Source organism: Papio anubis, chromosome 3, assembly GCF_008728515.1.
Source record: "Papio anubis isolate 15944 chromosome 3, Panubis1.0, whole genome shotgun sequence".
NCBI lineage: Eukaryota > Metazoa > Chordata > Mammalia > Primates > Cercopithecidae > Papio > Papio anubis.
In genome coordinates, this window is record NC_044978.1 from 12,432,526 (window position 1) to 12,720,883 (window position 288,358).

A 288,358-nucleotide genomic window follows, 5' to 3' on the forward strand; every position below is an offset into this window, starting at 1 on the left:
GATCCTCCTGCTTGGCCTCTTCAATTGTTGGGATTACAGGCATGAGCCACTATGCCTGGCCCATATTTCTGTCTTTAATTATTTTTGTTTACCAATTTATTTTTAAATTGCCTAGGTAAATGGAGGGTCCTCTGAGGGGCCTCAGGATAAATTTCTATAGATTGAGTAATTTAGTACATAAAATAAACTCATTCCATTCTCATCATTCTAAGTCTTAAAATCCCTTTTTCTGTATTATACTAAATAAGGGTAGGCATGTCACCTTCATTTAGTGCAGAACACCATTTAGTCCACTAACCAAGTCAACATTTTATACCACAGTGAGAAGATTCAGCTGGCACATTGAGTCTATAATCTCTGGTTGGTATACCTATATTGATACAGTTTGTCTGATCTATGTTTCTTTTTCCTTCGTCTATCCTTATTAGAACCCATTCTTACATATATCCTTCAGCTTCCAGCTTTTATATATATATGTATATTAGCAAAATCATGGATCTATTTGATATGGAAACATAACTCTTTCCATGTCAGATTCTGCTTGCTTCCCTAGGACAAGCTGGGATCTAACTCTTGTCATAGGGGTAGTGTCTGTGAGGTGCAGTTGTGGCCAGGGTCTCCGAACAAACCAGGGCTTGTTCCATCACAGAGGGGAGAAAGAACCGTTTCTGTGGGTGAAGAGATATTCACTGGTCTTTAGGGAGGCAGAGTGGTCAGGTTCAACAGAATCCATCAAAATGTTCTCCATCCGGATTCCACTTTCTGTTGCAAAATACTCCAGCTTTGATGTAAGAGACGTGGAAAGGCTTTGCATTCAGTTTTTGTTGTGATATAGCAAATTATGGATATCAAACTCCATGTCTGATTTCTGGCTATGTTGGTTATGTGATGGCCAGAGATCATGATAGATGTTTCCCAACCTTCTAACCAAGTGTTGGACTAAGAATTGAAAACCCAGAGCTTGTCTTTTTTTTTTTTTAATTTAAAAATTGTCCAATATAATGAGAAACAGCCAGAGTTCTGTATTCTTTTTACTCTCCGGGATGCTCTATCACAATGGTCATTTCATTTCAAAACCTTCCCTTCAGTAGGCACTTTATTTCAAGTGACTGAAGGGGATCCTATGAGTGGCTCTGTGTCATGTGCTACACATTTTCCATTTTTGAATGACATTGGGATCATCCTTGTTTCACAAAACTAGTCTTACAGTCACTCCCAAATTCCCATCTCTCAAGTACAACTACTTCTAGTCCTACTGTATCAGTCAGAACTCAATGTGAAAACAGGGTCTACTGTCAAACCCAAAATCTGACAGAGATACAAAAAAAGAAAAGAAAACAAAACTTCAGGCCAATACCCTTGATGAATATTGATACAAAAATCCTCAACAAAATACTGGCAAAATGAATCTAGCAACACATCAAAAAGCTTATCCACCACAATCAAGTAGGCTTCATCCCTGGGATGCAAGGTTGGTTCAACATACAAATCAATCAACAAACAAACAAATCAATAGATGTGATTCATTACATAAACAGAACTAAAGACAAAAACAAGAAGATTATGAAGAAAAGGCCTGTGATAAAATTTAACATCCCTTCACGTTAAAAACTCTCAATAAACTAGGCATTGAAGGAACATACCGTAAAATGATAAGAGTCATATATGACAAACCCACAACCAATATATACTGAATGGGCAAAAACTGGAAGCATTCCCCTTGAAATTTGGCACAGGACAAGGGTGCCCTCTGTCACCACTCGATTCAACCTAGTAATGGAAGTTATGGACAATCAGGCAATTGAAAGAAATAAAGGACATTCAAATAGGAAGAGAGGAAGTCAAACTTTCCCTGTTTGTAGATGACGTGATCCTATGTCTAGAAAACCCCACTGTCTCAGACCAAAAGCTTCTTAAGCTAATAAGCAACTTCAGCAAAGTCTCAGGATGTAAAGTCAATGTGTAAAAATTGCTAGCACTCCTATACACCAACAACAGTCAAGCCAAGAACCAACTCAGGAACCAACTCATTCACAATTGCCATGAAAAGAATAAAATACCTAGGAATACAGCTAACTAGGGAGATGAAAGATCTCTAAGAGGGGAAGTACAAATGACTGCTCAAAGTAATCAGAGATGATACAAACAAATGGAGAAACATTCCATGCTCATAGACAGGAAAAATCAATATCATTAAAGTGGCCATACTACCCACAGCAATTTATAGATTCAATGCTATTCACATTAAATTGCCACTGACATTCTTCACAGAACTAGAAAAAACTATTTCAAAATTCATACGGAATCAAAAAAGAGTCAAAATAGCCAAGGCAATCTTGAGCAAAAAGAACAAAGCTGGAGGCATTTAACTTCAAACTATACTACAGGGTCACAGTAATCAAAACAGCATGGTACTGGTACAAGAACAGACACATAGACCAGTAAAACAGAATAGAGAATGCAGAAATAAGGCCACACACCTACAGCTAGCTGTTCTTTGAGAAACCTGACAAAAACAAGCAAAGGGGAATGGATTCCCTATTCATAAATGGTGGTACAATAACTGGCTAGCCATATGTAGAAGACTGAAACTGGACCCCTTCCTTATGCCATAAACAAAAATTAACTAATGATGGATTAAAGAAGTAAGTGTAAAACCCCAAAGTATAACAACCCTAAAAGACAACCTAGGCAATACCATTCAGGAGAGAGGCATGGGCAAAGATTTCATGACAAAGATACCAAAATCAATTGCAATAAAAGCAAAAATTGACCAATGGTATCTAATTAAACTAAAGAGCTTCTGCACAGCAAAAGAAATTGTCAACAGAAAAGACAGACAACCTACAGAATGGGAGAACATTTTGCCAGCTATGCATCCAACAAAGATCTGATGTTCAGCTCTATAAGGAACTTAAATGAATTTACAAGAAAAAAAAAATCCCATTAAAAAGTGGGCAAAGGACATGAAAAGACACTTCTCAAAAGAAGACATACATGTGTCCAACAATCATATGAGAAAAAGCTTAGCATCACTGATCATTAGAGAAACACAAATCAAAACCACAATGAGATACTATCTCACACCAGTCAGAATGGCTGTTATTAAAAAGTCAAAAAGTAACAGATGCTGCCAAGGTTGTGGAGAAAAAGGAATGTTTATACACTGTTGGTGGGTGTGTAAATTAGTTCAACCATTGTGGAAGACAGTGTGGTGATTCCTCAAAGACCAAAGACAGAAATACCATTTGACCCAGCAATCCCATTACTGGGTAGATATCTAAAGGAATATAAATCGTTCTGTTACCAAGACACATGCATGGATATGTTCACTGCAGCACTATTCATAATAGCAAAAACAGAATCAACCTAAATGTCCATCAGTGGTAGACTGGATAAATGTACATATACACCATGGAATACTATGCAGCCATAAAAAGAACAAGATCATGTCTTTTGCAGGGACATGGATGGAGCTGGAGGCCATTAATCTTAGCAAACTAATGCAGGAGCACAAAACCAAACATTGCATGTTCTCACTTGTAAGTGGGAACTAATTTATGAGAACACATGGACACTTAGAGGGGAACAACACAAACTGGGGCCTTTCAGAAGGTGGAGGGTGGGAAGAGGGAGAGGATCAGGAAGAATAACTAATGAGTATTACACTTAATACCTGAGTGATGTTCGTGACCAGCCCGGCCAACATGGTGAAACCCTGTCTCTACTAAAAATACAAAAATTAGCTGGGCATGGTGGTGGGTGCCTGTAATCCCAGTTACTCGTGAGGCTGAGACAGGAGAATTACTTGAACCTGGGAGGTGGAGGTTGCAGTGAGCCCAGTTCACGCCACTGCACTCCAGCCTGGGTGACAGAGTAAGACTCCATCTATAAATACATAACTAAATAAATAAAATAAACCTGGATAATGAAATAATCTGTTCAAAAAACCCCCATGACACACATTTACCTATGTAACAAACCTGTACATGTACCCCTGAACTTAAATAGAAGTATAAAAAGGCAGGGTGCAGTGGCTCATGCCTGTAATTCCAGCACTTTGGGAGGCTGAGGCGGGTGGTTCATCTGAGGTCAGGAGTTCGAGACTGGCCTGGCCAACATGGTGAAACCCTGTCTCTACTAAATATAGAAAAATTAGCTGGGCATGGTGGCACGTGCCTGTAATCCCAGCTACTGGGGGTGCTGAGGTAGGAGAATTGCTTGAACCTGGGAGATGGAGGTTGCAGTGAGCTGAGATTGTGCCATTGCACTCCAACCTGGGCAACAGAGTGAAGCTCCATCTCAAAAAAAAAAGTATAAAAAAAGAATATTTAAAAAGGAGAAAACATCAAAGACAAAAAACACAGAAAATTGTAGGCTTCCATTAAGGAATACTGGAAGGATAGATTGTAGTTGCGCCACCAGAAATGACTTCTTCAATCAAGATCCACAGGGGACCTGCTCTACTAGACAGCTGCTGGGCTTGATAGTGCCTATGACGCAGGATGAGGAATTCAAGGCTGATGCCACTGCTGCTTCTGACAGAACTTCCTGTGAAAACAAAAGAAGCAAAGAAAAAGACATTCAGTGATTGAAGCAGAAAATCTTCAAATTTCCACGTTCTTTGTAGAAAAACATCAAAAAAAGACAAGAAAATGGTTTTGGCTTCACTTTCACTTTCCACACCTCACTCAAATGCATTTAATCTGAGGAATCTGATTTGTATCAAGGACCCTAGTGCAATAGATAAATGTTGTTTAGTTTCCCCAGATCTCAGAGATAGGGTGGAATCGAGGTTGAACAAACTAGTCGACAATATTTAACAGAGCCCAACAGTGAGAACTGCCACATTTAGATCAGGAACAAGCAAACCCATGGACAGATCTGTTGTTAATGAGAGTTATAAGCAGTAAATATTTGACTTAATTCTCATAGTGTGTATTTATAAATCATACCTCATAAAACTTATCAAGTGGTTGATTCTGATTCCCCCAGAATGAAGTTTATGATACTTACTGTCCCCTTTTTTAATATTCTTAAATCATGAAAATAAATCGCAGCTGGTTCATGTCCAAAGTGATTTTGATATTGAGTTGTACACATTATGGTAATGCATTTTTCTGTTCTAATAAAGCCTTATTATATTATCATCAATTAATCAATAATTGTATATGACTCATTAATACATTTGTATTTTAGATATAGCAAGACCTAGCTGATTTTTTTAACAGTATGGCATGGAAGATCCAGTTCACCCCGAGTAAGAAAGCATCATTTCTTCTCTTTGAGAAAACTGGGCCAAATGGAGGATGCTGGTCACATGATCTACTGATGCCTGCTAAGCAACAGCATGGCTGATTGGACAGATGTGTTAATATAGATTCTGGTGGAAGTATAGCTCCTTCCCTTTTTTTGTATTTTGTTGTTTTTATCAGTAACTGTATTTTTACTGAAGTAGAAGTTCATAAGGAAAAAAATGAAAAATATCACTGTAAGCTAATTGGCTTTGAAGCTTTGGGGGATTCATTTTATTATGGAAGATCAACTGGAAGATAAATGCACATACACAGCATGAAAAATATCGACCCCACAGAAACCACAGGAGAAAGCTCAATTGGCTGGCAATGCTATCTGATTCAAAGGTATATATACATAAACTAACTTTCATTGTGTTTGTTTTATTTATTCTTGTTTATCTCTTCCAAGCAAGGACTTACTCATTACTTGAAAAAGAAGTCAATAAAAGGGGAAAAGGCTTAGATAAGAGAAGAAGCTGTTTTTAAAAAACACCTTTCTGATATCTTATTTAGAGGTTTTCATTGTGTGGTAAATTATTTTGTTAAATTTTACATTTTAACTTATGCTTGCAAGTTTTTTATTATTTGATACATTAGTCCCTTTAATTCTTGCCTAAAAATATTTATTCCTCAAGCATTAATGAGAGAAGAATCTCTTCCATCTAGGTAATAAGGAAAATAAAGTGGCTACATATTAGAGTCGAGTTTTCAACTATTGTCTGGCCTTTTGTGTAAGAATTAGTTGGCACTTAAAAACACCTTTTCAAGGTGAAGCCCTCTAACTGCTTTTGTAAGCATGTGTGGGGTCATGAATATCAATGGCTTCACAGGGAAAATACATCTTCACATCTGATGAGTATCTAGAAGATTCGCTCCATTCCCAAATCTCTCTGAACAATATACATTAATCTTCAGAAGTGATATGATAACCTTAATAGAATATGGAGCAACGTTTTACACGTTATTTCACATATTGTCTGATTTATTGAAAATGGGTACTTCCAATGATATCACAGAACTAACAACCATCTGACCCCAACTACATAACAGAATATGACAGATAAAAAATATTGTTACAATGAACCAGAAGAGGTATCTGGTTTTTGTTGCAGTAGAATTTAGATCTAAGGAGTACATAACTATAATTTGCATTTCTGGGACAAAAGAACTTGAGAACCAAAAGAGCTAAACATCATAGTTTGCTTTTGATATTAGCAATGGAGAAAAATGCTTCAGCAAAGTTAGTGCAATGATTTAATAAGACTCACAAATATCCCAAAGATCTACTCATAAGCTTCTAATATGTGTAAAGAGTATAGAAGAGCAGGAGAAAGAAATCACTGGCAATAACTGATCATAGAGAGGTTCCAATATTTCCAGCGACAGCCCTGTAATGTTCTTCCTCATTCAGATAGGATGTAGTTCATCTTTGGTTATCAATCACTAAGATTGGTCTGAGGTATCTTAGTGTTGGCAGAGCCCAAGCACAGGTTTACAGGGGGACTTATATACCCCAGACCACATAGGGGAAGCCAGGGTGTATGACAAGTTAAAGCAGGCATAAGCTATCAATCTGTGCTCTTTTCCAAACCCTATATAAACACATAACCAAGCCTTCATCTCTGTTGCTTCTGTATTCTTACTTCTCTTGTTTTGATTCCTAATGTTTGTGCTTCTGGATTCCGGATTCCTTATCTGACTTCTATTCTCAAACTCATTTACACCTTTGACTCTTTTTTTCTCAACCACCCTGGCTATTATAATGATTTGGTACAGAAAAAAAGAAAATGAAAGATATAAAACTTTATCTACATTTTTCTGTCTGTGTTTTAGTCCATTTGTGCTGCTATAACAAAATACCTGAGATTGGGTAATTTGGCTCATGATTCTGGAGACTGGAAGTCCAAGATTGAGGGACTGGCTTCTGGCAAGGACCTTCTTGCTGTGTCATGTCATGGCAGATGGCAGAAAGGTAAGAGAGGGCAAGAAAGCAAGAGGGGGTCATATTCTTTCTTTTATAAAGGCACCGATTCCACCAGTGAGAGTGGATGCCTCATGGCCTAATCACTTCTTGAAGGTCGTGCCTCTTAAAACTCTTGGAATAGCAATTGAATTTTAACATGAGTTTTGGAGAGGACAAACATTGAAACCATAGCAACCTGCAAGATGTTTATGTTATATTTGGTGGCTTGTTTGGAAGTTAAAGTTCATAGGATGGAGATCTGGGAGTAAGGAATTTAAACGAGTTCCTTGGGAAGGAGACAAGAGAATAATTGCTTTAAATGTCATATAGATGTGGAGTATTCACTTTAAATTCATTAATTATATACAGAAAGCAGGTTAAGGGTTAGTGACATTCACTGTAAAGATTCTATTTGCATTTATATGTTCATATTCACAACTTTTGGAGAAAGCATGAAAGATCTTAGGGTAATATTAGATCTCTTAGACTTAAATGTAGACAGCCTGTGCAGACATTTGCCACATAATATGTGCAAATACATTTTACTATAATGTCATTGTGTTTGTCTGGATTAGAACAGGATTTTCCTGTTACTATAGTGGCCCTCACACTCTGCTATAGTGTGGGTGACTGATTCCCCCGCCGCTTGCCTTCCTTACAAAGGCTGATTTGACTGAATCTCTTGTCCTAGGCTTCCTTTTTGAAGTTGCCAGAATGAACCTCATTGGCTTTTTCAGCATGTTTTATGTCCTGATGAAGTTCAATATCTCTCAAGGATATTCTATGGAAATCAACTTCTGTAAGAAAGACTTTATCAGTGTCATCAGGACACATATAACAAATGTTGGCCAGGGACTGTGGCTTACACCTGTAATCCCAGAACTTTGGGAGGCCAAGACAGGAGGATCACTTGAGGTCAGGAGCTTAAGCATGGATAGCAGAGTGAGACTTTGTCTCTGCAAAAAATTTAAAAGTTAGCTGGATACGGCAGCATGCACCTGTAGTCCCAGATACTCAGGAGGCTGAGGTGGGAGGATTGCTTGAGCTCAGGGTTTAAGGCTGCAGTGAGCTACAATTGCACCACTGCACTCCAGCCTAGGCTACAGAGCAAGAGATCCTGTGTCCCATAAATAAATAAATAAATAAATAAGGAATAAACAAATAATAATAATAAAATTAACATTTATTAGGTACTTACCTTGTGCCAAGTTCCGTATGAAACAATGTACATGTATTGACTCATATAATCCTGAATAATTTTATGAGGCAGAAACTGTTACAATTCCCATTTTATAGATGTGGAAACTGAAACACAGCAAGGTTTAGTAATTTGCCCAAGTGCACACAGTAGGAAAAAGCGGAACTGGTATTTCAATAGATATATTAGTGAGAAAAGTCCCAGAGTTAACATAAAGTGAATCACAACAAAGCAAGAAAAGCTATAATAATAATTATCAAAAAGCTTCTTGTTTAAACTGTTGTTTTTCATACTTGTCCATAGACAGTGCATTTTGAGTAACACCCATTACTACAGTGTACACTTTGGGGAATGCTTCCTTCATTTAGCTAGATGCTCTCTGACTGTACTTCCAGACCTCAGTTCTGAAGTTCCAGAGTCCTTTAGGAGCCTTGAGTAAATAGGTCTGAAATTTTCCAGGGAGGAGTTTTAAGATATTCCATCACATTTACTTTAGAAATCCACAAAGAGATGGGAATAGGCTAAAGATTTCTCATTTAATTCTCACTGTTACTGAGGGCGTGTTCTGCAAATGTAGGAATTTTTGTTGGTTTCATTCTCTGTTATAGCTGTCACAGTTAGAATCATGCCTAGAACACAGTGGGTGCTCAAAAGATATTAGATAAACAACTGCATTAAATAACCATCACAGATCATAACCTGATTATATACCAGATTTGCTCTGAACCCTGAAGTTTAGAAGAGAATGGCGAGGGGGAATGGAAATGGATTTCAAAGATCTGTCCTCTGCATTCCCCATCCCACTTGTTCTCACTGCTATTCTTACTCCACAACTCTCAAGAAATTTAAGATTCTTGTCCCAGTGGATTAGAAATGTTTGGTATCTAGTTTCCTATAAGGACAGGGAAAATATTTTCATTCTTGAATTCAGTTAACGACACTTTTCGAAGGCTACTATGTGGTAGCCATTGGACATTTGGTAATGAACAAAATACCATATAAGTAAGCACTTGCATAATAATTACTATGGACCTTTTATAAGTGATGCGTGTATATTTATTTATATTCTCATATACATATTATATATACACAGTATGTGAAAACATATGTGATAGGCACCATGACGTGCTTCACAGTATCATTGATAAAAGTTAATAAAGGTATTTTTTTCCAAAGCTATACACTATGTGTATATATGTCATCTATAAAAATGTATATATAAACAATATGTATATATAGTCATTGAACCATCATCACACTTTACATATGAGAAAAATAGGGCCACAAAGTTAGCAGAGGGCCATTATGAGCCTAATTAGCTATTGTTTACAAGCCAAGTTTTCATAGTAAGCTATGGTCCCCACTTCAACTTTAGTGGAAGTGAGAGACATCTACTCACACCATTGCCTACCAAACCCCACAAATATGACAGGTGCTGTGACAGAGCAGCAGAGGGTGTTATGAGGGACGGCGGTGGAGGGGAAGTCAGAATGGGACTCTGATGAAATGACATTTAAGCTGAGACCTGAAAGGAGGCGAGTGGTTGGCCAGGAGAGGGCGGGGAAGGCATTCTAGATACAGGAAACTGTGCAAGGGCTGAGGCAGAGCAGGTGCGGCCTCATACTTTGGAAGGAACTGGAAGAAGTGCATGGCAGTGTGAGCTTAGGAGGTGGGCTCAGGGCAGGGAAAAGGAACGCAGGACACAGCCAGAAGACGCTGGAGAGTGAGGTTGGGGGGGCGTACATCGCATCCATAGTGTAAACCATGCAAAATTTTACACACTGTTTTAATTTCAGTGGGAAGTCACTGTAAGATTTTAGCAAGGATGTGGCATTACCCTATTTATGTTTTGGAAATGTTAGTCTGCTTTTTGCACTTCCATAGCAATAGTCATGATAATACATAGCTCACTTATGAAAGAATATTTATTCCTTTTAAAAAATGTTGTCTTGATTAATTCAACTAACTCATTTGTACCACAGATACCATGTGGACAACAGAAACCATATTTACATTTAAAAGTATTTAAAATTAAAATATGGTTTACTGTAAATAAATATAATATGTAAAAGGAGCAAATTTAGACACTGTGTTACTAGGAAGAAAAGGCAAAGACATGTGACAGGGATACTAAGTGCTGCACAGTGTTGTTGATTGAAGTTACCAAAAGGAACCTTTGTAGAGCTACACAACGCTCATTGGCTATGTAAATGTTAAAAGACACATATTTAGATATTTAGGACAATATTTACTATGAGGACTACTAATGCAGTGAAATGCAGAGGTAAACTGTTGTTAATACATAATTCTATGATAGAATTAACAAACTGGTTACTATTTCATCTGTATTTAAAATATTATGAATTAAAAGGCAAAAAAAGCACCAGTGTTTTAATAAAATTTAGTCAAAAATGAGGCTTACATCGTCCTGTATAATGAAGGGCTAAGACTAATAGGTTTGCATTGATAATGCATGTGCTTTGCAAAACTACCACCTAGAAAAAAGAACTTAGCTACTTTTAGGGTGCCCAACGTTTGTATCTCACATAAACAAGCTGTCGTTTGGAATCAGAAGTCAAATCCATGGCCTATAGCACCGGCTAAAAGCAGACACCGTTGCCCTCACAGAGTGCGTTATTTCTCTTCCTGGGCTGGTTGGAGATTGGCAGGAACTCGGCTGGAAACATCCAGAGCGGGCTCACGGTCCAGCAGCGCTCCCAGGAGGGCGATAGCAGAATAGCAGCCTGTTAGGCTGCGGGAGGAAGACGAGGCACCGGTTACTGATAGCATATGTGTGAGGGGGGTCTGAAGGCGAGGAAAGACTGAAGAAAGCATGGAGGTGACAGGGTAGACAGCAAGAGAAATAGCAAAATGCAGAGCCGGTTAATGACTCTGGCAGCTTTCCACGGCTGAGAATGTTACAATTGGCAAGGGAGGATGGCACATGTGAATTATCTCTTGGTAAGAGGCAAATCCTTGACTTAAAAGATCTGAATGTTCTTGCTTATCAGGACACACTGAAATAGATTCTGGGATAATAATGCACTAATGCTAGTTTTCTAAACGTTATGTTATTGAATCTGCTGCCTGTTAAATTTGAGGACACAAATGAAGAAAATCTATTTGATAGCTCTAAAGACTAATATTTTATGAAACACATACCTCTATGCCAGGCATGAGGCGCTATGTCAGTAAAATAGACATGGTCTTTCCCCTTCATAGAGCCTAGAGGATAATTTATTAATGATTAATCTTAGAGGATAATGTATTAATCAAATTAACCATTGCTTTGGTTAATTTGTAGCTTGTGTTAGAACACAAAGAAAAAAGAACAGTTTAGAATGTTTATCAAGGATTGGCTTTGGGTAGAGAGTTCAACACCTGCACTTTAAGCCAGGCTACTGCAGAATGGGGAGACCTTGCTGGTAACTGCAATGGAGTCATAGGAGGTAAGGATAGAGAGGATATGGGTGAAAAATCATATGCCAGGCACTGAGCATGAACACGTGCAGGATTAATTTCCATGCAGTCTGATGAAGTAGATATTCTTCCTATCTACATTCAATACTCAGGGAATTTGAGGTGGAGGCACAAATAAACAAATTGCCCAAAGTCCCACAACTAGTAAGTGCATATTTTAATATTTCTCATTGCATACAAAATTAGACAATGGAAGATTTTTAGAAAGAAAGGATTAAAACTACTAGGGCTTTAATACACACAAATAGATATTAGTAAAAATGCAGAGATGCCCAAGACAGGCATTATAATGAGACTCAACAATGGTGACTCCCTCACTCTTCTCTGTATTTATTTATTGCTATCACAAACCTCTCCAATATTTTCCTGCTCATGTTCCTTCTAGAAAGAAGTCTTGGCCGGGCTCAGTGGCTCATGCCTGTAATCCCAGTACTTTGGGAGGCTGAGGCAGGTGTATCACCTGAGGTCCGGCGTTACAGACCAGGCTGGCCAACATGGTGAGATGCCGTCTCTATTAAAAATACAAAAAATTAGCCGGGCATGGTGGTGCACACCTGTAATCCCAGGTACTTGGGAGGCTGAGGCAGGAGGATCGCTTGAACTTGGGAGGCGGAGTTGCAGGGAGCCAAGATTGCACCACTGCACTCTAGCCTGGGAAACAGAATAAGACTTCATCTCAAAAAGAAAAAAAGAAAGAAAGAAGTCTTCAGAATGTAATAATGATTAGACATGAATCTGCAAGATTAAAGTATCTATCAGTAACAATTTCCTGTTTTTTTTTGTTTTGCTTTTTTTTTTTTACCCCCCTCTTTTGGCCAGGTACAGTGGCTCACGCCTGTAATCCCAGCACTTTGGGTGAATCACCTGAGGTCAGGAGTTCGAGACCAGGCTGACCAACGTAGTGAAACCCCATCTCTACTAAAAGTACAAAATTTAGCTGGGCATGGTGGTGGGCGCCTGTAGACCGAGCTACTCAGGAGGCTGAGGTGGGAGAATCGCTTGAACTGGGAGGCAGAGGTTGCAGTGAGCCGGGATCACACCACCGCTCTCCAGCCTGGGCGACAGAGCGAGACTCCATCTCAAAAAAAAAAAAAAAAAAAAAAAAAAAAAATCTTAGCAGGAAGTAAATAAAAGGTCAAAGCAGACTATTGCAGTCAGTGGGCACTCAACTAAGGGAAGCTTATAAAATGAAAACACACAAAAAAATCCAAAAAGGCTTCGCCTCCTTCCTTTCATAATAAAATGCTGACACACCTTAATTATAGTGTTGTAAACAGTGCTATTGGACCACCGCTTCACCATATGGGACTGAGAACTATAAATATGTTAGATATTGGTTCTTAGGAAAGGAAAATATAGAATATATCCTTTGTACGAGTCATATTTTTATGAGGCTGCTGAAGAGTAGCTGAGTGTTGAATCAAATCACGAATTCTCAAGGCCATCATAATCAGAGTAGGCAAAGTATATATTTGCTCAGGGAAACATCTGTTAAGAAATTTCTCCTGAGTCTCATCAGTAGTTGGCAAACTTTACTGCTTTAGCTATGTTTTCATTATTGGCCTGTCTGCAGAATAGTTTCCACTGGTTGTCCTTCTATCATTAATTCACCAATAAAGAAATAACCTTTTTAATGGCCCGCCTTTGTTGATAATGCTCACAACAAAATTTAAATTTTATTTTATTTTATTTTATTTTTTTTTTTGAGACGGAGTCTTGCTCTGTGCCCCAGGCTGGAGTGCAGTGGCGCGATCTCGGCTCACTGCAAGCTCCGCCCCCCCGGGTTCACGCCATTCTCCTGCCTCAGCCTCCCAAGTAGCTGGGACTACAGGCGCCCACCACCTCGCCCGGCTAATTTTCTTGTATTTTTAGTAGAGACGGGGTTTCACCGTGTTAGCCAGGATGGTCTCGATCTCCTGACCTCGTGATCCGCCCGTCTCGGCCTCCCAAAGTGCTGGGATTACAGGCTTGAGCCACCGCGCCCGGCCACAAAATTTAAATTTTAAATAGTCACTCAGTGATTTGTATTTTATTCCATTGTGCTCTTGAATTTTACGTACATACACAGAGCTCTGAAAAAGGATAAAAACAGTAAGTTGTGAACTGAGTGTGAATCAACCATGGTGGTTACAGTTCAGTTGCTTTTGGAGTACTGCAAAAGTTGTGTCTTTAGCTAATAATGCTTGGTTCATAGGCGTCACACCGTTACTTCTAATACTTCTCAGTGACATTATTGAAATCAGCTACATAAAATATACATGGACTTTTTTTTTTTAGTTCAAGTAGAGGTACCTTCCAACAAAATATGCTTTCATCAAACTATCAAATTCATAATAGGAAACAAAGCATTTTCTGGAAAAAGAAAAAGAAAAGACAACCAGAAAATCATCTTTTTTGATACAGTTATCTCATAGGCGTATGTTACCAGTGGCATGAATAAAATACTACATAAACTTTTTGGACATAATTAACATTAAAACATACTGGCCAGCATCATATTATTTTCTCTCTAGATTTCCATTTAGTGCTTTCCATGTGTCAGAGAGTCAATGTAAAGCTATCTTGATAAACCCATTAACGGATTGTTGCATAATGTTTTATAGCTGCTTTGCAAGTGAATTATTTTTGCTGTGGTACTGCTAATACAGCAATCTCTATGCCCTCTATGATTATTAATATGGAATAATAAAAAATTGTAACTTTGTCCAACATTTTCTCTGGTCAAAATATTAATATAACTTGGCTAAAAAGAAGCATGGAGAAAAACACAAGCACTATTTTGTGGTGTGTGAGATCGACCTGCAGTTGTTAGCGCTGTTATTAAGTTTCAGTAATTGTTTAGGTCATCAATCTCTGACAAGAACCTTTCAGAGTGCTTGATGATATCGCAAGTATCAAGCTGTGCTGCATTAAAAAATGATGAATCTCTGTTCAGGTAAAGCTTTGCCCTTTGGCTATCATAATGTATCACCACTTTGTTTACAAATGGGTATTCACTACGCTAAATGGCAACAGGGTGCATGCGATTTTATAAATATGAAATGTTGGCACTAGCTAATATCTGAACTCCTAGTTGAAAGTGCAGCTGGAAGTCTAGGGAAAATACTCATAGTTACTTACAAGATAAATAATTTTGTAAATTAAAATCATTGTGTTTCAACTATTTAAATGATTACAAGTTATTTTTTTAAAATAACATGTTTTAATAGAATAACTCAAATTGAACCCTCGGTTTTCTCTAAAACAAGTGTTACAATTTTTACCTAAACATAAATTTAGAAGCATTATACATAAATTTGATAATTTATCAATTTCAAAGGAATCTCTAATCGTTGCTATTACATTCATTAAGCCATCAGCCACATTTTGTCCAGGTTATTATTGTTTTAGACAAGTCTTATTTTTGGTAGGAAAATTATTTTCTGAACGCAACAAAATGGAAATGACTTCATCTCTTATTTTACTGATTGGTTTAAATGCAGCTAAGTGTTACTCCTATGTATCCTTGCTTATTAATCAAAGGTGGCATTTTACAGACATGTAGGAGGAAAACCATGCAGTGTTTACTGTAACAACTCCTTTTTTTGGTTTGTTTTTTTGAGACAGTGTTCACTCTGTCACCCTGCTGGAATGCAGTGCTGTGATCACCACTCACTGCAGCCTTGATGTCCCAGGCTCAAGTGATCCTTCCACTTCAGCCTCCCAAGTAGCTGGGACTACAGGTGCACACCACCATGCCAGGCTAATGTTTTGTATTTTTTGTAGAGACGGGGTTTCACTATGTTTCCTGGGCTGGTCTCAAATTCCTGGGCTCAAAGTGAGCCACCTGCCTCAGCCTCCCAAAGTGCTGGTATTACAGGTATGAGCCACTGTGCCTAGCCTAAAGTTATAAAATATTACAGAAAGAATTGTAGTACCTTGGCTACTCTTCCCTGGTTACCTCCCTTCCCTCCATTCATATCCTGATATATTTATATCATTAGAGTGTTTATTAATTTCACATGTGCATTTATACTGTTACTGTATAATTGATCCAAAAATATAATGTAACATTTTTGTCTATTTTCAGTGTTTATAAAAATAAGATGAGAGTATGCATATTATTTAATTTACGTTTATTTGTTCAGTATTCTATGTTTGAGTTTTCACCATGTTAATGCGTAGATCTCTGATTCATTCCTTTTAAGTGCTGTATACTATGCTATTGATGGAATATACCACAGCTCATTTTCCATTCTTTTTTTTTTTTGGTGAGCTGTTAGGCCTGTGTCCAATGTTTCACTATTACAAACGCGATATGTTAATATCCCCCCATCTGTCTGCTTACGCATGTGTGCTCCGTTTCTCTAGAAGAGTATGCACCTGGAAGATTAAATGTTGTGCGTATCTACAGCTTCACTGGGACATTGCCCTATTGCCCTCCAGGGTATTTTAAATAAATTTATCTTTTAATCAATGTGTATAAGTTTTCTATTTTTCCACAACCTTGTCAATGATATTATAAAATATTTTTAAGTTTTATTAATCTGATGAATATGTTTTTATATGTTTTTTCACTGTTGCTTTCTTTTTCATTTCCCTACTTAGAAATGAAATTGACTGTCTTTTCATACACTTATTGAACATTTGGTTTCATCACTGAATTATTTATATCCTTTTAAAACTTCTTTTTCTGCCTATTTTCTTATTAATTAGTAGGAATTCTTTATATATTATTGTATCTAATTCTTTTGTTAGTTATATGAATTGCCAATAACTTCTCCAATTGGTGGCTAGTCTTTTTACTTGTGAATGGTATCAACTTGAAGAGTTAAAAATTTCATGTATTTAAATTCGTCAACCTTCTCTTCAGTGTTTTGAGCTTTTTGGATCCTACTTAAGAAATCTTTCTCAACCTTGCAGTCATAAAGATATTCCACTATATTTTCTTTTCAAGGCTTTGTAGATTAGGTGTTGAATTCACTTAGAATGGATTGTAGATCCATTCTATTTGTAGTTTCTATTTATATTTTATCACGTACAAATCTTAATTTTATTTTCATTACATACTTTTACTATATTCTCCTGATAACATTTATTGGAAAATCTAGTCTTCACTTATTTTTCATGCCTCCTCTGTCCTATATCAAGTTTCCTCCTGCATTCCATTTCATTGGTCTAATTTATCTTTGTCTGCTAAGGCTTGATCTCTGTTAGGACAAAACCCATAGAATGATGGCAAACTCATGTGGTACCATTGTTCCAAATGAGAAAAAGATTTTCTTTCCTCAAGATGGCCTCCCATTGTGGTCTTTCTTATGTTTTTTTAACCTTATTTTTCCCTCATTGCTCTCCCATGTAAATTTTGGGATAAGATTGTCAAGTTCTATGAAAACCTTCATTAGAATTTTGCTTGAAATCAGATTGAAATTATGAATTAACTTGGAAAGAATTGTATTTTCATAATATTATAACTTTTCATCCATGAGCAAGATTTATTTCTATCTCTTCATGTCCTTAATTACCTCATAACTCAGCAAGTTATGATGACAATTCCTGTTAAATTTATTTCTAGTTATTAGAGTTGCTTGGATATCTTGTTTGGCTTTGAAATTTGGCCAAACCAGCTATTCAGTGTGGCTTGGTTTTTAGAAGACAAAATACCATAAAGCCACCTTCGATAAAATTTCTTCCATACTTGAACTTGAGTATGATCAATAATTCTGTGATATCAAAGGTTTCTTTCATATATAAATAAAGTTACACATCAGTAGTACAAAGAAGACATGTTACATATTTATTGTGAATATCTGAATATTCATTTTCAAGTATATGTAAATATTCTAGATGTTACTCAGAGTAAAAATTCTCATGTTCTTTTTGTGGTAAAATGCTGTGTTATTTTGAAGTAAAATGTTTTTTAAATTATTGCACGTGTACAATGCTATAGCAATTAATGACTGTAAAATGTTAGTGTCATGAATAAGCTATTATAAACTTTCAAATAGTTAGATACATAGAAAAATATATTTGAAAATTAAATTAGAATTTGAAAATAAAGTTAGAATATTAACAGAAAGCATGTTAGCTATTAAATAATTAATATCAATACTTTTGAACCAACAAATGTTCACACAATTTAAATACTATAAGACAGAATGCTAGAGATTAAATAATAATTTTAATCTTTGTGCAATTGTTTAGTGCACAGTATTTAAAAAATTGAAGGAATGGACCTAGGAACTCTAATTTTTAGATACTTAACCACCTTTAGGTCCTGAATGTTTCCCCTTAAACTACAATTGTACAAGCAACCTAACATAGCAGCTGGAAGTGTGAAGAAATAATTTTTCTTGCAGTATGAAATAAAAAATAAATTTGACAACAACTATTTTAAAAATTATTTTTTACAGTTTTTTCATCCCTGTTATTACCTGGATAAAAACATTTTAAATAGTAAAGTTATAATGAAATTTATATTTTTTGTGAGGTTTCAGATTTATTCAGATTGCATTCTAGAAGTTCATCATGGTAATCGTATTTGGCTTTATCTCAACTGTGGTCATGTATTGATTTTAACACTTGGGCACTTGGCCTTTCGCCAAAATATGCATTTGGTGCTCCTCTATTAGATACTCTGATGTATTGACTGTTATGGTTAATATAATCTTATTTTTCAAATTATGTTTCTATTAGTTTGTTATTAGGATGTTACTGAGTCATATGTTAATCTTTTATCTTATTGTCAAATTTGATTGTGTATAGCCTATTAGTAATCATGGATTTTTTAAAAATAAAAATATACTGTATTGAATTTAGTTTACTAATATTTTATTTAGAATTTCTCCATTTATGGTCACAAAGCAGTTTGTCTAAAATATTTGCTGTTTTTGTGTTATCTTTGTGTAATTTGCATATCAAGTTAATATTGGCCAAATAGTATTTGTGAAGGATCTTTCATCTTTTTTGATTCCCTAGAACAGTTGGTATAGATTATAAATTATTTATGATTTTAGGGGGGAACAAGGCAAAAGTTTTGATTATTTTCAGTGTTGTTAATGACTATTGTACATTCACCTTTTCAATTTCATACAGAAAAAAAAAAAACCCAGTCATTTATATATTTTCTGGAAAATTATAACTGTTTTTAGGTTCTCAAATACATTTCCATAAAGGTGTTCGTAGCATTCACTTACATTTAAAAAATCTTACTGTATCTGTAGTTATATTTCCTTTTATTGATAATAATAACTTGGTCTATTTCTCCTTATTAAGTATCGCTGGAAAAAAATTTTACTTTTCAAAAGCACAATACTGTATTGATTTTTGTTAGTCAACATGTTTTCTTTGACACTGATTCTTTGAAATTTGTTGAGGCTTTTTTGGTGAGGTCAAACATTACATGTACACTTACATATTCCACTCTTTGTAAAGTAGGCATGCAATGGATACTGCAAAATAATTTTACAAATCCATTCTCAGGGTTCATTGGAGAAGTGGCTGATCTGGGAATGTGGCAGGGGAAATAAAAGACGATCCTAGAACACCGTGGCATTGGGGGAACTGACATCCTTTATAATTTGAGTCCTCTTGTCCACGATCATGGTTGTGGTAGGTTGATGACATTAATGGCACCAACTCCTTGCTTCCCCCTGCAGTCACACTCTTTGCCATGTACCTTTGCAGCTCCTTTCAAGAGTTAGAGTGGTAAATAGCTTCATTTACTGCGATATTAGCAAACTTGCTGCAGAAGATTGAAAAGCACTTCTGCATTTCTGTTTTCCTTGTTGTTCCTTTCCCTTTATGATTAGAACATGCTCAAGCTAGTTCAGTGAAGAGATACAAAAAACTCCCAGAGCAGAACTAAGTCATCCCAACAGGCAGCCTCCTGACCGCCAAGTATGTGAATCCCTACCCTAGTTTACAGCCAGCCAACCTCAGATATGCAGGTGACTTCCGTCTGGCCCAGAAGATCTCATCTGACTAAATAACCAGTGTGGGAACTTAGCTAAATGAATGCATGCCCTTTGAAGCCACAAAGCTTTTGGCGGTTTCTGATGCAACATTATTGTGGCAATAGAAATGATACAATGCCATGCTCTTCCTTTTATTTAGGTCCTCTTTGATTTCTCTCAGTAGTAATGCATTATAGATTTTCTCATGCAGTCCTTATACATTCATTAGATTTATTTCCACACACTTGACTTTTTAATACCACTTTAAAGGCTATTTTTACAAATTCCATTTTCTAATTGTTCCTGTTTCATGGAACTATAACTGATTGTACTTTGAATCTGAGGACTCCTGTTTTTTTCTTTAGATTCTGTAACATCCTGAGTTATTACCTCTTGAAAAGTTAGGTCTTAACCATTCTCTTTACTCTCTTCTTCAGCATATGTAATTAAACACATGCCATTTCTTTATAATCCATCGTTTGTGCCTCTTAACTCTTCTCACATGATCATAATCCGTTTTTCTCTCTGTGAATCAATCTGTGTGAATTTCTTATTACTTTCTTTCAACTTATAAAAAATCTCTATGATAGTTTGTCTAGGCTATTCAGATTTAAACTTTTCATTGATTATATTTTTTATTTTCAGGATTTTTACCTATTCTTATTTCAATTATGCCAGTTTTCAATTTTCTTTAATTTTCTACTTTTCATTTCTATAGAGTTTATTTTGGTTCTACCAGTTTTTGTGTTTTGGGCTTTTTTTTGCCATACAAATTTAGCAGTGGGGAGTTGTACACCAAGATGCTGTCAGTTGTTGATGAATGACTATTGCTTTTACTTTTTTTTCTTTGAGATGGAGTCTCACTCTGTCGCCCAGGCTGGAGTGCAGTGGTGCTATCCCAGCTCACTGCAAGCTTGGCCTCCCGGGTTCACGCCATTCTCCTGCCTCAGCCTCCCGAGTAGCTGGAACTACAGGCGCCGCCACGCCTGGCTAATTTTTTGTATTTTTAGTAGAGACGGGATTTCACCATGTTAGCAGGATGGTCTCGATCTCCTGACCTCGTGATCCACCTGCCTCTGCCTCCCAAAGTGCTGGGATTACAGGCGTGAGCCACCGCGCCCGGCCTGCTTTTACTTTTCAAACAATGCTTTTTGTTTATTTCTTTGCACATCCTAAACAAACAAGGCTAATTTTGCGTTTTCACCCTGTTCTGTGATGCTGTCTCCTGTTGTCCCCCCAGGTCTCTTTTCTCCCCTTCTCCACCCTGTCTGTGCCCATGACTGAAATTGGCGTATTTATTTCCCTGACTTGTCCCTGGGGCATCCCTGTGGGTTGACGGAGACACCACTACCAAAATATGTGGCTCTTTTTAGGCAACGCTTTCTGCAAAATATGAACACAGGGACTTGTCAAGCTACCTTGCTGAAGGCCTGGTCAATGCTCTGTGGAGTGGGTAGTGAAGAAACGATTCAAGACACATCTGAGCTGGACTTTCTGCCTGGGAGTCCTGTTTCTCTCTCTTCTCCTGTGATGACCCTATGCATTTCAGGTCTAGCTTAAATTCCAGGTCATTTATTCATTACTCTCCTCTCCTCATGGAGTTGCAAAATATTTTTTTCTCAAATCAATGAATCTAAGCCCTTTATTTGACAAATGGGGGAAAAGAGACTAAGAGAGTTGAATCAAGATTATGAAATTAATTAATGTGACATTCCATATTCTGTTCTGACTTTTAAAAATTTAATTTCAACATACTTGTATAATATGACTCTATTAACTATTGCTTATAATAACTGTCTGTCTACGAAGGTTTAGAATTCCTTTTTTGTATTGGGATTGTTTTTTATAGTGTGCAACTTTTAGATCTGAAAGGAAACGCAGTGCTGAAATGCACCATGTATTAATGTTGGTTGTAATGTTAATCCTCAATTTAGAAGATTAAAATAGTAGAGTGAATGGACATTACTCTAAAAATAAGGTTTTTTTGTTTGTTTGTTGTTTTCAGTTTTGTTTTTTGTTTTTTGAGACGGAGTCTTGCTCTGTCACCCAGGCTGAAGTGCAGTGGCATGATCTTGGCTCACTGCAACCTCTGCCTCCCGGGTTCAAGCGATTCTCCTGCCTCAGCCTCCTGAGTAGCTGGGACTACAGGTGCCCGCCACCACGCCCGGCTAATTTTTTGTATTTTTAGTAGAGATGGAGTTTCACTGTGTTAGCCAGGATGGTCTCGATCTCCTGACCTTGTGATCCACCCGCCTTGGCCTCCCAAAGTGCTGGGATTACAGGTGTGAGCCACCACGCCCGGCCAATATGTTTTTTATAAATACAAGGTGCTAATAGATGTTATATACCTGTATTTGCATTGTTTTAGTTTCATATAATAATCTAGCATAAATCCCTGTAACATCCAATTTAAGAAGAAAAACTTAGGTAAAATTCATCCCAACTCTAAAGACTTAGTTTACATTATTCATCACTAGTCCCACTAAAATAATAAACAATACAGCCTAGTCTTTACGAAGACTAGAAAGATTTAAGTAACTGAAAAATTAGCAGTGTTTTGCATTAGGATGTATAAAGGTTTATGTATAAGCAAGCATCTTGAAATGCTGACAAAGAAACTTTTTTTGGCAAGAAAAAGTGCTGTATGGTAATTTTTACATTTTTAAAGAATGAGTAACAAGTAAGAGTTTTAAAAATTTAAATCTCATCAGACTAGCATAGAAATTTAGAGCTCAAAGAGACCTTAGAAATAATCAAATCCAATCTTTTCACAAGTAATGAAACTGAATTCTAAGAAAGTTAACGAACTTCTCTTAGAAAGCACAACAAATTAGCCAGAATCAGAACTACAGTTGAAATCTGCTGTTTCCTGTCAAGTCTTCCCCCTAAGCGGGCTGTGTCTCTAGACACCTTGTATGCTGAGAACGGATTTTCAAAAACACGAGATGGTTACTTTTACTACAAGATTCATTCTACATAAAAGTTTATGGATCCTTCCCTCAATTTGTAGGATGGAACGGAGGTTTGGCATCTCTACTTCATCATTCGTAAAGGCTGAATGAACTCTTTGCTGCCACTCATTGAAGATTAAAGGAGGCAGAATTACCCTTAAGTAAATACTTTGGCCTCAGCATTTCCTCCACTTTCTACATTAATAAAAACCCCTTTCTCTCACCCTGTCATTTGACTGTCATTGTCAGTCCATGTAGAATGTTTCTTCATGAGAGGGCTTATTCGTTCAACAAGATTTTATTAACCATCTGCAACTGACCAGAAACTGTGGTAGTCGCTGGAGTGCCAAGTAAGATAAGTGGCCATGGAGTGCCATGGCATTCTTGTAGCACATATATTGTAATAAAAGTAATCTTCACATATTGTTTAAAATATATTTATTGCAAACATAATGTGAAGGGACACAGGGTAATCAATAGAGTAAAAAGGCACAAAAATCTTAAAATGAGAACAGAAAAGCACTGATCGGTTGGGCAAAATGAAAGCCATTGATGACTTTAGTGATTTGAAGACTGAGGTGAAAATATGGAGTAACTTCTGAGAAAGTGACAATGTCAGCATTGAGTACCCAGCTGAAGGTAGACTGAAGCTGGATGGCATTTGATCATTTTGCAAAAAGTAAAGTGGCCTAAGGATTGGAGGTCTCGCTGAAGATGAAGAGCAGCTGGAATGGCAGTAAGAACGTGAAGGAGGCCGGGCGCTGTGGCTCATGCCTGTAATCCCAAAACTTTGAGAGGCTGAGGCGGGTGGATCACGAGGTCAGGAGACTGAGACCATCTTTGCTAACACGGTGAAACCCCATCTCTACTAAAAATACAAAAAATCAGCCGGGTATGGTGGCACACGCCTGTAATCTCAGTTTCTTGGGAGGTTGAGTCAGGAGACCTGCTTGAACCCGGGAGGTGAAGGTTGCAGTGAGCTGAGATGGTGCCACTGCTCTCCAACCTGGGCTACAGGGCAAGACTCCGTCTCAAAAAAAAAAAAAAAAAAAAAAAAAGGTGAATGACTTTGAAGCACTGATTTGGTCAGAGGATGCTATTATGGAGTTTGGATTTCAGAGAGGATAAAGTGTGCGAGATGTAGGGGTCAGGGTTCTCCAGAGAAACAAAAACCATAGCATATTGGTGTATCTGTCTACCTACCAATTCATCCAGACAGACAGGCGGGGAGAGAGACGGTGTGCTATGGACTAGACTGTGCCCACTTTCCTCGATTTGGATATTGACGCCCTAACCTTCTATGTGGTGGTATTTGTAGATGGGTCCTCTGTAGGTTATTAGGTTGAGATGAGTCATGAAGGTGGAGCCCTCTTGATGGGATTAAGTGCTCTTCCAAGACGGAACACCAGAGAGGCTGCTCTCTCTCCTCCTTGTGATGAGACAGTGAGAAGGTGCCACGTGCAAGCCAGGAAGAGAACCCTCACCAAGAACTGACCTCTTCCAGAGCTTTGATATTGGACCTCCCAGTCTCCAAAGTTATGTGAAAATAAATTTCGATTGTTTAAGCCACCCAATCTATGGTATTTTTATTGGCAGCCTGATGAGATTAACACACACATCACACACACACACACACACACACACACATACACACACACCCCTTAAGGACCTGGCTTCTGTGATTGTGGAGTATTACAAGTTTGAAATCTGTACGGTGGACCAGCAGGCTGGAAACTGGGTTGAGAACTGATACTGCAGTCTTGAGGTTGACGTCCACAGGGCAGGGAGGTGGGCTGGAAACTCAGGAGAGATTTGATGCAGCAGTTTGGAGGCAGAATCCTGGGATGGGTTGTAGAAATTAAGACAAAATACCTGTCACTGGAGTTGAGGATGACCACGGGCAGAGCTAGGCTATTGGTTGATTCATGTGCAGAAGTCACGTGTTTGGTGCTGACAGTAGCTATCTGATGTAATTAATACATAGTCTTCTCATTCTTAGAACACACATTCAGAATTCTTTTTGTATTTTATCTCTTCAATGGCCCAAATGTAACAAGGAGATTTCATAACTGGCCAGGCACGGTGGCCCAAACCTGTAATTCCAGTACTTCCGGAGGCCAAGGACGGAGTTTTGCTTGATGCCAGAAGTTTGAGACCAGTCTAGGCAACGTAGCAAGACTCTGTCTCTACAAAAAAATCACACACACACACAAATTAGCCAGGGGCAGTGGCTTGTGCCTTTAATCCCAGCTACTTGGGAGGCTGAGGTAGGATTGCTTGAGTCCATGAGGTTGAGTAGCACGTTGTTTCCAACAAAAAAAAAAAAAAAAAGAAAGGAAAAAAAGATTGCTTAGTTGGTGATATTTTCAATGTGTCCTCAGTTTAGGAACTTTGCTATAATTTTCACTTGCAATTATAATATTTTATATTTTTATAACTTTTAAATTGCGGCCTAATAGATTGTTTCATAAAAACACATTTATTACTGCTATTACTATTATTTCAAAGTTATGAGTAGTTAGGAAATAATATCATTGCATTACATGTGGTTAGCCTCATGTTCCAATTATCTTCTCCTGATTTTAAAGAGGATCAGGCTTTATTATCTATATCAAAAAATCCAAGAGACAAAAGCAGTGCACAGATGGCTATGCAGAGGGAGCCCCTGCTTTGTATTTGCAAATTCATAGATACAGCATATGCATTCCTTTGCAGCTCAAACATAATTAAGCTAGGTGGAAGGCGTTCATTTGTATCCCAGTAATACTGTTCTAGATTTAAACACAGAAAGACTGCTGGATCTGATCCCAGGTTTACCATAGCCTTACTTGAGAAAAATATAAGAGTTAATCCAGCAGCAATAATGATATAAAAATTGACTGCAAACATCTTATCTGTAACAAAAATATAAAGTTGAATTGTTTCTAGAGCAATTGAAAGAATGTAGTGTTACTATTAAATGGTGATTCTTTTGCAGTATAGGTTTTAATATAATGTAACAATTCAGCCAATAAACAGTACCTTCCAATCAGCTCTATACTTGAGACAATGCAGTTAGCTTTCATGCAACAGGCGCATTTTCACTTTACATATTACCTTATAAATATTGGTTTAAAAGTTTGTGAAGTCAGAGGATTTTTTTCAAACATACCGACTGAATTACTGGCTAACATCATGGGCTAGCACTTTTACTCCATTAAAAAAAAAGAAAAAGAAGGAAAGAAAGAAAGAAAGAAAGAAAGAAAGAAAGAAAGAAAGAAAGAAAGAGAGAGAGAGAAAAAAAGGCTTTTACATATTATGAAACTCTCATTCTGTGAAGAAAAAGAAAATAACTGTTCAGAGACTTTTGGTTGTAAATGAATGTTAAAGGGAATCAACAGGGATTTCCTCATCACAGTTCTTCACTCCAAGCCTGTATAAGCTCCACCCTCTGTGAACTCAGATGAATGAAGGGAGAGAAATGAAGATACATTTTGAATGTATTTTGAATGTATTTTGAAGGTACATTTTGAATATTTCCCATTCATTCTCCCATTTTATAGCTTTCAGATTACATTAATAACATAGTTTGCACCTATAAACAGTACTTAAAAAATTTCACTCCTTTTTCTATAGTGCTATTAATAAATTAGGCTTCTAATACTTAAAATGTATTTTAAAAGTTATATGTTATATTTGCTGTGTGTGTGTGTATGTATATATGTATACATTTTTTAATTTTTATTTTATTTTTATTTTTTGAGGCAGGGCCTTGCTCTTTTACCCAGGCTAGACTGCAGTGGCACCATCACAGCTCACTGCAGCCTTGACCTCCAGGTACAAATCATCGTCGCACCTTAGCCTGTGAGTAGCTAGGACTACAGGTTCATACCACAGTGCCTGGCTACCTTAAACATTGTTTTAAAAACATTTTAGTAGAGATGAGGTCTTGCTATGTTGCTCAGGTTGGTCTCAAACTCCTGAGCTCAAGCGATCCTCCTGCCTTGGCCTCCCAAAGTGCTGGGATTACAGGCATGAGCCACTGCACCTGGCTATACACTGCATTTATTGCAAACCTTCTGGTACACTGACAAAGTATATGTGAGTGCCTTTATAACCTTCCTTTGAAATTCTCTCACATTCATCAAGGAAATGATAAAATTAGCAGATCAATATATTTCATAAGTTACTGACTCAGTGCTCATAATCACCAGAGTAAAATATTAAGGAATGACTAAGTCAGGCCTTAAGGCTCCTTGTCATCTGATACTGTTACTTTCTAAATTCAGATTAATCTCAATTAATTGCTTTTTGACAGCATATTTTTTCTTTTATATTTATAAACTGTATTTCTGATAGATAAGCCAATGTAGATCAAGATGCATAAAGAAACACTAGAAATCTGGCTTCATTTTCTTTTCATGTACGGCTTAGCATTTTGAAAGCATCTGCCACATTTACCTCTGTGTCCCTTGTCAACATTTGGAGGTAGCCAGTGAGCACTGCCATTTCTTTGATTTAGTAAGTGTAACTTGTGAGTATTTCAACATCTTCTCATCAAGCAAGTGTAAATGTTAAGAGTAGCTCTGCTGCTTCGAGTCACTGCTGAGTGGCTGTGAGTTGCAGGATTTATCTGGGGGAAAATACCCAAGAGTGTGTAGATGTTGTTGATAATTCTGCTAATGTTTTCTTTAAGGAAACATTCAAAGTTGGAAATACAAATTTTAACATTTGATTTACTTGTGCTTCCAAGTTATGTGTTGTGCAACAGTCATCACATTTTATTTGTCCTTCACTTTACCACACGGGCTTCTTCTTTATGAACAAAAAGTGCCACCTGCCTGCTCAGAGTTTAAAAAATCATTTCTCATTTCATAGTATTGAGCTGAGGGTGTTTTAAATGATTTGATGATATTTATTTACATTATATATAGAGATTAGTGGATTGATTATGAATTGATCAAATCAACTACTATCTTCTAAAAGGGACTCATGCTACAGTAGTTATCCTTCATTTCTTTCTCATCATGTTCTTATTTTTTGGTGCATGTGGCCATCAGAGATTGTTTATTTTGTAGTAGTGGTAATGCTGCTTTAGCTTGTATAACAATAATATTACTTAAAGAGATATCTAATGAGGTGACCTGGAAAGGGAACCATAATTTAGTTCAGATTATGAGTGAGGAAATTGAAGAGTTTCTCTAAAATATTGCCAGAGGTAACATGGTGAAGTGGTCCTCATGCAAAACCATTCATTATAGGTGTATAGGCATTAACTCAGTTTAGTTCACATATCAGTAAGGACTACTAAAATGGTAAGTGACAAAATTCCACTCAAATCAGCTTAATCAGAAATGGAAAAGGAATGTTTTACATGCCTGGAAAGTCCAGATGTAAAGGTTTCAGGGATGACTGGATACAGATTTAGCAAAGTCAGCTGACCTTGTTCTATTTCCATGTCCATTTCTAGGCGCTGCTTTTCACGTGGTGGCTTCGTTCTCAGGCTCTGCATCAGGTCTTTCAGAATACCAGGCTCACATCACTCTCACCGAGAGCAGTTGCTTCATCAGAAAATAGCACATCTCCTTCCTATTCTTACAAAATCCCCTTACAAAATTCTCAGTTTGACTTTCATTGGCATGAATTGGCTGACAAATTTATTCCTGGACTAATCTCTGTGGGTGGCGGCTATGATGCATTTACACGAAGGCCACCCACCCCTGTCTGGTTCTAGGGGTTGGATAAGCCTTACCCAACCACCTGCACCGGGTGTGGATGAAAGGGGGTGTGGTGGAAAGCCCAGATTAAGACTCAGTGTTATGTGTTGCCTTGACGTGTGTTGTCAGGTGGGCCTTGAAGAGCCTAACTGCAAGTTTCCTTTCTGACTCTGCTCTGCAGATAAGGTCTTAGCCAAGCAACCTTTCTTACCAAACGACCCAGACACAGCTCCTGCTTATCCTTGAGTAGTGGGTTTCAGTTCTTTGCCAGGCTGCAAAATTATTCAAACAAACCAATCGCATCCTCCTGTGGAAACCAAGGGGCACCTCATCTTGATACTGCAAAATCTGCCTCCGCCAGTCCCTTGCTCTTCCCTCTGCTCTCAAGCTCCACCCCCATGTGGTCCTGCATGGAAGGGAGTGCCCTCCTTCAGAGGCTGTGAGCTCAGAGGACCCATGCACAGTTGTTGAGTTTGTCCAACTAGTGTTGGCTGTTGTGTGTTTGGCCCTCCCCATAACCATAGCACAGGAACCTGTCCCTCCCTGATGGGGCGCATAAGAGGTAATTAAAACAGAAGGACGCTTCCAAAAATCGGGAGTCAGTCCCACATAGGATGAATGAATGCCCTGTAGGTCCATAAATAACTGAAGTTAATTTTAGTTTAAATCCATAACTCAATTCCAACAAGTATTCTCTGTACCTAGAATTCCTGGTAAGACGTAAGAACGTAACTCTCAGATCGTTTTAGAATATCTGGGTGTACTTGGAAGCAACATCATTTCAACTTGGAGCCCTTTACCTGACGCAGAAGGCAGGATTATAGAGTCAAGAGAACTAGGACTGACTGTCCCAGCTGATGAAGCACTGCATGTTATATCTTTTCTTTTCTTGGAAATTCACTATACTCATTAACATTTCAAGACTCTAATAAGTCCTGCAGTAAAAAAAAAAAAAATCAGTATTTTATATCAAGATTTTCCCAGGCATATTTGACACAGAATGCATTTTTGCATACCATGTATTAATATTTAGGAAATAATTTAATAGAATGTAACATCTTTTGGTAATATATTCTGCCGCTATAGAAAGTTATATTTTTAAAAATTTGTTTTAAATATTATGAGAATATCTTGTGAGTATTTCAACATCTTCTAGTCAAGCAAGTGTAAATGTTAAGAGTAGCTCTGCTGCTTCAAGTCACTGCTGAGTGGCTGTGAGTTGCAGGATTTATCTGGGGGAAAATACCCAAGAGTGTGTAGATGTTGTTGATAATTCTGCTAATGTTTTACTTAAGAAAACATTCAAAGTTGGAAATACAAGTTCTAACATTTGATTTACTTGTGTTTCCAAGTTATCTGTTGAGCAACAGTCATCACATTTTATTTGTCCCTCACTTTACCACATGGGCTTCTTCTTTATGAACAAAAAGTGCCACCTGCCTGCTCAGAGTTTAAAAAATCATTTCTCATTTCATAATATTGAGCGGAGGGTGTTTTAAAAGATTTTATGATATTTATTTAAGTTATGTATAGAGATGTGTGGATTGACTATGAATTGATCAAATCAACTACTGTTTTCTAAATAAGAGGTAATTAAAACAGAAGGACGCTTCCAAAAACCAGGAGTCAGTCCCACATAGGATGAATGAATGCTCTGTAGGTTCATAAATAACTGAAGTTAATTTCAGTTTAAATCCATAACTCAATCCCAGCAAGTATTCTCCGTACCTGGAATTCCTGGTAAGATGTAAGAACGTAACTCTCAGATCGTTTTAGAAAATTTGGGTGAATATTCTAGTGAATATAGTCATTAAACATAGACATTGTGTAACATTTAAGAATTACTGATTTGGTCTTTTCCTTAAGAGATCTACACCAGAATTAAGATTAGACTTAGATATCTCAAATTCAATCAACTATTAAAGTTGAACTTCAGTTCTTTGATTTATTTCTCTAGATTAAATCCTTTAAAGGCTGTTTCTTCCTAGATATTATTTGGGAATATAAATCCAATCTTACAAGACCAGAAAAAATATCAAGTAGTTATTTCTCCTTTAATCACAAAACCCTTGCAGGGCATAAAAGATTAGCCTCAGACTTTCTGACCCACAATGTTAACATATATTAAAAGACCATCATTTCAATTGCTCATAGTTTCTTTTTTGAGCAAACTGTGGAAAAAAACAAAAAACAAAAAACAACCTCTTCTAGTATCTATCTTCTGTGGTCTTCACTACATATCTCCTGAATGAGTGTATTAAAAAGTAATGTGTGATGCAAGTTCTGAGGAATGGTCCATGTATGTTTCCTGCATGTTTCCTGTTATACAACAAGTAATTAATTATGCCAATGAAAACAACAAGAACTCGCAACACATGATAAAATAGTGCGGAATGGTTGGGATTGTGAGAGGTATGCTACAGTTTTTTTTTTTTTTTAATTATGCTTTAAGTTCTAGGGTACATGTGTGCAACGTGCAGGTTTGTTACATATGTATACATGTGCCATGTTGGTGTGCTGCACCCATTAACTCGTCAATATGCTACAGTTTTTATTTGAGAATGCCAACAAATGACTGTCAGTACTCTGAGTTAATGATCTGTGTTATATTTAACACACACTGTGCAGTTCTGCAGGGTTGTGGGTAGTTTTTCCCTGGAAGAAATGTGACTTGTTGTCAGCAAGGGGGATGGTTTTATTTCTCACAACAAAAGCAGTCACGATATTTTAGATATAATGAAGAAATACTTACCTATGTAACTATTATTGTTTTTGAAACAATGTTACCTTAAAATATATAAAGGAGTTTATGTTTAATTCTTCTATGAGGAATAACCACAAATATTTTAACGAGTTAAACATAAAATGTCTTAGATGGAAAGAAGATTAATTGTGCTCATTAGCATAATATTCGGACATAGAGCAATATATGGAGACTTGGGGGACGTCTCATAATAGATATTGAAATATTCCAAATTGATAAACTCTCTTAAGATTCTACTAGGCTCAAACGTTTATTTTTATAATCTCCATGAGTTTCTTTTCTTTTCTTTTCTTTTTTATTTATTTATTTATTTATTTATTTTTTGAGTCAGATTCTCCCTGTGTCTCTCAGGCTGGAGTACAGTGGTGTGATCTTGGCTCATTGCAACCTCCACCTCCTGGGTTCAAGCAATTCTTGTGCCTCAGCCTCCCAAGTAGTTGGGACTACAGGCACATGCCACCATGCCCGGCCAATTTTTTTGTATTTTTAGTAGGAGCAGGGTTTCACTGTGTTGGCCAGGCAGGTCTCGAACTCCTGGCCTCATGTGATTCGCCCATCTTGGCCTCTCAAAATGCTGATATTACAGGCATGAGCCACCGCGCCCAGCAGTAGTTTCTTTTAGAAACATGATTGAAGACTCTCTAGTTCTGCCTTGGCAATGTGAATGTAAGTAAAATATGTTTGCAAGTAAAGTAGCATATTCAAAAATTCCTGTGCTCTCACTTCTCTTCAAACAATTATTTACTGAATGTGTATAAATGGTACAAAATCAACCTCATGACCAGCTCTGCGTCTATAACTTTGGACGAGTGGGAAAAGTGTGTGTACATGCAAATGTAATTCCTAATTCTCTTGACAAGGAAAGCATGGTGGATGTTCAATATTCACATTGGTCACTATGGTTTTTCTTAGTACCTACCACATGTCTAAGTATGTGATGGTACATGTACTGTTGTTATCTGTCTCTTTCTCTAGATCTTGTTATTTTTTTGAGACAGGGTCTCACTCCGTCACCCAAACTAGAGTGCAGTGACACAACCATAGCTAACTGTAGGCTTGACATCCTGGGTTCAAGTGATCCTCCCACCTCAGCCTCCTGAGTAGCTGGGACTAAAGGTACACACCACTATACCTGGTTAATTTTTTATTTTTTGTAGAGATGGAGTCTCACACTCTATTGCCTAGGTTGGTCTTGAACTCCTTGGCTCAAGCGATCCTTCTGCCTCTGCTTCCTAAACTACTGGGATTACAGGTATGAGCCACTGTGCCTGGTGCCTCTAGATTCTTAAACAATGTAAAGGCAATGGTACTGGAGTACTAGCAAATATGCACTATATACACATATACAAATACACATGCATTGACATATACATGTATGTATATGCTTCCTGTGGCTGCTGTAACAAATTACTACAAACTTACCAGCTTAAAACAACACAACTTTATCATCTTACAATTCAATAGGTCAGAAGTCTCACTGGGCCAAAATGAAGGTATTAGCAAGGTTGTGTTCTTTCTGGAGGTTATCAGGGAAAATCTATTCCACTGTGTTTTGAAGTTTATAGAAGCCACTTGCCTTCCTTTACTCCTGGCCCCTTCCTCCACCTTTAAAGCTAGCAGTATAGAATCCTCAGATCTCTCCCTGACCCTGACGTTCTTGCCTCTTGCTCACAGGGCCTCTTGTGATTATATTGGGCCCACCTAGAAAACCCAGGATAACCTACCCATCTCATAATCCTTACCATAACCATATCTGCAAAACAATTACCACTACAATCATATCTGCAGGTCCCTTTTGCCATATAAAGCACAAGAGACCAGGATGTGAACCCCCATCTTTGGGGGTTATGATTCTACCACCACTATACCTATACCTATATGTATATCTGTTTCCATATCCATATTGGTATGTGTTTATGTATATCTCTGGGGAATTCTCATTGTACAGATTTAGGATTAATATAATTTTATTTATATTTTATAATTCAGTTTAAATGCTCTTTTGGTAACTCATTTTATAAGGGACTCAAAAACAATTTCAGTCTAGTCAGGGTTATATCCACACCATGTCAAAGCTAGGGTGGGTCCATGAAGGCCCTGTTCATCATTCCACACAGCACTGCCGTGGGGATGGTCCTCATTCCTATTAGAGGGTGCATATTACTTGGCAGCAAGAGGTCATCTAATTCCTATTTTACATGTACTCACTCAGGCATTCATTCAATAAATATTTATTGTGTATGGAATGTAAAACATAAGATATCATCCCTTATCTCAAGGAGACTGCTTTCCAAGAAGACAGACCCATAAACAGATAACTATAGTAGATTCTGGCAAGTGCAATGACAGAAATGTACATACTGCAGGATGTGACTATGGAGGAGAGAGACTGGATTCAGCTTGGGAGTATTGAGCAGTTTGATGAGCAAAGGCTCCTGGGGTTGCTGACGGGAGAGCTGAGACTTACACAACGAGAAAGAATTTTCTAGGAGTAACAGAGGTACTGCTACAGCCAAGCCTCAAAGTTCCTTGAGGACTGGAGATATATCTGAAATTCAACTCAACAAAACAATTATTGAGCTGTGATGTATGCTAGGGAGAAATACAGTGACCTCTGAGAGTGCTTAATACCTATACTTCCCCTTATCAAGGGGATTAGGGAAAGCGTCTCTGAGGAAGTTACAGACATTAAGCAAGTAATTACAAGTGTGATGAGCTCTACGAAGCGATGCTGTGGTAATGCAGGGAGAAATAATTTAACCTAGTCAAGAGGGCCAGGGACTGTCACACAAAGAAATTGGTGTTTAAATTGAGACCTGATGGATAAGTAGGATTTAATAAAGAAAAGAAGAAAGAGAAGCAATGGAATATCTGTATATTCCAGGATACCAGGAATGTAGAGAGGGAGAAAGAGAGACCGAGAGTAAGCCTGAAGGAAGGTACATGTAAAAACTTATGAACCAGGTTAGGATTTTATAATTTGTCATAGATGCATTGGGGACCCTTTGCAAAATTTTAGGTTTGGAAATAACATGAGCAGAATTTTAATTTTAAAAGATCCCTCTGGCCATAGGCAGTAGAGAGTAGATCAGAGTCAGCTGTTAGAACTAGGAAGCTGTTGAGTATCCCAGTAAGACCCTGACTTGGGCTGCCTGGCATCAGTGTGCATGGAATGGAAACAGTCCCTTCAAGAAATATTTAGGGGGTAGAATATGTATTGAGTTCTTCTTATGTTGAAAACACTATGTTAAATTCTGAAGATGCTATAATGTATGGCCCAATGCCTGGCACATAGCTGCCCAAGTATTTTTAAGTTGATAAATTAACGTCTGAGACAGAGTAGCAAGAGACAACGACATGGGCCAGATCACGGAAGTGTTATATATGTGTGGTTTCGGTGTCTTAAACAAGGGTACGCTGACGTTTGCACATTTGTATTTTTTAAAATTTTTATTTATTATTATTATTTTTTAGACGGAGCTTCGCTCTGTCCCCCAGGCTGGAGTGCAGTGGCGCCATCTCGGCTCACTGCAAGCTCCACCTCCCGGGTTCCCGCCATTCTCCTGCCTCAGCCTCCCGGGTAGCTGGGACTACAGGCGCCGCCACCTCGCCCGGCTAATTTCTTGTATTTTTAGTAGAGATGGGGTTTCACCGTGTTAGCCAGGATGGTCTCGATCTCCGGACCTCGTGATCCACCTGCCTCGGCCTCCCAAAGTGTTGGGATTAGAGGCGTGAGCCACCGCTCCCGGCTGTACATTTGTATTTTATTGGGGAGATGTTTGGCTGTTTCAAAGTGGATTAGGGAAGATAAGGTGCTAGATAGAATCAGAGGAGGCCATTGAAGTAAAATATAACGGAGCGTGAGCCAGTCAAGTGGTAGGAGATACAGAAAAGCAGAAACACTTGTAATAAATAGTAGGGAAGTCAAATTAGAAGTGATGCTTGAATGAGATAGAGCAAGAAAAATATAAGAGTCAAATATGACTTCCCAGTTTCTGATATCAAAGCGTGAAAATGATAAATGTGAGTCTGGGGCGAACAACATTCAGGTGACAGGCACGGGGTGAACATGCCAGAGCTACTTATTGGTGACCAACACATAATTCCATCCTAGAACACCCTGCCAGTGAAAACCCAAGTATAATCCTGCTTTAATTTTTACGTGATTTTTCCCCATGATTAATCCAGGTTTTAATTTGTATGTAAGTCATTCATGAAGATTGGTTCATTGCCATTTTTCCTGATGCTTTAATGACAGAAATGTACATACCGTAGGATGTGAGTATGGAGGAGAGAGATTGAATTCAGCTTGTGTATGGAGGAGAGAGATTGAATTCAGCTTGTGTATGGAGGAGAGAGATTGAATTCAGCTTGTGAGTGATGAGCAGTTTGATGAGCAAAGGCTCCTGGGGTTGCTGACAGGAGAGCTGAGACTTACACAACGAGAAAGAATTTTCTAGGAGTAACAGAGGTACTGCTACGGGTACTCCTAGAATTTTCTAGGTGTGTTGGGGGAGGGATCTCAAATAAAACATTTTCTTAGGAGATAATTTGTTATTAGTCTATGGCTTTTTTTTTTTTTCCTCTGTTAGTGTACTTTCTTTCCTGTGTAAATTGTTCACGTTTATGAGCATTGGACCAACAGCTACCTAATAGTTGTTTATTTTTGTATGATGAATAGCTTTCAAACTGTTTATTGTATTGATCGGATTACAATGAAAACTGCACAAGAACGCTTCCCACGGTGCTATTTTTCTCACATGGTCACCACCAAGCAAAATTACATTCTGGGTAAAAAGGAAGAAATACATGAAACATACACTCCTGAGACCAACAATAAATAATTGCAAAATAATTTCCAAATCCTAGACTCAGTTCCATGAAATACAACTCACGTCCCTTGGGGTTTCCAGCATTTTACCAGTCCTTGCTGAATGCATTTTTTGTCACATATCTTGTGATCTTTCATACTTCAGGGTCACGGTGTGTGAATTCATTTTTGAAAAGAGGTAAATTTAATTTCATAATAATATAGGTATTGTCAGTATTCCCATCAAGAAAGAACTGCACACAGAACATACAATGATGTGTTTGTTTAATAATAATAACGATTAATAAATACCCTTAAGAGAAGTGGTTGCTGTTACTGTTTCCTACTCCATTCCCTCCAAATATCATACATTTTTAAAGCTCTCTTTCATATCTGCCTAACTTTTATAAAACTTGACTCACTGTTCCTCTAACATACTTTGCTGGCTTAGATTTCATATTTGATTAATTTATAGAAGAAATTAGAATTTTAGAACAGAATTAAAATATACAAATATTTATGCAAAATGAGTAGAAGAGCATTATAAGCAAAACATTTTTACACCAAGTTTTTTTAGTGAGAAAGAAGAATTAAAACATAAAACATTTTTGACCCATCAACTTTGTCAGCCAAGTTAACTGCTCTGCCTAACCTACCTTCCCTGCGATCTAAATACACTAGCCTCTGAATTTCGTTAAACAACAGCAATAGAGCTCCACACAACTTGGGGAAAGTTTGAATGACAGTGACTTGCTTTGTTTAACAGAGGATTTAAAAGTGAAACCTAAGAAACCGTTAGGCTAAACAGAAGCCATTTGCTCAAGTAAACTGCTGGGAACATCTTGCTTTCTAGCAGAACTTTCAAAGGCACTGACAACATCTAACTTTTCTTGATCAAGGCAGATAAAAAAAACAGTCTGACTGATTATCCAGTAATGACTTTTTTTCTGTTTTAAATGAGAACCATAGGTTAAATATCAAAGCTTTCAGGTCATCCGTTAGAGTTTGTCATGTGTAAGAATAGAATCAAGTCTTCAGACTCGATAGAACATCTTCGTTACTTTAGCATTAAAAGTTGCATTATTTGCAATGTGCAAATTGCCACCATTTTCCCAGGAGGGTTTTAACATTTTCTTTATGTCAAATGGCCCATTTTTAACATTTTGGGTGTGAAAGTTGACTCAGGTAGACTTCTCAAATACAAAGTTGGCATTCTCTCTCCCTGATCTCCTTTTCCTTCCATTAACAGGAAATCTGTCGATTTCTTACCCCAAGACTTGCTCGGTCTGCAAGCAGTCTTGATTACTATTGTGTTATGAATGAGAGAAAAGGAAAGGAGAGACAAGGAAGGGAAAAGGAAAGGGCACGGGAAGGAAACCTTTGTTCACGAAGTGGGCTTACTTTCAATGCAGCTGCCACTTTTCCTGTGCTGCCAGCACTCGCAGGTCTGATGTGGACCCTGCGGCAAATGAGGCCTGTGTAGCCACTGAAATGAACATTCTGGCATCTACTGGAACATCCTTCTACTTCAGCCCTGGCTGTGAATTCTCAGAGGGGAAGAAGAATGCTTCTTTCCTGGTGTTCATTTGCAGGTATTGTCCCTCCGTGCCAAATAGATGAGTTCCCAACGTTTAGTTTTTAATCAAACTGTAATTTGAGTTGCTCATGAGAAGAATGTAGAAGCAGAAAAGGGTGATCCCTTTCCTCCTCATCACAAAGGTGGTGCTGACATCCCTATAAAAAAAGACAATTAAGAGAAAAGCATAACACATTTATTTCATCATAGTTTTATATGACAGGGGAGCTTTCAGATTGAAGACTCAAAAGATACCAGAAGCTATCTGATGTGATTTGATGCTTAGATTCTATGAAGCAGAGACAACTTTGCAGAAATACAATTGAACAAAAAGAGTCTAATCTTTTTTTTTTTTTTTTTTTTTTTGAGATGGAGTCTCGCTCTCTTGCCCAGGCTGGAGTGCTCACTGCAACCTCTGCCTTTCAGGTTCAAGCAATTCTCCTGCCTCAGCCTCCTGAGTAGCTGGGACTACAGGTGCATGCCACTACCCCCACCCAATTTTTGTATTTTTTTTTTTTTTGTAGAGGTGGAGTCTCACCATGTTGGCCAGGCTGATCTCAAACTCCTGACCTCAGGTGATCTTCCCGCCTCAGACTCCAAAAGTGCTGGGATTGCAGGCGTGAATCACTGTGTCCAGCCAAAAAGGGTCTAATCTTATAGCAGCGGAATGAGGGGGAAACCCAGCAAGGCCCATCGGTTTGGATTCTTCCTGGACTTTTGGGGCTTGACTCTTCTGGAATGGGGTTTTATGACTCATAATCGACAAAGTAGGTCAAATAATTTCCTTCCTTCCTTCCTTCCTTCCTTCCTTCCTTCCTTCCTTCCTTCCTTCCTTCCTTCCTTCCTTCCTTCCTTCCTTCCTTCCTTTCTCTCTCTCTCTCTTTCTTTCTTTCTTCTTTTTTTTTTTTGAGACGGCATCTCGCTCTGTCACCCAGGCTGGAGTGTAGAGGCACAATCTCGGCTCACTGCAACCTCCGCCTCCCAGGTTCAAATGACTCTCTTGCCTCAGCCTTCCAAGCAACTGGGATTACAGATGTTCACCACCACACCCAGCTAATTTTTTGTATTTTTAGTAGAGATGAGGTTTCACCATGTTGGCCAGGTTGGTCTTGAACTCCTTACCTCAGGTGATCTGTCCAACTTGGTCTCCCAAAGTGCTGGGATTATAGGCTTATTTTTTTGTTTTTTTTAGAGAAAGGGTCTTGCTCTGTCACCCAGATGAGAGAGCAATGGAATAATCATTGCTCACTGCAGCCTTGAACTCCTGGGCTTAAGCCAGCCTCCTGCCTCTGCCTCGTGAATAGTCAGGACTACAGGCATGCACCACCACACCTGCCTAATTTATTTTTATTTTCTATTTTTTGTTGTGGTGGGTTCTTGATATGTTGCCCAGGCTAAGAATTTCATTATCGCCAGCTGTGATACAGAAAGGTGAGGAAAATTAGAGTACTATTTTTCACTTTATGGCTGCCTTTGGGGAAAAAGGGTTCTGTTTTGTATGATCTACCCTGGGGAGGAGAAATTCTATTTTCTGTGCCTTGCCTCAGGGCAGAATGAGAGTGAGACAGGAGGGCAGAAGAGAGTCAAAGAGAAACTTTGCTTCTGAGGCCTTCACTTTGGGGTACATTTTCTGGCCCCACGACTACCAACTTTCTGTGGTTAAAATCTGCAGCTCACAGGTCTGAGTTGGGGCCAGAGTGGATGTGCCATAGACTCAGACAGATAGCTTCTCATAATAGCCACATCCAGGTTCAGGGACCACCACTGTTACCTGACTCCGATTCTCACAGGGATTTTATCTTAGGAATTTGTTGCCCTTTGCTTTCTTTATTGCTTTTTCGCCACTGGGTCCTGGTTGGGCCTTCTCTGTCCATCCCAATTTGCATAAAAACTTTTGGGAGATGTTGAGTTTTGATCTTTTCCCTTCCAGAAGACCTTGGGATCTTATTTAAATCTGAATATCCCTTTTCCAGGAAACTTCAAGCTTACTTATTAATGTTTTCTTTGAAAAAATAAAGATGTCTGTTATCAAGTATACTGCTACAATTTTGTAGGTACCAAGTTGTTGAAAATCTCTCCACCGGAATCTGTATCTGCACCGTATCTGTGTCCCTAACCCATCCCTACCTCTATTTAATCTCTACATCCATCATTTAAAATCTCGGTCCCTCCCCCTACCTCTCTTTATATCTCTGCAAATAACATAGTCTTTACTTGTTTTCTTATTTTGCTCTGACTGCTTATTTTTTACTGGCATTCCTACATGAATAGGTAAATAAATCAGCGTGCCAGGAACTCAGTGGTGATTTGGTTTTGAATTTACACAGTGGCTGGAGAAGAAGAAATATGGTGAAGAGATAAAAATATCATGAGGAAAGACATAGGGCTTGATGAGCAGTGCTTTGAGATGTTGGGGAAAGGCAGAAATCAAAGATGACTCAATGTTTAACCACCTGGTTGATTTGAAGAGTAGTAGTGGAATCAACATTATTGGGGGAGTCAAAAGACATGAATTATTTTGTAGGGAAAAACATACATCTAGTTATAGATTGATTTAGTGTTTGTGTGTATGTGTGTGTGTTTTGAGATGGAGTCTCACTCTATTGCCCAGGCTGGAGTACAGTGGTGTAATCTCGGCTTACAACAACATCCACCTCCTGAGTTCAAGCAATTCTCCTGCCTCAGCCTCCCAAGTAGCTGGGACCACACATGTGCACCACCACACCCGGCTAATATTTTTGTATTTTTAGTAGAGATGGGATTTCCCCATGTTGGCTAGGCTGGTCTTGAACTCCTGACATCAAGTAATCTACCCACCTCAGCCTCCCAAAGTGCTAGGATTACAGGTGTGAGTCACCACGCCCGGCCTACATTGATTGAATTTGAAAGTACATTTAGATATCAAAGTGGGAATGGCCATCACTCCAACGGACTTTTCAGAACCACAATGACTACAGTGAACCTTGATGTGGTTGCCATCTGGCAGTATCTGTGTCAATGTTCACATATGGTATAGTCAGTCCGAATTCTCACTTAAAAGTAAAAGAATTATGATCAGTAGAAGTAAAGTTCTGCCCTCTATTAAAGCTAATAGGCATCAAAAAGTTTCTTACTTATTTTACATGAAAAAACATAAAGAATGTTCACTGAGCCTCAGTGGTCTTCTGTGGTTCCATTTTTCAGGAGAGAATAGGAGGAAAAAGAAATTTGCTGAGGCTGTTACAAGCAGGAAACCAACTATGCTGTCTATTAATCTCCATTCTCCTTTGAATGACTTCTCTTTCTTTATTTAAAGATTTATTTCCAGTCATATGCCCGTGTTTTCATAGCCATTAGGATAGGGAATTATAGGAAGAAATAGAGACAGATAAGATAGAAGAGCAAGGAGTTTTATGTGTGAATGAGTTTAATAAATATTAAGAGCAAAACAGATTTTTAGAAGGCATCCCTTACAAATGTACATAACCTTTTGTGATTCAATTATAAATAAAATACTTCCTCTACCCTGTTTTTCTTGAGAGCCTCATGATGAAACTTCAACAACCGTGTGTTTAGTACTCAAGAGAGACTTTTAGAAAAAGGTCTTTTTATACATACAACATAGTACAAAACAGAATCATTAGAGAAAAGTAAAGCAGTCAATATGACCTATAGCTTCCAATTTTCAACTTAATATTGAAAGCTGCTTTTCTTTCAGCAGTTATTGATGTGGATGAACTAACTGACACCATTTTAAGTCACCTGTAAAATTCTTTTTCTAACCACTTAAGAAAAAACAAAAACAAAGCTATAGTTCATAACTTATAAAATTTTAAAAGAACTCATCCCCATCAACACTAAAATGTTGATGTCTATTTTCTGCAAATACAAAATTTAAATTTAGAACTTTTTTGGTGACTAAACTGTGCATTAGAATTTATTTACACACACTCATTTTGCAGACACAGACCAAAGGCCAAAGATGTTAAATGCCTTGCCTGTAGCATTCAGCTAATTAGCATTGAATCAGAGATTCTTGAGTCCTAGGTATACAGATCTTTAGAACAGATCAAATCAAAGCTAAAGAAAATATATTCTTGTCAAATTAAAGCAGACCCTCAGTTTTTCATATATCACATTTTTTATGAAAGAGAAATGAAACATGAATGAGTTGTGTTTTTCCATGGACTTAAAATTATTTTCTTATTTAATAACTGTTTACAGTTAGATCACCAAACTGAGATGAACTTGCAATGTTTTTGAGGTTCACACAAGTTCATCATTTTGACCAGAAATCATGTGACTGCTATTTCGAGCTTTGGCAGAAACTACTAGAAAAAAGTCCCTCAGTGGTCAGAAATGACCCTTCTCTATTCCCTCTACCAGAGCTTGAAATAGTGGGATGATTAGGGAATTAACACTTGGCTTAGCATTCTTATGACTTCTCCGGGTTGGCCCTCACCACTAGGTACTGCATATCTTAGAAGTCAGCCCTCTCAAGATTTTCTAGTCCAGTGGGTTAGGAATGTTCAGAGGGCTTGTGGCTAAGCACTCGTGTTAATTTCTTCTTTCTCCCACATTTTACAGACTGGAAAACCCCTCTGATTTTTCATTTTATGAATTTGGAAAAAAGTCAGATGTTTAGATTTAAAAATATATTATTATTCGACAGATTAATGGCATATTTTGCAAATTTACCCATGAAGAAGACTAACGTTGATAATAGCAGTAGAACAAGACATAATTACTTTATATTAAATATTGCATTTATTAAAACTTTTGTGTGCTGTTTCTGTAGAGATGAGGACCAGACATTTATTTCCTTCAAATTTCTCATTAATGAATGTGCTTATATGTTAAAGCACAACACTACGATTGCAGTTATAGGCTGCATTTTTGGAAACCTTCACATCCTCTTTTTGAAATTCCAGGGACTGGAAAATTAGGGCCATTTTAAAGTTTTTATATACATAAAACAAAGCCCAAAATAACAAAATTACAAAAGGCAAACTACAATCAGCTGAATGGCCACTAAATTGGCTAGGACTTATTCCTCTGCTTGTACTGATTGGTCGAGCATGGCACCCTCTAATATTAGACTGAGCTTCACTTGTGGAGAGGGCCTATTGCTCAGTTGGATGAAGCTGCTGTCACAGCACACCTGTGACATTAGAGCTGTCTGATCAATGTAGCTGAAAGGGTTAGAGAACTCAAGGTTGTGATCATTTTCTGCTTTTCAAAGAGAAAAAAACTGTTTTACAATCACTAACAGAAGCTCTTTCTCTAGTCATGGATGCCTACTGCTTTTCATTAGTAGCAATAGAAAGTGGTAAAATGCAAACCTAGCATTTCTGCCACAGAATAAACTTAAAGCTCAGAGATCAAAGGTATATCATGTAGCCTAGTGGTCAAGTGCATTGGATTGGAGCTTCATCAGCCTGAGTTAAAATCACAGCTCAGCCTGTTATTATCTGTGTAACCTTGGGGAAGCTATTTGACTGTGTGAAGAGGCCAAAAAATATATTTAACTCAGCTTGTCGGGAGATTTTATGTGCCTCGCAAGTAAGATTCAATAAACATTAGCTACCTTTATTAATTATTTTATCGTTATATGCACATGGATAGTTTTGTGTCTACTGTTCCAGTAAAATGATCAACATTTATTCTTCTGTTAAGATCATTCTTGAAGCACTTCAGCTGTCGACCCATACATACAATTTGCATTATTCATTGTTTTGCTAAATCACTTTTTGAAGTGCTTTTCATTTATCTGTTCTCTCCACAGTACTTAATAGAATAGATTTTCATCACTGTAAATTCCCTTCATATAGATTGGCTATCAATGCTAAACAAGTGATGAGCACCATTAAAACAAAAACAAAACAAAACAAAAACAAATCCCTTTTTATTTTGAAATAATTTTAGACGTACAGAAAAAGTGAAAATTGTGCAGAGTTCTCATATTTCCCGAATGTGAGCAACTGACATAGCCATTGTACAATGATGAAAAACCAAGACATTAAGATTGATACCCATTTTTGAACAATAGATCTTATCAGGATTTTACCAGTATTTCCCCTAACGTCCTTTTTCTTCTGAATTTAATCCATGTTCCTCCATTGCACTTAGTTATGATACCGCCTTAGTTTCCTCTAATCTGTGACAGTTTGTCATTGTATCTTTGTCTTGTGATCTTGACCCTTTAATGAGAGAGAGTGAGTTTGAGTTATTTTGTAAAATGTCTCTCATGTTTATCTGATGTTTTCTCATGACTAGATTTTTGTTATATTTTTACCAAAAATGACAAGGAAGTGACACTGGGTCCTTCTCAGGGGGTACATGACCTTGATATCTTATTACTGGTAATGCCAACTATAATCACATAAATAGGATAGTACGTGCTGGGCTTATCCACTATAAAATTGCTATTTTATCTTCATAATTGATCACAATTTGGGGGAAGATTTATGAGACTATTGTAATACCCTGTTTCTCCTCAAATCTTTGCCTACCATTTTTCTGCATTTGTCAGTGGCTCTTGTCTCCAACAATTATTACTGTCATGTTTGCCCAATAGTGATTTAGTACTTCCCCACTTCTACACTTGTTAGTTGATTTTTTTTTCTATGAGGAAGAGTTATCCCTTCTCCTCACTTATTTTTCACTCAATTATGCATTTATATCAATATGGACCCATGGATATTTATTATATTCTACAAGTACTAACTCAATAATGTCATCTATTTGTTTCTCAGATTGTTCCTACCTTGGCCATTGGAGTTCTTTCTGGTTAGCTCCCCTTCCTTGGACACCTTCCATACTTTTTTGAGCACTTCCTTATTTCTGACACCAGAAGATGACTCAGACTCAACTTGTATTTCCCCCGTCCAACAATGGAATCTGCCATTTATCCAAGGAGCCCTGATTCCTTTTATTTGAGGGTGGTACGTAGAAGCTGAGCAACTTTTTCTCTCTTTTTAATAAATGCTAATTCAGGACAAATAAAAAAAATTATGAAACAAAATTTCTACTCTCAAAATAAAAATAATTTTATGCAGTCCCATAAGAGAATACATATTTTTAAAACATGTACAGCCTATGTGATTGACTAGAACAGTGTTGGTGAGAACATTCACATGGCTTTAATTAAAAATTAATGGTTAATATTTTTGCACTTTTATGAAGCAACAGGAATCTGATCCTTAGTACTGAAATAAAGATTTTGTGTTTGATGCAGTTTGCCCACCCAAACTCTCTGTGGGCTACAGTTTGCTCATTCCTATTCTAGACTGTTGCTGTTGGGGTAGATTAGAATTGTTGAGCGAATTGATTAAATTGCTCCAGTCTTTTTGAAAGGCCCAGTTGTCTCTTTGAAATATTTATGCGTTTTTGAATAAAGGTAGAAATTAACCCTCCCACTCTTAAAACTTGAAACGTAAATGTTTCTCATCTGAGTGGTTTCCTCAGGAAACTGACCCTCAGGCAAGGGACTGAAACTCACCATATTACCACATCTAGGCCATGAGATCCCACAATCTCTCATCCATCATGATTGCTCCCTTACCCCTCCCTCATTCCTGTATTCCTGCATGTAGTGACATCCCCTCCCTGCTATGTAAACCCCAAATTTTAGTGGGTCAAGGAAATGGATTTGAGACTTATCTCCTGTTCTTCTTGACTGCAGCCCACAAAGGAAGTCTTCTTTCCTGTCAATACTTCTTGTCTCAGGGATTGGCATTCTGTGTGGTGAGCAATGGGATCTAGACCAAGCATTTGTGCTGTTATTTCCTTCTTCCTTTCATCATTTTCCTGCAGGCCATTGCATCTTCTACCTCCTCTTCCTCCTCTTCTTTCTTCTTCTTCTTCTTCTTCTTTTCTTCTTCTTCTTCTTTTCTTCTTCCTCTTCTCCTCCCTCCCCTCCCTCCCCTCCCTCTCCTCCTCTCCTCTCCTCCTTCTCCTCCCTCCTCCTCCTTCCTCCTTCTCCTCCTTCTCCTCCTCCTCTCCTCTTCCTCCTCCTTCTCCTCCTCCTCCACTCCTCCTCTCCTCCTTCTCCTCCTCCTCCTCCTCCTCCTCCTTCTCCTCCTCCTCCTCCTCCTCCTCCTCCTCCTCCTCCTCCTCCTCCTCCTCCTCCTCCTCTCCTCCTCCTTCTTCTTCTTCTTCTTCTTCTTCTTCTTCTTCTTCTTCTTCTTCTTCTTCTTCTTCTTCTTCTTCTTCCTCCTCCTCCTCCTCCTCCTCCTCCTCCTTTTCCCCAGTCCCTGAGGATGTAAATCAAGCTCTTCAGTTGGGAGAGTGGTCAGGGTGAAAGAGCCCATGGTTTCTCTGCTGGATCTGCTTTTTCTCATTAATGCCTTTCCTCACACTTCCTATTATTGGAGGGAAAAGCCATTACCTTCCTCTCTCTGTCTTGGATATCACCTTGTTTGCCTCAGCCACACAAAGATTAAATGTTTGTTTCAAGAGTCTTGTTAATTTTCCTAAGTCAGAAAGCATTTGAAGTTTGCAAGGGAAAAAGAGGGAGTGGGGGATTAACAACAACAACAAAAAACCCATCAAACTCTGTAAAATATTTTAAAGAGGTTTATTCTGACCCAACATGAGTGACCATGCCCAGGGAAAATGGTCTCAAGAGGTCCTGAGAAAGTGTGCCTTAGGCAGTTGGATTCTAGTTTGGTTCTATGAATTTTAAAGGGAGAAGAGTTATTATAGGCAAAGACATAAATCAACACATGGAAAGTATATGTTGGTTTGACCTGAGAAGGCAAGATATCTTGAAATGAGGGGCTTACAGGTGATAAGTGGATTCAGAGATTCTCTTATTTGCAATTGGTTAAAGAAGTAAACCTCTGTTTAAAACTTATAATCAGCAGAAAGGAAGGTTTTTTTTTTTTTTGAGAGGGAGTCTCACTCTGTCGCCCAGGCTTGAGTGCAGTGGCACAATCTTGGCTCACTGCAACCTCCACCTCCTGGGTTCAAGCAATTCTGTAGCCTCAGTCTCCCGAGTAGCTGAGATTACAAGTGCCCCACCACACCCAGCTAATTTTTTATATTTTTGGTAGAGACAGGGTTTCATCATGTTGGTCAGGATGGTCTCAATCTCTTCACCTCATGATACACCTGCCTCGGCCTCCCAAAGTGCTGGGATTATAGGCATGAGCCACTGCTCCCAGCCAGAAGGTTTTAATTTAAGGTTAGGATGTCATGTAGTAAAATCAGTGACCTATAGGCATGACTTAACCCTTGCCTTGCATGGCCTTGGGTCTTGTTTAAAAGCTGGCATCTTACTTTCACAAAGAGTCTGTTTTGTCAGCCTTATGATCTCTGTTTTAACACTAATGCTATTCAGTTTTGTCTAAACTCTAACAGGGATGGCATGTAACAAGGCGTGTTCAATCTTTCCGTGATGGCCAAGAACTCAGTTTTTCAGATTTCTCTTGGGTCTCCTTGGCCAAGAGGGGGTCTGTTCAGTGAATTGGGGGCTTGGGATTTTATTTTTAGTTTAAAGAGGGTGTCGGAAATCAGGTGACATGCCCCCTTTTTAGTTGTCTTGTTCCTGAATCCTCTAAGTCTCTTAAGGCTGGGGTGGGAGGCAGAGGTATACAGTTGCTCTTTATCCTCTCTAGACAAGTTAGCATAGCTATCTTCCTAGGATCTTTGCTTCTCCAGTGCTCCTGTGAAAGAATCTTTATTTCATTGTCCCCTCAGACCCATCTGCAGTTTCCAGATCTTCATAACTTCAGGCATGGAGTATACAGGCTTTTTTACTACTCCAAGTTGGATTTTTACTCTGCCAGGAGGCACAAAAAAATCTTTCTCAGTGTCTGTTAATTCCCTTGTCAAGGAGTTTGTCTGATCACATAGATGGAGAGGTTGAATGATAAAAAGTGGCTGAGGTCCCCATTCTAGGCAATTGCTAGTTCTTACTTTTCTCTGCTCTAAATTACATCACAAAGCATCCCACATTGACTTGATAATAAAGTGACAATTACAAGCAGCCCACAAAAACAAGTTTCTGCTAATTTGTGAAGATAAGGGTAATAAAGCTTGGTAAGTAGCTTCCGTTTTCAAACCTCTCCTGTTCACATCCCCTTAAAACTCTCAGATAGGAACCACTATCACAGAACACAGGACATGTTGATTTAGGACTGATATTTCCAGTTTTTTGATTCCTCATTCTTATCAGTACAACATTTTTGAGCAAGTGTAGGAAAACAGGGATTTTTCACTTCCTCTCTGAAGGTTTGAGTCTGTTGAAATAAACTGACAATAGATTAATAGGAGAAAAAGCATACAAATTTGTCAATGTGCAAGAGTGTGTGGGAGCCATGTGACATATGAGACTCAAAAAAGGACTAAAATGGGTAGAATTTAAATGGCACCTTCTTGATACAGCAGAGGGAGATGGGGTAATGGAGGCAATTTTGAGGGTAGTAAATAATTTTTAGGAGAGTTGATTGAGCCCAAAGAACAGACAATAGTTTGTAAATGATTCTCTTTGGAAATGGAATGGGACAGGTGTGGTAACATTCCTTAGTCTTCCCTCCTACCACATGAGTTTAATGCTCTGGTTAATGAAATCTCAGGAAGGGGATTCAAGGCAATTATGTTCCTTCTGAAAGAGCTACAGATAAGGGGACTTCAGAGACAGTGTTCCATCCTGCACTTAGCGGGAGAAATAAAGGTTAGACAGTCATTGGGTCTGAGCTGCCTCTAAGGCCTTTTAATTTTTTTTAGTTCTAAGTGCTCAGCACACCAAAGCACCATACTTTGGGATATCGTTGTCTAAGCCTCAACACAGGCATTCACATATATGGATAGTTATTTATAACACATTAACTACATGTAGTCATAATATATTATATGTATGTTAGAACTTTCACATAAAGTTCAAACATATATGTAATGTCAGAAAGATGAAATAAATATAAAATAATTTTATTTTTTATTAACAATGCGAAGACACCATTGCTTTCACTAGCATAATGTACTAACATTTTTAGTGAGTGTAACGTGATTGAATATACTTCATTATTTTGAAAATTCAGATCTATTTTTTAGTTTAATTTTTTTCAATATTTCGTTTTAATGGCTGTCTTAATTAATATAATAGTATTGGAAAATACACATAGTTAAATAAAATGATTTATGAAAAATTATTCTTGGCCAAGTGTGGTGGCTCACACCTGTAATCCAAGCACTTTGGGAGGCTGAAGTGAAAGGATCATTTGAGGCCTACAGTTTGATACCAGCCTGGGCAATACAGTGACACCCTATCTCCATAAAAAATAATTTAACAAAATTAGCTGGGTGTAGCCGTATGCATCTGTAATCCCAACTACTTGGGAGGCTGAGGCAAGAAGATTGCTTGAGCCCAGGAGTTTGAGGTTGCAGAGAACCAAGACTGTGCCACTCCTGGGTGACTAAGACCCTATCTTTAAAAGAAAAGGAAAGAAAAATGGTGCCTGATCTTCAGTCTCAATTGTAATTATGTACATTTTTCAATGAACTTGAGTTAATTAATTTATCTTTCTCTGAAATCAGTCAATGTTTTTGAAAAGTAAGCAGAAGTTGTTGGTTGTAGCACTTTTAAGCTTAGGTTCAAAGCCACCTTTTATTGAAGAATAGCGTTTAGGAAACACAACTTGGGTGCTAGGTGATGAGGGTTCTTAGAGAGATTTTTCAAAGGAGAAGAAATTCTGTGTCCAAGTTTCAAATATGAATATAAGAGTTTGAAAGTAGTAATATATTTTCAGCAGAAAAAGAACACTTAATGATGAAAGCATTTCAAAAAATAAATAAACTGTTGGGTTGAGTGTGGTGGCTCATGCCTGTAATCCCAGCACTGTGGGAGGCCAAGGTGGGAGAATCACTTGAGCCCAGGAATTTAAGATAAGGCTTGATGAGCAGCTTCCGTTTTCAAACCTCACCTGTCCATGTGCCCTTAAAACTCTCAGACAGGAACTACTATCACAGAACACAGGACATGTTGATTTGGGACTGATATTGCAAATCTTTTCCCCTGGGAAACATAGGGAGACTCCGTCTCCACAAAAATTTAAAAATTAGCTGGCATGGTGGCGCACACCTGTGGTCCCAGCTACTTGGGGGCTGAGGTAGGAGGATTGATTGAGCCCAAGAGGTCAAGGCTCCAGTGAGCCAAGATCATACCACTGCACTCCATCCTGGCCACAGAGTGAGACTCTATCTCCAAAAATAGAAAATAAATAAATAAAAATAAAAATAAAATACTATTGTAAAAGAATCAATTACATTGTCACTTGTTGAAATATCACTTTTTCTTTGAAAAAGTTGGTTAAATGTAATTTATATTTTTCAAAAGGCTCTGCTTAATATCCTACAATTGATGATTATTTATTACTACCAAAATTGTTGCCAATTTGGAACATAATCTTCTGTAAAAGTAAAACGTGACTTATTTTAAACTCTTTGAATGTTATGAATTCAATAAATATACACTAGAATAAATGATTCAATTACTGAATAATGGAGATAACTGTTGAGATTTCGTGTGGTGCGAAATAGTTTCATGGTTCCTCTCCATTATATTACAAACTTTTGTGATTCATCAATGCAGTAGAGGTCTTAAAAAAAAAAACAGCTAACCACATGATGACATCTTGAAAACGTGAGGTTTAGCCGGGCGTGGCGGCTCTCGCTGTAATCTCAGCACTGTGGGAGGCCGAGGTGGGCGGATCTGAGGTCAGGAGGTCCAGAACAGCCTGGCTAACGTGGCAAAACCCCGTCTGTACCAAAAGTACAAAAATTAGCTGGGTGCGGTGGTGGGAGCCTGTAATCCCAGCTACTCGGGAGGCTGAGGCAGGAGAACTGATTGAACCCGGGAGACAGAGGCTGCGGTGAGCCAATATCGTGCCACTGCACTCCAGCCTGGGGGACGGAGCGCGGCTCTGCCTCAAGAAAAAAAAAAAGCTAACCACATTATGACATCTTGAAAATGTGAGGTTTAAAATAGTTTACCGTAATTGTTTTCTTTCGAATTGGGTAATGAATAAATTTTACCTGTAGTGCTTTTTCTGTATGCTTACTTTGGAATCCTGTTAAAATTCCGGGTAAAAAGTCACCACATTATTGATTACACTTACATAGTTTTCCTCCTAAAACATTTTACTATAGAAGTAATTACCATTGAGCTGTATCTTTTCTTATAGTTTTCTTTATGATTCACAAAAACTATTTCTTTATGCATTTCAAGGTTAATATAAAATATACATTAGTAAAGAATATTATAAACATTAACATTTGACTCAATTTCCATGCTATGAAAAATATTGTAAAATTTGTTTGTACAAAAGTCCTTACGTACTTTCTATATGCCTTCCAACAATGTTGAAATGCATTTAAGTTTACCACTGCATTATATCTGTGAAATATTCTACCTATTTTACCATAGTAGGAAGAACATGTGTCCTCAAACCTGAAAATTACGGAAGAAGATGGAGAGTGACCAGAACAGTGAAAACTAGATCTCAGTGCCAGTGCTAACTGATGAAACAGTGGCAGATGGAATTTCTTTGCTAAGGACACGTGCAGGATTAGTAGAATGGTTCTCTGCAGGCATGGTTTAATGTCATGATGTTTAATTAAAAATTATGTCAGTGAATAGTATTTTAATAAATAACAGTAGCTGAAACATTAATTTTGAGGGGTCTGTGGTGAGAATAACTAAGGATAATGACTCAATTTTATCATAAACCATTTGACCATGTTCTGGTTGTAATCTAGTCCCTATTTTTCTTTTTCTTTTTCTTTTTTTTTTAAGACGGAGTCTCGCTCTGTAACCCAGGCTTTAGTGCAGTGACGAGATCTCGTCTCACTGAAAGCTCCACCTCCCAGGTTCACACCATTCTCCTGCCTCAGCCTCCTGAGTAGCTGGGACTACAGGCACCTGCCAACATGCCAGGCAATTTTTTTTTTATTTTATTTTTAGTAGAGACTGAGTTTCAGCATGTTAGCCAGGATAGTCTTGACCTCATGATACACCTGCTTTGGCCTTCCAAAGTGCTGGGATTACAGGCATGAGCCATCATGCCCAGCCTATTTTTCACTTTATTGTTCGTATCAACAGCAGAATGACTCTTTTGCAGCGTCTACAGCTCTGTTTATTTTTTGGGTGTAAGAAATAATGGTGGAAATAGTCACCATGTGTCAGAAGCAAATCTGAAGCAAATCTGAAGTATGCTGTTTGGGGAACAGCATACTCTCCAAATTTACCATACAGCTGCGTGACATAACAAAATATTAAACCCCAAATCCTTTGTTGTCTCATTATTTTTCCTTCTTGGTATATCCCAGAGGTGTTGAAGTTCAAATGGGCTGACTTTCACAACAGACCCATGAGAAACATGTCTAACAAATATATGCTCCTTTTTACTCGTTCATTCAACAGGTATTAAAGGGAGCCTAGTCTGTGTCAGCTACCATCCGGCAGTATGTACCATAATAGTGAGCAAAATCAGTATGATCTCATGGAACTAATCCTCAAAGGAAAAGTAAGACAAACGATCACTGGAAAAGCATACATCAAAGAAATGAAAATTGTCATATGTGTTATAAAGAAAACATAACGAAGCATAAAATGCCACACAAATGATCACCATTTTAACACTTGTGCCTTATATTTCATGAATATATTGCTTGTTCTTTGTCAAATGAGTGACAAATTTCTCTCTTAAAGTTGTTAATGCTATCCAACTTACATAACTGTAGGAAAGAGGTTCCCGAACAGTGTTCTAGTGAATTTCTGACAAACATGATCTGGAAAAAAACATAAATTTTAACTTTGAAATAACTTTGTATTGCAAGATATGCATTGTTGTTGATTTTTATCTTTACCCTCTTTGTACGGCTGGGATGGTAATTCTCAAGAGGTATTACCTGTTGTCAAGTTATGTTTTGCTTAAATGACATAAAAATGTATATAAATTTTTAAATGCATATATAATGCACATGGACTAATGAAAATACTGAGAAGTAAATCCATAGGGCTAATGTTTCTCTTGGGGTAGAATTCGTCATCACTAAATTGTACCTTGACAGTTCTTTACCTGCTGGGAATCATGAAGTACAATTAGTCTTCATTTGTTAATTTTTAAAAAATAAAATAACTTACTCAAATTCAATTCAGTCCTTCATGTAAAACTAACTCAGTGTAAATTAGCTATTGAAGATTTTAGAAAAAGTTGATTCATTGTAGTCAATGAAGTCTCCTACGGATGCCATGTTTGAGTGGGAAATTTACGTCATCTACCTTAGTTGAAATAAAGAATAAAAGAAGTCATTATACTTTTGTATACACAGTGCCTCTTCCACCTTTTACTTATTTTTGTGTTTTAGCTGTGATAGAATACCTTGGAAATGATAGAATAACTGGAGATACTAAGTATAGTGGAAAATAAAGTTGTCAAACTTCAAAAGGATATAGACTACTACAGATAGAAGAATATAGATTACTATAGACAATGCGATTATAACTGGGAAACATAAATTAGACCTTCTCAACAGGCGCTTTAGATCAATAAACCATTTTAAAAGCTTTCAAAGCTTTAATTCTTGGAAGCTTTTAAAATGCTGTGAATCTGAAAATGTATGTTTTACAATAACCTGAGAGCGTCAGTGCAGATTTAGAGGAATGATTCTTAAAAATAGATGATGTCTTAAAGTTGTGTGACAATGCTACATAAGCACATTTTCACACATTTTTAAAGCCCTTGATATAAAATACTGGGTTTTCTTGGTAGGTTGTTTTAAATAACAAAACACAACAGACAAGAGAAGTTTTGCACTGAGCCTAAGAATTTTTCGGATTCTGAGATGGGTTAGAATAACTAATTTGTTAGCAGAAATTCAGTAAAAAAGTAAGACCTTGATATCTTTTTAACAAGGACAAAAGAGAAGCTACAAAATGATTTTTAATGGCATTTACAGTCAGACAGCTGGATATATGAAATCTTATTTGAGAGTCTGAGACTTTACATTCCCAGTGTGATTGGTTGCACTGGAGGTTGAACAAACTGAGGTTTTTAGTGTACCCCAAATTTCAAGAATATTTAAACAGAAGTAGTCCAAATGTCACATATTTTCAATAAATTTGAACAAAAATTCCTGGTAGATATTAAATCATGCTTTCAAGAGTGATTTGAGGCATTGGGACTGTGCATGATATGAAGCAGCCTCAAATTTTACACAGTGTGATTGAGACTGATGGAAGCTACAAACTCGCCTTTTCTTCCATTTGCTTAAAACCCCATTGCCTAATAGTTTTGTCCCAAAGTTCCAGACTTGGTCCTCTCATTGCCAGGATTTCCTGATGCAGTTTCCGTCTCAGCTGTCCGCTGGCTCTCAGGTTGTTTACTTGGATTTTGTTCACCTATATAACACATTTTTGGGGACTGGTAAAAGTTTATGATATTTTCCCTGTATTACCTCCCTTATTTACTCCTGTGAGCTGGAATTCTTTTCTCTCTTCATGCGTGGCTCTTTGAGAACTTTGGGCTGATCTCTATCTTCTAGCAACTCCCCTCAGATCCCCCTTGCTTTGTAATCACCTGGAGAGTCCTCTTCTGCTCTAACCATTTACCTGTACCTTCAGAGGGAATTTAAAGATTACTTTATCATCTTATCTGCCCTCTTGTGTTTTAAATTAAGTATTGATCTTGGAATTTTCTCATGTTATTAACGACTTTGTAAATTTCTGACAGTTGGATTGTAGGCAAATGATGGATTCTGAAACTTCCATTGTTGTTGCTTGACAGTTACATTACCAGATGTTTTCTCTACACTTACTCTGTTTTTATTCACCTACATGATGGAAAAGTTTGAAGGCAAGGCTGAAAGGCAAGGCTGAGCTAATAATTGTTGAAAGACAGCCAGCCAGTTTTTTCCCAAATGGTAGGTATTATTTGGTGAATTCACCAACATCCCTTTTTTCTGACCCTCAGTCACATGGGTTGCTAGCACATAAGGTTGAATCTAGTTTTCAAAAGCAGATTCACATCAACAAAACTCCTGACACTGATGTCAGAAAGCCAGAAGTCAAACGTATTAACTTGAGGAGCAGAGTCATTCTGGTGAATGGGAATTTTCATGTTGGCATGACTGACTTATTCTTTTTCAATGGACTGAAACCAAATCATAATTTAAAATTTTCTTGGAGAGAACCAAGAGATAGAATTGTGTGATGAAGTTTTAAATGGGTGAGGCTAAGACAGCTTCATTCACCTATCCCCAGAGAGACTCCTTTGACTATGTAGGTTGACTATGACGTTTGTGTCAGTCACTGTTCTCATGTAAGCAGAAAAAGAACTAATTGAAAGGCTGTTAGCTGACTCATGGAATCATGAGAAGTTTGGGGAGCCAGGAGCAGAAAGTGAGGAGGAATAACATGAGGCTGTGCCAGAGCTGTGCTGGGGAACATGGTGGACAGAATATTGCTTCCTGTAGTGAAAGTTGACCTGGGTCTCTAGAGCTACCAGTGCACTGCCCACAGTGTGGTAACTAAAAACTAGATGGGATGTAGCAGCTCTGTAGCCTCTGCTTCTCAGCATCCTTAACTCTGAATTCTGGTGAGTAACAAATTGGCTTGGCCTTCTACCAAGACACATGTTATGTAGCTATCCAGTCATGGAAAAAGATAAACATTGAGTAGCCAAAAAAAAAAAAAAAAAAAAATGTGTCAAATGGATTGTGCTGCTACTATTGATGGCACATGTAAGCGAGTTCAGATCTTGCTGCCACCACACTGATGAAGTGCTTTTCCCAGCATTCTCCATCAGACTGTTGTGGCAAGAAGACTGGAAACACCTCAGTTCCTAGATCTGATAAACAACTTCAGCAAAGTCTCAGGATACAAAATCAATGTATAAAAATTAGTAGTATTTCTATATACCAACCACATCCAAATTGAGACCCAATCCAGAATGCAATCTCATTTACTATAGCCACAAAAAGAATAAAATACTGAGGAATACAGCTAACCAGGAATGTGAATGATGTCTACAAGGAGAATTGCAGAACACTTCTGAAAGAAATCAGAGACGACACAAACAAATGGAAGAACATTCCATACTCATGGATAGGAAGAATCAATATTGTTAAAATAGCCATACTACCCAAAGCAATGTACAGATTTAATGCTTTTCTTATCAAACTAATTAGAAAATGTATCACAGAATTAGAAAAAACTATTTTAAAATTAATATGTAATCAAAAGAGAACCTGAATAGCCAAAGCAAGCCTAAGCAAAAAGAACAAAGCCAAAGGCATCACAGTACTGATTTCAAACTATACCACAAGGTTGCAGTAACCAAAACAGCATGGTATTTGTACCAAAACAGACACATAGACCAATGGAACAGAATAGAGAGCCCATAAATAAAGCCACACACCTACAATCATCTCATCACTGACAAAGTTCACAATAACAAGCAATGGGGAAAGGATTCATTCAATAAATCAAGCTGGGATAATTGGCTAGCCTTATGTAGAAGATTGAAACTGATCTTCTTCCTTTCACCATATACAAAAAGCAATTCAAGATAGATTAAAGACTTAAATGAAATACCTGAAACTATAAAAACTCTAGGAGAAAACCTAAGAAATGCCATTTTGGACATAAGTTCTGACAAATATTTCATAATGAAGAACCCAAAAGCAATTGTAACAAAAAAAACAATTGACAAATGGGACCTAATTAAAGAATTTCTGCACAGCAAAAGAAACTATCAACACAGTAAACATAAACAGATAACCTACAGAATGGGAAAATTTTTTTGAAAGTGGTGCATCTGACAAAGATCTAATATCCAGAATCTATAAGGAACTTAGACAAATCAACAAGCAAAAAGTAAACAACCGTATTAAAAATAGGCAAAATACATGAACAGACACTTCTGAAAAGAAGACATACACACTGCCAATAAATATCTAAAAAATGCTCAACATTACTTATCATTAGAGAAATGCAAATAAAAATCACAGTGAGATATCATCTCATACCAATCAGAATGACCATTATTAAAAAGTCAAAATATAACAGATGCTGGAAAGGTTGCAGAGAAAAGGGAATGCTTACACACTGCTGGGGGAAAGGTAAACTCCTTCAGCCACTGCAGAAAACAATTTGGAGATTTCTTTTCCTTTTCCACTATCTACATTCCTTTTTACATTCCACTATTTACATTCCTTTTCCACTATCTAAGCCCCCAATTTTAGTAGGTTGGGGAAGATGAATTTGATGTTTGGCTCCCATCTCCCTGGCTGATGTCACCAAAATGAAAGGCCTTCTTCCCTGGCAATCCTTGTTGTCTTGGTAATTGGCTTTCTGTGCTTTGAATGATGGGACCTAGACTGAGCCTCTGGCATGTTGGTAATAAAAGTAATACAGAAATACAGAATTAGATTGCATAGAAAATTGTCTGATTCACGTGTATGTTCACAAATGTGCATTCTTTTTCTGTTTTAGTAGAGAAGCTTTTCTGTTTTTTGTTTGTTTGTTTTGTTTGTTTTGAGACAGAGTTTCGCTCTTGTCACCCAGGTTGGAGTGCGTTGGTGCGATCTCGGCTTACTGCAACATCTGCCTCCCGGGTTCAAGCGATTCTCCTGCCTCAGCCTCCCGAGTAGCTGGGATTATAGGCACAAGCCACCACGCACAGCTAATTTTTTGTATTTTTGGTAGAGATGGGTTTTCATCATGTTGGCCAGGCTGGTCTCGAACTCCTGACCTCAGGTGATCCACCTGCCTCGGCTTCCCAAAGTGCTGGGATTGCAGGCGTGAGCCACCATTCCCAACTAGTAGAGAAGCTCTTCTAAAAGAACAAGGATAAAGTGGAATGAAATGTGGTATGACTTGGTGTGCCAGTTCTTTTGAACAATTGGAGTGCTAAAGATGCCTGTGCCATTGTGATGATTAAGAGAGGTAAAATCATATTTAATATTAAAAATGTACCCTAAATCTGTGAGGATGAGGACGTTGTCGTTAATTGTACCTTGGCTGTCTAGATGTGAATAGTTCTACTGGGATAAAGACAAATGTGAGGTTAGCTGCATTTGAAACAGACAGATCACATAGTCAATAAGAAATATTTTTTAGTAGCATATATAGAAAATGCTAATCTCAAAAATCTAGTAATGAGCTTTCACAGACTGGAAAAATAAAAAAAATGACTTAGCTAAATCTAAAAGGAAGGAAGAAATATTAGGATTATTTACAAAAGAGATACTAAAGCAAACAGAAAAGTCAGACTGCAGACCATTACATTTCTCCAGAAGCTATATTAGTTTTTATTTACTTCTTATTTCTAATCAATGTTGCAGAGAGCAATGGAAGTGTAAAATGCAACAAAAAGAGAAAAGAAAATAGAAATTGGAGACAAAAAGGGGGAGAGATGATTTATTGCAAAATTTAAGGCTTCGAAGGAACATCCAGAGAAATAACAGTTTAAGTTCTTGAAGGAGAAAAAGAAAAAAGAATTAGTAGAAACATCTCAGCAGATTTGTGAGATCTGGAAAAAAATAAATTTATATCTGGAATATAAAATTTCTGTAAGCCTAAAGTATTTTTTCTCATCCAAGCCACCTTACAGAAGATATTATTTAAACTGCTACCACAAAGGACTACATAAAAGAAAAAGAAGGATTAAGCTTTCCTTGGCCATAGCTTGACTTGAATTTCAATTATCATTCAAAATCTTTATCTCAAAGTAAGAATGAAATAAAAGTAATTAACTGATTTTGTAAAGTTACTATATAAAAAGGATATCAACTCACAAGCCTTGAAAATGAATCTTGTGGGTTTCTCATGTACCACTTTGGAGTACAAAATCTGATTTCCTCTGAAAATCAAAATAATTTAATTTGTTTTTATTAATCTTCAAGTAATAAAAATGGAATGGTCCTTAAAGGGAGAATTATGAAAGTTAAACTTGTATACACAATAGAGAGATTTATGAATAAATAACTTTATTAAAATAAGGCACACATACAGAATAAATAACTTCTTGGATTGATGCCATTAGCTCCAATGCAAATATAGTGACAATTATCCAGATTTTTGATACTGTGTATTTACAATTTTGATTCAATCTATAAATCTTTTATCTATGGAAAGTTTTTCAAAACAAAGTTTTTCATGCAAAGTTGCCTTGAATAGTAGCATATTTTTCCTCTAAGCTAGTGAAAGTCTTAAGGTCTAAACAATAGAATAGATCTGATAATAATTAGTATGTCTGGTTGTAAAATTATCAGTGAACACATCTGTTTAAAAAAGAAAAAAGTCTATAGATTGAGATGAGCAAAATTCACAGGAACATATTAACCCTTACTGTTACTTTTTCTTACATTAGCAATGTCTAATACTAAAGCGCTATGCTAATGTACTTTTATGAAGCTGAGAATGGAATAGATTAGAAGGTAATAGTACAGAGTTTAGGTTTACTAAATTCTTGAGATCTACAGCATTCACATATCTAAAAAACATAGTATATTTTACATAAAATATACTTTGTACATGTTTTCCTGAATGCAAACTGGTATAATGAAGGTAATGAATTTAGATTACACATATTATTCTACCTCAACGTTAGGACAAAAAATGAATTAGTCTATAAATGTTGTTGTGCTTCAATTTTAGGGCAAAATGTTAAGCATATTAGGCACAATGAAATGAAAAGTTTAAAGATAACTTTGGTCATCTAAAACAGACCAGCAATCTATGGGTTAAACCCCACCTGCTACTTGTTTTTGTAAATAAAGTTTTACTGGAATACAGGCATGCTCATTTATTTGCATATTTTCTGTGGTTGCTTTCATGATACGGTGGCAGAACTGAGTAGTCAGAGAGGAGGCTGTATGGCCTGCAAAGAAGAAAATATTTTCTCTATCCTATTTATATTCACCAGCTGCTGATCTACAAGATCCTTGGAAACAATTTTTATTTTACAAAAATTCTTAGGCTATGAAAACCTCAAAACTCAAGATTAATTTCAATCATATTCTTCATACTCTTTTATCCTATGCCTGTTATTCAATTTGTACATTATACAGAAAACTTTGGGTTTTTTCTCCAAGAAAACTATTTGATTGATTCAAAAGTTAAACATTTTGTAAAAAATTGGAGACAAGAAAAAACTAGCAGATTGTTTAAAGACTCTTAATCTGGACCATCTTCCAAGAGTCCATAACTTATTCTAATATGCAAAATACTATCCAATTTGTATGTCTCAGGATAATTTTTGTGCGAAGGTCTACAGCTTTCTGAGAACATAATGATAAAAGCTTAAATGATTTTTCCAGTAGTTCATGACTCAGAAAATTTAAGAATAATTGACCTAGACAAATCTTAATCTTTAAAGATGAGGATTATGAAGTCAAGGTTAAACGGCTTTTTTCCAAAGCTATATAACTAGAAGTAAAAGGCAGAACTTCTTGCTCCCAGTTAAGAGGTTGCATTCATGTTGATTGCCAATTTTCCAAAACAAAATTGTGATTAAAAAATCAGAAAAGTTAGTATATATGGAGTTAAATATGCTAGGCAATTGTTAAATATGCTAGGCAATTGTACATTGGAGGAGGAGAGACTGGGGTACTGAGCCTGGATTCCCTTCAAGTTCCTGGTGGTAAGTGTGGCATTAACCAAGCACCACATGCACAGTTTGGTGTGAAGCAAGTTGAGTTTATTGGCTTAAAGTTACTGCCAAATGTAAAATTCAAAGAGACAGATAGAAGAGTCAATTGACCCCAATTGACTCTTTCTAACTCTCTACAGCCTTTCTAACATCTCAAAACCAGAGATACTATGGCCTGAATTTTGCTCATTGTTTTCCCATTCTTACTGTGTGCTATCTCCTCTTGTGTTTTTGAGTGGGGGAAAACAAAGGAAAAGGGCAAATACTAATACCCCTTTATTTAAGTTGCTGAAGTTATAATTGTCTTATCGGTTGGCTGTCATTACTTTTACATTCCTTGAACATGGACATCATACTGAAGATCACACTAACGAAAAGTGCACTTTTGTATAGCTCCCCTAGGTGTTGGTGTTTGCAAGTAAGATTTGCTCACCACTTCTACCTGACCCACTGATGACATTCATAAGCATCCTTCTGCTGGAATTGTTTGTTTCCTTCCTATGATGCTTAACGTTATGTGTCATTTTTTACTGAGCCACAGGGTGCCAAGACATTTGGGTAAAGGTCATACTGTGTCCTTCCATAAGGGAGTTTTTGGATGAGATTAGCACTTAAACTGGTAGACTGAACAAAGCAGATTGCCCTACCTAATGAGGGGGGCGGCACTCAATCAATCAGTTGAAAGCCTGAACACAACAAAAAAGCTTACTCTCCTCTGAGTAAGAGTACTTTCTGCCTGACTTCTCTGGAACTGGAACATCAGACTTTTCCTACCTTCAATTTTGAATCGTGACATTGACCCTTCCTGGGTTTTGAGCATGCTGGTCTTCAGAATGGAACTGCACTATCAGTTCTCCAGGTCCACAGTTTGCTGACTCACCCTGCAGAGCTTGGCACTGGTCAACCCCACAACCACCTATGCCAATTCCTTATAATGAATTCCTATCATATTTCTTTCTTTCTTTCTTTTCTTTTCTTTTCTTTCTTTCTTTTCTTTCTTTCTTTCTTTCTTTCTTTCTTTCTTTCTTTCTTTCTTTCTTTCTTTCTTTCTCTCTCTCTCTTTCTCTCTTTCTCTCTTTCCCTCTTCTTTCTTTCTTTCTTTCTTTCTTCACATCATGCAGTTCTGTTTCTCTGGAAGCTGATGTACCTCCCACGCTGTGGCAGCTCTATCAGAACGGTAACTCCCAATCTCATCTACCATCCATGACCAGATCCAGGTATCTGTGCGTGTGCATTCATCTTTTACACCTCTCAAATACTGGGACAAATCATCTACCTTTGTTTAGACATCTTCATATATTTACTAGGGATTTTCCTAGAATAGGACTGACACTGTACTGGCACTAAGGATCTAAAGTGAGCAACCACCGACTGAGCCATAAAATACTCTGACCTAGTGGCAAATTATAGGAAGTAAGGGTTAAAAATGAAATCACATGCTTCCCTGGCAGGGTAGAAAACTGTATGCATGACCACTGCTGCACCCTCTCAAGAGTGCTGGAGCAGGGAAATCCAAGCTACTGGTTCCTGGTTGAACATGAAGCAAAAATATAAACTTCATGACCTATAGTAGCAGCTTCTAAGCCATACACCTGATATAGTTTGGATGTGTGTTCCAGCCCAAATCTCATATTGAAATATTACCCTCAATGTTGGTGGTGGGGCCTGATGGGAGGTATGATAGTTAATACTGAGTGTCAAGTTGATTGGATTGAGGGATACAAAGTATTAATCCTGGGTGTGTCTGTGTGGGTGTTGCCAAGAGACTAACATTTGAATCAGTGGGCTGGGAAAGGCAGATCCACCCTTAATCTGGTGGGCAGAATCTGATCAGCTTCCATCAAATATAAAGGAGACAGAAAAATGTGAAAAGGAGAGACAGGCCTAGCCTCCCAGGCTACATCTTTCTCCTGGGCTGGATGCTTCCTGCCCTTGAACATCAGACCCAAAGTTCTTCAGTTTTGGGACTCGGACTGGCTCTCCTTGTTCCTCAGCCTACAGGTGGCCTATTGTGGGACCTTGTGATTGTGTGAGTTAATACTTAATAAATTCCCCTTTATATATATCCTATTCTTTCTGTCCCACTAAAAGAACCCTGACTAATAAATGAGGTGATTGGAAAATGGGGGTGGATTTCTCATGAATGGTTTAGCACCATCCCTCTTGGTACTGTCCTCATAAGAGAGTGAGTTCTCGTGAGATCTGGTCACTTAAAAGTATATAGCACCTCCCTTCTCACTCTCTTGCTCTTGCTCTGGCCATGTGATGTGCCTGCTTTCCCTTCACTTTCTGTCATGATTACAAGCTTCCTGAGGCCTCCAGAGAAGCTAAGCAGATGCCAGCATTATGTGCCCTGTACAGCCTGCAGAACCAGGAGCCAATTAAAACTCTTCTTTATAAATTACCCAGTATTGTGTATTTATAGTAAAGCAAGAATGATCGAATACACGTAGATCCAATGGTGAAGGGTAATACTCTAACTGGCTAGAATGATTAAGCTCAGTCTTTGACAAACAATTGGCTTATGCAGACCTAAGATTGACCCCTAAGTAGGTAGACTAAAAGATTAAAAATAAGAAAAAAATATCTGAGTGGGGGCATTGGAAGCTGAATATTGTAGGAGAAATAGAAATAGGTACTAATCAAATAAATTCCTGACATCGAAAATGAAAATTATTTCATGTTTATGGACTGGAAGAATTAACATTGTTAAAGTGTCCATACTACCCCAAACAATCTACAGATTCAACAATCTACAGAGTCAAGGCAATCCCTATTAAAATACCAATGACATTCTGTGTCATCGTTAAATGATTCTCCTGCCTCAGCCACTATACCTGGCTAATTTTTAAAATATTTTTATTAGAGATGGAGTTTTGCCATGTTGGCCAGGCTGGTCTTGAACTGCTGACCTCAAGCGATCCACCTACCTTGGCCTCTCAAAGTGCTGGGATTACAGGCATGAGGCACTGTGCCCAGTCCCAAGGTTGAACTTTTGCTGGCTAGGCAGATGAAGGTCTGTTGCGGGAAGTCAGGGATCCCGAACAGAGGGACCGGCTGAAGCCGTGGCAGAAGAACGTAAATTGTGAAGATTTCATGGACATTTATTAGTTCCCCAAATTAATACTTTTATAATTTCTTACACCTGTCTTTACTGTAATCTCTGAACATAAATTGTGAAGATTTCATGGACACTTATCACTTCCTCAATGAATATCCTTGTGATTTCCTATGCCTGTCTTTACTTTAATCTCTAAATCCCGTCATCTTCTTTGTAAACTGAGGAGGATGAATGTCGCCTCAGGACCCTGTGATTATGTCAGCTGCACAAATTGTTTGTAGAGCATGTGTGTTTGAATATGAAATCTGGGCATCTTTAAAAAAAGAACAGGATAACAGCGATGTTCAGGGAACAAGAGAGGTAACTTTGAACTGGCCGCAGGTGAGCTGGACAGAAACAGAGCTATATTTCTCCTTTCATAAGCAAATAGGAGAAATATCGCTGAATTCTTTTTCTCGGCAAGAAACATCCCTGAGAGAGAGAATGTGCCCTGAAGGTAGGCCTATAGACGGCCCCTTTATAAGGCGTCCCGTCTTTTATGGTCGAAGCTGATGGGATGAAATAAGCTCTGGTCTCCTATAGTGCTCCCAGGCTTATCAGGTGGACAAAAATTCCCACCTAATAAATTGTGGTCAGACAGGTTACCTGCTCTCAAACCCTGTTTCCTGATAAGATGTTATCAATGACAATGCGTGTTATCAATGACAATGCGTGCAAACTTCATTTGCAATTTTAATTTCACCTCATCTGGTTGTCCTGTGATCTCAACCTGTCTCCATTTGCTTTGTGATATTTTATTACCTTGTAAAGTATGTGATCTCTGTGACCCACACCCTATTCGTGCACTCCCTCCCCTTTTGAAAATCGCTAATAACAACTGGCTGGTTTCATGGCTCGGGGAACATCACGGATCCTGCCAACATTGATGTCTCCCGCAGACACCCAGTTTTAAATTTCTCTCTTTTGTGCTCTTTCCCTTTATTTCTCAACCCAGTCGAGACACTTGGGAAATAGAAAAGAACCCATGTTAAACATCGGGAATGGGTTCTCCCAATAAAGCTCAAGGAGGATTCGTCTGATTAATATAAATAAAAAAATGTAATTTTTAAAAACTCTGAATATTAAACAGTAATGTTCACTTCTCCTTCAGGCAGACAACAGATTGATTTTCTGCCTAGTTACAAAATTAATTTATGATAATATCCAAAGGTACATAACGTATAAGAACATGTAATTTAAAATGCTAAGAGAAATACCAAATTATAGAGTTTGTTTCAGGAATTAAAAGAAAATAATAGAATACAATACAAATAGAATCCATTTACACTGCAAGTTGGGGAGAAAATAAAGAAGATATCTCTGTATTTTCTTTCTTTCTTACCAGCTCCTAGGATTTTATGGAGTATGCACTCTCAGTTTCAACTAACTTAAAATACTCTAGTGAAAATCTCCCGTTTGATTTGCCAAGCAAAAAACACCCTGTAGAATGATTTGCTTTCCCTGTATCCTGTGCACTTCATCACTGTTTCAGGTTATCACACAGAATTTAATTCATTTACCAATGGAGTGAGGCAGACAGAAAGGGGGATAGAGTGAGCACCTCACATTAGAAAGCTGAAAAGGAAATTGGGTTGTGTAACTTTCTGTTTGTGTCATGATGTGTAACTCAGGCGTACACAAAGGTCAGTATCAGAAGACACAGTCTTCCCACTTGGTCACCGAGCATGACAAAGAACACAGCCAACCTGCAGACCCTCACTTGCATTTCTTGGTAACACACTCATCTGTCATGAACTTTGTTCTATCAACAACTTAATATTATTTTAGTTCTTTATTGTCTGCTAAGTATCCCTCTATATTGTACCTGCATTTAAATCTTCATAATAACAGTTTAAGAAAGATATTATTAAGCTAATTTACAGATGAAGAAACTGAACTCAAATAGTTCTTACAGCAAGCCAATAGTGAGGATGAAATAGAACTCACATGAAGTTCTCTCTCCTTCAACAAGAGATTTGCAAACTTTCTAGTGATTTAAGGTATTAAACCGGGGAGCCTGCTGAAATGCAGATTTCTTGGCCACACTCCGGGTCTACTGAAACAAAGATACAGGCAACCCGATGATCTGTGTGTTTAACAAGAATTCAGGTGAGGATGATGGAGACACTTAGAAGAGTGCATTTTTGAAAACAGACTAACCATAGGAATGAATTTTGAACTTCTAACAAAAATAATTCATCAAGTTGCGTGTTTAACTACATCTTGGAAGAATTATTCTTTTGGAAGAATTATTACTTGATATTCATATTTAATTTTTTTCTCCCCAACACTTGATGGACATCCATTGCAAACAGTAAATACTCTCTATAATTGTTATTACCTTGGTTCTACAAATTAAGCATGTATAAAAATAACAAGAGGGATTTTCAAAAAATGCAATAGTCTCCAGAGAAACCAATTTATTTAGGCCTGAGAATTTTTTTTTTTTTGAGGCAGAATCTGACTCAGTCACTCAGGCTGGAGTGCAGTGGCCCAGGCTGGAGTGCAGTGGCACAATCTTGGCTCACTGCAGCCTCTGTCTCCCAGGCTCAAGTGATACTCATGCCTCAGCCTCCTGAGTAAGTGGGATTACAAGTGCATGCCACCACACTTGGCTAATTTTTTGTATGTTTATTAGAGACAGCGTTTTGCCACCTTGGCCGGGCTGGCCTTAGACTCCTGGCCCCAAGTGATCTAACCTCCTCAGCCTCCCAAAGTGCTGGGATTACAGGCGTGAGTCACCGCACCAGGCCAAATTTGCATTTTAAAAAAGTACTCAATTATAATGCAATAGGAGCTTAGAAGAAAGGATCTTCTACATCAGGGCACAGGGAGAGAGCACAGGGGAATGCCAACGTGGACAGGAGCTTTGAGCTGTGGAGCCAGAGCTTCTGTGAACTCAGGATTATCCATCACCTGTATCCCGGAGGTGCTGGAGGCTGAGGTAGCGCCACAGAACAGTCCTTTTCATTGCTATCACTTGAAGGCCACTTGTTGGCAGGAGGCAGTTCATTTATCTTTCCAGTTAGACTGATGCTCTTCTGTATCCAGCAAGACTCTACCCAGAGCTCCTTTTCACACATTGCACAACAAACTACTTCTAAAGATTCAGGACTCCAGACATCTCCTGTCTCCTAAGGAAGGGAAGCCTCAGGGTGAGACGTTGGGAGGAAGGAAAAGTCTCACTCCTGATAGAGGGATGACCACGTGGGACATGTTAAAATTATTCACTTGAACTGGGACTTCTTCAGAGAACACTACTCAGTTAATAAACGTTTACCTCAAAGGAAGAGACTGAAGCCCAAAATGTGATTTAAAGAGTTTACTTGAGCCAAAGTGAAGAGAGTTGCCTGGAAAACTCAGACCCAAGTAACCTCGGATATAAGCTCTGTTTGGCTTTTATTATAGGCAAGTTTTTCATTTTAAAAAAAAGGGGGATAGGGAGTGAGCTGATACAAAGTTCTGTCAGGAACGCTCATTGGTTTGAAGAAATAACATTGATTAGTGATTGGCTATGCATTATTAAGCTATGGGGTGTGGATATAGTGTCCTGGGAGGCATTATAGGTTAGTGTATCTCTATTTGTGGCAATGGCAAGCAGTTTCAATAGATGAACACATAGCTCAAAGTGCAGAGTAGGATGTGACTCCTGTCTCAGTTTAATGTCTCTCTGGGCCTAATAATTTGAAAGGGCTCACAATCCTCTGATGAAAGCTCTTTTCTTTCCTCGTCGAGCATCTCAGTGTCCATCTTTAGAGTTCATCCTTAACAATAAAACTGGCTTTTTAACTTACTCCCTAATCACCAGTCATCCAAATTTGAGTTAATAATGCTAATTTCTTCAGCCTCACTCCTGACTCCCGCCCTCCACCACTCCCAGCCAGGAAATGCTTCTCTGTGTCCATGACACCTTCCAGCATCTTCCTTATATGGTTATATTGTACTCCTGTAACTACTCCGCACTCAGCAACTTGGTTGTGGCATACTCTGACAAGCCTTCTTCGACAAGCTACACAAGGGCTTGTGGAGCTTATGGATTCACCTCTAAGAAAGCAAAAAAAAACCCACTTTCATCGCCACATGTTTACTCAGGTCTGTTCTTCCTTTCACAGGCAGTGGATGTTTTGTTGATTTGATGATCCAGTAGGATGTTTCCAAGTTCACACTGTTAACAACAGAATTAGTTTAGTACTGGAGAGATTAATCATTAACCTTGGTGTCTCCACTTTCTGGCTCACAAATTTTAACTATGAAGTTAGAAATAAAATTAGATAAGGACTAACCAACTAACATGTCTACTTTATTGTAAATGGTAGCAATTACATTTGTCACTTAACAACTAAATTTGCAAACATATTTTATCCAATGTAAACATACAGATCAAAGTTCTATATTATCATCAATTGGCTAATGTATCGCCTCATTCTAAATAAAAAATTTAAGGACTTAGTGATTCAAATGTGCTATATAATTGTCTTATCCCCAAGGAAAAATATCAATTTATTCTCAACTATAATTTCATTTTTCTGAGATGTATTCTAAATAAAAAACTTGGGAACAAAGGAAAAAAAATGTTTGATGAAACTTTGAAATATATATCTGCAGAAAACTATGCATCCTACCAAGAACATATATTAATTCAGGTTGTATTATCTGAAGACAAAAAGAAAACCTTATATAAAAAGGTACTTAGTAAATATGAGTTAATTTCAGTTGATCACAGTTGTGAATTTTTAAAATGAATTGATAGTATTCGTTGTCAGGAAGATAAAGTCTGCAGCTATGTCGCCCACAAGAAATAAAACCTTTTTGGGGCAATTATAATTCATAAATTTGAGTTTTTGAAGAACATTTTCATCCATTCTAAATCTGTCTTTTAATTACAAAAAGAAATCTTTATTTCTGATTAAGTAGCGTGCTTCTTATGCATATTTAACTCCAAACTGAATCCAGATAACCTGTTTAGAATAGTCTGCAGGAACCATCTTTACACATAGATGTTGCTGTTAGAGATTGCAATATGCACAGTGCTGGTTACAATAAAGTCTGATTAATTAACTTTTATTTTTAATGATTCATATGTCAGAATGCAAGTCAATCAGAAAATTGCTTTTAGTAAAATTTTGCTGCCAGATAATAAAATGAAGTCATTTTGAATCTACAAGACAGATACTGAATAACAATTAAGAACCCAATTTTCTTTGCTGAGTTGGATTTAAATAAAATCTTCACTTAATCTTTGGAAGAGTAGCTCTTTGCTATTAATTAAATCTAGGATTTTTTGCTGTTGAAATCACCACAGTAGTTTAGGTTTTATTTTTGCAAGGCTATGAGAAATGTTATTGCTGCTTCAACACATATAGTACATAGCACATAAAAATGTGTATCATGCTTTGTGAACAGAAACAAAAATTCTCAAGCATTAACAATTATATCAGTGGGAGTTTTCCTATTAAATTAAGGTTGGGGGAAGGAAAAAATGTGTGCTGTAAACAAGAAAAATATTTCTCTTAAGACAGTTAAATGTTAAGTAGGTGCATTAATCAAATTGTGATATAATGGCTGTGCAAAGTCAGGTATAAAAAGTGTTTTCCATTACTCTTCTACTTTCATATTAATTTTTTTTGCAGTAAAAACTAACTACCATATATAGTAAAAGGAAAGCACCTACCTTGATGTATAATGTCCTTTTGAACCAAAGAACCTATAAAATTTGTGTGGTAGAGAAAATTAATTGCAACTTTACCTTTTAATGCAGAAAATCTTAGCACTTTGGATATCTGCCTGCTCTCTTTTTGAGTCCCAAAATATTTCTTACCCCCCGCCTTTTTCAGTTTACTTCTAGTGACAAATGCAGTGCCTGCAATATTTTCACAACTCATTGTTAAGAAGGAAGGAAGGAAGGGAGGAAGGAAGGAAGGAAGGGAGGAAGGAAGGAAGGAAGAAAGGAAGGAAGGAAGGAGGGAAAGGAGGGAGGGAGGGAGGTCGGGAGGTCAGGAATGAAGCATGTCGGATAGTCCAATGTACTAGTAATCTCTTGGAAAAACTATTATATTTTGAAAAGTGCCAAAGAAATGTAATTTGAAGTTCACAATATTTATCAGGAAAAGTGAGCAATCTGGTGAATATACACCACCTTGCTTTTTTATTAACTTAACAAAAGTATTTTAATCTATTTCTGGTTTTAATCTTGGGCAAGTTACAATCTTTGTTAGTTTGAATTTCCTTATTTGAAAGACAATGGGATCAATAATCTTTACATTTTAATCCCACTCAAATTTGTAATACACTCTAGAAAAGAAGAGCAGATTTAGGAGTGCAATGCAGATTGCTGTCTTTATGTTTTTATTGTTCGTGTTTTTATGTTGAATTGAAATATGCATATAAATGGGCTTCTGATAACTTTTAGCAACAAATAAGGTAGCACTATCTTCCTACTGGTAGGAAGTGACTATGGTAGTAACAGTGTGAATGAAGGCAGTTGGGCCATGGAAATTCCATTTGCCACATCTAGAGAGGGCTTTGTAGTGAGGCCTCCTACCTATAGCATTTAGAAGCTCACATTCTTCTTTTTAAGAAGCACTGTGTGAACAATAGCAAATTAGTCCAGTCTCTTTTCCTTTAATGTTAGAACGCGAGAGCTTTGGAGAAAGCATTTCATCCCTGGGTTCATGGAAAGTTTTTTTTAAGTACTGGTATATAATGGACCTCTTAGTTATACATAAGCACACTGATAGGACAATGTTTTTGGTCAGGAGGCATTTCCAGGTAGGAGAAAAGTTCAATCATATGGCAGTTCAGTTTTAGTTTGCAGTATGCAGCTATATAAAGTAATTTAAAAGATGACAATCAAGCCAAAACAGTTCTGGACTTTTTAGGGAGTTGGAAAATTAAAATTGTGAAAAAAAATCATAAAATTATCATAACTAATTTCAGAAATGTACTGAAGAAACATAAGTTTGGGTGTACAATTAAATTACATAGGAATTAAATAAAATTCCAAAATAACATTAAGGAGCAACTTATTCGGCTATTTTGAAACATCTGATTAGTTAGCTTGCTGACTGGATTTGCTCTCTTTCGCTTTTTTGAGACGGAGTCTTGCTCAGTCTCCCGGACTGGAGTGCAGTGGCTCAAACTCGGCTTATTGCAACCTCCACCTCCCAGCTTCAAGTCATTCTCCTGCCTCAGCCTCCCGAGTAGCTGGGAATACAGATAAGCACCAGCATGCCTGGCTAATTTTTGTATTTTTAGTAGAGACAGGATTTCACCATGGTGGCCAGGCTCGTCCCTTAACTCCTGATCTCAGGTAATCCACCTGCCTCGGTCTCCCAAAGTGCTGAGATTACAGGCTGCTCTCTTTTAAAAATATAATGTACATTCAAAGTCAACCTTCTTTCAGAAGAGGTATGCTTTCTTGTCAAAGGATTGCAGGAACCAGATGTCTGAGAAGACAATGGAGCATTTCTAAGTTTCTTGAAGGCAGGTCATACACACTGAACTTTCCATATGCCCACGACTCAGCACTGAGCTCACAAATGCTCTCTAAGAGTTCTTGGTGTTGATTTGCTTAAGAATTTGAATATATTATCTGCAAAAATTGTTGATACAAAACGTCCTAATGTTTTTCAAGCCATAATGAATTATTCCTTATATAAATCAGAATGTGAGGCTCACAACTGTTGTTTGCCAGAGTTCAAATATTTTAAAAAGATCCTTTTTGAGAAAATGTTTTATTTTCACACAGCCTGTGGTCAGCCTCATACAAAAGTGCGACGGCTCCCAGGACCAATAATTTGTCAAGTGCCGAACCATATACAATGGATATAATTCTGCCTTCTGACAGCCTGATATTTAAGCACATTGGTCTCTTGTCAGAATATTTAAACCTGAATTGAATATGAACCAGGAGGACTTCCTGAAATTCTATTTGAGACATAATGTATTAAAAGAAAATCATCTAGGATCTGTCACCTCCGTGTTTCCCTAGATTTTCTCATTTTTGTCAACAGAAAGCAATACGCCTGGAATGTTTCTCGTAATCTTACAGATACGTCTAAAGTACCTTAATTTCTCCATATTGCAAAAATTAGCAGAGTGTTATAAAATTTTTGTCTTAGGGAACATATGTATTCTCACATAACTCCCCAAGCTCTTTATTTTACTTTCTGCAGACCAAAGTCAAAGAGAGAAATGAGCTGTCCTTTAAAATCATTCATGTTATAATTAGTCAAACCCAAGTAAAGATAGAGTTGGGAAGGAGGGATAAGCTAGCAGTGATGGTCCTTGCTATACCCTTCACTGATTGATTCAATACATCACTTTTCTGTATCTACTGGTATCAGACTTAGTGCTAGGCCCTGGCAACACATTGGTGAAAAACATAGACTGCCGGGGCAAATAGCACTGACTATTTCTTGAGCTGGGGATGGTCATTGAGCTGGGGATGGCCAGGCCCCATGGGCTGGCCGATGACATCTGACATAACCTGAAGTGAAATGCTCTCTCCATTAGTGGCAAAGATAATTGTTTTTTTTTTTTTTTTTTTTTTGAGACGGAGTTTTACTCATGTCACCCAGGCTGCAGTGCAATGGCGCAGTCTTGGCTCACTGCAACCTCTACCTCCCGAGTTCAAGTGATTCTCCTTTCTCAACCTCCAAGTAGCTGGGATTACAGGCACCTGCCACCACACCTGGCTGATTTTTGTATTTTTAGTAGAGATGGGGTTTCACCATGTTGACCAGGCTGGTCTCGAACTGCTGACCTGAGGTAATCCTCCCGCCTCAGCCTCCCAAAATGCTGGGATTTCAGGTGTGAACCACCATGCCCAGTCCACCAACAATTGCCTTTTTAAACTGCGATACCTAGTTTGAAGTATAGAACAGTGAAAGTAATTCAAATCACTATGTTCTCAGTTCTTCCAAGGATGGTACAGAGCCAATACCATTCTAGATGTATACGTGAGAAATTAAGTCATTGCTTACAATGTAGGTCTTTGGCCATTAGAATTTAATTTTCTCATGAAACCCCGATTGAGGAATTTAAATGAGAAAATACGAAATTATCCAAAAGATAACTGGAAAATGATAATCAAAATAAGAACTGAAACAGAAATATCACTTACTATGGTCAGGCACTGTTCTAAATGCAATATATGCATGAACTCATTTAATCCTAGGATGTGGCTTTATTATGATCCTGCTTACTGATGAAGAAACTGAAGCACAAAGTGGTTAAGTACCTTGCATGATGTCACACACTTAATAAGCGGTGATACTGGGATTCATACCCAGGCAGTGTGGATTCAGAGCCTGAGGTAGGACCTGAAGGGTGGCTTAGCCATGTTGATAGAAAGACTGGGACTTAGTCACAGTGTTGGGTGCATGATCTCCCTTGACCCTGCGTGTCTCTGAATGAGTCTGCAAGGAATGCAAGGTCCTGGCTACTCTCTACCAGGACCATCTCTCGTGGTGGTATTTGTAATGAGCAGCTTTGAGGAATGAGGGAATTTCTCCCTCCAGCTATAGAGCAGGCTTCCCTCCTCTTACTAGAAAAGCTCAGTGTTCCCATTTTGGAATGCAGCTCACTGACTGTTTCTTGAGCTTGGGATGATCATTGATTAGGGAAGGTATGAGCCTACGTATTGTTCTATAGAATGGGGCAGAGAGGGAGGGGAGAAAGAAACCAGTGCAAACCAGCATGAAGCTCTGACAAATGCTTTTGCATTGAGTAATAAAAATCTTTTGTTACTAGCTCAGGAGTCTCACATCTTCCACTAGCATCTATGAAACAATAACAGGCTGGTTTGTTAACTTGCAAGAAGAGTAACACACAGTTTCTGGCACACAGGCAGCAGAGTTGAGTTGCAGAGCAGGACTCTGGGCACCCTTGAGCTCTCCTTCCCTATCCACTGTCTGTTAGTTTGAGGGAGAAAGATCACGATTCTTAGGAATATAGGCAGAGACAGATACAAAAGGTACAGAGTAAAAAAGAAGACAACACATGCAAGGGAAACTTCCTTCCTTCCTTCCTTCCTTCTTTCCTTCCTTCCTTCCTTCCTTCCTTCCTTCCTCCCTCCCTCCCCTTCCTTCCTTCCTTCCTTCCTTCTTTCTTTCCTTCTTTCCCTTCCTCTCTTCCCTTCCTTCCCTTCCTTTTCTTTCCCTTACAAAATCCACACTGGAGAGGTAAACATTTCTAAGGTGGCTCTATTGAATGTCAACACAGTAAAAAGAGCACGGAAACTTTGTGGGTCTCCATTTTTAGCTCTTGGCAAAAGTTAAATTCATCTTAAACATTTTTTTCTATTGCCTCTTATTTACTTTTTTTTATTCTTTATCTATACCTCATTTTTCATCAGAAAGCTTGCGATAATATAATACTAATTTTTCCTCTTGTTTTATAGAATCATGCAGAAACCTGGATAATCTGTAATGAAGTTACATTTTCTAGATAGATTTCCCTCTCTTATGTGAGTTTATGTAGTCCATTGTAAGGTATTAACATTTTGCTACATCTATTACACTTCGTAATTTAAGATATCTTTAATTTCTCTACAATATAACATTAAGGAACAGCACACAGTCATTCAATTAACCTCAGAATTCTTTTATTGAATCCCTACTGTGTGCAATGCATGAAGTACTTTCTTCTTTTTTTGAGCCTTATCTTGACTTTTTAAATTAACTCAAAATGATTGCAAATGTTTTTGGACTTTCCTCAAGCCACCAAGACTGGCAAATGTTACAAATGTAAACATTTTTTTTCTTATAATAATAATAATTCACAAACACTTGAGAAAACTTGATGGGCTTTCCAGGAAAAGGCATTTTTGTGGTTGAAACCAAATATGGGACTATAATTTTGGGGTAAATTTTCAGTTAGTGAAAAAGTATTAATGTTAATTTTGCCATTAGATTTCTGTAAGACATACTTCGGTTAATATAAATTGAGATTTTCAGTGGATAAAACCTTACTTCTAAAAGGAATTGCAACATGTGGCTGGAAGTGAACTTCTGTCGTTTGAATAATTACTACTTGTTATTGCCTGTATGTGTTATCTTCTTAAATAACTTCAGACATATAACCTCATAGGCTCTTTTTCAGGGAAACTTAATTTCACTCCACATACCCCACCTCCGTATTACAGATGGGACATTTAGATCAAAGTGACTTTACATAGAGATGTGTCTCAGTGAGTCAATCTAGAGTCCTGGATATTATCCAGGTTGGGTGATTGTCAGAATCTAATATTCTATAATTAATAGGTACATGTGAAAAATATATTCTAAATTCCCAGTTGCTCAATACTTATTAAAATTTGGTCAAGATTGAAATAGTTCCAGAGGATGGCTTGACAGTACTAAAAAATCTGTCCTCAAGATAGGAAATCATAGAGTGATGTGTTTGAATTGCCTTTAATTGTAACTCCCCACCCCAAACTGCACTTTTATTTGATACTATTCCTTAGTTTTAAAGAATAAAAAATTCACTTCTTGCATTTTTTATTCATACATCTATTGATTCATTCACGTTTTTATTGAGCCAGAAATATGCTTGCTGATGGCAAAAATAACTGTAAGCAAAAGTAGATAAGGAATCCAGTCTCCTGGAGCTAAAGGTATAGAGGCAGTCATTACTTAAGTAATCACACCAGTGAATGTAGAATCATGGACTCAAATGACTATTCTGGAGCAAAGATACCTGGTTCTCTGAGAGTCCATGAAAAAGAAACACAACTTCAACTGAGGAGTCCTTTCTAATGCAGCTTGGCGAGGCATACAGGACTGGAACATATGGAGCCTTATATGTAACCTTATGGATTTTGGGTTTCCAAAAGCAGTGGAAAACCACTTACAGAATTTAAGCATCAGGGCAATATCATTAGGTTTAGTTTAGAATGATAGTATTGAGTAGAGAATGGAGAAAAGATTGGAATGGGCCCAAGTGGAGAGAGATGGGCTCTTAGTCTTGTGAATATGATTCTTGTGGGGATATTATCAGGAACATGGTTTACTACATTATGCGGTGTGATATCTGTGAGGACTTAAGGGCAAATTGTCCCTCCTGACTCAGTACCAGGAATAGTTGACCTAATCCTGGTTACTGTTTGTTTTTATTTTATGAACACTACCAGTAATGCAACTGATTATGCTCTCATATGCCCATGAGCTTCAGAAAACCCAAAGCCAAGTTTGTAGCCCTCCTCAGAACTTTGAGAGTATTGGGCTCCAGGGGTTTGCATTCTGTGCCTTACTCATTCCTAGCTTTATCTTACTCTTCTAATTGGTTCTCCTTTATCTTAATTCTTTTGCTTAATCTTAGTATTATTTCATACCCTTGTAACAAATGAGCATATAAATTATTAAATAAAACCAGAAATACTATTATATTAAAATACACGTATTCCTACTTTACAAGCAATGTCTGAAAGATAGGAATACACATTGACAATATGCCCAGCATATATAAGGGCTCTATTCAGACACTGGGGACAGAATGGAGTATGTGTGAAAACAATATTCCTTTGCACACTGAATTGGCACTTGAGAATTGTGACAGCTAACTTCTATGTTGTTATGAACCATATTGCTTCAAGATGTGCAAAACTGGCAGGACCCTAAATTCCAGACATCATTCCCACTTGGCTTCAGAGCATGCTCATGGTATCTGGTATTGTGCAATGTTCTCTGGAATTCACGGAGGAATCTGCCTACTTCGAACCAGAGATATGAAAGAAAAAGATCTTATCTCATTTAGCACAGTGATACTGCGGTGTTTTAAATATATACCAGCTTATTTGAGATAGGATATTTTTTTTAATGGTACTATGCCTTAGATACTGTGATTTAGTAGCATGCAGAGTCAATAAAAATAGATATTTAGAATCTGAAATGGAAACTTACAGTTTTGCTATTCTTTTTCAATAAGAAGGTTTATTACATGTTTACCAGTTTCTCACTAATGACTATTTTAAGGCCTAGAACAAAATAGTTGTTTTTTGAGATTAACTTTTATGAATACAGGTAAGAAAAAGAGCAAATAAGATATTACATATTCAACTGGTACAGTCTTAGGACTCTAAAAGACTGTCATAAAATTATCATTCTAATCCCTCAGTGGGTTGTCAAACTTAATGGTGGAACACAGGCAAGAGAAAGTCATTTGAGTGGGGAGAGGATACAGTTGAAAGCTCATCAAAGAAACCATTCTCTACTGTAATCAACAGTTCCTATATTTTCTTGCCTTTGGACTTAATTGACTTCATCTGGTCCATGTTTCTTAATTTTCAGCCAGTAATCCAGGAAGAGTACTAAAAACTAGACCAGATGAAATTGCTCTGCAATGACACTCTACTTTATTGGGAGCTTGTTTGGAGATTCTATCAGAGAAGCTCAGCTATTCATATACGCTTGACTGAGACTGGTCCTCCTCTATTGGGGATGGTGGTCCTCTTTAGCTGAGTGTGAGCTTCAGGAGGGGACACACACGGAGCCAGACCAGCTGAATCAACCCTGGCAATCAGTGGGGTAACAGATGTCACAGGCAAATTGCCCTCACATCTGACACTCTACTTTATTGTATGGACCTCTTTGCAATACTGGTTTCCCAAGCTTCGTGTTCTTCTCAATCTGTTTTTCTAAAACTGGCTTAAACTTTGAGGTGGAAACCTGAGAACTCCTATATATCTGAACTCTTGAACATCACTTCTGCCTGTGATTTTTCTGTTGTGTGTGGACTTTTCATAGCTGTATACTTGCATTATGTTTCTGATTGTGTCTGTTGCCAAGTTTGGAATTCTAGAACACTCTTGTTATATACTTAGGCTTTGCATCTTGACAATTCATTTACCATCCACATTCTGCTCTTGGTTTTAGTCCATCAGGACTCAGGGTGTCTGCATACCTTCCCAAGTTTTGCTACTGGTCAAATCCTGGTTCCTCACCTGGTCTCACCTACTCTACCCAGGCCCAGGAAAATCACAACTCACTGTTGAAATAAAGGGGAATGAAGCCGATTTAAATTTTTCCAAAATGGGGCCATTAATATGAGAATTGAGGAAGACTAACTCTACACATTCACTGCTATAAGAAACAAAAAATATGATATTCAGAATTAGTCATGATGGACACCATGTAACAGATTTGCTATGTATGGAAATATTCAGCCTTTCATTCATTCTGTACAAAATTGTGAGACTCGGGCATTCTTGTAGAGCCTTCTAGGGCAATTTGGGTATATAAAATATAGAATGATTACAAAAGCGAACCTAAATAAATGTGAACAATGGACCTAATTTTTTCTTTTCATCATTTGCTTCTTAACCCCAATCTTCCCATAAAGGCAGTTAGTGATTTATTATCTTAATACCTATTTCTTATCCATTCATTTCCTTATGATACAAACTGGGAAGTCATATCTGTTTCTATATCTAATCCATCACCAGCTTGACCACCTAATTTAAAAATATACTTTATGTTTCCTTCTTAACAGTCACCACCCAGGTCATATTTGTATGTCATCCTGTCATCCCTCAGTGAAAATAATGTCATTGCACTTTGACTGGCTTTCCTGCCTCTACTTCTGTTCTCTTTTAAAGTCATTCCATATACAATAGGCAGAAAGACAGTGCAAATCCCAAAATGGCATTGCATCATTATTGCATTTAACTCTCTTTAGCATCTGTGTGTGTGTGTGTGAGTGTGTGTGTGTGTGTGCACCTAGGATAAATTTAAAACCCTCTCACAGACAACAAAGCCAGGCATGATCTTGTCCATGCTAACTTCTTTAACCTTGTCTGGCTCTGTTCTCCTATGCATTCATTATGCTCCAAAAACTGGTCATTTTAAAATCTTTCTCACATTACAAACTTTGCATATACGACATATTCGTTGGGTTCCTCATCTATGGATTCAATCAACCATAAGGTGGAAACTATTTGAAAAAAATTGTCTATTGAACATTTGTCTGTTGAACATGTACAGACTTTTTAAAAATAACAACTATTTACACAGCATTTACATTGAATTAGGTATTATAAGTAATCTCAAGATGATTTAAAGTGTACAGGAGGGTGTGCATAGGTTTTATAAAAATACTATACCATTTTATATAAGGGTCTGGAGCATCTGACGGTGTTCCCAACAGGCTGTGAGCTCCATGAGTAGCTACCATGTATCTTTTTCTGTCTACTGTATCCTAATGCTAGAACATGGACTGACACACAGTAGGCATTCAGTATGTTGACTGAATGAATGAGTAGAAATTTCCTATCTTACAGTTTATATGTTCAATTGTTCAATAAGATGCATATTTTGTATAAAGCACTGTCACCAGCTCACTGGAGATAAAAAGAAGACACCACAGACAAAAAGAAACAAAAATTCCTGCTCACCAAAAATTTATGGTGTGGGGAGACCAATAAGACACAACAAATATAATAAATTAGTAAATTGCATGGTGTTTTAGAAGGAGACACATGGTAAAGAAAAATGGAGCAGGGAAATGGGAATGAGGTGTGCCAGGGGAATGTGATTTGAAGTTTTAATAAATGATCAGCTTAGACCTCACAAAACAGGTGGCATTTGGGGAGAGACTTGAGACAAGTGATAGTGTTTCTTATTTTGATATTTAGAGCAAGAGTTTTCCACAAAACAAATAGCTAGTGCAATAGGTGAAAGCAGAAATCTATCTGGAGTTTCTGAGAAATAGCAAAGGATGAAGCAATGTGGCCAAGAGGGGAGAGAGGTAGAATATATGCCAAAGAGATAATAGGAAGACAGGCAGATAATGTAGGTCTTGTAGGCTATGGTCATTGCATTGGGTTCTTTCATAACTGATCCTGGGTGAGCCACTGCATGGTTTCAGTAATTAGAGTTGAAAAGTGAGATGATCTTTAAGTGGATCAAGATGGTTGCTCTGTGTAGACTAAATTGTTGTTGTGGGACTTGAGTAGAAGTAGGAAGACGAGATGGAAGATGGTGGCTTGCATCAGGATATAGCAGTGGACTTGGTGACAAACAGTTCAACTCTGGATATATTTTGAAGGGAGTGCCAAAAGATTTTGGTGATGCTTTGGATGGAGGTTTGAGAAAAAGTAAGGAGTTAAAGATGATTCCAAGGGTTTTGGCATACTTACCTGGAAGAACAGAGTTTCAATCAAGTAAGATGAGGAAGAGTATGATGAATATGTTTGGGTAGAGTTGGTAAGATTATGTCTAGTTGGAAATCCTAGTGGAGAGGTTAAAAGAACAGTTGAATGTACAATTCAGGAGGGCCACAAAATGAGAGTGATGACTGTGGGAACTGTCAGTCTGTGGACATGAGAATAGATAAATGAGTATACACAGAGAATACATAAATGAGTACACACACAGAGTAGACAAAGTGAGTATACATGGAGAGTAAAGTGAGTATATACAGAGAGCAGATATGTGAGTATACACAGAGAATAGAAAAGGAGTAAGGTCTGAGCCACTGGGCAGGCGCTTCAAAGTTAAAAGTTCTCGAAGAATAATTTTCTTCATATCATATGCTGGATCCAAATATACTGAATGTTTCAAAATTGGTGGTTTTCCACGTAAATTCTAGCCAGTATTTTTCTGAAGGGGAAATGATTTTTTCTCCATAGAAATCTAAGGATATTCTGTAAAATTCATGTTTTAATATGTTTATAAATGAGTATTTGGTAACACAGGCCTAAATTCCTTTTGTCAAAAGCTAATTTATGACTGATAACATATGCTCTTCATGGAGTATGACTTTATCCTTAGATTCAAACTTTGTTTCCTCATTGAGATAATTAATCTTAGAATTATAACTTTTTTTGTATTTAGAATATGGCAATGGAATTGGGAGAAAAAAGTTATATATTTCCTAGTTTTCTGAATGAGTAACAAATGACTATACAAACATATTCTATTAGAAGTTAGAAAAAAAAGTAGCAAGGTTGTGCTTAATTTTGAACTCAGATTTGTTCCAAACAACTTAGAAGGTCAAACTTTGTTCTGGATAATTCACTGATCTGAAGGAATATAAGGAAGTTGGAGTGGTTTCAGGGTTGACAAAGGAATTCAGGCCTTTGGGTTTAGTTCAGTTCATGACCCCACGGAGGCACCACTGAATAACTCTGAATCAACTGGAGTTGAGCTACTGAAGCAGTCCAACTTTAACTTCAGGTTCATTGTAGTTCAGTTTGATACCCTGAAACCAAATGAGCATTAGTGGCATGGAAACCATTCAATTACATATATTCTGCTCCACGGCAGGCAACATTAATGAGCTGTTGGTAAATCACTTTCCTTTGGAAGTCTGGGGTCCAGAGTTTGTACTACAATGCTGCTTTGTGTTGTTTATTTCTCATCTACTTGTGTCAGCTGAGACATAAAGCAAATGTTTAGCAAAGGATTCCAAACTCTTAGCAATGCTTAAGCAATACTGAAAGTACGTGAAATGTAATCTTAGTTTCTCAATTGCACACTGTTATTTCTAAATATAAAATCCATCTAAGATTTTTTTCTAGATGGTTCTATTCTTATTGCTCTAGAAATGTAATGAAAATTGTAGTAAAATATAATGGAGTAGTTTGAGTTGCTTATGGCTGGAACCAGGACCTAGCTTTGCCACTCAGTTGAATGTGATAGCATGAATGTTGTCTATGAATGTAAACTCACTGGGTATTAGCTTCTTCATCTGTAAAATGAGATTAATAGTATTAGCCTTTGGGTTAATTTTTAAACATAAAATAAAATAATGTATTCAAGTGTTTAGCAGAGTATCTTACTGCTAGTAAGTACTCAATAAATTGTAGTCACTTTTATTTGTTACTAGTAATTATTCTTAAGTTTCCAGGTTTTGTTAACAATTTAACATGTAACAATTTGATTTACAATTTAATATTTGATCTGTCTTAAATTCTGACATTATTGTGTATTCTTATTTTCCCTAAATCAAATTTATTGAGATAAATTTTACATATAACAAAATGTATCTATTTTAAATGTAAAATTTTATGAGTGTCTTAGTTCTGGCTGATATAGTAAAGTACCAATACTATCAATAGATTGTGTGGTTTATAAACAACAGAAATTTATTTTTCATAGTTCTAGAGGCTGAACATCTGAAATTAGGATGCCAGTATGGTCAGATGAGGGCTTTCTTCTAGTTGCAGATTGCTGGCCTCTCCTTCTATCCTCACATAGTGGAAGAAGAGCAAGAGAAGTTTCTAGGGTCTCTTTTGTAGAAACATTAATCCCATGCCCATGACCTAATTCCCTCCCAAAGGCTCTGCTTCCTAATACTAACACATTGGGGGCTAGGATTTCAACATATGAATTGGTAGGGGAGATATAAATATTCTGTCCATACAGTTTTAACAAATTTATACACCTGGGTAACCGCTACAACAATCGAGATATAAAACATTTCCACCACTCCGACAAAGTTTCCTACAAGCTTTTCTAAATAATTTTTCCATTCCAGCCCAAAGTAAAGACAATTCTTGCTATTTACTATCACTATAGATTATATTTGTCTTTCTAGAGATTCATATCAATGGGATTCTATAGTACGTAGTCTTTTGTATGAGGCTTTTTTTGTTCACTTGGTATATTTTTGATATTTGTGTCGTTGCATGTATGAGTAGTTCATTTCTTTCTTTTTATTGCTGAGAAATATTCCATTTTATAAATATACCACATTTTTAGGCCATTTGTCTATTGATAGATACTTGGGTTTTTTTCCAGTTTTTAGCAATTATGAATAAAGATAATTTATGTACAAGTGATTGTGTGGGCTGCTCTGTTCTTTGCACAAACATCTAAACAATAAAGATTTGACTTTATTGTACATAAATAATTTTATTAACAATAAATAATCTTAAATAGCTAATGCATGTGGGGCTTAATAACTAGGTGATAGGTTGACAGGTGCTAGCAAAACACCATGACACACATTCACCTGTGTGACAAACCTGCACATGTATCCCAGAATCTAAAATAAAATAAAATAGCAATAAAAAATCTTTATTAACAATAATTAACAATTACTATTAATAAGGATCATTTATGTACAGGTATTTGAGTGTTCACATGTTTTTATTTCTCTGATAAACACCTAGGGATTAAATTACTAGGTCATAGAGTAAGTGCATTAAAACTTTATAAGAAATTACCAAATTTCTTCCCAATTGGTTTGTACATTTCCTCCAGCAAAGAGGCTTGGTATGGTAGGTGTGATGGTTAGTTTTATATGTCGAATTGACTGGGGTGCCGACATATTTGGTTAAACATCATTCTGAGTGTGTCTGTGAGGGTGTTTTAGATGAGGTTAACATTTGAATCAGTAGACTGAGTAAAGCAGATTGCCCTGCTTAACGTGGGTGGGCCTTATCCAATCAGTTGAAGGCCTGAACAGACCCAAAAGGCTGACCTCCTTGTAGGAGAGAACTTCTGCCTGACTGCCTGTGATGAAACACTGGTCTTTTTCTGCCTTTGGGTTCAAACGAAAACATCAGCTCTTGGATCTCAAACCTGCTGCCTTTTGGACTAAAACTTATACAATGGCTTTCCTGCTTCTCATTCCTTCAAACTCAGACTGGACTGATACCACTGGCTCCCCAAGGTCTCCAGCTTGCCAACAGCAGGTCTTGGAACTTCGCAGCCACCCTAATTCTGTGAGCCAATTCCTTATAGTAAGTCCCTTTATGCTCTGGAGTACCCAAATACAGTAAATCTTTTTAACTTTAATTTTATTACAGTCTCTCAGTTTTCTTTTAGTCATTCTAATGTGTGCGTTTTGGCATCCATTATGGTTTCACTTTGCATTTACTTAAAGATTAATGATGTTAAATATTTGTTCATGTGCTTATTGGCCATTGATATACCTGTTTTTTGTAAGGATCCATTGAAATCATTTGTGAGGTTTTTTTTTTTCCCCCTTATTGATTTGTAAGGGTTGTTTATATGTTGAAGTTCAATCCTTTGTCAGATATGATTTTAATAAATATTATTTTCCTACATGTGGAAGAAAACTTGTTTCATCTTGTTGGTATTTTATTTGAGCAACGGAAATTTTTTATTTTGACCAATTCTAATTTATCATTTTTTTCCTTTTATTTGGGCTTTTGGGGTCTCTTCTAATAAAAATTAGATTGTGAAAATTTTCTCTATGCTTTTTTATACACATTTTAAAGTGTTTGCTTTTATGCTACTGTCTATGATTAATTTCAAGTTAATTTTAGTACAAAATATGTGATAATAGTTGAGGTTCATTATTTTTCCAAATGGATATAAGTTGCTGAAAGGTACCTCTCCATTGAAGTAACTCACATCTTTGTCAAAAATCAATTGGCTACATATGCATGTCTCAGTCTGTTCATTTAAGCTGCATTTCTATTCATACAATAACACAACATTGACTACATTGTTGTAGTTTTACAGTAAATGCTAATATATTAGAAGGCAATTGATTTTTGTTTTTTGTATTATCCTTATATCCTATGAATTTGCTGAATTAATTTTTTAAAACTCTTTGTCGTGGCTTTTTGTAGACTTCTTAGGATTTCTACATACAGGATCATGAGCTTTTGCTCTTTTTTTTTTTTCAATCTGTATGCTCTTTATTTTATTTAATTTTTTTGCCTTGTTGCAGTGACTAGGATCTCCAGTACAGAGTTAAATGGAAGTGTAGGAGGAGATCATGTTTACCTGGTGATTCTTATCTTGCTACCAATCATAAAGGGAAAGCATTCAGTCTTACATTACCTGTAAATTGTTCTTAAGTGTCCTCTGTCAGGTCAAGGAGTACGTTTCTATTTCTAATTTTCTGGGATATTTAAAAATCATGGCTGGGTGCGGTGGTTCACGCCTGTAATCCCAGCACTTTGGGAGGCCAAGGCAGGTGGATCACTTGATATCAGGAGTTCAAGACCAGTCTGGCCAACATGGTGAAACACTGTCTCCACTAAAACTACAAAAATCAGCCAGATGTGGTGGCGGGCGCCTATAATCCCAGCTATTCAGGAGGCTGAGGCAGGAGAATTGCTTGAACCCAGGAGGCAGAGGTTGTAGTGAGCCGAGATCACACCACCACACTCCAGCCTGGGCGATAAGAATGAGACTCTGTCTCAAAAAAGAAAAAAAATCATTAGTTATGTTAAATTTCATCATATGCTTTTTTTCTGCATCTATGAGAATATCATACGATTTCTGACTTTGTTGTTTTAATGCACTAAATTGCATTAACTTATTTTGAATGCTAAACCAATCTTATATACCTGGGGTAGACCCTAACTAGTAATGATACATTAAGATTTTCATGTTGCTGGATTCTAATTTTCATACTTTATTAAAGACTTGTATGTTTACGTTTATGAAGGGTATTGATCTGTAGCTTTTTGCTTTGTAATATAATTGTTTCTTGTTTTTTCATTTATTTTTATTTATTTTAGTTTTTTAGACAGGGTCTCACTATATTGCTCTAGCTGGAGTGCAGTGGTGCAAACATGGCTCACTGTAGCCTCAACCTCCTGGACTCAAGCAATCCTCCCACCTCAGCCTTCTGAATAATTGGGACCACAGGTGTGCACCACTACTCCCAGCTAATTTTTGTATTTTTTATAGAGCCAAGGTCATGTTATGTTGCCCAGGCTGGTCTCAAACTCATGCTCAAGCGATCCTCCCATCTCAGCATCCCAAAGTGTTGGAATTACAGGCAAGAGCCACTGCACCCAGCCATCTTAATTTTTAATGGGGGTAATGTGGGCCTCATACAATGAGTTGGGAAGTTTTTACTTTTCTTGAAGTTGATGAAATAATTTATATAAAACTAGTGAATGTGCACGGTGGCTCACATTTGTAATGCCAGCACTTTGAAAGACCAAGACAAGTGGATTGCTTGAGACTAGCATGAGAAACCTAGTGACACTCTGTTTCTACAGAAAATTTAAGACATTAGCCGGGCGTGGTGGTGTGCACATGTAGTCCCAGCTACTCAGGAGGCTGAGACAAGAGTACTGCCCAAGCCCAGAAGTTTGAGGCTGCAGTGAGCTATGATCATGCCACTGCATTCCAGCCTAGGCAACATAGCGAGACCCTGTCTGGAAAAAATAAATAAATAAAATAACTTTAAGAAAATCAAAATTATTATCATTTCTTCCTTATATTAGTATATTAGTATCATTTCTTCCCAGTGAATAATTCACTGGTATATAATTTATCAGGGCCAAAAGTTTTCTTTGCAGAAAGTGTTTTGGTAATTATACATGTAATTTCCTCAATAAATATATAACTAATCAGACTTTTCTATTTTTCTTGAGTAGCTTATAATTTTTATGTATTTAAAGACGTTTGTCAATTTCATCTGAATTATCATGTTTTAGCATTAAGCTTTCAAAATATTCTTTTATCATTGCTTTAATATATGCAGCACCTGCAGTTATGATATTTGTTTCATCTTAGCTTTTAGTAACATTTATTTATTTATTAAAAGAATTTCCACTTTTATTTTAGTTTTGGGGGGACATGTGCAGGTTTGTTACATGGGTACGTTGCGTGATACTGAGGTTTGGAATACGAACAACACACACTTGGGACTGCTAGAGGGAGGAGGGAAGAAGGGAAAAGTTGAAAAACTATTAGACACTATGCTCACTACCTGGAGGTGATGGGACTTTTCATATCTACATTAATGAGGGATATTGTTCTGTAGCTTTTTATATCGTAATATCATTGCTTTGGCCTCCCAAAGTGTTGGGATTACAGGCATGGACCACTGTGCCCAGCCACTAATTTTATATAAATTCTTTCAGCAAGTACAAGAGAAGCAAATTCCTCCCAACTCATTGTATGGGGCCAACAGTACTTTGATTAAAAAAATGAAAAGAAAAAAGCAAAAATGATATTATAAGATAGAAAGTTACAGATCAATATTGCTTATGAATATAGATGTAAAAATCCTATCACCTATGTAATGATCATAATATCCAATAGTTTTTTAACTATTTTTCAACATTTTTTCTCCCACCCATCCTCCCCTTCTAGTCATCTCCAGTGTCTATTGTTGCCCAATGAGTACCAAATATGTAGCTCTCACTTATAAATGAGAACATGCAGTATTTCGTTTTCTGTTACTGCATTAATTTGCTTAGAATAATGGCCTTTAGCTGCGTCCGTGTTGCTGCAAAGAACATGATTTTCTTCTTTTTTATGGCTGTGTAGTACTCCAGGGCATATATACACCACATTTCTTTATCCAATCCACCATCTTTGATGGGCACCTAGGTTGATTCCATGTCTTTGCTATTGTGAATAGTGCTGCTATGACCAGATGAGTGTCATGTGTCTTTTTGGTGGAATGATTTATTTTCCTTTGACTATATGCCCAGTAATGGGACTCCTAGGTCAAATGGTAGCTCTGTTTTAAGTTCTTTGAGACATCACCAAACTGATTTCCATAGTGGAAGAACTAATTTACTCCCTCCAAAGAGTGTATAAGCACTCCCTTTTTTCTACAGCCTCACTAGCATCTCTCATTTTGACTGGTGTGATTTTGATTTTGACTCACTGTAGTTTTGATTTGCATTTCTCTGATGATAAATGATGTTGAGTATCTTTTCATAAGTTTATTGGCCACTTATAATGTATTCTTTTGAGAAGTGTTTGTTCATGTCTTTTCTCCCACTTTTGTTTTCCCTTTTCTTTTGGTAGAGTTGGGGTCTGGCTACGTTACCATGGCTGGTCTCAAACTTCTGGTTTCAGGTGATTCTTCAACCTTGGCCTCCCAAAGTACTGGGATTACAGGCATGAGCCACCACACCTGGCCTCTTTTGCCCACTTTTTAATAGGGTTATTCATTTTTTTGCTTGTTGAATTGTTTAAGTTCCTTAAAGATTCTGGCTGTTGTCAGATGCATAGTTTGTGAATATTTTCTCCAATTTTATAGGTTGTCTTTTTTTAGTAATATTTATTATCTTCTTGTGTTCTTGTTCAATCTAACTAGAAGTGTATCAATTTCACTGATATAATTTATAAAAATCTTTTGATTTTGATTTCTTTTGATTTCATTGATTTTTTTCTATTTTCCTTCATTTTGTGTTTCATATATTATTTCCTTCCTTTTGCCTTATGTGGGTTTAATTTTTTTCTCTTTCACACCACTTGGAGAAAGTTATATCCCTAACTTTAGCCCTGTATCCTTATTTGCCTCTATTGCTGTCTTGACTGCATCTTAAATTTTGGTGTCTTATTTTTCTCCTCATGCATTTAAAACTGTATTATGATTTTTCTTATGACTTTATCTTTGATTCATAGGTCTTTGGAAATGTGCTGTTTCATTTGTCAACATTGAATATTTGTCAGATAGTTCTCTATTGATGATTTCTAATTTATTGCATTGTGATCAGAAAATTGTTTTGTATTACTTTGATCCTTTTAGCTTTTTTAAGACTTGTTTTATGGTCCTGTGACTTGTCTTGGAGATATTTGACATGCACTTGAAAATAATTCTGTATATCACTCTGTATTTTCGATGGTTGTTGAGTGGAGTGTTCCATAAATATCAATTAGATAAAGTTGGTTGTTATGTTGTTCTGGTCTATAGTCTATATTTCTACTGATTTTCTGCCTTCTTATTCTATACATTTCTGATGCAAGAATATTGAAATCTCTAACTATAATTATGGATATGTCTATTTCCTTTTTCAGTTTTATCAGTTTGTACTTTATGTATTTTGATGCTCTGATATTGAATGCATACACATTTAGGATTGCTAATTATCATTATAAAATGTTCTGACTACTGTCTCTGATTTTAGTAAGGACACCCTAATTTATGCTTAGTTTTGTTTGTTTTCCACATATTGGTTATTGTGAATAATCTCCCAATGTTATTAGAAAAGAAATCACAATTTCTTCTTTCTGGGAGGCTAAAAGCTTAAAATAAAGCAACAATGTGTGTCTGAAGGGGCTTTGTGTGTGTGGTGTGTTTGTAGTTGAGGATTGTGATGAGGGCTTTGAGTGGGTGAAACTATTCCAGGAAGAAAAGATATGTAGATGTTTTCATTACACAGAAGTTTTATTCTTCATTCACAAAAAGGAATTGAGGTAACTTTAAAGGGATATATATATATATATATATATAGAGAGAGAGAGAGAGAGAGAGAGAGCGTTTGATCATACCATAAAGAGATTTTTATGATACATGGAGGCTATACACACACACACACACACATATATATATATATATCCCTTTAAAGTTAAAATATTATATCCCTGTAACATGTTACCCCTTTAAAGTTAAATTTTTTAATATATATATCCCTTTAAAGTTGAAATATTATACCCCTATAAAATAATATGTATATTCAATATTTTACAAATAGTTTTGGGGTCCTAATATATGCTAGGCATTGTTATATACACTTTGGAAAAATCTTCCATTGCTACATTCCAAGCATTCTCTCAGATTAAAATTTCCTAAAGTAATGCTTTGATTTGTCACCCTTCTCTTGATCTTTCACGAACATTCATTGCTGAGAAGAAAATACTGCTTCCATGTATTATAAAAATCTCTTTATGGTGTGATCAAACTCTGCCTTTTCAGTTTTATCTCCCATTACATGCCTCCTTATTCTGTTGTGATGAAATTTGTAACTTACTTTCCTATACTCCTTATGATTCTGTATACTGTTTTATTTGCTTAGAATGCTCTTGTCCCTTTCTTTATAAAATTACTGTTGTAAACTGTATGTTTGTGTCTCTCCAAAATTCATATATTAAAGTCCTAAGCCTGAAAGTAACGATTTGGAAGTGGAGACTTTGGGAGGTGTAAATGAGGCCACGAGAGTAGAGCCCCCATTACGGAATTACTGTCCTTGTAAGAAGAGAGGGATCAGGTTCCTTCCTCTCCCCCCAACTAGAAAACAATGGGCTCCCTCCTTGATCTTGGACTTCCCAGCCTCCAGAACTGTGCAAAATAATCTCTTGTTTAAGCCACACAGTCTATGGTATTTTGTTGTAACAGCCTATCTGACTGAAACAATTACATATTCCCTTTGTTTAAATTTATGCCACATTTGATATTAACATATTTTGTTGCCTGGGAGTGGTTGCTCACGCCTGTAATCCTAGCACTTTGGGAGGCTGAGGCGGGTGGATCACTTGAGGTCAGGAGTTCAGGACCAGCCTCGCCAACATGGTGAAATCTCATCTCTACTAAAAATGCAGAAAAATTAGCCATGGTGGCATGTGCCTGTAATCCCAGCTACTCAGGAGGCTGAGGCAAGAGAATCGCTAGAACACAAGAGGAGGAGGTTGCAGTGAGCCGAGATCACTCCACTACACTCCAGCCTGGGTGACAGAGTGAGACTCCATCTCAAAAAAACAAACAAAAAAAATTGCTTATGTCTAATTATTTATGGAAATAATTTTGAAAATAATTCATTTCTAAAAAAGATCAGAAAAATATTATTTACTAATTTAAAATATAAAATAGGCTAATTTGTCTTTTCCAAGGAAGATTTTAAAACTTGCCTTCATAAAATATGGTTAAAACGTAAGTCACGCCAAACTGTGGCACTGAGTTAACACTTTCATAAAAATCTAAGAGGTGGATTGTTAGGCCCAATTAACTCTTCTATTTACATCTATCCTTTATAAGTTGGTGTCTCTTTAGGCAGCAAACATCTGTCATGTGATTAATATGTCTGGGAAAATGTAAGTGATGGTTTATTAATTGTGGCTTGGAGGGTACTAAGTAAAACTTGCCAAATCAAAGAAAAGTCAATATATTTGATGCTGGGCAAGCTGGAAATAATCACCTGTCTTCAATTAATTCCTAATTTAATCATTCAAGCAAATTATGGAGGAAATGAGGCATTTCCCCATATCAGGCAGCAATAAAAAGACGGATCGAGATGCTCTCTTTCAGGAAATCCTTCTGAATTTACCTTTAAGTTAGTATGTTAGAATTAGAACCAGCCTCAGTGGCTATTGATTTCTGATAACTTACTTACCCAACAAAGAGATTAAGTGACAAGCCCAAGCTCAAACCACTCTTGTGTCTACAACCTAGAAATAATAATTTTTTTCCCAGTTCAGTAGCTGGGTAGTGACAAAAATGGGAATTTCAAAAATAATTTCTTCACACTATTTATAAGTTTTTAAAAATGTCAGACTTTTCTGAATTCTATTAGGTATTAACTGCATATAAATATTTGTAAATGTAATGCATTCATATGACTATGTTCATATTATGGACATAAGAGGCAAACATGGGTCAATAAAAGTTAATGATGAAAATGCTATATTTTTACATGTTAATGAGGTACGACAAAGAATAAACTCTGAGAACATATAAATTGGAATTTACATAATTTACTAATTAGTCTATAAACCATTTTAAAATTAGGTCTCTTTTATATATAGCCTTAAAAGTTTGGAGTTTAGAACCAGCTGGTATTCTAAACCAAGTATTGATGAGAAGTAAAACTGTGATTCCTTAAGGACAGTTTTAAGTTGCTATCTCATTTTGGTGGGGGGAGGGGCATCAATTTTATTCTTTTTTTTTTTTTTTTTTTTTTTTTTGAGACGGAGTCTCGCTCTGTCGCCCAGGTTGGAGTGCAGTGGCCGGATCTCAGCTCACTGCAAGCTCCGCCTCCCAGGTTTACGCCATTCTCCTGCCTCAGCCTCCGGAGTAGCTGGGACTACAGGCGCCCGCCACCTCGCCCGGCTAGTTTTTTGTATTTTTTTTAGTAGAGGCGGGGTTTCACCGGGTTAGCCAGGATGGTCTCGATTTCCTGACCTCGTGATCCACCCGTCTCGGCCTCCCAAAGTGCTGGGATTACAGGCTTGAGCCACCGCGCCCGGCCCAATTTTATTCTTAAAGTATAATTGCATAAGATATATAGATCTGAAATTAATTATTAGGTAAATACATTAGCATAAACATCACTCAGCAGAAGATACAGAAAATTCTCAGCATCACAGAAATTTCTCTCATGTCCCTGACATTATGCCCTCTTCCCAAAATCATCAATATTCTGATTTCTATCATCTTGAATGATTTATGCTAGGTTTAGCATTCATTTAAATGGCTAGCATAAATAAAGCTGCTGTAAGTATACATACACTTATCTGGGTATTTACTAAGAGTAAAATTTCCACATCGTACTTTAGAGCTAGTATAAAACCAAAATGAGTTTCCCAATAAATTTGATCAATTTAGATTCCCAACAGCAATGTGCAAGATATTTAGTTGCTCCAAATCCTTGCTCACTTTTGCTACTGTAATGTTTGTATGTTTCATATTAATATTCTCACAAGAACATGGTAGTATTTCATTGTGGTTTTACTTTGCATTTCCTTAATGATTGAAATGGGCACGTTTGCCCATTTGAATACACTCTTCTGTGAAGTAGCTTTTCATCATGTCTTCGTCCAATTGTCTATTAGATGGTCTTTATAGATGTTCTTTATAATTTTGGAGATACATATGTATTGATACATACATGTATTTATAAATTTATGTATGTAGATTCCTCTGTACTTTTTCACCCTTTTAATGATGTCTTTTGGTGAACTTAGAGAATCATAATTTTAACAAAGTTGAATAGGGCTTTTTTTAATGGTTAGTAGCTGTGTTCAGTTTAAAAAATCCTTACAAGTCCCAAAGTCACAAAGGTGTTTTATAGTTTCATCTAAAACTTTAGTGGTTTACCTCACACATTTAAAATTAAGTTCTCCTGGAATTGCGTTTTGAGACTATGATGCAAAATAGGGGCCAAGGTTACTTCCTTTTTCCCATTTAATATCCAGCTTCTCCAGCACCATTTATTGAAAAAAAAAAAGGGCATCCTTTCCCCATTGCCCTGCTGTACTACATAGATGATAAGGCTTGTGGCCATATCTGTGTGGATTTGTTTATGAACTCTTTGCTATTTTCCATTAATCCATTTCTCTCAAACCTTGTCCTAATAACACACTGTCTTATTACAATGGGTTTATGTCTCGATATCAGATAGGGAAATTCTCCAGCTTTGCTCTTCTTCATGACTCACTTAGTCATTCTTAGTTCTTTGACTTTCCATATAAGTTTTAAAATCAGCTTATCACGAAATACATGTAAGGACTTTGATGAGAAATAAATCGAATCAAAAGAACATTAGAAGAGAACTGACATTTTAAAATACTGACTCTCCTTAATCATTAACTTGGTTTAGCTCTCCATGTATTTAAGACTTAAAATTACACTCAGTAATTGTTATAGTTTTCTGTGTAGAGGTGTTCCATATATTTTACTGGATTAACTGTAGCTTGTTCTTTAATTATGGTTTGAATTACTTTAATAAATTTAGTACAAATAAATGATATTTTTGTTGCCAGTTTCGGTAAAAGGTTTTCAAGAAATTTAATTATTTTATCTACATTTACATGATTTCTTCTTATTATATGCTGTTTTTAAAAATTAATTAGTTTTTTAAATTAAGTTCCAGGGTACATGTGCAGGATGTGCAAGTTTGATATGTAGGTAAGCATGTGCCATGGTGGTTTGCTGCACAGATCACCCATCACCTAAGCATTAAGCCCAGCATGCATCACCTCTTTTCCCTAATGCTCCCCCATGCCCGCCCGCCCCCCCTCAACAGGCTATATGCTGTTTTTAGGTTTTTTTTGTTTGTTTGTTTTGAGTTAGGGTCTCGCTCTGTCACCCAGGCTGGAGTGCAGTGACATAATCATGGCTCACTGCAGCCTCGAACTCTTGGGCTCAAGCCATACTCCTGCAGCTTCCCCAGGAGCTGTGACTACAGGTGCATGCCACCACACTTTGTCTATATATGTTTTTTAGCAGATTTCATTTCTTAGAATTTTGAGTTAACTACAAAATTGCGTGGAAAGTACAGGGAGTTTCCATATAGTCCCCCCTCCTACATAAATGCACAACTTCCCACATGTCACACTTCAATGGTACGATTATTACAATCAATGAACCTACATTAACACATCATTATTCAAAGTCCAGGTTTGCATTAGGGTTCACTCTTGGTTCTGTACAATCTATGAGCTTTTACATATGTATAATGATCTACATCCATCATTGTAATATCATACAAAATAGTTCCACTGCCCTGAAAATATTCTGTGCTCTGCCTATTCATCCCATTCTCCCCCTAATCCCTGGAAACCACTGATCTTTTTACTGTCTCCATAGCTTTGCCTTTTCTAGAATGTCATATAGTTGGAATCATCGACTGTGTGGTAGTTTAAATTTGGCTTCTTTCACTTAGTAATGAGCATTCAAAGTTTCTCCAGGTATTCTTATGGGTTAAATAGCTCTTTTTAATGCTTCCATTGCCTGGATGCACCACATCCATTCACTTCTCAAGGGACATCTTGTTTTCAGGGTTTGGCAACTATGAATAAAGCTGCTATAAACACCCATGTATAGGTTTTTGTGTGGACCTCCTTGTATTTTTAACATCTCTAAGATTTATAGTGATGTCCTTTCCTCATTATGGATATTAATGATTTTGTTTTCTCTTTTCTTCTATCATTTTTCTAGAAATTTATAGATTTTACTAGTCTTTACAAAAGACCAACCATTGACTTTATTATGACTTTTTTTTTAACTTTTATTTTAGTTTCAGGGGTGCATGCACACATTTGTTACGTAGGTAAATTGGATCTTGTGGGAGTTTGATGAAAAGATTATTTCATCACCCACGTAATAACCTTTGTTAGATGCACAGTTTTCAAACATTTTCTCCCATTCTGTAGGCTGTCTGTTTACTCTGTTGGTAGTTTCTTTTGATGCTCAGAGGCTCTTTAGCTTAATTACGTCCCATTTGTCAATTTTTGTTACAAATGCTTTTGGCGTCTTCATCCTGAAATATTTGCCAGCGTCTATGTCTGAAATGGTTTTCCTAGGTTTTCTTCCAGGTCTTTATAGATTTAGATCTTATATTTAAGTCTTTAATCCATCTTGAGATGATTTTTGTGTATGGTGACAGGAAGGAGTCCACTTTCAATCTTCTGCATATGGGCTGGCCAATTATCCCAGCACCATTTTTCAAATAGGGGGTCCTTTTTCCGTTGCTTGTTTTTGCCAACTTTGTTGAAGATGCTATGGTTGTACATGGTGTGTGGATTTATTTCTAGGCTCTCTATTCTGTTACATTGGTTTGTATGTCTGTTTTGCTTACCAGTACCATGCTGTTTTGGGTACTGTAGCCTTGTAATACAATTTGAAGTTGCGTGACGTGACACCTATATCTTTGTTCCTTTTGCTTTGGATGTTTAGACTCTTTCTTGGTTCCGTATGAATTTTAGATTTTTTTTCAATTATGTGAAGAATCTTGTGGTAGTTTGATAGGAATAGCATTGAATCTGTAGGTTGCTTTGGGCAGTATGACCATTTTAACAATACTGATTCTTCCTATCCATGATCATGGAATGTTTTTCCATTTGTTTATGTCATCACTGATTTCTTTCAGCAGTGTTTTGTAATTGTTGTTGTAGAAATCGTTCACCTCCCTGGTTAGCTGGGTTCCTAGGTATTTTATTCTTTTTGTGGCTATTAAGAATGAGATTGGTTTTTGAGTTGGCAATCAGCCTGGGTATTCTTAGTGTGCAGAAATGGACTGATCTTGTATCCCAAAACTTTGCTTAAGTTGTTTATCAGATTCAGTTTTGAGGTAGAGACTATGGAGTTTTCTAGCCATAAAATTATATCATCTGCAAATGAGGATCATTTTACTTCCTCTCTTCCTATTTGGATGCCTTTTACGTTTTTCACTTGCCTGATTGCTCTGGTTAAGATTTCCAGTACTATATTCAATAGGAATGGTGAGAGTGGGAATCCTTATGTTGTTCTAGTTCTCAAGGGGAATGCTTCCAGCTTTTGCCCATTCAGTATGATGTTGACCATGGGTTTGTCATAGGTGACTCTTATTATTTTAAGATATGTTAACTCGATGCCTAGTTTGAGAGTTTTTAACATAAAGGGATGTTGAATTTTATTGAAAGCCTTTTATATATCTATTAAGATGATCATGTCGTTTTAGTTTTTAGTTCTGTTTCTGTGATTATTCACATTTATTGTTTTGCATATGTTGAACCAATCTTGCATCCCAGAAATAAAGCCTACTTGATTGTGGTGAATTAGCTTTTTTATGTCCAGCTGGATTTGGTTTACTAGTATGTGGTTGAGAATTTTTGCATCTATGTTCATCAAGGATATTGGCCTGAATTTTTCTTTTTTTGTTGTGTCTCTGCCAGATTTTGGTATCACAATGTGCTGGCCTCATAGGATGAGTTAGGGAGGAGTCCCTCCTTCTTCATTTTTTGGAATAGTTTTGTTAGAAACCTGAAATGGAATCAGCTCTTTATACATCTGATAGAGTCCCACTGTGACTTTGTTTGGTCCAGGTCTTTTTTCCGTTGGTAGGCTTGTTATTATGATTCAATTGCAGAACTCATTATTGATCTCTTCGGGGATATAGCTTCTTCCTAGTGCAGTCTTGGGAGGTGGTATGTTTCTATTTCTTCTGGGTTTTCTCATTTGTGTCAATATAGCTCTTTGTAATAATCTCTGAGGTTTCTTTGTATTTCGTGGGGTCAGTGGTAATGTCTTCTTTGTCATTTCTGATTGTGTTTATTTGGATCATCTCTATTTTTTTTTACTTTATTAGTCTAGCTGCAGTCTATCCATCTTATTTTTCTTTCAAAGAAACAACTTCTGGTTTTGTTGATCTTTTGTATGTTTTTTCATGTCTCAATTTCTTTTGGGTCAGCTCTGATTGTGGTTATTTCTTCTGCTATCGTTAGGGTTGGTTTCTTCTTGTTTTTCAGTGTGATTCTTTAAGAATGCTCATTTAGATCCCCAATCTCTTCTGGCTTGCAGCGTTTCTGCTGACAGGTCTGCCAATGGGGTTCTCTTTGTAGGTGACGGGCCCCTTCTCACTAGCTGCCTTTAATATTTTTTCTTTTATGTCAATTTTAGAGAATCTGATGATTATGTGTCTTGGGAGTTGTCATCTTGTATATATCTCACAGGAGTTCTCTGAATTTTCCAAATTCAAATGTTGGCTTTTATAGCAAGTTTGAGTAAATGTTCTTTGGTGATATCCTCAAATATGTTTCCAAGTTGCATACTTTTTCTCCTTCTTTTTCAGGCTGGAGTGCAGTGGCGTGATCTCAGCTCACTGCAAGCTCCGCCTCCCGGGTTTACGCCATTCTCCTGGCTCAGCCTCTGGAGTAGCTGGGACTACAGGCGCCCGCCACCACCCCCGGCTAGTTTTTGTAGTTTTAGTAGAGACGGAGTTTCATCGTGTTAGCCAGGATGGTTTCTATTTCCTGACCTGGTGATCCTCCCGCCTTGGCCTCCCAAAGTGCTGGGATTACAGGCGTGAGTGAGCCCCCGCCCGGCCTGTGGAGTGTTCTCTTTATGTCTGTTAGGTGCAAGCGCTCCGCAGTATCGTTCACGTTCTCTGTGTCCCTCATGATCTTCTATCTCCTTGTTCTATCTACAGCTGAAAGTGTACTGAAGCCTCATATTATTATTATGTTGCTGTCGATTTCTTCCTTCAGGTTTGCCAATGTTTGCTTCACATATTTGGAAGCTCTAATGTTAGGTGTATATGTATTTATAATTAGTAATTATATCTTACTGATGAATTTACCTTTTTTCATTATATTAATATAATGTTTTTCTTTGGCTCCTGTGACGGTTTTTGTCTTAAAGTTTATTTTCTCTATTGTAAATATGGTTACTCCTGCTCTTTTTAGGTTCCTATTTGAATGAACTCTCCTTTTTTATTCTTTCACTTTTAACCAATGTGTACATTCCAGGGTCTAAACTGAGTCCTTTGTAGACAGTATATAGCTGGATCTTGGTTGAAGGATTTTTATCCATTCATCCAATTTATGATTTTAAATTGGGGCCTTTAGTTTATCTGCATTTAAAGTAATTACTGATAGGAAAGAATGTACCATTGACATTGTGCTTTCGTCGTGTATGTCTTAGCTTTTTGTTCTTCCTTTTCTTCCTTGCTGTCTTAACTTATGTTTTGTTTTGTTTAATTTTGTGTTGACACATTTAATTTCCCATCTGATTTTTCTTCGTGAATATTCAGTAGATATTTTCTTTGTGGTTATCATTGCAATTGTATAGAGAATCTTAAAGTTGTAGCAATCTATTTTAAATGGATAATAACTTTAATCACATGTAAAAACTTGACTCTTTTATCTTTGCCCCATCCACTTTATTTTATAGATGACTCAAATGACAACTTTTTATATTGCATATCTATTAGCATAGACTTACTATTACTTTTTATAATTTTGTTTTTTAAAATTCTACACTTGATTTAAAAGTTTACATGCTTACATTGTAATACTACAGGATTCTATGTTTGCCTATATATATATGCTTTCACCAGAGAATTTTATATTTTCATGAGGTTTTGTGTTACTGTTTATTATTCTCCCATGTGAACTTAAATTATTCCCTTCAGCATTTCTTATAGGGAAGGTCTAGTGGTGATGAACTCCCTCAGCTTTTATGTGGGAAAGTCTTAATTTCTCCTTTGTTTTTGATGGGTGGTTTTGCTAGATACACTATTTTCGGTTGACAGATTTTTTTTCCTTTCTTTCAGTGCTTTGTATAAACCATCTTATTCCCTTCTCATCTATAAGGTTTCTGCAGAAAAATATAGTAAAAGCCCCCATGTACATAAGGAGTCTCTTTTTAATTTGTTTCTTTGACTGGGATGTGTTTTCCTGTATCATTGTATGTGTTGTTATCTTTTGTTGGGACTTTATCATTTAAATAATCAGCCACTTTTTCCAGACTGTGATCTGGATATGTATAGGGAGAATTTTTTAAAAATCAGCCCACCTAGAGATTCCGGAGACTTCTTAAATCTTTTCTGATGATATGTCCTCTCTGGGCTTGTAGTTGTAATCTCCTAATTGAAGATGTTTGCTTGTTTTCACTCAGGAGTTTTCCCTGGAGTTTGTGATACATGCAGTGTCTCTGGTACCATAGTAAGCCATGGTATTGGAACTTCAACTAGTATCTGCGTGTGTTACTGCAGACTCTGGGGCAGGTTGATTGCATTTGTTCTAAGTGGCTACAATCTGGCACACCTGTTACTGCCAGTAGTTCGATTCAGGCAAAACAGAAAACAATTTCCAGGAAGTCTCCCAAATCACAATGTTGTATACACATTCTACTGTTTCCCTTTCCTAGCGAGAAATGGGGAGTTGATGGTTTTCTCCTAATCGTGCCTTAGGCTCTGGTAAGAGAATGCTACAAATTTTCCTACTGGGTTTTGATGCAGATTGCTTCACTCTTGTATGGGTTGCTCGTTTTTGAATTTCTCAGAGAGGCTCACATATGGTTGTTAAGTATGTCTCTGTGGGGGAAGGAGGATCTGGGGCTTTCTATAACAATTTTTTAAACAAAATTATAAAAAGTAATTGTAAGTCTTGCTAATAGATTTGCAATATAAAAAGATGTCATTTGAACCTCATTTGAATCATCAAAATAAAGTAGATTGGGGCAGAGATTTTAAAGAAAGAGTAAAATGTTGTATTTTGCCATCTTGCTGATGTCAGTCTCCTCTTTCTTTTTCCTTAACATATGCACTTAAACTATACATTTCTGTTAAAGAACATCTTTAGATTTCTCTCACAATCTTTTATACTGTATTTCCAATATAAGTAATTTGCAAGCAGTATCTAATTTACATTGTGAGTTTTTCTTTGACCCATTGATTATTTCTGTTTCATAATTTCAAAATATTTGCAAAATTTTCGATAATTTTTCTAGTCTTGATTTCTAGTTTAATAATGCCTTGGTCAAAAAATAAGCTCTGTAATTTTGTTTTTGAAATTTGATGTGACTTGCTTTAGGGGCCTGCATATTGTGTAATTTGGTAGTTTTTTTCTGTATATTTGTAAAGAATATGCAATCTGCACTAGGCATGCGGTGTTCTCCATATGCTGATTAGGTCAGATTGTTTAATCATGAAGTTCAATTCTATATACCTTAATAATTGTATTCTCTGCTTCTTTATTATTTTAAGTGAGATATATTAAAATCTCAAGTCTTATTTGCTGAGGCTTAAAATGAACATTTTAATCCCTTTGAAGAAACAAAAGCATTACTATTGCTATTTGATATTTAGTATCCAAATCTGATATAATTTCAGCATTTTATTAGTCCTTATGTATGTTAATATTCCTTATGAAACGATGTAATAAAAAGAGAAAAATTTATCATTTTTAAATTTGAGGAATATTGATGTTAGCGCCTAAGAGGAAAATTCCTCCTATTTGTATTAACAACACTTAACCTATCAAAATATTTATTTAAATTAATGTAACAATTATCTTGCTTATATTAATAAAATTTGAAATTAAGCATGTATTGAATTAACTTTATTCCAGGCCCCTGTCCCATTTTATTGGCAGATAGGATGTGAAATATTTATTATATTCTGCCAGATGCAAGTACAGCTTTGATAAGTGATGGAAATCGCAATGACATGGTGACAAGTGTTACTCCTACTTTAAAGATGATAAGACTGAGGCTAAGAAATCATTTTCAGCATGGGAAACTTTGAGTTTACACGTTCTTGTGATACCCTGTGGACTTAGCTCTAAAGATGACACTTCATTCATACATCTCACTCAGTCCTCAATAAAGAGCAGATGTTCACATTTCCTAATGAAATACTGGTTATCACCTGCAGCATCTCTTAGTTTGCTCCAAGGAACTTGACAGCAGCAACTCTTAGGAAATATTTTTTTGCCATACATAGTTCATTTTGATTTAGATTTATATAAACATTGATAATAATGTGATCATAAACTTCAAAAACTAAAAAGCCATATTCTTCTTTTTTTTTTTTCTAGACAGAGTCTTGTTCTGTCGCCCAGGCTGGAGTGCAGTGACTCGATTTCGGCTCACTGCAAGCTCCGCCTCCTGGGTTCACGCCATTCTCCTGCCTCAGCCTCCCGAGTAGCTGGGACTACAGGCACCTGCCACCACGCCCGGCTAATTTTTTGTATTTTTAGTAGAGATAGGGTTTCACCGTGTTAGCCAGGATGGTCTTGATCTCCTGGCCTCATGATCCACCCGCCTCGGCCTCCCAAAGTGCTGGGATTACGGGTGTGATCCACTGCGCCCGGCCCTAAAAAGCCATATTCTAGGAAGGGTGCCAACTCAGGGGCAATTGTACTTTATTAAGTATGACTTTTTCTTAAGTTTAATTGCCCTTATCTTTATCTTTCACAATACATCAAAATAAATATGAGGAAAATAGACTTGTATCTCTAGTCAGAATGCTATTAAATATAATTTGATTACTTGATAAAATATAAATATAAATTATTTTTAATATAAATATATTTAATATGAGAATATTTCATATTCTAGTTGAAATTTTTTATAATTACCAAATATTTTTTATGAAAATGTTTTAACTTCTTCTACAAATAATTCATGTTTAGTATAGTTTTCCACACATATTTATTAAGTGTCTTCTATTAACGTGATGCTAAAAAAATGTAGTACTTGACATCTATGTAGTACTTTACAGTTATCAATTACTTTAATATACAACATGTATTAGTCTGTTTTGTGTTGCTATTAAGAAATATTTGAGGTTGAGTAATTTATTAAGAAAAGAGGTTTATTTGGCTCCTGGTTTTGCTGACTGTACATGCATGGCATGAGCGTCTGCTTGGCTTCTGGTGAGGCCTCAGGAAGCTTTTACTTGTGGTAAAAAGTGAAGGGGGAGCAAAAAGGAGAGGAGCAGGTACCAGCCTTCTTTTAACAACCAGCTCTTGCATGACCTAGTAGAGTGAGAACTTACTCTTTACCATGGAGGGGACACCAACTTATTCATGAGGGATCTGCCCCCATGACTCAGACCCCTCTTATCACACCCCACCTCCAACACTGGGGATCACGTTTCAACGTTGGATATTACATTTCAACATGAAATTGAAAACAAACATCACAACTATGCCACAAAACTACAATTTACCGGTCCTGATGATCCTTGGAATCTAAGTAGTATTATACACATTTTAGGTAGATACAATATTGGGAGATGGGATGTAACTGTCCTTATTTGCAGATGATATGATTGTCTATCTAGGAAATTAAATAGAATCAATAGAAAAACAATAGACTTTAAAAAGCAGAAGATAACATGGAGATTCTATAATTGTGAAATAAATTCTTTCTAATTCAAATTCTGGAATTTGTAAAGAAAAAGATGAACAAAGGTAGCTGTATTGGGACAAAATTAAAAATATAAACACTATATACTATTGGTTAAAGTGAGAGAAAATATATGTTTCTGTATTTCTGTTGGCACTATACATTTGTGAAGCAGTTTTTGTCTGTGAAAGTAAAAATAAATGGTCTTGACTTTTATTCCAGATATAACACTTTAAATATCTCTTTTACAGAAATGATTGCAAAATAATAAGACTCTATGCTCAAGGGCAGTTATTAAATTATTTATGATAGAAAAAATACAAAATAATCTAGACTGCATGCTCAGGGGCATTTATTAAAGTATTTATTATGATGGAAAAAATGGAGATAAGAAAAATATTCAACAATTGGGCAATATTTAAATTACGGCTTCTTTATACCATAGGATACCTACCATTCAGCCTTTTAAAAAAATAGCAATATCTACAATCAAACGCATTTTCTCCCACTTATTCCTAACTCCAAACTTTGTATCCCTTATAGTTATAAATGATATTCCCAATTTCGTGTTTATATTTATTTTTTCTTTTCACCTTATTGGGGTATAATTTACAAACAGAAATTGTATATACTTAAGGGGTACAATTTGTTGCTTTGATATAAGTATACATTGTTAAACGATTACCAAAATCAGGCTACTTAACATATTCATCCCTTGGCATAATTACCTTTTTCTCTGTATGTGTTAAGAACTCAATTTTTTTTAATTTTTATTTTTTATTTAATTTTTGAGATGAAAGTCTTACTCTGTCTTCCGGGCTGGAAGTGCAGTGGCACTATCTCTGCTCACTGCAACCTCCGCCTCCTGGGCTCAAATAATTCTTTGCCTCAGCCTCCCCAGTAACTGGGATTATAGGTGTGCACCACCATGTCTGGATAATTTTTGTATTTTTTTAGTAGAGACAGGGTTTTGTCATGTCGGCTAGGCTGGTCTCAGACTCCTGGCCTCAAGTGATCTGCCTGCCTCAGCCTCCCAAAGTACTGGGATTACAGGCCTGAGACACCATGCTGGCCAAGAACTCTTAAGATCTACGCTCTTAATAGATTTCAAGTATACAGTACAGTATGGTTGACTGTAGTTGCTATGCTATACCTTTGATCCTCAGAATTTATTCATCTTACATAACTGAAATTTTGTGTCCTTTGACATTTTCTCATTTTCCCTACCCCCAATACCTAGCAACCACCATTTGACTCTGTGCTTCTGTGAGTTCTAATATTTTGTATTCTGGATACATGTGAGATCATGCACTATTTTTCTTTCTGTTTCTAGATTACTTCACTTAGCATAATGCTCTCAAGTTTCATCCATGTTGTTACAGAGGCAGGATTTTCTTTTTTTAAACAGGTGAATAATATTCCATTGTGTGTGTGTGTGTGTGTGTGTGTATGTGTACATGTGTGTATAGTGTCCACTCATCTGCCAACGAAAATTTAGGTTGTTTTTGTATCTTTGCTATTATGAATAATGCCGCAATGAACATGGTCATGTAGATATTTCTGCAGGATACTGATTTAATATTTTTAAATCAAGATACTGATTTAATACTCAGAAGAGGAGTTGCTGAATCATATGGTAATTCTTGTTTTTTTAGGAACTTACATAGTGTTTTCCATAATGGCTATAAATATTTACATTCTTACCAACAATGTATAAGGATTCCCTGCTCATACCCTTTCCAAAATGTGCTATCTTTTGTCTTTCTGATAATAGCCTTTTAAATAGGTGTGAGTTGATATCTATTAATGATTTTGATTTGAATGTCACTACTGATTTGTGATTTTGAGCATCTTTCCATATTCCTGTTGGGCATTTTTTTTTCATTGGAAAAGTACTGCTTTTGTTGTATCCCGTAAGTTTTGATATGTTGTATTTTCATTTTCACTTGTCTCAAAATGTTTTTAGACTTCTCTTTTGGATTTGTTTGGCCCAATGATTGTTTAAGAGTCTGTTATTCAGTTTCTATGTATTTGTGAATTTTTCCATTTTCTTATTGTTACTTTTATTGTTACTGATTTAGGTTTTATTTTTTGTGATTGGAAAAGATACTTGGAGTGATATTGTCGTTCTTTTTTTTTGAGATGGAGTCTCGCTCTGTCGCCCAGGCTGGAGGGCAGTGGTGCGATCTTGGCTCACTGCAACCTCCATCTCCCGGGTTTAAGCAATTCTTCTGCCTCAGCCTCCCTAGTAGCTGGGCTTACAGGTGCCCGCTACCATGCCCAGCTAATTTTTGTATTTTTAGTAGAGACAGGTTTTCATCATGTTGACCAGGCTGGTCTTGAACCCCTGACCTCGTGATCCGCCTGCCTTGGCCTCCCAAAATGCTGGGATTACAGGTGTGAGCCACAGCGCCTGGCTGCTATTGATATTTTTAAACGTGTTAAGACTTGTTTTATAAATGAACATTTGATCTATCCTGGGGAATGTGCCATGTGTATGTTAGAAGAATGTGTATTCTGCTGCTGCAAGCTAGAATTTCTATATGTCTGTTAGCTCTATTTAGTCTGTAGTGTTCTTTGTTTCTCTGGTTTTCTTACAGATTTTCTGTGTAGTTGATCCATCTATTGTACAGGGTGGGGTCTTCTACTCTTATTTTGCTAATGTTTGTTTATGCCTTCAGATCTACCAATGTTTGCTTTATATATTTTGGTGCTTTTATCTTGGGTGCATATTTGTTTATAATTATTATATCTTCCTTTTGAACTGACCATTTTATGATTATATAATTAACTTCTTTGTCTCTTGTGATACTTTTTGACTTAAAGTCTATTTTGCCTGATATAAGTATAACCACCCTGTTCTCTTTTGGTTACAATTTACATGGAATATCTTGTTTTCATCTCTTCACTTCTGGTCTGATCATACAGACTTAGTGTCCTAAATGTAAAATGAGTTTCTTGAAGACAATATATATTTGGGCCTTGTTTATTTTCCTTTTTTTAAAAAAATCCTTTCAGCCACTCCTATGCCTTTTGATTAAAGAGTATAGTTCATTTATATTTCTAGTAATTTTTAGATAGTAAGGACTGCCTTTTGCCACTTTGTTAATTGTTTTTTGTCTGTTTTATATTTCTCTTCTTCCTCTCTTCTTGTATTTCTTTGTGATTTGATAATTTCTTGTATTGGTGTGCTTTTATTCTTTTATCTTTATCTTTTGTCTGCCTGATGTATATTTTTTTGTGTGTGGTTACCATGGGGCTCACATTGAACATTTTATTTATATAGCCACATGTCTTAAGCTGAAACAACTTCACGTTAATCACATAAACACTAGACTTCACTCCCCCCAACAAACTTTATGTAATTAATGATGGTAATAATTTCTTTCCATATGTATTGTCATTAACAAATTTCTATGTTTGTAATTATTCTGACTACTTCTTTCCTTGAATTTAGGTCATAATATTCTGTGTTTGTGATTACAGTTATCTTTACCAGTGAGATTTATGCTTTCATACGCTTTTATGGTGTTGTTCGGCATCTTTTTGTTTAAACTTGTAGAAATTTGTTCAGCATTTCTTGTGAGGCAGGTCTGGTAGTGATGCACTTCCTCAGTTTTTGTTTCTCTGGGGAAGTATTTATCTCTCTTTCATTCTAGAAAGATAGTTTTGCTGGGTAAGTATTCTTTTTTTTTTTCCTTTCAGCATTTGGATTGTGTCATCTAACTCCCTTTTGCTTAGCAAGGTTACTCTTAAGAAGTCCATTGATGGTATCGAGTTCCCTTGTATATAATGAACCTTTTTTTTCTTATGGCTTTCATTATTCTTTTTTCGTGTTTAACTTTCAACAATTTAATTATAATATGTCCTTGAGTATTCTTCATTGGGTTAATCTTACCTGAGATCCTTTAAGCTTCAGAAATCTAGATGTTCATATTCCTCTCAAGATTTGGGAAATTTTCAACCAGTACTTCTTTAAGCTTTCTGTCTGTTTTCCTTTCTCTTTTTCTCCTGGAAACCTCATAATTTGTTTATTTGTACACTTGATGGTGTTCCACAAGTCCTATATGCTTTTCTTCACTCTTTCATTCTCTTTTCATTTTGTTTCTCTAACTGGCTTATTTCAAATAACTTGTCTTTGAGATCCCCAGTTTTTTTTTTTTTTTTTTCCCCACACTATCATGTCTACTGTTGTAACTGTCTATCACTTTTTCAGTTAATTCATCATATTCTTCAGCTCTGGATTGTCATTTAATTCTTTCTAATGGTTTCTATTTTTTAAATTAAACTTTTCACTCTGTTCATGTATTGTTTTTTTCTCATTTTGTTTATGTATCCATTTTTGTTCTCTTGTAGCTAATTGAGCTTCTTCAAGATGCTTATTTAAAGTTCTTTGTCAAGCAGTTAATGAATCTACATTTTTTTAAGGGTCGTTTCCTTTGGTGGTGTCATGTTTGCCTGTTTCTTCGTGATCCATGTGTCTATGCATCTGGAGGAGCAAATGCCTCTTCCAGTCTTTACAGACTGTTTTCAGAAGGTAAAGGCCTTCTCTTGCTGGGTTTTGGGGTTGATGGAATGTCCCCCAGACTGCAGTGGTGTGGTGCTGGAGCTTAATCACAGAGCTGCTTCAGTAGCTGCAATCTGGTCTCAGGTGGGCAGGCCTGTTACTGGAGGCATGGAAAGGTATGTCCCTTACTGGGCTCCTTAATTAGTGAGCAAGACTGCTCCCAGTTTATGCTAGAGCAGAAATGGAGCTGAGTTACAGGTCTGCTTCACAGTTCATAGTTGGATTTCAGATCAGTGGGCCTGTTACCAGGGGAATATACGGGCATCGTCCATTCATTGGTGGGGCTGGTGGCAGGACCTAGTGTTTCACTTCTAAAAATAAAGTTAACTGTAGGTTTTTTTGGAGGATGATTTTATTTAGCATTAAATAGAAATGAAATATTGATACATGCTACAGCATAGAAGAAACTGAAATACGTTATTTTATGTATTATAATTCTTCCATTTATATGAAATGTCCAGAATAGGCAAAGCTTTAGAGACAGAAAGATTTATGATTGCCTGAGACTGAGGGGATTAGGGAATAAACATATAATAGGTATGGGGTTCCTTTTTAATGTTATTAATATGTCCTAAATTTAAATTTCAGTGATGGGTACAAAGCTGTGGATATGCTAAAAACCATTGAATTGTACACTTTAAAAGAATGAAATCTATGGCATGTGAATTATGTCTCAATAAAGATGCTAAATATTTTTATTAGACAAAATCAGACTTTTCAAATCATGTAAGACTTTGCTTATTTTGTCTAGGTGTCTGAGATAACAGAATTAAAACATACTACTAAAATCGTGGAATTGACTCAATTTCCTATTCCTTCATGTGTTTTAAACCTTGTTGTTGGGTGCCTCCATGATTACAACATGCTCCTTTTTGTCTCTGTCTTGATAATCTTGTCTTGAAGTCTGCTTTATCTCATGAAAATTGCCAGTCCAACTTATTTTTCATATTATATGCTTTTCCAATACATTTGCTTTGAATCCATTCAAATGCTTATATTTAACAACTCTTAAAACTCATAGTGAGACACATCATTTTCCTATTTGGCAAATGAATTGAAAAATAACATAGAAGGAAATTCCTGAAGACATATTTCTATGTCACACACTCTTAAAAAAATGAGTTTTTAAAAATATTTTGTTGATATATTCTATAAAGTTAATGATTAATGACAAACTAACCAGCAATAACAAGATAGTTTTAAAACATATTTAACAGATCATGCCAGTTATTTCAGCTAAAGATAACTTTTTTGCTAGGGTGAAACTTTACTTTTGCCATTTTTTGAAAGGAAAGGAAATTTAATCTAGTGCAAAGCAGTAAGGCAATTAACATTAGGACATTTGTTCTAAAAGAAATTAAGAAACAAAGTTCCAGTCTTTTAAATTAATGATAGTTATTACAAATCAATGACCTGTGGTCTACTGTTGAGAGGTCACTGAAGGTACCTGGTGAGCAGCAGTGCAACAAAGCAGAGGTGATTATAATGTTACTATTTATGCCACTTTAATTAGATATTAGCCAGTTAGTTCTTATTCCATTACACTCATTTGTAATAGTAAAGATACAGAATGAAATGTAGGCATTAAAATAATTATGAGTAGATTTAGATGTTTTCTCTGTATCTCCTGTTATATGAAGGCAAAAGTGTTGGGATTATGATGACCTGTAAATTGAAAACCTAGAAAATAAGGCAGTGTAGGTGTTAAGCTAATAAAACAAATAGCTTTTCACCAAACACATATGATTTCAGTATGTATTTTTAATTTAGAAAAAATAGGCAGGACGCTGTGGCTCACGCCTGTAATCCCAGCACTTTGGGAGGCTGAGGTGGGTGGATCACTTGAGGTCAGGAGTTTGAGACCAGCCTGGCAACATGGTGAAATCCTGTCTCTACTAAAAATACAAAAGTTAGCTGGGCATGGTGGCCCACACCTATAATCCCAGCTACTCAGGAGGTTGAGGTGGGAGGATTGCTTGAACATCAGAGCAGGAGGTTGCAGTGAGCTAAGATTGCACCACTGCACTCCAGCCTGGGCAACACAGTGAGACTCCATCTGAAAGAAAAAAAAAAGTAGATGAGTAGAAGGATAAAATAACTGTATGCATAAAAGAAAAATATATAACTCATTTCTTCATTTTTTTTATTATTATACTTTTAAGTTCTAGGGTACATGTGCACAATGTGCAGGTTTGTTACATATGTATACATGTGCCATGTTGGTGTGCTGTACCCATTAACTCGTCATTTACATTAGATATATCTCCTAATGCTATCCCTTCCCCCCCATCCCCTCCCTACAATAGGCCCCGGTATGTGATGTTCCCCTTCCTGTGTCCAAGAGATCTCATTGTTCAGTTCCCACCTATGAGTGAGAACATGTGGTGTTTGGTTTTCTGTTCTTGTGATAGTTTGCTGAGAATGATGGTTTCCAGCTGCATCCATGTCCCTACAAAGGACATGAACTCATCCTTTTTTATGGCTGCATAGTATTCCATGGTGTATATGTGCCACATTTTCTTAATCCAGTCTGTCACTGATGGTCATTTGGATTGATTTCAAGTCTTTGCTATTGTGAATAGTGCCGCAATAAACATATGTGTGCATGTGTCTTTATAGCAGCATGATTTATAATCCTTTGGGTATATCCCCAGTAATGGGATGGCTGTGTCAAATGGTATTTCTAGTTCTAGGTCCTTCAAGATTCACCACACTGTCTTCCACAATGTTTGAACTCATTTACAGTCCCACCAACAGTGTAAAACTGTTCTTATTTCTTATAATTTCATTTCTCTGACAGCTAGTGATGATGAGCATTTTTTCATGTGTCTGTTGGCTGTATGAATGTCTTCTTTTGAGAAATGTCTGTTCATATCCTTTGCCCACTTTTTGATGGGGTTGTTTGTTTTTTTCTTGTAAATTTGTTTGAGTTCTTTGTAGGTTCTGGATATTAGCCCTTTGTCAGATGAGTAGATTGCAAAAATTTTCTCCCATTCTGTAGGTTGCCTGTTCACTCTGATGGTAGTTTCTTTTGCTGTGCAGAAGCTCTTTAGTTTAATGAGACCCCATTTGTCAATTTTGGCTTTTGCTGCTGTTGCTTTTGGTGTTTTAGACATGAAGTCTTTGCCCATGCCTATGTCCTGAATGGTACTACCTAAGTTTTCCTCTAGGGTTTTTATGGTATTAGGTCTACCATTTAATTCTTTGATCCATCTTGAATTAATTTTCGTATAAGGAGTAAGGAAAGGATCCAGTTTCAGCTTTCTACTTATGGCTAGCCAATTTTCCCAGCACCATTTATTAAATAGGGAATCCTTTCCCCATTTCTTGTTTTTGTCAGGTTTGTCAAAGATCAGATGGCTGTAGATGTGTGGTATTATTTCTGAGGGCTCTGTTCTGTTCCATTGGTCTATATCTCTGTTTTGGTACCAGTACCATGCTGTTTTGATTACTGTAACCTTGTAGTATAGTTTGAAGTTAGGTAACATGATGCCTCCAGCTTTGTTCTTTTGGCTTAGGATTGTCTTGGCAATGCGGGGTCTGTTTTGGTTCCATATGAACTTTAAAGTAGTTTTTCCAATTCTGTGAAGAAAGTCGTTGGTAGCTTAATGGGGATGACATTGAATCTATAAATTACCTTGGGCAGTATGGCCATTTTAACAATATTGATTATTCCTATCCATGAGCATGGTATATTCTTCCATTTGTGTCCTCTTTTATTTCACTGAGCAGTGGTTTGTAGTTCTCCCTGAAGAGGTCCTTTACATCCCTTATATGTTGGATTCCTAGGTATTTTATTCTCTTTGAAGCTATTGTGAATGGGAGTTCATTCATGATTTGCCTCTCTGGTTGTCTGTTACTGATGTATAAGAATGCTTGTGATTATTGCACATTGATTTTGTATCCTGAGACTTTGCTGAAGTTGCTTATCAGCTTAAGGAGATTTTGGGCTGAGATGATGGGGTTTTCTAAATATACAATCATGTCATCTGCAAAGAGGGACAATTTGACTTCTTCTTTTCCTAACTGAATACCCTTGATTTCTTTCTCTTGTCTGATTGCCCTAGCCAGAACTTCCAACACTATGTTGAATAGGAGTGGTGAGAGAGGGCATCCCTGTCTTGTGCCAGTTTTCAAAGGGAATGCTTCCAGTTTTTGCCCATTCAGTATGATGCTGGCTGTGGGTTTGTCATAAATAGCTATTATTATTTTGAGATACGTCCCATCAATCCCTAGTTTATTGAGAGTTTTTAGCATGAAGCACTGTTGAATTTTGTCAGAGGCCTTTTCTGCATCTATTGAGATAATCATGTGGTTTTTGTCTTTGGTTCTGTTAATATGATGGATTATGTTTACTGATTTGCGTATGTTGAACCAGCCTTGCATCCCAGGGATGAAGCCAACTTGATTGTGGTGGATAAGCTTTTTGATGTGCTGCTGGAGTTGGTTTATCAGTATTTTATTGAGGGATTTCTGCATCGATGTTCATCAGGGATATTGGCCTGAAATTCTCTTTTTTTGTTGTGCCTCTGCCAGGCTTTGGTATCAGGATGATGTTGGCCTCATAAAATGAGTTAGGGAGGATTCCTTCTTTTTCTATTAATTGCAATAGTTTCAGAAGGAATGGTACCAGCTCCTCTTTGTACCTCTGGTAGAATTCAACTGTAAATCTGTCTGGTCCTGGACTTTTTTTGGTTGGTAGGCTATTAATTATTGCCTCAATTTCAGAGCCTGCTATTGGTCTATTCAGGGATTCAACTTCTTCCTGGTTTAGTCTTGGAAGAGTGTAAGTGTCCAGGAAATTATCCATTTCTTCTAGATTTTCCAGTTTATTTGCATAGAGGTGTTTATAGTATTCTCTGATGGTAGTTTGTATTTCTGTGGGATTGATAGTGATATCCCCTTTATCATTTTTTATTGCGTCTATTTGATTCTTCTCTCTTTTCTTCTTTATTAGTCTTGCTAGCGGTCTATCAATTTTGTTGATCTTTTCAAAAAACCAACTCCTGGATACATTGATTTTTTTGAAGAGTTTTTCGTGTCTCTCTCTCCTTCAGTTCTGCTCTGATCTTAGTTATTTCTTGCCTTCTGCTCGCTTTTGAATATGTTTGCTCTTGCTTCTCTAGTTCTTTTAATTGTGATATTAGGATGTCAATTTTAGATCTTTCCTGCTTTCTCTTGTGGGCATTTAGTGCTATAAATTTCCCTCTACACACTGCTTTAAATGTGTCCCAGAGATTCTGGTATGTTGTGTCTTTGTTCTCATTGGTTTCAAAGAACATCTTTATTTCTGCCTTCATTTCATTATGTACCCAGTAGTCATTCAGGAGCAGGTTGTTCTGTTTTCATGTAGTTGAGCAGTTTTGAGTGAGTTTCTTAATCCTGAGTTCTAGTTTGATTGCACTGTGGTCTGAGAGACAATTTGTTATAATTTCTGTTCTTTTACATTTGCTGAGGAGTGCCCTACTTCCAACTCTGTGATCAATTTTGGAATAAGTGCGATGTGGTGCTGAGAAGAATGTATATTCTGTTGTTTTGGGGAGGAGAGTTCTGTCGGTGTCTATTAGGTCTGCTTGGTGCAGAGCTTAGTTTAATTCCTGGATATCCTTGTTAACTTTCTGTCTCGTTGATCTGTCTAATGTTGACAGTGGTGTGTTAAAGTTTCCCATTATTATTGTGTGGGAGTCTCAGTCTCTTTGTAGGTCTCTAAGGACTTGCTTTATGAATCTGGGTTCTCCTGTATTGGGTGCATATATATTTAGGATAGTTCGCTCTTCGTGTTGAATTGATCCCTTTACCATCATGTAATGGCCTTCTTTGTTTCTTTTGATATTTGTTGGTTTCAAGTCTATTTTATTAGAGACCAGGATTGCAACCCCTGTTTTTTTTGTTTGTTTGTTTTCCAGTTGCTTGGTAGATCTTCCTCCATCCCTTTATTTTGAGCCTATGTGTGTCTCTGCACATGAGATGGGTCTCCTGAACACAGCACACTGATGGATCTTGACTCTTTATCCAGTTTGCCAGTCTGTGTCTTTTAAATGGAGCATTCGGCCCATTTACATTTAAGGTTAATATTGTTATGTGTGAATTTGATCTTGTCATTAAGATGTTAGCTGTTTATTTTGGCCATTAATTGATGCAGTTTCTTCATAGCATCGATGGTCTTTACCAATTGGCATGTTTTTGCAGTGGGTGATACCAGTTTTTCCTTTCCATGTTTAGTGCTTCCTTCAGGAACTCTTGTAAGACAGGCCTGGTGGTGACAAAATCTCTCAGCATTTGCTTGTCTGTAAAGGATTTTATTTCTCCTTCACTTATGAAGCTTAGTTTGGCTGGATATGAAATTCTGGGTTGAAAATTCTTGTCTTTAAGAATGTTGAATATTGGCCCCCTTTCTATTCTGGCTTGTAGTTTCTGCTGAGAGATCCGCTGTTACTCTGATGGGCTTCCCTTTGTAGGTAACCCGACCTTTCTCTCTGGTTGCCCTTAACATTTTTTCCTTTATTTCATCTTTGTGAGTCTGACAATTATGTGTCTTGGAGTTACTCTTCTCGAGGAGTGTCTTTATGGCATTCTCTGTATTTCCTGAATGTAAATGTTGGTCTGCCTTGCTAGGTTGGGGAAGTTTTCCTGGATCATATCCTGAAGAGCCTTTTCCAACTTGGTTCCATTCTCCCCGTCACTTTCAGGTACACTAATCAGACATATATTTGGTCTTTTCACATAGTCCAATATCTCTTGGAGGCTTTGTTTGTTTCTTTTTACTCTTTTTTCTCTAAACTTCTCTTCTCACTTCATTTCATTCATTGATCTTCATCACTGATACCCTTTCTTCCACTCGATCGAATCAGCTACTGAAGCTTGTGCATGTGTCATGTAGTTCTCGTGCCATGGTTTTCAGTTCCATCAGGTCATTTAAGGTCTTCTCTATGCTGTTTATTCTAATTATTCATTCATGTAATCTTTTTTCAGGTTTTTAGCTTTGTAATGGGTTCGAACATTCTCCTTTAGCTTGGGGAAGTTTATTACTGATCATCTGAAGCCTTCTTCTCTCAACTCGTTGAAGTCATTCCCTCTCTAGCTTTGTTCCATTGCTGGTGAGGAGCTGCATTCCTTTGGAGGAGAAGAGGCGCTCTGATTTTTAGAATTTTCAGCTTTTCTGCTCTGGTTTATCCCCATCTTTGTGGTTTTATTTGCCTTTGGTCTTTGATGAAGGTGACATATAGATGGGGTTTTGGTGTGGATGTCCTTTCTGTTTGTTAGTTTGCCTTCTAACAGTCAGGACCCTCAGCTGCAGGTCTGTTGGAGTTTGCTGGAGGTCCACTCCAGACCCTTTTTGCCTGGGTATCACCAGCGGAGGCTGCAGAACAGCAAATATTGCAGAACGGCAAATGTTGCTGCCTGATCCTTCCTCTGCAAGCTTCATCTCAGAGAGGCACCTGGCCTTATGAAGTGTCAGTCAGCCCCCTACTGGGAGGTGCCTCCCAGTTAGGCTACTTGGGGTTCAGGGACCCACTTGAGGTGGGCAGACTGTCCGTTCTCAGATCTCAAACTCCATGCTGGGAGGACCACTACTCTCTTCAAAGCTATCAGACAGGGATGTTTAAGTCTGCAGAAGTTTCTGCTGCCTTTTGTTCAGCTATGCCCTGCCCCCATAGGTGGGATCTACAGAGGCAGGCAGGCAGGCCTCCCTGAGCTGTGGTGGGTTCCACCCAGTTCGAGCTTCCTGGCCACTTTGCTTACCTACTCAAGCCTCCGCAATGGTGGACGCCCCTCCCCTAGCCTCGCTGCCACCTTGCAGTTAGGTCTCAGACTGCTGTGCTAGTAGTGAGTGAGGCTCCGTGGACATGGGACCCTCCAAGCCAGGCACAGGATATAATCTCCTGGTGTGCCATTTGCTAAGACCATTGGAAAAGCACAGTATTAGGGTGGGCATGTCCTGATTTTCCAGGTACTGTTGGTCATGGGCTTGGCTAGAAAAGGGAATTCCCCAACCCCTTGTGCTTCCTGGGTGAGGTGATGCCATGCCCTACTTCAGCTCATGGTCAGTGGGCTGCCCCTTCTCTCCGACAAGCCCTAGTGAGATGAACCTGGTACCTCAGTTGAAAATGCAGAAATTGCCCATCTTCTGTGTCACTCACCCTGGGAGCTGTAGACTGGAGCTGTTCCTATTCGACCATCTTGGAACCTCCTTATCAGCTTCAATTTTTAAATTAAAATACTTTTACCCTCAAGTCTATAATTAGAAACACTTGGATTGGTACTGTGCAAAAGGACACCAATCTCAAAGAGCCATGGAGGTGTCATGCCTGCACACCTTTTTTTGGCTAAGGTTACGTAAATATTTTCACCCAGCACTGTCAAGAGAACATAAGAATTTGTGTGCTGATTGTAAGCATTCTTCTTAGAATCCTAAGTGAGTTCTTACACAATTATATATGAAAAGATCTTAAAAGAATGATGACATTGTAAAGTAAAATCACAGTATATTAAATTACTATGAGATTTTTCTCTTGAGCTGAAAAATTTCTAAAGAAATTTAAAGATATCTATACATTAATATAACAAATGACTTAAAATAAAGCATATTGCTTTAGTCATTAAAATGTAACTACTACTAATGTTTTCTATTTCAGCAGTCTCTCCTGTAACTGCTCCCGGAAGGTTAAATTGGCATGACTTTTTCTATATTTATTGCTTTGTTCAGCCTTTCTTATATTATGTGTTAGTATAAACTTATTTATAATAAAGATCATATGATCTATCCCTGGCACCTCTAACATGGTAACCAAATTTTATATCTTTGGGGATTTACCTGTAAGTCTGCTTGAAGATGATGAAATATATTATATGGTCTCTCATTTTTTTAAATCAGCTGGCTTTTGACAGTTTCCCAACTTATATATATCCCCATCAACACTTACTTTCTTTCTTATATCTCAGATTTCATTATTTCTTAAATGGCATGGACATATTCTAGTGTATTTACCAAGAAAAAAATTCAAAATATCAAACGTGGTATCCATTTAGCTTTTAGGTACAATGAGGTAAATGTCCTTACAGAAGTAGTTTAAAACTTTTCTTCTATAAAATAGAAACTATACTTACACCAAATATCACAGCTTAGAATCATACTCTTGCTTTTTACACATGACCAGCGGTCAGCCACTGTAGACACTACCTGATTTTTCCTGATATTTGGGCTGGTAGCTTTTATCTCACCTTCTTTCTCTCTACTTTCTTCTTTCTTTTCTATTTCTTCCCTATCACTTACTCAATAGTTAAATCATTTTCATTCTTAATCCATGTGATAAATAATAAATTAGGATAAAAAGCTTTAAAATGCTGATTTCATATAATAGAGGAAATGAAAGGCAAATTCTAATGAAGACTTCCCAGAGAAAAATAATTAGAAAATATTATAGTTAAAGTAAATAAGAGGTATACGGGGGACAAAGAACAACATGGTACAGAATGACAAAGGACAAACCCCTGATCCAGCCAATGATGGGAACCCAAGAAGTTTGGTACAGCTGGAAACCTGAAGCTGGCCTGGAAGGAGAGGCTAACACATTCATCTAGTCCCTGAGGAGTGAGAGGTTTCTCTGAGACTGATGTTGTCAAAGTCAATTTGTAAACCCTCCATGGGTCAAGTCTTTCTGTGGTTTCCTTCTCTCTACTCTGTAAATATTGTTTCTATCCCTTCCAATCAATGATAATCATGACCACAATAAACTCCATAAACCATACCAATCTGTCCACTTATTTCTCCATATTCCTTCTTATGTAAGGTCTGGGAAAAATTGCTCACCTTGTTCAACTTCTCATCTCACTGGAATCAGGTTTCTCTCCTATAGCTTTAGGAAAAGACTGTTTCCTCCATCCAGAATACAATTGTCTTCATTTCACATGGTGGATTTCTGCTCATTATTCAGGACCCTTATTCAAAGGTCCTTCCTGGATGCCTGTTTGAGAGTGGCTGTCCCCATTACTCCCTCCTTCAGCACCCTTTTTATTCCTCTTGTAGCACTTATCAAAGTTTGTGAATAATTTATCTTTTCTTGACATATTTTTAATTCTCCCCTCCCTTTACAAAATTTTAAATTTTATTGGAATAAGAATATTTGTTTTGTTCATTACAATATATCTAACATATTTAAGGCCTGGCATATTGTACGTTTCTGGATCAGTGAGCAGAATGGGCTGAGAGTGATCCTGAGTCCTTGTTCTCCATTGCCACCCAGGTTTCTCTTAGAGGATTCTCATGGAGCCAGTGGTTTATATTCTCTGACAGGAAAGACTGAAAGATGTTATGGGCCCTCAAAAACCCAGAAGCATTGAGCTTTGGTCTTCTCAGACAACACTTGTCATCTGCTGACCCCAATTCCCAATTGCCCACCACCATGCAACCTTTGATTAAATAATTTTAAATTGCTCTGTTTAAAATTGAATTTTAAATTTAATTTAAAGGTAACAAAATTGTTATTATTCAGCATAACAAATCTGGTAGAAGTATGTATGTTAACAATGATGATGTTCTACCTTTCAGTATCTCTAAGTGTCAGGTTTCCTTTGACCTCCGATCATTGTCTCAGTAGAATCAATTTCACCCACAACTTTCCTTTTAGAAACCTTAGTTCATGGACTCAAAAATATATATAAACTCATCATGATTAACTCCATTCAGATTTCTTTATTCTGTAATGAATTGGAGACCTTTTCCACAGCCCTATCTTATTTACTTTTGTATATGTTGTATTCAGCCACTTTTATTATCAAGTTTTTTTTCTTAAAGATGTTTTAGGATTAGAATGGAGAAATAATAAGTGCAGGGAGAGGGATCAAGATGGCTGATGAGATGCAAGTAGTATGTGCCTCCTCTGTGGAGAGGAATCAGAATAATAAATAGATACTCACATTTTAAACAGATTGTCTAGAAGAGAATGCTAGGATTCACTAGAGAAGAGACGGGAAGCTGGAAAGTAAGAAAAAAGAGTGTTCAAGGCAGGCTGCCTGGCCAGGGACTGACTGAGAGCTGGGAAATGGCTCCTGGAAGCAGGGAAACAGTAAGAGAGAAACCCCCAGGGTTCCACAGTCTTGGCTACAGGAGAAACCCTCAACCCATGAGGTCTTTAGGCCTGACATATGGAGATAGCTAAAGGTTGTTCAGAGACATTGCTCTGCAAAGGGATGTACATGTAATCTCACAGATATTTGAGCCTTTGTTCTAGCAGCCTCAGCTGGGCATCATTTTGAGAGCATAGATACCAGGGATCTCCAGACATGGCAGCTGCTGCTGTTGTGAGACTTCAAAAAGCGAGAGAGGAGGTTGAGATTGGGTGCTCCCATGCACCCAAGGAGGGTCCCTTGCAATCTCCTGTGGACTGCTGTTGAGATGGAGACGTGAGCAGATCGTATTCTCCAAAGCTTCTTGCCCATGCTGCTTGCCTGAGATGGGCCCCATCCTCTCTGGTTTCTAGCCCACAGCTGGCACCATTTAAAAAATTTAACACTGGGCTGTGGCTCACCCTCAGGTCAAGTTTGAGGTAACAGCTGTAGTTGCCACCTAACTGGGGAGGAAAGGGAAGAACAAACTCTCCTAAGCACTTAGGACAATACCTACCACCCTTGCTACTCATGGCTGTGGGACTACAGACTAGCCCACTTAACACACCTCAGCTTCCAGCAACACCAACGTGGGCCACTTGTATCCCAGTAGGCTGCTCCGCTGCTGCTCCTGCCATCATCCACAACACACCAGCTGCCCAGGCATCTGAGAACCCACACACACATCTGGCCTACTGCTCCCACTACTAGCATCTAAGAAAGCCACCCAGACGCCCAAGAATCAGCCCTCTTTAACCCACTAACATCAGAGCCAGTGTAAGTTGCTCTGGGGCCTAAAAACAGACACACTCACCCTACTGCTGTCACCACCAGGGCTCAAAGACTGGCTTACTTGGTGTCCAAGTCCCTAGCAAAACTTCACCAAAACCTCAAATAGTAACTGTACCATAAGCTACCAAGGAAATCAGAGACACCACTGGACCTTTGTACTGCTGAAGAACTCATACAAAGATAACACTACCACAGACACCCAAAATCAAAGCAGAAGTACCTTAACCCACAGCATACATACATCTTGAGAAAAAAAAATTATCCCCTACAAAAGCAATTTCAACAAATTGGAACAAGCAAATGCTACACCAGATGTGCAGATATCAATGTAAGGACACAGGAAACATGAGGAAGGAGGGAAATATGACACCACCAAAGGACCACAAAGATTGTCTAGCAATAGATCCCAATGAAAAAGAATTCCTTGAAATGCCAAATAAAAGATTCAAAATACTGATTTTAAAGCTCAGTGAGATTCAAGAAAAATCTGAAAACAAACTAAAGAAATCAGAATATCAATTCAGAATGTGAATGAGAAATTTACCAAGAAGATAGATACTTTTTTTTAAAAAAGCAGAAATTCTGACACTAAAATAATTCATTGAAGGAAATACAAAATACATCTGAAAGCTTCAAAAATAGGTTAGATGAAGTAAAAGAATCTCAAAACATGAAGACTGGTCTTTTAAAATAATTTTAAAATGAGACAAAAATAATTAAAAAGAATGAACAAAACCTTTGAGATGTCTGGGACTACATAAACTGAGCAAACTTATGAATGATCAGTATTCCTAAGGGGGAAGAGATATCAAAAAGTATAGAAAACCTATTTAAGAAAATAATTGATGACAACTTCCCAAGTCTATCAACAGAGTTAGCCATCCAGATCCAGAAGATCCAGTGATCCCCAGGAAAATACACTGCAAAAAGGACTACATCATGGCATATTATATTCAGAATGTCTAACATCAAAGTGAAAGAAAAAATTTTAAAATTAGCAAGAAAAAAGCATCTAGTCACCTATACAAACCCCTCAGATGAACTGCTGACTTTTCAGCAGAAACCTCACAGGCCAGAAGAAACTTGGGTGTTATTTTCAAAGTGGTGAACTAAAAAAACCAAAAAACAAAAAAAAAAACCTTTAAGTCAAGGATTGTATATTCCACCAGAATAAGTTTCATAAATGAAGGAAAGATAAAGTCTTTCCCAGACAAGTGAGTGCTAAGGGAACTAGTCACCACTAGACTGGTTCTACCGGAAATGCTTGAAGGAGACTTAAACATGGAAATGAATGGTTGATATTTACCATCACATAAACACATAGAAATATAGAAATGTAGTGAGATCAATTACAAAGACTTAAGTGAGTATGAAAAATATGTAAACTAGTAGGAATGGAGATCATGACACTATTTTGAGATGTGTAACAGAAGTAGAATGATCAGACCGTGGGAACCAGATGTGGATTGTCAGAGGAAGGGGGAAGTAAAACTTGTGTGGTGTCCTAACTGCAGTATAATGTAATGAAAAATGTAGAGGATTGTTTTCCTGGAAAAAAAAAACAAAACAAAACAAACAAGAAAACCCTGATACTTGGTACTTGTTTGTGGATGTAGATAGAAAAGACACAATTGAATTAAGTCATTCATTATGCCAGTATATTTTGTTAGGATCTTTCAGGTTTTGAGGAACAGAAGTAAACTTAGGTCAGCTTAGATAATAGAATTTTATTCTATGGATGTGTTTGAAATTTAGGAAAATAGGAACTAGAATGTTTTTCTCAATATGTAGGCACATTAGCAACCAGTTTCTAATTCTCTCCACAGCAGGTCTATCCTCTTACCTTTAACAGCGGTACACTTCTGTGATGAGTCACTTGTTCCTTCCCTTTGGTTTCAATGTTCATCACTGAATACATTTTTCCTCTCCTGTCCATTGTTTTTGCTTAATTCCATGGCTATGGATACTAATGGCTTTTGCTATTGATTCTAAAATCTCAAGACACTTTCTTATCACCTCTATTCTGTGGATCTTTTGCTTGGTTCTGGTCCCAACTACTGACTCATTTTTTCATGCATTCAGTATGATTTTTAGCTTTCTTTTATTCCACAGCTATTAAACATCAGTCACTAGGTATCAAATTTTATAAAAACACTGTCCTTCATAAATAAGTATTTTTTCAGAAATACCTTTAATTACATGGGAGAGTATAATTTTTGAAATCTAATTGTACAATTGAATGTTTTCAATGACATAAAATGGCAGAAATACCTTTAATTGTATGGTAGACTATGGTTTCCGGAATCTAACTGTACACTTGAATTTGTCCAATAACATAAAATGGTTTTACTGAGGAAATAAAATGCCTCTTTTAACAAACATCCATTGAGAATGTGCTATATGTCAGCATATAATGTACCGAGAGACAAGGGAGAAGAAAATGCTAATTTAAAATTGATCAGACAAGTCATAAATGTAAGTAAGTAATTATAATACAATAGTGTAAATGTGAAAATCAATGTACAAATTAACATCTGAGGGAGTACAAAAGAAGAATGGACTATGTGTATAGGGGGAAAAGGAGGAAGTTACAAAAGTGTTGGTATTTGGGCTTTTGAAAGTGACTAGAAGGAAAGAGACATCACAGGCCCTACAACGTCTGTTCCAGTAGATTATGAGTCATTCTCTTTTATTATTACCTGGTTGATATAAATAATTACTTCTTTATAGGGCCAATTATCCTTCTACATGGTATGAAGAAACAAACTCTTTTGAGGACAAATAATATGGGAAAATGACAGATAAATGTCATAACTTTGTGTGCCGCTATATAAAATATTCCTCCTTATATTCTTGAGTCTATAGTTATTTTTGGTGACAAAATTATACAATGCCTCTAGATGGAAATATCAGTTAAGTATATCATTTTAGCATCCTCATAAGCAGTTGATAATGTAAGCTACTTGGCTATTCCCTGGTTTTATACCAGCAAATATGAGAGAAATAATTGAGTGATTCACAGATATTTCTATTCTAGACATGAATTTATAACTTCTTAGATGACTGTTCATTTGTTCAAAACTCTTCTGAGGTGCCATATAAATTAGATTTTAAATGCATTATTTTTGGAGTCTACTATTTTCAAAATCTCCGTGTACAAAATTTAAGACTTACCAGCTTTTTGTCTTATTAAAACTTTTCAAAACTAAAACAAACAAACAAACAAAAAAACTATTGAGAACTTTTTAATGCAATGGACTTATGTAATTGGTAGAATATTAAAGTCTAGAGGTTGAGATTAGGTAAGAAATTGTTTGCTAAAAACCAAATCTGATTCAAGAATGAATTTTACAAGGAACATAGAGTCTTTTAAAAATAGTCCCATAATGGTACAATGAAAACCTTTTCAATTCACCAGGGAGCTTCCTGTCTCACCCTTTCTGAGGCAAGTTTTTCAAGCAATTCAGCTGTTTTCCCTCGAATCATAAAAATGTCAGATGAGTTATAAGGAAGAGAGGAGGCCTGTTAGAAATATTTATTGAAGCCTTTGCCATATGTGATCTTGCAGTGCAAGGAAAAGGTTCTTTTGTATCTTCTGAGATCCCAGACTTCCACCTAAATTCTGCATGTTTAATCATGCTTCAATTTTAGTCTCTGGAAGAAAATATTTTTTCTATTTAACATAGTGGGAACATTCTTTTATTACTTAAGGTAATACTAGCTACCATAATACGTGAACCACAAATTGTCAGTAATTTAAAATAAAAGAAGTATACTTCCTATTTATATAAAGACCAAATGTGTATTCATGATGGCAGGCAACCCTCTCCAAGCAGTGGTTCCAGGATCCAGGCTTGTTTTATCTTTTGGTGCTACGATATTCAACATGTGGCTTCCTGAGTTACCATGCACATGTCTATCAAGCCAGGAAATGAGATAGAGTATGGAAAAGCACAAGTAAAGGATTTTTAAAGGACTAGGTCTAGAAGTTATGCCAATAAGTGTCTCCCACATTCTACTGTCTGGGACTTAGTCACATGGCCACACCTAACTATAAGAAAATGGATAAAATATTGTCATGCTAAATCCTCAGAAAAAGAGAGGTAATGAATTTGGTGAGCAATCTGCCAGTATCTTCCAGAATCTCTTTCTAGGCTCTTTCTTGTCTCAAAATTTTTTGCTCATGCACAATCTAAAACAATTCGTAAAGTCTTTATATTCCTACAGTCTTTGGATTGACTTCTAAAGTTTTTTTCTAATGTCCTTCCTTTAGTTTCATTAAAAATAGTGAATTTGAACAACTTAAATTTCAATAGATAAGCTTCTGATTGAGAGTCATTCCCCTTCTCAACACCTATGCCAATATTTTCAGTAAGATTTACTATAAGTGAGCAAGTCACTCATTCATTCACTCATTGTTTCAGCAAATCTTTATTAAATAATGCCTACTCTGCATTATGAAATTTTCTGGAAAGTGGAGATAAATAGTGAGTAAAAGATATAAAGACCCTTTTCTCACAGAGCTTACATTAAACTGAATAAGACAGAAGGTTAAAAGAAACCCAGATCTAATAAATGTGATAATTGTAACACATGGAATAAAATGGTAAATGAAATAGAAATAGGAAAAAGTAGAAAAGAGCAAGGTGGGGGAGGTGGGATCAAAAATGTTCTGTCAGGGAGGATAATTATATTTTTAAAAAGAGTCTTAAACTTTATTGAGTATGTGACATTTTAACAGATGGACATATTTCCTGGGGAAGAGAGTTTCAAGCAGAGAAAGCAGCCTATAGATAGACACTAAGGTGTGATCACGTCTAGCATGTTGGAGAAGCAACATGCGGGACAGTGTGGCTGGAGAGCAGTGAGAAAAATGAAGATAATACGAGAAGAGGGAGGTCAGAGAGTCAATGATGGAGAGTTCACAAACATAAACATTTTGAAAGAGGTTAAGAAACTGGAATGCAAATGGATTTCTTTAAAACTACTTGAAAAAACTATGTACCATGGGGATAATTTGAATAAAATTGAATAGTATTTTTAAACTGTTCATCATGTGTTACAAATAACCAATATCTATTGTATTACTTAATTTCTTTTTTTGATAAATTCAGGACATTTACAGGGAAAGTGACCAGTGTTTATGATTTCTGAATGTTCTTGTTGAGAGTTAATGTACAGAGCTTGGGATCGAAGAATGTGGAAAATTGATCTGAGTTTCCCTGTCCTAACCTGGACTTTGACAGGCCCCTGCTCCGCTTGTATCGGGGATGGGTAGGCATCTGCTCTCCTGACCTAACCCCCATGGCAGGCCTCCTCTGCCTGGAAATGTTGAAGAATCTATGTGTGCAATTTGCTGATAACGGTGAACCTAAGAGAAGTTTATTCTTATTCTTCCTTACCCATTTGAAGAAATTATCTTCAGAGATTCTCCTCTTGACTCAGATCTGTTTCATTCTATCCTGTTCTGATTGCCATGAATCCTTCTTACTCAAAATGGAGAAGAAAGAGAGGGAGGGAGGGAGCAGGAGAAAGAAATAAGGTGGAGGAAGAGAGAGTGAGAGAGAGGGAAGTGGAGAGAGGGAGAGGGGGAGAGAAGAGAGAAAGGAGAGGAAGAAAAAAGACAAGATCCAAAGGGATCTATCTCTCAGTTCTCTCATCTCTCCTAAGTGCACAGCAAATAAGTTTATATATACAAATCTTCCCAGAAACCTTACAATACTCTAAACAGATAAACAAAAACCTGAATAAACATGGTGTAGCTTAAACCAGAAAATTCCCAATTTAAGCATTCCTTTAGAAATGACAAATTAGGCTGAGCACGTAGAAACAAAATTGAATGCCTTATAGATATATTTTGAGACTTAGAGTATTTTCTATATGAATAAATTAAAACTCTCACACTTACCTGCAAAATATGTGAAAGAGAAGTGAACTTGGATTTGTTTACACAGCTCAACATAAAAACTATTAATTTGATGGATATGAGTGGTATAAAGGTCAGAGAAATTACACAGATTCTACAATTATATGTTTTTTTTCTTCATTAATCAGATAACTAGGTATCTGGCAATTTAAATGTAGTAACAGCTTCCTGCTCATTTTTATCTTCCCAATATTTGCCTTGAATATGGTAAACTTTGCGTGGGTTTAAATTTCTAGGTAATATTGTGCTATTTAAATTCCAACCTACTATATTTTCTTTTGATTTGAATCAGGAAGTTTATAATAGAAAGAACTGATTTGTTTTCCTGCTACAAAGCACCATTTAAAATATATTATATATATATAGATTATTTTCCTTTATTTAGTCCATTCCATCTTTTGGATAGAGGTATATCCATTTTAATAGTGATGACTAGCCAAATACATTTCTATGAGATATTGTGCTCCACTCTGTCTTCATTTATTTTTATTACAATGGTTTTTGGTTTCCCATTCTTCTGTATTTTTTCTTCATGAATGTATCTGTTTTCATAATTTAGTTAACTCTATTCTCATTGTTGAAAGATTTTTACCCATTCAGGTAAGATATATTTTCAAGGTTTTATTTTACTTGAGTATAATAATATTTCAGAGTAGTCAAATTACCTCCAAGGGCATCAACGTTTAGGGGCATCAAGATTTCCAAAACAACCCTAGAGACAATATATCACTCCAAGTATTTAAAATTAGTTTCATTTATCTTTACTGACCAGACAGTTGAAGAAAAAAAAAGTAAAAGAGTGAACAGTATTTTGAGATGACTGTGTTAGAACTTTCCTATCGTGAACTGAAGTTGCTGTCATTATGAGTAATGGATGGAGTTCTATTTAGTGCACCTGGGATTGTCCCAAAGAAAAGTAACATTTTCAGTGATATTCTGACAATTTAAAAAATGATGCCATATGAGAAAGGTTAGGTGGGCTTTAGAGATTTAATTTTTCTGGAATTTGATTTTGGTCTTGACAGGAAGTTAAATATAGAACTAATTGTAGAGTCAATTTCCTTGAAATAAGATTTTGACATGTTGGAGTTATAACTAATAATTTTTCTTGTTTTCTTCCCTGAACAAATAGCTTGATTATGTGTCGAATGCTGGCATGCTGTTTGAGTATACTTTTCAATTAAGATAAACTTTTGATTGAAATAATTATCCTGATAAAACTTTTGCTTTGTATTTCCTCAGTATTAGTGAACTATATTTTTCTCTACGGGCTACATTAATTCACATGAATTTGCATATATGTGTGTGCATATATTATTGATTCACATGTATGTAGAATATATGGATATGATGGAAAAATAATTTTAAAATCTTTTTGTTATGCTATTCAAATCTACTGAAAAAAATATAGTACCTTTTAAATTGAAGTTTTATTGAAGCAATTTTTAAAAGAAGCAAGTGGCCTAGTATTGTTAGGAAAATTGGTTTCAGAGGCTTTTCTCTATTAACTCACATACTGAAAAAAAGATGATCTATGCTGAAAGACATAAATGAGCAGAATATTCATCTCCTAAAAAGAGTTAAAAGTTGAAAAAAAGGAAAATTTTTATTGCAGATGTAGGCACTAAGCATCAAAAAGAATGTAAATTGTGTAAAGAAATGGTCCAGAGAGAAACAGGTCGTTCTGAAAGATACTGAATCACAAACAAAGAAGTCAACAGCTGACAAAAGGAAAAGTGAGCACTTATGAGTTGCTACACAGAAAGTTTAACAAGAAGTTGCCACAGTGATCCCTCTGATTTTTTAATTTAAATTTTTATTTTGAAATAAAGATTTACAAGGAGTTGTAAACATGGTACAGAGAGGCCCACCCCTCTTCAACCTGGTTTTCCCAATGGTTACATCTTAAGTAACTACAGTACAATAGAAAACCCAGGAGATTGATGTTGGTATTATATGTGTACCTAGTTTTATTCCATTTTATCATAAGTAGATTTATGTAACAGCCACCTCAATAAAGATACACAATGATTTCATCACAAAAATATCCTCCGTGCAACCTCCCCATAGTTATACTTTTCCCTTTCCTCCTTCCTATCACTATCCCTAATCTACTAGCAACTATTAATTTATTTTCCATCTCTAAAACTTTATTATTTTGAAAATATTATTCAATCATATTGTATATGATCCTTTGAGATTTGCTTTTTCCCTCCACTCAGCAAAATGCCCTTGATAGCCATCCCATTTGTTGCACATATCAATACTTCAGTTTTTTTAACTGCTGTGTAGTATTCCAGGGTATGAAGGTACTACAGTATGTTTAACCATTCACCTATTGTAGGACATTCTTGATGGTTCCATTTGTGGCTATTACAACTAAAGCTGCCATGAACATTGACATAAAAGTTTTTATGTGGGCATAAATTTTCATTTCTCTAGAAAAAACACTCAGGAGTGTGATTGTTGTGTAATATGTTATGTTTGTTTAGTGTTTTAAGGAAGTGCCAAATTATGTCCCAGAGTAGCTGTACCAGTTTGAGTAAAGTATGAAAATCTTACCTCCTTTTACAGAATCCTTTTACCCTCTATTTTTAGTATGTCTTAAATATTTGTCTTAAATGTCTTAAATGTATGTCTTAAATGTCTTAAATATTTCTTACACCTCTTTGACACCCACTCACACCAGGAAGTGTTATAATTTTTGTTTCAACCATCAAACATCTGTTAAAAACTCAACAGAAGGAAAATCTATTGTATTTACCTATACTTTTACTCTTTCTATTATTTTCTTTATTTGATTTTCAAAGATTGTTTCCTTTATCATTTGTCTTCTATTTGAAAAAATAGCTTAGCCATTCTTTTAGGGTTGGTCTGCTGACAAAAAAATTCTGTTAGATTTCCCGCAATTGAGAATGTCTTGATTTCCCCTTCATCACTGAAAGATGTTTTTGCTGGATATAGAATACTGGGTTTGCACTCCTTTCTTTCAGCACTTGAAAAATATCATACTACTTTTTTCTTGTCTCAGTGGTTTCTGATGAGAACTGTCATTCAAGTTTTTGCATACAGATTTTCTTTCATGGAGAGGCAGGAGGAAGGATAAATTAAACCAGAGAAAAAGTGTTGGGTCCTGGGAAGGGTGCAATGGAGAAGGAGGGTACAATTCCAGGTACATTTTGACTTGTTCTCCCTGGTGGATAAGTGAATTTCAGTCTTGAATTTCTTTTCCTTTTCTTTTCTTTCTTTCTTTCTTTTTTTTTTTTTGAGATAGAGTCTCACTCTGTCACCTAGGCTGGAGTGCAGTGTCTCGACCTTGCCTCACTGCAACCTCTGTCTCCCAGGTTCAAGTGATTCTCCTGCTGCAGTCTCCCAAGTAGCTGAGAATATAGATACATTCCACCACACTCAGCTAATTTTTGTATTTTTAGTAGAGACAGGGTTTTACCATGTTGGTCAGGCTGGTCTCAAACTCCTGACCTCAAGTGATCTGACCGCCTTGGCCTCCCAAAGTGCTGGGATTACAGGCATGAGCCACCACCCCCAGCTGGATTTCTGAGGAGTTATGTAAAGTGTGCATTAGAATTATCAACCTGAGATATGAAAGATGAATTCTTTCTCCACTAACTTCCATCTTCTATTTCTCAAATGTTGTCCGATCACTTCTTAACTCTCATACTTTTAGATTTACACACGCATGAGTGCCAAAAGCCTTCATGTCCCAGGGCAGATGAGAGAATAGCAGTAGATACCCAATGTGACCAAAGTAAAGTGTTATTTTGCTGCTAGCAATGATTGGAGTAAACTATAGACTTAGAAGAAGTATGGCTGGCTGCGCACAAGATACCCTCAGCCTAGACCTTCTATTCGTGCAAGGAAAGATATGATTTCCAATTCCTTCATGTAAACTTGAGCACTGGGAATTTTCCAAGGGTTGTAATACTGTGGCAATGATTCCTCTGATCTCAGTCAGCACTGCTGCACTCTCTGTTCTGATCATGGCCAGCAAGAGGGCAATTGAGTTCAAGAACCCTTGGATTAATCACTTTCCTCTCCTTTGGTCTCTGAGGATTCATTCTCTTTCTTGGTCAGGACACTTCCACTTCTTCACAAAGTAAAGACCTCATTCCATTCCCTTCCTGGACAATTTCAGCTTCCTCTTTGCAGGAATATTTTTTAGTGGAATACTGAAACGTCACTTTTGTATTTATCCATGTCTTTTATAGAAGTCAGACCGAATCCCAAATTAATAACTCAATACTTTTGAAGAATTGCTCAAGAATAATTGTTCTCTTAAAATATTGAGTTTAAATCAGTTTTCAATTCTGTAGAGGTAATACTTCCCTTTTTGAAATATATAGTGTTCACGCAATAGAAATTATAGTTGTGATCATTCATTTGTCAAGAATTTGGTTCTACCACAGAAGGCATTGTCCAAATAATCTATTGGCAAATGATTTTCTCTTGAGGCCATTTTCAGAATTGGACAATTGGCCAACATTTATGATAATAATTTTTTTGGATCATAGCTAGGCTGAACGTTGGAATGTGTTATTTTTAGAGGTAATATCATAAAAATGCAACTATGACTGAATTCATTTGTCAGCCATGAAGTTTTTTTCATAGATTTATTTAGCCAGGAGAACGTCTCTCAATTCTCCTTTCATTATCATCAGGGTGACTGCACCATCTGATTTGTCAGAGATTGTTCTGGCTTGTGTTATTCCTAGCTTGATAATTAATAGTTATTCCTTTCATACTTACAAAATTATCCTGATTAGATCAATGAATTATAGGGTCACACAAATCATCATCCTTAAGTATTGAATTCAAAATGTCCTAGTGGAATTTTAAATTTAAATTTAAGTTTTGTACGTGTATGTGTATGTGAGAGAGAGAGAGAGAGAGAGAGAGAGTGTGTGTGTGTGTGTGTGTTTAAAAAGACTAACTTGTTTATAAAACAATGTTGGAATGTAACATGTCTTTGAGGATTTTTCTGAGTTCCATTTGAGGTATGTTCTTTTACTTGCCAGGATTTTTTCTGGCTCCCTAAAAGTCTTTATCAAACCAGGAGTCCAGATGGTCAGCTCTTTGGTTGCCCAGAGACAGGGGAGTCAAAGCTTGTTTCTGCATGACTACAATCTGTTGAAACTTAACTAGGGCAGGAACTTTTCCCAAAAGATTGCACAAACAGAATGTTACCAATTCTTAAACTCTCCAAAGATTACACATGAATTAGAAGGGAATCCTGTTCTATTTAAATCTAATTTTCCCTGTAATAGCACTCTTCTAGTTATGCATGGCTGACTTGGTAATGTGGTGAAAAAATGTAAAAGAGAAATGATCACTTTTAGCCTAAAGAATTTATCCCAAATATTTAAAAAATGCTGGTTTATATCTAAGCAAGAAATCTGGCTCCTTGCTTAGAGGTATTGTTGTAATTTTCCTCAAAGTTTATTACTTAAAAGTATATTTTATGATAAAATTTATCTATATTATATAGAAAGAGATTAAATAGAAAATTTGCTAAAAATACCATCAGAAGGGGTTTGGAGTAGGAAGAAATGGACTAAATTTGTTGGTTTTGAAATATCTTAAACCCGTTATTTCCTTTATATTATTAAGAAAAATATTTTTGAAGTATTCAATAAACACCTCCCAGTGGTTTTTGAATGCAAGAAACACTTATGTTGAAATTCTGAAGGCAGGTAAGATGAGAACATTTTGTAGTCCCAATGTTTAGGTAATTTGCATTTTAGTTAGGATTTAATTGAAAAGGGATATTTGGGATTTTTACTTTTAAATGTTGGCATTTTACATAAATACAGACTCTCATCTGGAAAGTAACCCAAATCCAAGCTAATTTAATCTTAGTTTTCTTGATAAAGAAAATACATTTGAGCTTATCATTACATTCCATTTAAACTTCTGCCTTGAAGGAAAGTGTATTTGGATTAAAAACATAGCAGGAAGCTGAAATTTCTAATAGTTCTTAAGTATTTAGAACCATTATCTGTAAAATTAAATCTAAAGAAGTGTCATTTAAAGATACGTAAATATTTTAGAAAATTTTTTCTTCCTGTAGTATATACATTTTTTTGAGATTTATTTGATATTAGAACATAGTTTATATTGGATACTACAGATTTTAACTCATGTTAAAGAGGGAATTTAGTAAACCCAGATGAAATAAAACAACATCTTCTGCCTGTATGTCTCCTGAACTAATGTGGGGACTTGGAAAACTGTCAATTTAGGAGAAATTCAAACATTTAGTTTCTGAAGCAGTGATTATATTTTGGAGCATCAGTTGCCACAGAGAGTCTGAATGAAAAGAGTGTATTTGTTTTAGAATAGCCAGGGACCAACGAATGGATTGAGAAAGACAAAGCAGCTGTCTAGCCTCTGGTGCTCTCATTACTGTGCTACACAAGGCAGTCCCACTTGCTGGGCGTCACAGCGGTTTCAAACTGCCCTGTCAGGCATTAGAAGCTCTCTTGTCTTACGGTAATGACCACAGCAGTTCATTGCCGTTATCTGGGGCTTCCTTGTGCCAATTTGTATAATGGTGCAAAGTAAAATTGAAATGGGTCAGCAGGGATGGAGAACTACTTTTTTCTTTTTGTCTATGATACAAACCAGTATTATTTGTATCCCATTGTTTTAAGAATTAAAAAAAAAACCAAACTCTTAATTTTAAAATTCTTTCTCTTTCTCTCCCTCCCTCTCTCCCCACTTCTACCTGTACCTCTACCTGTCTACCTCTTTGAAACACACTTGCATCCATCCAGAAGACTAGTTTTCCTGCTGGTTAAAGTAGTAGCTAAGACTCCGAACTCCTGCCCTCCACATGGCTACTTTGTTCCTAGGCTAGACTCATGAAACCTCATTCCTTTTTTCTTTAGGATGGTGATAATAACTAACATCTATTGAATGCTTATTATGTGTCAAGAATTGTTGAATAATTTTATGTTAATTCGTTTCTTATACTGTCATAATCACTGTCAGGTAAGAACTGATATTATTCTCATTTTAAAGGGGATCAAATCGAGATGAAGGAGGATTAAGTGCTTGCCCAAGGTCACACAGTTGGGAAGAGAAAGAGCTAGAATATGATCTCAAAGAAACACTCAACTACTTTGAATAGATTCAAGCTACCTCCGCACAGTCTCATACAAACATGTCAGAGCATCTTTTAATCTCTCTGATCCCAAATGGGCATTTAAAAATATATGTAGTTATGAATTAAGGAACACCTAAAGGACTTTTAGTTCCTCACTAGGAAAATCTCAGTTATTAGCATAGTTGTTAATATAATAGACATAACATAGATTTTAACAATGTTAAAACTAAATATTTTATGGCACTAGAGAATAATTACTTTTTAAAAAAATTTTGCAGATTTGACCCTGGGTCTCAGTCTGACATTTCAAGTACAATTAATTGTCTTTACTCAGAATGTTTGCTCAAATTTGTTGATGTCATGAAAATATTTTAAACACAAGCAGTTATAAGTTATTTCAAGAATTTTATGCAATTATTTAAAAATCCCAAGAATGCGTTTGTGTGGTCATTTGACGCTCATGTACTTTCGAAAACATCAGATTCCCTGATAGAGAAAAGAAGCATATATCTCATTTCATACCACTGTACTTTCCCTTCCTTTCCCTGCAGGTGAACACATTAGATAGTTATGTTATTATTTTACCTTTCTTTATTATATATTGTAATTTTTGAAAATATATTAAAACCTCTACATTTTTGTTTCAATTTATTTAGATCCTATCTCCCTATTTCCCTATTCTAGCCACAGCCTGCTGGGTTCCTCTCTTCCTGCAAAATACCTCCTAGATTATATCAGTTATTCCTTGTAACTGTTTTCATGTCTTATCTATAGGTTAATTTTTAAAGTGAAAAACCAGTAAGATAACACTTAAATGACTATGCCGATGTAAATATTCCTCTCTTCAGTTACAAGTTGAGTGAGTGGAAATACACACAAACTGTTTATCCTCTGCTCTCGCCCCATAGCAATCAACACAGAAGACCTCTATAGCCAAATGTGCTGGGATTTCTCCCCACCAATAGGCAGGCAAGCCATCGTTTCTACAGCAGACACCAGGTGGGCGTCCTCCAACTCGATTCTGACACTGTCTACCTGGAGAGAGAGTCAGATCCCACAGGGTGAGGGCTGAGTCCCACGTGACTGCCCCCATTTTCTATGCCAATTGTAAGTCCTAGGTTGTGACCTGTGCTTCTGATCAACCAGCTAAAAATTGGGGTTCCCATGATCCCCTCCTTGGGTATGATTAATTTGCTAGAACAGCTCGTAGAACTCAGGGAACCACATTTATTTTAAAGGATATTACAAATGATACAGATGAAGAGGTGCCTAGAGCGAGGTATGGAGAAGAGGCGTGGAGTTTCTGTGCCCTCTCTGAGTGTACCACTCTCCAGAAGCCTCCATGGGCTCAGCCTTCTGGAAGCTCTTCATACCCATTGGTATGCTTGGGCTGTGTCCTCACCCAAATCTCATCTTGAATTGTAACTGCCACAATTCCCACATGTCGTGGGAGGAACCCAGTGGGAAGTGATTGAATTAGGGGGATGGGTCTTTCCTGCAGTGTTCTCACGATAGTGAATGAGTCTCATGAGATCTGAGGGATTTTAAAAAACAGGAGTGTTCCTGTACAGGCTCTATCTTTGCCTGCCGCCATCCAGTTAAGATATGGCTTGCTCCTTGCTGCCTTCGGCCATGATTGTGAGGCTTCCCCTGCCATGTGGACCTGTCAGTTTTCCATTAAAACTCTTTCTTTTGTAAATTGCCCAGTCTCAAGTATGTCTTTATCAGCAGTGAGAAAATAAATAGACTTTTATGGAGACTTAATTAAGTAGGTGGGATTGAAGCATGGACAACCATGTAGAAATATGTTTAAGCGAAAGGATAGGATCTAACACTAATAGACTGAGTCGGGAACCCCAGCAAGTCCTGTCTGTTTAGATCCTTCCTGTCCTCTCCATGTGGCATTCCTTCCTCCAGGATACGGTACAGGACCCTTTCTGAAATACGGGTCTTATGACCCAGAGTCAGATAAAGTAGGTCAGAACATTGCTTTATGGCCAGCTCCAAGACAGAGTGGTAGGTGAACATGAGGTTATATTTTCAGTTTCTATGGCCTGCCCTGGGGAGAAAGAACAAGGGCTATGGGAGTTATGCGTCAGGAACTATACACACAAAAGTAATGTGCTGGGATTATATTTTCTTCATTTAAAGTCTAATGCCATAACTGCCGTGTTGCCTAAGTCAAGCTCAAAATAATTATCTTTTCTTAATTCCTTCAAATTATCATTCTTATAATTATATCATGTTTTAATTAGCTTTATATTTGTACCATGATTTTCTTATATGGCTTTTGGTTTTCATGGAGTTTCTCATTGTGTCTTTTTTACATCTTTGGATTATGCCATCTCTTAGTGTGACAAATGTCATCTCCTGTAGCTTCCTTTGACATACATTTATTTTACTTCCTTGGAACTCCTACTTCCAAACATGGAAAAACAAGATTCCTCCCCTTATACTCTATGACTGCCATGCTGGAACTTTCCATCACTGTACCCCTCTTTCATTAATACAATGTCTTTATAAATTTTTTGTTTTTGTTTTCTCTGTCATTTTGCTAGAGCATTCCATAAAGTAAGTTATTTATAATGGGAAGTTAAATTTTACGATTCCTGTGTGTTTTAAAATGCATTTATTTTGCTTTCACATTCCACTGAGATTTTGGTAGAGTATCAGATGCTCAGATAAAATTAATTTCCCTTACAACTCTGAAGTTGTAAGGGAATGGTTTGGTGTTGCTGATGACAAGGTTAATGGCAGTTGGCGCCTTGAATCTGCAAGTGAGTTCTTCCATCTAGAGGCTTGTAGGCCTAAAAAATATTAGGTTCTAAAATTTCTTGGTGTCTTCTTACCAATATTCAGCTTAGAATTTATAGGATCAACCTTCCAATACAAAGTCAGGCCTGATAATTTTTTCTTATTCTCCAAAATAATTTTTTCTTAATATCTTTCTCTTATCCAAATGTTAGCACTCCTGAATTTTTTCTTTGATGCTTCTTTTCTGAGATGTTCTGCCCTTTTGTTGTCTGTGCTTTTACATCACAGGCAATTTCCTCCTTTAGGTTCTAGCCCGCCTTCTGATCCTATTTTTTTCATTTGTCTAATTATGTTTTTAATTTCCAAAAGGGTTATTAATTTATTTTATAAATTATGATAGCCTGAGGCAGGAGGATTGCTTGAGACCAGAATTTGAGACCAGCCTGGGCAACATAGCAAGATCTGATCTCTATAAAAATAAAAAAAAAAATAGCCAAGTGTGGTGGAGCGCCTGTAGTTTCAGCTGCACAAGAGGCGGAGGAAAGAAGATCACTTGAGGCCAGGAGTTTAAGGCTGTAGAAAGCTATGATTGCACCACTGCACTCCAGCCTGGATGAAGAATGAGACTCTGTCTCTTAAAAAAATAATTATATTGGCTTATGTTTCCTATTAGGTTGGTGCAAAAATAATTGTATATTTTGCCATTGAGAGTAATATTATTACTCACTAGATGTACTGTATACAGGACAAGTTTCTTTTTTTTTACACATACCTAAATCTGAGGATGCTTGCAGGTCTGTGGTCATTAGGGAACCAAGCTCTGTCTTACAGCTTGCCATTTTTAACGCAGGCCTCATGGTTCAGGATGCCTACATAAGTTTCAGACATGATGACTATATTCACCCCAAAGTGAATAGGAGAGGAAAGAAGACTTATTTTACTTTTTATTTAAGAGACTTTTGGGAAGTTCTATGTGAAAGTTTTAGTTACATCTCTGATATGATTTAGCTCTGTGTCCTCACCCAAATCTCATCTTGTAGCTCCCATAATTCCCACGTGTTGTGGTAGGGACCTGGAGGGAGATGATTGAATCATGGGGCAGGTCTTTCTGTGCTGTTCTTGTAATAATGGGGCACTCTAAAAAAATACCTAAAAATGTGGAAATGACTTTGGAACTTGGTAACAGGCAGGGGTTGGAACAGTTTGGAGGGCTCAGAAGAAGACAGGAAAATGTGGGTAAGTTTGGAACTTCCTAGAGACTTGTTGAATGGCTTTAACCAAAAGCCTGATAGTGATAAGGACAATAAGGTCCAGGAAGAGGTGGTCTCAGAGGGAGATGAGGAACTTGTTGGGGACTGGAGCACAGGTGACTCTTGTTATGTTTTAGCAAAGGGATTGGTGGTTTTGCCCCTGCCCTAGAGATTTGTGGAACTTTGAACTTGAGAGAGACGATTTAGGGTATCTGGCAGAAGAAATTCCACAGCAAAGCATTCAAGAGGTGACTTGGGTGCTATTAAAGGCATTCAGTTTTATAAGGGAAGCAGAGCATAAAAATTCCAAAAATTTGCATCCTCACAATGAGACAGAAAAGAAAAGTCCCATTTTCTGAGGAGAAATTCAAGCCAGCTGCAGAAATTTGCATAAGTAACGGGGAGCCTAATGTTAATTCCTAAGACAATGGTAAAAATATCTCCAGGAAATGTCAGAGGTCTTCACGACAGCTCTTCCATCGCAGGCCCAGAGGCATAAGAGGAAAATGTTGTTTTGTAGGTTGAGCCCAGGGCCCCCATGCAGTGTGCAGCCAAGGGACATGGCATCCTGAGTCCCAGGTGCTCCAGCCATGGCTGAAAGGGGCCAATGTAGAACTTGGGCCGTGGCTTCAAAGGGTGCAAGCCCCAAACCTTGGTGGCTTCCATGTGGTGTTGAGTCTGCCAGTGCACAGAAATCAAGAATTGGGGTTTGGAAACCTCTGCCTAGATTTCAGAGGATGTATGGATACAGCTGGATGCCCAGGGCACTCAATACCCACCTGTGAAGGCAGCCAGGAGGGAGGCTGTACCCTGCAAAGCCACAGGGGTGGATCTTCCCAAGACCATGGGAACTTACGTCCTGCATCAGTGTTACCTGGATGTGAGACTTGGTGTCAAAGGAGATGATTCTGGAACTTTAAGATTTGATTGCCCTGCTGGATATCAAACTTACATGGGGCCTGTAGCCCCTTTGTGTTGGCCAATGTCTCCCATTCAGAATGGCTGTATGTATCCAATGCCTGTAATTCCATTGTGTCTAGGAAGTAACTTACTTGCTTTTGATTTTACAGGCTCATAGGCAGAAGGGACTTGCCTTGTCTCAGATGAGACTTTGGACTGTGCACTTTTCAGTTAATACTGAAACGAGTTAAGACTTTGGGGGACTGTTGGGAAGGCATGATTGGTTTTGAAATGTGATGATATGAGATTTGAGAGGGTTCAGATGCAGAATGATTTGGCTTGGCTCTGTGTCCTCACTCAAATTTCATCTTGTAGCTCCCATAATTCCCACGTGTTATGAGAGAGACTTGGTGGGAGATGATTGAATCAGGGGGGTGGGTCTTTCCTGTGCTGTTCTTGTGATAGTGAATAGGTCTCACAAGATCTGATGGTTTTAAAAATGGGAGTTTCTCTGCACAAGCTCTCTCTTTGCCTGTTGCCATCCATGTAAGATGTGACTTGCTCCTCCTTGCTTTCCACCATGATTGTGAGGCTCCCCCAGCCACGTGGAACTGTGAGTTCTTCATTAAACCTCTTTCCTTTATAAATTGCCCAGTCTCAGGTATATCTTTATCAGCAGTGTGAAAACAGACTAATACAATCTCACTGGTCAGAATTTAGTAACATAATTTCCCATTAGTTTCGTGGAATGCTGACAAGTGTAATATTTTAGCTGTGAAGAAGTGTGTTAATCTAAAAAATCAAGTTTTGGTTACTAAAGATATGGAAGACAGACACTGAAAGTCAATTATTGGCTGGGCGTGGTGGCTCATGCCTGTGATTCCAGCACGTTGGGAGGCCGAGGCAGTGGATCACCTGAGGTCGGGAGTTGGAGACCAGCCTGGCCAACATGGAAAAACCCTGTCTCTACTAAAAATGCAAAAATTAGCTGGGCATGGTGGCACGTGCCTGGAATCCCAGCTACTCTGGAGGCAGGAGACTTGCTTGAACCCAAAAGGTGGAGGTTGCAGTGAGCCAAGATTGCACCACTGCACTGCAGCCTTGGCAACAGAGTGAGACTCCATCTCAAAAACAAAAAAAAAAACAAAAAAGAAGGTCGTAATTATCTACCATATTCTCTGTCTAACACATTCTCTAATGCACTGTTTTCACAGTATCCTAGGAATTCAATATTTTCTCCAAACTTTCTGATTATACTAGTAAGATTATTTTATATATTTTAAATGTTTCATGAATCTTTATTGCTTTCTTTAGGGCTAGGTAGCACTATTTATTTATATTGGTCTTCTTGCAGTTGGATTTCTTTATATGACTGGTGAGAATTTTTTTTCTATAATATTTAAGAATGAAGAACTTTTTTGACTATTAAGAGAACCTGACTTGGTTTATCTCTGTTATTTCATAGGTGGACCTATTTCCTCAATAGACACCTGCAGGGAGTGGGAAGCCTAAATAGAACTTCTATGTATGAGTGCTGTAAAGTGTCAGATTTCATTTTACGGCCAATGAATGGGAAACTGCCCTCAGGCAGAAAGCCCCTAAATACTAGAATGGGGAGGATGACAATCAGTGTCCATAGCTAGAAGTTATAGGTTTCTGTAGATATTTTTAAAAGAAAGAATGATCCCTTTTTAAAAAATATTTCTATTTTTTAGGGATCAGACTGATAAGTTAGATGGGATATTATAGTAGTAGCCACCCCTGCATTTTTTTAGTTACTGAGGGTGACAGTAATCTCTGCAGTTCCCTCTGGCATGTATTCCACTTTGTTTTGCTTTGTTTGTTTTTTACACTCTTGGCTCAAGACAGAGATAGTTTCAGTCTTCAATTGAAAACTGAATTTGAAAACTGAAACTACCTCATCTTATAGGTCAAGAACTTTAGATGAAGGTTCCATCAACTGCTGTGTGTGTTTATGCTAATTATACATTAGAATGCTAGGGAAATGTTTATCAGGCGGAATAATGGACCTAGTAGCTTCACTGGTACCTGGATCTAGGTGAGGACTCCATTTATTTTGTAGTCCCCACATTCCAAATATTATCACTTTGGAACCCTGGGTATTTGTGCCAACTCAGATCCTGTGTCCAAGCATCCTCAAAAAACCCTAGTTATTTCCCCTTTTCCAGTTCACTGTCACTAAAGAAAATGGCTGTATATTCCTTTGGGGATGAACTCGGTAGTTTACTACTTAGTACACTTGTTTTGGCATTTCAGGGTCCTTCTTTATAGGAACGAAACTGTTCCTTCAGTGGTTGGGTTTCAGGTCTGAGAGCTAGCTTAGGAAATTGGGGATGGGATCATATCGTTTATTGGAGTGAGTGTCCATACCCTCTTGTTTATCCATTTGGGATTTCTTCTGATTCTTTAAATTTAAAACACTCATTGGTTTTCCTCTCTCTTGACTGTATGAACACTGTGTCCTATTAACCATCTCCATGGCCCTCTGAGGGTTGGACCACTTGCCTGCCATTCAGGTTTTTCTGCTGTTGTGAAGATTGCATTAGTCTTGCCACTGATGGTTAAGTGTTGGACCTTTATCATTCCATTGTCCTACAATCTCCATTGTTTTTTATAATTCAGTTCTGTTGTAGCACCTCTTTTTGTCAGCTTTAGCCTACAGAAGACAGCCATCACTGAGCTTCTGAACAATGTTAGTAGCCCTTTCATTATTAGGACACTATTCTTTGGTAAATGGAGTGTTTTTCATGTCTTGTAAGAAACAGATGGCTGGTGGGCTTTCCAGCCTTGTATAGTTTATCAGAGTGCCTACTTGAGCCTTTTATCCCTTTCAATTATACCTTTCCTGTCCATCTTGGCATTTTTATTTGACTAACTATATAGACTGTAACTTATTTCAAGCTTCCATGAGCCATCTAAACAGTGTGTTAGCACCATCTCCTGGACTGTCACAGGGCTAAATCATGTATCCTAGCAGAGGCCTCCCATAACGACAGACTCATTATCCCAACTTTATGTTCTGCATTCCTCCTTTAAATCTATCTTCCTTGGGATATTGTTCCCGAGAGTGATACTATCCCACCTCTGCCAGTCTTATTCCCCAGTTGGGCTGTGCTGGTACTTGACTCTTATTATTGGTCTGGATATCAGGAAGGAAGAAGAGGGTTGACTCCAGGAAAAGGGACTTTGTCTCATAAGGCATCTGCTTCATGAAGGTCTCTCCATGATCTTTAGGCAGGAGGTGGCTACTATTTTCTAAGAAGAAGTATGCCACTGCCAGACCAGTAGAACTAGGGGCATCTGGAGTTCCAGGGTTTCAACTGAATCTACCCAGATTTTCACATCCAAGTGTCAGTGTCCCATTTCTTTCTTATTAGAAATCTGAATTTGGCCTAGGAAACTCACTGGAGCTATGTATTTTGTAGCATATAATAATTTTGCAGATGAACTATGACCATTCTATGCTTATCTCCAGGAACAAATGGAAGTATCTGACTCTTTGCCATATAAGGGAAATGGGCTAACTCATAATTTATAACATTTAGTTTAAAATTTAGAATACCCCAAGTGGTACCCAGGCTGGGTTGTTTATTCATGGCTTATATGTAGCATCACTGGTTCTGCAGCCAAATTTAGCTAGGTGAATTTAAAGGAATACAGGACTCTGCTGGAAACTCTTACGAAGGTCTTTCCAAATCAAATTTACTTGTAATAAACCTTGGAAGTTCAGTCTAAAGACAAAGCATGCCCTTGTGTGAATAAGGGCCCTAGGTAGCTATGCCTGGAACCCTTTCAGATATTGATGCTTTTTTACATTCTCTTTCTCCTAATGCACTGCATCATTTGCCTGTATTAAAAGTCTTACATGAATGTGCTCCATGTAATCTTGTGAGTCCTTTCAAATATCTGACCTTGCATAAAAATTGCAGCCTTTAACATTGTCTGAATCTCCTTTACTCTACGATTTAGTCTTGAGCCCATTCCTCCTTTCTGTCTTCTCTCCATGTATGGGAGATAAGAGCTTTTCTAAATGCTGCCAAGGAAGTCCTTTGGCTTTCAGATTTTGCCCTTAATTGGTGATTAATCATTCTGGGCCTGTCATTGGCTCTTTTTGTTGAATTTATGGCACTTAGTCACAGCCACCCAATTCAATAATATATTCCCTCATACTTTTCAAGAAAAATATTGCATAAATTCATGTACTCCCTTTCCACCATTACCCCATCCTGACTAACTGATGATGAAAGTTTTAACAATTGTATTATTATGGCATGTCATGGGCCATCTATTCCCCATCCACTACTGGTCACGAGCTCTTATTGCCAGACTGCTGTTCATTGATTCATATTCATAATCTTATTTGAGAATCTGATTCCTTATGATAGACATGGCTGTGAGCCAATGAGCAGCAGATATCTGTGACAGTTTTGGATGAGTGTGCTGGCTTTAAAGAAGAAAATGAGTGGACTACCATGGTGTCACTATCTATTTTTTCTTACCTATTTGTATATTTTTAATAGTTAACTTAGTATGTTTTCAGGAGGAAAATAAGGTAAATATATGTGTTCATTCTACAATCTAGAAATAAAAACCCATTTTTTTAACCTTCACTTAATTCTGATTTGTTGAGTCAAACAATTTATGTTCTAATTAATTTCTCAATGTATTCATGGAAAAGAATATTTTATACAAAGTAGGCAATATCACAGTCCGGTCAAATGCTCTAACATTCATTGAAATGGAAATTAATATAATTTATGACCTGAAAACACAAATTGCTAAATTAATAATTCAATATCCCACCTCAGAATATGAAATCATTCTACAAAGGGTGAATGAATTTAAGTAGGACTTAAAGCCTTCATGAGGCCAGGGTGTGTGTTCTTCCTTTGTGAAGCAAGTAGAAAATATTTATGACCTTCAACATTTTTAGTATTGATTTTTAAATTCACTAACTTCTTAAGAAGCCAGAGGAAGGGGTCCACTACTAAAAGAAGAATATGATTAGGAAGGCCTATAAAACCAGCTTTTTAGGCTCCAAGTTAAAAACTGTGAAGAGCACCTGGCCCACCTTAGTCAGGGGCTCACATAGTGCCATCTGCAGATGGCATGGTGGTCCTGTTTATAACTGAGGCACATTACAATATGGGTCCTGCTTCCTAGATTTCAAATGACAGAGCAGTTCCCTGTGATCCAACAATTACAACTCAATGAATGTGTTCCATGGAAATAATCCGAACTGCATACAAAAAGTAAGGTTCATGATTAAAGATAGAATACTGAAAATAAAATATCAGTGGCAGATGGATATATAAATTATGGTTCATAATTATGATATAATAATGTGTAGGTATTAAACACATTATAGAAGAGAAATGCTTAACATGTTACTAATGAAAAGAAACCAGCCCTGAAAATATTTATTCACACATACTTTTCAAAAATTTTCTTTGGAAGCTCATGTTTAGCCTTAAAATTCTTTTTAGGATAAGTATTTTATTTTTAGGTTTTATTTATTTTTGTCAAATAATAATTGAATTTATTTATGGGGTAAAATGTCATCTATACATGTATTCATTGGGAAATGATCAAATCAGGCTAAGTAACATATCCATCACCTCAAAGAGTTATCACTTGTTTGTGGTGAGAACATGAAAATCCTTTCTTTTAGCTCTTTTGAAATATACAATACATTATTATTAGCTAGAGTCACCATTCTATGCAATGGATCACCAGAGCCTGTTCCTCCCATCTCACTGAAATTTGGCACCCTTTGACCAACATTTCCCCTTTCCCTGTCCACCCTCACTGCAGCCTCTGGCTGCTTGATCATTTATTTTTCAGTTTGTTTAACTGCTGTTACCAGCATCTCATGATAAATGTATTATTGTTGCCATCATACTCTTTGGTGTTTTGCTCAGCTTTTACAAAAAATATTGTTTTTCAGTCTTTGATAATAACATGAATAGTGCCGGTATATAAAAATGCCTGATAAAAGGCCCAGTTATGTGAAGTCATTGCTAAACAAAGCCAGTTATGTTAACTCAGATAATTTGAAACATAAGAAAATAAGCAGCCTTTGCCAATGGCAAGGATCAGGGTGGGGAGAAAACATATTTTGTTTGAAGCTTCTCTGAGTATTTTATAGGTCACGGGGAATGAAGAAACCAATGAAAATCTACATTTAGAACAATTCATCTGAACCCTTTCAAAGTTTCATTCCTTCAAAAGCCAAGTAACTGCTAGTTTTCACATATCTTCCAAATGAGTAACTATTGTAGGGAAATACTTTATTTCTTTTGAATGGAAAATAATAGGAATTTCTTGCTTTTAGTAAAATGATATGGTGTTAACTGTTAGCATTTTGAATATTAATATGAGACTAATTGCCATCCTCTTACATTTTATATAATTATATATAAAACTGTATGTGATCTGCACATATACAGAGTCTAACAATAAATTCTTCATGTAATGTCATAAGTCCATAAAATATAAGGTAGAAAAATGTATCATTATCCCTTCTAGTTCTTTCTCAGATTACAGAGACCAGCATTTTCCAATTTTTCCAATCTTTAAGTTAAAACTTTGATGACAGCTAGAGATAATTATGTAAGCATTGTTCTGGGGTCACCTCGCCTTTATTATTTTTGTGGACTCATGTACAGTACATGGATTCTGGCTTACGTAAGGAAGGTAGCAAGCGAATCTTAGTGTTCTTTTCAATGCCTGACCTTACGATACTAATGTGCTCTATTGGTCATCCGCCAAATGCTGAAAGTTCCAGCAGTGTTAAATCAAGGTAGCTATTCCTTTGGGTCTTTCTACTATGTAATTTTCTATTCTAAATATACAAGGCAGTAGTTTCTAGCTCTTCTTTTCATCATGTAACATCTTGTTTATATTTCATCTTAGTTATGTTCTGAGCTGATTTTTAAAATCACACGGGTTCTAACTTTAAGATTAAATCATCTAATGGAACACATGCAAAACATTCTAATTATGGTGTTTACCAAAGAGATGCCATAGTGCCTGGGTAATAGTACGCACTCAATAAATATTTGTTAAATGAGTAAATGAAAAGAATAATATGCTAAGAAGGCAATATTTTTTAAAAATAGTTTTTCAAGAGTTACTGCTTATCTTTTATCTTCTATAGGGATGCAAGGGGATTCTTTAAAAAATTTAATCATATTTTTATTCTGGCCTAATTTTTATAATTTGTTTTTACCTATAAGAATTTTAGAAAAAAGATTATTTTCAAACTTTTAAAATTTTATTTTTATTTTTAAATGAGACAGGGTCTCACTATGTCACCCAGGCTGGGATGTAGTAGCACAATCTCTCCTTACTGCAACCTCCGCTCCTGAGCTTAAACAATCCTCCCACCTCAGCCTCCCGAGCAGCGGGGTCCACAGGTGCACACCACCTTGCCTGGCTATTTTTTTTTTGTATTTTTGACAGAATGTCACCATGTTGCCCAGGCTGGTCTTGAAACCCTGAGCTCAAATTCACCTGCTTCGGCCTCCCAAAGTGCTGGGATTACAGGAATGAGCCACTGTGCATGGCTATTTTCAGACTTTTGATTTACCATAAACAATACTCTCTCTTTCAAGTTCTAAGAAATTTATTCATTCATTCAATCACATATTCCTTCTTTCAAAGTATATATTATCTAGTATATATATGTAATTTGTTAAACATTGGATAAATGTAAATAAGGCAACTGCAGAACCTGGTCTCAGAGAGCAGTCAATTATTAAAGGAAGACAAATACAAATTCAGAAAATAAAATTTGACAAATAAAATATGATTCTACAGAAATGCATATGTTTTAAAAACAGATAGCAGGGGATCTCCATCTAATTAAGACTTAAGCAAAGATTTTCTGTGCATGTAATAGATTGAGATTGAAGGATGAGTAGAGTTGATAATATAAAGAGGAAAAGAAACAGCACAGGTAGCTAGCTGGTGTGTAATTCTGTGTCAAGTAAGCAAAATGTTTACCCAATCCATAAGCAATTCATATACTAAGGAGAGGGTGGTGAAAGGAATGACAGAATGGAAAGTCCATTCAAAGAATAAAAATATGTTAGCTTTTGCTATATTTTTTAATTAGGAAGGGAAGAGGTTGCATATAAGCCTAAATAAATACTCAGTTTGTTAGACTGTAGAAGATTTTGAAAGTGATATTAAGGGATTTGGACTTTAACATGGGGATGGTGGGTAGCTACCAAACAATTTTAGAGTGGGATGGTAAAATTTGAGAGTACGCTGAATGGCTTCATGGAGACTCAAGACTGGAGGCAGAGAGAGCAATTCAAAGGCTGAGGCAGATATCAATGTGAGAAATGATAGATGGAAAGAAGTTAAAGCATGAAACATTATTTGGATGTAGAAGCAACTAGACTTGGTGAATGATATGTGGAAGTCAGCGACAGGGATACATGTTGAGAGTTGTTGAGAGATTTTATCATGAACAGATGTTAAATTTTGTCAAATACTTTTTCTGCATTTATTGAGATAATTATATAATATATTTATTCTTCATTCTTTAATGTGTTATATCACATTTATTGATTTATGTATGTTGACCCATTCTTGAATTCCAGAAATAATTGCCATGTGATCATGCTGTGTGATCTTTTTACTGTGCTGTTGAATTTTGTTTGCTAGTATTTTGCTCAGGAGTTTTGCCTGTTCATCAGTAATAGTGGCCTGTAGCTTTCTTTTCTTATAGTGTCCTTGTCTGACTTTGGTATCATGTTAATGTTGGCATTGTAAAATAAATTTGGTGGTGGTTCCTATGCTACAATTTTTTGGAAGAGTTAGAGAAAGGTTGGTTGTAATTCTTTTTTTATCACTGTACTTTAAGTTCTGCAGTACATTTACAGAACGTGCAGGTTTGTTACATGGGTATACACGTGCCATGGTGGATTGCTGCACCCATCAACCCGTCATCTACATTAGGTATTTCTCCTGATGTTATCCCTCCCTCCGTCCCCCATCCCCCGACAGGCCCTGGTGTGGGATGTTCCACTCCCTGTGTCCATGTGTTCTCATTGTTCAACTCCCGCTTACGAGTGAGAACATGTGGTGTTTGGTTTTCTGTTCTTGTGTTAGTTTGCTGAGAATAATTCTTTAAATGTTTTATAAAATTCTTTAGTGAAGACATCAGGTCCTGGACTTTACTTTGACAGGAGATTTCTGAAAACAGATTTAATCTTCCTACTTCTTGTTGGTTTGTTCAGCCTTTCTGTTTCTTCTTGATTCAGTTTTATCAGGTTGTATAATTGTGGGAATTTATCTTTTTCTTGTAGGTTATCTAATTTGTTGACATATAATAGTTTGTACTAGTCTCTTATGATCTTTTGTATTTCTGTGGTATCAGTTATAACGTCTACTCTTTCTAATTCTATTTATTAAAAGGCTTCCATTTTTTCTTAATCTAGTTAAAGTTTTATCAAGTTTATTTACCTTTTCAAAAAGAAACTCTTAGTTTCATTGATCTTTTCTATTGTTTTTTAGTCTCTATTTCTGCTCTGACCTTTTCACTTTTTTCCTCATGTAGACGTTTATCACTATAAAATTCCCTCTTTAAACTACTTTTGTTGAATCCCTTAAGTTTGGGGGCTGTGTTCTCGTTTTCGTTTGTCTCAGATATTCTTAAATTTCCTCCTGAATTTTTTCTTAAGTCTATTGGTCGTTTAGAGGAATGTTGTTTAATTTCCACAAATTTGTGAACTTTTCAGTTTTCTCCTGTTGTTGATTTCTGATTCACATCACTGTGATTGGAAAAGATGTTCAATATGATTTCACTTTTGTTAAATTTGTTTAGGCTTATTTTGTGGCCTAACATATGATCTATCCCAGAGAATGTTGCATATGCACTTGAGAAGAATGTGCGTCCTGCTGCTGTTGGGTGGAAAGCTCTGTATATGTGTCTTTGCTCTATTTGGTCAAGTCCAATGTTTTCTAAATGATTTTCTGAATATCCATTGTAAAAAGTGGAGTATGGAAATGTCTTACTTTTTTATATTTCTGTTAATTTTTCCCTTTATATATGTTAAAATTTGCTCCAATATTGGGTTCATATATGTTTACAATTGTATCCTCTCAATGAATTGATCCCTTTCTCATGATACAATGGCTTTTGCTGTCTCTTGTGACAGTTTTCAATTTAAAGCCTGTTTTTATCTGATATAAGTATAGCTATCCCTGTGTTATTTTGGTTTTAGTATGTTTGGTAAATTTTTGCCTTCCCTTTACTTTAACTCTATGTGTGTTTTTAAAGGTGAAGGAGTTGCTTGCAGCTAGCATTTAATTGGGTTTTGTTTTTATTTCATCCATTCAGACACTGTATATCTTTTGATTTTAGAATTTAATTCCTTTACATTTAAAGTAGTTATTGGTAGGTAAGGGTTTACTATTGCCATTTTGTTCATTGATTTCTGGCTGTTATGTATTCATTATTTCATTTCTTCCTCTTTTGCTGTCTTCCTTGGTGATTTGATGATATTCTGTAGTGATATGCTTTGATTCCTCTTGCTTTATCTTTTGTACATCTACTGAAGATTTCTGATTTGTAGTTACCATGAGGCTGACACAAAATAGATTATAGTTATAATAGCCTATTAAGCACACAAACACTTAAATTTCCATTGCATACAAAATCTCTACACTTTTACTTTTCATAAAGTTACTAAATCGATAAAAAAATAAAGATCCAGTGACATGCTAGCTATGGGGCTCATTTTAGATATAAGGATACACATAGGCTGAAAGCGAAAGGATGGTATGGTGGGTTGTGACTGGGTTCAGCAAAGACAAAATCTTTGGAGTCTTAGAGGTGAAAGCTGTGACACGTAGTATATGGCAGCTACAAGGATGTACTGCTGAGGTCATCAGTAGTGAAAGCTGTTAGAGTCCTTTGCAGAGCAGGCAACTGGAGGCCACTATGGCGTCTGTCATGTGGCTGACACTTACGGCTTTTACTCTTTGTTACTAGGCATCTACAGACATCTCTGTTATGCTAATCTCTCCGGTAATCTGCATGTGGTAAAACCAAAGCAGGTTTTTTTGATAAGGCTTCCAAAGTCTGGGGAAGCTATTTGCTCACCCTGTTCTCCTTTTCCTCCACAGGGGGACTTGCAGGACACTTGGTACCAAGCTGTGCCAGCGTAGGGGATGGAATAATGAAAGTGTTCTTATCCTTTCCATGACCTCATTCTGTTTTTGTTTCCCCCCGCCTCCTCCACTGAATTGCTGCAGCTTCTTATATGAACTCAACTTCTGAGCTATCCCATAGCTATTTTCCTTTGTGCATAGGGATCTAATTGCTTTTTTGTTGGGTGGCAAAGGCTGGGATCTCCTACTCTGCCATTTTGCTGATGCTACATCCCAATTTACTTAAATCTTAATATCCTTCCAAATAATTTAGCCCTCTATGCAGAAAGTCCAAATAATATTTTGAGGTTTTTCTTTTTTTCTTCCAGGAAATAAAAAATGAGAAAGTATTTGATTTTACTGAAACATTTACAATATGGAGTTAATTTTAAAAGTATATGAATAACATTAGAATAAAAATTTTGCTTTGACCTCTAATGTTATATTTTTATTTCTGGTTACATCTGAGATATGGAAGTTATAAAGAATTACATTAATCCAAACACATACAAATGATTATAGATGACAGGTTAAAGGCTTGTAGTATGAGATATTAAAACTCCCTAAAAAGAGAAGCTACATTTCATATTATCCTATAAAGTTTCAGTTTTTAGAAAATTTATAAAAACATAAGTATTTATATACATATACACATACATATACATATACTATATATACACATACATATACATATATGCGTATATCTGTATATATATTACTACTTATGTTTTTATTAAGTATGTATAGCTACTTATGTTTTTATTAATTTTCTAAAATCTGAAACTTTGAGGGATAATATGAAATGCAGCTGCTGTTTTTAGGGAGTTTTGACATCTCATACTACAAGCCTTTAACTCATCATATACATATGTATGTATCTGTATGTATGTATGTATGTATATAAGTAGGAAATGTTTTCGCTCCATTTAAGGAATTCTGAGTACAAAGGGTAGTTCTCTGCAGTTAGAAATTTACTTCATGATTCATACCTGTGTTCACCAGCTATGATAATTACAGATACATTTTCTGAATTTAAAACTTCCTGTGGAATCCTTCCACATTCTTGCTAAAAATTAGATTAGTACATATAGTAATGAGAAGGAGGTATGAGGGTTAAGTCTGAGAGAGCCATACTTATACTAGCCATCTGTTTTAATCACAGAGGCAAGAGCATGCAAACCTATTTCCATGTTAAAATCTGTATCTCCTAAAATGCCATACAGTGCAGCCAAAAAAGACAGTAAAGGCACATTTTTAAAAATTTCTTTATGGTATTAAACTTTTTATAAAATGCTTTTGGCTTTGCATTCTCAAAAATGTAAATTTCACATCTGGATGGGGAAGCTTGATTTCCAGCCAAAAAAAAAAAAAAAAAATCTCCCATTTGGCCTGTTTCTTTAGAAGATCTAAGTAAGGTGAGCACTAAGGAAAGATTTAGAAGCTGTTATTTTTCAGCTGAGTTAAATTTGACCATTTCATCACCTTGTTTCTAATGATGAGCTTGAAAAAATATTAGTGATTACTTAGTGATAAAAGAATAGATTTTCCTTTCATTTACCTTCATGTAGAAACAATTTCTAGTAACATAAAACAGGTCCCAGTCCCAGATAGGAACATAAACTCATTCCTTTCTCACCTACTTTAGTTTATGTTTAGTCTTTTTTTTTTTTTTTTTTAAAGCAATAACTAAAAATATTAAAAAACAAATCAGGGTATGGAACAAGAATTTTTTTCACATGTATTTTTTAAAAATACTGTGGCTCAGGATCCTTTTCTGAAAGTTTATATTTCAAGCTATTTTTTGAGATTAGTTAATAGAAGCACGTACACTAAATAGAATGATGTTGACCTTCCATGGAAGCACATAATTAGTGCCAAGGTATTTTTGTTTTCTAGGATGCTTTGTATTTACATAATACTGTTGATAAAAATTTTACTTAAGTAAACAACATGTATATCTATTCACTGTCCAAATATCACCATAATTTTTCCAGGTGAATGCTACAATAATGGGCAACAGATTATACACTAATAAGTACTTTAAAATTGAAAATGAAAAAACTCAGCTACTGTCAGTTCAATATTTAGTGCCAAATAGTTTCCACTTCTGTGGTATCTGGGTCTATTTGAAGTGTTTACTTCTTCGTTCTATAGTTCAGAAAAATGGATGATTTTTTTGTAATTTGTGAGAAATAGAGCCATCAGTGTTGAAGACTTTTTTTTTTAAGTTTATTTTCAAAGTAAAACAAGCTAACAATCTATTTCATTGACTTAAGCTTCATGAAAAGTGCTGGGAAAGGCCGTGGCTGACCGTGTTAATTTATTTTTAAACTCCAGCAAGTGGTTGCTTTGTGTTCCAAAGAGATAGCCTGAAAGAAGTGGACTCATCCCACTCATTTGCAAAATTCTTTGACTGGAGGTGAAACTATCTCAGACGCATTCACTGAGGCCTTGAGGCGTATTGTTCTTCCCTAAAAAAAAAAACAAAACAAAACACTGAGTATCCAGGATTGTTAGATAGAAATCTAGAGAATGATGTCAGGGAGATCAAGGCCATTGGCTAAGTTCCAACACAGATTTTTTAAAAAAAATTCTATTTTGATTTGGACCATATCCCAAATCAAGCAGTCATCTTAGAAAGGTGCTTCAAAGTTTAGCACAAACACACACAAAGTACATATTGAGCTCAGGTGAGTTACATCAATATTTTATCAAGCATTTGTGAGCATTCATTGTATTTAGATTTTTAAAAAATTATTATTAGACCAAATCTCACTCCATCGCCCAGCTTGGAGTGCATCATAGCTCACTGCAGCCTTCAACTCCTGGGCTTAAGTGTTCCTCCTGCCTCAGCCTGACAAGTAGTTAGGACTATAGGCATATGCCACTGTGCCTGGCTAATCTTGTGTGTGTGTTTGGAAATGGTTATCTCACCGTTGCCTAGGCTAGTCCTGACCTCCTGGCCTCAAAAGATCCTCCCATCTTAGCTTCTTGAATAGCTGGGATTACAGGATGTATTAAAGATTATGTGTCGCCGGGAGCGGTGGCTCATGCTTGTAATCCCAGCACTCTGGGAGGCTGAGGTGGGCAGATCATGAGGTCAGGAGTTTGAAATCAGCCTGACCAACATGGTGAAACCCTGTTTCTACTAAAAATACAAAAATTAGCCAGGGGTGGTGGCACATGCCTGTAATCCCAGCTACTCAGGAGGCTGAGGCAGGAGAATCGCTTGAACCCGGGAGACAGAGGTTGCAGTGAGCCAAGATCGCTCCACTGCATTCCAGCCTGGGGGACAGAGTGAGACACTGTCTCAAAAATAAACAAAAAAAAAGATTATGTGCCAGCGATGGGAGAAGGAAAAGAAACTGAAAATCACTGGCTGATCTCAGCAAACTTTCAGCTGGTTTATTTGGTCCTATGTATTAAAATTTAAAAGACACACTTCATGAAGCACCAAATGAGTGGCAAAGGAGAAAGCACCTTATTTAGAAATGACCTTGGGCAGTTATACACACATTCAGTTTATAGGAACTGAATGGGAAGAGCTTGAGGAAGTAGAAATAATGGATAGATGGGTTCAGGGGAAAGATGATGTACAGACATATGAAGGCAGGAAAGAAAATGGTAAGTTTGGGGGACCCTGACTGGAAGAGTTTGGATGTAGCACAGAGTATATGGAGGGAAGTTTTACTTGCTATGATTTGAGAAGTTCATTGCCTCTGCACTGTAGAAAGTCAAGAATATTGTCTATAAATACTATAATTTTTTTTGATGATATGAAAAAGACAGTTGAGACTTTTAAATAGGTGGACGATGTAGGAAATATTTTTTAGAAAATTTAGAGTAGTCTGCAAGGTGGATTACAAAGTGACTGCTAATAATGTACATTGAAACACATCATTGTCTTACTGGACACTCAAATCTGAACTCTTCACTATAATTTGTAAGGCCTTACACAGCTGGTCCTTGCCTGTGTCCAAGCTGATGTCTTGCTCTAGCCCCCATTTACTGCTCCATCTCTAGTCAGGCCAAGCTCATTCTTTCCTCCCAACCATTGTCCTTGCATTCTCACTGCTAGGAAAGCTCTCTCCCGTGTCGGTAATTTTTTGGGATTTACCTCAAATTGGCTTCTGTTCAGAGACTTTTCCTGACCACATTATCTAATTTTATCTGCCTTAACATCAGTCACTCTCTGTCACACCACCAGGTGTACGCTTCTGATTGCCTGAGGTCCTGTACGTATTAACTGTTTTGAGTCTATCTCTTCTCAATGAATTGTAAGCTCCTTAAGAAAAGGAATTCCTTAGGGAATCCCATTTATGTGTTCTTGTTCATTGCTTTATACCCAGTACCTAGAAGAGTGTCTGGAATATATGCTCAATAAATATTGATTAAGCAAATGAATTGGTTGAAATGGGGTGAGATTGAAATTCAAGGCTTAAAGTTCTCCAAATTGTAGACAAAGAAGAGCCTAAATATACAGATAAAGTCATGGAAGTTCACATAATCCATGTTGGCAGTGTCTGCAGTAGTAAAAGAGCGCTATTTGATGATCCAGATATCCATGACCCACCTTCACAGTCAGGCAAACAAATGAAAATAATGGGCTTATTGTTTTAATTTAATCATTTAATATTGGCCTTATTGTATCAGGCAGGCATCTTTTGTTAGATAATTCATTGACATGGAAACAAACATTTATCTGAACATTATACTTGGTTCAAACTTTAAAACTAATATATGAGTTACAGCTTTTGAATAGGCAGCTTGCAGTGAATATACGCTTTCACTAATTTTCTAAATCAGTTATAATTTTTGATTATCTTCTAATAAGACCTCATTTTTATTTTTAAACATTAGCGACACTGAACTGGTCCCATTTCATTAAATATTTTGTAAAAATTTGTAATGGCCCTTAAAATTGTCCCAAACCACAGCATTCCTGCATAATATAAATCAGAAAACAAAATAGAACCAAAATAAGCTTGCTAATTTTAACTAGAATTACATAAATTCAAACCCCATCGGCTTTCTAGTTGTCTTTTATTTTAACTATATTCAGCCATGAAGATCAATTAAAAACCCGCTGTGAACTAATGAAGATTTAGCTTTTCAACTTTTTAAATGGAATTAGTCATAAACTTATTTTCAGCTATTTCCAGTTAGCTAATAAACTGTCTTGACAAACATTTCCTGCTGTTTATAACCTGGGTAACAAATGTTTACAAAATCAAAGAGTACTTTTGGACATAAAGAAGGAAAGTATGTTTTAGAAAAAATTTTGTAGGATGCTTCTAGGAAATTAGAATACTTTCATTATATTATATTCTTTTGATACCAACATATTTCATTACATAGATATGTACCCAACCTTCTACTCTATATGTGAGTACAGTAGTGGGTTGAGGGACTGAGACTCAGATTTCCAGTGATAGTAGATTTTAGCAAACTTTCCGAATAAGTGGTTTATAAAGTACAGCATAGAATCCCTGATAAACCCTCTAGGTAGTTTGGAAACTGATCCAGACTCTAAAGTAAGATCTTTTGACTTACTGTGAGTTTCCCTGGCATCAGAGGAGAAAAAAGAGAAGGAGAAATGTTTTTTTTCACTAACCTTTGGAAATTCACTAAGAATAGCTTGTGGGCAGCTGAACAATCTAGAATGTTGTTACTGCCACAAATGTCAATTTGAATCAGATGTGATATAGTTGGATCCCACCAACCCTTAGCTTTCAACCATAGAAAGAAAGGCCACCCACAAGCACAAGCCAGGCAGAGAGAGGTGAACGGAAGTTAAACCCCAGAAGATCTTACTGGGAAAAAAAAAAAAAAGGTCACATCTGGTACTCTGCCTCTGTGGCTATGTCTCACAATATCCACCAACAGTGTTCAGGTCAATTGCATATCTTCTCATACTGAAGAACTAAATGATAAGATTGGCTGTTCCAAGTACAAAGGGGCAAATGCCATAGCTCTGGAGGAGCTGTTCTGTGAAAACACATGGGAGTAGTTGTAGATAATAGTTTTAGTTTTTGATATGATTCAAAGGAGAAAATATGAAAAGCACTGATTTGCTTTGTGTTAGTAATTTTTAGTATGCGTAAGTCAGAATTAACATGACATAAAACAAGGCTGGTACCTCAGGCAAGGCCCTCCTGTGCTAACTCTATGCCAAGAAGTGATCATCTGTTCTGTATTATTGTCACAGGCAGCCCTATTGTCTTTGCTATGACCTGCAAAAAATAGCATCAATCTAAGTGCCTTGTGTGTTCACTGGTGTACAAATAAGTAAGGGAAGAAGTGTGACCACATTCTCCTTCTGGCCCCTTTGAGGTTTTCATGGCTGATTAGGTTTTGTCTTGACTTCTCTGACTGTCAGCTCTGGAAGGGAAAGGCCCTTAGTATATTTGGTATATTTCAACTATTTGTTTTAAAAATAATTTTGCAAGGGAGAAATTGATCTGCATAAAGGAGAAGGAGGAAATACCCTCAAGAATTTGACAACGTGTTTCCTTTTTCCTTCCCATAGGGCACACAATCTTCATGATGACTTTTTTTATTATTTCAATTACTAATGCTTAAGTGTCAGTATATTAGGAATGATGCATTTGAATTTAAAATATTAGTCTGAAATAAAAAAACTAATTTTACATTACTTCAAATACGTCAATACAGGGAGAGACTTCACATAGGTCAATACAGGTCGAGGCCTCCTTCGATACTCCAATAACAAAATATATAATTCAAAATTTTATTTAAATATATTTTTTGTTGAATTGCATGTCAAATATTCCAGTAACTCCAAGGAAAAAGTTATGTAAATGTATATCTACACATATATATGTGTATGTATATATGTACACATATGTGCATATATATACATATGTATATATTTCTATATATAGAAGCCCATATAATATAGTATATAAGCATATAATAAGATTCATATATGGAAATAATGCCTTCATATAATTTTATTGAAATTAATTTTGGACTAGGAGAGTTGTAGATATTTCAAAACTTACTGATTATCAGAACAATTGTAAAAATAGCTTCTAATATGTTAAATAATTTTCTGTCTTCCCAAGTTTCAGATAGGCATCTGTTATGTAGGAGAAAAATTCTAAGTACCATCAATAAATTAAAAAAAATAAGTGAAAGATATTTCTGTATTAAAAAATTATGTCATAAAATTTAACAGCCAGAGTAAACTTGGCAGGGCTGACTACAGAATGGGACTGTAGAGAAATTGAACTGACTGTACAAATATGTTTGCAGGGTGTTGTTTTGTTTCAGTGTTATGTAAATTCTGCAAATCTAAAACAGAAAGTTTATGTAACACATGCCAAGTCAATCTCTGTATGTGCTTCACCCCTTGTTACTTGGGAAATGATGGGCTTTTCACTTAATGATGCTGAAAATCACTCCAAGGACACAAAGCCAAATATGCAGGAGACCAGTTGGATGGTGTAATTTGCAAACCCATTATTTATTTCTGTCATATGGCATGAACTTTGTTTAAAGGGCTAGTAGCACAGAGTGTGTCTTGTGAGGTATACTCTTTAAAAATTTCAACACAAGACTAAAGCTCTCATCAATGACTTAGAAAACAAACAGCTTTTAAAACAAGCTAGTTGATATGGTTGGTAAAATAGTACTATTTAGATACTAAGTCTCATATCAAGCCTTTGACATAGAAATAGCAGGATGATCTAGGACAATAAATGAGTGAGTGATATTTTCAATCTGTGTGCTGGGTCTTGGTTTTCAGCCTAAAACTTAATCCGATAACTTATTTGCCAAACATTAAATATAGTAACAACATTGGGTGTTCTTTCAAATTTAATGCATAGCTTTCACTTCATGAGCATTGATACAGTCTTTACATTGCATTTGGGAGTATTATTTTAGCTTAGAGTAGCAAAGCTACCTTGGGATTTGGTCATCCTAATAATCAATATGCACTAAGTCAGAAATCATCTACACCATCATACTGGAAATTAAGGCAAATTTTCTTAAGGAATGGTATTTCCTTTTTCTTCCTAGAAAGGTATAAACCTAAGGTTCCTCAATAGTCTCCCAGCAATCGAAGCAACCTCTTAATGGTTTGGCCATTGCTATAAAGGCAATTAGCAAGGTTTATGCAAATAAATTTATTGACTATGTCACAGTGTGGCCTGGTAGCAGCATGTTTGTCTTGCCATTAGCTGTTTTTCAAGAAGATAGAAATAACTTTTTGTGAACCGTAAAATATGGAGTTTAATCTCTGTGAGCTTACATCTGCAATGACTGCAAGAAAGTTGATAACCTATTGTTGTAAATTCAATATATTGATCTTGGAAGGTAATGGGGGAGATTACATGGATTAGAAGTGTTGAGTTTTAGAGATTTTGAAGCAAAAAGGAAAATGCTTCAGCAGAAAAATAAGGAAGCGATGGAGAATACATGAAAATTTTTAGAACCTACATGCCTGTCATCATTAATTACTTCTATAAGGTATTATATTTATGCCTTTCTTGTTTCTATTTTTCATATTTTGTATATTATGGCTTTTTTTCCAATTTACTAATTATAATGTTGGAATAACCCCAAACTATTTTCTGAGGAAAATATTGACCTTGTCTGCGGGTACTCACTTTGATACATTCTGTGGGGAATTAAAAAGTAATCTGTTCAGATACAAGTCAATTTGTCTTCTTAATTAAAAAAAAAGAACGTGTGTCCTTTTAAATCTTACCACCCTTTCAAGTTCAACATCAAGGACAATAAATCCATCCTTAATTAAAACCATAAAAAACTTGTACTGCAGGCAGTTGCTAGAAAGTATAACCCCATATGTGCTGCTGTCTAAATTTTAACAAAAGTTTGATAACATTCACTGAGCATTGCTTGCAGGATATAGACAATGTCCTACAGAATATTCTAAAAACATTACATTTTATCCCGGCATTAAACTGGCTCATCGGAGGACGAAAATACCAAGTACTTAAACTACATTGCCTTGGCTCCTTTTGGATCATTTTTTCTTAGAGAATTTCACACTGACATTATGTCGTACCAAACTTTGCATTTTATTGTGGAGTTATTTTGAAAACATTGACCGTTATATAACATAATGTTGGCTTTGTGTGGACTCATGAGAGAAATGGCTTTGTGTGGACTCCTGACTTTGGACACAGTACATTTGACAGCACAATAGGATGACTGCAGTCAATAATAATTTTTTGTACATTAAAAAATAACTAAAAGAAGACAATTGAATTGTTTGTAACACAAAGAAAGGATAGATGCTTGAGGTGATGTATACCCCATTCACCCTGATGTCATTATTGCACATTGTATGCCTGTAGCTAAATATCTCATGTACCCCATAAACGTATACACCTACTATGTACCCACATAAATTAAAAATAAAAAAATGTAAATCTGGACAACACAGCAGAACCCTGTCTCTATGAAAAATACAAAAACTGAGCTGTGCCTGGTTGGGAGGATCACTTGAGCCTGGGACGTCAGGACTGCAGTGAGCCAAGATCATGCCACTGCACTCCAGTCTGGGAGACAGAGCAAGACCCTGTCACCAAAAAAGAAAAAAGAAAAACAAACAAAAAAAAAAAAAAAAGAAAAGAAAAAGAAAAAGTAAAGAACCTCAAGAAAATTACTTTTTTTTTTTTTTTGAGATGGAGTCTCGCTCTGTCACCCAGGCTGGAGTGCAGTGGCACGATCTCGGCTCACTGCAAGCTCCACCTCCTGGGTTTACCCCCTTCTCCTGCCTCAGCCTCCTGAGTATCTGAGACTACAGGTGCGCACCACCACGCCCGGCTAATTTTTTGTATTTTTAGTAGAGACGGGGTTTCACCGTGTTAGCCAGGATGGTCTCGATCTCCTGACCTCGTGATCCACCTGCCTCGGCCTCCCAAAGTGCTGGGATTACAGGCATGAGCCACCGTGCCCGGCTGAAAACTATTTCTAAGAAAAAAAAATATTATTAAAAAAAGGTCTCAATATTATGTATAATATTCTTTTGGCTGCTTGGAAGCTTACAGCCAAATTCGAATAGTGTCTCTGCATCTGTATGAATTAATTTTCCTCTAAATTATAAAATTTTTGAATTATTATTTTGCTCATGACATGATTACTTTCATTTGTTTTCTCCTACAATATGTATTTTTGCAAACAACTTCTAATTGAACTTTTACTTGTGAGTTACTGGGAACTCTTTGAGGGATTAAGTATTGTATGTTAGTGGATGATATGATCAAATTAGAGTTTTAGACAAATTATTATTGTGAAAATAAGAAGTATACATTGGGCATGAGAGCACTGGAGAAAATAAGACTTGATAGAAAATGATAGGAAAGTCTAGTAAATTTGAAGAAGAACCTGGATAGTTAGTGGTAGTAGACGTGGAGCGGAAAAGACAGAAGTTAGAAATATTCGTAAGATGGAAGTCAAATGGTTTGGTCACCAACTGGATGTATTTGGGGTAAACAAGATGAAGGAAGTGAACTCAGGTTTCAGCCTTGGAAAACAGAGTGGATGGGAGATGAGAATCATCAAAAGAGGAACAGTTGTAGGAAGAATCTTTTGAGTTTTGAATGCTCTGGGATTTGTCAGTAAAGATATTTGTGGTGAAGTTGTATACACAGAATGGAAACCCAGGGGGAAGGCATTTTAGAGACACAGAAATATAAATATAGAGATACCACCAAAAATTGAGGTTATGGGATTGGATGAGATTGCCCAGGGAGAACAAGTAGAATTAGAATTTGTGCTAGACTATACTTTGGGAGAAATTAATATTTAAGGGGTCGGCAGACAAAACAGACTTTTAATGTAAATTCAAAAAAATTCCCAAAGAAGAAAAGAAAGTCTAGAGGAAATCAAGAATCAAAAAGTTAAAGATTTTCAATACTGTCAAACAATATACAAAGCTGAAATATGAGGAAAGATGGGAGGGGTTTATTTACTAATCCGAAGATTGTGGATACACTGGACTGGAGTAGTTCCATGGACTGATGAAGAAGAAAGACCAGATACATGAATCTGGAGACTAACTAGGAACTCAGTTCATTTATTTACAGAGTTATCTTAAGACTGATTACAAAAATTCACAGCAACATAAAAAAGAAAATTTCTGACCAGTATGACGTGAAAATGGATACAAAATTCCCCAGTAAAATGTTATTTAATCCGTTTCAGAAATTAAGAAAAATACATTTTGTCTTATTTAAGATCTCTCAAAAGTATAATCTCAGGGTACCTATTAATCAAATACTGCATAGAGTGGGTCAAAGGAGAAAAATCAAAATCACTTCAAGTTGTTTCAAGAGGACATGAGAAAAATTCACCTGTTTTCATCTAATAAAAACTCTTAGTAAACCTAGATGAATTTAGATGAAAGATAATTTCTTAACATGTAAAGAATATGTTAGTCCAAAAGCACAATAGTTGAATATCACATTTAATAGCAAACATTAAAGTGATTCTCTTCAAGTAAAAAAGAAATATTTTGGAAAAACTGGTAAATACAGGATGATTTTTTAAAGAAGACATAAAGAGAAAGGAGATGCTACCATTATTTAAAGATATTAAAATAAAACAAGAAATCTCTAAGAGTTAATAAGACAGTCAGCAAAGAGGCTAGATGAAAATACATATACCTCCCAAAACAGTTATTTGGAATTTTAGAAAATAATAAAAATTCTCACTACAAAAATATAAAATACATGAAAATAAAATAACAAATCTCTCCAATTTTAATATGAACACTCTTTTACTAGTTTATTAAAGAATATGAAATACAAATGATATTATTCTATTCCATGAGAAAAATAAATATTCCAAAGATGTAAATCCATAACATTCCTGATTCTGTATTATGCAATCATCGAAATAAAGGAGTCTACATTAACATAAAGAAAGAAAATTGTAATCCTGTTTTCTAAACCATTGCTATTTTCTCAGTTAAGGAAGGCTTAATGTTCTCTTTCCATAGAGGCTTCATTTGGTTGCCATTTGATCTTGAGGTAAATAATTATGTTCAATAGTTTCCAGGCTTGATATTAAATGTGCAATAATGTTGTCTTCTATTATCATTCGAGTTCCATGATCTTTACATGAGCAAATACATACAGTTTAATTAAAGATGTTCTCTCACTTTCTCAGAGTTGACATTTTTCTGTTTGTAAGTTACGCTGAAGGCCCAGGACATGGGCACTTTGCAAGTATACCAAGATAGAATGTGAGGCACTTTTGCTGCCTGGCTGTCAGGGAACAGGTAGGTGCTGAGCCGCTCTAGCCAGCAGGCTGTATGCCTCGTGACTATGGCTGTGTGAGCTCTAGCATCAGACTGCACTGGTCCCAGGCTGTGCTACTCCAGGCAAGCTGCTTAAACACTCTGTGCCTCAATTTCCTCATCCATAATATGGGATGATAGTATCTACCTCTTAGATTTGTTGTGAAGATTAATTGATATATATATGTTAATTATATGTATAGCTTTAAATTGGGCCTTGCAATAAGCACTCATAAATTATCTACTCTAAATGTTGTTGATTCAGTTTGAGTTCAGATCTTTTATAGCGATGGAAATGAAAGTCTGAGTAAAGTGTTTGGTGATCTAAAAAGATGATTTAACTCAGGAGGCTGAGGCAGGAGAATGGCGTAAACCCGCGGGGCGGAGCTTCCAGTGAGCTGAGATCCGGCCACTGCACTCCAGCCTGGGTGACAGAGCGAACTCCGTCTCAAAAAAAAAAAAGATTTAACTCAAATGAATAGTAGATTGGTAAACTACCATGTGTCTGACGCTCTTGTAAGCTATGAATATGATCATGGTTTCAAGAAAATTTTAAGGCTAAAAACTGAGAATAACTGATTATGCTCATGTGATCCAGTCATTAATAATGTCTGCAGAAACATTAAACACGTGAGTTAAGCATTTTATGTTTCTTTATATCGATCCCTTTAAGGCATATTAGATTTTCTAGCTAGGATAAAACGCATCTCAAACATGTACTTGAACTCTGATGCTGAGGCACAGATTTGGTAAAGATTATAGGATATTGTTAACATGCAGTTACGCCCAGAGAGAATTTGTTCATCTGCATAACTAAGATAAATATGATATATTGTTACGTATAAGGTTATCCAGAGAACAAGTGAATATTCCCTTTATCCTTATGAAAGTTGAAATCAGCTGGCTTGATGAAATTAGTATTTAGAGAGACAAACTAAATCATCAAACGTCCTATAATTTGTGACAATTGAATATATATACTTAAAATCACACATTTTATAAGTGTTAATTTGCAAATACTGCTTTTTATCACTCTCACATTTCATGAAAAAAAAATTGAAGTTAGCATCCTTGTCATCAGTGTCTTTATCATTATAAAATACACTTTTTGGGTATCCAGTCAATTTCCAGAGCCCAATATCTTCTAAGTTACTTTAGATAGAGCACTTTTTGATTCTTATCCTCAAACTGCATAGTTACCCATTCATGAAATATTAGTGTGTGTGTATATATATATGTCTTTATATATATTTATGTCTTTGTTTATATATATATGTCTTTGGTGTTGGTATCAGAGTAATTCTGGTTTCACAAAGGAAATTGCAAAGTAGTGTCTCTGTTTTATTTTTTGGGGAGAGTTTTATTCAATTGTATTATTTTTAATTAAATATTGGGTAAAATTTATCAAAATTATGGATTCTGTGGGGGTTAAAACTACAGTTACAATTTTTCTTGAGAAATATAGATCTGCTTAGGTTAACATACTCTTCAGTGAGCTTTCATAATTTGTGTCTTTCAAGAAATGTGTTCGTTTTTTATAAATATTTGAATTTTGGTATAAAATTGTTGATACTATTTTATTCCTATCTATTTAATATCTTTAGTATTTGAAGTGATGCCTTTTCTTTTATTGGTAACTTGTGTCTTCTCTTTTTGTTTCAAGGTCTGTCTCACTAGAAATCTATCAACTTTTTGGAAATTGCTAAAAAGCAGTTTTTGGTTTTATTGATTTTTCTCTATTGCTTTTCTGTGTTCTAGTTCACCAATGACCACAGTAATTTTTATTTTCTTTCTTCTTCTTCTTTGGAATTTAATTTGCTTTTTTCCCTATTAATTTCTAGAGGTAAGATGTATAATATCCAAATTTTCCATTCCTAGTTATTTATTTAATGTAAGTAAAACATAAGTCAATATAAAAAGTCTAGATGAGTGTTAATATCAGTATTACTCATAACAAAAAAACTAATGGCAGCCATCTCAGCTTTCCTTTGACTTTTGTTAGAATGCTATACTTTTTTTTTCATTTTTTACTATTTTCCTGTTAACCTATTTGTGTCTTTACATTTAAAGTGCTTTTATTGCAGACAACATACAGCTGAGTCTTACTTTTTTATTCACTGTGACAGTCTCTGCTTTCTAATTGGGTTGTTTAACCCATTTACATTTAATTTGATTATTAATATTGTTAGGTTTGTCTCTACCATTTTGCTATTTGTTTCCCATTTTCCTATCTGTTTTCTCCCCTTTTCATTTTTGTCTGCATTCTTTTGGATCGAATAAATGTTTGTCATAAATCTACTTTATCTCCTTGGTTGGCAAATTTAGTGGTTATTGTAGTGATTTCTTTAGGATTTGTTTTATGCAGCTTCAATTTATCACAGTCTACCTTCTGGTTTATAACACAATTTAAATAAGAAGCCACATTAAAATAATCTGGACTTAACTTTTTTCTCATTTTTTTCAACAAAATATATAATTGTTGAAATAAAAATAAACAGTATACATCATATCAATAAATAATGAAAGTCTTTTGTTTACATTGCTATTTTTAACCAACCCCTAGTAGTTCTATTCCCTAGCAGAAAGCACTATACAGGTTATATACAGTTATTTCTATATCTATGTTTATTATCCATATATGTTAAATTTGCTGGTAAATCACAGTGGTGAGACTAGAATGAGAACCTAAGTTACCTTACTCCTAGTTTCATGGTCTTCATGGAACATATTATATAATATGTATATATATAGTATACATAGTGTAAGCTTAAACACTGTAGTGACAGTTTGTAATCATTTTATCATCCTTTTTATTTCATTTATTTATTTATTTATTCATGTATTTTTGAGACAGAGTCTTGCTCTGTTACCCAGGCTGCAGTGTAGTGACACGATCTCAGCTCACTGCAACCTCCACCTCCAGGTTCAAGCAATTCTCCTGGCTCAGCCTCCCAAGTAGCTGGGACTACAGGCATGCACCACCATGCCTGGCTAATTTTTTTTTTCTTTTTGTATTTTTAGTAGAAACAGGGTTTTGTCATGTTGACCAGGCTGGTCTTGAACTCCTGACCTCGAGTGATCCTCCTGCCTTGGCCTCCCGAAGTGCTGGAATTACAGGTGTGAGCCAGCACACCCAGTCTATCATCCTTTTCTGTTGTCAGTAAAATTCACTGAAAAAAGTTTTGAGTTTAATATAAAGAATAGCCAAAACTTGTATATAAGTAGTTATCACAAATTATTAGATAGGCAGTTACATCCATAATTTCCTCCAGGTGCATCAAAATAATCTCAGAGGAAAATTCTTTCTTATCTTTGAAATGTGTTTGATTAGAATGATCTCCAGTATCAGAAAGTCATATTGGTTATTTTTTTCTGTAAGTTTCATTTGCATCTTAAAGAGGAAAAAAATAACCAATCAATGTATTAACATATTTGTTATTTAACTTAATATGTTGCTTATTTGGTTTATCATGTCAATTCACTAATTTCTAAAAATGTTGAAATGCTGGGTGGTTTACTAAATGACAAAATTCAACATAACGATTCATACACATAAAACACAACTTTATATCAAGTTTTTCTTGATTCTTTGGCACATTATATAAATAAAACCATTTATTCTTTTTATCTGTTGTTAACTCAGCAAATATTTATTGTATACTACATGTCTGGCACTATTTTAGGCCTTGGGTTCAGTGGTAAATAAAACAGACAAGATCTATACTCTCAGATTTTGTCCTCTATTATAGAGGGGAAGTTGTAAGTGACAGAAGTGAAACAAAAATGGACAATATAATTTCAAGTAATGTTTAAAATTATGAAGAAAACAAATGCAAAATTAGAGAATAACTGTGACTGAGGTTACTTCATATTGAGAACTGGGGAAAGCCTCTTTGAGGAAGTAACATTAAAGTGCAGACAGGAGAAGGAGAATGCCAAGTGGAGAGCTGAGAACAGAAATTTCAGACAAAAGTAACAAAAAGAATTCCAGAATTCAAGAATAAAAGATAAAAAAGAAGGCCACAATGGCTGGAGTGTAGTCAGTAAGATGAAGACACAGTTAGTGGGAAATTAACTTAGAGCAGGAGGCAAGGGCTTTTGGGAGGCCCAGCAGACCATTGTTTAAAGTTTGGCTTTTACATGCAACTGGGATGCAACTGAACTATTTTAAATCAGAAAGAAGGGATGATAATTTATGTTTTGCAAAAGGAGTCAATAGTGAGAGCAAAGATTACAACTAGGAAGCTATTGAAATACAAAAAGGTGATGGTGTCTGGGATTGGGATGACAGTGTATTTTGAAGGTAGAGTGGACAGTAGTTTCTGATGAATTAAATTTGGGAAAAAAACAAAAAGAAAAAAAAACAAAACAGGAATCAAGATACTTTGTAGGTTGTAACATAAGCATTCATGTGGATGAGAGTAGCCAGAGGATATACTAATTTGTTTTTCTTAGGCCATGAGAAGTTTAAAACTCCAATGAGCTATCCAAGTGGGGATGTCAAGTAAAAAAAAAAAGTACTCTTAATTAGAAAATATTGCTTTACTTGTGTGTATAAAACAAAGAATTATTTTTAGAATAACAACTTTTAAGTAAAAAGAATTAGTAGATAGACTGCACCATTTTTTCCTACTGTTTTTCATTATTTTACTACTAACATCTATAGTAAAAAAATATATTTGTAACTGTTACTAAACAGGTTTTATGATTGTTTTCGTAATGCATCCTAATTTTTTACCAGGTACCTAGAGACCATCAATATAAAAACGCGAATTAATTGGTAATTATTATTTTATTGACAAAAAGGCTAGACGTTGTTATAGGGAAAAGGGTACCCCCCAAAACATTAGTCTTTGAAGAACCACTATATAGAATTGAGGTCTATGTGAAAAGGAAAGGGTAATGCATTTTTTTAAATAGGGAAAGAAAAAAATCAAATTCTTCCCACTTTAAAATGAAAACATATCAATGCTCACTTACATAGAGACAGGATCAATTTTCATCCTAATCACAATGCTGTATTCCTTGTCAAGTCAATTCTGTAAAATTAGACTTTATAGTGTTTTAAGAAATAATGTCAAAATGTATTACAAAAAATTGCTGAACTTCAGTCCTTCTCTGTGGTTTATCAAGTGCCATTTTTTCATCCAACAATATTGTATTCACAGACTTACAATCAATCAATCGATACATACTTTAATAATCTATTTGCACGCTATACCAACAAATACTCCATACCATAGTATTTTGAAGAGTTTTTTGCTGTCACCAATTATAAAGCATCATCTATTTTTTATTTCATCTGGTAGACATGCAATATAAGTAAATATGGAAAATTCAGTAGCAAGGCATACATCTATTATAGAAAAATAGCAAAAAGTTCTTTCAGGATTGAAGTCTATGTTCAAATTTCATTTTGCTTATTACTTTACAGAAACCTGGATACTCAGTTTTAGGAAACAGTTAATGATAGAAAGTAATAATTTTAGTGCCAACGAATCAGGCAGATCTCAAACTTTTGTTTTTCATACTTCTTTATACTCTTAAAAATTATTGAGAATTAAGCAGGTCAGGCGCCATGTCTCACGCCTGTAATCCCAGCACTTTGGGAGACTGAGGCGGGCGGATCACGAGGTCAGGAGTTCGAGAACATCCCGGCTAACACGGTGAAACCCCGTCTCTACTAAAAATACAAAAAATTAGTTGCGCATGGTGGCGGGTGCCTGTAGTCCCAGCTACTTGGGAGGCTGAGGCAGGAGAATGGTGTGAGCCTGGGAGACCGAGCTTGCAGTGAGCCGAGATGACGCCACTACACTCCAACTGGGGGACAAAGCGAGACTCCATCTAAAAAAAAAAAGAAAAAATTGAGAATTTCAAGGACTCTTTGTTCTGTTTTATATTTACTACATGAGAAATTAAAATGAAGAATATTGCTGGTGAGGGCACATGCCTGTGGACCCAGCTACTTAGGAGACTGAGGCAGGAGAATGGCTGGAGCCCACGGGTCCAAGGCATAGTGTGCTATTATTGCATCTGTGAATAGTCGTGGCGTTTAGCCTGGGCAACATAGAGAAACACTGTTTATTTATTTATTTATTTATTTATTTATTTATTTATTTTCTTTTAAGGAGAATATTAAACATGAGGCACAAATTTGTTTGAAAGGACAATAGTAAACTCATTTCTTACTTATAAAAATCAAATTTTACAGAATAAATATATTTAATGAGAAGGCTGGCACTGTTTTACATTTTGCAAGCCTCCCTGGCTAAGATGACCGGTAGATTTTTACGTCTGCTTCTACATTCAGCCTTTTGCATCTCACGCTTCAAATGGACTGTGAAAAACTCACTTTGCTCTCATGTAAGATTAGGAGTGAAAGAGGCACATAATGTTTTTGCATTTTTATGAATATAGTTTTGACTTCACAGATCCCTAAACAGTTCTCAGGGGCAGCCAGAGTTTCCAAGATCAAACTGTGTGAATGACGGAACTCATCTGTATTGATACTTACAATGTGTAGATAGATGGTTTTTTGTATCAATTGTCTCATTTAAACATGAATATGGAAGAAGTGTCCAAGAAAGAGATGTTTGTGAGAGCTAAGTTCAACGGCTACGCCCCTGCTTTCCACTCCGACGACTGCCGCATCTCATTCTCCTACTCAGATAAAGCTTTTTGAGAAAGTTCTCTACTTGCTGTTTTTGCCTTCTCACTTTGTACTCCCATTAGAACACACTGTAGTATTAATTCTCCCTCTTAACACCCCTGCTGCCAACAAGGCTTCTTAAGTCCAAAGGGCAATTCTCAGTCTCCATTTTGTCTGAATTCATGGTTGCATCCCCCTAGTAATTGGCCATACTGAAACCCCCTCCTGCGAATCAGCCTTCTCTCTGCTAGGTCTCTGAGACAATGTACTTTTCTTGTTCTTCTCTAAGTTCTCTATCTTCTCCTTAGTTTCCTTTTGGGTTGTTCTCAATATCTTCTTGTTGCTTACATGATGGTTTTACTTAGGTGTCTTCCCTGGGCGATCTTCTGCTCTTACGGTAAGTATTCCCCCTTGGAGACAATCTCATCCCCTGTCAAGGTTGCTACTGCTGTCTCTATGCCAAACAATTCCAAATCTATAGCTGTGGGCCCGATTTCTCTCACAACCTTAAAATCTTCTGCCAAAACACCTGCCTGTTGGTCTCCTGTAATTTAACACCCTGAAGGCATCCAAAACTCTATTTAAAAGCAAACACGTTTTTTCCCCATGCAGACGGATTCCCAATTCTGTCTTCCCTGCACAGGTTATCCAAGACATAATTTTACTGAATCCCCCCTCTCTCTAAACCTTACAGCAATTTCTGTTGTTCATCTCTCATAACTGTGTCCTTTTTTTGGTCCTCCATCTTGAGTTCTGCTGCCATCATTCTAGTTTAAGTCTTTTTCATCTTATGTCTACATTGTACAAATGGCACCTAACCCTTCTGCCTCCAGATTTGGCCCTCTTCAATGTATTATAGCCAGAGGGATATGTCTAAAATTTCAAGTTGATTCTATCACTCTTTTTTTTTTTTTTAAATCTTTAGTGATAGCCCACTGCTTTTAGAATCAAAGTGAACACTTCTCAGTCAGCATGAAGAAGACCTGCCCAGTCACAAAATAGTAATATTATTACCTGATGCTTGCTACGTGCCAGACATTGTTCTGAGTGATTTACACATATTCATTCATTTAAATCTCCTAAAATCACATAAGTAGATATTATCATCTTCATTTTACAAATCAAAGAGCTCTCTGTTAACTACTTGCACAGTTCATCTTTAGGGACATATTTACAGGTGGCACTGATGCCAATACCCACCCAAAGAGTGGAAGCATTATTTGATATCCTTGCCTCACCATGGGAGGGAGTACCCTGCAAAGAGTCACTGGGCCAAGGTGAGTCATTCATATTTATAACCACATCATAGAAGTGACAGACACAGCCCCTGTGGTGATGGCACAAACAATGAAACTTAGAGTAAATAATATTTGGTGATGCAAAATAAAATTTATCTATTTCTAGCCTTTTTATTTCAGAGTCATTTATGATTTTTGTTCACTCACTTCTCTTGTTGTGTTATGCTCTGGCTCCCCGGAGAGGAACTGCTTACCATGTTTACTTTTACCTCTTTTCATTGCGACATGGTTCTCTAGGCTTAGTGCTTCACTCATGTCAAACGTTAATCCTAAATTTGATGCTAAATGTAGAACTTTCAATTGTCATAGACAAAGTTATACTCATAATTTTTCTGGGTTATTCATTTAAAAATGTTAACTCTTTGGGAGGCCGAGGCAGGTGGATCACCTGAGGTCAGGAGCTCAAGAGCAGCCTGGCTAACATGGTGAAACACCGTCCTCCTAAAAATACAAAAATTAGCCAGGCGTGGAGGCACACACCTGTAATCCCAGCTACCTGGGAGGCTAAGGCAGGAGAATTGCTTGAACCCGGGAGGCGGAGGTTGCAGTGAGCCAAGACTGAGTCATTGCACTCCAGCCTGGGCGATAAGAGTGAAACTCCACCTCAAAAAAAAAAAAAAAAAAAAAAAAAAGTTTAACTTATGGTTACTTAGGCGACTAAATTAAAACTCTGCCATAATGCAGTAAGTGGGTCAACAAATTCTATAGTGTAAAATATGGGATCATAATATTGTAGGGTTAAATTAAATACTTATGGTTTAATTAAACACTAAAAGTATTTTTAACCAAAAATAATTATAGTAACATTCAAATGTTCACAACTCATATAAGAAAGGAGTATTATAAAAATTAAAAATAGAAACCTGGGGAGTTCAATAATTGTAATCCATTATGTTTTAATCCCACCGTGATAACGTAGCCCATCTCACCCTTGATTGTTTTTTCACACTTGCAGACTTTGCCTGATTACACTCCTAACCAAGTAGTCTATGAAGAGCCGAGAGGTGTAATATAACTGACTCAGAAAATATGTCTGAGACAAACAGATGAGAACATTTGGGAAATGAAATCTGTAATCTTGGACAAAGAGTATATCATCATCTTATGTGTATCAGAATGTATATAAATAAGGATAACTTGTTGAAGGTCATAAAGCTTGTCCACAAGAATATTGAAACAGACTTCAAATATTTGACTTCTGTACCACAAGATTATATATTCACTAATGTCTGTTTTTTTTGCAATATTCCCTTCCTTATATGAGTACTGTTGGGTATCGCATACACAAGTACACACATACAATAACCACACACATCTATATCTATCTATATATCATATATCTATACCTATATATAGATGGAATATACATATACATATGTATTTTACTTATTAGAAATGATGTTTCAGGCTTTTTCAGATCTACAGGGCATGGAACAAATCAAGAAAGAGGACACTTCTTTTTTTATCATATAAATATAGTGCTAGTGCCCCACACATTTTGAGTAGAATTTGGATTAAAAGCAAGTTTGGCTGACTTCCAAACGTGGGAATGTCATTTATTTGGTAACTTGCCATACAATTATTTTCCTGCTCCATAAATAAGAATCTAAGATAAGATTGTCATTTTAATGCACCAATGACAGCATAAAAAAACAGGAATCATGAAGGAAATATCTTTGTGGCATGATTTTAGAAAGTATAATAGAAAGGATATTAAAATTATCTGGTCAAGTGATTTTTTAAATTAGAAAACTGAGGCACAAATAAAATGCACAAATTTCAAAAGCAGCAGTTATTTGAATGGATACAAATGTGGCTTGTCAAGACTACTGATATATTGCTATATGGCAATATATTTAGATTCCTTGCAAATATTCTGGGAAATAATTCAATTTACCCACTATTTATTGCATACTTGACAAGCACCAGGCGCAGTGATAGAGCTACAAAGATAAGAGCCAGTCTCTATTCAGAGAGAAACTCACGTTCTGATTCTGTAACTAATTATATAATATGTTACGTTACTATTTATAATTAGCAAAGAGTTTTGAATTTCTTGTTAGAACTTCTCTTTGGATACCTAGTTCTAGGAATTCATGACATCAAATGTCATCGTGTGTAGGTGATGCTTCAGTTAGTGCTGACAGTGCTTACAAAGTGGAAAGTACATGTTTGCTAAGATAGGTGGTTTTCAGGTCAGTAAGATGCAATTAATGCAATTAGGTATCACTGGCAGTTCTTATACAAAGTTTATTGGAGGTTTGGAGGTAGCAGTCATGTCATCAACAAATATTTAACATCTTGATCCCTCAGATCAGTCAGACCAAAAGCACATTTCTACATGGGTGACTGAAATTGTTGAACTAGAGAATTTAGCCAAAATGGTGTACTGCTTCACTACTATTGGTTAACCTAATGTACAACACATTATAACATTCAATTCAGATCTTAATGATCCAAGCAATAAGATAGGTATTTGCTTAATTGACACTTGTTCCCATTAACAACCTACCAAAACAAAAGCTACATAATTTAGATAAATAATAACTCCAAATTGCTTTATACATAGCATCTTTTATAGGTTCATAAGTTCTTTTGGAAGGTTTAGATCATTTGTATTCCTCTGTTTTCTGCTTCTTTCACTATAAAGTTTGAGTCTTAATGTAAATTTAATATGAAAGCATATGAAATAGCAGGGCACAGTGGCTCATGTCTGTGATCACAGCACTTTGGGAGGCCAAGGTGGGCAGATCATTTGAGGTCAAGAGTTCAAGACCAGCATGGCCAACATGGTGAAACCCGTCTCTACTAAAAATACAAAAAGTAGCCGGGCATGGTGGTGTGTGCCTGTAATCTCAGCTACTCGGGAGGCTAAGGCAGGAGAATCACTTGGACCTGGGAGGTGGAGGTTGCAGTGAGCTGAGATTGTGTCATTGTACTCCAACCTGGGTAACAAAAGCAAAGCATATGAAATAATATATGGTGTGCTAAAATGCACACAATATTTTGTTTTAATGTCTTTTTTATTTTTTGTACAAATATATGGTCGTTTATCCATGACAGAAAAATTAACTATAGTGGCACTCTTTATATTAAAAATAATTGTTATTGGTTCATAATCTTTTGTAAGACATAGAGAATGGATCATATTTAATCATAACATTGTGGTTTATTTGTGAAATGTATAGAGAATCTCAAACCAGTAAGGCAAAATAATGCATTCACTGAAGATAGTGATGTGCCTCATTCTTTTTTCTTTTTTCCCAAAGGTTTGAACATAATGTTGTGAATTCTGATTTTGTCTTATTTTTCATTCTCTTCTTCAGATATTATTTGAAAATAGAAATATTAACATAGTATGATTTATGACTATGATTCAAGATTGAAAAATGCATTTTTAGATATGCAGATATTTACATTATTATCAGAATAAAGAGTGCATCTCATTCTATTCCATAATACAAACAAACTCATGACTGCTGGGTTTTGTTCAGGAGGCTGCATTTTTAATAATAATATAAAGCTGTGTATTTACTCCAGCAGAGTGAAGTTCTGTGGAAATATTAGCCTATTCATAAATAGTAGTATCCCTCTCAGTTTATCCTAATTTATACCTGTGAAATCACTCCTATTACACTTATTGCATGCAGGCCCCAGTGTATATATTGGTCGTAATTGAACTACTTACCTGAAGCATATTGACACATCAGGCGTTATTGCACACGTGCCAAATTTCAGGCCCAGTGACAGTGGAGAGGCAGGAGGCAGAGAAATAATAAGCAGACAGGGGCAGGTCCCTGACAGAACCCCACCTCTGAGCCAAAAAGCCTGAAACCCATGGCCCAAAGTGAGAACTTCTATCCCTGTGTGCCCGCGCTCTTCCAGTTGGTTCTTTCTGAATAATGTCTTTTTACCAATTGAACGTTGCCTTTTCCAAAACTATCTATGGCTTGTCCTTCCCAGCATCCCGTGCCTAAAAAGACCCTAGACTCACTCAGTAGAGAGAGAGAGAGAAGTGGCTTGACTAGAGAGAGGTGACTTGACTTCAGAGGGACAGCTGGACTTTGAAGGGAGATTGCTTAACTTCAGAGAGGCAGACGACTGGGGACAGCTGGACTTCAGGGAAGATTACCTGCCTGTCCACTTGCACCCCACCCCCACCCTTAGCTCCCTTCTCTGCTGAGAGCCATTTCCACCACTAAATAAAATTCTCCCCTTCCACCATCCTTCAAGTGTCCATGCAACCTCATTTTTCTTGGACTCTGGACAAAAGCTCAGGACCTACTGAGAGCAGGTACCCAAAAAGGCTGTCACACTGGCCCTTTGCCCTTGCTGGCTGGCAGAGGGCCGCTACCCCATGCAACAATGCAAGGAGCCCACTAAGCTGATAACATACCACTGTCCACAGATGGCAGAGCTAAGAGAGCGTTGTAACATGCCCTCCGGGACTTCAGGGGTCACAGGCACCCTCACCTTGGCACTGCCACAGAGCCCACAGAGCCTGCTCCTGCCAGCACCCAAAGCAGTCAGTCAGATCCCACACTCACTCACATGCTCCCTCTGCAAAAGGTTGAGCGTGTCGGGCCGAATAAATGGGGTACCCCCGTCACAAGTGCAATGAAGGGGATGAGAGAAAAACCATATATCAACAGGGCTGTAGAGATGAGACAAAGAGGGTGTAAAAATTAGACAAAATTTGTCTTAATTATCACTATTATTTTCTTTTACACCTTCTTCTTTTACATTTTCTTTACGTGATCAACACCAGGATACTGTGGCCCCATGAATGCTCTGAAAACATCTTAAGGAGCCTGACTTTATACCTAAAGCCAAACTTATCAGTCTGTTCATCAAGTAGCTATATAATTACATTTATAGGTATAAATAGATTTTATACCTGAGTGCAATCAAATGACCAAATGTAAATTTCAAAATAATAAATGTGTAGACTGAAGCATGGTCATCAATGCCTTTCCTTTGGATTTTCTAACCAATCTGGCCACTCCACATTGCAATGATACTAGCTTGATGCAGTTTAATTTTCTGTTCTTAAGAGAAAATATCTGGGTTGGTAGTCCAGATGTATCACTTCATGAATTAATTTAGGTATAAGCCTTTTCTTTCAGTATTTATAGTGTTTAAATATACATTGAAATAGATGATTATTTGCTTTATCTGTTGAATAACTCTTGCAATGACAACCAAGTGTGTTTGTTTTCTGTACACCTATGTAGTTATAAACTGGGTGACTATATTAGTTTGACATCCTAGCCTATTAACTGATTATTACTTACTACATGGAGGTGTCTCTTTTAAAATTTAAATCCCCACTAAAATATAACCATCAGTTGAGTAAAAACTAAATTTAACTCCTGAAAACTAAAGATGTGAAGCATAATTTAGTCAAAAGCATCTGGCACTCCGTCTCTCAATTTGCCACGTCAAACACATGCCAGTACCATGATCAGAATTAATGGATCATCACAGGAAAAAAATTAAGTACATTTACAGAAAGATGTTGGGGAGTCAGAGTAAGGCAGTGACTAGTTCTGGTCCAATAGATTAAGAAAGGGGTTAGAATTTCCAGAATTAAAAATGTAGATCAATCAGTCCAGCATTAACTGCTGTTTCCAGAAGCTAAAACATACACAGCTGTGCCTTTACTAATTTTTAAGGAAATTTTAACTGAAGTATAACAAGCATATAGAAACATGCACGAATCATAATGAAATGGCACGACAAACTTCACCAACAACGTACCAACCTCAAGAAATAAAACCTTACCATTGCTTCACAGGCTGCCTGGGTGCCGTGTCATTATCAGCCAACTCTGGAAGTAACCACATCCTGACTTCTAATGCTATAAATGCATTGTGCATGTATTATTCACAACTTCAAGGTTATTTGATGGGAACTTCATTTTATTTAATGTTGCTAGGTGTAAAGTTCTACTATTGTGAGTAGAGGAGCGATTCGTAGATATCCTAACATTTCAGAAAGCTGTGGATTTTGGAAAAGTATTATAAGCAAAATTTATGCTTCCATTGATGTATAATATATATTAAAAGACATTTATGGAAACATAGCTGGAAGAAAGCTACTCATCTTCCTTCCTGTCACCGTCCCAGATATTAGCACTGTATGTATTGAATTGGTTAAGAATTAGTGCTAAAATATCAGACATGACTTTAACTATTGACTCTCTCTTGCTAGGAATTTGATTCTGAACAAATAAATCTCTCTAATTTTTAAAATCTCCCTTTATAATTGATATGATACTAGAATGTAATTCACAATGTTTTATATACATTAAAACGTGTCAAAAATATTTGTCTCACATACTGGCACATAGTAAAATCTCAATAGATTGTAATTATTATCTATATCCTTTGGAATGTTTCATTTCTCAGAAGCCATTTTAAAAATACAATATAAAATGTGGGAAAGCTTTATTCACAAATTCTTCATAGTAATAACCTTTGTAACAAGAAAACAATGGATGCATTAAATAGGTTTATTCAATATGAGAAAGAAAATCAACTAGACATATATAACATAAATGTGCAAAACATGTAATGAAAATATTGCTAAGCAAAAATCATTTGAATGTAATATATTCCTCCCCATGATATCGTAACATTGAGCAAGCAATGGAACATGAATCCTTTTCTAATTGGCACTGATAATCCTTCTGACTTTTAACTGTTTACTATTTCAAAAAATTATTTTAAAGTAAATAAGTCATTTATTTTTAAATGATTAGGACCATTGATCTTTTGGGCAAAAGCTGTAGGCAACTTGAATGAAATATGCAGTGTTAAGAGTGTTCATTTCTTCATGGTCATGGTAAATAAGAACTAGGTTTTCAACTCTGTGCTATGTCAGGCTCATGGGTATGCAGAGGAGGTTCAGGAACTAATAAAGATGATTTAAGTGAAAATAATTTTTTTAGAAATCCTTGGAAGATCTGAAGAATTTTATTAACATTGCCTACTTTTGCTCATAGTTAGAAACAGTAATATATGTAAATAAGTGAAATTTAATGCCTACACACACAGACACACACCAACACACACAAATGAATGACGTGGAATGCGAAGAAAGTTTAAATACAGTGTTTTTTTAGTTAAATAACCACGCTAATATAGCATTATAATAATTCTATTATACTTTAAGTTTATATTTGAATTACTTCTCGACATACTCAGTTTAAATAAATTAGTGATTCTATTTCAAACTAGAAGTAGACACACCAAGGGAAAGAATAGAAGAAAGATTTTAGTTGTGATAAAGAAATGACTAAGAACATTTCAATTATTTATAAATAAGCATCGATTAGACCAATAGGCATACTTACCAACATGCTTGCATTTGGTGTCAGAGACTTTTATGTTGATTCCTAACTTTGTGCTCATTTTTATAAAATAACACAAAATTTGTAGTTGGCTTACATTTTTCTACTTGTGAAGGATTTAATTTTTTAATATTTTTCTTTGTAATCCTCCACACTTTATTTAACATTTCCTTTATAATCCTGACAATGCTGTTATCTAATAAAACATTGTTTCTGGGCTGGGGGTGGTGCCTCACACCTGTAATCCCAGCACTTTGGGAGGCCAAGCCAGGCAGATCACGAGGTCAGGAGATGTAGACCATCCGGCCAACATGGTGAAACCCGTCTCTACTAAAAATACAAAAATCAGCTGCGTTTGGTGGCACGTGCTTATAATCCCAGCTACTCAGGAGGCTGAGGCAAGAGAATCTTTTGAACCAGGGAGCTGGAGGTTGCAGTGAGCCGAGAACATGTCACTGCACTCCAGCCTGGCAACGGAGCAAGACTCTGTCTCAAAAACAAACAAACCAAACAACAACAACAACAAAAAACCTTGTTTCTGAGTTATGAAGCTGGACTTTAAGAATTATAATGAAAAATTCCTTAGTTGCACATATTGGTCAAGCACAAAATCTGAATGTTCACAATTAAAATAGGAGCAAACAATGATTTTTGTTTTTACCAGTGATTCATTCATTCTTCCAGCAGACATTAAACGGCCATGATACAAGGTCCTGGACTAGATGAGTTGATACAAGCTAAGGCAATCAAGCTTCCATTTTTGGCTAGCTAAGCCTTGGACTGTTTTTCTACAAGATACATAAAACCATTGCTTACAGATTTAATGAAGCAGAGGCTAAATTACTGCCTATATGTATTAATGAAAGCCTACCTTCACAGTTGACTAGAAAGCCATTTGCAGGTCAATCTATCTATTTTAGTTGTTTAAATGAACAACTTAGATACAATTCATTGCATAGCCAATGTGTGCTATGACAAAAATAAGATTTAAAATTCTCAAAGGTTGACTCAGAATGTGATGTGTCATCTTCTTAGGGAAATCCTTCTTTTCATATGAGTTTTGGTGCATTGTTACCAGTCAGGCTTTCTAGAATGCATAATTTTTTTCTCCCTTATTAAAAAATCCTTGGAACTAAAATAAAATATATTCTTAGAAAATTTATTTATATGAATTTTTAAGACAATGTTTGTAGTAAACACTTTTACTAAGATTTTTTATATACTGATAACAACAACAACAAAAGAATATACCAGACCCTCACTTTTTTTTTTTTTTTTTTTTGAGAGAGTTTTGCTCTTGTTGCCCAGGCTGGAGTGCAGTGGCGTGATCTCGGCTCACTACAACCTCCGCCTCCCAGGTTCAAGCAATTCTCCTGCCTCAGCCTCCCGAGTAGCTGGGATTACAGGTATCTGCCACCACACCCTGCTGATTTTTGTATTCTCCACTTTGGTCAGGCTGGTCTTGAACTCCTGACCTCAGGTGATCCACCTGCCTTGGCCTCTGAAAGTGTTGAGATTACAAGTGTTAGCCACTGCACCCAGGCACCAGACCACTTTTTAAAACAAAAAGAAGAAAATGGAGTTCTGTGTTAGTTTGATAAATGTATTTGCATATTTCAGAGATTTTGTGTCATATTACTCATATGAATTATAATTAGAGGTGATATCTAGATTCTCTTCATTCTTTAATAATATATAGACTTTAAAAATTGTCACATGTAAATAGGTACTTCAAGAAAATATGATTGGAAATAAAATAGAGAAATTTCGTCTTAGGACAATCAGTTAATTTGGTTGACTATATAAGTTCATAGGCTTTTTCAAAAATGATATTCTGTGTATCTAATCATTCAAAACATAAAAATATCAAAAATGAGCCAGGCATGGTGGCTCATGCCAGCACTTTGGGAGGCCAAGGCATGTGGATTACAAGGTCAGGAGATCGAGATCATCCTGGCTAACACATAACATAGTGAAACCCCATCTCTACTAAAAGTACAAAAAATTAGCTGGGCATGATGGCACGTGCCTGTAGTCCCAGCTACTCTTCAGGCTGAGGCAGGAGAATTGCTTGAACCCTTGAAGCAGAGGTTGCAGTGAGCCAAGACTGTGCCACTGCACTCCTGCCGGGGTGACAGAGTGACACTCTATCATAAAAAAAAAAAAAAAAAACCACGAAATGTCACAAAAATCAAATGATTTAAGTATTCCAGCTTATTAAAGGTTTAGAATCCTAAATATGAAAACACATGTCAAGATCCAAAAATCTATCCTTATATAATTTTAGAGAAGTGACAATAATATTGTGTCAAATTTTTCAAGGAACCTCTTGTAATTATAAATATTAGAACAATTGGGGTATATCAAGTAGGAATTTTAATCCTATGTTTTAATTATTATAAATGTAGATATTTTAAGATTCCTATAGCAGTCAATTTTATATAGATGTTAGGAATTCCTGATATCTGTTTGTGCAAAACCTAATATGAAGCTAGAAATTTGAGAAAGAAAGTGATGGGAGTATTGCACATTTTACCTATGATGCAGAACAACAGGAAATGTATTTTATGATGAGATGGAGTCAGGGACATAAAAAAGTACATGGTCATCATTTTTGAAAAAGGAACAGGTATTTGGTTCAAAAACCTTAAAATAAATCTACACTGGGGTCAAATCTGAAAAGCAAACCAATGAAAGAAAACCATGCTTGCAAATTGGAAAGTCATATTTGTATGTGTAAAATATATAGAGAGTGACTTCAAGTTGACACTTGAAAATGTAACAGAAACTTCTAATGTTCATCTATATCTTGTTCTCCTCTCCTTCCTGATATATGGAAGTGTTTTCTCAGCCCTGTTCAAAGGTGGGTAGAATTACAATTAGTTCTAAGTAATGGTTCCTGTGTAGAAGTGAAATGTATTATATCAAGACTATAGTATTGAACTGCCTCCTACTTTATTCTTTGCTTGCCACTATGATCAGAGAGACATATCAAGATAGGACATCTGTCATCTTGTGTCATTAACAGGCCACAATAAGCTGAGTTAAGAAATGTATCATAAGAAATAAAAATTAAACTGTTATTTTAATATACTAAGATTTTGAGGTTGCTTGTTAGTGCAGCAAACCCTAACCTGTGCTGGCTGATCCAGCAAACCAAATTGTGTAGAGTACTATTAATTCTAAAGTGGCAATGTAAATACTTTTAGGAAATAAGGTAAAATATCCTTATTCTTCAGAAATATTCTGCTATAATTTAGATAGACTGAAAGTAGGGAAATGTTAATATATATTTAAATACCTAATAGCAAAACCAAAATACAGATACTGATGAATTACTCCTAAATTCATAATTTAGTGTTAAATATTTCTTTAGCATTGGTAAGACTATAATATTACTTCCACTTCTTCCTGCTGTTTAATAGCATTGACATTTATAAATAAATAATTAGGATGGATTCTTCTGAATTAGATAGAACTGTCAAGCATATACTTATTGACCTCTAGAGAACACAATGTTAAGAGTTGTCTCAGAAGTAGCATTACTAATTATAAAAGAAATAATAACTGTAGAAATTAATGCAGATACTCTAGATTACATATTATCACTAAAGCTCATAAAATAGAAAACCCTACAGAATTACTCACTTTCAAATATACTGCACAAAGATTTTGCTAAAGTTTTGTTTCTAAACTGTTGAATTTATTGATTTGCATGCATTTTTACACAAAGACACAGAATACTGTGCTAATGTCGGGAATACATTCCACATATTTCAAAGATTTTGAATTTAAGCAAGAATGTTTATTGAAATATAAATATTATTTTCTATTTGGGTTGAAATGTGAAATAATAATCTGTAAAACAAACAAAGTCCAAGAGAATTGACTCAACATGAATTTTCCCTTATTTAATACCATTCATATTTTAAGTCCTCATTGTTGGTTATTTTCCAACAGTCCACTAGTATCCTAGATAAGATTTGCAAATGGGTTTTATAATTTAGGTCCATGTTTCAGAAATGGACTATTTAATGGAGAAATGAAGTGTTTAAGATTACTACATGAATAATGTCCTCCAGATTGCTGAAAGTTAAAAGTTTTGGTTTAGAGGGAGACTGGTATTCAGAAGAAGGCATTCTTTTTATGTTTGAATATTACTTAAATTTTATAGCTTCATTCTGATGCAAAGATTACCCAGAAAACTTATATATTTTTTTATTCTTCCTATTTCATATACCACAGAAATTCCATTAGTCTGTTGGTACTTTTGTTCATTCCTTTATCTATTCTTCAACAAACAAGTATCACCTGATTGCATACTAAATGACAGATGATACACCAGGTACAAGTGATACAGAAAATAAAATGCAGTTCTTGTCCTAAAGAAACTCACTCTTTGGGGATTCTGGATATCAAATAGTAAATTTCAGCATGGATAAGAACAGGGCTTCTGCAGTCACAGGGACATGCTTTGGTCAAACCCCTCTTTGTTTAATCAATTACTAGTTACCTGACTTTGGGGGAAGAATTTCTCATCAATTACCTGTAGATTACTGTATAGTCTGTTGTTTAGATTAAATTAGATAATGATATAGTTATCAAAATTATCACTCACTTGAATTTGATATAAGGTAATTATTATAGGTGTATTTTTAAAAGTAGAATTGTTACAAAAGAAGGGCTGATGAAAAGCAATTATTTAGTCTGACACTTGGGGAATGGCTTGGCTAGGCATGTACATAAACCAACAGTTGGGTCAAAGTTTGAAACACATGGAGAATTCAGTAAATATTTACTGAGAGTTGCTGTGTGATAGGCAGCATGCTGGAGTCTTTGGTGATATACACAAAAGTCTATTTCTGTCTTTAAAGGAGCTTAGAATCTGAGTAGGTGAAATAATAAGAAAGTAATACATATTTCATGTTATGGCTATTCTAACAGAAGTTTATGAAGATAGTGGTGAGAGGTGAAGTCAGCTAGACTTCCTGGGTCAAGTGGGGACTTGGAGAACTTTCCTGTCTTATAAGAGGATTGTAAAATGCACGAATCAGCACTCTGTAAAAATGCACTAATCAGTGCTCTGTAGTTAGCAAGAGAATTGTAAAATGCACCAATTAGTGCTCTGTAAAATGCACCAATCAGCAGGATCCTAAAAGTAGCCAATTGTAGGGAGGATTGATAAAAGGCACTCTGATAGGACAAAAACAGAATATGGGAGGGGAACAAATAAGTGAATAAAAACTGGCCACCTCAGCCAGCAGTGGCAACCCCCTTGGGTCCCCTTCCACGCTGTGGAATAAACCTTGCTCTTCACAATAAACCTTGCTACTGCTCACTCTTTGGGTCCATGCCATCTTTAAAACTGTAACATTCACTGCAAAGGTCCGCGGCTTCATTCTTGAAGTTAGTGAGACCACGGACCCACCAGCAGGAACCAACTCAGAACACAGTAGCATACAGAAAAAATAACTAAAATCTACCAGGCCACCAGTGTCAGGAGGACCAGCAGAAAGGCTATTGCAGTAATTCAGGTTAGATTATGATGGCTTGAAATATAATAATGGTAGCACCCATGGAGATAAGGGACAGAAAGAAGATATATTCAGGGGTAGGACAGGAGACTCACTGTATGTAAGGGTGGAAGGGGTATTCCAAGGTTAGTCATAGGGTCCTGGTTGGGGGAACTGTAAATCAATATTCAAAAACAAGAGAGCTAAACGGAATAATCAAATACTTTGAATAATTTAGATGCTGAAATCACTTAGTGCCATATCCACCTCTGATCTCTCCTTTTTTCATCATACCAGCTTATTCTGGTTTGGTTTCACTTTGGAATACCTGTATATATGAGTGGTTTTCACCTCATTGCCTACATTACCCTTGGTTTGAGGTAAATACAGAAATATGTGTGGTCTGAGGACTACAGTCCCCATGAGGAATAATGATATCTTAGGTGATTTAAATATTTGGTCCTGAACTTTTCTTTGGGATCTGTAAAATATTTCCTTATTATAAGTATCAACATTTGAAGTAAAACAAAATATCAGGATTACATGTGAAAGTGGTGTTACACACACATGAAAAACTACTGGAGAGAGCTCAAAGTGCCTTGGGAGTTGAAGGGTAGAGTACTAGAGATCTGAGATGCCTTTCTCTCAGCAATCTGGAAAGTGACCTCAAGAGAATGGTCTCCTCTTGAGGTTTGGATGGCTCTGTCTGCCCTAAGAGTTACCTTTGTTGCAGCTAAATGGCCACTTTATATGGTGATTACTTTTTTCATGTGGAAAGGTTATCCCGCTCAAAGACGAATGGGCAACGACATTTCTTCCCAACTGGAAGTGCATAAGCTCAGTGTGAACAGCTGTTGGAACAATTGTGGGTGAAAATTTTGTTCTGTAGAAAACAACCTTGATGAACATACATGGTCACATTGCTTTCAGGGCTAATGCCCATCTGTTGGACTGGCTGAGTGCCTGGTCACTTGTTGGTCAGGCTTTAGGAGGCACAGTGTCTCAGTCAACAAGTTTCAGTTCCTTTCCCATGACAGCACTGCCCTCTGGATGTTGTATGCTCCTTTATCACAGATATGCTGCAAATGGAGGCTACATGAGATTTAATTCCCTCTTCTCACAAGCTCATCCAACAAAAAAAGAAACCAAAATTTTATAGAAGTTGTCTTTCAAGGGTCAGAGTATTTTAAGTCTGTTGTTGGTTTGTGTTTTTTTTTTCTGTTTATTCTATTTTCTCCAGAGATGAGACAAGGTCAGCATAGCTTGCTATGATCACATATATTAATCATTGCATGTTGATGTCTTACTTGGTTTTCATAAAGAATAGTTTCATTTCAGTTTCCCCCTCTTTACAAAGAAAGTCAAGTAAAATATAGTATAATAATATGACAATTTTTTCCTGATTTTAATTTCATTTCTATTTTTAATCTACTTTTTCCTTTATTTTTCTTCTATCTTTAGCCATTTTTTTGAGTCACTGATTTACTTTTTCATAATATTATTCCAGTTTACTTTTTCCCATCCATGATACTGGGTTCAGTCATTCTTTGTAGGTCCCTGATCTTTTTCGGTTTGCCCTCAAGTCTGAAATAGCTCCAGTGTGTTCCTTTAATTATTTTCTTCTTTCTTAATTCATAATTCCAGTTTGCCCTGTCCCTGATCCCTGTTCATCTTCCAGAAGTTTAAATTCTTCACATTCTTGGTCCTCTTGAGACTGGTCTCCTCACTTTCTACTAAGTATGAAAGGAACTATGGTTTATCATCCTCTAATTATTTTCTTTTGCTCTTCTGATGAACAGGTTTCACTTGACACTAGGACAGCAGGGAGAATAGGGCTGAAAAGGAATGTAACTCTAAAGTAGGGAAATTTCTTTGTGGGACATAAAAACACATTAATGCCCCTTTTGTAAACCTGTGTAGTGGAGAGGCCATTCGTTGCAAATCACTGTCATCTGAGGACTCTGATCAATCACTAGAACCTCAGACCAGAGAAGCTCAGGTTTAAGAGATTTGTAACATGCAAGATGAGACGTTTTGGTTTTTTGTTGTTGTTTATTTTAATAGTTTTTGAGGAACTGGTGGTTATTGATTACGTGGAGAAATTCTTTAGTGGTAGTTTCTGAGATTTTGGTGTACCTATCACCTGAGCAGTGTACGCTGGACCCAGTATATAGTCGTTTATCCCTCACCCTCCTCACACCCTTCCCCCTGAGCCCCTAAAGTCCCTTATATCATTCTTATGCCTTTGCATCTGATATGGTTTGGCTGTGTCGCCACTCAAATCTCATCTTGAACTGTAGTTTCCATAATTCACATGTTTCTCGGGAGGGACCTGGTGGGAGGTAATTGATTCATGGAGGTGGTTATCCCCATGCTGTTCTCCTGATAGTGAATGAGTCTCATGAGATCTGATGGTTTTATAAGGGACTTTTTCCCCTTTGCTTGGCACTTCTCTCCCCTGCTACCCTGTGAAGAAGGATGCATTTGCTTCCCCTTCCACCATGATTGTAAGTTACCTGAGGCCTCCCCAGTCATGCGGAACCGTGAGTCAATTACACCTCTTTTCTTTATAAATTATCCAGTCTCGGGTATTCTTCAGAGCAACATGAGAAAGGACTAGTACAGCATCCTCATAGCTTAGCTCCCAGTTGCAAGTGAGAACATATGATATCTGGTTTTCCATTCCTGAGTTACTTCACTTAGAGCAATGATCTCCAACTCCATCCAGGTTGCTGTGAATGCCATTATGTCATTCCTTTTGATGGCTGAGTAGTATTCTGTGATATATATATGTATATATGTGTGTCTGTGTGTATATATATAATTTTCTTTATCCATTCATTGGTTGATGGACATTTAGGCTGGTTCCATATTTTTTACAGTTGTGAATTATGTATTTTTTATATAATGACTTCTTTTCCTCTGGGTAGATACCCAGTATTGGGATTGCTGAATCAAATGGTAGTTCTACCTTTAGTTCTTTAAGGAATTTCCGTACTGTTTTTCATACTGGTTGTATTAGTTTACATTCCCACCTATGATGTAAAAGTATTCTCTTTGCACCACATCCATGCCAACAACTATTTTTTTTTTTTTTTTTTAATTTGGCCATTCTTGCAGGAGTGAAGTGGTATCTCATTTTGTTTTTAATTTTTATTTCCCTGATAATTAGTGATGTTGAGTATTTTTCATATGTTTCTTGGCCAGTTGTTTATCTGCTTTTACGAATTATTTATTCATATTCCTTGCCCACTTTCTGATGGAATTATTTGTATTTTTTTCTTGCTGATTTTTTTGAGTTAATTGTAGATTTTAGATATTTGTCCTTTGTCAGATGCATTGTTTGCGAATATTTTCTCACTTTCTGTGGGTGTGACTATAGGGTGACCTCTCTTACTGTCTTTCTTCCCTTCTCTGTGAATGTGAAGAATTTTCTTCTAGCCCCAGGGTGACAAGATTAAGAGGGAGTGAGAGTTCTGGGGACAGTGAATGAAAATGTGGAACAAAGTATATCACCTCCCTACCTACCATTGGCTCTAAGGAAGTTTATGTAGAATGTGTGATTGTTTATTTGCTTACTGTGTTGTTTTTTAGTCAAAAATAAGTAGAAAATATACTGAATATATTGTATTTATTGTTTTAATAAATATCATTTAAGTGGATGTACTTGGGACAAGTAGTGTTCTAGCAACTGAGAAAGGGTGAACAAAATGTTAGAGTGTATGTGTCAGAAGATGTGATTATAATTATAACCTTGTTTAACCACTATATTAGGTTTAATAAGTTCATTAATCCCCCAGTATTGTAAATGTTGTTATATTCTGAAATAATTAAGCCCTACTAAAAATAAAAATAAAAATACTTAATATGTTTGAAGACTACCTATTGCCTGGGCTCTGTGTTAAATGATTTACAAAATATCAGTTAATACTCAAAACGACACAATGAGGTAGATTGCTCTTTAAAATGTCATTTTGAAAGAAACTGGGGTTCAGGAAAGTGAAGTGGCTTACCCAAAGCTAGGAAGTGACAGTGCTGGGTTTAAGAAATCAGTCTTGACATTGCAGCCACATAAACTCTATACTTTTGCCTTGGTAATATAAGGGGATTGTTTACCTAGTTATGGTCACTCTGGGTACAGAAAACTCTTAGTTTGTGCAAATGTGAATATTAAGATTCAGTTTAAATCGTTGTCATTTTAATGTAAAGTGATTCCTTGATTATACTTTGCAAAATGTTGACTGCCTTAATCCTTAACTTGGGAATCACTGTAGAGATTTATATTGCAAGTGCTCTGTCTGAAAGAAGCATGGTACATTATCTCTCCCATCAGCATTCTGTGTGTTGTGGCAAAGTCAGGAGCATTTTAAATATATTTTAGTGACAATAATTTCTTCAAGAAGACCTGAAATGAGAGCTCAGTTTCTACTTGACAGAAAGCTGAACCCTATGATAATTCTTGTAAAATTGCATGAAGTGCTATAGTCTAAGATAGTCTATCTTTTTTTTCCAGAATATGCTTCTTGTCTTAGTGTCTTCTTCTCAGTTCCCATTGACATCGCCCTATATCTAGCCTAATAAACTATGGATTTTGTCTTGCTTTGAAGCAACCAGTAGCTCTATGTTACCAAAAGAAAAGTGTTTAAAATCCCCAAGATTTCTCATTATAGTAGAATTTAAGACATGTTATACACTCAAATTTGAAGTTTTGTATTAACATTTTGCCATTTGGTATGGTTTTAGGTTTGTTTTATTGACAATGAACACACCAACTAGATCAAAACATAAAGAATTCAGATAGCATCATTATTTTGGTCCACATTTTTCCATTTGTGAAAACACTTAAAGGAGTGAATTTTGCGGTATTCATTCTGTTTCCAAACATCATCTAGCCCATCTTGAAATTTATTTTAATTTAGTTCAGTGATTTTTAATTTACTTTCACTAAATCATGTTGTCTTGAATGCTCAGAGATATATTCTACTTATTTTGTTATCATCACATATACTCAAATGGAAATAAATACCGTGAAGGGAGAATTATAGTGAGGAGGGTTGGTTATGGTTGGAAACACTGAATACGATGAGAGGACTATTGTGCAGGGTATAAGTTTGGGCACTTTGATCTATAAGGCCCAATCTGGATATAACATTTCATTGATTCTTTGTCCATACATAAGTTGTATTATTTTTATATCAACTATTTTGTAGAGTATGGTATAATATATATATAGTTATTCAGTTGTGTGAATTTATGTAAAAACCCACACTTTCATATTTTTTGAAGTTGGTGTCAAACAGAGAACCTGGACCTAAATAATTTTACAAATTGAGAACCATAACATCTTACCTGAAAGAAACAATGCATTGCAACTCTCTTTACATAAACTGCACTGAAATTTAATACAAAACAACATCCTTCTCTTTCTACTATGAAGATCTCAAAAGAATTGTTGGATATAATAATTATATTTTGGTAAAGGAAGGAAACATAAAATTTTTCTTTAATATAATTATATAAACCTCCTTTAATATATGCATATATTTATTATGAACAATATATATGTACAATTGATAATATATTTGCATATATATGTGCAATAAATCTGAAATTATGTTTTTAAATAATAGATGTCTTAATGTTGTGAATTCATTGGTTCTTGGTAGATTCTAAAAATTAGAGTTTTAAAAGTTATTTTTGTAATACTTATATATGTAATATAAAATTTAATATATGATCGTTTATTATCTTCACAGAGACATAATATTTTAAATTGTACCACTAAAATAAAGCCTTCAAAATAATATCTTTTCACTTTATGATTCCCACCTCTTTAAACCTAAAATGTTTATATAGTGTTTTCTGTACATTTGATGAATCAGAGGAAGAAGTTAGTTGCTGTGCTGGGACATGCACCAAACATCATATATCTCCATATTTTCAAGCAATAAGAATGTTGGACAGTAGTTTGTACAAAAACAACCGCAAAACAAAATTAGTTTGAGAGAAAGGGTCACTTTGAGAATGTGATGTCATTGAAACGCCCATCTGAAAAGGGTGAATCGTGGTTTATATTGTTGTTACATAGGTGACAAGGGTGAAGGTTGACAATGTGAAGATGAGAATTAAGATCAAGGCAAGGCGTAACATTTATTTGAAATGTAAAATTAGAAGCTGTCCAAACTGATAGGTAAATCAACATGAAAACTTTCTTCCTGTGAATATAAAAGTTACATCAAGAAACTTTTATGAGAGGAAATGCCAATGGTTCTTCCAGATCGTAAAATTTTCTGTTAAATTTCACCTCATTTAGTTTAGCCTAATTATGAAATTTAGGGATGCAAGGTATGCTCCCATTCTGAATTTCTTCTGAAAACACAAATTTATGAAAGTGTTTAAAAAAAATGTTCAACCTCAATGAGAACACTCGGCCACAGGGCGGGGAACATCACACACCGGGGCCTGTCGTGGGGTTGGGGGGATGGTTGAGGGATAGCATTAAGAGAAATAACTAATGTAAATGATGAGATAATGGGTGCAGCAAACCAACACAGCACATGTATACATACATAACAAACCTGCATGTTGTGCACATGTATCCTAGAACTTAAAGTATAATAATAAAAAAGATGTTCAACCTACACTAAACCAGCTCACTGCCTTATGAGACAGTAAACAAAATATTTTTCAACTTTCTTAGATCATTTTTACATGACTAAGGCTTGGTTTCTGAGAATATCTATCCATCTACTTCTAAATCATCTCTTATATCTGAGGTTTCTAAACAAAGTACATTTTTAAAAAATCCACTAAAATAATTTTCTTGTTTAAACAAAGAAAGATACGATTTTTTGTTATACTATCACCTTTAATGTCTAAAATCTAACCTTTCTATTTCTGCTGTGTATTGACTGCTGACAGTATTAGCTTCATTTTTATTTTATCTTTAAAAAATTTTTTCAACTTTTATTCTAGAGTCAGGGGGTACGTATGCAGGTATGTTATGTGGGTAAATTGGGTATCACTGAGGTTTGGCGTATAAATGATTTCATCTCCCAGGTACTAAGCAAAGTACACAATAGGTGGTTTTTCAACCCTAGGTCCTCTCCACCCTCTTTCCTCTACTAGTCCCCAGTGTCCATTGTTCCCATCTTTACGTCTATGTGTATTAAATGTTTAGCTCGTACTTAAAACTGATAATGTATAGTATTTGATTTTCTGTTCCTATGTTAATTCACTTAGGATAATAGTCTCCAGTTATATGCATGTTGCTGCAAAGGGCATGATTTTATTAGTTTTTATGGCTGTGTAGTAGTTTATGGTATATGTTTGCCACATTCTTTATCCAGTCTACCACTGTTGGGCATCTGGGTTGATTCCATGTTTTGCTACTGTGAATAGTGCTGCGATGAACATATGCATGTATGTGTCTTTTAGGTAGAATGATTTCCTTTGGGAACTACTAAAATATTCAGTAATGAGATTGCAGGGTGGAATTGTAGTTCTGAGTTCTTTGAAAAAGCTCCAAACTGCTTTCCACAGTAGCTGAACTAATTTACATTCCCACCAACAGTGCATAAATGTTCCCTTTTCTCCAGAACCTCGCCAATATCTGTTTATTTTTTGTCTTATTAAGAATATGGTAACCATTCTGAATAGGGTGAGATGATATCTTTTTTTTGGTTTTAATTTGCATTTCTCTAATGATTTGTAATGTTAAGCTTTTATATATATATATATTTGTTGGCTGCATGTATGTCTTCTTTAGAGAAGTGTCTGTTCATGTCCTTTGCCCATTTCTTAAGTGGGTTTTTCTCCTTGTTTTCCTTGTTGATTTAAGGTTCTTATAGATTCTGGATATTATAACTGTGTTAGATACATAATTTGTGAATATTTTCTCTCAATCTGTAGGTTGTCTGTTTACTCTGTTGATAGTTTCTTTTGCTGTGCAGAAGCTCTTTAGTTTAATTAGGTCACATTTGTCAGTTTTTATTTTTGTTGCAATTGCTTTTGGGAACTTAGTCATAAACTTTTTGCTAAGGCCAATGTCCAGAATGATGTTTCCTGGGTTTTCTTCTAGGATTCTTATAGTTTGAGGTATTACATTTAAGTCTTCAATCCATCTTGTATTAATTTTTGTATATGATGAGATAAGCCCAGTTTCATTCTTCTGCATATGACTAGCCAGTTGTCCTTGCACCATTTATTGAATAGGGAGTCTTTGTCCTATTTGTTATTATCAACTTCGTCAAATATCAGATACTTACAGGTGTGGGACTTTATTTCTGGGTCCTCTATCCTGTTTCATTGCTGTACGTGTCTGTTTCTATACCAGTACCACGCTGCTCTGGTTACTGTAGGCTTGTAGTATAGTTTGAAGTCAGGTAGTGTGATGCCCCTGGCTTTGTTCCTTTTGCTTGGGATTGTTTTAGCTATTTGGGTTTTTTTTTTTTTTTCATTTCATATGAATTTTATAATAGTTTTTTCTAATTCTACCCATGAAAATTAACATTGAAGTTAGATGGGAAAACACTAATCTGTAAATTGCTTTGGGAAGTGTGGCCATTTTAACAATATTAATTCTTCCAATCCATGAGCATCGAACGTTGTTCCATTTGTTTGTATCATCTATGTTTCTTTCAGCTATGACAAACCCACAGTCAATATTATACTGAATGAGCAAAAGCTGGAAGCATTCCCCTTAAGAACTGGAATGAGACAAGGATGCCGACAATTACCACTCCTATTCAACATGGTTCTGGAAGTCCTAGCCAAAGCAATCAGGAAAGAGAAAGAAGTAAAAGTCATCCAAACAGGAAAAGAAGAAGTCAGATTATTTCTCTTAAAACTGATGATATGATTCTACATCTAAAAAATCCTACAGACTCCACCACAAGGCTGCTGGAGCTGATAAATGATTTTGGTAAAGTGTCAGGATTCAAAATCAATGTACAAAAATCAGTAGCATTTTATATACCAATAATGTTCAAGCTGAGAGCCAAATCAAGAATGCAATCTTTTAAAATAGCCATACCAAAAAAAAAAAAAAAAACCTTGGAATACATCTAACCAAAAAAATGAAATATCTCTAAAAGGAAAACTACAAAACACTGCTAAAGTAATTTTCTATTAAAAAATAGGTAGATTGTTAAGATATTGAATGTTTAACACCACCTCTACTTCCAAGAAACTCAAAGGAAAAAAAAAATCATTCAGAAAATAATCTCCTAATATCTCCATGAGGAAATAAGATATATAACCTATGCATAAGCTCAATAAGTTAAAGGTTAGTTTTAAAATATATCAAAATCTGTATTAATACTGTAGAGATTGCTTCACTTAGCTACTAATTCATTTGTTCGTTTGTTTTAAATGTGTGATAGAAAAGTTTTGGGATGTCTCTGGAATTTTGATTGTATTTTTCTATGCCAAAAAGTCAACTTGCAGGGCATTAATGAATAGCTCATGCATGAGTCTTAATTGTTATAATAAAAACATCTTTCTTCCTTTTAGGTTTTATCCAAGGTCTTGTTTGTTTTATGGTCATAAGCAAAAACAGATTGGTAGAGGTCAGTTTCCCTGCCAACCTTAAAGATAGATGCAAATTGCTTGAGGAGCATTATTTTAAGCCAAGCTTGGCTTGTTTAATCAAGTTCATAGTAAAGAGATGGTAACTAGCTGGAAAACAGCCTACACATGAGTCAAATTAAATTATTCATGTTGTCCCTTCCACACTGCTTTTCTAATTAGAGTAGCAGCATGACACTGAGGGAAATGCATGAGCTTTGCATTTAGAAATGTCCACGCTTGAAAGTATGCAAATAAGCCTTTATGAGTCTCAATGTTTTCAACTGTAAAATGGGGATATGTGTACCTTTTTTGTGGTTTACTTTAGATGGATGAAATGAGATAATGTACGTGTAGTGCTTGGCATTAAATATGCTTGAAAATTAGTAGTGAACATTATTACCTTTTAATCTAGACCATTCAAGATAAAACAAAGGTTGCTTTTTTATTGTAGATCTCTGCTTGTCTTTATAATCCTGGTGGTTAAGCATCTTCATAAAATACTAACTGTCTCTAAAATGTAAGCCATAAAATTTGGATTTATTTTATGTAGGATTCTTTAAGGTGGTCAAGCATGAAAGTGAAACGTTCTTTGATGGCCTTTTCCCATTTAATTCTTCAGATGCAGAAAACCAAAAAGATTCACAACTATAGTATATTAATGATCATAGTTCCAAAATGTCCTAGAACCACAATAAATAACCTATGATGTCCACAATCATTTTGTGACTCATTGTTCATAAGCAAAGGACTTCCCTGACATTTATATACTCTGTTAAACCCCCCATATCAGTGCGAAAGAAAGAAAGAAAGAAAGAAAGAAAGAAAGAAAGAAAGAAAGAAAGAGAAAGAAAGAAAAGAAAGAAAGAAAGAAAAGAAAGAAAGAAAGAAAGGCACTCACAGGCATGTCTTAAACTAATCAGAGCAGGGCCGTTCAAGCTTATTGCCCAAAGCCTGTCAGAAGACTCAGCACAGGCTGTTATTCAATTATGGAGAAACTAACCTATTACTGTGCATTAATTAAGTGTAAAATTATGAACTGTGTCTCTCTATATATCTTGACACTGCAAAGTGATGTTAGTGGGATAATTATTTTTATATTCTTAATAACTTAATATATATAAGGGTGACATAAATGTCTCTTGACTATCTTTTATTCTGATAGACATCAGCATGTAATTATACTCAGCAGCTGATGAACTACAGTCACCTGACTCTTGAACCTGATCGGGCTTGCACTGTAAGCATCCACAAAGGGAAATGTACCTTAGAGTCCCAGAAGGCTGGGGAGTCCATAACCTGCTTCAAGGTCTTTTTTTAAGAGAGAGGAGAGGAGGCTGTGCATCAGAGGCATTGGAAGGAAGCGGAATCACATTCCTGTGAGACAGTTTTAGAAGGTTAGCCTTGCAGTTCTTAAAATCATGTGGTACTTTGCATTATTAAAATACAAATAACCCTGAGAGGGCTAACACCTTAATCCATTATCAGACCACGAAAGGAGGCAGCATCTAAGCAGCAGGCTGAGCAGAAATGTGCATTGGCAGAAAGGGAAGAGTAGGGCAAAATTGTTCCTACTTAACTTCTCAAGTTTGTCTCAGCTCAATTCTGACCCAAGTCTACCCCTATAAAACAATAAAAAAGGAAAGATTCTGGTTGACAGATGATGACTCTGTGGCCTGCCTCCCTGACCGCCAACCCAGGACACTTAAGATGATTGAAAATAATGCTAACATTTTGCTATTATCAGAACAATGATTAGATTTTAAATATATCTTGCATCATTGGAAAATATTACAGTCACTAACACATTAGTATATTATCCAAGCAAAGCTTGATTAGAATTCTATCCTGCTAAAGTACTTGGGATAAATCCTCACCATTTGATGATGACAACGTACCTCTTACAGCTGATCTCTAGAAAACTAAGAAACATTTTAAACTAAAAATAATGGAGTTCACCTCCATCAGATAATGGCAAGTTAAAATTAGAAGTTAACATCAGAGTATAAATATGTGACTATTAATATTATTGAAACATGAGACAAATGCCAGTTTAAGGCATAGAATATAGTGGTGATGATGACAGAGGGCTGCTCCTTACTGCAGAAGGATGGAAGTCGTGCCTGGAGAAGTTGTCTGAGGTTATGGAGTGAAACTGAAGAGGTTTTCATACGCAACATGTTTCCCTGCAATAAGGAGAGAATTACTATTGCTATAAACCAGTTTAGCCACACTTTATAAAATAGAATCTGGGTCTTCAGTTAGCATCATGATCATAATAGAACTTCTAAATTATTAACTAAATTCACAGGCATTTTGGAATATTCATATACATAAGGGAAACCTTGAAAATTTCCCTTAAAGATGTCTCTGAGATGTGCAGGGAAAGGAGGAAGCGGAGTTAGTATAAGGCTATCTGGACAAACCCACCGCCCAATCAAGAACTACTAAACTTTAGTGTTTACTAAATAAAGCACTGGTTTCCAAATAGTAAGACAAGCCCAGTTACCTGCTAAGAATCTTGTAAAAAGCTTGTTAATAAAAAATTCTTATTTATCAGGTTAAATTAGAAATCAGGTAATTTATTTCTTTGGAAAGTTTTCAGGAGATTCTAATACACTCAGAAATTGGAACTACGAAACTGGTCTTTTTAGAAATGATGGGACAGATGGTAGATTTAGAGGCAGTTGAGTCTTCACAGTTCTCTGGTTGGTTTGGCAGACTTATGACAGGTGGCCCTTGTATCCTTTATAACTATGTATTTGGGGCTGGGTGCGGTGGCTCACGCCTGTAATCCCAGCACTTTGGGAGACCAAGGCAGGTGAATCACGAGGTCAGGACATCGAGACCATCCCGGCCAACATGGTGAAACCTCGTCTCTACTGAAATACAAAAAATTAGCTGGGCGTGGTGGTGGGCACCTGTAATCCCAGCCACTTGGGAGGCTGAGGCAGGGGAATTGCTTGAAACCGGGAGGCAGAGGTTTCAGTGAGCCGAGATCGCGTCACTGCACTCCAGCCTAGTGGCAGAGCAAGACTCCATCTCAAAAATAAATAAATAAATAAATAAATAAATAAATAAATAAATAAAATAAAACGAAATCATGTATTGGAATGTAGAAGTGACTCCAGAAGCATCAGTTTGAAGACTGCCGAAAATCTGGGCCTGTGGCTCATCCTGTAGAAACAGCAGAGAACATCTACCTGATGCTGTGTCTTCTATCTCCTGGTACCTGAAGAAATAGGAAACTCAATTCCAAGGTTGCTTGCTTTTTGTAGTTTGTTCACATGTTTGAAGCCTCTCTGCTCATTTTTATAGTTGCATAATATGAATTGCCTATAAAAAGAAAGAAAAGAAATGGAAAGGAAGAGATTTATTTCCAGAGGTGCTCCAGGGTTGAGTTACAATAGAATGATAATTACGAATAAAAGAAGAGCTTAGAACTCTCTGTTCTTTATAATACAATGTGATACGTTCACGGCGGCCTTTCTTTTCCATGCATTTTAAGTGTGACTGAAGAAACTTATATGTAAGACATCCACCCTGTGAGTTTTCCTGAGGCTGATGACTCTTAAATAGCCGATCTGATTTTAAAAGCACGCATGTACCATTAAACTATGTGTTTTCATCCATAGAATTGTTCAAACTCGATTTTCTTCATACCTTCTTTCAAAGATTTGAGTTTTATTACATTAATACAAAATGGCTTATTTAGAAACATTCTACAGGACTAACATCAATGTGGCCAGGGTGAAATGGCTAAGTAGAAGTTATAGATTAACAGTAATAAATAAAATAAAGGAGAACACGCTATTTGAGATACGAAAAGTTTGTATCTTCCAGCATCTTCATTGGAGGGGGGAAAAGGGTGAGAGGTTAAAAAGAGTGAGAAATAGTGTGGTGAATGGAAATAACAGATTCTCCCAAGTCTGATAATGATTGAATTTGAGTAAATAAGTCAAAGAATGGACTAAGTTATGTGATGATAATGAAAAACTTTACATCGTAGTGGCTTAAAACAACGATTTATTTCTCTCTCATACCATGTGTGCAATCTGGCGGAGGCTCCCCTTAGCACTGTCCTCTCTCAGGACAATAGAACTTTTATTCTATGGAGTAGTTCTTGTTAATCATGGCAGAGAAAAAAAGAAGGCGTGGCAAATCGTGTAAAGATTTTAATCCAGAAAAGATAGAATTCCGCTTATATTTCATTGGTCAAAGCAACTTCAAATTGGCCAGGAAGTATCATCTGACCCATGTGACCCAAATGGAGGAAAAGGGAATATTTGATTAACAGCAGTAATGACTATACCACTCTGCACTTTCAGTCCCTCCCTCTCCCTCCAACAGCAACAAAACATATACTAGCTTTGATGCCCGTGATCTCCAAGTGATGCCAAATGCTATTCATCCAGACACGCTCCCTCTTGGTCTGCAGATCTGTGTACAGACAAGTTATCGCCCACCTTCAACCCCAGCATGCAATGGCAGAGCAGGGACAGACAAGTATCACTATCAGAAAAATGGGAAACACTGAGAAGTTGCTGGTCTGTAGATATTCTAAAATCATGCTAGACAATTGTCATGAGGCGCCCTTATTCTGGGAAAGTGGAGAATGTTGATTGTTTAGACAGCAACTCATATTCCTAGAAGGGCCCCCCTCCTAACTTTTTCCCATGGCCCTTGGCTACTCTTCCCAGCTGTTTATTCCTCCCTCTTTTTTATTATTCTTCTTGGCCATATATGAATTGGAAATGAGACTGTGATGCTATGTTGGCACTGGAGGTTCAGTGGCTTTCTCAGCCTGTTCCCGGCCTGCCAGAAACTTAGGGACTGAGGGTTATTTTGGTTCTTGAATAGGGTTTTTGTTTTTATTTTTTATTTTTTTTGGCTCATGCTCATGACTCCTTCAATAGTAATCTCTCTTAAAACCTTAGCAGCTTCTAAAATGTTTGACTTAGTCAGTGACATGTTCCGGTAACCACATCCAGAATTCCTTTCTGACATATTTCTCAGATTTACAGTATTTGTTTGCTTCTTGCCCCATGCTTGGTCTCCCTCAACTTAATTACAGGCCTTAGGCCAATCAGGCTGAGGTGGGAGATCCACACCTTTAATCTCTTTTCCCTGAGCTATTTTATCCAATTCAAAGGATTTACTGTGTGCTACTTTAATCCATTCAAAGGGTTTTAATAATGGGAATAAACAGCTTTAGCCTTGATTTGATCCTTGCCTCAAGGCTAAGTTTTAATCAGCCTTTGTTGCTTGAAGTAGTTTTTCTTCCAACCCCACTAGTCTTTCTCTCAGAGACTGTTCTGTTTTGTCACAGCTTTTCATTGACTTTTTCAATGATCATGGGAATATTAAGAGGTATACTGAAGAATACCCTGGATTCCAGATATAGAACTCTCTGTCCACATTGTATAGCAGCAACCAACCTCCTGCTATTAATAGGAATCAATCTCCGCCTATTTGTGCAGTAGCAAGAAGAGTTGAAAATGACCGGGAGGAAGTCTCAGCTTCTACGTTAATGGGACTAGGGCTTCATTCCCTGGTTGAAAGTTTTCTCTCTTAGGATTAGCGCCCCTAAGTCTTTCAAGTGCAAGGTTGTGGGGATGGGAAGCAAATATTTTGCGAATTTCTGAATCAGAATAATCTTATGAGGAATAGGAAATGGAGAATAAGGCATTCTCTTAAAGGGATCATGATGCTAGTGAAGCTATGCAGACAACAAAAGCAAATCTGTTTTGGTGCCGTGTTTTTATTCCCAGAAGGGCAAATTATTGGTCCTCCCTAATCTAAGGAAGCCAAAGTCATCAACTTCCACCAGATGGCTGGATGATATCCAATTGCTCCTGATCACCCAAAGGAATGGTGCCACGCTGGAAGCTCTGAGCCGCTTTCTGCTGTTGGCAAGGAGAGAATTCAGCACCGGCAGTGGCTGTGTCCGTGTCAGCCCGAAGAAGGGCATGATAGGCTGTTGAGCTATTTATGCTCACTGAGCATCACTGGTATGGCTAGAGAGAGAGGGGTTGCCTCTCACCTAGGTGAGTTTCTATTGTTCACCTGCTTATTGAGAGCATGCTCGGTGGTGGATACCCCCTACTGGGTATTTGTTGAACACACAATTATCTGTACACTATGTGCTCATCCTAAGAGATGCAGCCCAATACCCCTTCCAAAGACCACTTTATCCATTCTCAACCTTACCAATCTTATTCTTTCCAACTGGTGAAATTATTACCTTGTGTTCATTTTGCAGTGAAAATATATACCTCAAATTATGTTTTTCTACAAAACAATGTGGACAACTAGCTATGTGCTCACAATTGTTGCTATCAGGAATATTTTATTTTACAGCCATCTATCAAGGTCACTTTGAAATGAAACTACACTAAATTCTACCCAAATTTTAGCATAAAATCTTGACAAAACCCACTATATCTTCATTTTTTTTTCTCTCTTCAGATATCTAGTCATACTGGTTATAAAGAATTTCCTACTAAGCCACAGATTTGAGTTGAAGAAAGACCACAAAACAGCAAGGGTGGGTCTAGGACATTTGCTCATGCAGTTTACATACATATTCTCAGCTCGCTTGGGCCCTGTCTCAGACACATCATTCCCACTTAGTAACGGAATATTACACTTGTGTTCAGCCTTATGATTTGGTGAATCTGATAATACTCCGTTGACAGTCTAGAAGATTTCGCTTGATCTAAATAGTTGGGGGACAATCCCAGTATGGTGGACAGAAATCTACCAAGATCACAATAGTAGTAATATACCGCCTTTCACCCAATTCCTAGAATGCAGCCTGTTCACAGATCCGGAGTTCATTGGTTGAGGAAGAGGCACGTCCTTTGAGGCAGGGTCCCATAACGCACCTCAAGTGTATGCTCTAAATTTTTTTCTATGTCTTCACTAGAGGTACAATAGATATTTACCAGGATAACTTTGAATTGGGGAATGGCAAATACCCAGATACTCCAAAAGTTTCTCAATGCTGGCTTTGCCTTGACATTAATTTCCAGTGGCTCAACATATCACCATGGCCCACTGGTGGTGAGGGGATAAAGGGACAGGTGACCGTGGAAGTCTGGCAGGAAGTGCAGTCGGCACCCAAAGTCATCTCACTGAGGTGCTGCAAGCCCTTGGAAACACCATGTGAGTATTTTCCCAATTTCTAAATGCAGAGTTGGGATAGACATACTTGGCAGCAGATGGACTTCCCAAATTGCTTGCTTCCTTATCTTGTAGAGAAAGGTCTACCTTAGCAGCAAGAAACAGTGGAAGATTCTATGACTCCAAGGCTAAAGGGAGAAAGGGAGGAATTAATTTTCTCAGGGCCTAATGAAAACTGGAACCAAGTAGTGGGGCCAGAGAGAGGGAGGGAATGGAACAAAGAAGGAAGGGAGCAGGGAAAATATGCTGACATTCCTCCATTCCGGCACTCCAGAGTCCTGTACTGATGCCTCCAGTTGTGTGTACCAGCTGGAACCAGCAGGCATGAAGCCTGATTTCATGCGGTTTAGAGAGGTCACAGGGTGTGCAGGGTGCCACGTGTCACCTTGGGCACAGAAGAGATTAAGGAAGGATGGAAAATGGATGGGTTTGGGCAAAAAATAATAATAAGGAGCAAAATTACCACAGATATTGGATCCCTGCCATTAAAGAAAAAGGCTAAGAAGGGATTTATTTTGGAAGAAACTTTTTTTATTGGAGAACAGAACACTCTCTAAATAGATGTAATGTTGACAAAAGAATCTCCTAAGAGAGAAAAAAATATTTTTAAAAGAAACTCCACATTAAGCAGAAATCAAGTTTGTATTATGTTAGAGATGATTTCACTTGAGATTAGAGTATATAAAGGTGCTCCCGGATCAATTATTATAAAAATGTGGATTGTATTTTAGCACAGAGTGTTTCTTTTTTCATTAGAAATACATTGAGTGAAATGAAAAGTATGGTACAATTTATGTCAGATGTGTGTGTAGCTTATCTTTAAATAGACGTGTCCATTCATCAGTCCTGTAGATGATATGGATTGTGTATCTGTGTGTGTGTGTGTGTGTGTGTGTGTATGTGAATTAAAAAAAAATCTTTCTAAGTGAGGCAACTCTTTTATTCTGAATTTTACACTATAACTTGAGAACTTTTTTTTAAATGCCTTCTATCTCTCGTTTGTCTTGTTGCTGTGTCTTGTTACATTCTTAGAGCATTTTGAATTGTTTTGGACAGTTTTTGGAATAGAAACTTGCCTACAATTCCATTTTGGCCAAAAGTTTGATTTAAGAAATGTAATTATCTAATGTTAAGTTTGTGCTTCAATGTAGTTTCTTGCTCTCCTTGTTTAGACTGAGCTAGTAACTTTTAGATTAAACTTTTATTTGGTCTACTCTCTTATTGAAGAGAAAAAATAACAACCAAAGTAATGACCCAGGAAAGATTCTTGCTTTTTTTCAAACAAGCAGACTACTGCTAGTTTATCTAACTTGTTTGTTTTTTAAATCACAGCTAAATATCCCTTCCCTGTGAAAGCCATCCTTTATTTTATATTTCAGTTGTGCAAGAATGAGCTTGAGATCACAAAATTCTTAAAATTCAGCCACAGTTCTTTTATATTCATATCCCCTAACACACTTTCTTCCTGAAGTTTTCAGAGATGTAGATGCTAAAAGGACTAGGAAGTATGTTTTCTCAACAGAAAAAAGTATAGAACAGAATTGTTAGCAAATACTTCTCTATCTATAAAAATACTTTAAAACTTAATTTATCATAGCATTAAATCATATAGGGATAATCTTTACATTTTTGTGATTTATGATGCAGGAAAAAGACCATGGAAATGTTTTGGTCAAATGTAATCTCTGGGATTCTATATCAAACTAAACATAAATATGTTTCTAGCCAGGAAAACTCTTACATTTATCCTGTCATGAGAATCCCCACTCACGTTATGTATTGGGCAGAGATTGATTGGAATTAGAGCAACAGTTTTACTTTGGTCAAAGTGTGGGTCCCAAGATGGCCTCACAATAAATCTGACGATGTCTGTAGGGCACCCTGGAGAAGTCAAGTAGTTTACTAGGAGGAACAGAGAAAACATTCCAGGGTTTTCCCTTGAGTTTGACCAGCGTTTCCTGGGGCACTAAGAGAACTCAATATGCCTTCATTTCTTAGTTAAAAACATATGGGGTGAGAATTTTGAGAAAAGTTTCCAATGACAGAGTCTGCAGCAAAGTGAGAATTGGATGTGAATTAGAAAATCCAAGTTTAAGCGAGGTTTTGCCCTTACCAGCTGTTACTAAGTCGCTAAGACTGATTTTCCTGTATGCGTCCTGTGGAAAATAGGACCTGACTGGCAGTTTGCCTATTTTTTATTATAATTTAAAATAGTAATGCCTTTGAGAAATGAATAATCAACTGAGCACCCATATGTAAGTGCTACATAGTTTTGTTCACAAACTTACAAAAGTAACAAAGGGTGAGAATTTGTGTGGGCCACATATAGCATTTACAGATGAAGAGATGGACACAAGAGGTTAAATAATATTGTTTAGGGTTACCCAGATGGAAAGAAAAATTAAAATCTGAAGTTTTCTGCAAGTCAGCTTTTAATGAAAACTTTGAGAGATAAAGAGGATTGTAGATCAGTGTTTATTCAGAACAAGGTCTGTGGATGACCTGCCTCAGAATATGTGGCCATTTGTTAAAAATGCAAATTCATGGGCTTCACTCACGTAACTAGGTCAGAGTCATTGGGAATGAGGCCCATTTTTTTTTTAAAACAAATTCCCAAGTGATTCATGTGTACTCTAATAATCATGAATCGCTCTTTTATAGAGAATGTTAAAGTGAGTTACATCTTGCTCTGATGAGTGAATATTTGCATGGCCTTGGATGTCTCATTGACCATCTTGAATTTCTGTGTCTTTAAACAAAAGCTAAAGATTGCTGTCATTTGCCAATCTGTGATACTATAAGAAAATATGGAAATATATATATACACACACACACACACACACTATATATATATTAGTCCTGGAGCTTTAACATGAGCTGTGAGAGGTATGCACTATGCATCAGGGATGCATCTGTAAACACTGTGTTGCTCACACACATTGTCACCCTTTGTTACTTTTCTAAGTAACATACAAAATACAGCTCCTTTGATGAAGCCTGAACTGTACGCCTTGTGCTTATGCACGCCCCCCAGCAGAGGGCAGTGTGCATCCCTCTCACAGCCCTTGCTAAAGCTCAGGGACAAATTCTACATTGAATTCCCCCGAGTGATAGAGATAATACATATTTCTTGCAGGGCATTTATTATTGTATAAAGGAAACACAGTGTGTTGTTAAATCTTATTTTGTTTATTTTCCAAGAAAAAAGTACGACCTTCCCAGGTCTTCTAAAATGAAGTTTGGCACTTCTAAGTCATGTCTGTGACTCAGTGCTGAGCTTTTGGTGAGCTCTGTGCCCAGGCTTGTATCCCTACATCACCAGCCTATACATCCGGGGCCATTATGGTCCTGTGCACAACCAAAGCATTGTGCGATTTGACCCTTTCTCTATCTACATGGGGAAAGGAAGACTACAGCATGGAAGAAACACACAAGCTCTCGGGTAGTGACATCGTCTTGGCTTTGCTGCCTATCGAGGCTCAATTCCTAATAGGGACTTACTGGCTGTGTGGCCTTGGGAAAGCCACTTAATATTCCTGAATTTCAATTTCCTTATTGGTTAAATTTGAGATAAAATCACATACTTCCCTGGGTTTGAAAGGATTGAGATGACATATTTGTGTAAATTTTCCTAGCACAAACCAATTGATAAAAAGATATGTCCTTCATTCTCATCCTTGCTGAAGACATTCATCCTTTCCTGTGGTTCACTGCCTGCTTCTCATCATCAGATTAACTGAAATGTGATCAACATTTTTGGGCACCTTCAATACAGGAGCGTATATGTGCCGAGGTCTGAAGTCTCTCAGCCCTCCAGCAGCCACTGGAGAATCTCACTTGGATTTCACACAGGTACCCCTGCCAGGTTTGGAATGGTAGCAGTCACCATTTCACGAGACACCCTTAGGCATCTTGTACATATTGTAAGATGAAACAATTCTGCAAGGAAGAAATTGTGATCCACATTTTACGGATGGAATCATGGCTCAGGGACATAAGGGAGAGAACCAAGGCCACAGATCTATTACACAACACATCTGGGGTTTGAACTCAACTCTGTCTTCTTCCAAAATGTATATTTCTGCTAGACCACATTGATGCCCAGTCTAAAGCCAGATTGAATATCTTTCTCCCTCAAACCTACTTCTTTTTCATCTATTTCCTGTGTCAGAAAATGGAATCCTGCTTTGCCTAGTCACCCAAAAAGGAAATTTAGATAATCTTTGGAATGGCCTTTTTCTTATCTCCCATCTCCAATCATTAAGGGTTCCTTATTCATATTCTTTGTATTTTAAACATTTGCTCTCCGTTGTCATCTCAGATGCATAACTACTACCCTAGGACAGTAAGAGTCTCGTTATCTTAAATGTAGAGTGCAAAAATCGATCCTTTCTCTGAGTCTGGTGAGATATCTTAATGCCTCTAGAATGATCTTTCTAAAACCCAGATTCATATTTGATTATACCACCCTTTTCTTTTTCTTTTTCTATTTTTAGACAGAGTTTCTCTCGTTGCCCAGGCTGGAGTGCAATGGCACGATCTCAGCTCACCACAACCTCCACCTCCTAAGTTCAAGTGATTCTCCTGCCTCAGCCTCCTGAGTAGCTGGAATTACAGGCATCCACCATCATGCCCAGCTAATTTTTTGTATTTTAGTAGAGATGGGGTTTCTCCATGTTGGTCAGGCTGATCTCGAACCCCCGACCTCGGGTGATCCCCCTGCCTTGGCCTCCCAAAGTGCTGAGATTACAGGCATGAGCCACCGTGCCCGGCCTATATCACCCTTTTCTATATGGCCATAGTTCCTCATGCCTATCTAAACCTCAGCTTCTGACCTTCTCTTTGTACAAGTTTTTGCAACCTCGTGTACCATATTCCATTTTCTACCATGTGCCTTTGATGATACTGTTTTCTGTGCCTGGCATGGATACTTCCCTCGTTCCCTTGTCGAATATCATCATCTACTCAAGATTTGCGCAAGCACTCCATCTTCTGTGGACACTTTGTTAATCTCCGAGTAGAACTAGCCACTTCTTCACGCCGCTCCACTGCACTGTGAAGGCCTGAATCACAGCGCCAAGACAGTTGCTGCTGGTTGTTAAATGTCCCCCCTCCTGGCATGCTGCACCTTCTTTGAAGTCAAGGATGGGAATTTTGTTTGTCTTTGATATCTAACAAGCAGTACAATGCTAACAATTAGTACAGACACTCAGTGAGTGTTTATTGAAAGAATAAATAAATGAGTGAGTGAAGAACATACTGTTTTGTGCTGGGATGAGGTAGGTGAGGAGCCAAAGGCTTCATGAAAGGTTTATAACACAACAAGGATAAGACACGTTCCCTGACACAGACAACCTGTTCAGGCAAGTGAGCAATGTCAAGTTATTTGATGAGTTAACTCTTATCTTCTTTTATTTTCTTCACTATTATTCTACGGAAATGAGAGAGTCTACTTCCTTGAATAGATCAAATTACTTTGATTCTGTCTTCATGGCTGGGAAAACTGTAAATGGCCAGAGAGAGAACCAAATGTTCGTACAAATTCTTTTGGAGATGTATTATCCCATCTTCACCGAAGACTTTGAGGATATCACTGTGAATAGTTCCCTCACAAAAGCCCTGCCTAGGAAAGCCAGCTTGGAAGATCAAGGTGCATATTTATTTGTTCCTATAAAGAACACTCATTTTACTACTTCGACAAAAAAGGAAAATAAAAAAGAATACCGGGGGCTCTGTCAAATGGCTAAGAAAACTGCTGGTTTCATGATGACTGCTTTCAGATGAATGTTAAAGGAACCGATTGCCAGGATGTAACACAAATCAGTAGTTCCATTAAGGTCCCAGGGACTCGGTTCCCTTTTTCTTCTGTCTGCACCGTCCTTGGCATTTGGCTTTTTGTTTCCATCGTTCTTAAGGTGGCTGCCCTGTCTCCAGGCAACACGTCTGCACTCCAGACAGGAAGAAGAGGTGAGAGCAAAGGAAACAAGCATGTGGAGTGGAATCTGCCTCTTCTTACTTTCTGCAGTTTCACCCTGTAGACTTCACCTCTCACAGGCCACAGAGATTGCACGGAAATGGGCAGGGAGCAGCTTTTCGAACACATTAGGCTCCCTGAGCAAATCCTGGTTCTTTTACTGAGAAAGAAGGATAGGGGAAATTGACTGCCCCAAGTCCGTGTTTCAGCTGAGTACCTCATAAGAAAGAGGAAAGCGTGACTCTGCTGTAATCTAGTGACATATTTTCCTGTGTGAGTTGATTCAAGGTAGGGATGCTGAAAGAAATGTATAACAACCTGTATGCTGACTGCTCCGGGGGCTCACAAGGTGTATAAGGTGCTTCCATAGACCCTGACATGCATCCTCCACTGGGCTTCATCTCCCAGGGAGTCTTGTGCAGGCCCCTACAGATGTTACCCTGGATTTGTCTATAATACTGTCTCTTAACTAGTTTCTAATTTCTCCGCCTTGAGTTTTTTCCCATTCTGATATATTCTCTAGTTTACTACGACAGTCAACTTTCTGAAATGCGTGCTGATTATGTCCCAGCCTTCCTTAGATCTCTCCTATAAAGTATACTGCAAAGTATAGTGTGTCTGACAACACACTTCACTACCCTTTAATATTTGGTCCCAGCTTTTCTTGACAGCCTAATTTCTTGCGATCGCTCACCTCACACTTGAGCTCTGGCCATCCTGGATAACTTTCAGACCCACTGGCCTTCCTGCATCTAGCTCTAGTCTCTGTGCCTTTGGGAATGCAGTTCCATTTTTGACCCATTCTTCATCTCACCTCATCTTCCTTGCCTGAATATTCCCAGCAGAGGCGTTATTTTCTACAGGAAAATCCGTCCATTTCTTGGGCTGTGTGGTTTTCCTCTTATCTCCAGAACACTTCCTTTCACTGCACTTCCACCACCATATCAGGGTTCCCCGTTCATGTGTTTGCATCTCCCTCTAGCATAGAGGATATGTTTTGTGAAATCAAGCAATCTGCACTTCTTTTTCACAACTGCAATCTCATTTTCCTAGTACTATGTCTGGCACATAATTACTACTCAGTAAGTATTTAAATAAACAGGTAAACACATCCTAGTTTTTCATTCTCTTTATTCCTTATTGGGAATAAGTTTGGGGAAGCAGTAGTAGGCGGGCACTGGGAAAAGAGTTGACTCCATTTCTCCATCTGTGCAATGTCCCCACAATGTCTATATTAGTGGCTGAGGCAAAGACTTACTGATGCTGTTCTCACACCACTTACATCCTAGTGGCTTCCTTTTGGTGATAGTTTTTGCTCATTAAGGCTGCCTTGGGAATTTATTTAAATCAATTTGACCCATAAAGCAAGCTTGGTGGAAAAATGGTGGAAATGCAGAATGCCATTCCTCCTGGCTGCGCTTGACTCTCCTACAGATAGAGAGCCTCCGACCAGTGATTTACTCCCAGCTGCACAATCCCTGCTCAGGGGTGTTCCCTGGGAAACGATGATTGCTTTTGTTATTGTATGTGGTAGTTTCATACATAAGAAGATGAGGACTTAGCTAATTATGAATATTTATGTTATTGGAAGACTCATTTATGTAAAACACTTATGAAAAATTTCTTCAACATAAAATGACCCATTATTATTTATGAGCAATAAACTGCACCTTTTTCTAGGTACACAGGCGAAATCTCATGAAACGTGAAACAGTGACTCCTTCTCTTAGGACGTTTACAATCTAGCTGAAACTTACTTATGATTTTTTAAAAAACTATACTGTACATAAAATTATTATACTGTAAATTTCTTGAGCTTATAGAAGAAGGAAATCAAAGAGATCTGACCTGAGTTGACAGAACCTAGTGTTTTAAAATGTGTGAAGTAAAATAGGAAATATTAGGATTCAATTATTAGAGAAATTCAAAGATGAATATTGGAACTAATGTCACATTCAATATTTGCTTTTGGCAGCAGATAGTAGAAGCCGAGTCAAACAAGTTCAGTAAAATATAGGAGATATTGAGATATCTTGCTGAACTCACAGAACAATGACTGTGCCTCAAAGAACCTCAAACCGAGATGACAACAGGAATCTAAGAATTCATTAAGGACCAGGTAGTCTCTTGCCCTGCTTGTTTTCTAAACACCAAACCCTGTACTCATAGCCAGACTTCAGCTGAGTTCTGGTTTCTCGCTGAGATTGCAGAAACCCTGAGTTCCTATGGAAGAGAACTTGACTAGCCCAGAACTTGACGGTCCACCTCTGACCAACTCAGCCTGGGTTCTGCATTCAGAGAGATACAGGCCCCACGTGGTTTCCAGAGCTACACACTCCTCATGGTGGGGAAAAGGGTACATGAACCTTATTGGAAAAAATGTTTTTTGGAGTGTGATGGGATGCTTCCCCCAAAATGTGCTCATTGCAGTAGAGATGATATAATTTTGATTCATCCAGGTTGGTCACCTCATTTGCGAGGCTTTCCTACACTTCTCTCAACCGAATTCTTATTTTCCTTCTAGCTATTTTTGATTTGTGTCACTTAGCATACTGTTTTTGTCGTATCCAACTAAATCTTCAGCTACTATAAAGAGCAAACCTCTGTATACAATAGGTAGTCATTTATTTGTTGATAATGAAAAGAAGAAATATAGAAATATCCAAATAGCACTGAAGTATGAACACACGGATTTAGGTCTTACTCTCATTTTAGTACCTAATGAGCAGGATGACACTGAGTTATTTCATCTTCTTGAGTTTAGTTTTCACATCTGCTTAAAGCATGATACTGCCAGTTTAAGGGAATAGCAATTGTCTTTGCCCTTCCAGTATCCATTGCTCTTTCTCCTTGTGTGAACGGTCTTATTTCCTTTGGGAAATGGCCCCTTCTAGGCACTCAGTCTTGTCTTTTGAGTGAGGCATGGTATCCAGGTGTTGCCAATTAGCATATTTCATGGCTGATTCATCAGCCATCAGTTCACAGTTGATTCATCATTTAATCTCATGGCCCAGTGATTTGTTCCAAGATTAACAGGGACCAAGCCATGTCAATGAAAGTCAATTCTAGGACATCTGTTAAAGTTACTGACATGAGAAATGTGCTCTCTCTTTGCTAGACTAAAAATCGGAAGGATGGAACCTGGAATATCTATATTCCCAGGTAGACAGAACCTGACTGAGTGAAGCCATCAGAAAAAAATCAGAGTTGTGAGATGGAAAAAACCTGAGCCCAGATGCTCTTATCTGAGCCCCTGGATCTCTTAACACCTGAAGCCAACAATAGCCCTTTATTATTTAGTTACTGGAGCTTAAATCAATGTCCTGAACATCCTAGCCCCACTTTGTTTTTCTAACTTAATCCTAGTTTGAGTTAGTTTTATGTTAGTTATAATTTAAAAGCCTGGATCAAATAATAGCAAAATAAGTTTCTTTTATATATTTTTAGGGGGGAATTATGAATTGGTATATTCTTTAAGAAGTTAATTTGGTAATAACTGCTAGGAGCCTTTACTATATTTACGCTTATTTTTTTCACATTCAGAAATCCCTGGTAGGGTAAGTATTCTGAATGTAGAAAACACTTTATGACCAAGAAGACAGCAAACTCCCTGTAACCAATCATTGTTCCTCACCTATCATTGTATATGCAACACTGAGCACAATGATCAGCATATGCTGCTTATTAAACCAATCCACCAGTTAAGTAATGTAACCACAATTTATATTGTAACTTAAAAACGTAAAAATGTTCACATCATTATGGAAATGGTTAAGTAGGTTTTCACATATGTACATTGGTATTAGAAAGTGGTATTTTCGGTGGTCATTAAGAGATAAAAGATTTGTAATACCATGGAAAACTAAGTATGATATAACCTTCAGAGAAATAAGTTGAGAAGCTTATATGTAAGGCATGAGCATAGTTATGTTATTGAAGACATATTCCAGAGGAATACCCCAAAATGACAGTGAAAAGAGGATTAAATTTTTTTTCTTTCTCCCACTTTTCTATGGTTACCAAAATGTATTAACATATAATATGTGAGTGTTTTAGTGTTGTCAAAGAATAGGCACCCTTTCAACCCTTTGCTGATTTTTTTTTAACTCCATCATTCTAAGATTCTGAGAACCACTAAGTTATTATGGTTTTCATAAATTTCACTGGCTTTGGAAGTAGCGAAAATTTAGTAACAAAATTCATGGACAGAACTGACAAAGTTGAGTTATAGTCGCAAAGTACTCACATTTTGTTGTTGTTGTTTTTAATTGTTGTTTCTGGCTCTGTCCTATACTCATGAAATCGAACAAAAACAGAAATTGCCACAGAGACCAAGAAGAGTGTCATGTGTTTTCATCTTTGGATGTGATCCTGATCCTTTTATTTGGTCCAAATTGTCAAGAATGGTTCCTGTCATCTTCATGTTCTCTACAGCACTGACCAGGGATTCTGTTTCCCTAGTCAGTTTCCTCTCCCATTCTTTGTAACATCCACTTCTTGCCTGTGCTTACCCATCCTGCCTTATTGTGCTTATTCAGAATACCCTATCACATTACTCTCTTGCTCCCATGACCTCACACCGAACACTTGCTCTGTGATACTCCCATATTGGACTTCTTCCAGTTCCTCCAGGCTCCAGCCCTCTTGCTTTTAGAGTGCTCTTTCTCTACCCGTGTCTAGATGGCCAACTTCCTCCTCATTATTCAGTTCTCAAGGAGGATGTCTCTTCCTTTCTTGACCCCTAAAATGAGGTCACTTGCACTTGCCATAGTTTCTCCCAGGTCTTTGGTTTCCCTGATCCCACTGTAACTGTCTATGCACTTTTCATGATAACAAAAGCCACGTGACCACGGGCAGTTTGTCTATTGGTCTATCTGGCATGTAGTCACAGCTGTGCTTGGCTCACATTAATTACAGCATTAGTAAAACTTGAAAGAATAGATGGATGTCGCACACACATTTAAAACCACAGCATTGATTGTCAAATGATCATCTAGTCTTCTGGACTCCCAGGTCAGTTTCATTCACTAATCACTCTGACTTCCTTGATTCCTTACTTAAGTGGACTTTCTATTTTCAACTCTTCAAAGGAAATGATATAGCATTATGCCATTTTATTTTTTGCAAAAACTTCTGGAATAGTTTTTCATTTGTTTCTGTAAATGGAAAACAAGAGGGAATTGGGAAGAAATGGGATGAGGGTAACAGGGAAGAATGCAATAAAGCAGTGTGCTCAGAGAGATCATGTTTTCAGAAAATCAATATTTATTTGTTGATCATGCCTCTATGGTAGCAGAAGTCTATGGAAAAACATCCCTTAAATTAAAGAAAAAGCTATAATAAACAAACATTTATTAATGACTTAAAATCCCTGAATCAGAAGTCCCAGAGAGGAATTTACAAAAATATTTTGTTTCAAAACTGTTTTGTTATGATGTCAGTAAATTGTGGCCGTTTATGTATACTGGTTAATAATACCAGTAGAAAACTTCATAATATAGACACTAAAAATAAACAAACACAAAAGAATAACAAAACCTAAAAATGGGAGCTCATTCATGCTCATCCATTTGGTGCCCTTGAGATACCAGGATGACAGGAGCTTCTAGACTGATGAGTCAACTGTCTTGAAAATTAACAAGGGATTCATGAAAAACTGTAGAAAACAGGTGATATTAAAAACCTATAATGATCTAGCATTGTATTATAACAGATGCTAACTCCACATGAAATTGTAGACTAAAAATAGGAAAGACAAAATAACCTTGAAAGAGTTTAAGGAAAACTGGCAAACTTCAGACTCTATAATTTTAAGAAAATTACACTTCAATTCAATGCACATTTATTTACATGAGATTCAATTACCTCATTGCATTCACTATTTTAAAACTTTCTATGAGTTATTTTCACTGGGCTGAGGGTATAGTATTTGTGTTTTGGGGCACAAAAAATGCACAACTGAAAGACATGATGAAACTTTTATTTAACATTTCTTTTTCAAACAACTTTCAGAGAATAATGATAAATTTTACTTCAGGGATTTCTCTTGAGCAGTTATGAAATTGAGCTGAGACAATCAAATGTTCTGTAATTGGGTCATGACCCTATATGCTCTTGCTTCACTGGAGGAAGCAAAACAAGTTTGAAATCAATATTTACACATAGAGAAAATTTTCTAAATATTTGGGGGTTTTTTTTGCAATGGTTAATTTAACCACATAATATATTTTTTCAGGTTCTGCAATCCAAAAAAAAATATGAATCCCTACATAATTTAAAAAACCCATATAAAATTAAAACAATTTTATCTTAAATGATTAATTTTTTCAGTGATTTATTTTTATATTTTAAATGTTTATTTTATTTTAGATTCCAGGAGCACATGTGCAGTTTTGTTGTATGAGTATATTCTGTGATGCTTGGGCTCCTAATGATTCTGTTGCCCAGGTGGTGAACCTACCTGATTGATGGGTAGTTTTTAACCCTTGCCTCTGCCCTCCTTTCCTGCTTTTGAAGTCCTGAGTGTCTATCATTCCCATCTTTGTGTCCTTGTGTACCCAAGGTTTAGCTCTTACTCATAAGTGAGAACATGTGGTGTTTGGTTTTCTGTTTCTGTGTTAATTTGCTTTGGATAATGTCCTCCAGATGCATGCATGTTGCTGCAAAAGACATGATTTCGTTCTTTTTTCATAGCTGTGTAGTATTCTATGGTGTGTATATACCACAATAAATGACTGATTTTTATTGGACAGATGTCATAGTGTATCCATTGTCAGTAAAGGAATACATTGAGTTCTGTTCATCATGGAGATTCAGCAAGGTAGTGAGTCAAGGTTTTGAGGAAGCTGCCTGAAAACAGTGCCTACAGAGTACTGGACGACCTTAAAAAAAACTGGCCAGAAAACCAAGTATTTTGAAATTCACCAGTTTTGGAGTTAGATATAAAGCACTTTGACTGAAACAAAGGATTGTTTTCAAAGGTATTGCCTTTAGAAGAATTCAGAACATGTAAAAATAGGCTGTATCAGAAGTCAAAACTGACCTAGTCATGTCAAACACTTTGATGATGCAGTTAACCAATATTCATAAGCCATTATTATGTGTTAGGAACAATGCTAGAACCAGAAATGTAAGACATAACTTCAGTTCTCAAGGAAAGTGCACTTTCTTTGGGTGAAAAATAAGAAACACATGAGAGGCTACATAGAAATATATGTTTCCTAATAATATAAATAATTATAACAACAATGACTTTTCCTGTCACAATTGACACAAAACCAACTCTTTAGTTTAAACAGTAAAGATAATTGATTGGGATCACATAAATAGAAGGTTGCCGATCTTCAGAGCTGTAATGGCTTACTGATAGAATAAAAGGCACCCTTCTCTGTTCTCCTCCTTCCCCAGTGTCAGTTTCATGCGCGCTGACGCAGGGCCAAGTTTCTCATGTACACATTCAAAAGGAGAAGGTGCAGTGGCCTCTTCTGGCTCTTCCAGAAGAAGAGGGAACCTTCCCATTCTGAAGACTTTGGCCTGAACTAAGTCAAGCATATCTCTGAACCAATCACTTTACCCAGGGTGATACTATGCACTGTTGACTTACTTGTGAATTTCCTCAATTCTTTTCTCTGGCAAGAGGGTTGAAATCAACCTAGAGCTAGGAGGAGGCTGAATTGTGGGCTCCACCTCATCCTAAACCACTTGGGTATACGCAATGGAAGGAATGGATAAACCACAGTATCCACTCTTTTGGTTTTCCCAAACTCCTCTCTCTCTCTCTCTGTTTCTCTGCCTTTCTCTCTCTCTGTTTCTCTGCCTTTCTCTCTCTCTCTCTGTCTCTCTCTCTCGCTCATACACACACACACGCACACACATGCACACACATGCAAACACACACACTTTCTTTTATATGTGTGTGTGTGTGTATATTTCAAACCCCCTATAACTGTTGAAAAACATCAGCCTTTCCCAAGGATGATATCAGAAGGTGTCATGTGCCGCATTCTGGTTGATATATGTGATCTCTTGGTGATATGCCATCTTGTTCACTGAGTTGGCTATAACTGCATACAGTCCAGTGATGTGTGGTTAAAAGATATATTTTTCTGTCTTCAGTTTTCCAAATACATTATCATAGAGAAATAATACAGTAATATAAATGAAAATTCTCATTTTAAAAAGGAAAGGGAAACAACATATGGTTCCACAGCATAAAACATATGCTGCTGTTAACTAAAACCTAGGAGTAGCCTGTCCTTGAAGTGGAATCCATCCTTTGATCAGATTTAACAACTGCTCAGGAGGTTACTTTCTAGAAATATCTCCTTTGTCTACTGTCTTGTACGGCCACCTCAGGGGACAATTTCCTTTTTAGGCAACGTACCACCTTACAGTCTCAGTGGAATGGTTCTGGAATCTGAAGATTTGTCAGAGGGATGAAGAAGCCACTGGCTGGTTTCAGTCAAGTCTGAAATTTCCTTGATAGTCCAGCTCACTTAAAAATGTAGTTAACTTTGGTCTGTTTGCTTCTAGGAAATTCTATGGACTGGTGTATAGAGCCAGAGTTTAGCCCCAGGTTCTGAAGCCTTAAATTTCTTTCCTCTTGTAGCAATGAGCATCTGTGCATAAGCCACATCTCCTGGCTACCCATTCAATAGACTTTAACGTCATCCCAGCATCTAGCTCGGAACAAATGTGGGGAGGTGCTGGTAACCTGCCACTTGTCCTCATGCTATGTTCCAGGCACATCTTCTGCGTGAGATTGATTTTCATCATTATCTGTCAAAGGATGTTTAATGAAAGTACCTCAGAGACACCTGGGACATCGGGATTGTCTTTTTTTCTTTAATAAGAATCCCATCTTTCTGTCCCTGTTCACATGAACTCCAGCTTGGGATGAGCACTTGGCTTTGGCGACCCTGCCAGATTTCAAATTACAAATATTATAGACACTACAGATTGTTGTTTACAAACGGAAATCACTTGGATCAGCAGGGCCATGTACTTTTTTCTCCTTTATGTTTTCAGATTGACTTGTTTTAAATTAATCCTATTTCTTTCTTCAGTGTTTTTACTGAGAGTCAAAAGAAGGAACCAACACTCCAAAAGTCGGAGTTTTTTTTTCTTTCTTTTTTTTGGTCAGTTCTCTTAATGTTTCTTAATGCTTCATGATCCTAGTCCTGATGTCTTGTGGACCACACTTCACCCATGTTTACTTCTCTACCACAGACAAGCACTGAAAACAACTCGCTTCCACTTCCCTTGTAAAGCAAAGCAAATCCGTACATTAGGGTTTGCTACATGGAACGGCCCATTTCAGTATTAATGCTGTATTTCTAACTTCATGCTTAGCCATCTCATAGAGATTTGGAAACATAGCATAACATCATAAACAACATAATATAACTTAACATCAAAAAGAGAGGGTGCTTCAAAATTCTAGCCCTGAGAGGAACATCTAGCACTTACATCCAAGTGAATACATTTGTGAGAAGAAAGAGAGGAGTAATTTAAAACATTCCCGTTGTCAACCATCAGTTCTGATAAAATTATGCTAAATTGGGGAATGTGAAGGATATAGGTGGGAATCAAAACTTGAGTAGACACTTGGGGAAGGGAGTGTCCCCTTCACAAATCATCCTGTGTTTACAGTGTTTAAAAAGAGCACAATCCTGTGCTTATATTTGTAAAAATTTCCTGGGAACATAACACAATCCCAGAGCAAAAAGGGTTTGGAATGTTGAGGCTGATGGGCCTGAGAAGGATGCATAGAGTTCCCAGGGCCCTGGTAGAACTGAACTTCTAACATTCCCTCAGTGGCAGGAAATAGTAAAGAATCATCTAGGACCAGTTCCAGATAACAAACGAGAGATCAGAGAGCTCTAGTTTGCATAAGTGATTACCCAAACCAGATGAATTTCCTTGGAAAGTAGATAAAACCCTGAACAGAAAACACACACACACACACACACGTACGCACACACAAACTTTGGAAAGGAGGACTAGAGAAAATGTGTGGGCTTTGGGAGAGACATTTTGACTGAGATCAAGTTTCTAACTCTGCCTGGATAAAAATCTCAAGAATACTATATCTGGGTATAATCAAGCTAAACTTCCTGAAAGCTGAGTTTGTGGTCTGAGAGCTTCACCTGCTACAAAATTGCTGTGATAAAAAGAACTGGAGATGAAAGTTCAGGTGTTCTTAACAGATAGCAAATAAACCAAGATAGCTGGTACAAAGTACTTATGTTTACAAATAGAAAAGGATGCTAGAAAGATAGGGTCTCACTAGGCTAGAGAAACCTGGAGAATCAAACAAAAAAAAAATACTTTCGTCGGGATGGAATGAATCAGGGTAGGTGTATATTCAACTAAGAGATTAACCTAGCAACTGTGTACATGAGGAATAAATGAGTGTCAGAAGAGGAAAACGTCACTGTCGGGTAGAGCCTCTAGTTTGTCAAATTTTACAGATTTGACTTTGCAATAAGAAAAAGGAGCTTCTCAGTTATTTTTCATGACACATTTTGCAACAAACATGATCCTTGTTCTATAGTTAAGCAAGCTGCAATTCAGAGAAACTTAAAAGAGATAAAGTCATTCACTCAGAATCACACATATGGCAGCAAGAAGGGCTGGAAGTTGAACTGCTAATTTTAGATACCAAGTAAAATATGCTTTCCACCCCACCATAACCAAAGGCATATCTAGCTCACTGTTCCACTGTTTCCCTAACCTCAAGGTCACAGTTTGAATCAAATTAATGCTGTTCATTTTCTGATTTTTGAAACCCAATATTTCCGCCAAAGGCTATCCCTGTGAGTTAGGATTTTCTCCTCCTGTGCCTCAGTTTTCCGTAATTAGATTGCCGACTCCTACTGTCAGATCTATCCATGATTGCTATCTTGATGTCTCTGGTCTCTTGTTGTTTGTATCCAAGTTTATTACTTTCCCCCCTATTCTAAGGTAGGGCTGGTGGGACATACATTCCTTGTTTATACAATTTGAGAAGGTCAGTGCAGTGAAACATAAAGGGAATAACATGGCTTTCAATTGAGATGGATTCAAACCCCTTCTCTACTACTTAGCAGCGTCTTAGAAGCCTAATTTATTCTAATTCTGATTGTCTTCCTCCAGAGAGCTCTGTGCCTTCTTATCTCACCACCACTCCTCTCCTCTAGGGGCTGCTGTTTTATCCAACCCGTGATTACTCGGAAACACAAACCATTCAGACCATGCATTTTGAGTAAAAGAAACCCTGAAGATAGCTAATTACACCATGACGTTAAAGACGTCAACATATTTAAGTGTGTTTTTCTTCAAAACATAAACATAAGCCGTCGTGACTACCTCTACTTTCATCACTGTACTACAATGTGCTTTCCCTTGACATAAGCCCTCCTCCACCTCCTTCTCTCCCACGCTTGCACCCTTTGCCCACTAGAATCCGAAGGTCATCCAATGGCACATAACTTCCCAACCTCCTTACTCTCAGAACTGAACACAGCATTTCCTTCTTGGTAGTAAGTGAAACCTAGCTGACGCTAAAGATATATTGTCCCCTGTAGTCCCTACAAGTGTTAGCTGCTTGTTCCTGCCTATGCTATGAATTTCAGGACCAAGAAGTGGGTTCTTCCCTCTCCCCATTGCAGCTTTTGGACAAATATTGATTTTTTTTTCAGATTAACAGCAAATATATTAACAGCTTTCCCCTCCAGTCTCCAAAATCTGCTCGTTTGTAATCCCCTATTTGTCGATTATCACTTCTCCCTCATCTTATAATTTTCATCCACTGACTTTCCAGTAATTCTGCTCAGTTGCAAAAACTTAGGGCCCTGAATAATAGCCATAGTCTTTCAATGCCTTTATCTGGATTCCAATTGTTTTCATATCAGCTGTCTGTCAGCAACTCTTCCTATGGCAATGTTCTAAACCATGTGTTCACCAAGAACAGCTGCACTCTTGACATTTAAAGCTCCAGTTTATCCTTTTAACACAACTTCTGACTCTTAGTTCATTCTGCATGCTCATTGAGATTTCCACTTTCTTGACCTTTCTACTGTCTCTAATAATTCATCCTCTCCCATCTTTACTTGCTCTCCTCTCTATTGTACATTCCATGAAACATCACTTTCAATATTCTTGTGTCGTAATTTCAACTCCCATGCTCCTTTGCGTTTTGTCACACCTGCCTGGCTAAGCCCCACATTGGGATAAATATAAGAGTCCACATTCCCTTCTTTGCAAATTTCATTTGAGACGAAAAGCCATGCAATGGCACTGATTACTGCCGCTAAGACTGATGGTCCACACTTTCGTCCCCATGTAGCTTAGCAATGCTTCTGGGTTTCTATAGGTGTCATTTTCTCCAATTCTCAGCAGTAACTAATGGAAAATTTGTGCGCATTCATAAAATCTTTTATGAATTATCTCCAAATCTGTATCTTTTTCTAAATACTTTTTTTCCAAACTGAGATTAAGTGTCCAATTGCTTTGATTTCTACCCTTGGAGAGTGACTTTAAGAGTCTCCTTTCAGTCACTTACAAATGTGCATTATTAATCATTCCAAAACTAGTTTTCTATTTAAAATCCTATTTCTCATAGTATTGTTTGCCTAAGGCATAAAATCAGGGGTATATTTTCTGCCTTTTTCCTTGACCTACAGACATAATTGATTGATTCAAAGACCCATGGAGCTGACCCATGGATCCAACCTATTTCTTTGAAACCGTCAGATATATCCCCATCTGTCTCTACCGCCACTATAATTCAGAAAATATTTCCCACCTACATTACTAGAAACAATTTCTAGCCAGTCTACTCATTTCTGGTCTTGCCTCTGATATGTTATTTTCACATCACAACACCAACTATCCTTCTAAAATACAAATTTCACTATCTTTGCTTAAAGCCTTCATGACTTCCCAGTTTCCTAAAGTCTCAACTCTTCCCTGTAGGTTTTAAGGCACGTAGTGAAATGATCGTGCCAAATTTTTAATCTTATATAAATTTACACTACACATAACCACACTAGCTCTATTTTTTCTTAAAGTGTCCTGCCCTGTCTCGCTTGCAGCCCTTTGCATGACTTGGGCTAGGCAGAGAAGGATAGAAATTGGTAGAGTTTGAATAATCTTGGGATTTATTACCACCATGTATTAATGGGTAGCCTATTTTATCTAGAGAAATAAGCAAAAGAGTGTCTTAAATTCATTTAGGTGAATAGATACTGACAAAGAAAATATAAATACAATGAAGATAAAGAAAAAATAAAACATGAAATTAAATATGTGATATACAAATGAAAGAAATATTTAAAAAAAACTAATATTTTTAAACTGCAATATTCCACAAACTGTGCTGTACATTAGCCCTTCCCTCAACACTAATTCTTCAGCAAATTTCAACACAAGAAGTGTCAGGAAATAAATAGAAAGAAATAAACAACCTAATGCAACTGTTATCCTAAATTTGGAAAAGTATGCAAATTGCTCTTACACAGTGATACTGTCTTCTTTAGGTGGGCTCTTGGTATATTGTAACACACAAGACTGATCTTCTGGGGAGTTCTACAGAGGTTATGCATGTTTGGTGCAGGAACTCTTAACCCCCCAGCACTCAGAGTTAGGTCACAGTCGTGTTCAGCATTAATAAACCTGGAAATATAAAAATTATGTAAATTCTACCTATCAAGGAAGCAAATAATGAAAGCAAGATTTCAGATTAAAGGGCTGTAGTTTATTAAAGGGAGTATAAATTAGAAGATAAAGAAGAGTTTGAATTCTGAATCCTGGACAACAATGAAAGACAGATAAATATTTATCACACACACACAAAAAAAAGCGTGACCAGACTTTCACATGTTAAGTAGGGTGTTTACCTCAATTCTGATTAAGTATCTCTTATAAAAATTTTCTTTCAAATCCAGATAATTTATTTAAAGTACCTATCACAAGATCCAACACATAGAAAGTATCTAATGTGGGCCAGGGGTGGTGGCTCACTTCTGCAATCCCAGCACTTTGGGAGGCCAAGGCAGGTGGATCACCTGAGGTCAGGAGTTCGAGACCAGCCTAGCCAACATGGTGAAACCCTGTCTCTATTAATAATACAAAAATTAGCTGGGTGTGGTGTCACACACCTGTAATCCCAGCTATTCTGGAGGCTGAGTCTTGAACCTGGGAGGTGGAGGTTGCAGTGAGCCAAGATCATGCCATTGCACTCCAGCCTGAGCGACAAGAGTGAAACTCTGTCTCAGAAAAAAAAAAAAAAAAAAAATTCTAATGCTCACTGCTCAGTGTCTATTATGGATAATAGCATTGGTACCAGTAACAGGGTAGTTATTTTCAGCTCATTAGAAAAGTGGCCATCAAAAGAAATTTGACTTGAAGTAGATATGGAAGCAATATAAAATCCAGGGGAAAGCATAGTAAGGCGATGAGAACAAGTACGACGGTAAGGTAGGTTGCAAGTTAGGCTGAGTAAATAAGAGATTTGGAAACTGGCCTTCAATTCTTAGAATTCTTACATGAGCTTTAAACTGACAAAAATTGATGGGCAACTCAGCATTCTTTAAAGGTCAAGACTAGAATAAACTGTTGGTTCTACTATGGCTCAACATCAGTTATGAAAGATTGAGGGAGACTGAGACTAGAAACAGAGAGATAAGAAGTTTTGCAAGTGTAAAATCAGCAGCTGCATTACAAGAAGAGCAACATTCGGATCAGCATAACATAGTTTTATTGTACATGCTCTGGAATAACTGCAAATGGAAGAGTGGGTCTATTTCTGGCATTACACTTTAAGAACTGAAATGTATATACATGGAAATTTCAATAAACTATAATATATAAGGAGATGTATATAAGGAGATGTAACCCCCTCCCAGGGGTTAAGAATGGTTAAATTTATGAAGAGACAACAAAAGATGGTGAGGCAGATATCTTCAAATATTGAAATGTTTCCATATCAAAAAATTATTTTATTATAAGTTTTTTTCAGAGGGTAAAAAAAGGACTAGTGGGAGTAGGGTGTAGGAGAAGATTCAGAGACAAAATTTAAGCCTAACATAAAAAACATTTGAAATGTTAGGTTGAATAATGAAATGGTACATCATTCTAAGTATTAGGCTATCTGACCTGATAATGTTGGTGTGGTGACTGATAAACATCTCCCAGGGATATAGTACACGATATTTAAACTTTGGGAAAGAGGTGGGACTAAATAATCTCTAAGCTATTTTCTAACGCATTCAATGAACACTTAGTTCATGCTATATGTCAGGTCTCTCATGATGGCATAAGAATATAAAAATTAATAAAACACTACCCTTGTCTAATCTAGTGGGGAAAACTTATATATAAAAGCCATTATTTAGTGCCGTTGTGGACCTATTTAGTACCATGGGAACAGGAACCGGGAATGATTAATTCTATCTGACAGGTCATGGTTCATAAAGCCTACTATATTTTGAGTTTGGTCTTTAGGGATGAGAAGGGGTTTTTAGAGTTGGCAGGAAGAAAGGCATTGTGTTAATGAGGAGATAAAGTGTGTAAAGTCCCAATTGTGAAAGTGTGTGTATCTTTAAGACAACTGTGAGTTGATTGTTTTGGCCAGAGTTTTGGAGAAGGGAAGAGTAAGATGATGATGAAGCTAAAAGGTATCCTGGGTCCATATCATGGCTGAATAGAGCCAGCCCTCAATATCTTCAGGTTCCACACACTTGGATTTCATGAATCAAAAATATTAGGAAAAATACAACAAAAATAACACAACAATACAGTATAATAACTACAGTCACGTCACATAACGATGTTCCAGTTAACAACAGACCGCATATACAATGGTGGTCCCATAAGTTTATAGTAGCTTATTTTTACTTAATGTTTTCTTTGTTTATATATGCTTAGATACACAAATACTTATCACTGTGTTACAATTGCCTGTAGTATTCAGTGCAGTAACAAGTGTACAGGTTTGTAGCCTAGTAGCAATAAGCAGTACCATGTAGTCTAGTTGTGTAGTAGGCTATTCCACCAGTGTTTGTGTAAGTACATGCTATGATGTCCACACAAAGTCAAAATTGCCTAAAAATGCATTTCCCAGAATGCATCCCTGTCATTAAGGGACGCATAAGTGTATTTACTTAGTATGTATGTTGTATTCGATGTTATAAATAATCTAGAGATGAGTTAAAGTATCCAGGAGAATGTGTGTATGTTCTATGCATATACTATGCCATTTTATATAAGGGGCTTGAGTATCCGTGGATTATGGTACCTGTAGCGGTCCTGTAACTAATCCCCCAAATCAAGGGATGACTGTATGCTAGGGTAATTGGAGTTATAGAGAAAGAATTTTAAGGAATGGGATTAATATAGTAAGATGTGTACATTAGCATGATAATGCCACCTTCAGTGTTGAGAATGGATGAGAAAGGTCAGAAAAAGAGTAGACTTAGTTAAGAACATTACAATGGGGCCAAGCATGAGCTATGAAGACTGATGCTAAGTAGCAATTACTAGAGAATTAGGACTACTGAGCTTAAGGCGATTTCTGAGGTAAATTACTAAACTCGGGTGACAATTGGATGTAAGTAGATAGAGACGGAGGAGCCACGGGATACTATCTCTTCCATTAGGAATCTCAAGTGGGTATAGTTATGTCCATAATCTAATCAGGAAAATCACAACAGTAAAAATAGTTTTGCAAGAGAGAGGGACAAGAAATGTTGAGTTCAGTTTTGGACCTGCTCATTCTGAGAAGTTAAAGACACTAACTAGATAAGGGAAATTCAAATGAAAAACTACGATACTGGAAGATATGAGAGGATGGAGATTGAGATACAGATTCTCAAGCCATCAATGTAGAGGTGACAGTTGAAGTTTCTGGAATAAATGAAACCCTTTCAGGGAAAGCAAGTAGTGGGAGCAAAGAAGGCTGAAGCTGAAACCTAACAACTTCTCTGCTTTAAGGTGCTGAGTGGAGAAAGAGGAGGAAATACATTTTTTATGTAGCTTGTGGGGGAAATCCTATGAGAGCTTCAGGGTTGCCTACATTTCCTCATTGGAAAGAGATTTTCACCGTGACTAATGACAGGTTTTGAGTAGTAGCTATATAAAAATAAATTTAGAATTTTTTCTCAGTGTGAAAAACCTCAATATTGGATGTAATGTAAGTAAACCAGTTGACTTAGCTTTTAACAAGTCTACTGGCTTTAACAAGATCTTTGATACCGTGTCAATATCTTTTAAACCATATCAATTGTGGGACATGGTTTAAAAGATCACTTTGTTAAAGGCAATAGGCTTGTTAAATGTTAAGTCAATTGGTTGAGGTGATAGGACGTTCTTTTTTGAGCATTTGTCCATGATGTGTGCTCAAATATGTCTCTGATGTGACCTGAGCACACACCCCTGTCCTGTGAGACTGGCTGCCTGTCAGTCAGGATTTGGAGGAAGCTTGTGTCCAAGGTGTTTATCTTTCCTGCGTGATGAATATTCTTGCTATCTAAACTGACCTCTCTTTCAGACTAGTTTGAGGACATGCTGGTACACTAGAGATTGGTGACTACTGCAATTCCCTTGCCATCCATCTCTCTCTTAGTGCCAAGATTTTCTGGTGAGAATATCCAGGTATGGACTTCTTTGGATAATATTTGTCCTTCCACTTAATTAGTATAGGAATGGTGGAAGACAGCAACACAGATTGTGTCTGACTTAAGTGAAAATCCATTTCTGTGTATTATGTTCTGAGCTCCTTCACACCTGGGAAGTTGCAGAGCAGTTAAAGATAGAGAAAGTCAAACTAGAGAGGGTAGAGAATTTTACGGAATCCAAACTCTACCACAGCCAAAAATGTCTTTGATATCACATGTGATGTAAGGGCAAATAATGACTTCAGAATAACTTATAGGTAGACTATAGACAACTACAAATTCTTTGCTATTCCTTCCACTAAGAGGATGAGCTCTTATTTGCTTCTCCTGGGATCAGACAGGCTTTAGCCACTTGTCTGACCAAAGAAGGGAGTGGGTCTGAGGCCAGGTCATAAGAAGATTTATGGCTTCTCCCCAGGCCTCCTGGAGCACTCATTTCTGAAACCTACCTGCCCTGCTGGGAGAGAGATAGAGAGGCTCTCATGGAAAGGAAACGTTGTCATATGACTGAGCAGCTTTGGAAGTGGATCCTTCAGCTCCTTTCCAGGTGACACTATGCAGCACAGAGACATACAGTCACTGAAGATCATTGCCCAAAATGTACATTCATGAGCAGAGTAAACTATTTTACTTGATTTAAGCTATCAGATTTTAAGGTGGTTTATTACATAGCAGAATATAATAATACTTGGTCATAATATTTCAAATTGCATAGTAATCTCTTTAAATCATTAAGAGCTAACAGTTACGATTAAAACTCTCCCAAAGACGAAAACTGTACTGAAAGCTCGGCATTGAGAAGTAAGGTATGAAATATATTTTATCACTCCTTCCAAATCATGTTTTCTTTTCTTTTCTTTTTTTTTTTTTGAGACGGAGTTCCCTCTATCGCCCAGGCTGGAGTGCGGTGGCGCAATGTCAGCTCACTGCAACCTCGGCCTCCTGGGTTCAAGTGATTCTTCTGCCTCAGCCGCCCAAGTAGCTGGGACTACAGGCATGCCCCACCACGCCCAGCTAATTTGTTGTATTTTTAGTAGAGATGGTGTTTCACCTTATTGGCCAGGCTGGTCTTGAACTCCTGACCTCATGAACTCCTCTGCCTGCCTTGGACTCCCAAAGTGCTGGGATTACAGGCGTGAACCACCATGGCTGGCCCAAATAATGTTTTCTGTGAGTATACACACAAGTTGATGGAAGAAAAACTGAGAAATGTGATAGGAATCAACTGTTTGATCCTTTTGTAAGAAAGATTAGTTAGATGATAGATGACTGGGAAGGGAAGTTGTTAAATGGTCAAAGTAAGGTGAACATAGCTAAAACAAATCTCTGTAGTTCCAACGAAATTTCATTACTGAATAATTTTCCAAACTGCTTTGCAAGGATTACTTATAGAAAATGACTTAACTTTCCATCATTTATGCATGGTGGCCCATACCTGTAGTCCCAGCTACTCAGGAGACCAAGGCAGGAGGATTGCTTGAGCCTGGACAGTTGAGGTTGCAGTGAGCCATGATCATGCCACTGCCTCATGCCTGGACAACAAAGTGAGACTCTGTCTCAAAAAAAATAAATAAATAAATAAATAAAATAAAAAAGAGGGTTAAAATAGTTTTAAAAAATTAGTTAAAAAAAAAAAAAAGAAAAAGAAAATAAATTACACTAGTGGAAGTAATGTAGCCATGGTCACTATCTACAGTGACCAATGGCAAAATTGGTCATAAAAATAAAGTGACAGGACTGTAGTATGAGTTAATAAAAGTGATCAAACTAATTATAATCCCTGACGAATATGGAGTTGATTTAGTCTTATTCTTGCCAATGGCTAAAGCAACATTGCTCAATAGAAATATAATGCAAGCCAAATTCAAACCACATATAAAGTTTTAAGGCTTTTAGCAGCTACATTAAAAAGTAAAGAGAACTAGGTAATATTTTAAATAATATATTCTTTAATACCAGCTCAAGTGTCACAGGTATTCCTAATGAAGTTAGGTAAAAGCAAGTTTATATTTTTTTCTATATTACTAAAATAAAAATACTTCTAGGATATTAATAAAATGAAGACACATCAAGAATATAACTAATTGATAGTCTAAAGAATATCTTGTCTTGACAAATTTTTTCATTTTGTTTTTGGTGCTTGGCACCATTACAGTTCTCTAATTTATTGTGTTACGTTTCAAATTAAAACTTGTCTATTTTGAATAAGCAAAATATTATTTTAGAAATAATTGCCCAAAATAAAAATAAAGTAATATTATAATTTAAGCACATAAAAGCATATAAAAATAATCTAGAGCCAAATTTTCAAATTTATCGTATGAAAAAATACTTCTTAATTTAAGGCATACCATTATAAGAATCAAGTTGTAAGGAAGCAAAATTATAAAAGTGCCTTCACAGTCACTTTGACTAATTAATAAGGAACAATTTCTAAGTCAGTCTAGACCCTGGCGCCTGAAGCGTGGTAAAGACACATGATACACAGCAGTGCGGGGGCATTTGCAGTATGTTCTCATACAAAGCCCGGCTCCTGTGAGCATTTGGTAAACAGTAATCAAATTGAAATATATGCCTCGAATACTGGGCAGTTTCTCATCCGTGGAATGCTTTGAGAAACTTCACAGAGTTGAGTCCTCATAGAAGAATCCCAAAGCATCAGGCAGTTAAGAATGTATATATTTATGGCATAAGATTGAGGAAAGAGTAATATGTCTAGGCATGCCAGATTGAAACTATTTTGAGCTAACCAGGATGAATATAGAGCTGGGAATGTGTGTGATATGGAATACATGCACACATACATTATTTCTAAGTTGAAAAAATGAGAAATCTAGTATATTCTGAGAAGCCATAAAGAACATCCAATAAACTAAAATTTAAGGTGTGATGTTGTATAATGAAGTACCAAACAATCAACAAAAAATTTTCTTCTTTCTTTTTTTCTTTTCTTTTCTTTTCTCTTCTCTTCTTCCTTCCTTCCTTCCGTTCGTTCGTTCATTCTTTCTTTCTTTCTCTTTCTTTCTTTCTTTCTTTCTTTCTTTCTTTCTTTCTTTCTCTTTCTTTCTTTCCTTTCTTTTTCTCTTTCCTCCTTTCCTCCTTCCTCCTTTCTTTCTTCCTTTCTTCATTTCTTCCTTTCTTCCTTTCTTTCCTTTCTCTCTCTTTCTCTCTCTCTTTCTCTTTCTTTGTTATGCTGTAAGTTCAAGGTACATGTGCACAATGTGCAGGTTTGTTACGTAGGCATATAGGTGCCATGTTTGTTTGCTGAACCCATCAACTCATCATTTACATTAGGTATTTCTCCTAATGCTATCCCTCCCCCAGTCCCCCACCCCTCGACAAGCCCCTGTATGTGATATTCCCTGCCCTGTGTCCACGTGTTCTCATAGTTCAATTCCCAACATGAGTAAGAACATACGGTGTTTGGTTTTCTGTCCTTGTGATAGTTTGCTGAGAATGACAGTTTCCAGCTTCATCCATGTCCCTGCAAAGGACATGAAGTGATCCTTTTTTATGACTGCATAGTATTCCATGGTGTATATGGGCAACATTTTCTTAATCCAGTCTATCATTGATGGACATTTGCATTGGTTCCAAGTCTCTGCTATTGTGAACAGTGCCACAATAAACATATGTGTGTGTGTCTCTATAGTAGCATGATTTATAATCCTTTGGGTATATACCCACTAATGGGATTGCGGGGTCAAATGATATTTTTAGTTCTAGATCCTTCAGGAATCACAACACTGTAATCCACAATGGTTGAACTAATTTACACTCCCACCAACAGTGTAAAAGCGTTCCTATTTCTCCACATTCTCTCCAGCATCTGTTGTTTCCAGACTTTTTAATGATCACCATTCTAACTGGTATCTAGATGGTATCTCATTGTGGTTTTGATTTGCATTTCTCTAATGACCAGTGATGATGAACATTTTTTCATGTGTCTGTTGGCTGCATAAATGTCTTCTTTTGAGAAATGTCTGTTCATATCCTTTGTCCACTTTTTGATGGGGTTGTTTGTTTTTATTCTTGTAAATTTGCTTAAGTTCTTTGTAGATTCTGAGTATTAGCCCTTGGTCAGATGGGTAGATTGCAAAAATTTTCTCCCATTCTGTAGGTTGTCTGTTCACTCTGATGGTAGTTTCTTTTGCTGTGCAGAAGCTCTTTAGTTTAATTAGCTCCCATTTGTCTAATTTGGCTTTTGTTGCCATTGTTTTTGGTGTTTTAGTCATGATGTCCTTGCCCACGCTTATGTCCTGAATGGTATTGCCTAGATTTTCTTCTAGGGTTTTTATGGTTTTAGGTCTAACATTAATGACTTTAATCCATTTTGAATTAATTTTTGTATAAGGTGTAAGAAAGGGATCCAGTTTCAGCTTTCTACATATGGCTACACAGTTTTTCCAGCACCATTTATTATATAGGGAATCCTTTCCTCATTGCTTGTTTTTGTCAGCTTTGTCAAAGATCAGATGGTTGTATATATGTGGTGTTATTTCTGAGGTCTCCATTCTGTTCCATTGGTCTATATCTCTGTTTTGGTGCCAGTACTATGCTGTATTGGTTACTGTAGGCTTGTAGTATAGTTTGAAGTCAGATAGCGTGATGCCTCCAGCTTTGTTCTTTTTGCTTAGGATTGTCTTGGCAATGTGGGCTCTTTTTTTGGTTCCATATGAACTTCAAAGTAGTTTTTTCCAATTCTGTGAAGAAAGTAATTGGTAGCTTGATGGAGATGGCATTGAATCTATAAATTACCTTGGACATTATGGCCATTTTCATGATATTGATTCTTCCTATCCATGAGCATGGAATGTTCTTCCATTTGCTTGTGTCCTCTTTTATTTCATTGAGCAGTGGTTTGTAGTTCTCCTTGAAGAGGTCCTTGACATCCCTTGTAAGTTGAATTCCTAGGTATTTTATTCTCTTTGTAGCAATTGTGAATGGGAGTTCACTCATGATTTGGCTTTCTGTTTTTCTGTTATTGGTGTATAGGAATGCTTGCGATTTTCACACATTGATTTTGTATCCTGAGACTTTGCTGAAGTTGCTTATCAGCTTAAGGAGATTTGGGGCTGAGACAATGGGGTTTTCTAAATATACAATCATGTCATCTGCAAAGAGGGACAATTGGACTTCCTCTTTTCCTAACTGAATACCCTTTATTTCTTTCTCTTGCCTGATTGCCCTAGCCAGAGCTTCCAACACTATGTTGAATAGGAGTGGTGAGAGAGGGCATCCCTGTCTTGTGCCAGTTTTCAAAGGTAATGCTTCCAATTTTTGTCCATTGAGTATGATATTGGCTGTGGGTTTGTCATAAATAGCTCTTATTATTTTGAGATATGTTCCATCAGTACCTAGTTTATTGAGAGTTTTTAGCATGAAGGGCTGTTGAATTTTGTTGAAGGTCTTTTCTGCATCTATTGAGATAACCATGTGGCTTTTGTCATTGGATCTGTTTATGTGATGGATTACATTTATTGATTTGTGTATGTCGAACCAGCTTTGCATCCCAGCAATGAAGCTGACTTGATCGTGATGGATAAGCTTTTTGATGTGCTGCTGGATTTGGTTTGCCAGTATTTTATTGAGGATTTTTGCATCAATGTTCATCAGGGATATTGGTCCAAAATTCTCTTTTTTTGTTGTGTCTCTGCTAGGCTTTGGTATCACGATGGTTCTGGCCTCATAAAATGAGTTAGGGAGTGCTGAGACCAGTTCGGTTGGGGAGACCCTAACCCAGCAGCGCTAGAGGAATTAAAGACAAACACACAGAAATATAGAGGTGTGAAGTGGAAAATCAGGGGTCTCACAGCCTTCAGAGCTGAGAGTCCCGAACAGAGATTTACCCATGTATTTATTAACAGTAAACCAGTCATTAGCATTCTTTCTATAGATATTAAATTAACTAAAAGTATCCCTTATAGGAAACAAAGGTATGGGCCGAATTAAAGGAATAGGTTGGGCTAGTAAACTGCAGCAGGAACAAACCCTTAAGGCACAGATTGCTTATGCTATTGTTTGTGGCTTAAGAATGCCTTTAAGCAGTTTTCCACCCTGGGTGGGCCAGGTGTTCCTTGCCTTCATTCCTGCAAACCTACAACCTTCCAATGCGGGCGTCAGGGCCATTATGAACATGTTACGGTGCTGCAGAGATTTTGTTTTTGGCCAGTCTTGGGGCCAGTTTATGGCCAGATTTTGGGGGTCTTGCTCCCAACAAGGGAGGATTTCCTCTTTTTCTATTGATTGGAATAGTTTCAGAAGGAATGGTACTAGCTCCTCTTTGTACCTCTGGTAGAATTAGGCTGTGAATCCATCTGGTCATGGACTTTTTTTTGGTTGGTAGGCTATTAATTATTCCCTCAATTTCAGAACCTGTTATTGGTCTATTCAGAGATTCAGCTTCTTCCTGGTTTATTATTGAGATGGTGTATGTGTCCTGGAATTTATCCATTTCTTCTAGATTTTCTAGTTTATTTACATAGAGGTGTTTATAGTATTCTCTGATGGTAGTTTGCATTTCTGTAGTATTGGTGGTGATATCCCCTTTATCATTTTTTATTGCATCTATTTGATTCTTCTCTCTTTTCTTCTTTATTAGTCTTGCTAGCAGTCTATTAATTTTGTTGATCTTTTCAAAAAACCAGCTTTTGGATTCATTGATTTTTTGAAGGGTTTTTTTGTGTCTCTATCTCCTTCAGTTCTGCTCTGATCTTAGTTATTTCTTGCCTTCTGCTAGCTTTTGAATGTGTTTGCTCTTGCTTCCCTAGTTCTTTTAATTATGATGTTAGGGTGTTGATTTTAGATCTTTCCTGCTTTCTCTTGTGGGCATTTAGTGCTATAAATTTCCCTCTATACACTGCTTTAAATGTGTCCCAGAGATTCTGGTACGTTGTGTTTTTGATCTCATTGGTTTCAAAAAACACTTTTACTTCTGCCTTCATTTTGTTATTTACCCAGTAGTCATTCAGGAGCTGGTTGTTCAGTTTCCATGTAGTTGTGTGGTTTTCAGTGAGTTTCTTAATCCTGAGTTCTAATTTGATTGCACTATGGTCTGAGAGACAGTTTGTTGTGATTACTGTTCTTTTACATTTGCTGAGGAGTGCTTTACTTCCAATTATGTGGTCAATTTTAGAATAAGCGTGATGTGGTGCTGAGAAGAACGTATATTCTGTTGATTTGGGGTAGAGAGTTCTGTAGATGTCTATTAGGTCTGCTTGGTGCAGAGCTGTGTTCAAGTCCTGGATATCTTTGTTAACTTTCTGTCTTGTTAAGCTGTCTAATATTGACAATGGGGTGTTAAAGTCTCCCATTATTATTGTGTGGGAGTCTAAGTCTCTTTTTAGGTCTCCAAGGACATGTTTTATGAATCTGGGTGCTCCTGTATTGGGTGCATATATATTTAGGATAGTTAGCTCTTCTTGTTGAATTGATCCCTTTACCATCATGTAATGGCCTTCTTTGTCTCTTTTGGTCTTTGTTGGTTTAAAGTCTACTTTATCAGAGACTAGGATTGCAACCCCTGCTTTTTCTTTGCTTTCCAGTTGCTTGGTAGAGCTTCCTCCATCCCTTTATTTTGAACATATGTGTGTCTCTGCATGTGAGGTGGGTCTCCTGAATACAGCAAACTGATGGGTCTTGACTCTTTATCCAATTTGCCAGTCTGTGTCTTTTAATTGGAGCATTTAGCCCATTTATATTTAAGGTTAATATTGTTGTGTGAATTTGATCCTGTCATTATGATGTCAGCTGTTTATTTTGCCCATTAATTGATGCATTTTCTTCATAGCATCAATGGTCTTTACCAAGTGGCATGTTTTTGCAGTGGGTGGTATCAGTTGTTCCTCCTTCCCATGTTCAGTGCTTCCTTCAGGAATCTTGTAAGGCAGGCCTGATGGTGACAAAATCTCCTTTGTCTGTAAAGGATTTTATTTCTACTTCACTTACAAAACTTAGTTTGGCTGGATATGAAATTCTGGGTTAATAATTCTTTTCTTTAAAAATGTTGAATATTTTCCCCTACTCTCTTTTGGCTTATAGAGTTTCTGCCAAGAGATCTGCTGTTAGTCCAATGGACTTCCTTTTGTGGGTTGCCCGTCCTTTCTCTCTGGCTGCCCTTAACATTTTTTCCTTCATTTCAACCTTGGTGAATCTGACAATCATGTGTCTTGGAATTGCTCTTCTTGAGGAGTATCTTTGTGGTGTTCTCTGTACTTCCTGAATTTGAAGGTTGACCTGCCTTGCTAGTTTGGGGAAGTTCTCCTTTGTAATATTCTGAAGAGTGTTTTCCAACTTGGTTCCATTCTCCTTGTCACTTTCAGGTACACCAGTCAAATGTAGATTTAGTGTTTTCACAAAGTCCCATATTTCTTGGAAGATTTGTTCATTTCTTTTTACTCTTTTTTCTCTAAACTTGTCTTCTTGCTTTATTTCATTAATTTGATCTTCAGTCACTGATATCCTTTCTTCCAATTGATCGAATCCGCTATTAAACTTGTGCATGCATCAGGAAGTTCTCATGTCATGGTTTTCAGCTCCATCAGGTCATTTAAAGTCTTCTCTATATTGTTTATTCTAGTTAGCCATTTGTCTAACCTTTTTTCAAGGCTTTTAGCTTCCTTGTGATGGGTTAGAACATGCTCCTTTAGCTTGGAGAAGTTTGTTATTACTGACCTTCTGAAGCCTACTTCTGTCAACTCATCAAAGTCATTCTCTGTCCCGCTTTGTTCTGTTGCTGGTGAGGAGTTGCGATCCAAAGGAGAAGAGGCGCTCTGGTTTTTAGAATTTTCAACTTTTCTACTCTGGTTTCTCTCCATCTCTGTGGTTTTATCTACCTTTGGTCTTTGATGTTGGTGACCTAGATATGGGGTTTTGGTGTGGATGTCCTTTTTGTTGATGCTATTCCTTTCTGTCTGTTAGTTTTTCTTCTAACATTCAGGTCCCTCAGCTTCAGGTCTGTTGGAGTTTGCTGGAGTTCCACTCCAGACCCTGTTTGCCCAGGTATCACCAGCGGCGGCTGCAGAACAGCAAATATTGCAGAACAGCAAATATTGTTACCTGACCCTTCCTCTGGAAGCTTCATCCTAGAGGGACACCCTCCTGTATGAGGTGTCTGTCAGCCTCTACTGGGAGGTGTCTCCCTGTTAGATTACACAGGGGTCAGGAACCCACTTGAGTAGGCAGTCTGTCTGTTCTCAGAGCTCAAATGCTGTGCTTGGAGAACCACTGCTCTCTTCCAAGATGTCAGACAGGGACGTTTAAATCTGTAGAAGTTTCTGCTGCCTTTTGTTCAGTTATGCCCTGCCCACAGAGGTGGAGTCTATATAGGCAATAGGCCTTGCTGAGCTGCTCTGGGCTCTTCTCAGTTCAAGCTTCCTGGCCACTTTGTTTACCTACTCAAGCCTCAGCAATAGCGGATTCCCCTACCCCTGCCCAGCTGCAGCCTCGCAGGTCCATCTCAGACGGCTGTGTTAGCAGTGAGCAAGGCTCCATTGCCTTGGGACCCACTGAGCCAGACATGGGAGAATATCTCCTGGTCTGCAAGTTGCTAAGACCATGGGAAAAGTGCAGTATTTGGGTGGTACAGTCTGTCACAGCTTCCCACAGCTAGGGAAGGAAAATCCCCTGACCTCTTGTGCTTCCTGGGTGAGGTGATTCCCTGCCCTGCTTCGGTTCGCCCTCTGTGGGCTACACCCACTGTCCAACCAGTCCCAGTGAGATGAACCAGGTAAGCTAGTTGGAAATGCAGGAATCAGCCATCTTCTGCGTCGATCTCGCTGGAAGCTGCAGACCAGAGCTGTTCCTATTCAGCCATCTTGGATGAAGACCACAAAAAATTTTCAACACCCACAAACACTTTCTTCAACTCTATCTTTTTATTGGCTCTACCCATATTTTCTGATGCCAATTGCATTTTGTTCAACTTGGTCTTAATTTCTGCTATTTCTCTGTATCTATGCATCAGCCTGGACTCACTTCTTAAGTATGTAGGAAAGTCAGTGTGTCTTACCATGTCTGTCAAATTTACCATATAATAAGATACAGAAGTTATTAAATATCTCTGAGATGCAAACTCTGATTTCCTTTATGCCACTCTGCCTGGGGGTCTTTGGCTCCTGTCTGGTTCTTCTGAAGTCCTGACCATATGGGCATTTGTTAATGTGGCTGATGTAATTTACATCCTGTTCAAAAATGACAACATGTTAAAACTTGCTGCATGATTTTTTAAACAATTAAAAAGCAATTGAAAGTTTATCATGCAATTTGCAGTCATCCAAACAAAATTTTCTAGCCATTACAAAGCATAACAAAACACATTTTCTAGATCACCTTTGATTTTTGTGTTCCTTCTAAAAAAACTAATTACACAAATATTCATGGTTACTATGACACATTATTAGGGGACAATTCACATCAGAGAATAGGAACATGAAACTCTAAGCCCAGGGCTAGATTAAAGGAGACTGTTTATCACAATGATCAAATGTGTGCTTGTACTTCAGTGTGAGAGTAAGGAAAAATATTTAACTGGAAAAAAAAGCAGAGTGAGAGAATTGCAGAGAGGTTCCTGACATCAAAAAGCAGATATGGATAAATGTAGAAATAAAAAACTTTGAGGAAAGATATGTATTTTTTAATTTTTTCAAGTGCTTTCTATGCCATCAGGCACTTTGGCACTATGCTAAAGGCTTCTGGTAGATGATTCCTTTTTATTCACACAGTCCTAAAAAGCTTTACAAGACAGAATATATTGTACAGATTTGAAAAAGGCATCCATCTTTTATTGATTTCTAAGGTAGATATAGTTCTCAGTACTTTTCTTAGACTTTACTGTGCAGAAACAGAAAACATTTTGAATATGTATCCAATTCAAACAATGCATGTTACAGGGAAAAATGTGAAAAAAAGTATGTTTTCTAAATATGTCATTTCTACTAATCTTTGATATAAAACAAACTCAGGTCATGATTACATTTCTTGCTAAAAATAAAATCAATATTCTATGACCAGTTAGAATGAATTGAATGAAAAAGAAATCTAGTCACCAGAAATTTCTGGCATTGCTTATTATGTTTCTTTGTCTTTCTTTTTCTTCTCTACTATAATTTATTGGAAAGGTATGTGTGTGTGTATGTGTGTGTGTGTGTGTGTGTGTGTGTGTGTGTGCTGTATATGTCCTAAGAAAACAAAGGCTGGGCGCAGTGGATCATGCCCATAATCCCAGCAATTTGGGAGGTTGACAGAGGAGGATTGTTTAAGCCCAGGAGTTCAAGAACAGACTGGACAACATAAAAAGACCCTATCTCTACAAAAAATTTAAAACTTAGCTGGGTATGGTGGTGCTTACCTGTAGTCCCACCTTCTTCAGAGGTAGAGGCAGGGGGATTGCTTGAGCCTTGGTGGTTGAGGTTGCAGTGAGACATGATCACGCCACTGAACTCACGCCTGGACAACAAAGTGAGACTGTATTTCACACACACACACACACACACACACACACACACACACACACACACCATAGAGCATTCAAATAGTAAAGGTATGTATTTTTTTTTAGTTTTAAAAAAAGAAAAATAAATCACACTGGTGGAAGTAATGTAGTCATGGTCACTATCTACAGTGACCAATGGTAAAATTCTCCCATAAAAATAAAGTGACAGAGCTGTAGTATGCATTAATAAAAATGATCAAACAAAATATGGTCGCTGGCTAATATGGTATTGATTTAGTCTCATTCTTGCCAATGGCTAAAGCAACATTATTCAATAGAAATACAGTGCAAGCTGGGTGTGGTGGCTCATGTCTGTAATCCCAGCACTTTGGGAAGCCAAGGCAGGCAGATCACGAGGTCAGGAGTTTGAGACCAGCCTGACCAACATAGTGAAAGCCCATCTCTACTAAAAATACAAAAAATTAGCTGGGCATGGTGATGGGCACCTGTAAATCCAGCTACTTTGGAGGCTGAGGCAGGAGAATTGCTTGAACCCGGGAGGTGGAGGTTGCAGTAAGCCGAGATAATGCCAGTCAGTGCACTCCAGCCTGGGCAACAGTGCGAGACTCCATCTCGGAAAAAAAAAGAAAAAAGGAAAAAAGAAATACAATGCAAGCCAAATTCAAGCCACATATGAAGTTTTAAGTTTTTTAGCAGCGACATTAAAAATTAAAAAGAATCAGGTGAAATAAATGTTAATATATCCTATTTTGCTCAATACATGCCAAATGTGATAATTTTGACATATATAACCAGTATAAAAATGTTACTGAGATATTCTATATAATTTTTTTGTCTTCAAAATCTTTTGGGTATTTCACACTTACAGCACATCTTAAATTCGGACTAGCCACATTTCAGTGCTCAACATTCTCCTGTACCTACTGACTACCGTGTTAAACAGCACAGGTCTGTCTAAAATTGAAGCATTTGTGTAAACCTGGGAATTGGAAGTGCATCTTGATGCATCAAAAAAAAAAAAAAAAAAAAAAAAAAATAGAGCACCAACCCTTTACCAGCTTTTACCTCTTTTATTGTACCAACTGGGACCACACAGATAGCAAATATATGGTGTAGTGTGGCCTAACACCACCAGGAATTTAATACTTTGCCAGGTTTAATTCAAATGAAAATAATCTTGAGTTTAAAAAAGAAAAGCAAGTGATGTCATCAAAATTGCAGAAAAGGAGGTTCTCCATTTGCATCCTCTCACAACAACAATAATTTCACAGCCATCCACAGACAAAAGAGCCTTTGTAGATGCTTTAAGTTTGAGGTACAAGGTTGTGAAACCCCAGTGGAGTCCAATAACTAGGAGGGCTATTTCAAGAGGGCAGATCTGCATCTAGTCAGAAGGCTCACCAGACTCAGAAATGGGTCTGTTTGTATGGCTTTGGTTCTACCACCAGAATCATCCACCAAAGAACCTAAAGGAGTAATGCCCACACATGCCTCAGATAACAGGCCTGTCAACCCTGTTCCCAGTTGTGGACCCTAAAAGGACCTTCTAACTCAGTTCTGGACCCTCTCAGCTATGGTCTGAGAGCAGTCCTGCCTGCCCAGGGACCGACTGAGAAACATACACACCCATGCCCCTATAGGTAGGTTAGCCAGCCTCAGTCATGTAGCATATTTTGCAAAGGCCCTATAATTTGGCTCCAATCCCTGTCAGCTGCAGTTTGAGACCAGTTCAGACTGCACCAATATCCAAAGGGAAGTATACCCAACTGTGCTTCTGCAGGGAGGCCTGCTGTACTCCTCAGTCCTACTGTGAATCTTAAAACAGCCCTGTAACTCAGCTCTAGCTCCTCTCAGTTGTGGCTTTGGTCTCAACTGTGGGCTCTGAAGCAGTATCTAGTTCCTCTCAGATGAAGTCCAGGGCAAGTACTGCCTTCCCAGGGACACACCAAGTGCAGCTCTCCCAGGGATTTGGACAAAGCCATGTGTCCATGCACCTGGTGACAGGTCCACTGACTATGGATCCTGAAGTGTACCCTCATCCCAGATCTATTGACCAAGGGCCTTGAGGCAGTCCATTCCACTGAGAGACCAGACAAGATCCATACCCACTCAAGCCCCTGGTAACAGGTTCATGAACTATGAATTCCATTGTGGACCAAGCAGTAGCCACATGGCCCAGCTTCACTCCCACTCAGCTGTAATTCTGCAGGCAATCTAATCAGCTTGGAACTCAACAGGAGAAGCTCTTCATCTATCTAATCCAGTCTTAAAGACAGACTGTAAGAGGTATTTACTTCTTCAAATGCACAGACATCAGCACAAGTATACATGGATAGTGAAGAATCAGGAAACATGACAACCTGATGATAAAGCTTCAGTAACTGACCCCAAAGAAATGAATATCTGTAAACTGCCTGAAAAAGAATACAAAAATAATCATCTCAAAGTGGCTCAATGAGATGCAATAAAACACAGAAAGACAACTAAATAAACTTAGGAAAACAAGGCATGAACAAAATGAAAAGTTAAAAAATAGGGTAGAAACCATAAAAAAGAACCAAACAAAAATCCTGGAGCTGAAGAATACAATAACAGAACTGAAAAAAACAGTTGAGAACTATGACAGCAGACTTGACTAATTATTATTAGAAGAAAAAATTATTAAACTTGAAGACAGGTCATAAGAAATTGACCAGTTAAAGTAATAAAAAGAAAAAAGAATATAAAATAGTAAAGAAAGCATATGATACCTATGGAAACCCTCAAGCTAACAAATATACAAATTATAATAATCCTAGAATACAAATTTAAAAAAAGGAACAGAAAGCTTATTTAAAGAACTACTGGTTGAAAACTTCCCGGTTTTCAAAAAGAGGGGCCTGGAATATGGACATCCAGATTCATGAAGCTCAAAGGATCCCCAGAAAGATCAGCTCAAAGAAAAATGCTCAGCTAGACATTATGGTAGAATTTTCAAAAAGTCAGAGAGAATCTTGAAATAGCAAGCAAAAAGAGACTTATACTAGGGAATCTTCATTAGACTACAAGTGGACTTCTTAATAGAAACCTTGCAAGCCAGGAGACAGTGGGATGACGTATTCAAAGTGCTGAAAGGAAAAAACCTTTCAAGAATAAGCTAACCAAGAACACTATAACTAGCAAAGCTGCCCTTTAGAAATGAAGGGCAGATAAAGATAATCCCAGAAAACAAAGGGTGAAGGAATTCATTATGAAGAGCTCTGCCTTACAAGAAGAGCTAAAGGGAGTTTTTTGAGTTTAAATGAAAGGACAGTAAGTGACAACATGAAAACATGTGCAAGTATAAAATTTATTGGTAAAGGGAAATATGTAGTCAAATTCAGAATATTCTAATACTGTAATGCTGATGTGTAAATCACTTTTAACACTAGTATAAAAGTTAAAGGACAAAAATATTATAAATAACTATAACAACAATAACTTAGATGTATACACAGTATAGAAACATGTTAAGTGTGATATTGGTACCATTAAGAGTGGAAGGTTAGAAAAATAAAAGTACGGAGTATTTTATGTGAATGAAGTTAGGGTATTATCCGCTTAAATTATAGTGATATAACTATCTGGTGTTTTATGTAAGCCAGATAGTAAACATAAGGATAAAACCTTTAATATATACACAAAAGATAAAGAGAAAAGAATCAAAGCATGTTATGTTTAATCTTATATTAAAAATCATCAACATTTGGACTATCTGCATTATTCATTGAACTTATAATTTCCCGATGACTAATGCATAATACTAAAAAAGCATTTATGTGTCAACAAATTTATCAACGTGAAAGATAGACCAAAGGATTTTGATATAACAGGGTACACTTTTTACTGATATAATATCAGCGAACACATTACAATTAATACGTGAGAAACTACCATTTGTAGAGTTTGGTGTCCAAGAATAATATCCAAGAATAATATAATTACCTGATATCCAAGAATAATATAATAATTACCTGAAAATGCTATTAAAATATTCTTTCATCTTTCTACTGTGTATCTGTGTAGGGCTATAGTTTCTTCTTACGTTTCAACCAAAACAACACATTACAACAGATCGAATACAGAGCACATTTCAGGGCGTACCTATTTTCTATTAAGCCACAGGTTAATGAAATTTACAAAAATGTAAAGCAGTACCATTCTTCTCCCTTTTTTTTTTTGTTTTAGAAAGAATTATTTTCATAAAATATTTTATGTTAACATGAAATGAACTTAGTATTCTTTAAAGTGATTTAATGTATAAAACATTTTAAAGTTTTCTCATTTTAAATTCCTAATATATATTGATAGATACACCCCCACGTAGGCAAAACTCTTAGGGATTCTTGGAAAGGTTTAAATGTGTAATGAGGGCCTGAGACTTAAGATTGCTTGTCTAAGAATGAGCACAGAGGTTTAGAGTAACAGACACATACAGTTATATGGTAGTTCAGGCCATTTGCTTGACAAGGTATCTTGTTAGGCTAGTAACCTTATTTATGTTATTAATTAGGAATTATGTATATAAATAATCCACTTTATTTCTAACACATAGATGACCACTGATAAATGTTGGCAATTATTACTATTATCACCACAATCCTGCTCAAACTGTGTACTTACAACTCTTGTGCCCTCTGACTATAAGGATATGCAATTACTTGGGAATAAATTACAATTTCCCCATCAGAACAATTATTTTAGTAAAAAGCATGTATTTTGTATAATTCTGGTCTTTTGGCCTAGAAACTTACCTACTTGCTGTTGATTATGTCATTCAGCAAGTGCAGAAATTCCAAGATCCTCTTAATATGTAAATATATTTGCACTGATAAACTGGACACACTGCCATTATGAAAAAAGGAAACTACAGCACATTTTAATTGTTCTAAGTGATTGATCAAGGGTGTGTAGTTTTTATTCTGATCTGTTTGGGTTCATAATATTGTGTGAGTTGGCAGGCTGTCTTCTCACACAATCCTCCCCTTTGGGACAAGTTTAGAATCTTGGAGGTAGACAATTAACTACGGGTGTGAGAAGAGGAAGAGCTCTTTGGTCTTGTCACCTGCTCATTCCTCAGAGGCCCTCAGTCAACCTGTGGGTGGTGGGAATTATTTTGGTGCAAGCTAAGAAAGAGTGGAGAAGGGATATGGTTCTACTGTGGGTGACATTAGGGAAGGAAAGAGATGCTTCCTTCCCCGTGAGAGTGTGAGAGCTTGGGTGTGGAAAGTTGTGTAAGACTCCTGCTGATGCATGGAAATGCCCATCCTCTGTTAATTCTACATGAAAATGCTTTCCAGTTTGGGAAGATACTGTATACTGGACTGGTTAGGTGAGTATCATGCTTCTTTTTTAAGGGTTTGATTGAAGTAATTGCTCACATTTCCTTCATGTAATTATTTTGTATACATATATGTATTAGAAATTCTGTGCGAATAAAGATTTCACAGCATTAAGTGGAAGTATTTACTGGAGACTCTCTTTTTATCTTGGACAGGTTAAACTATGAGGCCAAAAAAATCACTTTCTATAGTAAAGAGAAACATAAATTTGGACTTCTCATTGTATTAAGTTCTTGTCCAGAGTAAAACACTGTGAATGGAAAAAAACATGTGTAATAAAAAACAGAGGACATTTAATGTTTTTTCCTTTCATAATACCTTTCTTCATAAAATAAAACACTTTATACATTTGCCAAAATGATAGTCTCTAGTGGGTATATTGTAAATGTAGCTTATTAGTAGATAATATGATGCTACAATAAAGAAAATAGAGGACAGGTTATGGAAAATTATTTGTAATTCATTGATTGATTTTTTTCTTCAATTACTGTTCCAGAAAAAACATATGTAGCATATTTTCAAATTTCTTGGAACACAGTAATGGAAGAAAGATCTTGTTTTGCTCTAGGGATTGTTAATATCTCTGTAAGTCCCTGGTAACATTTAATCAATTTCCATAAATATTTAGTGATGAAACTAAATCACTTTCAGACCCTCTTTTAAGGATGTGCAAACAAGACAAGATTTCATTTTTCAATTTGCAAGCTACGCAAGAGATAGGAACTTGGTGTTGATTGTCCAGCTGTTTGCAATTTAAAAAATAGTCTCCTTGGTTACTTCCTTCTTAGGTAAAAAGAGAAACAAAACTATTTATAACTCTTATCAATAACATTTTTCTAGCATGAAGAGGTGCAGAAAACATTTTATTTCCTGATAAAAATTTCACATTTCTAAAGTGAAATATTCCAAAGTTATGCAAAATAACACCATATTTATCAAATTTTATAAAAAATAAATGTGATAATGACCCAAATCTAGCATTTGTTATAAAACTTCAATTCATATCACTTTTAGGCCAAAAGCCGTTTTGCATACCATCCTTTGGAGTCGCCTCTCTAGGAGCTAGACTTTCTTCACCACTGTAGACACTCTTCTGTTTCACTATGAGATCTCCCTCATGCTATCCTGATATATTTTTCAAAAATCATGGCTTCTGTTAGAGCACTAGATGCCTGTTACTAGAGAAACTCTTAAATATTAATTACTTACATTATCTTGTAAGCTGCCCATGAACTCTGAATAGACAATGTAGGAAATTATCATTTGATGAACATATTTCTAGGTATGTAAGTTGTGATCTTTTATGTGCTTGGAGCAATATTCATTTAACTGAGTGGTCAGTATCTTTTTGCCTGCCCCAAGTGGTTGAGTACTATTGCATTGTCATTTTAAAAATTAATGGCATGCAGCTGCCGTCAGATTCTCAATGTCATTGAGAAATTACTTTTTGTGTTCCTAGTCATGTCTTTTTTCATTTCTCTCAATAACTATTCCAAATCTATACTACACTTCTAAAGTTTCTACCCATTTCTAATACCTTCCTCTATCCATTGTGTCTTTTATTTTGCAATTAAAAATAGTAATTTTTTTTTACTTTCTATGCCCACACCTACAATCTTATTTATATCTGCTTTGCATTCTTTCTTATTACCAGTTTTAGAAGAAAAGATGTTCTTCCTTCTATTCCCTAAAGTCATGTTCATCTGCCTTTGAGTCATCTTCTCCCATTGAGTCATGGAAATTTTCTGCTAGTCAAGCAATTGTTCATTAAATTCACATTTCCAATGCACAGCATGTGCTAGATATTGAACTAGAGAATATGAATAGAAAGATAAAAACCATTTATCTGAACAACAGATGAGAAATTAATTATAAGATTTTTAGGTTTCTTCTATGCTAAGGAGTATGTGTAGCTACAGCAGTAGCATGGCTGCAAAAAAGTTCCAGACAAGTAGGAGAGGGCTTTTTGAAGGAATTAGTATGTAAGTTGAGACATAACAAGTTAGTAAGAATTTCCCTGTTGGATGGATAAGAGTAGGCTGCATTTGTCTTTCCCTAGAGGTCCTGCTATAAACTGAACACCTAGCTTTATTAACTAAACATTTTTCAGGTATTAGTACATAGTCCTTTTGGCACAGTAATGATGAGTGAGTAGAGAGGGCATATGAGGAGAGGATAACTCTGCTGGTTAGCACAGAGGCTTCTCCTAAAGTTCCTTGTGAAAACTGTACCAATACTAGTATGAGAAAGTTCAAAATATTGTGACTTCCCAGGCCCTGTTTTCCTCTCCTGGGTTCCATTTGTTCAGGTCCATACAGGTCAAGTCCTAGCACCAGCTGTTATCTTCTCTCCTGGCCAGGAAGGAAAATAACACATTATTAGTCGCCAAAACCAAAGGTACAATTTCAACTTCCTTCTCCAATAAAAAAATTATTTTTTGACATGATAATTTGATTTATTAGTTTTTATTTTGTTTGTTGTATTTCATTTCTTTCTATTATCTATTAAAATATCTAGGATCCTTTTTTTCTTGCCTCAGAAGCCACTTCTCTTCCATTATGTGCAAATAAAATCTCTTGGAATATAGAAGCAGAGAAAGAAAAAAGCCTTGAAAACAGGTGGAGGGAAAAGGGCAAGATGTCTCCCAGACACGAGGAGGGCTGAAGTGAGTAGGGCTTACCTATAGGTCTGTGATAGGTGGAAAATGGGAGATGGGGAAATTGTTAAAAATGTTGTGTGGTACACCCTGGTGAACTCGGCCCTAGGCACTAGGCCTTGCAGCCTATGAAAGTAGCCTGTTTGACTACAAGATGCTTAAACAGCAGTTATAGGATTGCTGTAACTTATTTTAAAATACTTATGTTTAAAGAGTGTAATGTGCATGAGTATGTTAAAGTTAGGCCTTGGATGCAGTCAATTACTTCATTCAGAAATTGATAGGTCAATAGTCTATTAGATTGTAGGACTGGTTACATATTGGAAAGCCTCCATTCCAGACAAAGCAACTACAAGTGTTTCCATTATTTTTATCTTTGACTAACACCAAAAGCTTTAATAATTATGTTAATAAATTTTCTAAAAATGGGTTTTCATTGGTGAAATTAGTGTCTTATTAATCAGCATAGTTATAGTTGAATTCTCTCTTGACATAACTAGCATTCAATATATGAGGATTACCTAAACTTTTTAAGAAAATACCTACCTTATGTGAACAGAGTATGAGACTTCAATAAGTCTTATAGTCTGCAACCATAGGAAGGGGACCCAAGCAGGGATCACCAAATGGTTTTGTGTCTAGCCACTGAACTGGAGATTTCTGATGACGGGGTAACAGGATCTACCTTTAGAATACTGGAGCCAGCATCCAGTGATATTTTATGCCAATAAATAAGATTGGAGCTCTCACAAAAACAGAGAGTTCACACTTCATCCAAGATTACAGAACACATGGCATGAACTATTTTTTTCCCAGATTAATGAAATTTCATACGTATGTATGCATGGAAAAATTTATCTGAGACTTGCTTTCATTATAATTCTTTATGTCTGTGAGGCTGTTGATGAGCCTCACCTACGCAAAAGTTTTGGTTGCTACCATTACATCCACAATGTCTAAACAACAGGCTTAAGTCAATTTACACCGGATAGATGGTTTTCTCTGAGAAAAACCACTGTCTGTCCTTTAATTGTCAATCTAGGGAACTCTGCCTTGTCTGACTTCAAGGGATGGAGGTTAGTAGGGGAGCTTTGTGAGGCTCGGTGTTTATAGTTTCTTTGAAGTGTGCCATCTAACAGTAATTCATGAAAAGGAACCACTTTTCCTTGCCTCATGGTCTGCTGGTATAGTCCCTAGGATTGTTATTTCAAATGTCAGTAATAGGGTTCAGACGGTAGCGTTATCTGTTTTATAGATATATGTTGTTAGCAATTTTACTGGGATGTAGCTGACTTGCTAAAGTTTATGCTTCTATGTTACAGGGAGTAGATAGCATAGTAGTTGCAGACTCTCTTACCTCTGGGCTAAAAAGAGAAATTTTCCCTCCTGCAGAGGGAAAAAATTCATGAGTAAAGAAGAAAGTAAATATGTAGTGATAACTTTGAAAATAAAAAGCAGAATAGGGGTAGGTATACACTTTCAGAAAGCTGTAAATGGCTGGTATGGTAGGCAGAATTTTTGAGATGGCCTACAAAATTGTCAGTCACTTGAGGACACCTTCTGTCAGAGGCGTTTGAACCAGAGCACCTCCGTCTTGAATAAAGTCTGCTGAGATATGCTGGGTTGCATTCCCAGGAGGTTAGGCATTCTTAGTCACAGGATGAGATGGGAGGTTGGCACAAAGACCTTGCTGATAAAACAGGATGCGGTTAAGAAGCTGGCAAAAACCCGCCGAAACCAAAATGGTGATGAGAAAGAAGTCTGATTGTCCTCACTCCTCATTATATGCTAATTATAATGCATTAGCATGCTAAAAGACACTCCCACCAGCACCATGGCAGTTTACAAATGCCATGGCAACATCAGGAAGTTACCCTATATAGCCTAAAAAGGGGAAGAACCCTCAGTTCTGGGAAATCCCTGCTCCTTTCCCAGAAAACTCATGAATAATCCGTCTCTTGTTTAGCATACAAAATCAAGAAATAACTCTAAATATACTCAGTGGGCCTATGGAGTAGCCATTCTTTATTCCTTTCCTTTTTTTTTTTTTTTTACTTTTTTGAGACAGAGTCACACTCTGTTGCCCAGCCTGGAGTGCAGTGGTGCCATCTTGGTTCACTGCAACCTCTGCCTCCTGGGTTCAAGAGATTCTCTGCCTCTTGATAAACTTGCTTTCATTTTAATCTATGGACTCAGCCTGAATTCTTTCTTGCATGAGGTTCCAGAATCCTCTCTTGGGGTCTGGATTGGGACTCCTAGCTAATAACATTTCTTCCAGTTATTTGTATCCCAATCTAGGTGTTGTACCAAATCAATTGACCTTAAGATAGGTTCTATGGGAGGGCCTATTAAAAAAAGGTATGCTGAGAGGCTGCAAATTAGCTGTCTTTTAGATCAACACACTGGTATCAAAGGTCTTTTGATTATAAGAACTATCAAGAGATTCTGGAAACTGTCCCAGTATTAAACACTGGAGTAATCATAACAACTATTTGTTTACCCACTGATCCAATGCATTTCTTTGATGTTTAGAACCAAATAAAAGTTAATAATAAAATACAATGAATTTACTAGGAATGTACAATCCTATTTTTACTACTGGCACAGTCATAGAATGAGATTGTCTCTTTATCATTCACTTAAGATATGATTTAAAAAGGGTAAAATGTCTACAGAAAATCTATGTTATATTTAATACAATAGTAAGTTACCTAAATAGTATTTTTTGTTTGTTTATTTGTTTTTTTGAGACAGAGTCTTGCTCTATCGCCGAGGCTGGAGTGCAATGGCGTGATCTGGGCTCACCACAACCTCCCCCTACCAGGTTCAAGCAATTCTCCTGCCTCAGCCTCCCAAGTAGCTGAAATTACAGGTGCCCACCACCAAGCCTGGCTAATTTTTGTATTTTTAGTAGAGACGGGGTTTCGCCACGTTGGGCAGACTGGTTTCAAGCTCCTGACCTCAGGTGATCTGCCCGCCTTGGCCTTCCAAAGTGCTGGGATTACAGGCATGAGCCACCACATCCGGCCATAGTTATTTTTAAGATTAGCCTTCTCCTGATTATTGAGAGAAACTTTTTCAAGAGCCTCTGGTGTTTCTAAACATGTTTCAAGCAATAATTGCCCTTTTTCTCTAGACTATCTTTTCAAAGCTGTCTGTACAGTGAACAATCTTGAAAAATTTAGTGTCTTCATCAGGAGCAATGAGCAGATTTGCTTATCATTTGGTATAGTAAAGATGATTTCTCCTTCCGGGAAAAAGGACAGGTTTGCTTTTGCCCATTGTAAAAGATTCTGGTTTTGTTGTATGATGCAAACATATGCATGTGCAACATACAGCTGGATCCATCAGCCTCACCCCCATGTAACAGGGCAGCAAAAAGAACCAATGCAAATATGCTACCCTCATGCTGCTTTCTGCAATATGAATAGTAACTTGTCTCTAATCTAGAGTCTTGTGTCTTCTGCCAGCAAAGAAACTGGCGGCAGAACTGGTTAGCTGCAATTAGTTTAAATTCTCATACCCTTCAAAGTTCTTGACACTGATTAACTCATAAATATAATTCGTGATATGCTCTAGGGTTTTCATAGTTTATAAAACTTCCATTAAGAAATTTTTGGTAACAAGTAACCAATGTATTTTCCCTCATTGAACTTTATAAAATACATGAGGAGATTAACTTTCTGCATCAACTTCTGGATGTGTGATTCATTTAAAAAATTAAAACTGACACTTTCATAGTCTTTGCAACCTCTACAAAATGTTATCTTTTTAAATCACTCAGAGAATTTGGCTTCAACTACTTCTTCCACCTTTATCAATGAAAAGAATAATAACGAAGGAATGTTCTTTGCTCATTTATTTATAGTTGCCAAAATTTGGGGATGGAGAAACAAATACTTTTTTAGAACTTACCTCTTTGGTTAATTATAGAAAAAATTATTCTCACTAATTCTACTTTTTTTTTTTTTTTTTTTTTTTTTTTTTTTTTGAGGCAGTCTCACTCACTCTGTCTCCCAGGCTGGAGGGCAGTGGCACGATCTTGGCTCACAGCAACCTTTGCCACCTGGGTTCAAGCAACTCTCCTGCCTCAGCCTCACGAGTTGCTAGGACTACAGGCATGCACCACCACACCTGGCTAATTTTTGTATTTTTAGTGGATATGAGGTTTCACTATGTTGGCCACGCTGGTCTCAAACTCCTGACCTCAAGTGATCCGCCCACCTCAGCCTTCCAAAGTGCTGGGATTACAGGCATGAGCCACCGGGCCCAGCCTATTTCTCCTTTCTAAATGCTCTATCAAATTCCTTGCAAAGATATGATTAATTTTCTTCAATACTTACTGTAAAAAAGTTACTTCAGGGCTGGGTGTGGTGGCTTACGCCTGTAATCCCAACACTTTGGGAGGCCGAGGTGGGCAGATCATGAGGTCAGGAGTTCGAGACCAGCCTGGCCAACATAGTGAAACCCTGTTTCTACTAAAAGTACAAACAATTTAGCCAGGTGTGGTGGTGGGTGCCTGTAATCCCAGCTACTTGGGAGACTGAGGCAAGGAGAATCACTTGAACCTGGGAGGTGGAGGTTGCACTGAGCCAAGATTATGCCACTGCACTCCAGCCTGGGGGACAGTGCTAGACTCTATCTCAAAAAAAAAAAAAAAAAAGTTATCTCAGAACCTTAATGAAAGTGAGAACAAATATGATAGCAACTGTGACTTTAAGCACTTTATTCTATTCGATGATTCCCATTCAATCTGATTTTTGTAAATGTCAATACAGTTGTTTTCTTTATACATTTTTAAAAAATTCTGTGTCAAAGTAGAATGTAGTGAATCTGATGGCTCTGTAGATATAATCACTTTAGACCCATTTACCGAAGAGAGTCTATAACAGCTGGAGTGATCAGCTGGTCGTGTGTATATGGACGGTTAGTCGTTCTCTGGAACCAATTAAGACCACCAAGAAGCTGGAAGAGCACGTTAACTGCCCACTCTGCATTGACGGTGAGGGTGTTAGGTAACTGGCATCACTGACCCGAAGTTTTGTTTTGGTTTGCTTCGTTTTGCCTTCTAAATTGCTCAGCACTAACTCCTGTGGCATCTTTAAAATATAGAGGTTTGAGGGAGTTTTTAAGGACAAAAAAAATTTTAAACATTTTTAACTTTTTAACTAATTTGGAAAACTGCCTAACAGTTTAGTATAGGCAATATGATATCCTCAACAGCATGTGAAGTTGCACACTTTTGGGAGTGGTTGTTAGAAGAAGATATTATTCAGAAGGAGAGCAGTGAGACAAAGAGACAGACACAAAGAGAGACAGACAGAGAGAAAGAGAGAGGAGATTAACTTTCTGGAAAGCAAGCATCACCTTCTGCAATCGTGATAAGAGACTTTTACTCTCAGCAGGCACTTGATCGTTGTTACAGATGCTTTCTTTACCTGCTAAAGACAGATTTTGTTCTCTGAAATATGGGGTCCTCTGACTTTACCTTTGCAGATGTAGATTACTTGCACCATCGGTATTCCATTTGTACATTGTTACCCCTTAGAAAGCTTGTAATTAAATTCTACCTTCCTTTTACATCTGATAATTCCTAGAAGTCCCTGGGTCAGGGAGAAATGTTCAAGTATTCAAAAAATATTTAATTTGCTTTAAATTCTCTAGAATCTTATGAATAGCTTATTCTTCTGCAGCCTGAAAAAGACGAAGATTATGAACCATAAATCTACAAGGAAATTGGTGTTCTTTTTGTCAGATAGTTTGAAGGAGAAGAAGGTGGCTCACCAGCTATGGAGACTTCAAATCCTTTTTTGTCTTTTTTTTTTTTCAACTCAAGGAGGTGATGAGTTCAATGAACTATCAGCACACACAGCTTATCACTGTATCTTTCACAGCTCTGAGCAGTTCCAGCCTTCATCACTCACATGATTCCACCCTCCCTTTACTCCTACAGCAAGGAGGAGAAGGGAGTTTTTGTAGCTAAGCTACCAGAGTATGTCTTTTGCAGGGACTCCAAATCATGCTTCAGAATCAATCGGTCGGTGTGTGGTGCTAACGAGGTCAAGGTTACAAATTTGGAATCCACCTGAGCCAGTTATTTAGCAGCAGACTGTGAGAAACTTTGTAAAAGTGTGCCACTCTTTATTTACTTACTAACATAATCATTAATTTAACTGTATTAGTGAGTCCCGACTGCATCAGACATTTTGCAAGATCATAATGGTGTAACAGTGAAAAAGGGTAACCATGATTCCCAGCTGCACAGAGTTTACAGTGGGGGAGATGAAAACAAATGAGCATACAAACAAATTAACAGGCAATTGGGTTAGAAGTAATTTAGTCAGCCAACAAAATGCTACAGTAGTAGATAACAAACAGGGTTAGCTGGACCTGCGTAAGAGAATAATCGAAGTCCTTACTGGGGAGTCTGTATTAATGTTGAATCCTACAGAGTGAGAAGCATTCAGCTATGGGCAGAGCAGGTAAACCTGCAGGGCAGAGTGTTCCAGACACATGGTTGCTGTGCTAATGAAACCAAAAGAAGGACAAGGTGGTATCCCTACAGTGAGCACAAGAGGAAGTGAATTGAAATCCGGTTAGAGAAGGAGGCAGGAACCAAATCGTTCTGGGCCTAGTAGGCCATGAAAAGGGCTTTGGGTTTTATTTCCAATCCAGTAGGAAGCCGTTGGTGGCTGGCTTTTAAGCAGGCAACTGGTATAATCCATTTTGCCCTTTAAGCAGATGACTCTCGACACTAAAAGGAAGAGTACTAAGAACAGCAATCAGAAATCAGATAGGAGGTTGTAGTGGGTATATTCTTATTGATGCCCTCAGATCCACTTTCTGCTGTTCTTCACACTTTCTAAGGCCCCAGGAGGCTAACTACATGGATTTCAACGCCCGGTCACAACCATTTCTCTGTGATTTCCTGCTTGACCTGGCATGGACAGGAGGTATTCCCTGGCTTAGTCTCTGCTAGGTGCCACAAGCTGACTGTGTCCCTCCATCGGAAGCCAAAGTACCTGCCCTCTGGCCCGCATCACTTAGGTCTCTGGCCAGGTTGGATAACCCTTTCTCTTCACTCACCCCCTTTTACTAGTCTTGGGTACTGTGCCATCCTTTGTGTTCTTTGTATAAACCCTGCTAATAGCTTTGCAAATGATCCCTTTATAAAACCTTTCTCAATTACCAGCCTTGAATGTTCCACGGGTTTCTATCCAGGAAACTATATCCAGAGACTATTGTAGTTTTTCAGGCAAGAGGTAATGATGGCTTTATCTAAGGGAGTGGTAGTAAAGAGAGATAGAATTAGATCGATTTAAAATGTATTTTGCAGTTAGAATCATAGGATTTATTGGAGGATAAGATGTGGAATTCTAAAAATGGAAGGCACATCCAGGATGATTCCATTTCTAGCGAAATAACAGGTTGAATGATAATACAAATCAATTATACAGGAGAACTGGAAACTGGAAATGGAACAGGTCTGAAGGATGGGTGAAGAACAAGAAAGGGTCAGTTTAAGGTGGTTCTGAGGTATCCGAGTGAAAATATAGCAGTTAAGTAATCACGCATTTCGGAAGAAGATTCAGGGCTGTGATTCTTTACCTCCTGGTGGTATTTCAAGCCTCATGATTGGTCCCCTGGAAAGTGGGTACAATCAGACAGAAGTCTGAGGTCTGAGCACTGGGTCAAGAAGAAAATGTGGAACCAGCAATTGAGAATAAAAAAATGTAACCTGTGAGGTAAAAGCAACCTGGGAGAAAGATAGCATGAAAGCTCAGAGAGAATACTAGAAGTGGGGAGACTGGTCAACTGTGGCAGAGAGTTTGAATATAACAAAAATGGATAGATGTTCACTAGGTTTTGCTGAAGATCTTGAAAATATTAACTTCTGTTGGATATGTTGACTAAACCAGACTGAAGTGATTTTTGGTCTGAGTGGAAGAGAAGCAAGGAGAAATGTGTAGGTGATGATCTGGATAAATTTATTTATGAAAACAAGGAAAGATATTTAGAGACAGCGGGTAGTAAGAAGAAATGAAGGTTCTTTTTATTGTTTTTCAGATGAGCTAAGTTTGCATGAGAATGACAGAATAGATAAGGAGATAGAGATGCTGAGAGAGAGAAAAACAAATTGGATACACATAAAATCTCTGAAATGGTGAGAAAAACCCACAACACAAGAATGGGAAAAAACACACACACACACATACAAACTTTGCTTTTACATTTAAGTAATTAAAAAAAATCTATTTGACATTGTCCAAAGAGTACAGGGCAACTTTCACGTATTAATAACGAAGAGAATAAACTAATGTATGTTTTAAACAATCATTATCTTGTAAACTCAAAAATTACATTACGAATCACAAAGTGTACACAGGACTAACACTCAAAAAAGCTCCCTTTCTGCCAGAGCAGCATGACCTCAGGGTTGATATATAGCAATAAGAGAACTTTATTCTTGTTCCAGGCTTTTCTCTAAGTAGAAAAACAAAGAATATTAATTTTTTTCTCAGTGCCTCAAGGTAAATACATCTACAAAGCATTGCATGTTTTTAACGATTATGTTGTGTCCCCCATTCAGACATTCACTATTTTGTTTCTCTATCTGTCATGCTTAGATATTATGCATTTACCTAATATAGCGAATTTTAATTTTATTTAAAGGAGTCTTCAAAAAAAGCTACAAAAGATACGGTACTAATTTACATTCCCACCAACAGTTTTGGGGTGTTCCCCCTTCTCCAACCCCTTGCCAGCATCTGTTATGTCTATCTTTTTGATAATAGCTATTTTAACTGGGGTGAGATGATATCTCATTGTTATTTTGATAAGTACTTCTCTGATGATTACTGATGTGGAGCATTTTTCATAGTATTGGTCGTTTGTATGTCTTCTTTTCAGATCTTTTGCCCATTTTTTAATCAGATTATTTGTTAAATGATTTTGCTATTGAGTTGAGTTCTTTATATATTATGGTTACTAATCCACTGTCAGACAACAGTTTGCAAATATTTTTTCTCATTCTACATGTTGTCTCTTCATTTTGTTGATAGTTTCCTTTGCTGTGCAGAACCTTTTTAGCTTGATGTAATCCTATTTATTTACTTTTGCTTTTGCTATCTGTGCTTTTGAAGTCTTGCTCAAAAAATCTTAGCCCAGACCTGTTTTCCTGATGTGCTTCCCCAATGTTTTCTTCTAGTAGTTTCATAAGTGCAACTGTACAGAACAGTAGGGAGATTCTTTGAAACATTAAGAACAGAACTACCATATGATTCAGCAATCTCACTGCTGGGTATATATCCAAAAGATACAAATCAGTATGTCAAAGAATATCCGCACTCCCACGTTTATTGCAACAGTATTCACAATAGCCAAGATATGAATTCAACCTAATTGTCCATTAACAGATGACTGAATAAAGAAAATGTGGTATATATACATAACAGAATATTATTTTGCCATGAAAAGGAGTACAGTTCTGTCATTTGCACAACATGAATGGGACTGGAAGATATTATGTTATGTGAAATAAGCTAGGTACAGAAAGACAAATATCTCATGTTCTCACTCATACGTGGGAGAGAAACAAATTGATCCCACGGAGGTAATGAGTAAAATGATGTTTACCAGAGTCTGCGAAGTGTAAGAGGGAGGGGGATATTAAAAGTAATTGGTTAATGAGTACAAAAACACAGTTGAATAGGTTCAATAAGTTCTACTGTTCAATTGCACAGTAAGATGACTGTAGTTAGTAAAAGTTTCTTGTATATTTTGCAAGAAATGACCATGGTTAACAAGAATTTTCTCATATATTCTCTAGAAGAGAAGATTTGGAATGTTCCCAATACAAACAAATGATAAATATTCGGGGTGATGGATATCCCAGTTACCCTCATTTTATCATTACATATTGAATACATGTATCAAAATATCACACATAACCCATAAATATGTACAATATTATATATCAATAAAAATGTTTTTTAAAGTATGTTTTAAACAAAAGCTGCAAAAAACAGCTAATCAAATGCAAATATTGTTTTTTTAACTACCATCTAAGTAATTTGACAGAAAAGATCAGTATTCAGAAGTCTTTTTCTTTGAGTGTTTATAAATTTGAAGCTTATTACTATGACTCTAATTGCTTACTGTCTTTCCAGTGGTTATTTAACTAAAATACTGGACCCTGAAACATTTATTCTCTATATTAGCAATTACTTTGAATCTTTGGAAAAAATATAAAACATTAATGAGCATCATGCAGGGTGTTTAAAACTTTATAATCCCAATTATTATGTTTAAGGAATAATTGGCTGAATTTACATTTAACATGAATGGTGATACATAGATACACCTATATTATATATTTTGACAAAATAATATGAAGTTATCTAAGGTCTTTGGTGAATATTTTCTGAAGTCGTTTTTCAGCAGCATAGTGCAGGAAAGGAAATGTAGACCTGGAGGCAGGTGAACCTGGCTCTAAATCTCAGTTGCCACACCTAGATGTCATATGGTAACAGGCTGACAAAAATAATAAAGTCAAAGTATTGTTAGAAGTGCTACATAAAATCATATAACAATAAAAATAGCACAACTTTTGATGTGTAATAAGTGCTTTATTTTCATTATTTTCACACTCTATTTCCATATTCCCAGATTTTTAAATTACTTTTTTTATTGTGATAAAAAGCACATAACATAAAATTTACACTTTAACCATTTTTAAATGTACAGTTTAGTAATGTTAACTATATTCTCATTGTTGTGAAACAGATCTCCAGCATTTTTTCATCTTGCACATTTGAAATTCTATATCCATTAAACAATAAGTCTCCTTTCACAACCTCTCTCAATCCCCTTTTAACTATTATTCTGCTTTCTGTCTCTATGAATTTTACCACCATACATATCTCATATAATTGGAATCATGCAGTATTTTTCTTTTGTGACTGGTTTATTTTACTTATCATAATGTCTTTAAGATTTATTCATGCTGTAGCATGTGACAGAATTCTTTTTAGTTTAAAGGATGAATGATATTCAATTGTGTGTATATATGTGATATTCAATTGTGTATATATATTTTGCATTAATCTGTTAATGAACATTTGGATCACTTTCATCTCTTGGCTATTGTAAATAGTGCAACTATGAACATAGATGTGCAAATTATCTTTGAGACCCTTTTTCAAATCTTTTGAATATATACACAGAAGAGGGATTGCTGGGTCGTATAGTAGTTCTATTTTAATTTTTTAAAGGAAACTCCATATTGTTTTTTACATCAGTTGTACCATTTACAATCCCACAAACTGCATAGAATTCCCAGTTTCTCCACATCCTTGTCAACACTTGCTTTTTTTTCTTTTTTTAATGGTAGTCATCCTAATAGTTATTAGATAATCTCTCAGTGTGGTTCTAGCTTGCACTCCTCTGATGATTAGTGATGTTGAACATCTATTCATAAGCTTGTTGATCATTTGTATATCATCTTTGGAGAAATGCCTATTCAAGACCTCTAAGCAATTTCTAATTGGCTTACTTGATTTTTTGTTGTTGTTGTTAAGTTGTAGGAGTTCATAAATATTCTGTATATCAACCACTTACCAGATATATTTGCAAAAATATTGAAATATTTTCTCCTGTTCTGTAGGTTGCCTTCACTCTGTTGTTTTCTTTGATGTACAAAAGGTTTTATGATTTATATAGCTCCATTTATCTATTTTTTTTCTTTTGTTACCTGTGCTTTTGGTGTCATATTGAAGAAATAATTGCCAAGTACATTGTCTTTAAAGCTATATCCTATGTTTTAAGAGTTTTATAGTTTTAAGTTTTATGTTTGACCCTTTAATTCATCTTGAGTTAATTTCTGTATATGGTGTAAAATAGGGTCAAACTTTATTATTGCATATGTAGATAACCAGTTTTTCTAAGAGAGCTTTTTGAAAAATACTGTGCTTTCCCCATTAGTGGTCTTGGCACTAATCATTAATCATTTGGTCATTTACACACATGTTTATTTCTGTGCTTTCTATTCTATTCTGTTGATCTAATCTGTTTTTATGCTAGTACCACACTGTTTTGATTACCAGAGTTTCATAATATAGTTTAAAATTAAGACATGTCCTAATTCTTCTTTTTCGAAATTTTTTGGTAAGAGTTCTTTGGGATTGCAAATAAATTTTAAGATGAATTTTTCTATTTTGGAAAAATTGTTATTAGTATTTTGATAGAGATTGTGTTGTCCTAAGGAAAAGCCCTGGTATGAGGGGTTTCTCCCAGTTGCTCCAGGCTGTGCTGCATAGGGGGAGGGGCACATATAGGCATGCCAAATGCCACAAATTTTCCTTACCTCTTTTACTGGAATCTCTTCTCAGTTTTATAATGACTTGGGTGCTTTAGCTTTTCATTTGCTTTCTAGAGTTTTCTAGAGGCATTCTGGTCCGTATATACATATTTTTAACTTGGTTCCCCTCTAGGGGAAGAAGAGCTTGTAGCTTCCTAGTCTACCACCTTACTTATATCATTCTGAGAATGAACTTTTGTAGGATGAAAATTTTCTTGTCATGTAAAATCAAGGAAGAAGAGTATGTGTAACTATTAAGGTCTGTTTGTGGATTGCTATTGTTTGAATGTTCTTTCCAAAACTCATGCTGAAATTTAATGTGATTGTGACAGTGTTAAGAGGTGGGACTGTTAAGATATGTTTAGGCCACGAAGGATATACCCTTGTGAATGGATGAATGCTGTTATCTCAGGACAAGATTCCTGATGAAGGGATGAAGGCTGCCCACTTCCTCTCACTCTCTCGTGTGCACCTTTTATGCCCTATACACTTTCCCCCCTGGGATGATGCAGCAAGAAGGCACTTGCCAGATGGGGGCCCCTCAACTTTCTAGCCTCAAGAACTATAAGAAATACATTTATTTTATTTATAAATTACTCAGTCTGTGGTATTCTGTTAGAGCCACACAAAATGGACTAAAACAAATGTGTTGTGGAGAAGGATAAGGTGAAATAGTGTGAAAGTTGCAGCCTAAATTCATCTCATACTGCAAAAGTATTAAGTCCATGTGCTATACGTCATTGCTAATGTTTGAAGGCAAACATTACTATAATAATATCATCATTAGTGTGATTGTGAGAACATTGTTCTATGGCTTCTGGAGGAACCAAACTAAGAGGATTAGTATCAAAAGAGCTCTTAGAAAACACATCCTTAGGATGGGATTCTGTGATTAGATTTCTTTCTGGGTAGATGGCAACAAGCAACCCATTTCTGGTTGTGAATAGAAAGGTGAAAACCTCTGACAATTGCAATATAATGATTAATAACAGTCTCAACTATGGTGAATTGGCATTTAATACAGGTAGAAAGGGATATGATAGCTTACATAATATCACTGACATTTCATCGCAATAGCAGCTGTAAGGACTGTGGTGTTGGTTGGTGATTAAATGGGATGAATGCCTTTAAGAAAGCTAAAGCAGTAGGCTCAGATCAGCCAACTTTCAATTGAGGGCTCAGTGTGACTGTCAGAAGGCATCTATGACAGCACTTGACAATACCCTCATTTTCTAGAAGCAGATGCAGACTGGTTGGAAAATCTTGTTCAGGGACTGTTTGTGCAAATAACAGAGTAATAAAAGCTACATTCACAGTTCTGGCAAGTTCCTATGTTAAATATAGGATTTGGTTAAAAATGAAGGTGAGGGAGAGATTTGAGCCATGAGATTTAGGATGGGTACATCTCAGCAGATGCTCCTGATAACCCTAATATCACGTCTTCCTCAATACCTTCCCTACTTTTCCTCACGGCTTCTAGACTGGTAACTTGGATCAAGTCTGGGTCGAAACTGGAAAGGTCCCTAATATAAGTGGAAAAAGATTACTCACCAAAAGAACTGAAGGATCTGATTAATAAATACCAGGAGGAACTATGAGAACGTACTTTATATTTGAACTCAAGGATGCTGAGCCACGAGGCCAGAATTTAAGGCTAGAAAATGGAGAATTTATTGACATGTGAGCATTCTTGCCTGCCTAAGGATTTAGTATCCTGACAAGAACAACTAATACTTAATTGAATGCACTACTAGGACAGCTGCTTAAAACCAGTAAATAAAAACAGCCTATAGAAAATGAGGTAGGGCCAGGCATGATGGCTCACACCTATAATCCCAGCACTTTGGAAGTCTAAGGCTGTTGGATGGATTGAGCCCAGGAGTTTGAGACCAGAAAGAACATTGCAAAACCCTGTCTCTACAAAAAATACAAAACTTAGCCAGGTGTGGTGGCACATACTTGTAGTCCCAGCTACTAGAGAGGGTGAGATGGGAGGATAACTTCAGCCCCAGAGGTGAAAGCTGCAGTGAGCTACAAGTGTGCCACTGTATTCTAACCTGGGTGACAGAGCAAGAACCTGCAAAAGAAAAGAAAAGAAAAGAAAAGAAAGAGAAAGAGAGAAAGAAAGAAAGAAAGAAAGAAAGAAAGAAAGAAAGAAAGAAAGAAAGAAAGAAAGAGAAAGAGGGGAAGGGAGGGGCAAAGGGAACAGGGAGGGGAGGGGAGGGGAAGAGAAAAAAAAAAAAGAAAAGAAGTGGAAATTCCAGAATTGTCTTGTCACAGTATTTAGGGGAGAGATCAAGAGGCAAGAAGATGGGAGAGGTGGGCATGCCATATAATACTGAGGAATCTACCGACTAACTTTTTTTCCCATGAGGAGTAGAACCTCCCCTTTACTAAGGTGAAACATGCTAGTGAGCGGGGCAGAGCTCAGTGGTACCTGTCGTCTATAGTAGATGCAGAGTTGATGGTTGGAGATAATGCCAGAGAAGTGGAATTCCCAGCCTTAATGGTGTTGATAAGATTCAAGAATAGCAGTATTCGGATGGCAATATTTGGCCATCAGCATTAAGGATGACATAATTACCAAAACAACAGCAATTGAGTGTCCTAGCCTGCATGGATCTGTGGTTATGGCTAATATTCCAAGATGTTCCTGAAGAAAAAGAGATATGGGCATCAAACAAGACTTTTACTGCTGCAATAAAACTATCATAATGCCTTGTGCAGGTTCCAGAACTGAGGCATTTCTCAGACTCATAGCCCATTGATTGAAAAGGTAGCCAGTTCTAAATAAAAGACCCTGAAAGTTACAGCAAGGATACATAGTAGCTATAACCCAATCCTTCCCCAAAGAAATATGTAGTAATATACCGGAGAAATGTACAGTAATTGAAGGTGAATACCAGTATCTTTCAAGGGTTGTTGTACAGAGTACCTGAATTGACACTAATACTATCATTGTGGGGCCCCTGTTGAACTGGGGCATAGAAAGGCAGACAGACAGATGGAGACTTTTTCCAAGGCTGTCTCACAGTGGGTCTAACAGGACCGTGATCCCACTTTGTGATCATGTCTTCAGTTCAAGAATGCACTATGGAGATGGACATGTTTATCACTGTAAATCCTTCACTGTTTTCTTCACCTATGGAGTAAGAGCTAAAATATGGTACAATGGCAAAATAGAAGACAATGAATTTACACTGCATACTCCCTGTTAAAGCCAATCAAGGAAAAATATGCTGACTTAAATGAAGAAAAGTGGAGGGATGGTGGTCTCCAACATATAGCCACTTAGCTCACAGGTGCGGCCTGCAAAACACAGGTTAATCATGACAGAGAGTACGCCACCATAAACCTAAACACTTGATTTAATCACAATTTTTGTGTGAGATGTGGTATCTTTGCTAGAAAAGATCAGTGCAGCTTCTCTGTATAAAGTTGCTTGCCTGGCAAATGTATATGCTTTCAATCCCTGTTAGGAAGGGTATCCGGAGCAGTACACATTTGTTATAATAGGCAGCAACACTTATTCATGATCTTCTCCAGGACTACGTTAACTCTTCATCATAATATAGTTCAAAGGGACATTGATCATATGAATGTTCTACATAACAATATGCTGATTTTCTCTATTAATATCATTAGATTAATAGAATCTTTGTAACATACATGCATGTGAGTGGTTATAAAATAAATTCTACAAAAATTTATAGACATGCCACAATAGTAAAGTTTTTTAAGTCCCACTGGTCTGAGCATGCTAACAGAGCCACACAAATTAAAGAAGTTATTTAATCTTGAATCTCAACAGTGAAAGGAACTGTAGTGTTTGAAAAACATCTTAACATTTTGGAGACAGCACACAACACAATTGGGAATACTTACATAATCATTTACTGGATAATTTAAAAGGCTATTAGTCTTGAGTGGGTCCTAGAGCAACAGAGGACATTAGTGGGTTCCAGCCGGGTACAAGCATCATTGTCGTCCCATTTTCCCAAATGCCGTGGTACATGGTGTTGGAGGTACTGGCTGTAGATGAAGGTGCCATGCAAGTCTCTAGCCACCTGCAATAAAAGAGTCACATCACAAATTCCTAGGGTTCTGAAGCCAGGCCATGCTCTTCTTCGGAGAAAACTAATCATCATTGGAAAAGCAAGTCTTGGCATGCCTTTGGGGCCTAGTGGAGTCTGAGGGTGACCCTACTCCCTTGGCAGTTCTCTGCCTGGGACCCTATAGAAAATGAGGTAGGGTCTCCAGGGCCTCCAGGGAATCCTTTAAAATACAGGTGAAGACAACCATACCCTCACAGTTTTCCTTGGCACAAGGCATTTTTCACTGGGGCCCACCAGAGTCACACTTGGGCAGCCAAGGACTGTGGCAACAGAGTTTGGGGAGCAAAGCCTGCAATGTGACGTTGTACTGGGCAGTGGTGCCCCCATTCTGTCCTCCAGGCCCTTGTATTATGCATTTGTGATGGGAAGGGTAGCCCCAAATGATCTCCAAAATGCCTTTGGGGTTATTTTCCATCACACACAGTAGGTCCTGGCTTCTGTTTAGATGACTGAACATTATCTTGATGAATAGCACCTGGTTTCCAGTGAGTTGACTGACCCATACTAATCTCCCAGCAGAAGATCAGCTGGTCACGCCCTTGTTCTCTCCTCAAAGGCTTTCTGATTTTTTTCCAATATAGATAGTCACAGAATTTTCTAAATTTTTAAGATATGTTTCTCTTTTGATTAACAATTTCCAAATCTTTAAATAATTGTACTCTTTTTGCATTGTAATGTAAGCTTTCAACAGGTCATACCATCAATACTTTGCTTAGAAATTTTCTCAAATATCCAATTTCATTGCTCAAAAGTTCTACTCGCCCCAAGACACTAGAATACAAACACAATTCAGCCCAATTCTTTGCTGCTTTGTAACAAGGATGGCCTTTCCTCCAGTTTCAATAACTTGTTTCTCATTTTATGAGACATTTCAGAATTGCCTTTACTGTCCGTATTTCTACCAGCATTCTGCTCATGACCACTCAGGTATTTTCTAAGAAGAGAGAGACTTTTTCTACCACTCTCCTCTTCTTCTTCTGAGCCCTGACCAGAATTGTCCTTTACAGTCCATTCACATCAATGTAGCCATTTTCTAGCATACACCTTAAACCTCTTCTAGTCTTCACTCATTTTACTCAGTTCCACCACCACCACCACATTGTTAGGTATTTGTTACAGCAGTGCCCCTGTTTCTCAGTACCAATTTCTGTCTTAGTCCATTTGGGCTGCTATAGCAAATTGCCACACTCTTGTTTTCTGAAGTTAGCATATTTCTCACTAACTCTTTAACTTTATAAGCATCATCTTACAGACATATTTTCTTATTGGTGTTTGGTGTGGTGGACAATCTGCCCCACTTACAATCAGTGGTGCAGTGTCAATCTACAGATATGACACTGTAAAGAGAGGAAATTCATTATATAAACTTTGCTTTCTCAGAAAATGAAAATCCTTTTGTTTGTCAGAAAAGACAGACACAGCATGGGCAGAAACCAAGATGTATAGAAACATCCCATCATTAAGTTAATTTTCCCAAAATGTTAGCTGGTATTCAATGTTACAGAGACACATATTCAGTAAAAGCATGTTCAATAATTGTATACACTCAGCAGGTATTTAACGAGTGCATGTTCTGTACTAGGCTCAGGAAGTTTGTTTTTAAATGATTTACTTGTCTTGCCTATTTTCATAAGCTATTTGAGGTGACTTTCTCAAGATCGTTTTTCTAGCCATACAATTTGCCATGATTTTATAGAATGTACACAATCAATTAAGTCTATTGGTGGCTCTATTTCTTTCAAAGGGGTTTGCTCTCCAGGGATGTAGTATATGTTGATTGTTTTGGTTAACAAGTTAAGAAAATAATCTTGCTCTCAAATAAACCAATATTTGTTGAGGTTCTTAGTTTTCTATTATACACTGAAAATAAGTATTCCTTTATACACTGTGAAAATAAACAACAAAAATAAAAGATGTTGTCCTACTCCTGTTATAACTTCTTGCCAGGGAATACACAAATAAACAGAGAACAAATTCCTGCCTGTGGGAACATTACATTCTCAGGCAACAAGACAGCTGTGGAAAACAACTAAAAAGGAATGTGAGTCCTTTAGAGCAACACTTTTCAGATTTTAAAGTTTATAGAGTCCTGGAATCTTGCTAAAATGCAGATTCAAGTTCAGTAGAGTTTCAGATTGGATGCTGAGCTTCTGTATTTGCAACAAATTTCCAGATGTTACTGGATGCTGCTGGTCCCTGCACCCCATTTTGAATAGCATGAAGACCACAGGGTCTGAACTAGACTCTGGCACCAGCCAGTTGAGCTAGTCACTTTGTCTCCCTAGATTAGTCTGTTATATGCAGAAGAGTTTAAGGAAATAAACAGGTCTCTGATGTTTCTTGCAGCTCTACCACTTTGATCCTCCATGAGGTTATATTGGTGCACAGACAGTTCCTGATTTACAATAGTTTAACTTACTACTTTTTAACTTATGGGTGATATTGGTATATAACCCCATTATAAGTTGAGGAGGTCCTGACAACTTACCATGGGTTATGGTTTCTACTAAATGTATTATTGCTTTCACACTATCCTAAAGTCAAAAAAATAATAAATTGAATCATTGTTAAGTCAGCCACCATCTGCTGTGTTGCCTGTTTTAAATGCATTTTCAAGTTATAGTATAAGGAGTTTATCAGGATGTAATCCTATCATAAGTCTAGAATCATCTATACTTTTTCCCTTTTCTCTCTTAACACTTATTTCCTCATTCAAAATTTAGATCAATCCTGACTGAAATCTGACAGGAAAAAATGCAGATGAGAAGGTTAGCCATTCTGCTGTCTAAATCAGTGGCTCCCCTTCTTACCCAACTTATTCAATAATTTAAGTAATTCTTAGATTATTGCATAAAATTCTTCCTCTTCAAATAATTCCTGTATTTTATGTAAATTGTCTTTTAAGTTTTCTGCTTTAATATTCCCATTCCTCTACTCCATTCAGTTCTTTGTGAATGTTTTTATCTGCCATGAAGTTCTGTAATGTCTTATTCTTGTTTTTTGAAGGAAATGTCCTCCCACAAAATGCCTAAAAAATCTGCATTTTTAAACTGAAAGGAAAAAGTTTTAAATTTACTATTTTACTAGAAATAATTGCTCACATCATATATCTTATGTTAAATATGACTGGCAATGGAGGTGGAGGCATTTAAGAATCTCACGAAAATTTTCCCTTCAATGTCCTGTACTGTAGTGCTTCCCCTCAGGCCCTTTCTGACTACCATTGCAGTAAGCAACTGTGGATTGAGAATATATTGAGCAACACACTGAGGATATATTAAGCACATATTGAGAATTACTGAGCAAAAGAAAGCATGATCAGACAAGCTTTGTGCACTAAGTAAGAGTTGCCAATTTCTGAACAGAGTTAAGTTATCATTATGAAATTGCATTTCCCATTTATTTAAACAAATAAAACAGCTGGGTTGGACATCTTAAGGATGCCTAATGAGAAAATAAGGGCTTTTTGTAAAGAATTGATATTTCTAAAGTATTAAAAGACCTGCTGTTTAAGACTTTTAAAGATTTTTTCTGTAAAAGGCTAGACATAGAGATTTTATTATCTCCAAGAGCCACACTTCCATTGATACCAGAAAATGAGTGTTCTTTGAATTTTCTACCAGCAAAATCAATATACTTTTCTTTCTCAGAATCTATGTAGAAAGTAGCACTCTTTAAAATAAAAAATACTGTCTACATAAAGAAATATAAATAAATAATATTGGAACCTGTTTATGGGAAATACCAAATGGCTATCAGTTAATATGCCTAATTTAGGGAATTCATCCCTCTCTTGGGTCTGGTCTTTAACATTGTAAAATCAGACACGTGAATATCAATACTCAAGGTAGATTTGCCTTTCTAGAGCCGAGTTCCATTTTCAAAACTTACAGTACACAGGAATATAATTAGGAAAGTAAAAGAAAGAAAGGAAGACAAAGAGAAAGAAAGAGGAAGGAAAGGAAGGAAGAAAGGAAGGAAGGAATGAAGGAAGGAAGGAAGGAAAGAAGAAAGGAAGGAAGGAAGGAATGGAAGAGAAGGAACTTGCTTAGGAATAACCAATAACACTTTCTCCCTCAAAAAAAAAATCTGGAAAATATCTCATTATGACTAGAAAGTTACTCAGTAAGCAGAGAATCAGAACAAGGGTAATTAAAAATTTATTTAAATATTTACTATCTTTTGCTTTGATATTTTGATGGACAAATCCATCATCATAGTATTAGGGAGGGACCAACAAGGACAACAAAAACCATGCAGTGTTTGAACAGACATAATTTAATCCACGATTACACAGCTAGTGGGAAGACTGACTAACCAGCAGACAATGTTAGCAATAGTAGGAAGTTATAACAAGGCTAGAGAGAGACAAAAGGAAAAGGCCAGTTTATAGAACCTGCTGAGTCAGCCAGCCATGAGTGGAACTATGGTGAGCCTATCCGGTGGGAGCTAGAGCAATGGAGGAGCAATCACTTCCTGAGATATGATCCAAGGAGGAAAGGGAAGGGAAAAATACATTGATTTCTCTCTTGTTCTCACCTTCCAATCTCCTGGCAATGCATATAATTGACTGAACCCACCCCCAAATCAGCTCTTGAATTGATTTTCAAGCCATTTTTTTCTTACTTTTTGGAAGTTATTCACTGCCTATTCTTTTGGTGATTTCTCTAGAAATTTTAATATGCAAACTTATCAAAATCTATAATTAATTAATATCTTCATATTTTTCCCAAACAATATGATTATGTTCACCCTTCTGACTTTTTATGCAATTTAGATATTTTAAATCTCATATAACATTGTCATTATTATTTTATACGTTATTATTTATAACATTATCATTATTATTTTACTATTTATGTAGTAATAATAATCATAACATATATACTATGTTCCCAGCACTTTTCTAAGTACTTTACTGTTTCACATCATTCTTATGATTACCCATGAGAGAGGTAACTTCATTATCACCATTGTATAAATGAGAAAACAAAGGCATATTGAGGTTTATTAATTTGCCCATGGTCATACCAACTAAATGATAGTCATATTTTCAATTCAGGTTGTTGGCTTCAGAGTCCAAGCCCCAATCACTGTGTAGAGTTTCTGCCTATGAATGTTTTTTACATTTCCCCCACATATTTGCAAATTTCAAGCTTTAACATCTAACATCTCAGCCCATCTATCTAAAAACAATTTTTCTACCTAAATAACTTACTGTAGATTTGCTGGTGACAATCTTAGGTTTTGGTTATATAAAGTGGTCTATATGTTTCCTTCATTTTTGAGAAAGATTATTTTTGTTGGTTATACTATTCTAGGTTGACAAGTATCTTTGTTTAGCATATTGAAGATATTATATCATGTATAATATCTTTATTTCATTATTTTCATAAGGATGTCAGCAGTCATTCTAATTATGGCTCCTTTGTCAGAATTTCTCTTTGGCTGCTCTAAATGTCTGGCCTTTGTCTTTGATGGATTATAATCTCACTATCACATGTTTTTGGATTCATTTTTTATTTTTATTTAAAAATCAAGTCTTTTTGAATCGGCATTTGGTGTCTTTCAAGTTCTTGAAAGTTCTCAGCCATTATAACTTTGGCTACTACCTCTGTCCTAGTCTCTCCTCACCATTTAAAATATTAAGACTTGACTCCCCCATAGCTTTAAGATTTGTATCACACTTTCCATTTCTTTTATTATTTTGAAATGAATTCTGGAGATTTTCTCCAGTTTTTAGTTTGGATTAATAAAATTCTAAACCTCAAGTTTTTTTTAATTTTAGAAATTCTTTTGAGTCTTCTCCCAATCTCGTTTCTCCTTATGATTACTTAAACTTTTATTTCTATTTTTAAAAAATGTTTATGATTCCTGTTAATGAGGACTTTGCAGGCCAGGTTTTGCTGCTTGTTATTTCTTCCAGTGTTGTTTATGGTGCTTTGTTTCTTTATATGTTTCTGTGATTTTATTTTACTATAAGGTGCTCACTTTGCCTTGACATTTTATATGTTGAAAACTTTGAAGTCTGGAGTGTTTTTCTCCAGAATAGATTTAGTTTGCTTCTGCTAGGACAGTCCAGAAACAGTAAGTAAAGTTTACAGTTTTAGTTTGTGTGTGTGTCTCAGATAGTGTGAATTCAGCCTGGAATTTGTGAAGACAGGCTTATTTTGACATGTTTTCAAGGGAATATATTTTCCCTTCCCAACAGGAAAGCATGACAATGCAGGCCTTTTCCTTGAAGTTCCTTGTGGTGTATTGGGGTTATTTCTAGTTCCCCCTTATTCTCAGATTATGGCTTTTTTGGAATCTAATAATTAGTAGGGTAGGAAGACTGTTATGACTTCTACGCATAAAACTTTGCAAAGTATATGAAAACTAGTGTTCAGGTACACTTTGTTTAGAAAAAACTTCATTTCACAGACTTACAGTGGACCCACTGTTACCTAAGTTCTAATCTTAGTATTGTTTACTTTCTTGCCAACATATGGATACTCTAAGAAGATATGTTTCACACTTAAAACAGAAACTTTTGTTGTTTAACTAGGATGATTAGTGTACCAATATATTTCACCAAGTAGATGAAAATGGATAAGAATCATATTCTCCTTAGGTGATATCAGTTGCATTATACCCAAAGGAGCTGTGAGCCCATCTGTGCCTCAAAAAATGTATCCATTTCTATTTATTTTATAATTCACTCATCATGAATTGACTTTTAGAGTTTCTCAAATAATTGCCATTTTCCCTTATTTTCAAGTTTTTGGAAGAACTTTTTATTTCTCCATTTTTCTTCATTTCCCAATTTGCTCATCTTCAAGAAAATCAGCCACAAACTACCTATTCTCAAAGCAATTAGACAAAATGTATATGCAAAAACATATCTTAGAGTCATATTTTTAACAAAGAGAGGTAATTTGACTTCTTATTTTCCTGTTTGGATGCTTTTTATTTCTTTCTCTTGACTGATCTGCCTTAGACTTACAGCACTTTGTTGAATAGGAGCAGTGAGAGTGGGCATCCTTGTGTCATTCGTGTTGTTAAGGAGAATGCTTCCAGCTTTTTCCCGTTCACTATGATGTTGGCTGTAGGTCTGTGATACCTGGCTCTCACTATTTTGAGACATGTTCCTTTGATGCCTAGTTTGTTGAAGGTTTTTATCATGAAGAGATGTTGGGTTTTATGAAAAGATTTTTTTGTGTCTATTGAGGTGACCGTATGTTTTTTGTTTTGAATTCTGTTTATGTGATGAATCACATTTATTGATTTGCATATGTTGAAACAATCTTGCATCCCAGGAATGAAGCCTACTTGATCATGGCGAATTAACTTTTTGATATGCCTCTGAATTCAGTTTGCTAATATTTTGTTGAGGATTTTTGCATCCAGTTCCTCACTGATATTGGCCTGTTGTTTTCTTTGTTGTTGTTGTGTCTTTGCAAGATTTTGGTATCAGGGTTATGTTGGCTTCAGAGAGTGAGTTAGGGAGGAGTTCCCCCTTGATTTTTTGAAATAGTTTCACTAGGACTGGTACCAGCTCTTCTTTGTATATCTGGTAGCATTCAGCTGTGAATTCATCAGGTCCAGTTTTCTTTTCTTTCTTTTTTTTTTTCTTGGTTGCTAGGTTTTTTAAATTATTGATTCAATTTCAGAATCTGATATCGGTCTCTTCATGTTTTCAATATCTTCCTGATTCAATCTTGAGAAGTTTTGAGTTTCCAGGAATTTATCCATTTCCTCTAAATTTTCTAGTTTGTGTGTGTAGAGATGTTCATAATAGTCTCTGAGTATCTTTTGTATGTGAAATTGGTTGTAATTCCACTTTTGTCATTTCTGATTATGGTTATCTGGGTCTTCTCTCTTTTTTCTTTGTTAATCTGGTTAATGATCCATTGGTCTTGTTTATCCTTTCAAATAACAAGCTTTTGGCTTTGTTGATCCTTTGTATAGATTTTTGGGTCTCAATTTTGTTTAGTTCTGCTTTGATTCTGGTTATTTCCTTTCTTCTGCTAGTTTTGGGATTTGTTTGTTCTTATTTTTCTAGTTCTTCTTGGTGTGATGCTAGATCATTAATTTGAGATCTTTCAAACTTTTTGATGTAGGTGCACTATAAGTTTTCCTCTCTACACTGCTTTTACTGCATCCCAGAGATTTTGGTATGTTGAATCTCCATTTTCATTTATTTCAAAGAATTTTTTGATTTCTACCTTAATGTTGTTGTTTACCCAAAAGTTATTTAGGAGTAAGATGTTTGATTTCTATGTAACTGCATGATTTTGAGAGATCTTCTTGGTATTGATTTCAATTGTTATTCCACTGTGGCCTGAGAATGTGGTAGGTATGAATTTAATTTCTAAATATTTATTCAGAATTACTCTATGGCCAAGCAGGTTGTTGATCTGAGAGTATGTTCCATGTGCAAATGAGAAGAATGTATGTTCTGTGGTTGATGAGTATTCTGTAGATATCTATTATGTCCAATTGGTCAAATGTCAAATTTAAGTCCAGAATTTGTATGTTAGTTATCTGCCTTGATTGTGGCTATGTATTACTCCATAGTGTATAAGTGGGGTATTGACAATGGGGTATTAAATCCCTCACTATTATTGTGTGGCCATTTAAGTCTTTTTATAGGTCTAGAAGTACTTGTTTTATGAATCTGGGTGCTCCAATGTTGGATGCATATATGTTTCAGTTAAACCTTCTTATTGAACTGAACCCTTTAGCATTATGTAATGTCCTTTTTTATCCTTTCTTATTGTTGTTGGTTTAAAGTCCCTTTTATTATATCTGTCATAACAGTAATGACCTCTGACCTTTTTTCTTTTCCATTTGCGTGATAGATCTTTCTCCAATCCTTTACTTTGAGCCTATGAGTGTTGTTACATATGGGATGGGTCTCTTGAAGACAGAAGTCAGATAAGTCTTCTTTTTTTGTCCAACTTGCACCCTGTGCCTTTTTTTTTTTTTTTCTGAGAGCGAGTTTTGCTCTGTGGCCTAGACTGGAGTGCAGTGGCACCATCTTAGATCACTGCAATCTCTGCCTTCCGGGTTGAAGAGATTCTCCTGCCTCAGCCTCCTGAGTAGCTGGGATTACAGGCACATGCTACTGTGTTCTGCTAATTTTTGTATTTTTAGTAGAGACGGGGTTACACCATGTTGGCCAGGATGGTCTTGAGCTCCTGACCCCAGGTGATCCATCCACCTCGGCCTCTCAAAGTGCTGGGATTACAGGCATGAGCCTCTATGCCAGGCCCACTCTGTGCATTTTAAAGTGGGACATTTATCACATTTATATTCAAGGTTAATATTTATATGTTAGGTTTTGATCCTATTGTAAATTTGATAGCTGGTTGCTTTGTAGTTTTGATCGTATAGTTGCTTTATAGAGTGTGTGGACTATGTATTTATGTGTGTTTTTATGGTAGCAGGTATAGTTCCTTTGACTCCCTGTTTAGAATTCTCTTAAGGATCTCTCGTAAGGCTTGCCTAGTGGTAATGAGTTCCCTTGGTGACTGCTTGTTTGAAAAATATAAAATTTCTCCATCACTTATACGCTATGGAATAATACATAGCCATAAAAAGGATGAAATTACACTCTTTGCAGCAACGTGGATGCTGCTGGAGGCCATTATCCTAAACAAATGAATACAGTAACAGAAAACCAAATATTGCATTTTCTCATTTATAAGTTGGAGCTAAACATTGGGTATACATGGGCATAAAGGTGGGAACAATAGACAATGGGGCCTGAGGAAGAGAAGGAGGAAAGCAAGAGCTGAAAAAGTAACTATTGGGCACTATGTTCACTACCTTGATGATGGGACCGTTTATACCCCAAACCTCAGCATCACACAGTATGCCCATGTAACACACCTGCACATGTATTCCCTGAATCTAAAATAAGAGTTGAAATTATATTTTTAAAAAAATCTTAGCATGCCTTGGCAAATTAAAAAATATAGATAAATTTATGCTAGAGTAAAAAGAAAAGAAATTCCACATCTATATTTAGATTCTCCAGGAGATTCCTGACATTTATGAGCGCTAAACAATTTTCAAATTTACAAATGAATGGACACTACTAATATGGAGTTTTTACAGCTATTGATTTATTCTCAAATCACATTTCTATTAAGAATTAGATATTTTCAGACTGATTGTGGTGACTTATGCCTGAAATGCTAGCACTTTGGGTGGTCAAGGGAAGAGGATCGCTTGAGCCCAGGAGTTCGAGACCAGCCTGGGCAACATGGGAGGAGCCGGTTTCTACAAAAAAATAAAAAGAGTAGTTAGGTGTGATGGTGCGTTTGTAGTCCTAGCTACTCAGGAGGTTGAGATGAGAGGATTTCTTGAGCCCAGGAATTTGAGGCTACCGTGAGCTGTGATTGTGCCACTGCACTCCAGACTGAATGGTAGAGAAAAACCTGTCCAAAAAACAAATTAAAGAATTAGATATTCTATCTGCATATCTTTGCATTTCACAATAAGTTTATTAACTTTCACTATGTTTACTCAAGAACCTGATGTTACTTCTAAATATAATACAAATTATACTTTATTTTATGGCAATTCCTACTGGTAAAGACCAACTTTTATGCTGAACAGAAAATAATAAATGTCTTTAAATTCACATTTGGGTGGAGAAAAGGGAGAGAAATCCATCAATATCAAAATGGTGAGAATGTGTAATCCACAAAAGCAACAATGCTCTAAAGCCAACATTTGCTCTGAGGACATCTGCTCATTCCTGGTAGCTAGACATTTTGAGTTTAATCATACAAACACAGAGAGGACTGGTAATGAAACTTAAGGCCAGCAAAAATTTGGAAGTCTTATTAGATTTCAAATAGAGCCATGACCCTGAAAGGCAGTATTTCATAAAAGAATGAAGTAGGAAGACAAAACTCTGCCCTACAAAGTGCTTCTATAAAATAATGACAGAGTATAGCATATTAAGGATCCTAAAAGCCCCACTTTGCTTTTGCTTTCAAATGGAACCGAAAGTCAGAGATTGCCTGAGATTGGAATTCTGCTGTACCACTTACTAGTTAGGCAAGTTACTAAAATATTGAACAAATTACTTGGACTCTTTGTGCTACAATTTTCTCATCTGTGCAATGAATGTAATCATAATAATACTGACCTTATAGAGCTGTGGTGAGACTAAGTCCATTACTACATATGCACATTACTTACAATTGTATCTGGCACATAGTATAGAAGTAGGTGATAGATCGCTACTATTATTGTGCTTATCTGAAGTACTATGGCTAAGAGCACAGGCTACATGTTCTAACAGCTGCAGTTACTTGAGTTAGTGGTGGAAACATGGCTCAAGCTGGTGAGTCGGAGTCCTTCTTTGGGTCTATTGGGCTTGAGTCAATCCCTCTGTGGCAGGAGCATTCATGAAAGTGAGGTTAATTTAGTGGTAGATGCCATGTTTCCTGACATTTGCTGAAAGTTCCTGTAGAAAAAAAAATGAAGACAATATGAAAGATGAAGTTCCTGAGCTCCAGCTGTTAAGCCTATCCTCTCTTCAATTACATGAGTCATCTTATTCTTCTACAAATTCTTCCTTTTTAAATAAACTATTTCCAATTACTTGGTTACCACTTACACTATTTAATGTTATATATAGCTATCACATATAATCATTTTATACAGTATTAAAATTTTGGGGGATATGGAAGTAACAGAATTTATCTGTTAAATTTTATTTACCAATTATATCATTATTTTGAATACAGAATTAGCAGCAGACATTAGCAGAAAATGTGCTAAGATAGCAGTTACTGATTATATCATAGGGCTTCAAGTTATCTAAATCTTAAGATAGTTTAACCATTAATAAAGTTTAGAGATAAAACTCTGAAACAGAATTACTAATGCCTTACATAGTTAGGATTCCTTTCTATAAGAAGTTTAGTCTATTTTAATATAAAGCTAAGGTAGTGGTTATCATGTGACTTAGGAAAAGGTAAGACAAAGTAATTGACACCTAAGTATATTATGCCAGTGAGTAATAATTATACATGTAAATATGTAATTATGAAAAATTATTAAAATATATACATATCATTCATTGACCATAATTATACTGATTTATTACAAAACACAGTAGATGGTGAACTTGCTGAGAAAAGGAACAAATAGCATGTCTGACCATTCAGAAAATGTTTATTGAACCAAACATATTTCTTCCAGATGTCCACACATCTAAGCTGTTAGTCCTCTAGCATCCTCATTAATAATTATGGTGGCAATATGAGGTCCCTGTAACTGCATTTCCTGTAAATCTAACAGATGTTCAATGTACTGAACCCAAAATGACCCTTTCCTCCTTTTCAGCTAGTATCTGCATTAGTCATGATAGTGACATTTCTCTTGAATGGGGAGGCCACTATGAAATAGGCAAGACTTTGGACTATTCCTGGAATAATTTCAGCTTTCCTTTGATATAACAATGTAAATCACCATTTTAAAAATTAAAATAGCTTAGGCAGTTTAAGCAATGCATAAGTAATTTATATTCCATTTATATGAATTAGTGTTAATATTTGATCATACTTTGCTATATGGTTATCAGTAATTAAACTCTACTTGTAAGTAAATAGATTATCTACTTTCTTCTTCAAGTTGCTTTTGGTATAAAATAAATTTAGCTAGTGTCTTAGTCCTTTTTCTCTTACTATAACAGATAAACACTGACTAGGTAATATATAAAGAAAAGAAGCGTATTTAGATCAAGGCTCTGGAGGCTGGGAAGTGCAAGAGCATGGTGCCAGCATCTGGTGAGGGCCTTATTGCTGTGTCATCAATAGAGAGTAAGAACAAGAGAGCCAGAAAGAACTCGTTTTATAACAAAGGCACTCCCACAATAGCAACATTAATCCATTCATAAGAGCAGATGAATTAAGTTTCCAACACATAAACTTTTAGGGGACACATTCCAAGTATAAGGAATACTAAGTCAGTCAAAGATGAAATTCAGTGTGGGAGTTTACATATACATGTTTAAACTCAGTGACTTAAGGAACATTGCTGTCATTTAGGAAACAGAAAGATATTGTGGACAAGTAGTATATGAGGGACAGTGAATGAAAAGTTATCAGGGAGGCAGAGCTTAGGCTTGGGCAACAGGAAGTTCTAAATTCTAATTCTGTCACTTTCTGTCTGAATGACTGAATAATTAACCTTGTAAGCCCCATCTTTCACAATTCTGTGATGTGTAATAGTATCTTCAGATAGGATTGTTGTTGAATTAGAGGAAACAATATTTTTATGTGCTTAATACAATGCCTAGAATATACCAAGCTCTCAATAATTGTTTGCAGAATCCAGAAAAGACCAAAATAAACTGGGAAACCACTTATTAAAAATAAAATAAAAAGAGAAAAGAGGAATATTGAAGCATTGGAGAGATAGCTGATTAAAGAAATTCTTGTGTAAGATTATTTTTGAATTCAGTTTAATGATTAAAAAATATGAATATGAAAAAGTTTTGATGAAAAATTTAGTACCAGCACCATGTTGGTGATGGTCCTATTATTTTAAGAAAATCAACACTATTATCAACGACCTAGTGATTTTATTTAAAACGTCGATATGAATTCTTCTTTTAAGGATACTCTTCCAAATCTCCATAGTAAAACCTTTTTATTTGCTACCTAAAAATAATCATGGAACACAGGTGGTGCTTATGGGAATTGCATTCCCTGATGTTCTGTTTACAACTACAATAGATTTTTAGGCTTGTCTTTCTTTTATTGCAGTGTTTTCTATCAGCTATTCCTTAGGGTTACACATACTGAGTGAGCTACAATGTTCTTTGTGCTTGATTATAAAGATGTAGGTTCAATGTAAGCAAAGCTTGCCTAGTTGGTGAATTAATTTTCTCTCCTGATTATAGTCAACCCATCATGATACCATAACTGAGTGTTAGCATTGGGGATTTTATCATAAGGTTTGCTTCAGATTTCATAATATATTGAAACCACAAATTTATTTAAGATGTAGTATAGCTAATATGCTATTTTTAAGTCCTTTTAAGAAATGCTTTTAGTTAAACCTAAAAACGTAGTCCCTGGCAGCAACTTCCTTCTATGCTTTGTAGAAGGAGGCCACAACGGTAATGAGTTAGAGGGGTGATTAAAATTAGAACAGTAAGGGCAAGTGACAGCTATCGGCACGTTTGACTAAACCTCCATACACTAGAGTGAGATAGGATTTAAAACTGTTTGTAAGTGTGTTTGCCAAAAGCTAATTAACGGGATTAAGCTGCAGAGTTTCTCTTTTCCCACTGGGCAAATTAAAACAACATTTAGAAAGATACCTCATATCTAATCTTAAATTAGTCTTGTGCTACTATGTTTATGTCTGAACTTTAAAGTGGATTTAAAATACATCAAGAGGGTGAAAGCTATGGCATTCCTCTAACTGCCTATTCCAAATTGATAACAAAATAATGAAAAGGCATATAACTTATACTTGGAAAGTAATAGAATGAAACAGAGGATATTTCTGAAGATTCAGATTGTCTCAAGAATAAAGTTTTAAAACATTTGCTATGAAAACTATGTTCAGATTTAACCAGTGTAACTGAATTCACTATTTTCAAAAAAGACATTTATTAAGCTGATCTTGTGAAATGCCATTTTTCATGGTAACAGTAGAGTTTAAAAAATAATAGAAAGTATCACTACATTGCATAAGCTATTGTAAATTCTCGTTCTGTTTTTTATGCTGTAATTTTACTTACACCTGTTCTCTTCATGAAAAGATTTGCAGGAAAACTAATAGTGAAATAAATAGGGTTTCAGTGATATGTGTGGCAAGATGGGTTGGGAAAGGAAGAAAGAGTATTTAGCACTCAGATTTCAATTGTTTTAGATATTTAGGACATTATCATTGTCTTACATTACTGTAAAATATAATGAAGTCTCATGTTTTTATACAAATATAACTGCTAATTGGAAACATTTCTAAGAGTTATTCTAAGTCTCTCTAGGAGTTATTGTAAGTCTCTTTTTTTGGAATAAAACGGCCATTTTAAAAATTTTAACAAGATGCCAGAATGTTGCATTCTACTAAATGTGTAGATTTTCCAAAGTAGTTTAAATTATAAACTGTCTGCTCTATTACTAATCAACAAAATTACTTTGTAATTAATTATTTATATTTTTATGCAATTAAAATAGATATTTTTCTATGTTGGTTCATTTTTAGTTTTTACTTTAACACACAACTGAATACATAAATAATTTACATCAGAATTTATCAGTCTTAGTACTATTGACATTTGAGCTGAATAATTCTTTATTTGAGTGGCCTGTGCTGTGTACCTCTTAGTTACCAGTAGCACTTTTCCAGATGTGCCAATCAAAAATATCTCATGTACCCTGGGGAGGAAAGGGGCAAAATTACCCTCTACTCTTCATTGAGAAGCACTTGTTGATATGTATATCTAAAGATATAAAATAATTGAAAAATCTCAGTGTACCCAAATAATAAGCAATTTAAATATGCCAACATTTATGTAAAATTAAATAAATTAAAGCCAAAAGTAGAACATATGAAATAGTAAATATGGAAAAAAAAGTTTATATTTTCATTGTGAAATTTAATACAGTATGGAAAATACTGGTAAGATTATTCAAATGAAAACTGATATTATGATTTTTTACAAATTTATTGATATAAAGTAAAATAAACCTTACCTATTTAAGTTAAACACTTTAATCATTATATATATATGTCAAATATATGTGTGTGTGTATATATATGTACATATTTATGAAAGCATCACCACAATTAGCATAGTGAACATGTTCATTACAATAAAATGTTTTCTTGTTCTGCTTTGTGGTCAATCCAGATGCAATTCTTGTTCCCCTTTGTTATCAGTCCAGCCACAATCTCAGGCAATCACCGATCTGCTTTCTGTCACTAGAAATTGGTTTGAATTTTCTAGAATTTTTTCTACATGGAATTGTATGGTATAGTCTATTTTTTGCCCTAGTTCTTTCATCAAAATAATTATTTTGAAATGTTTCTGTATGTTCTGTGTATCAGTAATCATTTCTTTTTATTGCTGAGAAGTATTCCTTTTTATTAATACATTACAATTTATTTATCTATTCATCTATTTTTGGACATTTGGGTTTTCCCCACTTTGGGATCTTAGAAATAAAGCTACTCTAAACATTCGTATGAGTCTTTGTTTGGACATTAGATTTTATTTCTCTTGAGTAAATAAGAGTGGAATGGGTGAATTTTGTGGGAGGTACTCGTTAGACTTCTTAAGAAACCATCAGTTTTCCACAGTGGTTTACCTTTTTAAAGTTTCTCCAGCAGTATGTGAGACTTCCAGCTGCTCTACAGGCTTGCCAACATTTTGTGTGACCAATCTCTTAATGTTAGTTAATTTAATGCATTTTTCTGATGAGTAATGAGGTTCAGCATTTTTCGTGTGCTTACTGGCCATTTTGCATATCACTTTTTCTTTAAAGATCTGTTCAAATCTTTTGCCCATTGTATTCTTTTGTTTTGTTTTTGTCTTATTATTGAGCTCTAAGAGTACTTTATGTATTCTGGATATGAGTCTTGTATGTTTTGCAAATGTTTTATATGTCTGTAGCTTGCCTTTTTCATTTTCTTAATGGTGTCTTCTGAAAAGCAAGAGTTTTTAACTTCAATGAACTCCAATTTATTTTTGAAAAGCATTTCAGACTTTTTTTGCATCTATCTAAGCAATCCGTCAACCTCGTGTTCTCCAAATATTTTCCTGGAATTTTGTAAGTCAGGTATTTCATATAGATTATGATCCATTTCAAGTTAATTTTTGTACATTGAAAGGTAGGAGTCATGGTTTGGTTTTGTTTTATTACAAGTAGATGCACTGCTGATCTAGCACCATTTATTGAAAAGATTTTGCTTTCCTCATTGAACTACACTGACATGTTTTTGAAAATCAATTAGCTATATATGTAAATATGTTATACTTTCTATATATGTGTATAGAAAACTATAAATATGTATATGTATGTGAATATATATTTCTCAACTCCGTTCTGTTCTGTTGATATATATGTCTATCTTTTGCTAATGCAAAATTGTCCTGATTACTGTGACTTTTTAGTAAGAACTGACATCAGGGAGGAAAGATTCCAAGTTTATAATTGTTTTCTTATTGTTGTTGTCATTGCTGTTGTTGTTCTTCCTTTAACTGTCCTGTATATTCTTAGTTCTAAGCATTTCTGTATAACTTTGACAATCTTCTTATTCATTGTTCTTTAAAAGGTGCTAGAATTTTGATTTGAATTGTGTGGAATCTACAGATCAATTATGATAAAATTTCTCAACAATTTTGAGTCTTCTAATAATGTGGTAAATTTATCTGGGTATTCTAATTTATCTCATCAATGTTTGGTCTTTTTGATGTAAAAGCATGGGTGATTTTTGCTACGTTGATTCCTAGGTATTTTATGGATTTTGGCAATAGGGTAAATATTTTTGTATATTCTAAATTGTCCTAAACCCATCTATTAGTTCTACTCATTGTTCTGTAGATTGCCTTGAATTTCCTACCTAAACAATCACATCATCTAAAATAGAAAAAAAGTTAAACTTTTGGGAGGCCGAGACAGGCGCATCACGAGGTCAGGAGATCGAGACCATCCTGGCTAACACAGTGAAACCCTGTCTCTACTAAAAAATACAAAAAACTAGCTGGGCGAGGTGGCGAGCGCCTGTAGTCCCAGCTACTTGTAAGACTGAGGCAGGAGAATGGCGTAAACCCGGGAGATGGAGCTTGCAGTGAGCTGAGATCCGGCCACTGCACTCCAGCCTGGGCGACAGTCCATCTCAAAAAAAAAAAAAGTTAAACTTCTATTTTAATGATCTTTACGCATTTTATTTCTTTTTTTCTTGATTGATTGTGATGGCTATAACATCCAATAAAATGTTGAAGATAAGTTAATACAGAGAAAAAGGAAAAGTGTGATATCGGTATCATCAGAGACACTGCAAACTAGAAGAAAATGGAGCAACTTCTTTAAAACATAGAAAAAAAGTGAACCTAAAATACTTTTTTTTGTTGTTTGTTTGTTTTTTGTTTGAGATGGAGTCTCGCTCTGTCGCCCAGGCTGGAGTGCAGTGTCAAAATCTCGGCTCACTGCAAGCTGGGCCTCCCGGATTCACGCCATTCTCCTGCCTTAGCCTCCCAAGTAGCTGGGACTACAGGCGCCCGCCACCACACCCAGCTAATTTTTTGTATTTTTAGTAGAGATGAGCTTTCACTGTATTAGCCAGGATAGTCTTGATCTCCTGACCTCGTGATCCGCCTGCCTCAGCCTCTCAAAGTGCTGGGATTACAGGTGTGAGCCACCACACCCGGCAAAATTCTTTATTTAGATAAAATAATCTTTCTAAATGGAAAAATGTAGACTTTATCAGGCATACAAAACTTTAAAGAACTCATTATCAAGAATTCTTCACTAAAAGAAGTGTTAAAAGAAGTCCTTCAAGTGGAAGGAAATGATACCAGGTAGAAATATGGATTTACACAGAGAAATAAACAGCACCAGAAATGGTAGCAACACGGGTAAACATAGAGATTTGATCCTTTATTTTATGTCCCTTTAAAAGATAATATACTGTTTAAAGCCAGAAAAATAATAATGTGTTGATAGATACATAGCATATGTTGCAGTAAAATGTAGGACAATAGTACAAAGCTGGGAGGAAAGAAATAAAAGTATATTGTTCAAGGTAATTACACTGTACATGGAGTAATATGATTTCACTTGAAGATATACTGTCATAAATTAAAGATGTACACTATAATCTCTGTGACAACAATGAAAATAACACTATACAGAGTCATGAGGGGTGAGCCAACAAAGGAAAAATAATAGAATTATTAAAAATACTCAATACAAAAGAAGAAGGAAAGAGACAAAAGGCATAAAGAACAGATGGGACACGTAGAAAACAGAAGCAGGATAGTAGATTTAAACCTAACCATATAAAGAATCGAATATAAATTACCTATCACACTAATTAACAGAGAAAGATTGACAGATCTTATATACATGAAAATATAGTTTCATCCATATCGTTGGAAAAAATAAGATTTTATTCTTTTTAATGGCTGAATAATATTCTATTATGTACATATATGACATTTTCTTTAGCATTTCACCTGTTAATGAACACAGATTAATTCTATATTTTGACTGTTGTGAACTGTGAATAGTGATGCAATAAACATGAATATCTTTTCAATATATTGATTTTCTTCCTTTTGGTTGTAGACTCAGTAGTGACATAAAAGAAAAAATCACTCAGTAGTGGCATAAAAGAAAAAATAAATATTTAAAGTGGCAGATATCCCAAGTAACTGATTTGAACTTTACAAATTATATGAATGCATTAAATTTTCACATGTACCCTGAAACTATGTACATCTATTATATATCAATTTAAAAACCAGTAACACCCAACTAAATGTTACCTATAGGAAACACACCTTAAATATAAAGGCCAAAAGAGTTTAAATGTAACAGGATGAAAAAAGATATATCATGCTAACACTACTCAAAAGAAAGCTGGAATAACTTTGGAAGTCATTTTTTCTTACAGAAATTGCTGGTGGTGGTGTTCTACTAGGCATTTAACTAGCATGAACTCACACTGCTGCATCGTTCTTCCCCACAGCGTGATGTAGCTGCTCATTTTTTTTTGTGGGGTGGGAGGCTTCCCCTTTCTGCTTTTGTAATGTGGCATCTAGACGGTGTCCCTTGTCCCTAAACAGTTTGGCAGTCAGTTCAGTGTTTATGCTGTATTTTTGGGTCCATCCTACCTGTTTTGTCTTGTTTGCCTGGCTCCTCGCTTAATTTTCCAGTTGCTCTGCCAGTCCCAATTTCCCTGCGTTTTCCCTGTGTTCTCAAGCCAGCCAACACTGCATTTTCGTTGCACATTTTGAGCTGTGTAGATAGAGGAACCCACACATTCAAGGGTGTGGTGAACTCACCTCATCAGAAGCAGCCTGCTTCTCAACAGTAGGCTTCTCTGTAGTTTCTGCCTGCTTTATTTGCCAGCCTCCTGCACACATGCACAGTTTAGCAGTTTAGCAGTGAGCCAGGCATTTGGGAACATGGATTTTGATTTTAAATCTCAGCACCTGTGTGGCTCTTTCATTTCTAGAATTTCCCTTCAAATTTCCACTGGTCTGCTTCTCTGAATGCGAACACCTCTCACCTTGAGCTGACAAGGCCATGCTTAGACCTGGGGGAGTAAGAGAGCACCCTCGGTCAAGAAAGCCACACACTTGCGTCTTTTATCCAATGCAGTTGCATTTCCTCAATAGTAAACTCTCGTTTACTTTGTGCTTGTAACCGGTCACTTTCCCATTGCATCCAAATTGCTGGTTTTAATAATTTTGTCCATTTTTAAAATAATTGTGATTTTCAGAAGAAATGTAACAACCTTCATGCTGCCATTATCAGAAATTCCATGCACTGCTCGATTTTTGAGTGACCAACCACACTTAGTTTCCCAGTTGAAACATCACTTGCTTGTGATGTATGTGTCAAGAACTGTGAAAACTCTGGGGTTCTGTCACACTACTAAGCTAACAAATTATTCCACCACAGTTTCATGGATATTGGCAGAAGATACGAGATCTTGGGTTAGAGAAATGGACTTTATTACTCACAGCACAGAAAACAGCACAGGCATCATGCTCACATCACTTGCTCCCCAGGAGGTTTGAAAAGAGGGGCTCAGATGCATGGCACCTATGCAGTGGGTTTGGTTCAAAGCTGAGGTCCCTCGAGCTTAGGGAACAAAAACCTTTTATCTTAGGCCATAAGCAAACCTGCCCTCTGCTCTTAAGGAAAAAAATGATCTCTATTTTTCAGGGCTGTTTTTTAATACAAACAGCCTTGTATAGATAGTACAGAACAAAAGCTAAAATTTCCTATGTTTGCAAGCCCTCCAGAAACAAAAGAAATCTATGGAGAATATTGTATCTCAATAATACCTGTTCTTTGTTCTACACCGTCTTGGTTTCTGGCAAATATTCCCAGAGATAAGCAACTTTGTCATCCACTTTGATTAATCTGATTGACAGAAGCTGGGACAAAATCTATTCAATTTGTCTCACACAACATTTAATTAAGACATTTATCAATAGGACCCCAAACAGCACAATGAAGTCAATCTGCAGTATCATGTCAACCATGACCCCTGGGGCTCAGCGCCCCTCAACAAATCCCATAAAAGATCAGTGTTGACCTTAGAAAGCTAGTTGGATTTCTCTTTAAGTCATGTATTGAGCTTTCCACTTTGCCGGAAACACTAATGCAAGAACAGCAGGATGTATTAGTAATTGTACAAACTGCATCTTGGCTGGCAAGAAGAAAGTCTAGAGCATTTCTATCGTTCAGAGCAACCTGGGCCAGTGAGTTCAGGCTAACATGAATGCCTTCCAGGGCTAACGCTGTGTCATTGTTCACTTCAGCTGCAGTCAAGGACAAATTTTATACTGCTTTTTCTAATTGGATGACTCCAATAATAGAGGTAACTTCTAGCACAAAATAATGAGTCATTTATCCCCCCAGAAGCTCCCACATGGGTCCTCATTTTTCAAAGGTTTCCCACAGCCATCTGAGGGTTACACGGTCTAATGTGTTTCTTTAAACACTTTAAGATCTCTATGACCACCCCTATGATACAATTCACTGGGCTTCTACAGAAAAAGTGTTATTCTCGGACCACAGAGGTCCCCAGAGAGAAAGTATTTTCGCAGTTGTTGGGGGCATTTGTGTGGGACACACATCAGGTGAGGGGTGCAGGTTCAAAGTGCCTTCAACATAACCATCCAGCCTGCTATGTGAGTCCCGTAGGTTGTCTAATCACCGGTCACAAGGTTTCCACAGTTAGCAGCCCCTAAGAAGGGCATCATTCATCTGCCCGTGTGTAGTTTTTCCAGTGGGATCCCAACGAAGTAGGCCATTGGCAACAGACCAAGAATCAGAAAATCTCTAACAAGGTTTATTAAGCACATTATCGGCTGGAGCTTCGAGACCAACCTCGATTCTGCCCACTGAGTGGAAGAATCATGCCCATTTTCAGTTACACCACAGCTCAATGGAAAACATCAAATGTCAGTGTTGCCAAACCACTAGGGTACAAAAACCAGGCATTTAGTGTAATTTCTGTAAACCAAAGGCACCATTAAGCCAGGGGGGCTACACTGCCAAAGCCAGAACAGAAGATGAAGTTTTCCCTGAAGGTTATATAGAGCCAAGATAGCATTAGAGCCAGGCAAGCTGTAAGACTGAGTGTACTCTTTCAATGTGACAAATAGGCTTGTGGGGTGTTTCCTGCTGTGTTAGTCATTGGATCTGAGTTGTCCCACCCCAAATTGTGAATTTCAGGCTACAGAGTCACAGAGCCTCCCTAGATCAGACATTCAATTTCAACAAGAGCTGAGTGGCAAACTAATGGCCACTTTTCAAAAGCAGTGTGCCTAGTAACTGTGTCAGGAAGGTGACCAGTTCTAAGCTCCAAGGAGAACCGTTATTTTGAAGCTGCCTATCTTTGCTAGAGGGTCCAATCAGCAAAATCGTTAGTCACAAAGGTTACAGTTCAAAGGAATCATTACAATGGTGAGCTTTCATAGGCAGAGCGTGGGCTTCAGCTTGCTGGAGAGCTTCCAGTTCTGCCTGTTAGTCTGGGATCCGTTCGAAGGGTGATGATTTGCACATTAGCCAACATAAATGAGCAAATGAAGAGGCCAAGTGCAGCACATACTGTATTCAATATTCAGACTCCAGTAAGCTTTTCGATCTGCCTTTTGTGCTGGAAGGCTGAAGAAAATCAGTTTTTCCCTCACTTCCAGAGGGATTGTGTTTTTTAAATCCATCCACATAAGCCCGAAGAAATTTCTCTCATAGAGCAAGCTCCTGAACTACTTTGGAGTGTACCAGGTATCCCTCTGAGAAAAAGTGTGATATCTCCTAATTCAGTGCCATTGTGACTGAGGCTTCTGACTTGCCCACCAGCAGGAGATCACCAATATTCTGAAGACTTTCAAATAAGAGGATAGAGGCACGTGCATTCTCCACATTCCCCTGATGGCGAATGGTGGAGAAATGTGCTCCACTGCCGCTTCTCTGCTTGCAGCACTTCCCAGTCAGGGATCCCTCAGTGCACGGAAAAGAGAAGCACAACTGTGTCACACATCAATTTCAGATGCAGAAGCAACAACAGAAACGTGAATACCCCAAAGGTCTCATCCACAAGGTCACATTTCTTCCTTTCCCCACTGTAAGCCCTTCCCAAAATTCATCAGTTAAATTTGGGTGTCTCCTTTCCTCACAGGTAGAACTGTCCCTTGGCCCCCTGTCTCCAACAAACTTTCTGTTTTATTTATATGCTTTATTTTTAAAGTTTCTAAAAACTTTCTCCCTCCCCATAGTTCCCCAGCATACTCACACAGGTGCATATGGCTTATGTACTCTTTGGCTCCTTAGTCTTTTAATTGGAGAATTTAATTAATTTAACTTTAATATAATTACTGACATATTTGAGTTCAGATATACTCTACCATCATTTGCTTTTAATTTAATCCATATGTTTTATGATCTCTTTTCTTTTTTCCTCTTTTGTAATAAAATATTGTATAATTATGTCATTATGTTCTATTAAACTGTTAAAATTACCTTTGCTTCTTATTTAGTAATAATTATAACAATTACAACATGCATATTTTACATAGTGCAATCTAAAAAAATCACTGCTTTTACCTCTCCCTCCCTCTTATTATGTTAGAACCTCAGAGCACTTTAATTCTATTTACCCCTTCCCATCATTTTGTCAAATTATTGCCATGCATTTTAATACTAAATTGTTATTTAAATCAACACTCCCCATTATTGTCTTTTTACAGGCATTATTCATTTATATTTACTTTTATATTTATTTTTTAAATGTATTCAATTTTCACTGTATATTTTCTTTTGCTTTATGAACACCAGTTAGTATGACTTTTTAAAAAGATATTAGTATTTTTCTCGGAAAATATCTGTAATTCACTTTATTCTTGAAGGAACTTTTGCTGATTAATGGATTCTATATTAACAGTTATTATATTGGTCCTTTTAAATATACCCTGAATTATCATGATTTTCACTGTTCCTCTGCAGAAGTCATCTGTATATCTCTTTGTTGTTCTTTGAAGGTAATGTTTCTTCTCATCAGGTTTCTTTCCAATTTTCACTGTCTTTGCTTTTCTGTGGTTTTATTAGGATGTGGGGTTTTCTTTGTATTTGTCTTGCCTATGTTGCAGAACTTAATCTGTTGTTTGATGTTTTGTAGTTTGTTTTGTCAAATTCTTGCCATTATCTCTTAAGAATTGCCTCTGCCTTATTTTTTCCTCTCTTGTTTTGGGACTCCAGATGAATATAACATATATACCAAAACTATTTTGTCTCACAAATCTCTTATAGCTGTTCTATTTTTATGCTTTTTTCTCCACATATCTCAGTTTTGAATTTTATATTAACCTGTCAATTTCAGAATTGTAACCTCTATGTTCATTCTGAAAATGTATTTTTAGTTCTTAAAGTCTATTTCTTTCCTTTTATAAATGTCAATTTTCTACTGAAACATCTTTTTATTCATCTATTTTTCTAGTATTGCAATACTCTATACTTATTTTGAAGTCTTTCTCGGCTAACTCCAGTGTCTCAAGTGTCTCAATCATGCATAAGTGTGCTTTCAGTTCATTTTACTTTATGTTGTTGTTTTTGAGCTTTTTATTGTGGTCTAGTAATTTTTATTAAGTGTTAGTGATTCTGTAGCGAAAACTTATAGAGGCTTTAGGTAATAATGTTTCCCTCCAGACAGCATTTGTCTTTCTCCTCTTAGGATAAAACACTAGAGGCTTATCTGGAACTGTTCTGAGTCTTGACTGCATTGAAGGCTCATTAACATTTTACTCTACTTTTGGTTTGATCTTGAGTCAGCCAAAAGCTTTGTGTATTCTCTGTGACCCCTCCTGGGCTCGGATTCTGAACTATGGTTGTTGTCTTACATGGTTGTTTATAGCTCTGTTGTACTTTTCAGAGTCTTTCCTCTTAGCTTTCTAATCTCTCTATAGCTCAGCATTTAGCAAATGTTTGCAGGGGAAAGTTGACCATATGGCTGCCTAATTCCACCATAACTACTGGTTCCTTCATCTTCCAAGAGCATTCTCTGTGGGCTCACAGCTCTGATTCTGAGCCTCCTGCTGCTGCCTGGAGCTATCAAGTGACCCCAGAGCAAAAGCAGATGCAAAAACTATTTAAACGTTGAAGGGTCTGCCTCCAAAACCTATGTGTGATTTTTTCAGGTCTGGCCTGAAATATGCAACTACAAAGACTTTACCTGATACAGGTTAAAGGAGAAAGCTGCCCTCCTCACAGCACACTTGGTGCACAGCCAATGAACTGCAGCCTCTGAAGGGAGCTGTAGTCAAGGACTGGAACTCTCTGGCCCGTCATGCTCCTGGCACATTTTCATGCCTAGCCCTGGCATCTTCATCTCTTTATCTGCAGCCTTGAATCGAGGTCCTCTTTGGGGGTTTCTGCTAAAGTCTCCTTAAGAGGAGAGGATGAGAAAACCTCCAATATACGTTTCCCCATTCTGACTCAGTACCCAGTACTTTTCTACTTCTATCCCACTCCCTCATGCTTCCCCTGATCCCAGACTCGATAAAACTGTGGGGACCTTTTGTCTGAAGTTCTCTCAAGAGTGAGGCATCTTCCATGCTTCTGCTGATCCCCCTGCCCCTTGGTTGGTGCACATTCCTTAAGGGGAAACGAAACAGAGTCAGCCTTTCCTCTGGTTTTAGCCTCTTACTTTTGCAATTTCAGTAGCAATTAAAGGATTCTTTCATTTGTGACTTGTTGCTTTAATTGACTGCTCCCTGACACCCGGCAGCTTAGCTCTGTCTCTCCAGCTCAGTGGAGCTCCTGACAACCTGTCTTTAGCATTTTTTTTAAAGTCTTAGTCCAGTTCTTGTCTCAGTAGCTCTTGACTGCAATTATGTATTTTGTATTTGTATGTTATCGGCACTTTACAGGCATTTTCAGCCCAGATGCTATTCTACCACTTTCTAATCTCTCCTAGCCAGGAGTATAATTCTCATTCACTGCCCTACAATTAAACACCCTGAAAATATACATAACATTCCTGATTACATTCCATAAACACAACTTAGGTTTGGTTTTGCTTTGTTTGAGACAGGGTCTCACTCTGTTACCCAGGCTGGAGTTCAGTGGCATGAACACGACTCACTGCAGCCTCAAACTTCTCGGCCTAGATGATTCTCCTGCCTCAGCTTCCCAGGTAGCTGGGACCACAGGTGCATGCTACCATGCCTGGCTAATTTTTAAACATGTTTTTTAGAGGCAGGGTATTGCCATGTTGCCCAGGTTGGTCTCGAACTCCTATTAAACATAGCTTCAAGTATATCTAAGAAATATATACTCATACTCCTGAGAAGATTGTCATCTTTGATGCTGTTAGGAAGAATAGGGGGGAAATGTTTATTAAGGAAGGCAACTAACAGTCTCTTCTGCGTATGCACATTTGCGCCAGAGTTCCATGCCTGCCCCTTTTCACGCTGTCTGGCATGTCTAACACCGACTGAATTGATTATACAATCTATGTTTAGTTTCTATTCACAGGGTAGGTTCCTGACGCTGACAGCATGGCCAGGGATTAGATGGCTGATGAATTATCAACACTGGTGATTTGGGGTGGCTACGGACAAAGAATTATAGAATGATGAAGCTCTAAAGATCTAACATTATCATGTTAATTATACTTAACAATACTGTATTGTTTACACAAAATTTACCAAGAGAGTAGATCTTAACTGTCCTCACTGGATACATACACACACAAATAGTAACTATGTTTGCTGCGGGATGCGTTAATTATAATAATTTGATTGTGGTGATCCTTGTACAATGTATATGTACATAAATCATCATCATACACCGTGAATATATATAATTTGTGTCAATTATATCTCAGTAAAGCTGAAAAAATAAATGTTCAAAAAAAGCTTAAGAAAAGAACAACATGGTCATGGTGAGGAAAGCCATAGGCCTTGCAAATTAGAAATATACTGGATTATGTGAATGTATTTTTTACATTTTATAAATACTATGTGGTTGAAAGGTTGAATAGTTAATATGTCCCTGAAATGATGTAATTTTGATTTTTAAATTAATTTTTTCCTTGTTATGTAAGTCTCTCCACAAGAAGCAAAAAATTGCTTGATAATAAAGTTATTTCAACTTTAGATAATTATTTTTATCCTTGGATAATTTAATATTTATTAATTTATATGCCTTGCTTGCTAATAGAAAAAAAAGAACTAATAAGTATATGACTAATGCTTCTCAATGTTTATGACTAAAATGTACAGAATAATTTGTAGGTTTTACAACTATATGTTTTAATGTGATTTTTATTTCTGATGGATACTTACATCAATTCAATTGATGAGTTGGTTAGTAAACTGATTTTAACTGCAATACTCTTTTCAATTTTAACTAATACTCTCAAAAGATATACTAGAAATAACTTCCAAATAATTTATCTAACAGTCTGTGTCAAAAACTCACTCCCTTAAAGGAAATAAAATATTTGCTGACAGGTTTTATGTAGTATATACAATATCCCTTCCCATTAAATGGTAGAGGTTCTGATTATTAGAACAAAACGCAATATGTCAGTGTCCAGCCAGGAGACAGAAAGTACACCATTTAAATTGCTAGAGATGGCCGGGCACATTGGCTAACACTTGTATTCTAGCACTTTGGGAGGCCAAAGCAGGTGGATCACGTGAGGTCAGGAGTTCGAGATCAGCCTGGCCAACATGGTGAAACCCTGTCTCTACTAAAAAAACAAAAATTAGCCAGGTGTGGTGGTGCAGGCCTATAATCCCAGCTACTCGGGAGGCTGAGGCAGGAGAATTGCTGGAACCCAGGATGCAGAGGCTGTAGTGAGCCAAGATTGCCACTACTGCACTCCAGCCTGGGCAACAGAGTGAGTCTCTGTCTCAAAAAAAAAAAAAAAAAAAAAATCCAGAAACAAAAATTTGCTAGAGGTAATCTAATATAAAGAGTTATTAATCAGACATTGGGGAGCAGAGATGGCAATAAATGGCAGTAAGGGGAACACTAAGGTATCACAGAGGAAGTGACACCAGTTGCTATCACTAGGGCTGGAAAACAAAGGGAAGAAGTGGGAAACTTAGAAATATGGAGAAGGGGCCGGGAGAGGTGGCTCATGCCTGTAATCCCAGCACTTTGGGAGGCAGAGACGGGCAGATCACCTGAGGTCAGCAGTTCGAGACCAGACTTCTCCACATGGCCAAACCTCATCTCTACTAAAAATACAAAAGATTAGCTGTGTGTCGTGGCGGGTGCCTGTAATCCCAGCTACTCAGGAGGCGGAGGCAGGAGAATCCCTTGAACCCGGGAGGAAGCGTAGTGAAAGATCGCACTCACTGCACTCCAGCCTGGGTGTGACAAGAGAGTGGAAACCAAAACAAAACAAACAAACAAAAAAAAACAGAAAGAAAGAAAGAGAGAGAGAGAAAGAAAGAAAGAAAGAGAGAGAGAGAGAAAAGAAAAAGAAAAAGAAAGAAAAAGAAAGAAAGGAAAGAAAGAAAGAAAGCAGAAAGAAAGAAAGAAAGAAAGAAAGAAAGAAAGGAAGAAAGAAAGAAAAGAAAGAAAGAAGGAAGGAAAGATGGAGAAGGAGCTCAGCAGAGCTGGTTCAGATCCCAAGGGAGAGGACCTGCTGGGCTAATACTGGTCCTGCAGAAGCTTAGAGAAGAGGCCCGGTGGAGCTGGGATTGAGCTGCAAGAGGAAGGAGAGCCCACCAACAGAAGCAATATTCAGGTTGATTCTCAAAATGTGGCAGGGAATGGGGGATGGCGGGATTGGCAAGTTGCCACTGCCAGGGGAACAAACACCCTGAAGGGTGACTGATAAGACAGAAAGCAATCAGAAATGAACAGTTCCTTTCTTTCTTCTTCAGCCTACTACTACCGTCTCTCTACCATCCCCTACTGGCGGGGCTGGAGCTATCTGGCAAAATAAAAAAATGTGATTGGTCAACCACAACATCCCAAAACAATATATAGAAGGCAAGATTTGAAACTGAGGAAAAATAGCTTACTGACTACTACAAGGATCTTACATATGTTGCCAAATGAATCTCTGGGTGATGCATTTTCTAATTTACAGTTTTATAGAATCTGTAGGATCCTATTTTAATGGAGAATATTATTAACATAATTAAATGTGGACAAAATAAAATGGATTTGAAATCATATCCCCTAAACTAAAGATGGTGTGTATTCTCATTATGAAAAACTGAGATTAAAAACAGGAAAAGCCAAAGTAGGCTTAAACTATAATAATCGCTTGTGAAGACAAATATCTTAGATTTTCTGGATAGTCTTGATTTCAAAAATTAAGTTTTAATGTTGAAACTGTTGAAAAATGTTTGAAAAATGTTTCCTTGTAAATATGTGTGTGTCCACAGGTTGGTGTGTGTGTGTATGTGTGTGTCTAAGTGTTTTTAATGTGTATCTAGAAAAGTGATTGACATTTTGGATTGAGTAAAAATAGATTATTTTAACTGAAGTCTAGCTTAAATATTCTCTGGTCTCTGGCATGGATCCTTAAGAAGTCAACTACAGCTTTTAATGGAGAGAAGAGAAGATGACATCTGGCTGATGCAGGCATATATTTTGGTTACATTCCACTTGTCTCTGGAAGAAAAAGGAATATTTGGGCAAATAATATAAATGAACTAAAAATATAACTTCAGTTGTCATAGGCAACCTTTTTCTTCCAAGGAGAAGAAAGGATAAGGATAAGAAACATATGGAAAAAAAGATACATGCTCTGAAAGTACACACAAGAGAAATCTAAGAATAACATGAACACATATGCTGTTTGCAACTAATCAAGCAAATTACCATCCAAAAACGCTCAATGTTCCTCAATGAATTCTCATTTACTTCTAAGAGTCGTTTTTGTAGATGCATTTTCCTTCCAGCTGGCAATGAAAAAGTAAAGTAAAAACTGTTAGGAACAAAGGATAAGAAGAGTAATTTTCAGTAATTCCATTGAGGCACAGCAGCACAAATCACTCTTATTCAGTTCCATTTACAACTCTATCTTGTTCAACGGAAACTATCTTGTTAACTAAGTCATAGAATATATGTTAGCATATATCATGGAAATCATGTATCATGACCACACAATTTTCTTGTTTTAATTTGTCGTTCACTTCAGAATCTGAGACTAAAAACTATGTTAAGTATAGATTTTAAATTTGTATTTTTGTAAATGTTCCAATTTCCTCATTATTGGTTTTAGTTATAAATATCTACTAATGCCTTATTTATGTTGCTACCTAACTCAGGTAACTGCTTTAACTCAACAAGCTTTTGCTTTGTTTTGTTTGATTTGTTTGTTTGTCTTTGTTTTGAAGTTGGAAACATAGGAATGCTAAACTTAGAAGTTTATATTATATAATACTATAAATTCCTAAATACTTATTCTATTATTTAAAGTGAAAAACAGTATGAGATTTAAGAGGGGGGCTTTGGGAGGGAAAATGGGTGGTAAAGTAACAAAGTTAGAAATACACAAACAATAGAAGGATTAAAAAATTTCTTATAATCTATGAAACAATGTGATAACACAACAACAAAACAAACAGAAAACAAAGTGAAAGCAGTTGATTCTGGTGCTATATTTTCCTTGAGTTATGAGTGCTGAAAAAGCAATCTTGTCTTTCTTCCTGTTTATTATTACTTCTACTTCTCTAAATAACATATTGTATGATAATCTGTTCACTGAAATTTAGACTTTTTATGGCCTAGTATTGATCAATTTTGTGAATGTTCTGAAAATAAGATGGGGAGGAACCTTTATTTTTATCTGTATAGCTAGTGGGTCACACTTGTTAACTCTTATTTCATATTTTCTATTGTTTTTGTTCTGTTTTATCTGTCAATAACAGGAGAAAAATGTTTCAATTATGATCAGTTTGGGACTTACTCCTTTAGTTATACCAAACTTCTTTGCCTCATATTTTTAGGCTATTTTGGAAACACAAACTTTAAAATTGCTGCATCCTTTCGGTTAATAGAACCTAGGAAAATAGCAGGTTCTATTAACTATGAAATAGAAAGTCATGAACCTTCCTACCTCAATAATGTTTTGAGTTTGGTGTTGTTTATTTTATTTGGCTTTAATATTATAGTGGTTTTGTTTCGGTTAGTATCTGCCTGGTGTATGGTTTTACTTCTTTAAATTTAATTTTTTATTATCCTTATGTTTTAGGTGTACTCTGAAAAACAAGAACCTATCTCTGGTCTGGAACTTTTAAAATCTAAACTCTCAATCTTTGTCTTTTAATTAGTGAGTTTAGTCCATATAATGTTATTATAAGTGTGCATATATTTGGCACTATACATACCACCTTAAATCTTGAAATATTTCCTTGATATTTTTTCCCCTTATTTAAGTTACTTCATCCAAAACTGTTTTTATTGTGAGTCTTGGCATGGCAAAATTTCTGAAGCATTAATGCCTAG